At 50.8% G+C, this 288,358-nt stretch overlaps 1 protein-coding gene across 1 annotated transcript; it reads right to left on the bottom strand.

Moving 5' to 3' along the window:
• Positions 1-182,251: 182,251 nt before the first annotated feature.
• LOC119431690 (uncharacterized) lies at positions 182,252-197,404 on the bottom strand. The gene is made up of 4 exons (XM_049657993.1): positions 197,360-197,404; positions 196,286-196,450; positions 194,509-195,555; positions 182,252-182,281 (listed from the first exon to the last, which is right to left on the bottom strand). The coding sequence occupies exons 1-4, from the start codon at positions 197,402-197,404 to the stop codon at positions 182,252-182,254; spliced, it is 1,287 nt and encodes a 428-aa protein (XP_049513950.1).
• Between the last annotated feature and the right edge of the window lie 90,954 nt (positions 197,405-288,358).

Genomic DNA, 288,358 nt, shown 5'->3' with positions numbered 1-288,358 from the left:
CGTGGCGGCCTACAAAAGGCCATCGCCCCCTTTGGACGGCCGCAGAAGCATTCAGAGGCACCAGTGGAGCTGACAGTTGAACGGTGGCTAAATACTTTTTTCACGGACGTTACAGGTTGAAACTGTGGCCTCAACCAGTGCCTGTGACGACTAACGTTGGAGCGGACGGGATAACGATTAATCAACCGGAGGCCACGTGGACCATCACGCGGGATACCTACCGTGGCGGCTACAAAAGGATGTCGCCCACTTTGGACTGTCGCACACGCACTCAGCGGCAGCAGCGGAGCTTATAGTTGAACGCGGCTAAATGCGTTTTTCACGGACGTTACAGGTTGGAACTGTGGCCTCAAACTAGTGCCTGTGACGACTAACGTTGGAGCGGACGGATAACGATTGGATCAAAAGGACATCGCCCCCTTTGGACATTCGCACACGCACTCAGCGGCAGCAGCGAGCTTACAGTCGAATGCATATAAATACGTTTTTCACAGACTTACAGGTGGGAACTGGGCCTCAAACCAGCGCCTGCGATGACTAACGTTCGAGCGGACGGATAACGATTAGATCAGAAGGACAACGCCCCCTATGGACTGTCGCACACGCACTCAGCGGCAGCAGCGGAGCTGACAGTTCAACGGCAGCTAAATACGTTTTTCACAGAAGTTACAGGTTGGAACTGTTGCCTTAAACCAGTGCCTGTGACGACTAACGTTGGAGCGGACGGGATAACGATTAGATCAACCGGAGGCCACGTGGACCATCACGCGCGATACACCTACCGTGGCGGCCTACAAAAGGACATCGAACCCTTTGGACTGTCGCACACGCACTAAGCGGCAGCAGTGGAGCAAACAGTTGAATGTTGGCTAAATGCGTTTTTCACGGACGCTACAGGTTGGAACTGTGGCCTCAAACCAGTGCCTGTGAGGACTAACGTTGGAGCGGACGGGATAACGATTAGATCAAAAGGACATCGCCCCCTATGGACTGTCGCACAGGCACTCAGCGGCAGCAGCGGAGATGACAGTTGAACGGCAGCTAAATACGTTTTTCACAGACGTTACAGGTTGGAATTGTGGCCTTAATCCAGTGCCTGTGACCACTAACGTTGGAGCGGACGGGATAGCGATTAGATCAACCGGAGGTCACGTGGACCACCATGCGGGATACACCAACCGTAGCGGCCTACAAAAGGCCATCGCCCCCTTTGGATTGCCGCACACGCATTCGGAGGCAGCAGTGCAGCTGACAGTTGAACGGCGGCTAAATACGTTTTTCACGGACGTTACAGGTTGGAACTGTGGCCTCAAACTAGTGCCTGTGACGACTAACGTTGGAGCGGACGGGATAACGATTAGATCAACCAGAGGCCACGTGGACCATCACGCGGGATACACCTACCATGGCGGCCTAAAAACGGCCATCCTTTGGACTGCCGCACACACATTCAGAGGCAGCAGGCAGCAGTGGAGCTGACAGTTGAACGGCGCCTAAATACGTTTTTAACGGACGTTACAGGTTGGAACTGTGGCCTCAAACCACTGCCTGTGACGACTAACGATTAGATCAACCGGAGGCCACCTGGACCATCACGCGGGATACACCTACCGTGGCGGCCTAAAAACGGCCATCCTTTGGACTGCCGCACACACATTCAGAGGCAGCAGGCAGCAGTGGAGCTGACAGTTGAACGGCGCCTAAATACGTTTTTCACGGACGTTACAGGTTGGAACTGTTGCCTCAAACCAGTACCTGTGACGACTAACGTTGGAGCAGACGGGATAACGATTAGATCAACCGGTGGCCACCTGGACCATCACGCGGGATACACCTACCATGGCGGCCTACAAAAAGACATCGCCCCCTTTGGACTGTCGCACACGCACTCAGCGGCAGCAGCGGAGCAAACAGTTGAACGGTGGCTAAATGCGTTTTTCACGGACGTTACAGGTTGGAACTGTGGCCTCAAACCAGTGCCTGTGACGACTAACGTTGGAGCGGACGGGATAACGATTAGATCAACCGGAGGCCACGTGGACCATCACGCGGGATACACCTACCGTGGCGGCCTACAAAAGGACATCGCCCCCTTTGGACTGTCGCACACGCACTAAGCGGCAGCAGTGGAGCAAACAGTTGAACGGTGGCTAAATGCGTTTTTCACAGACGCTACAGGTTGGAACTGTGGCCTCAAACCAGTGCCTGTGACGACTAACGTTGGAGCGGACGGGATAACGATTAGATCAAAAGGACATCGCCCCCTATGGACTGTCGCACACGCACTCAGCGGCAGCAGCGGAGATGACAGTTGAACGGCAGCTAAATACGTTTTTCACAGAAGTTACAGGTTGGAACTGTTGCCTCAAACCACTACCTGTGACTACTAACGTTGGAGCGGACGGGATAATGTTTAGATCAGCCGGAGGCAACGTGGACCATCACGCGGGATACACCTACCATGGCGGCCTACAAAAAGACATCGCCCCCTTTGGACTGTCGCACACGCACTCAGCGGCAGCAGCGGAGCAAACAGTTGAACGGTGGCTAAATGCGTTTTTCACGGACGTTACAGGTTGGAACTGTGGCCTCAAACCAGCGCCTGTGACGACTAAGGTATGAGCGGACGGGATAACGATTAGATATAATGGACATCGCCCCCTTTGGACTGTCGCACACGCACTCAGCGGCAGCAGCGGAGCTAACAGCTGAACAGCAGCTAAATACATTTTTTACAGACGTAACAGGTTGGAACTGTGGCCTCAAACCAGTGCCTGTGACGACTAACGTTGGAGCGGACGGGATAACGATTAGATCAAAAGGACATCGCCCCCTTTGGACTGTCGCACAGGCACTCAGCGGTAGCAGCGGAGCTGACAGTTGAACGGCAGCTAAATACGTTTTTCACAGAGGTTACAGGTTGGAATTGTGGCCTCAAACCAGTGCCTGTGACCACTAACGTTGGAGCGGACGGGATAACGATTAGATCAACCGGAGGTCACGTGGACCATCACGCGGGATACACCTACCGTGGCGGCCCAGAAAAGACCATCGCCCCCTTTGGACTGTCGCACACCCACTCAGCGGCAGCAGCGGAGCTGACAGTTGAACGGCAGCTAAATACGTTTTTCACAGACGTTACAGGTTGGAACTGTGGCCTCAAACCAGTGCCTGTGACGACTAACGTTGGAGCGGACGGGATAACGATTAGACCAAAAGGACAAAGCCCACTTTGGACTGTCGCACACGCACTCAGCGGCAGAAGCGGAGCTGACAGTTGAACGGCAGCTAAATACGTTTTTCACAGAGGTTACAGGTTGGAACTGTGGCCTCAAACCAGCGCCTGTGACGACTAACGTTGGAGCGGACGGGATAACGATTAGATCAACCGGAGGTCACGTGGACCATCACGCGGGATACACCTACCATGGCGGCCTAAAAACGGCCATCCTTTGGACTGCCGCACACACATTCAGAGGCAGCAGGCAGCAGTGGAGCTGACAGTTGAACGGCGCCTAAATACGTTTTTAACGGACGTTACAGGTTGGAACTGTGGCCTCAAACCACTGCCTGTGACGACTAACGATTAGATCAACTGGAGGCCACGTGGACCATCACGCGGGATAGACCTACCGTGGCGGCCTACAAAAGGACATCGCCCCCTTTGGACTGTCGCACACGCACTCAGCGGCAGCAGCGGAGCTGACTGTTGAACGGCGGCTAAATACGTTTTTCACGGACGTTACAGGTTGGAACTGTGGCCTCAAACCAGCGCCTGTGACGACTAACCTTGGAGCGGACGGGATAACGATTAGATCAACCGGAGGTCACGTGGACCACCACGCGGGATACACCAACCGTGGCGGCCTACAAAAGGCCATCGCCCCCTTTGGACTGCCGCACACGCATTCAGAGGCACCAGTGGAGCTGACAGTTGAACGGTGGCTAAATACGTTTTTCGTGGACGTTACAGGTTGGAACTGTGGCCTCAAACCAGTGCCTGTGACGACTAACGTTGGAGCGGACGGGATAACGATTAGATCAACCGGAGGCCATGTGGACCATCACGCGGGATACACCTACCGTTGCGGCCTATAAAAGCCCATCGCCCCCTTTGGACTGCCGCAGAAGCATTCAGCGGCAGCAGTGCAGCTGACAGTTGAACGGCGGCTAAATACGTTTTTCACGGACGTTACAGGTTGGAACTGTGGCCTCAAACTAGTGCCTGTGAGCACTAACGTTGCAGCGGACGGAATAACGATTAGATCAAAAGGACATCGCCCCCTTTGGACTTTCGCACGCGCACTCAGCGGCAGCAGCAGAGCTTAGAGTTGAACGGCAGCTAAATACGTTTTTCACAGACGTTACAGGTTGAAACCGTGGCGTCAAACCAGCGCCTGTGACGACTAACCTTGGTGCGGACGGGATAACGATTAAATCAAAAGGACATCGCCCACTATGGACTGTCGCACACGCACTCAGCGTCAGCAGCGGAGCTGACAGTTGAACGGCAGATAAATACGTTTTTCACAGACGTTACAGGATGGAACTGTGGCCTCAAACCAGTGCCTGTGACGACTAACGTTGGAGCGGACGGGATAACGATTAGATCAAAAGGACATCGCCCTCTTTGGACTGTCGCACACGCACTCAGCGTCAGCAGCGGAGCTGACAGTTGAACGGCAGCTAAATACGTTTTTCACAGACGTTACAGGTTGGAATTGTGGCCTCAATCCAGTGCCTGTGACCACTAACGTTGGAGCGGACGGGATAGCGATTAGATCAACCGGAGGTCACGTGGACCATCACGCGGGATACACCTACTGTGGCGGCCCAGAAAAGGCCATCGCCCCCTTTGGACTGCCGCACACGCATTCAGCGTCAGCAGTGGAGCTGACTGTAGAAGGGCGGCTAAATACGTTTTTCCCGGACGTTACAGGTTGGAACTGTGGCCTCAAACCAGTGATTGTGACCACTAACGTTGGAGCGGACGGGATAACGATTAGATCAACCGGAGGCCACGTGGACCATCACGCGGGATACACCTACCGTGGCGGCCTACAAAAGGCCATCGCCCCCTTTGGACGGCCGCAGAAGCATTCAGAGGCACCAGTGGAGCTGACAGTTGAACGGTGGCTAAATACGTTTTTCACGGACGTTACAGGTTGAAACTGTGGCCTCAAACCAGTGCCTGTGACGACTAACGTTGGAGCGGACGGGATAACGATTAGATCAACCGGAGGCCACGTGGACCATCACGCGGGATACACCTACCGTGGCGGCCTACAAAAGGATGTCGCCCACTTTGGACTGTCGCACACGCACTCAGCGGCAGCAGCGGAGCTTACAGTTGAACGGCGGCTAAATGCGTTTTTCACGGACGTTACAGGTTGGAACTGTGGCCTCAAACTAGTGCCTGTGACGACTAACGTTGGAGCGGACGGGATAACGATTGGATCAAAAGGACATCGCCCCCTTTGGACATTCGCACACGCACTCAGCGGCAGCAGCAGAGCTTACAGTCGAATGGCATATAAATACGTTTTTCACAGACGTTACAGGTGGGAACTGTGGCCTCAAACCAGCGCCTGCGATGACTAACGTTCGAGCGGACGGGATAACGATTAGATCAGAAGGACAACGCCCCCTATGGACTGTCGCACACGCACTCAGCGGCAGCAGCGGAGCTGACAGTTCAACGGCAGCTAAATACGTTTTTCACAGAAGTTACAGGTTGGAACTGTTGCCTTAAACCAGTGCCTGTGACGACTAACGTTGGAGCGGACGGGATAACGATTAGATCAACCGGAGGCCACGTGGACCATCACGCGCGATACACCTACCGTGGCGGCCTACAAAAGGACATCGAACCCTTTGGACTGTCGCACACGCACTAAGCGGCAGCAGTGGAGCAAACAGTTGAATGTTGGCTAAATGCGTTTTTCACGGACGCTACAGGTTGGAACTGTGGCCTCAAACCAGTGCCTGTGAGGACTAACGTTGGAGCGGACGGGATAACGATTAGATCAAAAGGACATCGCCCCCTATGGACTGTCGCACAGGCACTCAGCGGCAGCAGCGGAGATGACAGTTCAACGGCAGCTAAATACGTTTTTCACAGAAGTTACAGGTTGGAACTGTTGCCTTAAACCAGTGCCTGTGACGACTAACGTTGGAGCGGACGGGATAACGATTAGATCAACCGGAGGCCACCTGGACCATCACGCGGGATACACCTACCATGGCGGCCTACAAAAAGACATCGCCCCCTTTGGACTGTCGCACACGCACTCAGCGGCAGCAGCGGAGCAAACAGTTGAACGGTGGCTAAATGCGTTTTTCACGGACGTTACAGGTTGGAACTGTGGCCTCAAACCAGTGCCTGTGACGACTAACGTTGGAGCGGACGGGATAACGATTAGATCAACCGGAGGCCACGTGGACCATCACGCGCGATACACCTACCGTGGCGGCCTACAAAAGGACATCGAACCCTTTGGACTGTCGCACACGCACTAAGCGGCAGCAGTGGAGCAAACAGTTGAACGGTGGCTAAATGCGTTTTTCACGGACGCTACAGGTTGGAACTGTGGCCTCAAACCAGTGCCTGTGACGACTAACGTTGGAGCGGACGGGATAACGATTAGATCAAAAGGACATCGCCCCCTATGGACTGTCGCACAGGCACTCAGCGGCAGCAGCGGAGATGACAGTTGGACGGCAGCTAAATACGTTTTTCACAGAAGTTACAGGTTGGAACTGTTGCCTCAAACCACTACCTGTGACTACTAACGTTGGAGCGGACGGGATAATGTTTAGATCAACCGGAGGTCACGTGGACCATCACGCGGGATACACCTACTGTGGCGGCCCAGAAAAGGCCATCGCCCCCTTTGGACTGCCGCACACGCATTCAGCGTCAGCAGTGGAGCTGACTGTTGAAGGGCGGCTAAATACGGTTTTCACGGACGTTACAGGTTGGAACTGTGGCCTCAAACCAGTGATTGTGACCACTAACGTTGGAGCAGACGGGATAACGATTAGATCAACCAGAGGCCACGTGGACCATCACGCGGGATACACCTACCGTGGCGGCCTACAAAAGGCCATCGCCCCCTTTGGACTGCCGCAGAAGCATTCAGAGGCACCAGTGGAGCTGACAGTTGAACGGTGGCTAAATACGTTTTTCGTGGACGGTACAGGTTGGAACTGTGTCCTCAAACCAGTGCCTATGACGACTAACGTTGGAGCAGACGGGATAACGATTAGATCAACCGGAGGCCACGTGGACCATCACGCGGGATACACCTACCGTGGCGGCCTACAAAAGGCCATCGCCCCCTTTGGACGGCCGCAGAAGCATTCAGAGGCACCAGTGGAGCTGACAGTTGAACAGTGGCTAAATACGTTTTTCTTGGACGTTACAGGTTGGAACGGTGTCCTCAAACCAGTGCCTGTGACGACTAACTTTGGAGCGGACGGGATAACGATTAGATCAACCGGAGGCCACGTGGACCATCACGCGGGATACACCTACCGTGGCGGCCTACAAAAGGCCATCGCCCCCTTTGGACTGCCGCAGAAGCAATCAGCGTCAGCAGCGGAGCTGACAGTTGAACGGCAGCTAAATACTTTTTCACAGACGTTACAGGATGGAACTGTGGCCTCAAAACAGTGCCTGTGACGACTAACGTTGGAGCGGACGGGATAACGATTAGATCAACCGCAGGCCACATGGACCATCACGCGGGATACACCTACCGTGGCTGCCCAGAAAAGGCCATCGCCCCCTTTGGACTACCGCCAACGCATTCAGCGTCAGCAGTGGAGCTTACTGTTGATCGGCGGCTAAATACGTTTTTCACGGACGTTACAGGTTGGAACTGTGGCCTCAAACCAGTGCCTGTGACGACTAACGTTGGAGCGGACGGGATAACGATTGGATCAACGGGAGGCCACGTGGACCATCACGCGGGATACACCTACCGTGGCGGCCTATAAAAGGATGTCGCCCCCTTTGGACTGTCGCACACGCACTCAGCGGCAGCAGCGGAGCTTACAGTTGAACGGCGGCTAAATGGGTTTTTCACGGACGTTACAGGTTGGAACTGTGGCCTCAAACTAGTGCCTGTGACGACTAACGTTCGAGCGGACGGGATAACGATTGGATCAAAAGGACATCGCCCCCTATGGACTGTCGCACACGCACTCAGCGGCAGCAGCGGAGCTGACAGTTCAACGGCAGCTAAATACGTTTTTCACAGAAGTTACAGGTTGGAACTGTTGCCTTAAACCAGTACCTGTGACGACTAACGTTGGATCTGATGGGATAACGATTAGATCAACCGGTGGCCACCTGGACCATCACGCGGGATACACCTACCATGGCGGCCTACAAAAAGACATCGCCCCCTTTGGACTGTCGCACACGCACTCAGCGGCAGCAGCAGGAGCAAACAGTTGAATGGTGGCTAAATGCGTTTTTCACGGACGTTACAGGTTGGAACTGTGGCCTCAAACCAGTGCCTGTGACGACTAACGTTGGAGCGGACGGGATAACGATTAGATCAACCGGAGGCCACGTGGACCATCACGCGGGATACACCTACCGTGGCGGCCTACAAAAGGACATCGCCCCCTTTGGACTGTCGCACACGCACTAAGCGGCAGCAGTGGAGCAAACAGTTGAACGGTGGCTAAATGCGTTTTTCACGGACGCTACAGGTTGGAACTGTGGCCTCAAACCAGTGCCTGTGACGACTAACGTTGGAGCGGACGGGATAACGATTAGATCAAAAGGACATCGCCCCCTATGGACTGTCGCACAGGCACTCAGCGGCAGCAGCGGAGATGACAGTTGAACGGCAGCTAAATACGTTTTTCACAGAAGTTACAGGTTGGAACTGTTGCCTCAAACCACTACCTGTGACTACTAACGTTGGAGCGGACGGGATAATGTTTAGATCAGCCGGAGGCAACGTGGACCATCACGCGGGATACACCTACCATGGCGGCCTACAAAAAGACATCGCCCCCTTTGGACTGTCGCACACGCACTAAGCGGCAGCAGCGGAGCAAACAGCTGAACGGTGGCTAAATGCGTTTTTCACGGACGTTACAGGTTGGAACTGTGGCCTCAAACCAGCGCCTGTGACGACTAAGGTATGAGCGGACGGGATAACGATTAGATATAATGGACATCGCCCCCTTTGGACTGTCGCACACGCACTCAGCGGCAGCAGCGGAGCTGACAGCTGAACAGCAGCTAAATACATTTTTTACAGACGTAACAGGTTGGAACTGTGGCCTCAAACCAGTGCCTGTGACGACTAACGTTGGAGCGGACGGGATAACGATTAGATCAACCGGAGGTCACGTGGACCATCACGCGGGATACACCTACCGTGGCGGCCCAGAAAAGACCATCGCCCCCTTTGGACTGCCGCACACGCATTCAGCGTCAGCTGTGGAGCTGACTGTTGAACAGCGGCTAAATACGTTTTTCACGGACGTTACAGGTTGGAACTGTGGCCTCAAACCAGTGCCTGTCACGACTAACGTTGGAGCGGACGGGCTAACGATTAGATCAACCGCAGGCCACGTGGACCATCACGCGGGATACACCTACCGTGGCGGCCTACAAAAGGACGTCGCCCCCTTTGGACTGTCGCACACGCACTCAGCGGCAGCAGCGGAGCTTACGGTTGAACGGCAGCTAAATACGTTTTTCACAGACGTTACAGGTTGGAACTGTGGCCTCAAACCAGCGCCTGTGACGGCTAACGTTGGAGCGGACGGGATAACGATTAGATCAACCGGAGGCCACGTGGACCATCACGCGGGATACACCTACCATGGCGGCCTAAAAACGGCCATCGCCCCCTTTGGACTGCTGCACACGCATTCAGAGGCACCAGTGGAGCTGACAGTTGAACGGTGGCTAAATACGTTTTTCGTGGACGTTACAGGTTGGAACTGTGGCCTCAAACCAGTGCCTGTGACGACTAACGTTGGAGCGGACGGGCTAACGATTAGATCAACCGGAGGCCACGTGGACCATCACGCGGGATACACCTACCGTGGCGGCATACAAAAGCCCATCGCCCCCTTTGGACTGCCGCAGAAGCATTCAGCGGCAGCAGTGCAGCTGACAGTTGAACCGCGGCTAAATACGTTTTTCACGGACGTTACAGGTTGGAACTGTGGCCTCAAACTAGTGCCTGTGACCACTAACGTTGCAGCGGACGGAATAACGATTAGATCAAAAGGACATCGCCCCCTTTGGACTTTCGCACACGCACTCAGCGTCAGCAGCGGAGCTGACAGTTGAACGGCAGCTAAATACGTTTTTCACAGACGTTACAGGATGGAACTGTGGCCTCAAACCAGTGCCTCTGACGACTAACGTTGGAGCGGACGGGATAACGATTAGATCAAAAGGACATCGCCCCCTTTGGACTGTCGCACACGCACTCAGCGTCAGCAGCGGAGCTGACAGTTGAACGGCAGCTAAATACGTTTTTCACAGACGTTACAGGTTGGAATTGTGGCCTCAATCCAGTGCCTGTGACCACTAACGTTGGAGCGGACGGGATAGCGATTAGATCAACCGGAGGTCACGTGGACCATCACGCGGGATACACCTACTGTGGCGGCCCAGAAAAGGCCATCGCCCCCTTTGGACTGCCGCACACGCATTCAGCGTCAGCAGTGGAGCTGACTGTTGAAGGGCGGCTAAATACGTTTTTCACGGACGTTACAGGTTGGAACTGTGGCCTCAAACCAGTGATTGTGACCACTAACGTTGGAGCGGACGGGATAACGATTAGATCAACCGGAGGCCACGTGGACCATCACGCGGGATACACCTACCGTGGCGGCCTACAAAAGGCCATCGCCCCCTTTGGACTGCCGCAGAAGCATTCAGAGGCACCAGTGAAGCTGACAGTTGAACGGTGGCTAAATACGTTTTTCGTGGACGTTACAGGTTGGAACTGTGTCCTCAAACCAGTGCCTATGACGACTAACGTTGGAGCGGACGGGATAACGATTAGATCAACCGGAGGCCACGTGGACCATCACGCGGGATACACCTACCGTGGCGGCCTACAAAAGGCCATAGCCCCCTTTGGACGGCCGCAGAAGCAATCAGCGGCAGCAGTGCAGCTGACAGTTGAACGGCGGCTAAATACGTTTTTCACGGACGTTACAGGTTGGAACTGTGGCCTCAAACCAGTGCCTGTGACGACTAACGTTGGAGCGGACGGGGTAACGATTAGATTAACCGGAGGTCACGTGGACCATCACGCGGGATACACCTACCGTGGCGGCCCAGAAAAGGCCATCGCCCCCTTTGGACTGCCGCACACGCATTCAGCGTCAGCAGTGGAGCTTACTGTTGAACGGCGGCTAAATACGTTTTTCACGGATGTTACAGGTTGGAACTGTGGCCTCAAACCAGTGCCTGTGACGACTAACGTTGGAGCGGACGGGATAACGATTAGATCAAAAGGACATCGCCCCCTTTGGACTTTCGCACACGCACTCAGCGGCAGCAGTAGAGCTTACAGTCGAACGGCAGCTAAATACGTTTTTCACAGACGTTACAGGTTGGAACTGTGGCCTCAAACCAGTGCCTGTGACGACTAACGTTCGAGCGGACGGGATAACGATTAGATCAAAAGGACATCGCCCCCTATGGACTGTCGCACACGCACTCAGCATCAGCAGCGGAGCTGACAGTTGAACGGCAGCTAAATACGTTTTTCACAGACGTTACAGGATGGAACTGTGGCCTCAAACCAGTGCCTCCTGACGACTAACGTTGGAGCGGACGGGATAACCATTAGATTAACCGGAGGCCACATGGACCATCACGCGGGATACACCTACCGTGGCGGCCTACAAAAGGACATCGCCTCCTCATAGTTGTCGCACATGCACTCAGCAGCAGCACTGGAGCTGACAGTTGCACGACGGCTAAATGCGTTTTTCACGGACGTTACAGGTTGGAACTGTGGCCTCAAACCAGTGCCTGTGACCACTAACGTTGGAGCGGACGGGATAACGATTAGATCAACCGGAGGTCACGTGGACCATCACGCGGGATACACCTACCGTGGCGGCCCAGAAAAGGCCATCGCCCCCTTTGGACTGCCGCACACGCATTCAGCGTCAGCAGTGGAGCTTACTGTTGAACGGCGGCTAAATACGTTTTTCACGGATGTTACAGGTTGGAACTGTGGCCTCAAACCAGTGCCTGTGACGACTAACGTTGGAGCGGACGGGATAACGATTAGATCAACCGGAGGCCACGTGGACCATCACGCGGGATACACTTACCGTGGCGGCCTACAAAAGGATGTCGCCCCCTTTGGACTGTCGCACACGCACTCAGTGGCAGCAGCGGAGCTTACAGTTGAACGGCGGCTAAATGCGTTTTTCACGGACGTGACAGGTTGGAACTGTGGCCTCAAACTAGTGCCTATGACGACTAACGTTGGAGCGGACGGGATAACGATTAGATCAAAAGGACATCGCCCCCTTTGGACTTTCGCACACGCACTCAGCGGCAGTAGCAGAGCTTACAGACGAACGGCAGCTAAATACGTTTTTCAGAGACGTTACAGGTTGGAACTGTTGCCTCAAACCAGTGCCTGTGACGACTAACGTTGGAGCGGACGGGAGAACGATTAGATCAAAAAGACATCGCCCGCTTTGGACTGTCGTGCGCACACGCACTCAGCGGCAGCAGCGGAGCTGACAGTTGAACGGCAGCTAAATACGTTTTTCACAGACGTTACAGGTTGGAACTGTAGCCTCAAACCAGTGCCTGTGACGACTAACGTTGGAGGGGACGGGATAACGTTTAGATCAACCGGAGGCTACGTGGACCATCACGCGAGATACACCTACCGAGGCGGCCTACAAAGGGCCATCGCCCCCTTTGGACTGTCGCACACGCACTCAGCGGCAGCAGTGGAGCAAACAGTTGAACGGTGGCTAAATGCGTTTTTCACGGACGTTACAGGTTGGAACTGTGGCCTCAAACCAGCGCCTGTGACGACTAACGTTGGAGCGGACGGGTTAACGATTAGATCAACCGGAGGTCACGTGGACCATCACGCGGGATACACCTACTGTGGCGGCCCAGAAACGGCCATCGCCCCCTTTGGACTGCCGCACACGCATTCAGCGTCAGCAGTGGAGCTGACTGTTGAAGGGCGGCTAAATACGTTTTTCACGGACGTTACAGGTTGGAACTGTGGCCTCAAACCAGTGATTGTGACCACTAACGTTGGAGCGGACGGGATAACGATTAGATCAACCGGAGGCCACGTGGACCATCACGCGGGATACGCCTACCGTGGCGGCCTACAAAAGGCCATCGCCCCCTTTGGACTGCCGCAGAAGCATTCAGAGGCACCAGTGAAGCTGACAGTTGAACGGTGGCTAAATACGTTTTTCGTGGACGTTACAGGTTGGAACTGTGTCCTCAAACCAGTGCCTATGACGACTAACGTTGGAGCGGACGGAATAACGATTAGATCAACCGGAGGCCACGTGGACCATCACGCGGGATACACCTACCGTGGCGGCCTACAAAAGGCCATAGCCCCCTTTGGACGGCCGCAGAAGCAATCAGCGGCAGCAGTGCAGCTGACAGTTGAACGGCGGCTAAATACGTTTTTCACGGACGTTACAGGTTGGAACTGTGGCCTCAAACCAGTGCCTGTGACGACTAACGTTGGAGCGGACGGGGTAACGATTAGATCAACCGGAGGCCACGTGGACCATCACGCGGGATACACCTACCGTGGCGGCCTACAAAAGGACATCGCCCCCTTTGGACTGTCGCACACGCACTCTGCGGCAGCAGCGGAGCAAACAGTTGAACGGCAGCTAAATACGTTTTTCACAGACGTTACAGGTTAGAACTGTGGCCTCAAACCAGTGCCTGTGACGACTAACGTTCGAGCGGACGGGATAACGATAAGATCAAAAGGACATCGCCCCCTATGGACTGTCGCACACGCACTCAGCATCAGCAGCGGAGCTGACAGTTGAACGGCAGCTAAATACGTTTTTCACAGACGTTACAGGATGGAACTGTGGCCTCAAACCAGTGCCTCCTGACGACTAACGTTGGAGCGGACGGGATAACCATTAAATTAACCGGAGGCCACATGGACCATCACGCGGGATACACCTACCGTGGCGGCCTACAAAAGGACATCGCCTCCTCATAGTTGTCGCACATGCACTCAGCAGCAGCACTGGAGCTGACAGTTGCACGACGGCTAAATGCGTTTTTCACGGACGTTACAGGTTGGAACTGTGGCCTCAAACCAGTGCCTGTGACCACTAACATTGGAGCGGACGGGATAACGATCAGATCAACCGGAGGTCACGTGGACCATCACGCGGGATACACCTACCGTGGCGGCCCAGAAAAGGCCATCGCCCCCTTTGGACTGCCGCACACGCATTCAGCGTCAGCAGTGGAGCTTACTGTTGAACGGCGGCTAAATACGTTTTTCACGGATGTTACAGGTTGGAACTGTGGCCTCAAACCAGTGCCTGTGACGACTAACGTTGGAGCGGACGGGATAACGATTAGATCAACCGGAGGCCACGTGGACCATCACGCGGGATACACTTACCGTGGCGGCCTACAAAAGGATGTCGCCCCCTTTGGACTGTCGCACACGCACTCAGCGGCAGCAGCGGAGCTTACAGTTGAACGGCGGCTGAATGCGTTTTTCACGGACGTTACAGGTTGGAACTGTGGCCTCAAACTAGTGCCTGTGACGACTAACGTTGGAGCAGACGGGATAACGATTAGATCAAAAGGACATCGCCCCCTTTGGACTTTCGCACACGCACTCAGCGGCAGTAGCAGAGCTTACAGTCGAACGGCAGCTAAATACGTTTTTCACAGACGTTACAGGTTGGAACTGTGGCCTCAAACCAGTGCCTGTGACGACTAACGTTCGAACGGACGGGATAACGATTAGATCAAAAGGACATCGCCCCCTATGGACTGTCGCACACGCACTCAGCATCAGCAGCGGAGCTGACAGTTGAACGGCAGCTAAATACGTTTTTCACAGACGTTAGAGGATGGAACTGTGGCCTCAAACCAGTGCCTCCTGACGACTAACGTTGGAGCGGACGGGATAACCATTAGATTAACCGGAGGCCACATGGACCATCACGCGGGATACACCTACCGTGGCGGCCTACAAAAGGACATCGCCTCCTCATAGTTGTCGCACATGCACTCAGCAGCAGCACTGGAGCTGACAGTTGCACGACGGCTAAATGCGTTTTTCACGGACGTTACAGGTTGGAACTGTGGCCTCAAACCAGTGCCTGTGACCACTAACATTGGAGCGGACGGGATAAGGATTAGATCAACCGGAGGTCACGTGGACCATCACGCGGGATACACCTACCGTGGCGGCCCAGAAAAGGCCATCGCCCCCTTTGGACTGCCGCACACGCATTCAGCGTCAGCAGTGGAGCTTACTGTTGAACGGCGGCTAAATACGTTTTTCACGGATGTTACAGGTTGGAACTGTGGCCTCAAACCAGTGCCTGTGACGACTAACGTTGGAGCGGACGGGATAACGATTAGATCAACCGGAGGCCACGTGGACCATCACGCGGGATACACCTACCGTGGCGGCCTACAAAAGGATGTCGCCCCCTTTGGACTGTCGCACACGCACTCAGCGGCAGCAGCGGAGCTTACAGTTGAACGGCGGCTAAATGCGTTTTTCACGGACGTTACAGGTTGGAACTGTGGCCTCAAACTAGTGCCTGTGACGACTAACGTTGGAGCGGACGGGATAACGATTAGATCAAAAGGACATCGCCCCCTTTGGACTTTCGCACACGCACTCAGCGGCAGCAGCAGAGCTTACAGACGAACGGCAGCTAAATACGTTTTTCACAGACGTTACAGGTTGGAACTGTTGCCTCAAACCAGTGCCTGTGACGACTAACGTTGGAGCGGACGGGAGAACGATTAGATCAAAAAGACATCGCCCGCTTTGGACTGTCGTGCGCACACGCACTCAGCGGCAGCAGCGGAGCTGACAGTTGAACGGCAGCTAAATACGTTTTTCACAGACGTTACAGGTTGGAACTGTAGCCTCAAACCAGTGCCTGTGACGACTAACGTTGGAGGGGACGGGATAACGTTTAGATCAACCGGAGGCTACGTGGACCATCACGCGAGATACACCTACCGAGGCGGCCTACAAAGGGCCATCGCCCCCTTTGGACTGTCGCACACGAACTCAGCGGCAGCAGCGGAGCAAACAGTTGAACGGTGGCTAAATGCGTTTTTCACGGACGTTACAGGTTGGAACTGTGGCCTCAAACCAGTGCCTGTGACGACTAACGTTGGAGCGGACTGGATAACGATTAAATCAACCGGAGGCCACGTGGACCATCGCGCGGGATACACCTACCGTGGCGGCCTACAAAAGGACATCGCCCCCTTTGGACTGTCGCACACGCACTCAGCGGCAGCAGTGGAGCAAACAGTTGAACGGTGGCTAAATGCGTTTTTCACGAACGTTACAGGTTGGAACTGTGGCCTCAAACCAGCGCCTGTGACGACTAAGGTTGGAGCGGACGGGATAATGATTAGATCAAATGGACATCGCCCGCTTTGGACTGTCGCACACGCACTCAGCGGCAGCAGCGGAGCTGACAGTACAACGGTGGCTAAATACGTTTTTCACGGACGTTACAGGATGGAGCTGTGGCCTCAAACCAGTGCCTGTGACGACTAACGTTGGAGCGGACGGGATAACGATTAGATCAAAAGGACATCGCCCCCTTTGGACTGTCGCACACGCACTCAGCGTCAGCAGCGGAGCTGACAGTTGAACGGCAGCTAAATACGTTTTTCACAGACGTTACAGGTTGGAATTGTGGCCTCAATCCAGTGCCTGTGACCACTAACGTTGGAGCGGACGGGATAGCGATTAGATCAACCGGAGGTCATGTGGACCATCACGCGGGATACACCTACCGTGGCGGCCTACAAAAGGCCATCGCCCCCTTTGGACTGCCGCACACGCATTCAGCGTCAGCAGTGGAGCTGACTGTTGAACGGCGGCTAAATATCTTTTTCACGGACGTTACAGGTTGGAACTGTAGCCTCAAACCAGCGCCTGTGAAGACTAACCTTGGAGCGGACGGGATAACGATTAGATCAACCGGAGGCCACGTGGACCATCACGCGGGATACACCTACCGTGGCGGCCTACAAAAGGACATCGCCCCCTTTGGACTGTCGCACACGCACTCAGCGGCATCAGTGGAGCTGACTGTTGAACGGCGGCTAAATACGTTTTTCACGGACGTTACAGGTTGGAACTATGGCCTCAAACCAGCGCCTGTGACGACTAACCTTGGATCGGACGGGATAACGATTAGATCAACCGGAGGTCACGTGGACCATCACGCGGGATACACCTACCGTGGCGGCCTACAAAAGGCCATCGCCCCCTTTGGACTGCCGCACACGCATTCAGAGGCACCAGTGGAGCTGACAGTTGAACGGTGGCTAAATACGTTTTTCGTGGACGTTACAGGTTGGAACTGTGGCCTCAAACCAGTGCCTGTGACGACTAACGTTGGAGCGGACGGGATAACGATTAGATCAACCGGAGGCCACGTGGACCATCACGCGGGATACACCTACCGTGGCGGCCTACAAAAGGCCATCGCCCCCTTTGGACTGCCGCAGAAGCATTCAGCGGCAGCAGTGCAGCTGACAGTTGAACGGCGGCTAAATACGTTTTTCACGGACGTTACAGGTTGGAACTGTGGCCTCAAACTAGTGCCTGTGACGACTAACAAGGCAGCGGACGGAATAACGATTAGATCAAAAGGACATCGCCCCCTTTGGACTTGCGCACACGCACTCAGCGGCAGCAGCGGAGCTGACAGTTGAACGGCAGCTAAATACGTTTTTCACAGACGTTACAGGGTGGAACTGTGGCCTCAAACCAGTGCCTGTGACGACTAACGTTGGAGCGGACGGGATAACGATTAGATCAAAAGGACATCGCCCCGTTTGGACTGTCGCACACGCACTCAGCGTCAGCAGCGGAGCTGACAGTTGAACGGCGGCTAAATACGTTTTTCACAGACGTTACAGGTTGGAATTGTGGCCTCAATCCAGTGCCTGTGACCACTAACGTTTGAGTGGACGGGATAGCGATTAGATCAACCGGAGGTCACGTGGACCATCACGCGGGATACACCTACTGTGGCGGCCCAGAAAAGGCCATCGCCCAGTTTGGACTGCCGCACACGCATTCAGCGTCAGCAGTGGAGCTGACTGTTGAAGGGCGGCTAAATACGTTTTTCACGGACGTTACAGGTTGGAACTGTGGCCTCAAACCAGTGATTGTGACCACTAACGTTGGAGCGGACGGGATAACGATTAGATCAACCGGAGGCCACGTGGACCATCACGCGGGATACACCTACCGTGGCGGCCTACAAAAGGCCATCGCCCCCTTTGGACTGCCGCAGAAGCATTCAGAGGCACCAGTGGAGCTGACAGTTGAACGGTGGCTAAATACGTTTTTCGTGGACGTTACAGGTTGGAACTGTGTCCTCAAACCAGTGCCTGTGACGACTAACGATGGAGCGGACGGGATAACGATTAGATCAACCGGAGGCCACGTGGACCATCACGCGGGATACACCTACCGTGGCGGCCTACAAAAGGATGTCGCCCCCTTTGGACTGTCGCACACGCACTCAGCGGCAGCAGCGGAGCTTACAGTTGAACGGCGGCTAAATGCGTTTTTCACGGACGTTACAGGTTGGAACTGTGGCCTCAAACTAGTGCCTGTGACGACTAACGTTGGAGCCGACGGGATAACGATAAGATCAAAAGGACATCGCCCCCTTTGGACATTCGCACACGCACTCAGCGGCAGTAGCAGAGCTTACAGTCGAACGGCAGCTAAATACGTTTTTCACAGACGTTACAGGTTGGAACTGTTGCCTCAAACCAGTGCCTGTGACGACTAACGTTGGAGCGGACGGGAGAACGATTAGATCAAAAAGACATCGCCCCCTTTGGACTGTCGCACACGCACTCAGCGGCAGCAGCGGAGCTTGCAGTTGAACGGCAGCTAAATACGTTTTTCACAGACGTTACAGGATGGAACTGTTGCCTCAAACCAGTGCCTCCTGACGACTAACGTTGGAGCGGACGGGATAACCATTAGATTAACCGGAGGCCACATGGACCATCACGCGGGATACACCTACCGTGGCGGCCTACAAAAGGACATCGCCTCCTCATAGTTGTCGCACATGCACTCAGCAGTAGCACTGGAGCTGACAGTTGCACGACGGCTAAATGCGTTTTTCACGGACGTTACAGGTTGGAACTGTGGCCTTAAACCAGTGCCTGTGACCACTAACATTGGAGCGGACGGGATAACGATTAGATCAACCGGAGGTCACGTGGACCATCACGCGGGATACACCTACCGTGGCGGCCCAGAAAAGGCCATCGCCCCCTTTGGACTGCCGCACACGCATTCAGCCTCAGCAGTGGAGCTTACTGTTGAACGGCGGCTAAATACGTTTTTCACGGACGTTACAGGTTGGAACTGTGGCCTCAAACCAGTGCCTGTGACTACTAACGTTGGAGCGGACGGGATAACGATTAGAACAACCGGAGGCCACGTGGACCATCACGCGGGATACACCTACCGTGGCGGCCTACAAAAGGATGTCGCCCCCTTTGGACTGTCGCACACGCACTCAGCGGCAGCAGCGGAGCTTACAGTTGAACGGCGGCTAAATGCGTTTTTCACGGACGTTACAGGTTGGAACTGTGGCCTCAAACTAGTGCCTGTGACGACTAACGTTGGAGCCGACGGGATAACGATAAGATCAAAAGGACATCGCCCCCTTTGGACATTCGCACACGCACTCAGCGGCAGTAGCAGAGCTTACAGTCGAACGGCAGCTAAATACGTTTTTCACAGACGTTACAGGTTGGAACTGTTGCCTCAAACCAGTGCCTGTGACGACTAACGTTGGAGCGGACGGGAGAACGATTAGATCAAAAAGACATCGCCCCCTTTGGACTGTCGCACACGCACTCAGCGGCAGCAGCGGAGCTGACAGTTGAACGGCAGCTAAATACGTTTTTCACAGACGTTACAGGTTGGAACTGTGGCCTCAAACCACTACCTGTGACGACTAATGTTGGAGCGGACGGGATAATGTTTAGATCAGCCGGAGGCAACGTGGACCATCACGCGGGATACACCTACCATGGCGGCCTACAAAAAGACATCGCCCCCTTTGGACTGTCGCACACGCACTCAGCGGCAGCAGCGGAGCAAACAGTTGAACGGTGGCTAAATGCGTATTTCACGGACGTTACAGGTTGGAACTGTGGCCTCAAACCAGCGCCTGTGACGACTAAGGTATGAGCGGACGATATAACGATTAGATCAAATGGACATCGCCCCTTTTGGACTGTCGCACACGCAGTCAGCGGCAGCAGCGGAGCTGACAGTTGAACAGCAGCTAAATACGTTTTTTACAGACGTAACAGGTTGGAACTGTGGCCTCAAACCAGTGCCTGTGACGCCTAACGTTGGAGCGGACGGGATAACGATTAGATCAACCGGAGGCCACGTGGACCATCACGCGAGATACACCTACCGAGGCGGCCTACAAAGGGCCATCGCCCCCTTTGGACTGTCGCACACGAACTCAGCGGCAGCAGCGGAGCAAACAGTTGAACGGTGGCTAAATGCGTTTTTCACGGACGTTACAGGTTGGAACTGTGGCCTCAAACCAGTGCCTGTGACGACTAACGTTGGAGCGGACTGGATAACGATTAAATCAACCGGAGGCCACGTGGACCATCACGCGGGATACACCTACCGTGGCGGCCTACAAAAGGACATCGCCCCCTTTGGACTGTCGCACACGCACTCAGCGGCAGCAGTGGAGCAAACAGTTGAACGGTGGCTAAATGCGTTTTTCACGGACGTTACAGGTTGGAACTGTGGCCTCAAACCAGCGCCTGTGACGACTAAGGTTGGAGCGGACGGGATAATGATTAGATCAAATGGACATCGCCCGCTTTGGACTGTCGCACACGCACTCAGCGGCAGCAGCGGAGCTGACAGTACAACGGTGGCTAAATACGTTTTTCACGGACGTTACAGGATGGAGCTGTGGCCTCAAACCAGTGCCTGTGACGACTAACGTTGGAGCGGACGGGATAACGATTAGATCAAAAGGACATCGCCCCCTTTGGACTGTCGCACACGCACTCAGCGTCAGCAGCGGAGCTGACAGTTGAACGGCAGCTAAATACGTTTTTCACAGACGTTACAGGTTGGAATTGTGGCCTCAATCCAGTGCCTGTGACCACTAACGTTGGAGCGGACGGGATAGCGATTAGATCAACCGGAGGTCACGTGGACCATCACGCGGGATACACCTACCGTGGCGGCCTACAAAAGGCCATCGCCCCCTTTGGACTGCCGCACACGCATTCAGAGGCACCAGTGGAGCTGACAGTTGAACGGTGGCTAAATACGTTTTTCGTGGACGTTACAGGTTGGAACTGTGGCCTCAAACCAGTGCCTGTGACGACTAACGTTGGAGCGGACGGGATAACGATTAGATCAACCGGAGGCCACGTGGACCATCACGCGGGATACACCTACCGTGGCGGCCTACAAAAGGACATCGCCCCCTTTGGACTGTCGCACACGCACTCAGCGGCATCAGTGGAGCTGACTGTTGAACGGCGGCTAAATACGTTTTTCACGGACGTTACAGGTTGGAACTGTGGCCTCAAACCAGCGCCTGTGACGACTAACCTTGGAGCGGACGGGATAACGATTAGATCAACCGGAGGTCACGTGGACCATCACGCGGGATACACCTACCGTGGCGGCCTACAAAAGGCCATCGCCCCCTTTGGACTGCCGCACACGCATTCAGAGGCACCAGTGGAGCTGACAGTTGAACGGTGGCTAAATACGTTTTTCGTGGACGTTACAGGTTGGAACTGTGGCCTCAAACCAGTGCCTGTGACGACTAACGTTGGAGCGGACGGGATAACGATTAGATCAACCGGAGGCCACGTGGACCATCACGCGGGATACACCTACCGTGGCGGCCTACAAAAGGCCATCGCCCCCTTTGGACTGCCGCAGAAGCATTCAGCGGCAGCAGTGCAGCTGACAGTTGAACGGCGGCTAAATACGTTTTTCACGGACGTTACAGGTTGGAACTGTGGCCTCAAACTAGTGCCTGTGACGACTAACAAGGCAGCGGACGGAATAACGATTAGATCAAAAGGACATCGCCCCCTTTGGACTTGCGCACACGCACTCAGCGGCAGCAGCGGAGCTGACAGTTGAACGGCAGCTAAATACGTTTTTCACAGACGTTACAGGGTGGAACTGTGGCCTCAAACCAGTGCCTGTGACGACTAACGTTGGAGCGGACGGGATAACGATTAGATCAAAAGGACATCGCCCCGTTTGGACTGTCGCACACGCACTCAGCGTCAGCAGCGGAGCTGACAGTTGAACGGCGGCTAAATACGTTTTTCACAGACGTTACAGGTTGGAATTGTGGCCTCAATCCAGTGCCTGTGACCACTAACGTTTGAGTGGACGGGATAGCGATTAGATCAACCGGAGGTCACGTGGACCATCACGCGGGATACACCTACTGTGGCGGCCCAGAAAAGGCCATCGCCCAGTTTGGACTGCCGCACACGCATTCAGCGTCAGCAGTGGAGCTGACTGTTGAAGGGCGGCTAAATACGTTTTTCACGGACGTTACAGGTTGGAACTGTGGCCTCAAACCAGTGATTGTGACCACTAACGTTGGAGCGGACGGGATAACGATTAGATCAACCGGAGGCCACGTGGACCATCACGCGGGATACACCTACCGTGGCGGCCTACAAAAGGCCATCGCCCCCTTTGGACTGCCGCAGAAGCATTCAGAGGCACCAGTGGAGCTGACAGTTGAACGGTGGCTAAATACGTTTTTCGTGGACGTTACAGGTTGGAACTGTGTCCTCAAACCAGTGCCTGTGACGACTAACGATGGAGCGGACGGGATAACGATTAGATCAACCGGAGGCCACGTGGACCATCACGCGGGATACACCTACCGTGGCGGCCTACAAAAGGATGTCGCCCCCTTTGGACTGTCGCACACGCACTCAGCGGCAGCAGCGGAGCTTACAGTTTAACGGCGGCTAAATGCGTTTTTCACGGACGTTACAGGTTGGAACTGTGGCCTCAAACTAGTGCCTGTGACGACTAACGTTGGAGCCGACGGGATAACGATAAGATCAAAAGGACATCGCCCCCTTTGGACATTCGCACACGCACTCAGCGGCAGTAGCAGAGCTTACAGTCGAACGGCAGCTAAATACGTTTTTCACAGACGTTACAGGTTGGAACTGTTGCCTCAAACCAGTGCCTGTGACGACTAACGTTGGAGCGGACGGGAGAACGATTAGATCAAAAAGACATCGCCCCCTTTGGACTGTCGCACACGCACTCAGCGGCAGCAGCGGAGCTTGCAGTTGAACGGCAGCTAAATACGTTTTTCACAGACGTTACAGGATGGAACTGTTGCCTCAAACCAGTGCCTCCTGACGACTAACGTTGGAGCGGACGGGATAACCATTAGATTAACCGGAGGCCACATGGACCATCACGCGGGATACACCTACCGTGGCGGCCTACAAAAGGACATCGCCTCCTCATAGTTGTCGCACATGCACTCAGCAGTAGCACTGGAGCTGACAGTTGCACGACGGCTAAATGCGTTTTTCACGGACGTTACAGGTTGGAACTGTGGCCTTAAACCAGTGCCTGTGACCACTAACATTGGAGCGGACGGGATAACGATTAGATCAACCGGAGGTCACGTGGACCATCACGCGGGATACACCTACCGTGGCGGCCCAGAAAAGGCCATCGCCCCCTTTGGACTGCCGCACACGCATTCAGCCTCAGCAGTGGAGCTTACTGTTGAACGGCGGCTAAATACGTTTTTCACGGACGTTACAGGTTGGAACTGTGGCCTCAAACCAGTGCCTGTGACTACTAACGTTGGAGCGGACGGGATAACGATTAGAACAACCGGAGGCCACGTGGACCATCACGCGGGATACACCTACCGTGGCGGCCTACAAAAGGATGTCGCCCCCTTTGGACTGTCGCACACGCACTCAGCGGCAGCAGCGGAGCTTACAGTTGAACGGCGGCTAAATGCGTTTTTCACGGACGTTACAGGTTGGAACTGTGGCCTCAAACTAGTGCCTGTGACGACTAACGTTGGAGCCGACGGGATAACGATAAGATCAAAAGGACATCGCCCCCTTTGGACATTCGCACACGCACTCAGCGGCAGTAGCAGAGCTTACAGTCGAACGGCAGCTAAATACGTTTTTCACAGACGTTACAGGTTGGAACTGTTGCCTCAAACCAGTGCCTGTGACGACTAACGTTGGAGCGGACGGGAGAACGATTAGATCAAAAAGACATCGCCCCCTTTGGACTGTCGCACACGCACTCAGCGGCAGCAGCGGAGCTGACAGTTGAACGGCAGCTAAATACGTTTTTCACAGACGTTACAGGTTGGAACTGTGGCCTCAAACCACTACCTGTGACGACTAATGTTGGAGCGGACGGGATAATGTTTAGATCAGCCGGAGGCAACGTGGACCATCACGCGGGATACACCTACCATGGCGGCCTACAAAAAGACATCGCCCCCTTTGGACTGTCGCACACGCACTCAGCGGCAGCAGCGGAGCAAACAGTTGAACGGTGGCTAAATGCGTATTTCACGGACGTTACAGGTTGGAACTGTGGCCTCAAACCAGCGCCTGTGACGACTAAGGTATGAGCGGACGATATAACGATTAGATCAAATGGACATCGCCCCTTTTGGACTGTCGCACACGCACTCAGCGGCAGCAGCGGAGCTGACAGTTGAACAGCAGCTAAATACGTTTTTTACAGACGTAACAGGTTGGAACTGTGGCCTCAAACCAGTGCCTGTGACGCCTAACGTTGGAGCGGACGGGATAACGATTAGATCAACCGGAGGCCACGTGGACCATCACGCGAGATACACCTACCGAGGCGGCCTACAAAGGGCCATCGCCCCCTTTGGACTGTCGCACACGAACTCAGCGGCAGCAGCGGAGCAAACAGTTGAACGGTGGCTAAATGCGTTTTTCACGGACGTTACAGGTTGGAACTGTGGCCTCAAACCAGTGCCTGTGACGACTAACGTTGGAGCGGACTGGATAACGATTAAATCAACCGGAGGCCACGTGGACCATCACGCGGGATACACCTACCGTGGCGGCCTACAAAAGGACATCGCCCCCTTTGGACTGTCGCACACGCACTCAGCGGCAGCAGTGGAGCAAACAGTTGAACGGTGGCTAAATGCGTTTTTCACGGACGTTACAGGTTGGAACTGTGGCCTCAAACCAGCGCCTGTGACGACTAAGGTTGGAGCGGACGGGATAATGATTAGATCAAATGGACATCGCCCGCTTTGGACTGTCGCACACGCACTCAGCGGCAGCAGCGGAGCTGACAGTACAACGGTGGCTAAATACGTTTTTCACGGACGTTACAGGATGGAGCTGTGGCCTCAAACCAGTGCCTGTGACGACTAACGTTGGAGCGGACGGGATAACGATTAGATCAAAAGGACATCGCCCCCTTTGGACTGTCGCACACGCACTCAGCGTCAGCAGCGGAGCTGACAGTTGAACGGCAGCTAAATACGTTTTTCACAGACGTTACAGGTTGGAATTGTGGCCTCAATCCAGTGCCTGTGACCACTAACGTTGGAGCGGACGGGATAGCGATTAGATCAACCGGAGGTCACGTGGACCATCACGCGGGATACACCTACCGTGGCGGCCTACAAAAGGCCATCGCCCCCTTTGGACTGCCGCACACGCATTCAGAGGCACCAGTGGAGCTGACAGTTGAACGGTGGCTAAATACGTTTTTCGTGGACGTTACAGGTTGGAACTGTGGCCTCAAACCAGTGCCTGTGACGACTAACGTTGGAGCGGACGGGATAACGATTAGATCAACCGGAGGCCACGTGGACCATCACGCGGGATACACCTACCGTGGCGGCCTACAAAAGGACATCGCCCCCTTTGGACTGTCGCACACGCACTCAGCGGCATCAGTGGAGCTGACTGTTGAACGGCGGCTAAATACGTTTTTCACGGACGTTACAGGTTGGAACTGTGGCCTCAAACCAGCGCCTGTGACGACTAACCTTGGAGCGGACGGGATAACGATTAGATCAACCGGAGGTCACGTGGACCATCACGCGGGATACACCTACCGTGGCGGCCTACAAAAGGCCATCGCCCCCTTTGGACTGCCGCACACGCATTCAGAGGCACCAGTGGAGCTGACAGTTGAACGGTGGCTAAATACGTTTTTCGTGGACGTTACAGGTTGGAACTGTGGCCTCAAACCAGTGCCTGTGACGACTAACGTTGGAGCGGACGGGATAACGATTAGATCAACCGGAGGCCACGTGGACCATCACGCGGGATACACCTACCGTGGCGGCCTACAAAAGCCCATCGCCCCCTTTGGACTGCCGCAGAAGCATTCAGCGGCAGCAGTGCAGCTGACAGTTGAACGGCGGCTAAATACGTTTTTCACGGACGTTACAGGTTGGAACTGTGGCCTCAAACTAGTGCCTGTGACGACTAACAAGGCAGCGGACGGAATAACGATTAGATCAAAAGGACATCGCCCCCTTTGGACTTGCGCACACGCACTCAGCGGCAGCAGCGGAGCTGACAGTTGAACGGCAGCTAAATACGTTTTTCACAGACGTTACAGGATGGAACTGTGGCCTCAAACCAGTGCCTGTGACGACTAACGTTGGAGCGGACGGGATAACGATTAGATCAAAAGGACATCGCCCCGTTTGGACTGTCGCACACGCACTCAGCGTCAGCAGCGGAGCTGACAGTTGAACGGCGGCTAAATACGTTTTTCACAGACGTTACAGGTTGGAATTGTGGCCTCAATCCAGTGCCTGTGACCACTAACGTTTGAGTGGACGGGATAGCGATTAGATCAACCGGAGGTCACGTGGACCATCACGCGGGATACACCTACTGTGGCGGCCCAGAAAAGGCCATCGCCTAGTTTGGACTGCCGCACACGCATTCAGCGTCAGCAGTGCAGCTGACAGTTGAACGGCGGCTAAATACGTTTTTCACGGACATTACAGGTTGGAACTGTGCCCTCAAACCAGTGCCTTTGACGACTAACGTTCGAGCGGACGGGATAACGATTAGATCAAAAGGACATCGCCCCCTATGGACTGTCGCACACGCACTCAGCGTCAGCAGCGGAGCTTGATGTTGAACGGCAGCTAAATACGTTTTTCACAGACGTTACAGGATGGAACTGTGGCCTCAAACCAGTGCCTCCTGACGACTAACGTTGGAGCGGACGGGATAACCATTAGATCAACCGGAGGTCATGTGGACCATCACGCGGGATACACCTACCGTGGCGGCCTACAAAAGGACATCGCCCCCTTTGGACTGCCGCACACGCATTCAGCGTCAGCAGTGGAGCTGACTGTTGAACGGCGGCTAAATACCTTTTTCACGGACGTTACAGGTTGGAACTGTGGCCTTAAACCAGTGCCTGTGACCACTAACATTGGAGCGGACGGGATAACGATTAGATCAACCGGAGGTCACGTGGACCATCACGCGGGATACACCTACCGTGGCGGCCCAGAAAAGGCCATCGCCCCCTTTGGACTGCCGCACACGCATTCAGCCTCAGCAGTGGAGCTTACTGTTGAACGGCGGCTAAATACGTTTTTCACGGACGTTACAGGTTGGAACTGTGGCCTCAAACCAGTGCCTGTGACTACTAACGTTGGAGCGGACGGGATAACGATTAGAACAACCGGAGGCCACGTGGACCATCACGCGGGATACACCTACCGTGGCGGCCTACAAAAGGATGTCGCCCCCTTTGGACTGTCGCACACGCACTCAGCGGCAGCAGCGGAGCTTACAGTTGAACGGCGGCTAAATGCGTTTTTCACGGACGTTACAGGTTGGAACTGTGGCCTCAAACTAGTGCCTGTGACGACTAACGTTGGAGCCGACGGGATAACGATAAGATCAAAAGGACATCGCCCCCTTTGGACATTCGCACACGCACTCAGCGGCAGTAGCAGAGCTTACAGTCGAACGGCAGCTAAATACGTTTTTCACAGACGTTACAGGTTGGAACTGTTGCCTCAAACCAGTGCCTGTGACGACTAACGTTGGAGCGGACGGGAGAACGATTAGATCAAAAAGACATCGCCCCCTTTGGACTGTCGCACAGGCACTCAGCGGCAGCAGCGGAGCTGACAGTTGAACGGCAGCTAAATACGTTTTTCACAGACGTTACAGGTTGGAACTGTGGCCTCAAACCACTACCTGTGACGACTAATGTTGGAGCGGACGGGATAATGTTTAGATCAGCCGGAGGCAACGTGGACCATCACGCGGGATACACCTACCATGGCGGCCTACAAAAAGACATCGCCCCCTTTGGACTGTCGCACACGCACTCAGCGGCAGCAGCGGAGCAAACAGTTGAACGGTGGCTAAATGCGTATTTCACGGACGTTACAGGTTGGAACTGTGGCCTCAAACCAGCGCCTGTGACGACTAAGGTATGAGCGGACGATATAACGATTAGATCAAATGGACATCGCCCCTTTTGGACTGTCGCACACGCACTCAGCGGCAGCAGCGGAGCTGACAGTTGAACAGCAGCTAAATACGTTTTTTACAGACGTAACAGGTTGGAACTGTGGCCTCAAACCAGTGCCTGTGACGCCTAACGTTGGAGCGGACGGGATAACGATTAGATCAACCGGAGGCCACGTGGACCATCACGCGAGATACACCTACCGAGGCGGCCTACAAAGGGCCATCGCCCCCTTTGGACTGTCGCACACGAACTCAGCGGCAGCAGCGGAGCAAACAGTTGAACGGTGGCTAAATGCGTTTTTCACGGACGTTACAGGTTGGAACTGTGGCCTCAAACCAGTGCCTGTGACGACTAACGTTGGAGCGGACTGGATAACGATTAAATCAACCGGAGGCCACGTGGACCATCACGCGGGATACACCTACCGTGGCGGCCTACAAAAGGACATCGCCCCCTTTGGAGTGTCGCACACGCACTCAGCGGCAGCAGTGGAGCAAACAGTTGAACGGTGGCTAAATGCGTTTTTCACGGACGTTACAGGTTGGAACTGTGGCCTCAAACCAGCGCCTGTGACGACTAAGGTTGGAGCGGACGGGATAATGATTAGATCAAATGGACATCGCCCGCTTTGGACTGTCGCACACGCACTCAGCGGCAGCAGCGGAGCTGACAGTACAACGGTGGCTAAATACGTTTTTCACGGACGTTACAGGATGGAGCTGTGGCCTCAAACCAGTGCCTGTGACGACTAACGTTGGAGCGGACGGGATAACGATTAGATCAAAAGGACATCGCCCCCTTTGGACTGTCGCACACGCACTCAGCGTCAGCAGCGGAGCTGACAGTTGAACGGTAGCTAAATACGTTTTTCACAGACGTTACAGGTTGGAATTGTGGCCTCAATCCAGTGCCTGTGACCACTAACGTTGGAGCGGACGGGATAGCGATTAGATCAACCGGAGGTCATGTGGACCATCACGCGGGATACACCTACCGTGGCGGCCTACAAAAGGCCATCGCCCCCTTTGGACTGCCGCACACGCATTCAGCGTCAGCAGTGGAGCTGACTGTTGAACGGCGGCTAAATACCTTTTTCACGGACGTTACAGGTTGGAACTGTAGCCTCAAACCAGCGCCTGTGACGACTAACCTTGGAGCGGACGGGATAACGATTAGATCAACCGGAGGCCACGTGGACTATCACGCGGGATACACCTACCGTGGCGGCCTACAAAAGGACATCGCCCCCTTTGGACTGTCGCACACGCACTCAGCGGCATCAGTGGAGCTGACTGTTGAACGGCGGCTAAATACGTTTTTCACGGACGTTACAGGTTGGAACTGTGGCCTCAAACCAGCGCCTGTGACGACTAACCTTGGAGCGGACGGGATAACGATTAGATCAACCGGAGGCCACGTGGACCATCACGCGGGATACACCTACCGTGGCGGCCTACAAAAGCCCATCGCCCCCTTTGGACTGCCGCAGAAGCATTCAGCGGCAGCAGTGCAGCTGACAGTTGAACGGCGGCTAAATACGTTTTTCACGGACGTTACAGGTTGGAACTGTGGCCTCAAACTAGTGCCTGTCACGACTAACAAGGCAGCGGACGGAATAACGATTAGATCAAAAGGACATCGCCCCCTTTGGACTTGCGCACACGCACTCAGCGGCAGCAGCGGAGCTGACAGTTGAACGGCAGCTAAATACGTTTTTCACAGACGTTACAGGATGGAACTGTGGCCTCAAACCAGTGCCTGTGACGACTAACGTTGGAGCGGACGGGATAACGATTAGATCAAAAGGACATCGCCCCGTTTGGACTGTCGCACACGCACTCAGCGTCAGCAGCGGAGCTGACAGTTGAACGGCGGCTAAATACGTTTTTCACAGACGTTACAGGTTGGAATTGTGGCCTCAATCCAGTGCCTGTGACCACTAACGTTTGAGTGGACGGGATAGCGATTAGATCAACCGGAGGTCACGTGGACCATCACGCGGGATACACCTACTGTGGCGGCCCAGAAAAGGCCATCGCCTAGTTTGGACTGCCGCACACGCATTCAGCGTCAGCAGTGCAGCTGACAGTTGAACGGCGGCTAAATACGTTTTTCACGGACGTTACAGGTTGGAACTGTGCCCTCAAACCAGTGCCTGTGACGACTAACGTTCGAGCGGACGGGATAACGATTAGATCAAAAGGACATCGCCCCCTATGGACTGTCGCACACGCACTCAGCGTCAGCAGCGGAGCTTGCAGTTGAACGGCAGCTAAATACGTTTTTCACAGACGTTACAGGATGGAACTGTGGCCTCAAACCAGTGCCTCCTGACGACTAACGTTGGAGCGGACGGGATAACCATTAGATTAACCGGAGGCCACATGGACCATCACGCGGGATACACCTACCGTGGCGGCCTACAAAAGGACATCGCCTCCTCATAGTTGTCGCACATGCACTCAGCAGCAGCACTGGAGCTGACAGTTGCACGACGGCTAAATGCGTTTTTCACGGACGTTACAGGTTGGAACTGTGGCCCTAAACCAGTGCCTGTGACCACTAACATTGGAGCGGACGGGATAACGATTAGATCAACCGGAGGTCACGTGGACCATCACGCGGGATACACCTACTGTGGCGGCCCAGAAAAGGCCATCGCCCCCTTTGGACTGCCGCACACGCATTCAGCCTCAGCAGTGGAGCTTACTGTTGAACGGCGGCTAAATACGTTTTTCACGGACGTTACAGGTTGGAACTGTGGCCTCAAACCAGTGCCTGTGACTACTAACGTTGGAGCGGACGGGATAACGATTAGAACAACCGGCGGCCACGTGGACCATCACGCGGGATACACCTACCGTGGCGGCCTACAAAAGGATGTCGCCCCCTTTGGACTGTCGCACACGCACTCAGCGGCAGCAGCGGAGCTTACAGTTGAACGGCGGCTAAATGCGTTTTTCACGGACGTTACAGGTTGGAACTGTGGCCTCAAACCAGTGCCTGTGACGACTAACGTTGGAGCCGACGGGATAACGATAAGATCAAAAGGACATCGCCCCCTTTGGACATTCGCACACGCACTCAGCGGCAGTAGCAGAGCTTACAGTCGAACGGCAGCTAAATACGTTTTTCACAGACGTTACAGGTTGGAACTGTTGCCTCAAACCAGTGCCTGTGACGACTAACGTTGGAGCGGACGGGAGAACGATTAGATCAAAAAGACATCGCCCCCTTTGGACTGTCGCACACGCACTCAGCGGCAGCAGCGGAGCTGACAGTTGAACAGCAGCTAAATACGTTTTTCACAGACGTTACAGGTTGGAACTGTGGCCTCAAACCACTACCTGTGACGACTAATGTTGGAGCGGACGGGATAATGTTTAGATCAGCCGGAGGCAACGTGGACCATCACGCGGGATACACCTACCATGGCGGCCTACAAAAAGACATCGCCCCCTTTGGACTGTCGCACACGCACTCAGCGGCAGCAGCGGAGCAAACAGTTGAACGGTGGCTAAATGCGTATTTCACGGACGTTACAGGTTGGAACTGTGGCCTCAAACCAGCGCCTGTGACGACTAAGGTATGAGCGGACGATATAACGATTAGATCAAATGGACATCGCCCCTTTTGGACTGTCGCACACGCACTCAGCGGCAGCAGCGGAGCTGACAGTTGAACAGCAGCTAAATACGTTTTTTACAGACGTAACAGGTTGGAACTGTGGCCTCAAACCAGTGCCTGTGACGCCTAACGTTGGAGCGGACGGGATATCGATTAGATCAACCGGAGGCCACGTGGACCATCACGCGGGATACACCTACCGTGGCGGCCTACAAAAGGATGTCGCCCCCTTTGGACTGTCGCACACGCACTCAGCGGCAGCAGCGGAGCTTACAGTTGAACGGCGGCTAAATGCGTTTTTCACGGACGTTACAGGTTGGAACTGTGGCCTCAAACTAGTGCCTGTGACGACTAACGTTGGAGCCGACGGGATAACGATAAGATCAAAAGGACATCGCCCCCTTTGGACATTCGCACACGCACTCAGCGGCAGTAGCAGAGCTTACAGTCGAACGGCAGCTAAATACGTTTTTCACAGACGTTACAGGTTGGAACTGTTGCCTCAAACCAGTGCCTGTGACGACTAACGTTCGAGCGGACGGGATAACGATTAGATCAAAAGGACATCGCCCCCTTTGGACTGTCGCACACGCACTCAGCGGCAGCAGCGGAGCTGACAGTTGAACGGCAGCTAAATACGTTTTTTCACAGACGTTACAGGTTGGAACTGTGGCCTCAAACCAGTGCCTGTGACGACTAACGTTGGAGGGGATGGGATAACGTTTAGATCAACCGGAGGCTACGTGGACCATCACGCGAGATACGCCTACCGAGGCGGCCTACAAAAGGCCATCGCCCCCTTTGGACTGTCGCACACGAACTCAGCGGCAGCAGCGGAGCAAACAGTTGAACGGTGGCTAAATGCGTTTTTCACGGACGTTACAGGTTGGAACTGTGCCCTCAAACCAGTGCCTGTGACGACTAACGTTGGAGCGGACGGGATAACGATTAGATCAACCGGAGGCCACGTGGACCATCACGCGGGATACACCTACCGTGGCGGCCTACAAAAGGACATCGCCTCCTCATAGTTGTCGCACATGCACTCAGCAGCAGCACTGGAGATGACAGTTGCACGACGGTTAAATGCGTTTTTCACAGACGTTACAGGTTGGAACTGTGGCCTCAAACCAGTGCCTGTGACCACTAACATTGGAGCGGACGGGATAACGATTAGATCAACCGGAGGCCACGTGGACCATCACGCGGGATACACCTACCGTGGCGGCCTACAAAAGGATGTCACCCCCTTTGGACTGTCGCACACGCACTCAGCGGCAGCAGCGGAGCTGACAGTACAACGGTGGCTAAATACGTTTTTCACGGACGTTACAGGATGGAGCTGTGGCCTCAAACCAGTGCCTGTGACGACTAACGTTGGAGCGGACGGGATAACGATTAGATCAAAAGGACATCGCCCCCTTTGGACTGTCGCACACGCACTCAGCGTCAGCAGCGGAGCTGACAGTTGAACGGTAGCTAAATACGTTTTTCACAGACGTTACAGGTTGGAATTGTGGCCTCAATCCAGTGCCTGTGACCACTAACGTTGGAGCGGACGGGATAGCGATTAGATCAACCGGAGGTCATGTGGACCATCACGCGGGATACACCTACCGTGGCGGCCTACAAAAGGCCATCGCCCCCTTTGGACTGCCGCACACGCATTCAGCGTCAGCAGTGGAGCTGACTGTTGAACGGCGGCTAAATACCTTTTTCACGGACGTTACAGGTTGGAACTGTAGCCTCAAACCAGCGCCTGTGACGACTAACCTTGGAGCGGACGGGATAACGATTAGATCAACCGGAGGCCACGTGGACCATCACGCGGGATACACCTACCGTGGCGGCCTACAAAAGGACATCGCCCCCTTTGGACTGTCGCACACGCACTCAGCGGCATCAGTGGAGCTGACTGTTGAACGGCGGCTAAATACGTTTTTCACGGACGTTACAGGTTGGAACTGTGGCCTCAAACCAGCGCCTGTGACGACTAACCTTGGAGCGGACGGGATAACGATTAGATCAACCGGAGGCCACGTGGACCATCACGCGGGATACACCTACCGTGGCGGCCTACAAAAGGCCATCGCCCCCTTTGGACTGCCGCAGAAGCATTCAGCGGCAGCAGTGCAGCTGACAGTTGAACGGCGGCTAAATACGTTTTTCACGGACGTTACAGGTTGGAACTGTGGCCTCAAACTAGTGCCTGTCACGACTAACAAGGCAGCGGACGGAATAACGATTAGATCAAAAGGACATCGCCCCCTTTGGACTTGCGCACACGCACTCAGCGGCAGCAGCGGAGCTGACAGTTGAACGGCAGCTAAATACGTTTTTCACAGACGTTACAGGATGGAACTGTGGCCTCAAACCAGTGCCTGTGACGACTAACGTTGGAGCGGACGGGATAACGATTAGATCAAAAGGACATCGCCCCGTTTGGACTGTCGCACACGCACTCAGCGTCAGCAGCGGAGCTGACAGTTGAACGGCGGCTAAATACGTTTTTCACAGACGTTACAGGTTGGAATTGTGGCCTCAATCCAGTGCCTGTGACCACTAACGTTTGAGTGGACGGGATAGCGATTAGATCAACCGGAGGTCACGTGGACCATCACGCGGGATACACCTACTGTGGCGGCCCAGAAAAGGCCATCGCCTAGTTTGGACTGCCGCACACGCATTCAGCGTCAGCAGTGCAGCTGACAGTTGAACGGCGGCTAAATACGTTTTTCACGGACGTTACTGGTTGGAACTGTGCCCTCAAACCAGTGCCTGTGACGACTAACGTTCGAGCGGACGGGATAACGATTAGATCAAAAGGACATCGCCCCCTATGGACTGTCGCACACGCACTCAGCGTCAGCAGCGGAGCTTGCAGTTGAACGGCAGCTAAATACGTTTTTCACAGACGTTACAGGATGGAACTGTGGCCTCAAACCAGTGCCTCCTGACGACTAACGTTGGAGCGGACGGGATAACCATTAGATTAACCGGAGGCCACATGGACCATCACGCGGGATACACCTACCGTGGCGGCCTACAAAAGGACATCGCCTCCTCATAGTTGTCGCACATGCACTCAGCAGCAGCACTGGAGCTGACAGTTGCACGACGGCTAAATGCGTTTTTCACGGACGTTACAGGTTGGAACTGTGGCCCTAAACCAGTGCCTGTGACCACTAACATTGGAGCGGACGGGATAACGATTAGATCAACCGGAGGTCACGTGGACCATCACGCGGGATACACCTACTGTGGCGGCCCAGAAAAGGCCATCGCCCCCTTTGGACTGCCGCACACGCATTCAGCCTCAGCAGTGGAGCTTACTGTTGAACGGCGGCTAAATACGTTTTTCACGGACGTTACAGGTTGGAACTGTGGCCTCAAACCAGTGCCTGTGACTACTAACGTTGGAGCGGACGGGATAACGATTAGAACAACCGGAGGCCACGTGGACCATCACGCGGGATACACCTACCGTGGCGGCCTACAAAAGGATGTCGCCCCCTTTGGACTGTCGCACACGCACTCAGCGGCAGCAGCGGAGCTTACAGTTGAACGGCGGCTAAATGCGTTTTTCACGGACGTTACAGGTTGGAACTGTGGCCTCAAACCAGTGCCTGTGACGACTAACGTTGGAGCCGACGGGATAACGATAAGATCAAAAGGACATCGCCCCCTTTGGACATTCGCACACGCACTCAGCGGCAGTAGCAGAGCTTACAGTCGAACGGCAGCTAAATACGTTTTTCACAGACGTTACAGGTTGGAACTGTTGCCTCAAACCAGTGCCTGTGACGACTAACGTTGGAGCGGACGGGAGAACGATTAGATCAAAAAGACATCGCCCCCTTTGGACTGTCGCACACGCACTCAGCGGCAGCAGCGGAGCTGACAGTTGAACAGCAGCTAAATACGTTTTTCACAGATGTTACAGGTTGGAACTGTGGCCTCAAACCACTACCTGTGACGACTAATGTTGGAGCGGACGGGATAATGTTTAGATCAGCCGGAGGCAACGTGGACCATCACGCGGGATACACCTACCATGGCGGCCTACAAAAAGACATCGCCCCCTTTGGACTGTCGCACACGCACTCAGCGGCAGCAGCGGAGCAAACAGTTGAACGGTGGCTAAATGCGTATTTCACGGACGTTACAGGTTGGAACTGTGGCCTCAAACCAGCGCCTGTGACGACTAAGGTATGAGCGGACGATATAACGATTAGATCAAATGGACATCGCCCCTTTTGGACTGTCGCACACGCACTCAGCGGCAGCAGCGGAGCTGACAGTTGAACAGCAGCTAAATACGTTTTTTACAGACGTAACAGGTTGGAACTGTGGCCTCAAACCAGTGCCTGTGACGCCTAACGTTGGAGCGGACGGGATATCGATTAGATCAACCGGAGGCCACGTGGACCATCACGCGGGATACACCTACCGTGGCGGCCTACAAAAGGATGTCGCCCCCTTTGGACTGTCGCACACGCACTCAGCGGCAGCAGCGGAGCTTACAGTTGAACGGCGGCTAAATGCGTTTTTCACGGACGTTACAGGTTGGAACTGTGGCCTCAAACTAGTGCCTGTGACGACTAACGTTGGAGCCGACGGGATAACGATAAGATCAAAAGGACATCGCCCCCTTTGGACATTCGCACACGCACTCAGCGGCAGTAGCAGAGCTTACAGTCGAACGGCAGCTAAATACGTTTTTCACAGACGTTACAGGTTGGAACTGTTGCCTCAAACCAGTGCCTGTGACGACTAACGTTCGAGCGGACGGGATAACGATTAGATCAAAAGGACATCGCCCCCTTTGGACTGTCGCACACGCACTCAGCGGCAGCAGCGGAGCTGACAGTTGAACGGCAGCTAAATACGTTTTTTCACAGACGTTACAGGTTGGAACTGTGGCCTCAAACCAGTGCCTGTGACGACTAACGTTGGAGGGGATGGGATAACGTTTAGATCAACCGGAGGCTACGTGGACCATCACGCGAGATACGCCTACCGAGGCGGCCTACAAAAGGCCATCGCCCCCTTTGGACTGTCGCACACGAACTCAGCGGCAGCAGCGGAGCAAACAGTTGAACGGTGGCTAAATGCGTTTTTCACGGACGTTACAGGTTGGAACTGTGCCCTCAAACCAGTGCCTGTGACGACTAACGTTGGAGCGGACGGGATAACGATTAGATCAACCGGAGGCCACGTGGACCATCACGCGGGATACACCTACCGTGGCGGCCTACAAAAGGACATCGCCTCCTCATAGTTGTCGCACATGCACTCAGCAGCAGCACTGGAGATGACAGTTGCACGACGGTTAAATGCGTTTTTCACAGACGTTACAGGTTGGAACTGTGGCCTCAAACCAGTGCCTGTGACCACTAACATTGGAGCGGACGGGATAACGATTAGATCAACCGGAGGTCACGTGGACCATCACGCGGGATACACCTACCGTGGCGGCCCAGAAAAGGCCATCGCCCCCTTTGGACTGCCGCACACGCATTCAGCGTCAGCAGTGGAGCTTACTGTTGAACGGCGGCTAAATACGTTTTTCACGGACGTTACAGGCTGGAACTGTGGCCTCAAACCAGTGCCTGTGACGACTAACGTTGGAGTAGACGGGATAACGATTAGATCAACCGGAGGCCACGTGGACCATCACGCGGGATACACCTACCGTGGCGGCCTACAAAAGGATGTCACCCCCTTTGGACTGTCGCACACGCACTCAGCGGCAGCAGCGGAGCTTACAGTTGAACGGCGGCTAAATGCGTTTTTCACGGACGTTACAGGTTGGAACTGTGGCCTCAAACTAGTGCCTGTGACGACTAACGTTGGAGCGGACGGGATAACGATAAGATCAAAAAGACATCGCCCCCTTTGGACTTTCGCACACGCACTCAGCGGCAGTAGCAGAGCTTACAGTCGAACGGCAGCTAAATACGTTTTTCACAGACGTTACAGGTTGGAACTGTTGCCTCAAACCAGTGCCTGTGACGACTAACGTTGGAGCGGACGGGAGAACGATTAGATCAAAAAGACATCGCCCCCTTTGGACTGTCGCACACGCACTCAGCGGCAGCAGCGGAGCTGACAGTTGAACGGCAGCTAAATACGTTTTTCACAGACGTTACAGGTTGGAACTGTGGCCTCAAACCAGTGCCTGTGACTACTAACGTTGGAGCGGACGGGATAACGATTAGAACAACCGGAGGCCACGTGGACCATCACGCAGGATACACCTACCGTGGCGGCCTACAAAAGGATGTCGCCCCCTTTGGACTGTCGCACACGCACTCAGCGGCAGCAGCGGAGCTTACAGTTGAACGGCGGCTAAATGCGTTTTTCACGGACGTTACAGGTTGGAACTGTGGCCTCAAACTAGTGCCTGTGACGACTAACGTTGGAGCCGACGGGATAACGATAAGATCAAAAGGACATCGCCCCCTTTGGACATTCGCACACGCACTCAGCGGCAGTAGCAGAGCTTACAGTCGAACGGCAGCTAAATACGTTTTTCACAGACGTTACAGGTTGGAACTGTTGCCTCAAACCAGTGCCTGTGACGACTAACGTTGGAGCGGACGGGAGAACGATTAGATCAAAAAGACATCGCCCCCTTTGGACTGTCGCACACGCACTCAGCGGCAGCAGCGGAGCTGACAGTTGAACGGCGGCTAAATACGTTTTTCACGGACGTTACAGGTTGGAACTGTGCCCTCAAACCAGTGCCTGTGACGACTAACGTTCGAGCGGACGGGATAACGATTAGATCAAAAGGACATCGCCCCCTATGGACTGTCGCACACGCACTCAGCGTCAGCAGCGGAGCTTGCAGTTGAACGGCAGCTAAATACGTTTTTCACAGACGTTACAGGATGGAACTGTGGCCTCAAACCAGTGCCTCCTGACGACTAACGTTGGAGCGGACGGGATAACCATTAGATTAACCGGAGGCCACATGGACCATCACGCGGGATACACCTACCGTGGCGGCCTACAAAAGGACATCGCCTCCTCATAGTTGTCGCACATGCACTCAGCGGCAGCACTGGAGCTGACAGTTGAACGGCGGCTAAATGCGTTTTTCACGGACGTTACAGGTTGGAACTGTGGCCTCAAACCAGTGCCTGTGACCACTAACATTGGAGCGGACGGGATAACGATTAGATCAACCGGAGGTCACGTGGACCATCACGCGGGATACACCTACTGTGGCGGCCCAGAAAAGGCCATCGCCCCCTTTGGACTGCCGCACAGGCATTCAGCCTCAGCAGTGGAGCTTACTGTTGAACGGCGGCTAAATACGTTTTTCACGGACGTTACAGGTTGGAACTGTGGCCTCAAACCAGTGCCTGTGACTACTAACGTTGGAGCGGACGGGATAACGATTAGAACAACCGGAGGCCACGTGGACCATCACGCGGGATACACCTACCGTGGCGGCCTACAAAAGGACATCGCCCCCTTTGGACTGCCGCACACGCATTCAGCGTCAGCAGTGGAGCTGACTGTTGAACGGCGGCTAAATACCTTTTTCACGGACGTTACAGGTTGGAACTGTGGCCTTAAACCAGTGCCTGTGACCACTAACATTGGAGCGGACGGGATAACGATTAGATCAACCGGAGGTCACGTGGACCATCACGCGGGATACACCTACCGTGGCGGCCCAGAAAAGGCCATCGCCCCCTTTGGACTGCCGCACACGCATTCAGCCTCAGCAGTGGAGCTTACTGTTGAACGGCGGCTAAATACGTTTTTCACGGACGTTACAGGTTGGAACTGTGGCCTCAAACCAGTGCCTGTGACTACTAACGTTGGAGCGGACGGGATAACGATTAGAACAACCGGAGGCCACGTGGACCATCACGCGGGATACACCTACCGTGGCGGCCTTCAAAAGGATGTCGCCCCCTTTGGACTGTCGCACACGCACTCAGCGGCAGCAGCGGAGCTTACAGTTGAACGGCGGCTAAATGCGTTTTTCACGGACGTTACAGGTTGGAACTGTGGCCTCAAACTAGTGCCTGTGACGACTAACGTTGGAGCCGACGGGATAACGATAAGATCAAAAGGACATCGCCCCCTTTGGACATTCGCACACGCACTCAGCGGCAGTAGCAGAGCTTACAGTCGAACGGCAGCTAAATACGTTTTTCACAGACGTTACAGGTTGGAACTGTTGCCTCAAACCAGTGCCTGTGACGACTAACGTTGGAGCGGACGGGAGAACGATTAGATCAAAAAGACATCGCCCCCTTTGGACTGTCGCACACGCACTCAGCGGCAGCAGCGGAGCTGACAGTTGAACGGCAGCTAAATACGTTTTTCACAGACGTTACAGGTTGGAACTGTGGCCTCAAACCACTACCTGTGACGACTATTGTTGGAGCGGACGGGATAATGTTTAGATCAGCCGGAGGCAACGTGGACCATCACGCGGGATACACCTACCATGGCGGCCTACAAAAAGACATCGCCCCCTTTGGACTGTCGCACACGCACTCAGCGGCAGCAGCGGAGCAAACAGTTGAACGGTGGCTAAATGCGTATTTCACGGACGTTACAGGTTGGAACTGTGGCCTCAAACCAGCGCCTGTGACGACTAAGGTATGAGCGGACGATATAACGATTAGATCAAATGGACATCGCCCCTTTTGGACTGTCGCACACGCACTCAGCGGCAGCAGCGGAGCTGACAGTTGAACAGCAGCTAAATACGTTTTTTACAGACGTAACAGGTTGGAACTGTGGCCTCAAACCAGTGCCTGTGACGACTAACGTTGGAGCGGACGGGATAACGATTAGATCAAAAGGACATCGCCCCGTTTGGACTGTCGCACACGCACTCAGCGTCAGCAGCGGAGCTGACAGTTGAACGGCGGCTAAATACGTTTTTCACAGACGTTACAGGTTGGAATTGTGGCCTCAATCCAGTGCCTGTGACCACTAACGTTTGAGTGGACGGGATAGCGATTAGATCAACCGGAGGTCACGTGGACCATCACGCGGGATACACCTACTGTGGCGGCCCAGAAAAGGCCATCGCCTAGTTTGGACTGCCGCACACGCATTCAGCGTCAGCAGTGCAGGTGACAGTTGAACGGCGGCTAAATACGTTTTTCACGGACATTACAGGTTGGAACTGTGCCCTCAAACCAGTGCCTGTGACGACTAACGTTCGAGCGGACGGGATAACGATTAGATCAAAAGGACATCGCCCCCTATGGACTGTCGCACACGCACTCAGCGTCAGCAGCGGAGCTTGATGTTGAACGGCAGCTAAATACGTTTTTCACAGACGTTACAGGATGGAACTGTGGCCTCAAACCAGTGCCTCCTGACGACTAACGTTGGAGCGGACGGGATAACCATTAGATTAAACGGAGGCCACATGGACCATCACACGGGATACACCTACCGTGGCGGCCTACAAAAGGACATCGCCTCCTCATAGTTGTCGCACATGCACTCAGCAGCAGCACTGGAGCTGACAGTTGCACGACGGCTAAATGCGTTTTTCACGGACGTTACAGGTTGGAACTGTGGCCTTAAACCAGTGCCTGTGACCACTAACATTGGAGCGGACGGGATAACGATTAGATCAACCGGAGGTCACGTGGACCATCACGCGGGATACACCTACCGTGGCGGCCCAGAAAAGGCCATCGCCCCCTTTGGACTGCCGCACACGCATTCAGCCTCAGCAGTGGAGCTTACTGTTGAACGGCGGCTAAATACGTTTTTCACGGACGTTACAGGTTGGAACTGTGGCCTCAAACCAGTGCCTGTGACTACTAACGTTGGAGCGGACGGGATAACGATTAGAACAACCGGAGGCCACGTGGACCATCACGCGGGATACACCTACCGTGGCGGCCTACAAAAGGATGTCGCCCCCTTTGGACTGTCGCACACGCACTCAGCGGCAGCAGCGGAGCTTACAGTTGAACGGCGGCTAAATGCGTTTTTCACGGACGTTACAGGTTGGAACTGTGGCCTCAAACTAGTGCCTGTGACGACTAACGTTGCAGCCGACGGGATAACGATAAGATCAAAAGGACATCGCCCCCTTTGGACATTCGCACACGCACTCAGCGGCAGTAGCAGAGCTTACAGTCGAACGGCAGCTAAATACGTTTTTCACAGACGTTACAGGTTGGAACTGTTGCCTCAAACCAGTGCCTGTGACGACTAACGTTGGAGCGGACGGGAGAACGATTAGATCAAAAAGACATCGCCCCCTTTGGACTGTCGCACACGCACTCAGCGGCAGCAGCGGAGCTGACAGTTGAACGGCAGCTAAATACGTTTTTCACAGACGTTACAGGTTGGAACTGTGGCCTCAAACCACTACCTGTGACGACTATTGTTGGAGCGGACGGGATAATGTTTAGATCAGCCGGAGGCAACGTGGACCATCACGCGGGATACACCTACCATGGCGGCCTACAAAAAGACATCGCCCCCTTTGGACTGTCGCACACGCACTCAGCGGCAGCAGCGGAGCAAACAGTTGAACGGTGGCTAAATGCGTATTTCACGGACGTTACAGGTTGGAACTGTGGCCTCAAACCAGCGCCTGTGACGACTAAGGTATGAGCGGACGATATAACGATTAGATCAAATGGACATCGCCCCTTTTGGACTGTCGCACACGCACTCAGCGGCAGCAGCGGAGGTGACAGTTGAACAGCAGCTAAATACGTTTTTTACAGACGTAACAGGTTGGAACTGTGGCCTCAAACCAGTGCCTGTGACGCCTAACGTTGGAGCGGACGGGATAACGATTAGATCAACCGGAGGCCACGTGGACCATCACGCGAGATACACCTACCGAGGCGGCCTACAAAGGGCCATCGCCCCCTTTGGACTGTCGCACACGAACTCAGCGGCAGCAGCGGAGCAAACAGTTGAACGGTGGCTAAATGCGTTTTTCACGGACGTTACAGGTTGGAACTGTGGCCTCAAACCAGCGCCTGTGACGACTAAGGTTGGAGCGGACGGGATAATGATTAGATCAAATGGACATCGCCCGCTTTGGACTGTCGCACACGCACTCAGCGGCAGCAGCGGAGCTGACAGTACAACGGTGGCTAAATACGTTTTTCACGGACGTTACAGGATGGAGCTGTGGCCTCAAACCAGTGCCTGTGACGACTAACGTTGGAGCGGACGGGATAACGATTAGATCAAAAGGACATCGCCCCCTTTGGACTGTCGCACACGCACTCAGCGTCAGCAGCGGAGCTGACAGTTGAACGGCAGCTAAATACGTTTTTCACAGACGTTACAGGTTGGAATTGTGGCCTCAATCCAGTGCCTGTGACCACTAACGTTGGAGCGGACGGGATAGCGATTAGATCAACCGGAGGTCACGTGGACCATCACGCGGGATACACCTACCGTGGCGGCCCAGAAAAGGCCATCGCCCCCTTTGGACTGCCGCACACGCATTCAGCCTCAGCAGTGGAGCTTACTGTTGAACGGCGGCTAAATACGTTTTTCACGGACGTTACAGGTTGGAACTGTGGCCTCAAACCAGTGCCTGTGACTACTAACGTTGGAGCGGACGGGATAACGATTAGAACAACCGGAGGCCACGTGGACCATCACGCGGGATACACCTACCGTGGCGGCCTACAAAAGGATGTCGCCCCCTTTGGACTGTCGCACACGCACTCAGCGGCAGCAGCGGAGCTTACAGTTGAACGGCGGCTAAATGCGTTTTTCACGGACGTTACAGGTTGGAACTGTGGCCTCAAACTAGTGCCTGTGACGACTAACGTTGGAGCCGACGGGATAACGATAAGATCAAAAGGACATCGCCCCCTTTGGACATTCGCACACGCACTCAGCGGCAGTAGCAGAGCTTACAGTCGAACGGCAGCTAAATACGTTTTTCACAGACGTTACAGGTTGGAACTGTTGCCTCAAACCAGTGCCTGTGACGACTAACGTTGGAGCGGACGGGAGAACGATTAGATCAAAAAGACATCGCCCCCTTTGGACTGTCGCACACGCACTCAGCGGCAGCAGCGGAGCTGACAGTTGAACGGCAGCTAAATACGTTTTTCACAGACGTTACAGGTTGGAACTGTGGCCTCAAACCACTACCTGTGACGACTATTGTTGGAGCGGACGGGATAATGTTTAGATCAGCCGGAGGCAACGTGGACCATCACGCGGGATACACCTACCATGGCGGCCTACAAAAAGACATCGCCCCCTTTGGACTGTCGCACACGCACTCAGCGGCAGCAGCGGAGCAAACAGTTGAACGGTGGCTAAATGCGTATTTCACGGACGTTACAGGTTGGAACTGTGGCCTCAAACCAGCGCCTGTGACGACTAAGGTATGAGCGGACGATATAACGATTAGATCAAATGGACATCGCCCCTTTTGGACTGTCGCACACGCACTCAGCGGCAGCAGCGGAGCTGACAGTTGAACAGCAGCTAAATACGTTTTTTACAGACGTAACAGGTTGGAACTGTGGCCTCAAACCAGTGCCTGTGACGCCTAACGTTGGAGCGGACGGGATAACGATTAGATCAACCGGAGGCCACGTGGACCATCACGCGAGATACACCTACCGAGGCGGCCTACAAAGGGCCATCGCCCCCTTTGGACTGTCGCACACGAACTCAGCGGCAGCAGCGGAGCAAACAGTTGAACGGTGGCTAAATGCGTTTTTCACGGACGTTACAGGTTGGAACTGTGGCCTCAAACCAGTGCCTGTGACGACTAACGTTGGAGCGGACTGGATAACGATTAAATCAACCGGAGGCCACGTGGACCATCACGCGGGATACACCTACCGTGGCGGCCTACAAAAGGACATCGCCCCCTTTGGAGTGTCGCACACGCACTCAGCGGCAGCAGTGGAGCAAACAGTTGAACGGTGGCTAAATGCGTTTTTCACGGACGTTACAGGTTGGAACTGTGGCCTCAAACCAGCGCCTGTGACGACTAAGGTTGGAGCGGACGGGATAATGATTAGATCAAATGGACATCGCCCGCTTTGGACTGTCGCACACGCACTCAGCGGCAGCAGCGGAGCTGACAGTACAACGGTGGCTAAATACGTTTTTCACGGACGTTACAGGATGGAGCTGTGGCCTCAAACCAGTGCCTGTGACGACTAACGTTGGAGCGGACGGGATAACGATTAGATCAAAAGGACATCGCCCCCTTTGGACTGTCGCACACGCACTCAGCGTCAGCAGCGGAGCTGACAGTTGAACGGCAGCTAAATACGTTTTTCACAGACGTTACAGGTTGGAATTGTGGCCTCAATCCAGTGCCTGTGACCACTAACGTTGGAGCGGACGGGATAGCGATTAGATCAACCGGAGGTCATGTGGACCATCACGCGGGATACACCTACCGTGGCGGCCTACAAAAGGCCATCGCCCCCTTTGGACTGCCGCACACGCATTCAGCGTCAGCAGTGGAGCTGACTGTTGAACGGCGGCTAAATACCTTTTTCACGGACGTTACAGGTTGGAACTGTAGCCTCAAACCAGCGCCTGTGACGACTAACCTTGGAGCGGACGGGATAACGATTAGATCAACCGGAGGCCACGTGGACCATCACGCGGGATACACCTACCGTGGCGGCCTACAAAAGGACATCGCCCCCTTTGGACTGTCGCACACGCACTCAGCGGCATCAGTGGAGCTGACTGTTGAACGGCGGCTAAATACGTTTTTCACGGACGTTACAGGTTGGAACTGTGGCCTCAAACCAGCGCCTGTGACGACTAACCTTGGAGCGGACGGGATAACGATTAGATCAACCGGAGGTCACGTGGACCATCACGCGGGATACACCTACCGTGGCGGCCTACAAAAGGCCATCGCCCCCTTTGGACTGCCGCACACGCATTCAGAGGCACCAGTGGAGCTGACAGTTGAACGGTGGCTAAATACGTTTTTCGTGGACGTTACAGGTTGGAACTGTGGCCTCAAACCAGTGCCTGTGACGACTAACGTTGGAGCGGACGGGATAACGATTAGATCAACCGGAGGCCACGTGGACCATCACGCGGGATACACCTACCGTGGCGGCCTACAAAAGCCCATCGCCCCCTTTGGACTGCCGCAGAAGCATTCAGCGGCAGCAGTGCAGCTGACAGTTGAACGGCGGCTAAATACGTTTTTCACGGACGTTACAGGTTGGAACTGTGGCCTCAAACTAGTGCCTGTGACGACTAACAAGGCAGCGGACGGAATAACGATTAGATCAAAAGGACATCGCCCCCTTTGGACTTGCGCACACGCACTCAGCGGCAGCAGCGGAGCTGACAGTTGAACGGCAGCTAAATACGTTTTTCACAGACGTTACAGGATGGAACTGTGGCCTCAAACCAGTGCCTGTGACGACTAACGTTGGAGCGGACGGGATAACGATTAGATCAAAAGGACATCGCCCCGTTTGGACTGTCGCACACGCACTCAGCGTCAGCAGCGGAGCTGACAGTTGAACGGCGGCTAAATACGTTTTTCACAGACGTTACAGGTTGGAATTGTGGCCTCAATCCAGTGCCTGTGACCACTAACGTTTGAGTGGACGGGATAGCGATTAGATCAACCGGAGGTCACGTGGACCATCACGCGGGATACACCTACTGTGGCGGCCCAGAAAAGGCCATCGCCTAGTTTGGACTGCCGCACACGCATTCAGCGTCAGCAGTGCAGGTGACAGTTGAACGGCGGCTAAATACGTTTTTCACGGACATTACAGGTTGGAACTGTGCCCTCAAACCAGTGCCTGTGACGACTAACGTTCGAGCGGACGGGATAACGATTAGATCAAAAGGACATCGCCCCCTATGGACTGTCGCACACGCACTCAGCGTCAGCAGCGGAGCTTGATGTTGAACGGCAGCTAAATACGTTTTTCACAGACGTTACAGGATGGAACTGTGGCCTCAAACCAGTGCCTCCTGACGACTAACGTTGGAGCGGACGGGATAACCATTAGATTAAACGGAGGCCACATGGACCATCACACGGGATACACCTACCGTGGCGGCCTACAAAAGGACATCGCCTCCTCATAGTTGTCGCACATGCACTCAGCAGCAGCACTGGAGCTGACAGTTGCACGACGGCTAAATGCGTTTTTCACGGACGTTACAGGTTGGAACTGTGGCCTTAAACCAGTGCCTGTGACCACTAACATTGGAGCGGACGGGATAACGATTAGATCAACCGGAGGTCACGTGGACCATCACGCGGGATACACCTACCGTGGCGGCCCAGAAAAGGCCATCGCCCCCTTTGGACTGCCGCACACGCATTCAGCCTCAGCAGTGGAGCTTACTGTTGAACGGCGGCTAAATACGTTTTTCACGGACGTTACAGGTTGGAACTGTGGCCTCAAACCAGTGCCTGTGACTACTAACGTTGGAGCGGACGGGATAACGATTAGAACAACCGGAGGCCACGTGGACCATCACGCGGGATACACCTACCGTGGCGGCCTACAAAAGGATGTCGCCCCCTTTGGACTGTCGCACACGCACTCAGCGGCAGCAGCGGAGCTTACAGTTGAACGGCGGCTAAATGCGTTTTTCACGGACGTTACAGGTTGGAACTGTGGCCTCAAACTAGTGCCTGTGACGACTAACGTTGCAGCCGACGGGATAACGATAAGATCAAAAGGACATCGCCCCCTTTGGACATTCGCACACGCACTCAGCGGCAGTAGCAGAGCTTACAGTCGAACGGCAGCTAAATACGTTTTTCACAGACGTTACAGGTTGGAACTGTTGCCTCAAACCAGTGCCTGTGACGACTAACGTTGGAGCGGACGGGAGAACGATTAGATCAAAAAGACATCGCCCCCTTTGGACTGTCGCACACGCACTCAGCGGCAGCAGCGGAGCTGACAGTTGAACGGCAGCTAAATACGTTTTTCACAGACGTTACAGGTTGGAACTGTGGCCTCAAACCACTACCTGTGACGACTATTGTTGGAGCGGACGGGATAATGTTTAGATCAGCCGGAGGCAACGTGGACCATCACGCGGGATACACCTACCATGGCGGCCTACAAAAAGACATCGCCCCCTTTGGACTGTCGCACACGCACTCAGCGGCAGCAGCGGAGCAAACAGTTGAACGGTGGCTAAATGCGTATTTCACGGACGTTACAGGTTGGAACTGTGGCCTCAAACCAGCGCCTGTGACGACTAAGGTATGAGCGGACGATATAACGATTAGATCAAATGGACATCGCCCCTTTTGGACTGTCGCACACGCACTCAGCGGCAGCAGCGGAGGTGACAGTTGAACAGCAGCTAAATACGTTTTTTACAGACGTAACAGGTTGGAACTGTGGCCTCAAACCAGTGCCTGTGACGCCTAACGTTGGAGCGGACGGGATAACGATTAGATCAACCGGAGGCCACGTGGACCATCACGCGAGATACACCTACCGAGGCGGCCTACAAAGGGCCATCGCCCCCTTTGGACTGTCGCACACGAACTCAGCGGCAGCAGCGGAGCAAACAGTTGAACGGTGGCTAAATGCGTATTTCACGCACGTTACAGGTTGGAACTGTGGCCTCAAACCAGCGCCTGTGACGACTAACCTTGGTGCGGACGGGATAACGATTAGATCAACCGGAGGTCACGTGGACCATCACGCGGGATACACCTACCGTGGCGGCCTACAAAAGGCCATCGCCCCCTTTGGACTGCCGCACACGCATTCAGAGGCACCAGTGGAGCTGACAGTTGAACGGTGGCTAAATACGTTTTTCGTGGACGTTACAGGTTGGAACTGTGGCCTCAAACCAGTGCCTGTGACGACTAACGTTGGAGCGGACGGGATAACGATTAGATCAACCGGAGGCCACGTGGACCATCACGCGGGATACACCTACCGTGGCGGCCTACAAAAGCCCATCGCCCCCTTTGGACTGCCGCAGAAGCATTCAGCGGCAGCAGTGCAGCTGACAGTTGAACGGCGGCTAAATACGTTTTTCACGGACGTTACAGGTTGGAACTGTGGCCTCAAACTAGTGCCTGTGACGACTAACAAGGCAGCGGACGGAATAACGATTAGATCAAAAGGACATCGCCCCCTTTGGACTTGCGCACCCGCACTCAGCGGCAGCAGCGGAGCTGACAGTTGAACGGCAGCTAAATACGTTTTTCACAGACGTTACAGGATGGAACTGTGGCCTCAAACCAGTGCCTGTGACGACTAACGTTGGAGCGGACGGGATAACGATTAGATCAAAAGGACATCGCCCCGTTTGGACTGTCGCACACGCACTCAGCGTCAGCAGCGGAGCTGACAGTTGAACGGCGGCTAAATACGTTTTTCACAGACGTTACAGGTTGGAATTGTGGCCTCAATCCAGTGCCTGTGACCACTAACGTTTGAGTGGACGGGATAGCGATTAGATCAACCGGAGGTCACGTGGACCATCACGCGGGATACACCTACTGTGGCGGCCCAGAAAAGGCCATCGCCTAGTTTGGACTGCCGCACACGCATTCAGCGTCAGCAGTGGAGCTGACTGTTGAAGGGCGGCTAAATACGTTTTTCACGGACGTTACAGGTTGGAACTGTGGCCTCAAACCAGTGATTGTGACCACTAACGTTGGAGCGGACGGGATAACGATTAGATCAAAAGGACATCGCCCCCTATGGACTGTCGCACACGCACTCAGCGTCAGCAGCGGAGCTTGCAGTTGAACGGCAGCTAAATACGTTTTTCACAGACGTTACAGGATGGAACTGTGGCCTCAAACCAGTGCCTCCTGACGACTAACGTTGGAGCGGACGGGATAACCATTAGATTAACCGGAGGCCACATGGACCATCACGCGGGATACACCTACCGTGGCGGCCTACAAAAGGACATCGCCTCCTCATAGTTGTCGCACAAGCACTCAGCAGCAGCACTGGAGCTGACAGTTGCACGACGGCTAAATGCGTTTTTCACGGACGTTACAGGTTGGAACTGTGGCCTTAAACCAGTGCCTGTGACCACTAACATTGGAGCGGACGGGATAACGATTAGATCAACCGGAGGCCACGTGGACCATCACGCGGGATACACCTACCGTGGCGGCCTACAAAAGGCCATCGCCCCCTTTGGACTGCCGCAGAAGCATTCAGAGGCACCAGTGGAGCTGACAGTTGAACGGTGGCTAAATACGTTTTTCGTGGACGTTACAGGTTGCAACTGTGTCCTCAAACCAGTGCCTGTGACGACTAACGATGGAGCGGACGGGATAACGATTAGATCAACCGGAGGCCACGTGGACCATCACGCGGGATACACCTACCGTGGCGGCCTACAAAAGGCCATCGCCCCCTTTGGACTGCCGCAGAAGCAATCAGCGGCAGCAGTGCAGCTGACAGTTGAACGGCGGCTAAATACGTTTTTCACGGACGTTACAGGTTGGAACTGTGCCCTCAAACCAGTGCCTGTGACGACTAACGTTCGAGCGGACGGGATAACGATTAGATCAAAAGGACATCGCCCCCTATGGACTGTCGCACACGCACTCAGCGTCAGCAGCGGAGCTTGCAGTTGAACGGCAGCTAAATACGTTTTTCACAGACGTTACAGGATGGAACACTGGCCTCAAACCAGTGCCTCCTGACGACTAACGTTGGAGCGGACGGGATAACCATTAGATTAACCGGAGGCCACATGGACCATCACGCGGGATACACCTACCGTGGCGGCCTACAAAAGGACATCGCCTCCTCATAGTTGTCGCACATGCACTCAGCAGCAGCACTGGAGCTGACAGTTGCACGACGGCTAAATGCGTTTTTCACGGACGTTACAGGTTGGAGCTGTGGCCTTAAACCAGTGCCTGTGACCACTAACATTGGAGCGGACGGGATAACGATTAGATCAACCGGAGGTCACGTGGACCATCACGCGGGATACACCTACTGTGGCGGCCCAGAAAAGGCCATCGCCCCCTTTGGACTGCCGCACACGCATTCAGCCTCAGCAGTGGAGCTTACTGTTGAACGGCGGCTAAATACGTTTTTCACGGACGTTACAGGTTGGAACTGTGGCCTCAAACCAGTGCCTGTGACTACTAACGTTGGAGCGGACGGGATAACGATTAGAACAACCGGAGGCCACGTGGACCATCACGCGGGATACACCTACCGTGGCGGCCTACAAAAGGATGTCGCCCCCGTTGGACTGTCGCACACGCACTCAGCGGCAGCAGCGGAGCTTACAGTTGAACGGCGGCTAAATGCGTTTTTCACGGACGTTACAGGTTGGAACTGTGGCCTCAAACTAGTGCCTGTGACGACTAACGTTGGAGCCGACGGGATAACGATAAGATCAAAAGGACATCGCCCCCTTTGGACATTCGCACACGCACTCAGCGGCAGTAGCAGAGCTTACAGTCGAACGGCAGCTAAATACGTTTTTCACAGACGTTACAGGTTGGAACTGTTGCCTCAAACCAGTGCCTGTGACGACTAACGTTGGAGCGGACGGGAGAACGATTAGATCAAAAAGACATCGCCCCCTTTGGACTGTCGCACACGCACTCAGCGGCAGCAGCGGAGCTGACAGTTGAACGGCAGCTAAATACGTTTTTCACAGACGTTACAGGTTGGAACTGTGGCCTCAAACCACTACCTGTGACGACTAATGTTGGAGCGGACGGGATAATGTTTAGATCAGCCGGAGGCAACGTGGACCATCACGCGGGATACACCTACCATGGCGGCCTACAAAAAGACATCGCCCCCTTTGGACTGTCGCACACGCACTCAGCGGCAGCAGCGGAGCAAACAGTTGAACGGTGGCTAAATGCGTATTTCACGGACGTTACAGGTTGGAACTGTGGCCTCAAACCAGCGCCTGTGACGACTAAGGTATGAGCGGACGATATAACGATTAGATCAAAAGGACATCGCCCCCTTTGGACATTCGCACACGCACTCAGCGGCAGTAGCAGAGCTTACAGTCGAACGGCAGCTAAATACGTTTTTCACAGACGTTACAGGTTGGAACTGTTGCCTCAAACCAGTGCCTGTGACGACTAACGTTCGAGCGGACGGGATAACGATTAGATCAAAAGGACATCGCCCCCTTTGGACTGTCGCACACGCACTCAGCGGCAGCAGCGGAGCTGACAGTTGAACGGCAGCTAAATACGTTTTTTCACAGACGTTACAGGTTGGAACTGTGGCCTCAAACCAGTGCCTGTGACGACTAACGTTGGAGGGGATGGGATAACGTTTAGATCAACCGGAGGCTACGTGGACCATCACGCGAGATACGCCTACCGAGGCGGCCTACAAAAGGCCATCGCCCCCTTTGGACTGTCGCACACGAACTCAGCGGCAGCAGCGGAGCAAACAGTTGAACGGTGGCTAAATGCGTTTTTCACGGACGTTACAGGTTGGAACTGTGCCCTCAAACCAGTGCCTGTGACAACTAACGTTGGAGCGGACGGGATAACGATTAGATCAACCGGAGGCCACGTGGACCATCACGCGGGATACACCTACCGTGGCGGCCTACAAAAGGACATCGCCTCCTCATAGTTGTCGCACATGCACTCAGCAGCAGCACTGGAGATGACAGTTGCACGACGGTTAAATGCGTTTTTCACAGACGTTACAGGTTGGAACTGTGGCCTCAAACCAGTGCCTGTGACCACTAACATTGGAGCGGACGGGATAACGATTAGATCAACCGGAGGTCACGTGGACCATCACGCGGGATACACCTACCGTGGCGGCCCAGAAAAGGCCATCGCCCCCTTTGGACTGCCGCACACGCATTCAGCGTCAGCAGTGGAGCTTACTGTTGAACGGCGGCTAAATACGTTTTTCACGGACGTTACAGGTTGGAACTGTGGCCTCAAACCAGTGCCTGTGACGACTAACGTTGGAGTAGACGGGATAACGATTAGATCAACCGGAGGCCACGTGGACCATCACGCGGGATACACCTACCGTGGCGGCCTACAAAAGGATGTCACCCCCTTTGGACTGTCGCACACGCACTCAGCGGCAGCAGCGGAGCTTACAGTTGAACGGCGGCTAAATGCGTTTTTCACGGACGTTACAGGTTGGAACTGTGGCCTCAAACTAGTGCCTGTGACGACTAACGTTGGAGCGGACGGGATAACGATAAGATCAAAAAGACATCGCCCCCTTTGGACTTTCGCACACGCACTCAGCGGCAGTAGCAGAGCTTACAGTCGAACGGCAGCTAAATACGTTTTTCACAGACGTTACAGGTTGGAACTGTTGCCTCAAACCAGTGCCTGTGACGACTAACGTTGGAGCGGACGGGAGAACGATTAGATCAAAAAGACATCGCCCCCTTTGGACTGTCGCACACGCACTCAGCGGCAGCAGCGGAGCTGACAGTTGAACGGCAGCTAAATACGTTTTTCACAGACGTTACAGGTTGGAACTGTGGCCTCAAACCAGTGCCTGTGACTACTAACGTTGGAGCGGACGGGATAACGATTAGAACAACCGGAGGCCACGTGGACCATCACGCAGGATACACCTACCGTGGCGGCCTACAAAAGGATGTCGCCCCCTTTGGACTGTCGCACACGCACTCAGCGGCAGCAGCGGAGCTTACAGTTGAACGGCGGCTAAATGCGTTTTTCACGGACGTTACAGGTTGGAACTGTGGCCTCAAACTAGTGCCTGTGACGACTAACGTTGGAGCCGACGGGATAACGATAAGATCAAAAGGACATCGCCCCCTTTGGACATTCGCACACGCACTCAGCGGCAGTAGCAGAGCTTACAGTCGAACGGCAGCTAAATACGTTTTTCACAGACGTTACAGGTTGGAACTGTTGCCTCAAACCAGTGCCTGTGACGACTAACGTTGGAGCGGACGGGAGAACGATTAGATCAAAAAGACATCGCCCCCTTTGGACTGTCGCACACGCACTCAGCGGCAGCAGCGGAGCTGACAGTTGAACGGCGGCTAAATACGTTTTTCACGGACGTTACAGGTTGGAACTGTGCCCTCAAACCAGTGCCTGTGACGACTAACGTTCGAGCGGACGGGATAACGATTAGATCAAAAGGACATCGCCCCCTATGGACTGTCGCACACGCACTCAGCGTCAGCAGCGGAGCTTGCAGTTGAACGGCAGCTAAATACGTTTTTCACAGACGTTACAGGATGGAACTGTGGCCTCAAACCAGTGCCTCCTGACGACTAACGTTGGAGCGGACGGGATAACCATTAGATTAACCGGAGGCCACATGGACCATCACGCGGGATACACCTACCGTGGCGGCCTACAAAAGGACATCGCCTCCTCATAGTTGTCGCACATGCACTCAGCAGCAGCACTGGAGCTGACAGTTGCACGACGGCTAAATGCGTTTTTCACGGACGTTACAGGTTGGAACTGTGGCCTTAAACCAGTGCCTGTGACCACTAACATTGGAGCGGACGGGATAACGATTAGATCAACCGGAGGTCACGTGGACCATCACGCGGGATACACCTACTGTGGCGGCCCAGAAAAGGCCATCGCCCCCTTTGGACTGCCGCACACGCATTCAGCCTCAGCAGTGGAGCTTACTGTTGAACGGCGGCTAAATACGTTTTTCACGGACGTTACAGGTTGGAACTGTGGCCTCAAACCAGTGCCTGTGACTACTAACGTTGGAGCGGACGGGATAACGATTAGAACAACCGGAGGCCACGTGGACCATCACGCGGGATACACCTACCGTGGCGGCCTACAAAAGGATGTCGCCCCCTTTGGACTGTCGCACACGCACTCAGCGGCAGCAGCGGAGCTCACAGTTGAACGGCGGCTAAATGCGTTTTTCACGGACGTTACAGGTTGGAACTGTGGCCTCAAACTAGTGCCTGTGACGACTAACGTTGGAGCCGACGGGATAACGATAAGATCAAAAGGACATCGCCCCCTTTGGACATTCGCACACGCACTCAGCGGCAGTAGCAGAGCTTACAGTCGAACGGCAGCTAAATACGTTTTTCACAGACGTTACAGGTTGGAACTGTTGCCTCAAACCAGTGCCTGTGACGACTAACGTTGGAGCGGACGGGAGAACGATTAGATCAAAAAGACATCGCCCCCTTTGGACTGTCGCACACGCACTCAGCGGCAGCAGCGGAGCTGACAGTTGAACGGCAGCTAAATACGTTTTTCACAGACGTTACAGGTTGGAACTGTGGCCTCAAACCACTACCTGTGACGACTAATGTTGGAGCGGACGGGATAATGTTTAGATCAGCCGGAGGCAACGTGGACCATCACGCGGGATACACCTACCATGGCGGCCTACAAAAAGACATCGCCCCCTTTGGACTGTCGCACACGCACTCAGCGGCAGCAGCGGAGCAAACAGTTGAACGGTGGCTAAATGCGTATTTCACGGACGTTACAGGTTGGAACTGTGGCCTCAAACCAGCGCCTGTGACGACTAAGGTATGAGCGGACGATATAACGATTAGATCAAATGGACATCGCCCCTTTTGGACTGTCGCACACGCACTCAGCGGCAGCAGCGGAGCTGACAGTTGAACAGCAGCTAAATACGTTTTTTACAGACGTAACAGGTTGGAACTGTGGCCTCAAACCAGTGCCTGTGACGCCTAACGTTGGAGCGGACGGGATATCGATTAGATCAACCGGAGGCCACGTGGACCATCACGCGGGATACACCTACCGTGGCGGCCTACAAAAGGATGTCGCCCCCTTTGGACTGTCGCACACGCACTCAGCGGCAGCAGCGGAGCTTACAGTTGAACGGCGGCTAAATGCGTTTTTCACGGACGTTACAGGTTGGAACTGTGGCCTCAAACTAGTGCCTGTGACGACTAACGTTGGAGCCGACGGGATAACGATAAGATCAAAAGGACATCGCCCCCTTTGGACATTCGCACACGCACTCAGCGGCAGTAGCAGAGCTTACAGTCGAACGGCAGCTAAATACGTTTTTCACAGACGTTACAGGTTGGAACTGTTGCCTCAAACCAGTGCCTGTGACGACTAACGTTCGAGCGGACGGGATAACGATTAGATCAAAAGGACATCGCCCCCTTTGGACTGTCGCACACGCACTCAGCGGCAGCAGCGGAGCTGACAGTTGAACGGCAGCTAAATACGTTTTTTCACAGACGTTACAGGTTGGAACTGTGGCCTCAAACCAGTGCCTGTGACGACTAACGTTGGAGAGGATGGGATAACGTTTAGATCAACCGGAGGCTACGTGGACCATCACGCGAGATACGCCTACCGAGGCGGCCTACAAAAGGCCATCGCCCCCTTTGGACTGTCGCACACGAACTCAGCGGCAGCAGCGGAGCAAACAGTTGAACGGTGGCTAAATGCGTTTTTCACGGACGTTACAGGTTGGAACTGTGCCCTCAAACCAGTGCCTGTGACGACTAACGTTGGAGCGGACGGGATAACGATTAGATCAACCGGAGGCCACGTGGACCATCACGCGGGATACACCTACCGTGGCGGCCTACAAAAGGACATCGCCTCCTCATAGTTGTCGCACATGCACTCAGCAGCAGCACTGGAGATGACAGTTGCACGACGGTTAAATGCGTTTTTCACAGACGTTACAGGTTGGAACTGTGGCCTCAAACCAGTGCCTGTGACCACTAACATTGGAGCGGACGGGATAACGATTAGATCAACCGGAGGTCACGTGGACCATCACGCGGGATACACCTACCGTGGCGGCCCAGAAAAGGCCATCGCCCCCTTTGGACTGCCGCACACGCATTCAGCGTCAGCAGTGGAGCTTACTGTTGAACGGCGGCTAAATGCGTTTTTCACGGACGTTACAGGTTGGAACTGTGGCCTCAAACTAGTGCCTGTGACGACTAACGTTGGAGCGGACGGGATAACGATAAGATCAAAAAGACATCGCCCCCTTTGGACTTTCGCACACGCACTCAGCGGCAGTAGCAGAGCTTACAGTCGAACGGCAGCTAAATACGTTTTTCACAGACGTTACAGGTTGGAACTGTTGCCTCAAACCAGTGCCTGTGACGACTAACGTTGGAGCGGACGGGAGAACGATTAGATCAAAAAGACATCGCCCCCTTTGGACTGTCGCACACGCACTCAGCGGCAGCAGCGGAGCTGACAGTTGAACGGCAGCTAAATACGTTTTTCACAGACGTTACAGGTTGGAACTGTGGCCTCAAACCAGTGCCTGTGACTACTAACGTTGGAGCGGACGGGATAACGATTAGAACAACCGGAGGCCACGTGGACCATCACGCGGGATACACCTACCGTGGCGGCCTACAAAAGGATGTCGCCCCCTTTGGACTGTCGCACACGCACTCAGCGGCAGCAGCGGAGCTTACAGTTGAACGGCGGCTAAATGCGTTTTTCACGGACGTTACAGGTTGGAACTGTGGCCTCAAACTAGTGCCTGTGACGACTAACGTTGGAGCCGACGGGATAACGATAAGATCAAAAGGACATCGCCCCCTTTGGACATTCGCACACGCACTCAGCGGCAGTAGCAGAGCTTACAGTCGAACGGCAGCTAAATACGTTTTTCACAGACGTTACAGGTTGGAACTGTTGCCTCAAACCAGTGCCTGTGACGACTAACGTTGGAGCGGACGGGAGAACGATTAGATCAAAAAGACATCGCCCCCTTTGGACTGTCGCACACGCACTCAGCGGCAGCAGCGGAGCTGACAGTTGAACGGCAGCTAAATACGTTTTTCACAGACGTTACGGGTTGGAACTGTGGCCTCAAACCACTACCTGTGACGACTAATGTTGGAGCGGACGGGATAATGTTTAGATCAGCCGGAGGCAACGTGGACCATCACGCGGGATACACCTACCATGGCGGCCTACAAAAAGACATCGCCCCCTTTGGACTGTCGCACACGCACTCAGCGGCAGCAGCGGAGCAAACAGTTGAACGGTGGCTAAATGCGTATTTCACGGACGTTACAGGTTGGAACTGTGGCCTCAAACCAGCGCCTGTGACGACTAAGGTATGAGCGGACGATATAACGATTAGATCAAATGGACATCGCCCCTTTTGGACTGTCGCACACGCACTCAGCGGCAGCAGCGGAGCTGACAGTTGAACAGCAGCTAAATACGTTTTTTACAGACGTAACAGGTTGGAACTGTGGCCTCAAACCAGTGCCTGTGACGCCTAACGTTGGAGCGGACGGGATAACGATTAGATCAACCGGAGGCCACGTGGACCATCACGCGAGATACACCTACCGAGGCGGCCTACAAAGGGCCATCGCCCCCTTTGGACTGTCGCACACGAACTCAGCGGCAGCAGCGGAGCAAACAGTTGAACGGTGGCTAAATGCGTTTTTCACGGACGTTACAGGTTGGAACTGTGGCCTCAAACCAGTGCCTGTGACGACTAACGTTGGAGCGGACTGGATAACGATTAAATCAACCGGAGGCCACGTGGACCATCACGCGGGATACACCTACCGTGGCGGCCTACAAAAGGACATCGCCCCCTTTGGACTGTCGCACACGCACTCAGCGGCAGCAGTGGAGCAAACAGTTGAACGGTGGCTAAATGCGTTTTTCACGGACGTTACAGGTTGGAACTGTGGCCTCAAACCAGCGCCTGTGACGACTAAGGTTGGAGCGGACGGGATAATGATTAGATCAAATGGACATCGCCCGCTTTGGACTGTCGCACACGCACTCAGCGGCAGCAGCGGAGCTGACAGTACAACGGTGGCTAAATACGTTTTTCACGGACGTTACAGGATGGAGCTGTGGCCTCAAACCAGTGCCTGTGACGACTAACGTTGGAGCGGACGGGATAACGATTAGATCAAAAGGACATCGCCCCCTTTGGACTGTCGCACACGCACTCAGCGTCAGCAGCGGAGCTGACAGTTGAACGGCAGCTAAATACGTTTTTCACAGACGTTACAGGTTGGAATTGTGGCCTCAATCCAGTGCCTGTGACCACTAACGTTGGAGCGGACGGGATAGCGATTAGATCAACCGGAGGTCATGTGGACCATCACGCGGGATACACCTACCGTGGCGGCCTACAAAAGGCCATCGCCCCCTTTGGACTGCCGCACACGCATTCAGCGTCAGCAGTGGAGCTGACTGTTGAACGGCGGCTAAATACCTTTTTCACGGACGTTACAGGTTGGAACTGTAGCCTCAAACCAGCGCCTGTGACGACTAACCTTGGAGCGGACGGGATAACGATTAGATCAACCGGAGGCCACGTGGACCATCACGCGGGATACACCTACCGTGGCGGCCTACAAAAGGACATCGCCCCCTTTGGACTGTCGCACACGCACTCAGCGGCATCAGTGGAGCTGACTGTTGAACGGCGGCTAAATACGTTTTTCACGGACGTTACAGGTTGGAACTGTGGCCTCAAACCAGCGCCTGTGACGACTAACCTTGGAGCGGACGGGATAACGATTAGATCAACCGGAGGTCACGTGGACCATCACGCGGGATACACCTACCGTGGCGGCCTACAAAAGGCCATCGCCCCCTTTGGACTGCCGCACACGCATTCAGAGGCACCAGTGGAGCTGACAGTTGAACGGTGGCTAAATACGTTTTTCGTGGACGTTACAGGTTGGAACTGTGGCCTCAAACCAGTGCCTGTGACGACTAACGTTGGAGCGGACGGGATAACGATTAGATCAACCGGAGGCCAGGTGGACCATCACGCGGGATACACCTACCGTGGCGGCCTACAAAAGCCCATCGCCCCCTTTGGACTGCCGCAGAAGCATTCAGCGGCAGCAGTGCAGCTGACAGTTGAACGGCGGCTAAATACGTTTTTCACGGACGTTACAGGTTGGAACTGTGGCCTCAAACTAGTGCCTGTGACGACTAACAAGGCAGCGGACGGAATAACGATTAGATCAAAAGGACATCGCCCCCTTTGGACTTGCGCACACGCACTCAGCGGCAGCAGCGGAGCTGACAGTTGAACGGCAGCTAAATACGTTTTTCACAGACGTTACAGGATGGAACTGTGGCCTCAAACCAGTGCCTGTGACGACTAACGTTGGAGCGGACGGGATAACGATTAGATCAAAAGGACATCGCCCCGTTTGGACTGTCGCACACGCACTCAGCGTCAGCAGCGGAGCTGACAGTTGAACGGCGGCTAAATACGTTTTTCACAGACGTTACAGGTTGGAATTGTGGCCTCAATCCAGTGCCTGTGACCACTAACGTTTGAGTGGACGGGATAGCGATTAGATCAACCGGAGGTCACGTGGACCATCACGCGGGATACACCTACTGTGGCGGCCCAGAAAAGGCCATCGCCTAGTTTGGACTGCCGCACACGCATTCAGCGTCAGCAGTGCAGCTGACAGTTGAACGGCGGCTAAATACGTTTTTCACGGACATTACAGGTTGGAACTGTGCCCTCAAACCAGTGCCTGTGACGACTAACGTTCGAGCGGACGGGATAACGATTAGATCAAAAGGACATCGCCCCCTATGGACTGTCGCACACGCACTCAGCGTCAGCAGCGGAGCTTGATGTTGAACGGCAGCTAAATACGTTTTTCACAGACGTTACAGGATGGAACTGTGGCCTCAAACCAGTGCCTCCTGACGACTAACGTTGGAGCGGACGGGATAACCATTAGATTAACCGGAGGCCACATGGACCATCACGCGGGATACACCTACCGTGGCGGCCTACAAAAGGACATCGCCTCCTCATAGTTGTCGCACATGCACTCAGCAGCAGCACTGGAGCTGACAGTTGCACGACGGCTAAATGCGTTTTTCACGGACGTTACAGGTTGGAACTGTGGCCTTAAACCAGTGCCTGTGACCACTAACATTGGAGCGGACGGGATAACGATTAGATCAACCGGAGGTCACGTGGACCATCACGCGGGATACACCTACCGTGGCGGCCCAGAAAAGGCCATCGCCCCCTTTGGACTGCCGCACACGCATTCAGCCTCAGCAGTGGAGCTTACTGTTGAACGGCGGCTAAATACGTTTTTCACGGACGTTACAGGTTGGAACTGTGGCCTCAAACCAGTGCCTGTGACTACTAACGTTGGAGCGGACGGGATAACGATTAGAACAACCGGAGGCCACGTGGACCATCACGCGGGATACACCTACCGTGGCGGCCTACAAAAGGATGTCGCCCCCTTTGGACTGTCGCACACGCACTCAGCGGCAGCAGCGGAGCTTACAGTTGAACGGCGGCTAAATGCGTTTTTCACGGACGTTACAGGTTGGAACTGTGGCCTCAAACTAGTGCCTGTGACGACTAACGTTGCAGCCGACGGGATAACGATAAGATCAAAAGGACATCGCCCCCTTTGGACATTCGCACACGCACTCAGCGGCAGTAGCAGAGCTTACAGTCGAACGGCAGCTAAATACGTTTTTCACAGACGTTACAGGTTGGAACTGTTGCCTCAAACCAGTGCCTGTGACGACTAACGTTGGAGCGGACGGGAGAACGATTAGATCAAAAAGACATCGCCCCCTTTGGACTGTCGCACACGCACTCAGCGGCAGCAGCGGAGCTGACAGTTGAACGGCAGCTAAATACGTTTTTCACAGACGTTACAGGTTGGAACTGTGGCCTCAAACCACTACCTGTGACGACTAATGTTGGAGCGGACGGGATAATGTTTAGATCAGCCGGAGGCAACGTGGACCATCACGCGGGATACACCTACCATGGCGGCCTACAAAAAGACATCGCCCCCTTTGGACTGTCGCACACGCACTCAGCGGCAGCAGCGGAGCAAACAGTTGAACGGTGGCTAAATGCGTATTTCACGGACGTTACAGGTTGGAACTGTGGCCTCAAACCAGCGCCTGTGACGACTAAGGTATGAGCGGACGATATAACGATTAGATCAAATGGACATCGCCCCTTTTGGACTGTCGCACACGCACTCAGCGGCAGCAGCGGAGCTGACAGTTGAACAGCAGCTAAATACGTTTTTTACAGACGTAACAGGTTGGAACTGTGGCCTCAAACCAGTGCCTGTGACGCCTAACGTTGGAGCGGACGGGATAACGATTAGATCAACCGGAGGCCACGTGGACCATCACGCGAGATACACCTACCGAGGCGGCCTACAAAGGGCCATCGCCCCCTTTGGACTGTCGCACACGAAGTCAGCGGCAGCAGCGGAGCAAACAGTTGAACGGTGGCTAAATGCGTTTTTCACGGACGTTACAGGTTGGAACTGTGGCCTCAAACCAGTGCCTGTGACGACTAACGTTGGAGCGGACTGGATAACGATTAAATCAACCGGAGGCCACGTGGACCATCACGCGGGATACACCTACCGTGGCGGCCTACAAAAGGACATCGCCCCCTTTGGAGTGTCGCACACGCACTCAGCGGCAGCAGTGGAGCAAACAGTTGAACGGTGGCTAAATGCGTTTTTCACGGACGTTACAGGTTGGAACTGTGGCCTCAAACCAGCGCCTGTGACGACTAAGGTTGGAGCGGACGGGATAATGATTAGATCAAATGGACATCGCCCGCTTTGGACTGTCGCACACGCACTCAGCGGCAGCAGCGGAGCTGACAGTACAACGGTGGCTAAATACGTTTTTCACGGACGTTACAGGATGGAGCTGTGGCCTCAAACCAGTGCCTGTGACGACTAACGTTGGAGCGGACGGGATAACGATTAGATCAAAAGGACATCGCCCCCTTTGGACTGTCGCACACGCACTCAGCGTCAGCAGCGGAGCTGACAGTTGAACGGCAGCTAAATACGTTTTTCACAGACGTTACAGGTTGGAATTGTGGCCTCAATCCAGTGCCTGTGACCACTAACGTTGGAGCGGACGGGATAGCGATTAGATCAACCGGAGGTCATGTGGACCATCACGCGGGATACACCTACCGTGGCGGCCTACAAAAGGCCATCGCCCCCTTTGGACTGCCGCACACGCATTCAGCGTCAGCAGTGGAGCTGACTGTTGAACGGCGGCTAAATACCTTTTTCACGGACGTTACAGGTTGGAACTGTAGCCTCAAACCAGCGCCTGTGACGACTAACCTTGGAGCGGACGGGATAACGATTAGATCAACCGGAGGCCACGTGGACCATCACGCGGGATACACCTACCGTGGCGGCCTACAAAAGGACATCGCCCCCTTTGGACTGTCGCACACGCACTCAGCGGCATCAGTGGAGCTGACTGTTGAACGGCGGCTAAATACGTTTTTCACGGACGTTACAGGTTGGAACTGTGGCCTCAAACCAGCGCCTGTGACGACTAACCTTGGAGCGGACGGGATAACGATTAGATCAACCGGAGGTCACGTGGACCATCACGCGGGATACACCTACCGTGGCGGCCTACAAAAGGCCATCGCCCCCTTTGGACTGCCGCACACGCATTCAGAGGCACCAGTGGAGCTGACAGTTGAACGGTGGCTAAATACGTTTTTCGTGGACGTTACAGGTTGGAACTGTGGCCTCAAACCAGTGCCTGTGACGACTAACGTTGGAGCGGACGGGATAACGATTAGATCAACCGGAGGCCACGTGGACCATCACGCGGGATACACCTACCGTGGCGGCCTACAAAAGGCCATCGCCCCCTTTGGACTGCCGCAGAAGCATTCAGCGGCAGCAGTGCAGCTGACAGTTGAACGGCGGCTAAATACGTTTTTCACGGACGTTACAGGTTGGAACTGTGGCCTCAAACTAGTGCCTGTGACGACTAACAAGGCAGCGGACGGAATAACGATTAGATCAAAAGGACATCGCCCCCTTTGGACATTCGCACACGCACTCAGCGGCAGTAGCAGAGCTTACAGTCGAACGGCAGCTAAATACGTTTTTCACAGAAGTTACAGGTTGGAACTGTTGCCTCAAACCAGTGCCTGTGACGACTAACGTTGGAGCGGACGGGAGAACGATTAGATCAAAAAGACATCGCCCCCTTTGGACTGTCGCACACGCACTCAGCGGCAGCAGCGGAGCTGACAGTTGAACGGCAGCTAAATACGTTTTTCACAGACGTTACAGGTTGGAACTGTGGCCTCAAACCACTACCTGTGACGACTAATGTTGGAGCGGACGGGATAATGTTTAGATCAGCCGGAGGCAACGTGGACCATCACGCGGGATACACCTACCATGGCGGCCTACAAAAAGACATCGCCCCCTTTGGACTGTCGCACACGCACTCAGCGGCAGCAGCGGAGCAAACAGTTGAACGGTGGCTAAATGCGTATTTCACGGACGTTACAGGTTGGAACTGTGGCCTCAAACCAGCGCCTGTGACGACTAAGGTATGAGCGGACGATATAACGATTAGATCAAATGGACATCGCCCCTTTTGGACTGTCGCACACGCACTCAGCGGCAGCAGCGGAGGTGACAGTTGAACAGCAGCTAAATACGTTTTTTACAGACGTAACAGGTTGGAACTGTGGCCTCAAACCAGTGCCTGTGACGCCTAACGTTGGAGCGGACGGGATAACGATTAGATCAACCGGAGGCCACGTGGACCATCACGCGAGATACACCTACCGAGGCGGCCTACAAAGGGCCATCGCCCCCTTTGGACTGTCGCACACGAACTCAGCGGCAGCAGCGGAGCAAACAGTTGAACGGTGGCTAAATGCGTTTTTCACGGACGTTACAGGTTGGAACTGTGGCCTCAAACCAGCGCCTGTGACGACTAAGGTTGGAGCGGACGGGATAATGATTAGATCAAATGGACATCGCCCGCTTTGGACTGTCGCACACGCACTCAGCGGCAGCAGCGGAGCTGACAGTACAACGGTGGCTAAATACGTTTTTCACGGACGTTACAGGATGGAGCTGTGGCCTCAAACCAGTGCCTGTGACGACTAACGTTGGAGCGGACGGGATAACGATTAGATCAAAAGGACATCGCCCCCTTTGGACTGTCGCACACGCACTCAGCGGCAGCAGCGGAGCTGACAGTTGAACGGCAGCTAAATACGTTTTTCACAGACGTTACAGGTTGGAATTGTGGCCTCAATCCAGTGCCTGTGACCACTAACGTTGGAGCGGACGGGATAGCGATTAGATCAACCGGAGGTCATGTGGACCATCACGCGGGATACACCTACCGTGGCGGCCTACAAAAGGACATCGCCCCCTTTGGACTGTCGCACACGCACTCAGCGGCATCAGTGGAGCTGACTGTTGAACGGCGGCTAAATACGTTTTTCACGGACGTTACAGGTTGGAACTGTGGCCTCAAACCAGCGCCTGTGACGACTAACCTTGGAGCGGACGGGATAACGATTAGATCAACCGGAGGTCACGTGGACCATCACGCGGGATACACCTACCATGGCGGCCTACAAAAGGCCATCGCCCCCTTTGGACTGCCGCACACGCATTCAGAGGCACCAGTGGAGCTGACAGTTGAACGGTGGCTAAATACGTTTTTCGTGGACGTTACAGGTTGGAACTGTGGCCTCAAACCAGTGCCTGTGACGACTAACGTTGGAGCGGACGGGATAACGATTAGATCAACCGGAGGCCACGTGGACCATCACGCGGGATACACCTACCGTGGCGGCCTACAAAAGCCCATCGCCCCCTTTGGACTGCCGCAGAAGCATTCAGCGGCAGCAGTGCAGCTGACAGTTGAACGGCGGCTAAATACGTTTTTCACGGACGTTACAGGTTGGAACTGTGGCCTCAAACTAGTGCCTGTGACGACTAACAAGGCAGCGGACGGAATAACGATTAGATCAAAAGGACATCGCCCCCTTTGGACTTGCGCACACGCACTCAGCGGCAGCAGCGGAGCTGACAGTTGAACGGCAGCTAAATACGTTTTTCACAGACGTTACAGGATGGAACTGTGGCCTCAAACCAGTGCCTGTGACGACTAACGTTGGAGCGGACGGGATAACGATTAGATCAAAGGGACATCGCCCCGTTTGGACTGTCGCACACGCACTCAGCGTCAGCAGCGGAGCTGACAGTTGAACGGCGGCTAAATACGTTTTTCACAGACGTTACAGGTTGGAATTGTGGCCTCAATCCAGTGCCTGTGACCACTAACGTTTGAGTGGACGGGATAGCGATTAGATCAACCGGAGGTCACGTGGACCATCACGCGGGATACACCTACTGTGGCGGCCCAGAAAAGGCCATCGCCTAGTTTGGACTGCCGCACACGCATTCAGCGTCAGCAGTGGAGCTGACTGTTGAAGGGCGGCTAAATACGTTTTTCACAGACGTTACAGGTTGGAACTGTGGCCTCAAACCAGTGATTGTGACCACTAACGTTGGAGCGGACGGGATAACGATTAGATCAAAAGGACATCGCCCCCTATGGACTGTCGCACACGCACTCAGCGTCAGCAGCGGAGCTTGCAGTTGAACGGCAGCTAAATACGTTTTTCACAGACGTTACAGGATGGAACTGTGGCCTCAAACCAGTGCCTCCTGACGACTAACGTTGGAGCGGACGGGATAACCATTAGATTAACCGGAGGCCACATGGACCATCACGCGGGATACACCTACCGTGGCGGCCTACAAAAGGACATCGCCTCCTCATAGTTGTCGCACAAGCACTCAGCAGCAGCACTGGAGCTGACAGTTGCACGACGGCTAAATGCGTTTTTCACGGACGTTACAGGTTGGAACTGTGGCCTTAAACCAGTGCCTGTGACCACTAACATTGGAGCGGACGGGATAACGATTAGATCAACCGGAGGCCACGTGGACCATCACGCGGGATACACCTACCGTGGCGGCCTACAAAAGGCCATCGCCCCCTTTGGACTGCCGCAGAAGCATTCAGAGGCACCAGTGGAGCTGACAGTTGAACGGTGGCTAAATACGTTTTTCGTGGACGTTACAGGTTGCAACTGTGTCCTCAAACCAGTGCCTGTGACGACTAACGATGGAGCGGACGGGATAACGATTAGATCAACCGGAGGCCACGTGGACCATCACGCGGGATACACCTACCGTGGCGGCCTACAAAAGGCCATCGCCCCCTTTGGACTGCCGCAGAAGCAATCAGCGGCAGCAGTGCAGCTGACAGTTGAACGGCGGCTAAATACGTTTTTCACGGACGTTACAGGTTGGAACTGTGCCCTCAAACCAGTGCCTGTGACGACTAACGTTCGAGCGGACGGGATAACGATTAGATCAAAAGGACATCGCCCCCTATGGACTGTCGCACACGCACTCAGCGTCAGCAGCGGAGCTTGCAGTTGAACGGCAGCTAAATACGTTTTTCACAGACGTTACAGGATGGAACTGTGGCCTCAAACCAGTGCCTCCTGACGACTAACGTTGGAGCGGACGGGATAACCATTAGATTAACCGGAGGCCACATGGACCATCACGCGGGATACACCTACCGTGGCGGCCTACAAAAGGACATCGCCTCCTCATAGTTGTCGCACATGCACTCAGCAGCAGCACTGGAGCTGACAGTTGCACGACGGCTAAATGCGTTTTTCACGGACGTTACAGGTTGGAACTGTGGCCTTAAACCAGTGCCTGTGACCACTAACATTGGAGCGGACGGGATAACGATTAGATCAACCGGAGGTCACGTGGACCATCACGCGAGATACACCTACTGTGGCGGCCCAGAAAAGGCCATCGCCCCCTTTGGACTGCCGCACACGCATTCAGCCTCAGCAGTGGAGCTTACTGTTGAACGGCGGCTAAATACGTTTTTCACGGACGTTACAGGTTGGAACTGTGGCCTCAAACCAGTGCCTGTGACTACTAACGTTGGAGCGGACGGGATAACGATTAGAACAACCGGAGGCCACGTGGACCATCACGCGGGATACACCTACCGTGGCGGCCTACAAAAGGATGTCGCCCCCTTTGGACTGTCGCACACGCACTCAGCGGCAGCAGCGGAGCTTACAGTTGAACGGCGGCTAAATGCGTTTTTCACGGACGTTACAGGTTGGAACTGTGGCCTCAAACTAGTGCCTGTGACGACTAACGTTGGAGCCGACGGGATAACGATAAGATCAAAAGGACATCGCCCCCTTTGGACATTCGCACACGCACTCAGCGGCAGTAGCAGAGCTTACAGTCGAACGGCAGCTAAATACGTTTTTCACAGACGTTACAGGTTGGAACTGTTGCCTCAAACCAGTGCCTGTGACGACTAACGTTAGAGCGGACGGGAGAACGATTAGATCAAAAAGACATCGCCCCCTTTGGACTGTCGCACACGCACTCAGCGGCAGCAGCGGAGCTGACAGTTGAACGGCAGCTAAATACGTTTTTCACAGACGTTACAGGTTGGAACTGTGGCCTCAAACCACTACCTGTGACGACTAATGTTGGAGCGGACGGGATAATGTTTAGATCAGCCGGAGGCAACGTGGACCATCACGCGGGATACACCTACCATGGCGGCCTACAAAAAGACATCGCCCCCTTTGGACTGTCGCACACGCACTCAGCGGCAGCAGCGGAGCAAACAGTTGAACGGTGGCTAAATGCGTATTTCACGGACGTTACAGGTTGGAACTGTGGCCTCAAACCAGCGCCTGTGACGACTAAGGTATGAGCGGACGATATAACGATTAGATCAAAAGGACATCGCCCCCTTTGGACATTCGCACACGCACTCAGCGGCAGTAGCAGAGCTTACAGTCGAACGGCAGCTAAATACGTTTTTCACAGACGTTACAGGTTGGAACTGTTGCCTCAAACCAGTGCCTGTGACGACTAACGTTCGAGCGGACGGGATAACGATTAGATCAAAAGGACATCGCCCCCTTTGGACTGTCGCACACGCACTCAGCGGCAGCAGCGGAGCTGACAGTTGAACGGCAGCTAAATACGTTTTTTCACAGACGTTACAGGTTGGAACTGTGGCCTCAAACCAGTGCCTGTGACGACTAACGTTGGAGGGGATGGGATAACGTTTAGATCAACCGGAGGCTACGTGGACCATCACGCGAGATACGCCTACCGAGGCGGCCTACAAAAGGCCATCGCCCCCTTTGGACTGTCGCACATGCACTCAGCAGCAGCACTGGAGATGACAGTTGCACGACGGTTAAATGCGTTTTTCACAGACGTTACAGGTTGTAACTGTGGCCTCAAACCAGTGCCTGTGACCACTAACATTGGAGCGGACGGGATAACGATTAGATCAACCGGAGGTCACGTGGACCATCACGCGGGATACACCTACCGTGGCGGCCCAGAAAAGGCCATCGCCCCCTTTGGACTGCCGCACACGCATTCAGCGTCAGCAGTGGAGCTTACTGTTGAACGGCGGCTAAATACGTTTTTCACGGACGTTACAGGTTGGAACTGTGGCCTCAAACCAGTGCCTGTGACGACTAACGTTGGAGTAGACGCGATAACGATTAGATCAACCGGAGGCCACGTGGACCATCACGCGGGATACACCTACCGTGGCGGCCTACAAAAGGATGTCACCCCCTTTGGACTGTCGCACACGCACTCAGCGGCAGCAGCGGAGCTTACAGTTGAACGGCGGCTAAATGCGTTTTTCACGGACGTTACAGGTTGGAACTGTGGCCTCAAACTAGTGCCTGTGACGACTAACGTTGGAGCGGACGGGATAACGATAAGATCAAAAAGACATCGCCCCCTTTGGACTTTCGCACACGCACTCAGCGGCAGTAGCAGAGCTTACAGTCGAACGGCAGCTAAATACGTTTTTCACAGACGTTACAGGTTGGAACTGTTGCCTCAAACCAGTGCCTGTGACGACTAACGTTGGAGCGGACGGGAGAACGATTAGATCAAAAAGACATCGCCCCCTTTGGACTGTCGCACACGCACTCAGCGGCAGCAGCGGAGCTGACAGTTGAACGGCAGCTAAATACGTTTTTCACAGACGTTACAGGTTGGAACTGTGGCCTCAAACCAGTGCCTGTGACTACTAACGTTGGAGCGGACGGGATAACGATTAGAACAACCGGAGGCCACGTGGATCATCACGCAGGATACACCTACCGTGGCGGCCTACAAAAGGATGTCGCCCCCTTTGGACTGTCGCACACGCACTCAGCGGCAGCAGCGGAGCTTACAGTTGAACGGCGGCTAAATGCGTTTTTCACGGACGTTACAGGTTGGAACTGTGGCCTCAAACTAGTGCCTGTGACGACTAACGTTGGAGCCGACGGGATAACGATAAGATCAAAAGGACATCGCCCCCTTTGGACATTCGCACACGCACTCAGCGGCAGTAGCAGAGCTTACAGTCGAACGGCAGCTAAATACGTTTTTCACAGACGTTACAGGTTGGAACTGTTGCCTCAAACCAGTGCCTGTGACGACTAACGTTGGAGCGGACGGGAGAACGATTAGATCAAAAAGACATCGCCCCCTTTGGACTGTCGCACACGCACTCAGCGGCAGCAGCGGAGCTGACAGTTGAACGGCGGCTAAATACGTTTTTCACGGACGTTACAGGTTGGAACTGTGCCCTCAAACCAGTGCCTGTGACGACTAACGTTCGAGCGGACGGGATAACGATTAGATCAAAAGGACATCGCCCCCTATGGACTGTCGCACACGCACTCAGCGTCAGCAGCGGAGCTTGCAGTTGAACGGCAGCTAAATACGTTTTTCACAGACGTTACAGGATGGAACTGTGGCCTCAAACCAGTGCCTCCTGACGACTAACGTTGGAGCGGACGGGATAACCATTAGATTAACCGGAGGCCACATGGACCATCACGCGGGATACACCTACCGTGGCGGCCTACAAAAGGACATCGCCTCCTCATAGTTGTCGCACATGCACTCAGCAGCAGCACTGGAGCTGACAGTTGCACGACGGCTAAATGCGTTTTTCACGGACGTTACAGGTTGGAACTGTGGCCTTAAACCAGTGCCTGTGACCACTAACATTGGAGCGGACGGGATAACGATTAGATCAACCGGAGGTCACGTGGACCATCACGCGGGATACACCTACTGTGGCGGCCCAGAAAAGGCCATCGCCCCCTTTGGACTGCCGCACACGCATTCAGCCTCAGCAGTGGAGCTTACTGTTGAACGGCGGCTAAATACGTTTTTCACGGACGTTACAGGTTGGAACTGTGGCCTCAAACCAGTGCCTGTGACTACTAACGTTGGAGCGGACGGGATAACGATTAGAACAACCGGAGGCCACGTGGACCATCACGCGGGATACACCTACCGTGGCGGCCTACAAAAGGATGTCGCCCCCTTTGGACTGTCGCACACGCACTCAGCGGCAGCAGCGGAGCTTACAGTTGAACGGCGGCTAAATGCGTTTTTCACGGACGTTACAGGTTGGAACTGTGGCCTCAAACTAGTGCCTGTGACGACTAACGTTGGAGCCGACGGGATAACGATAAGATCAAAAGGACATCGCCCCCTTTGGACATTCGCACACGCACTCAGCGGCAGTAGCAGAGCTTACAGTCGAACGGCAGCTAAATACGTTTTTCACAGACGTTACAGGTTGGAACTGTTGCCTCAAACCAGTGCCTGTGACGACTAACGTTGGAGCGGACGGGAGAACGATTAGATCAAAAAGACATCGCCCCCTTTGGACTGTCGCACACGCACTCAGCGGCAGCAGCGGAGCTGACAGTTGAACGGCAGCTAAATACGTTTTTCACAGACGTTACAGGTTGGAACTGTGGCCTCAAACCACTACCTGTGACGACTAATGTTGGAGCGGACGGGATAATGTTTAGATCAGCCGGAGGCAACGTGGACCATCACGCGGGATACACCTACCATGGCGGCCTACAAAAAGACATCGCCCCCTTTGGACTGTCGCACACGCACTCAGCGGCAGCAGCGGAGCAAACAGTTGAACGGTGGCTAAATGCGTATTTCACGGACGTTACAGGTTGGAACTGTGGCCTCAAACCAGCGCCTGTGACGACTAAGGTATGAGCGGACGATATAACGATTAGATCAAATGGACATCGCCCCTTTTGGACTGTCGCACACGCACTCAGCGGCAGCAGCGGAGCTGACAGTTGAACAGCAGCTAAATACGTTTTTTACAGACGTAACAGGTTGGAACTGTGGCCTCAAACCAGTGCCTGTGACGCCTAACGTTGGAGCGGACGGGATATCGATTAGATCAACCGGAGGCCACGTGGACCATCACGCGGGATACACCTACCGTGGCGGCCTACAAAAGGATGTCGCCCCCTTTGGACTGTCGCACACGCACTCAGCGGCAGCAGCGGAGCTTACAGTTGAACGGCGGCTAAATGCGTTTTTCACGGACGTTACAGGTTGGAACTGTGGCCTCAAACTAGTGCCTGTGACGACTAACGTTGGAGCCGACGGGATAACGATAAGATCAAAAGGACATCGCCCCCTTTGGACATTCGCACACGCACTCAGCGGCAGTAGCAGAGCTTACAGTCGAACGGCAGCTAAATACGTTTTTCACAGACGTTACAGGTTGGAACTGTTGCCTCAAACCAGTGCCTGTGACGACTAACGTTCGAGCGGACGGGATAACGATTAGATCAAAAGGACATCGCCCCCTTTGGACTGTCGCACACGCACTCAGCGGCAGCAGCGGAGCTGACAGTTGAACGGCAGCTAAATACGTTTTTTCACAGACGTTACAGGTTGGAACTGTGGCCTCAAACCAGTGCCTGTGACGACTAACGTTGGAGGGGATGGGATAACGTTTAGATCAACCGGAGGCTACGTGGACCATCACGCGAGATACGCCTACCGAGGCGGCCTACAAAAGGCCATCGCCCCCTTTGGACTGTCGCACACGAACTCAGCGGCAGCAGCGGAGCAAACAGTTGAACGGTGGCTAAATGCGTTTTTCACGGACGTTACAGGTTGGAACTGTGCCCTCAAACCAGTGCCTGTGACGACTAACGTTGGAGCGGACGGGATAACGATTAGATCAACCGGAGGCCACGTGGACCATCACGCGGGATACACCTACCGTGGCGGCCTACAAAAGGACATCGCCTCCTCATAGTTGTCGCACATGCACTCAGCAGCAGCACTGGAGATGACAGTTGCACGACGGTTAAATGCGTTTTTCACAGACGTTACAGGTTGGAACTGTGGCCTCAAACCAGTGCCTGTGACCACTAACATTGGAGCGGACGGGATAACGATTAGATCAACCGGAGGTCACGTGGACCATCACGCGGGATACACCTACCGTGGCGGCCCAGAAAAGGCCATCGCCCCCTTTGGACTGCCGCACACGCATTCAGCGTCAGCAGTGGAGCTTACTGTTGAACGGCGGCTAAATACGTTTTTCACGGACGTTACAGGTTGGAACTGTGGCCTCAAACCAGTGCCTGTGACGACTAACGTTGGAGTAGACGGGATAACGATTAGATCAACCGGAGGCCACGTGGACCATCACGCGGGATACACCTACCGTGGCGGCCTACAAAAGGATGTCACCCCCTTTGGACTGTCGCACACGCACTCAGCGGCAGCAGCGGAGCTTACAGTTGAACGGCGGCTAAATGCGTTTTTCACGGACGTTACAGGTTGGAACTGTGGCCTCAAACTAGTGCCTGTGACGACTAACGTTGGAGCGGACGGGATAACGATAAGATCAAAAAGACATCGCCCCCTTTGGACTTTCGCACACGCACTCAGCGGCAGTAGCAGAGCTTACAGTCGAACGGCAGCTAAATACGTTTTTCACAGACGTTACAGGTTGGAACTGTTGCCTCAAACCAGTGCCTGTGACGACTAACGTTGGAGCGGACGGGAGAACGATTAGATCAAAAAGACATCGCCCCCTTTGGACTGTCGCACACGCACTCAGCGGCAGCAGCGGAGCTGACAGTTGAACGGCAGCTAAATACGTTTTTCACAGACGTTACAGGTTGGAACTGTGGCCTCAAACCAGTGCCTGTGACTACTAACGTTGGAGCGGACGGGATAACGATTAGAACAACCGGAGGCCACGTGGACCATCACGCGGGATACACCTACCGTGGCGGCCTACAAAAGGATGTCGCCCCCTTTGGACTGTCGCACACGCACTCAGCGGCAGCAGCGGAGCTTACAGTTGAACGGCGGCTAAATGCGTTTTTCACGGACGTTACAGGTTGGAACTGTGGCCTCAAACTAGTGCCTGTGACGACTAACGTTGGAGCCGACGGGATAACGATAAGATCAAAAGGACATCGCCCCCTTTGGACATTCGCACACGCACTCAGCGGCAGTAGCAGAGCTTACAGTCGAACGGCAGCTAAATACGTTTTTCACAGACGTTACAGGTTGGAACTGTTGCCTCAAACCAGTGCCTGTGACGACTAACGTTGGAGCGGACGGGAGAACGATTAGATCAAAAAGACATCGCCCCCTTTGGACTGTCGCACACGCACTCAGCGGCAGCAGCGGAGCTGACAGTTGAACGGCAGCTAAATACGTTTTTCACAGACGTTACAGGTTGGAACTGTGGCCTCAAACTAGTGCCTGTGACGACTAACGTTGGAGCGGACGGGATAACGATAAGATCAAAAAGACATCGCCCCCTTTGGACTTTCGCACACGCACTCAGCGGCAGTAGCAGAGCTTACAGTCGAACGGCAGCTAAATACGTTTTTCACAGACGTTACAGGTTGGAACTGTTGCCTCAAACCAGTGCCTGTGACGACTAACGTTGGAGCGGACGGGAGAACGATTAGATCAAAAAGACATCGCCCCCTTTGGACTGTCGCACACGCACTCAGCGGCAGCAGCGGAGCTGACAGTTGAACGGCAGCTAAATACGTTTTTCACAGACGTTACAGGTTGGAACTGTGGCCTCAAACCAGTGCCTGTGACTACTAACGTTGGAGCGGACGGGATAACGATTAGAACAACCGGAGGCCACGTGGATCATCACGCAGGATACACCTACCGTGGCGGCCTACAAAAGGATGTCGCCCCCTTTGGACTGTCGCACACGCACTCAGCGGCAGCAGCGGAGCTTACAGTTGAACGGCGGCTAAATGCGTTTTTCACGGACGTTACAGGTTGGAACTGTGGCCTCAAACTAGTGCCTGTGACGACTAACGTTGGAGCCGACGGGATAACGATAAGATCAAAAGGACATCGCCCCCTTTGGACATTCGCACACGCACTCAGCGGCAGTAGCAGAGCTTACAGTCGAACGGCAGCTAAATACGTTTTTCACAGACGTTACAGGTTGGAACTGTTGCCTCAAACCAGTGCCTGTGACGACTAACGTTGGAGCGGACGGGAGAACGATTAGATCAAAAAGACATCGCCCCCTTTGGACTGTCGCACACGCACTCAGCGGCAGCAGCGGAGCTGACAGTTGAACGGCGGCTAAATACGTTTTTCACGGACGTTACAGGTTGGAACTGTGCCCTCAAACCAGTGCCTGTGACGACTAACGTTCGAGCGGACGGGATAACGATTAGATCAAAAGGACATCGCCCCCTATGGACTGTCGCACACGCACTCAGCGTCAGCAGCGGAGCTTGCAGTTGAACGGCAGCTAAATACGTTTTTCACAGACGTTACAGGATGGAACTGTGGCCTCAAACCAGTGCCTCCTGACGACTAACGTTGGAGCGGACGGGATAACCATTAGATTAACCGGAGGCCACATGGACCATCACGCGGGATACACCTACCGTGGCGGCCTACAAAAGGACATCGCCTCCTCATAGTTGTCGCACATGCACTCAGCAGCAGCACTGGAGCTGACAGTTGCACGACGGCTAAATGCGTTTTTCACGGACGTTACAGGTTGGAACTGTGGCCTTAAACCAGTGCCTGTGACCACTAACATTGGAGCGGACGGGATAACGATTAGATCAACCGGAGGTCACGTGGACCATCACGCGGGATACACCTACTGTGGCGGCCCAGAAAAGGCCATCGCCCCCTTTGGACTGCCGCACACGCATTCAGCCTCAGCAGTGGAGCTTACTGTTGAACGGCGGCTAAATACGTTTTTCACGGACGTTACAGGTTGGAACTGTGGCCTCAAACCAGTGCCTGTGACTACTAACGTTGGAGCGGACGGGATAACGATTAGAACAACCGGAGGCCACGTGGACCATCACGCGGGATACACCTACCGTGGCGGCCTACAAAAGGATGTCGCCCCCTTTGGACTGTCGCACACGCACTCAGCGGCAGCAGCGGAGCTTACAGTTGAACGGCGGCTAAATGCGTTTTTCACGGACGTTACAGGTTGGAACTGTGGCCTCAAACTAGTGCCTGTGACGACTAACGTTGGAGCCGACGGGATAACGATAAGATCAAAAGGACATCGCCCCCTTTGGACATTCGCACACGCACTCAGCGGCAGTAGCAGAGCTTACAGTCGAACGGCAGCTAAATACGTTTTTCACAGACGTTACAGGTTGGAACTGTTGCCTCAAACCAGTGCCTGTGACGACTAACGTTGGAGCGGACGGGAGAACGATTAGATCAAAAAGACATCGCCCCCTTTGGACTGTCGCACACGCCCTCAGCGGCAGCAGCGGAGCTGACAGTTGAACGGCAGCTAAATACGTTTTTCACAGACGTTACAGGTTGGAACTGTGGCCTCAAACCACTACCTGTGACGACTAATGTTGGAGCGGACGGGATAATGTTTAGATCAGCCGGAGGCAACGTGGACCATCACGCGGGATACACCTACCATGGCGGCCTACAAAAAGACATCGCCCCCTTTGGACTGTCGCACACGCACTCAGCGGCAGCAGCGGAGCAAACAGTTGAACGGTGGCTAAATGCGTATTTCACGGACGTTACAGGTTGGAACTGTGGCCTCAAACCAGCGCCTGTGACGACTAAGGTATGAGCGGACGATATAACGATTAGATCAAATGGACATCGCCCCTTTTGGACTGTCGCACACGCACTCAGCGGCAGCAGCGGAGCTGACAGTTGAACAGCAGCTAAATACGTTTTTTACAGACGTAACAGGTTGGAACTGTGGCCTCAAACCAGTGCCTGTGACGCCTAACGTTGGAGCGGACGGGATATCGATTAGATCAACCGGAGGCCACGTGGACCATCACGCGGGATACACCTACCGTGGCGGCCTACAAAAGGATGTCGCCCCCTTTGGACTGTCGCACACGCACTCAGCGGCAGCAGCGGAGCTTACAGTTGAACGGCGGCTAAATGCGTTTTTCACGGACGTTACAGGTTGGAACTGTGGCCTCAAACTAGTGCCTGTGACGACTAACGTTGGAGCCGACGGGATAACGATAAGATCAAAAGGACATCGCCCCCTTTGGACATTCGCACACGCACTCAGCGGCAGTAGCAGAGCTTACAGTCGAACGGCAGCTAAATACGTTTTTCACAGACGTTACAGGTTGGAACTGTTGCCTCAAACCAGTGCCTGTGACGACTAACGTTCGAGCGGACGGGATAACGATTAGATCAAAAGGACATCGCCCCCTTTGGACTGTCGCACACGCACTCAGCGGCAGCAGCGGAGCTGACAGTTGAACGGCAGCTAAATACGTTTTTTCACAGACGTTACAGGTTGGAACTGTGGCCTCAAACCAGTGCCTGTGACGACTAACGTTGGAGGGGATGGGATAACGTTTAGATCAACCGGAGGCTACGTGGACCATCACGCGAGATACGCCTACCGAGGCGGCCTACAAAAGGCCATCGCCCCCTTTGGACTGTCGCACACGAACTCAGCGGCAGCAGCGGAGCAAACAGTTGAACGGTGGCTAAATGCGTTTTTCACGGACGTTACAGGTTGGAACTGTGCCCTCAAACCAGTGCCTGTGACGACTAACGTTGGAGCGGACGGGATAACGATTAGATCAACCGGAGGCCACGTGGACCATCACGCGGGATACACCTACCGTGGCGGCCTACAAAAGGACATCGCCTCCTCATAGTTGTCGCACATGCACTCAGCAGCAGCACTGGAGATGACAGTTGCACGACGGTTAAATGCGTTTTTCACAGACGTTACAGGTTGGAACTGTGGCCTCAAACCAGTGCCTGTGACCACTAACATTGGAGCGGACGGGATAACGATTAGATCAACCGGAGGTCACGTGGACCATCACGCGGGATACACCTACCGTGGCGGCCCAGAAAAGGCCATCGCCCCCTTTGGACTGCCGCACACGCATTCAGCGTCAGCAGTGGAGCTTACTGTTGAACGGCGGCTAAATACGTTTTTCACGGACGTTACAGGTTGGAACTGTGGCCTCAAACCAGTGCCTGTGACGACTAACGTTGGAGTAGACGGGATAACGATTAGATCAACCGGAGGCCACGTGGACCATCACGCGGGATACACCTACCGTGGCGGCCTACAAAAGGATGTCACCCCCTTTGGACTGTCGCACACGCACTCAGCGGCAGCAGCGGAGCTTACAGTTGAACGGCGGCTAAATGCGTTTTTCACGGACGTTACAGGTTGGAACTGTGGCCTCAAACTAGTGCCTGTGACGACTAACGTTGGAGCGGACGGGATAACGATAAGATCAAAAAGACATCGCCCCCTTTGGACTTTCGCACACGCACTCAGCGGCAGTAGCAGAGCTTACAGTCGAACGGCAGCTAAATACGTTTTTCACAGACGTTACAGGTTGGAACTGTTGCCTCAAACCAGTGCCTGTGACGACTAACGTTGGAGCGGACGGGAGAACGATTAGATCAAAAAGACATCGCCCCCTTTGGACTGTCGCACACGCACTCAGCGGCAGCAGCGGAGCTGACAGTTGAACGGCAGCTAAATACGTTTTTCACAGACGTTACAGGTTGGAACTGTGGCCTCAAACCAGTGCCTGTGACTACTAACGTTGGAGCGGACGGGATAACGATTAGAACAACCGGAGGCCACGTGGACCATCACGCGGGATACACCTACCGTGGCGGCCTACAAAAGGATGTCGCCCCCTTTGGACTGTCGCACACGCACTCAGCGGCAGCAGCGGAGCTTACAGTTGAACGGCGGCTAAATGCGTTTTTCACGGACGTTACAGGTTGGAACTGTGGCCTCAAACTAGTGCCTGTGACGACTAACGTTGGAGCCGACGGGATAACGATAAGATCAAAAGGACATCGCCCCCTTTGGACATTCGCACACGCACTCAGCGGCAGTAGCAGAGCTTACAGTCGAACGGCAGCTAAATACGTTTTTCACAGACGTTACAGGTTGGAACTGTTGCCTCAAACCAGTGCCTGTGACGACTAACGTTGGAGCGGACGGGAGAACGATTAGATCAAAAAGACATCGCCCCCTTTGGACTGTCGCACACGCACTCAGCGGCAGCAGCGGAGCTGACAGTTGAACGGCAGCTAAATACGTTTTTCACAGACGTTACAGGTTGGAACTGTGGCCTCAAACCACTACCTGTGACGACTAATGTTGGAGCGGACGGGATAATGTTTAGATCAGCCGGAGGCAACGTGGACCATCACGCGGGATACACCTACCATGGCGGCCTACAAAAAGACATCGCCCCCTTTGGACTGTCGCACACGCACTCAGCGGCAGCAGCGGAGCAAACAGTTGAACGGTGGCTAAATGCGTATTTCACGGACGTTACAGGTTGGAACTGTGGCCTCAAACCAGCGCCTGTGACGACTAAGGTATGAGCGGACGATATAACGATTAGATCAAATGGACATCGCCCCTTTTGGACTGTCGCACACGCACTCAGCGGCAGCAGCGGAGCTGACAGTTGAACAGCAGCTAAATACGTTTTTTACAGACGTAACAGGTTGGAACTGTGGCCTCAAACCAGTGCCTGTGACGCCTAACGTTGGAGCGGACGGGATAACGATTAGATCAACCGGAGGCCACGTGGACCATCACGCGAGATACACCTACCGAGGCGGCCTACAAAGGGCCATCGCCCCCTTTGGACTGTCGCACACGAACTCAGCGGCAGCAGCGGAGCAAACAGTTGAACGGTGGCTAAATGCGTTTTTCACGGACGTTACAGGTTGGAACTGTGGCCTCAAACCAGTGCCTGTGACGACTAACGTTGGAGCGGACTGGATAACGATTAAATCAACCGGAGGCCACGTGGACCATCACGCGGGATACACCTACCGTGGCGGCCTACAAAAGGACATCGCCCCCTTTGGACTGTCGCACACGCACTCAGCGGCAGCAGTGGAGCAAACAGTTGAACGGTGGCTAAATGCGTTTTTCACGGACGTTACAGGTTGGAACTGTGGCCTCAAACCAGCGCCTGTGACGACTAAGGTTGGAGCGGACGGGATAATGATTAGATCAAATGGACATCGCCCGCTTTGGACTGTCGCACACGCACTCAGCGGCAGCAGCGGAGCTGACAGTACAACGGTGGCTAAATACGTTTTTCACGGACGTTACAGGATGGAGCTGTGGCCTCAAACCAGTGCCTGTGACGACTAACGTTAGAGCGGACGGGATAACGATTAGATCAAAAGGACATCGCCCCCTTTGGACTGTCGCACACGCACTCAGCGTCAGCAGCGGAGCTGACAGTTGAACGGCAGCTAAATACGTTTTTCACAGACGTTACAGGTTGGAATTGTGGCCTCAATCCAGTGCCTGTGACCACTAACGTTGGAGCGGACGGGATAGCGATTAGATCAACCGGAGGTCACGTGGACCATCACGCGGGATACACCTACCGTGGCGGCCTACAAAAGGCCATCGCCCCCTTTGGACTGCCGCACACGCATTCAGCGTCAGCAGTGGAGCTGACTGTTGAACGGCGGCTAAATACGTTTTTCACGGACGTTACAGGTTGGAACTGTGGCCTCAAACCAGCGCCTGTGACGACTAACCTTGGAGCGGACGGGATAACGATTAGATCAACCGGAGGTCACGTGGACCATCACGCGGGATACACCTACCGTGGCGGCCTACAAAAGGCCATCGCCCCCTTTGGACTGCCGCACACGCATTCAGAGGCACCAGTGGAGCTGACAGTTGAACGGTGGCTAAATACGTTTTTCGTGGACGTTACAGGTTGGAACTGTGGCCTCAAACCAGTGCCTGTGACGACTAACGTTGGAGCGGACGGGATAACGATTAGATCAACCGGAGGCCACGTGGACCATCACGCGGGATACACCTACCGTGGCGGCCTACAAAAGGCCATCGCCCCCTTTGGACTGCCGCAGAAGCATTCAGCGGCAGCAGTGCAGCTGACAGTTGAACGGCGGCTAAATACGTTTTTCACGGACGTTACAGGTTGGAACTGTGGCCTCAAACTAGTGCCTGTGACGACTAACAAGGCAGCGGACGGAATAACGATTAGATCAAAAGGACATCGCCCCCTTTGGACTTGCGCACACGCACTCAGCGGCAGCAGCGGAGCTGACAGTTGAACGGCAGCTAAATACGTTTTTCACAGACGTTACAGGATGGAACTGTGGCCTCAAACCAGTGCCTGTGACGACTAACGTTGGAGCGGACGGGATAACGATTAGATCAAAAGGACATCGCCCCGTTTGGACTGTCGCACACGCACTCAGCGTCAGCAGCGGAGCTGACAGTTGAACGGCGGCTAAATACGTTTTTCACAGACGTTACAGGTTGGAATTGTGGCCTCAATCCAGTGCCTGTGACCACTAACGTTTGAGTGGACGGGATAGCGATTAGATCAACCGGAGGTCACGTGGACCATCACGCGGGATACACCTACTGTGGCGGCCCAGAAAAGGCCATCGCCTAGTTTGGACTGCCGCACACGCATTCAGCGTCAGCAGTGCAGCTGACAGTTGAACGGCGGCTAAATACGTTTTTCACGGACATTACAGGTTGGAACTGTGCCCTCAAACCAGTGCCTGTGACGACTAACGTTCGAGCGGACGGGATAACGATTAGATCAAAAGGACATCGCCCCCTATGGACTGTCGCACACGCACTCAGCGTCAGCAGCGGAGCTTGATGTTGAACGGCAGCTAAATACGTTTTTCACAGACGTTACAGGATGGAACTGTGGCCTCAAACCAGTGCCTCCTGACGACTAACGTTGGAGCGGACGGGATAACCATTAGATTAACCGGAGGCCACATGGACCATCACGCGGGATACACCTACCGTGGCGGCCTACAAAAGGACATCGCCTCCTCATAGTTGTCGCACATGCACTCAGCAGCAGCACTGGAGCTGACAGTTGCACGACGGCTAAATGCGTTTTTCACGGACGTTACAGGTTGGAACTGTGGCCTTAAACCAGTGCCTGTGACCACTAACATTGGAGCGGACGGGATAACGATTAGATCAACCGGAGGTCACGTGGACCATCACGCGGGATACACCTACCGTGGCGGCCCAGAAAAGGCCATCGCCCCCTTTGGACTGCCGCACACGCATTCAGCCTCAGCAGTGGAGCTTACTGTTGAACGGCGGCTAAATACGTTTTTCACGGACGTTACAGGTTGGAACTGTGGCCTCAAACCAGTGCCTGTGACTACTAACGTTGGAGCGGACGGGATAACGATTAGAACAACCGGAGGCCACGTGGACCATCACGCGGGATACACCTACCGTGGCGGCCTACAAAAGGATGTCGCCCCCTTTGGACTGTCGCACACGCACTCAGCGGCAGCAGCGGAGCTTACAGTTGAACGGCGGCTAAATGCGTTTTTCACGGACGTTACAGGTTGGAACTGTGGCCTCAAACTAGTGCCTGTGACGACTAACGTTGCAGCCGACGGGATAACGATAAGATCAAAAGGACATCGCCCCCTTTGGACATTCGCACACGCACTCAGCGGCAGTAGCAGAGCTTACAGTCGAACGGCAGTTAAATACGTTTTTCACAGACGTTACAGGTTGGAACTGTTGCCTCAAACCAGTGCCTGTGACGACTAACGTTGGAGCGGACGGGAGAACGATTAGATCAAAAAGACATCGCCCCCTTTGGACTGTCGCACACGCACTCAGCGGCAGCAGCGGAGCTGACAGTTGAACGGCAGCTAAATACGTCTTTCACAGACGTTACAGGTTGGAACTGTGGCCTCAAACCACTACCTGTGACGACTAATGTTGGAGCGGACGGGATAATGTTTAGATCAGCCGGAGGCAACGTGGACCATCACGCGGGATACACCTACCATGGCGGCCTACAAAAAGACATCGCCCCCTTTGGACTGTCGCACACGCACTCAGCGGCAGCAGCGGAGCAAACAGTTGAACGGTGGCTAAATGCGTATTTCACGGACGTTACAGGTTGGAACTGTGGCCTCAAACCAGCGCCTGTGACGACTAAGGTATGAGCGGACGATATAACGATTAGATCAAATGGACATCGCCCCTTTTGGACTGTCGCACACGCACTCAGCGGCAGCAGCGGAGCTGACAGTTGAACAGCAGCTAAATACGTTTTTTACAGACGTAACAGGTTGGAACTGTGGCCTCAAACCAGTGCCTGTGACGCCTAACGTTGAAGCGGACGGGATAACGATTAGATCAACCGGAGGCCACGTGGACCATCACGCGAGATACACCTACCGAGGCGGCCTACAAAGGGCCATCGCCCCCTTTGGACTGTCGCACACGAAGTCAGCGGCAGCAGCGGAGCAAACAGTTGAACGGTGGCTAAATGCGTTTTTCACGGACGTTACAGGTTGGAACTGTGGCCTCAAACCAGTGCCTGTGACGACTAACGTTGGAGCGGACTGGATAACGATTAAATCAACCGGAGGCCACGTGGACCATCACGCGGGATACACCTACCGTGGCGGCCTACAAAAGGACATCGCCCCCTTTGGAGTGTCGCACACGCACTCAGCGGCAGCAGTGGAGCAAACAGTTGAACGGTGGCTAAATGCGTTTTTCACGGACGTTACAGGTTGGAACTGTGGCCTCAAACCAGCGCCTGTGACGACTAAGGTTGGAGCGGACGGGATAATGATTAGATCAAATGGACATCGCCCGCTTTGGACTGTCGCACACGCACTCAGCGGCAGCAGCGGAGCTGACAGTACAACGGTGGCTAAATACGTTTTTCACGGACGTTACAGGATGGAGCTGTGGCCTCAAACCAGTGCCTGTGACGACTAACGTTGGAGCGGACGGGATAACGATTAGATCAAAAGGACATCGCCCCCTTTGGACTGTCGCACACGCACTCAGCGTCAGCAGCGGAGCTGACAGTTGAACGGCAGCTAAATACGTTTTTCACAGACGTTACAGGTTGGAACTGTGGCCTCAAACCAGTGCCTGTGACGACTAACGTTGGAGCGGACGGGATAACGATTAGAACAACCGGAGGCCACGTGGACCATCACGCGGGATACACCTACCGTGGCGGCCTACAAAGGATGTCGCCCCCTTTGGACTGTCGCACACGCACTCAGCGGCAGCAGCGGAGCTTACAGTTGAACGGCGGCTAAATGCGTTTTTCACGGACGTTACAGGTTGGAACTGTGGCCTCAAACTAGTGCCTGTGACGACTAACGTTGCAGCCGACGGGATAACGATAAGATCAAAAGGACATCGCCCCCTTTGGACATTCGCACACGCACTCAGCGGCAGTAGCAGAGCTTACAGTCGAACGGCAGCTAAATACGTTTTTCACAGACGTTACAGGTTGGAACTGTTGCCTCAAACCAGTGCCTGTGACGACTAACGTTGGAGCGGACGGGAGAACGATTAGATCAAAAAGACATCGCCCCCTTTGGACTGTCGCACACGCACTCAGCGGCAGCAGCGGAGCTGACAGTTGAACGGCAGCTAAATACGTTTTTCACAGACGTTACAGGTTGGAACTGTGGCCTCAAACCACTACCTGTGACGACTAATGTTGGAGCGGACGGGATAATGTTTAGATCAGCCGGAGGCAACGTGGACCATCACGCGGGATACACCTACCATGGCGGCCTACAAAAAGACATCGCCCCCTTTGGACTGTCGCACACGCACTCAGCGGCAGCAGCGGAGCAAACAGTTGAACGGTGGCTAAATGCGTATTTCACGGACCTTACAGGTTGGAACTGTGGCCTCAAACCAGCGCCTGTGACGACTAAGGTATGAGCGGACGATATAACGATTAGATCAAATGGACATCGCCCCTTTTGGACTGTCGCACACGCACTCAGCGGCAGCAGCGGAGCTGACAGTTGAACAGCAGCTAAATACGTTTTTTACAGACGTAACAGGTTGGAACTGTGGCCTCAAACCAGTGCCTGTGACGCCTAACGTTGGAGCGGACGGGATAACGATTAGATCAACCGGAGGCCACGTGGACCATCACGCGAGATACACCTACCGAGGCGGCCTACAAAGGGCCATCGCCCCCTTTGGACTGTCGCACACGAAGTCAGCGGCAGCAGCGGAGCAAACAGTTGAACGGTGGCTAAATGCGTTTTTCACGGACGTTACAGGTTGGAACTGTGGCCTCAAACCAGTGCCTGTGACGACTAACGTTGGAGCGGACTGGATAACGATTAAATCAACCGGAGGCCACGTGGACCATCACGCGGGATACACCTACCGTGGCGGCCTACAAAAGGACATCGCCCCCTTTGGAGTGTCGCACACGCACTCAGCGGCAGCAGTGGAGCAAACAGTTGAACGGTGGCTAAATGCGTTTTTCACGGACGTTACAGGTTGGAACTGTGGCCTCAAACCAGCGCCTGTGACGACTAAGGTTGGAGCGGACGGGATAATGATTAGATCAAATGGACATCGCCCGCTTTGGACTGTCGCACACGCACTCAGCGGCAGCAGCGGAGCTGACAGTACAACGGTGGCTAAATACGTTTTTCACGGACGTTACAGGATGGAGCTGTGGCCTCAAACCAGTGCCTGTGACGACTAACGTTGGAGCGGACGGGATAACGATTAGATCAAAAGGACATCGCCCCCTTTGGACTGTCGCACACGCACTCAGCGTCAGCAGCGGAGCTGACAGTTGAACGGCAGCTAAATACGTTTTTCACAGACGTTACAGGTTGGAATTGTGGCCTCAATCCAGTGCCTGTGACCACTAACGTTGGAGCGGACGGGATAGCGATTAGATCAACCGGAGGTCATGTGGACCATCACGCGGGATACAACTACCGTGGCGGCCTACAAAAGGCCATCGCCCCCTTTGGACTGCCGCACACGCATTCAGCGTCAGCAGTGGAGCTGACTGTTGAACGGCGGCTAAATACCTTTTTCACGGACGTTACAGGTTGGAACTGTAGCCTCAAACCAGCGCCTGTGACGACTAATGTTGGAGCGGACGGGATAATGTTTAGATCAGCCGGAGGCAACGTGGACCATCACGCGGGATACACCTACCATGGCGGCCTACAAAAAGACATCGCCCCCTTTGGACTGTCGCACACGCACTCAGCGGCAGCAGCGGAGCAAACAGTTGAACGGTGGCTAAATGCGTATTTCACGGACGTTACAGGTTGGAACTGTGGCCTCAAACCAGCGCCTGTGACGACTAAGGTATGAGCGGACGATATAACGATTAGATCAAATGGACATCGCCCCTTTTGGACTGTCGCACACGCACTCAGCGGCAGCAGCGGAGCTGACAGTTGAACGGCAGCTAAATACGTTTTTCACAGACGTTACAGGTTGGAACTGTGGCCTCAAACCACTACCTGTGACGACTAATGTTGGAGCGGACGGGATAATGTTTAGATCAGCCGGAGGCAACGTGGACCATCACGCGGGATACACCTACCATGGCGGCCTACAAAAAGACATCGCCCCCTTTGGACTGTCGCACACGCACTCAGCGGCAGCAGCGGAGCAAACAGTTGAACGGTGGCTAAATGCGTATTTCACGGACGTTACAGGTTGGAACTGTGGCCTCAAACCAGCGCCTGTGACGACTAAGGTATGAGCGGACGATATAACGATTAGATCAAATGGACATCGCCCCTTTTGGACTGTCGCACACGCACTCAGCGGCAGCAGCGGAGCTGACAGTTGAACAGCAGCTAAATACGTTTTTTACAGACGTAACAGGTTGGAACTGTGGCCTCAAACCAGTGCCTGTGACGCCTAACGTTGGAGCGGACGGGATAACGATTAGATCAACCGGAGGCCACGTGGACCATCACGCGAGATACACCTACCGAGGCGGCCTACAAAGGGCCATCGCCCCCTTTGGACTGTCGCACACGAACTCAGCGGCAGCAGCGGAGCAAACAGTTGAACGGTGGCTAAATGCGTTTTTCACGGACGTTACAGGTTGGAACTGTGGCCTCAAACCAGTGCCTGTGACGACTAACGTTGGAGCGGACTGGATAACGATTAAATCAACCGGAGGCCACGTGGACCATCACGCGGGATACACCTACCGTGGCGGCCTACAAAAGGACATCGCCCCCTTTGGACTGTCGCACACGCACTCAGCGGCAGCAGTGGAGCAAACAGTTGAACGGTGGCTAAATGCGTTTTTCACGGACGTTACAGGTTGGAACTGTGGCCTCAAACCAGCGCCTGTGACGACTAAGGTTGGAGCGGACGGGATAATGATTAGATCAAATGGACATCGCCCGCTTTGGACTGTCGCACACGCACTCAGCGGCAGCAGCGGAGCTGACAGTACAACGGTGGCTAAATACGTTTTTCACGGACGTTACAGGATGGAGCTGTGGCCTCAAACCAGTGCCTGTGACGACTAACGTTGGAGCGGACGGGATAACGATTAGATCAAAAGGACATCGCCCCCTTTGGACTGTCGCACACGCACTCAGCGTCAGCAGCGGAGCTGACAGTTGAACGGCAGCTAAATACGTTTTTCACAGACGTTACAGGTTGGAATTGTGGCCTCAATCCAGTGCCTGTGACCACTAACGTTGGAGCGGACGGGATAGCGATTAGATCAACCGGAGGTCATGTGGACCATCACGCGGGATACACCTACCGTGGCGGCCTACAAAAGGCCATCGCCCCCTTTGGACTGCCGCACACGCATTCAGCGTCAGCAGTGGAGCTGACTGTTGAACGGCGGCTAAATACCTTTTTCACGGACGTTACAGGTTGGAACTGTAGCCTCAAACCAGCGCCTGTGACGACTAACCTTGGAGCGGACGGGATAACGATTAGATCAACCGGAGGCCACGTGGACCATCACGCGGGATACACCTACCGTGGCGGCCTATAAAAGGACATCGCCCCCTTTGGACTGTCGCACACGCACTCAGCGGCATCAGTGGAGCTGACTGTTGAACGGCGGCTAAATACGTTTTTCACGGACGTTACAGGTTGGAACTGTGGCCTCAAACCAGCGCCTGTGACGACTAACCTTGGAGCGGACGGGATAACGATTAGATCAACCGGAGGTCACGTGGACCATCACGCGGGATACACCTACCGTGGCGGCCTACAAAAGGCCATCGCCCCCTTTGGACTGCCGCACACGCATTCAGAGGCACCAGTGGAGCTGACAGTTGAACGGTGGCTAAATACGTTTTTCGTGGACGTTACAGGTTGGAACTGTGGCCTCAAACCAGTGCCTGTGACGACTAACGTTGGAGCGGACGGGATAACGATTAGATCAACCGGAGGCCACGTGGACCATCACGCGGGATACACCTACCGTGGCGGCCTACAAAAGGCCATCGCCCCCTTTGGACTGCCGCAGAAGCATTCAGCGGCAGCAGTGCAGCTGACAGTTGAACGGCGGCTAAATACGTTTTTCACGGACGTTACAGGTTGGAACTGTGGCCTCAAACTAGTGCCTGTGACGACTAACGTTGGAGCGGACGGGATAACGATTAGATCAAAAGGACATCGCCCCCTTTGGACTGTCGCACACGCACTCAGCGTCAGCAGCGGAGCTGACAGTTGAACGGCAGCTAAATACGTTTTTCACAGACGTTACAGGATGGAACTGTGGCCTCAAACCAGTGCCTGTGACGACTAACGTTGGAGCGGACGGGATAACGATTAGATCAAAAGGACATCGCCCCGTTTGGACTGTCGCACACGCACTCAGCGTCAGCAGCGGAGCTGACAGTTGAACGGCGGCTAAATACGTTTTTCACAGACGTTACAGGTTGGAATTGTGGCCTCAATCCAGTGCCTGTGACCACTAACGTTTGAGTGGACGGGATAGCGATTAGATCAACCGGAGGTCACGTGGACCATCACGCGGGATACACCTACTGTGGCGGCCCAGAAAAGGCCATCGCCTAGTTTGGACTGCCGCACACGCATTCAGCGTCAGCAGTGCAGCTGACAGTTGAACGGCGGCTAAATACGTTTTTCACGGACATTACAGGTTGGAACTGTGCCCTCAAACCAGTGCCTGTGACGACTAACGTTCGAGCGGACGGGATAACGATTAGATCAAAAGGACATCGCCCCCTATGGACTGTCGCACACGCACTCAGCGTCAGCAGCGGAGCTTGATGTTGAACGGCAGCTAAATACGTTTTTCACAGACGTTACAGGATGGAACTGTGGCCTCAAACCAGTGCCTCCTGACGACTAACGTTGGAGCGGACGGGATAACCATTAGATTAACCGGAGGCCACATGGACCATCACGCGGGATACACCTACCGTGGCGGCCTACAAAAGGACATCGCCTCCTCATAGTTGTCGCACATGCACTCAGCAGCAGCACTGGAGCTGACAGTTGCACGACGGCTAAATGCGTTTTTCACGGACGTTACAGGTTGGAACTGTGGCCTTAAACCAGTGCCTGTGACCACTAACATTGGAGCGGACGGGATAACGATTAGATCAACCGGAGGTCACGTGGACCATCACGCGGGATACACCTACCGTGGCGGCCCAGAAAAGGCCATCGCCCCCTTTGGACTGCCGCACACGCATTCAGCCTCAGCAGTGGAGCTTACTGTTGAACGGCGGCTAAATACGTTTTTCACGGACGTTACAGGTTGGAACTGTGGCCTCAAACCAGTGCCTGTGACTACTAACGTTGGAGCGGACGGGATAACGATTAGAACAACCGGAGGCCACGTGGACCATCACGCGGGATACACCTACCGTGGCGGCCTACAAAAGGATGTCGCCCCCTTTGGACTTTCGCACACGCACTCAGCGGCAGCAGCGGAGCTTACAGTTGAACGGCGGCTAAATGCGTTTTTCACGGACGTTACAGGTTGGAACTGTGGCCTCAAACTAGTGCCTGTGACGACTAACGTTGCAGCCGACGGGATAACGATAAGATCAAAAGGACATCGCCCCCTTTGGACATTCGCACACGCACTCAGCGGCAGTAGCAGAGCTTACAGTCGAACGGCAGCTAAATACGTTTTTCACAGACGTTACAGGTTGGAACTGTTGCCTCAAACCAGTGCCTGTGACGACTAACGTTGGAGCGGACGGGAGAACGATTAGATCAAAAAGACATCGCCCCCTTTGGACTGTCGCACACGCACTCAGCGGCAGCAGCGGAGCTGACAGTTGAACGGCAGCTAAATACGTTTTTCACAGACGTTACAGGTTGGAACTGTGGCCTCAAACCACTACCTGTGACGACTAATGTTGGAGCGGACGGGATAATGTTTAGATCAGCCGGAGGCAACGTGGACCATCACGCGGGATACACCTACCATGGCGGCCTACAAAAAGACATCGCCCCCTTTGGACTGTCGCACACGCACTCAGCGGCAGCAGCGGAGCAAACAGTTGAACGGTGGCTAAATGCGTATTTCACGGACGTTACAGGTTGGAACTGTGGCCTCAAACCAGCGCCTGTGACGACTAAGGTATGAGCGGACGATATAACGATTAGATCAAATGGACATCGCCCCTTTTGGACTGTCGCACACGCACTCAGCGGCAGCAGCGGAGCTGACAGTTGAACAGCAGCTAAATACGTTTTTTACAGACGTAACAGGTTGGAACTGTGGCCTCAAACCAGTGCCTGTGACGCCTAACGTTGGAGCGGACGGGATAACGATTAGATCAACCGGAGGCCACGTGGACCATCACGCGAGATACACCTACCGAGGCGGCCTACAAAGGGCCATCGCCCCCTTTGGACTGTCGCACACGAAGTCAGCGGCAGCAGCGGAGCAAACAGTTGAACGGTGGCTAAATGCGTTTTTCACGGACGTTACAGGTTGGAACTGTGGCCTCAAACCAGTGCCTGTGACGACTAACGTTGGAGCGGACTGGATAACGATTAAATCAACCGGAGGCCACGTGGACCATCACGCGGGATACACCTACCGTGGCGGCCTACAAAAGGACATCGCCCCCTTTGGAGTGTCGCACACGCACTCAGCGGCAGCAGTGGAGCAAACAGTTGAACGGTGGCTAAATGCGTTTTTCACGGACGTTACAGGTTGGAACTGTGGCCTCAAACCAGCGCCTGTGACGACTAAGGTTGGAGCGGACGGGATAATGATTAGATCAAATGGACATCGCCCGCTTTGGACTGTCGCACACGCACTCAGCGGCAGCAGCGGAGCTGACAGTACAACGGTGGCTAAATACGTTTTTCACGGACGTTACAGGATGGAGCTGTGGCCTCAAACCAGTGCCTGTGACGACTAACGTTGGAGCGGACGGGATAACGATTAGATCAAAAGGACATCGCCCCCTTTGGACTGTCGCACACGCACTCAGCGTCAGCAGCGGAGCTGACAGTTGAACGGCAGCTAAATACGTTTTTCACAGACGTTACAGGTTGGAATTGTGGCCTCAATCCAGTGCCTGTGACCACTAACGTTGGAGCGGACGGGATAGCGATTAGATCAACCGGAGGTCATGTGGACCATCACGCGGGATACACCTACCGTGGCGGCCTACAAAAGGCCATCGCCCCCTTTGGACTGCCGCACACGCATTCAGCGTCAGCAGTGGAGCTGACTGTTGAACGGCGGCTAAATACCTTTTTCACGGACGTTACAGGTTGGAACTGTAGCCTCAAACCAGCGCCTGTGACGACTAACCTTGGAGCGGACGGGATAACGATTAGATCAACCGGAGGCCACGTGGACCATCACGCGGGATACACCTACCGTGGCGGCCTACAAAAGGACATCGCCCCCTTTGGACTGTCGCACACGCACTCAGCGGCATCAGTGGAGCTGACTGTTGAACGGCGGCTAAATACGTTTTTCACGGACGTTACAGGTTGGAACTGTGGCCTCAAACCAGCGCCTGTGACGACTAACCTTGGAGCGGACGGGATAACGATTAGATCAACCGGAGGTCACGTGGACCATCACGCGGGATACACCTACCGTGGCGGCCTACAAAAGGCCATCGCCCCCTTTGGACTGCCGCACACGCATTCAGAGGCACCAGTGGAGCTGACAGTTGAACGGTGGCTAAATACGTTTTTCGTGGACGTTACAGGTTGGAACTGTGGCCTCAAACCAGTGCCTGTGACGACTAACGTTGGAGCGGACGGGATAACGATTAGATCAACCGGAGGCCACGTGGACCATCACGCGGGATACACCTACCGTGGCGGCCTACAAAAGGCCATCGCCCCCTTTGGACTGCCGCAGAAGCATTCAGCGGCAGCAGTGCAGCTGACAGTTGAACGGCGGCTAAATACGTTTTTCACGGACGTTACAGGTTGGAACTGTGGCCTCAAACTAGTGCCTGTGACGACTAACAAGGCAGCGGACGGAATAACGATTAGATCAAAAGGACATCGCCCCCTTTGGACTTGCGCACACGCACTCAGCGGCAGCAGCGGAGCTGACAGTTGAACGGCAGCTAAATACGTTTTTCACAGACGTTACAGGATGGAACTGTGGCCTCAAACCAGTGCCTGTGACGACTAACGTTGGAGCGGACGGGATAACGATTAGATCAAAAGGACATCGCCCCGTTTGGACTGTCGCACACGCACTCAGCGTCAGCAGCGGAGCTGACAGTTGAACGGCGGCTAAATACGTTTTTCACAGACGTTACAGGTTGGAATTGTGGCCTCAATCCAGTGCCTGTGACCACTAACGTTTGAGTGGACGGGATAGCGATTAGATCAACCGGAGGTCACGTGGACCATCACGCGGGATACACCTACTGTGGCGGCCCAGAAAAGGCCATCGCCTAGTTTGGACTGCCGCACACGCATTCAGCGTCAGCAGTGGAGCTGACTGTTGAAGGGCGGCTAAATACGTTTTTCACGGACGTTACAGGTTGGAACTGTGGCCTCAAACCAGTGATTGTGACCACTAACGTTGGAGCGGACGGGATAACGATTAGATCAAAAGGACATCGCCCCCTATGGACTGTCGCACACGCACTCAGCGTCAGCAGCGGAGCTTGCAGTTGAACGGCAGCTAAATACGTTTTTCACAGACGTTACAGGATGGAACTGTGGCCTCAAACCAGTGCCTCCTGACGACTAACGTTGGAGCGGACGGGATAACCATTAGATTAACCGGAGGCCACATGGACCATCACGCGGGATACACCTACCGTGGCGGCCTACAAAAGGACATCGCCTCCTCATAGTTGTCGCACAAGCACTCAGCAGCAGCACTGGAGCTGACAGTTGCACGACGGCTAAATGCGTTTTTCACGGACGTTACAGGTTGGAACTGTGGCCTTAAACCAGTGCCTGTGACCACTAACATTGGAGCGGACGGGATAACGATTAGATCAACCGGAGGCCACGTGGACCATCACGCGGGATACACCTACCGTGGCGGCCTACAAAAGGCCATCGCCCCCTTTGGACTGCCGCAGAAGCATTCAGAGGCACCAGTGGAGCTGACAGTTGAACGGTGGCTAAATACGTTTTTCGTGGACGTTACAGGTTGCAACTGTGTCCTCAAACCAGTGCCTGTGACGACTAACGATGGAGCGGACGGGATAACGATTAGATCAACCGGAGGCCACGTGGACCATCACGCGGGATACACCTACCGTGGCGGCCTACAAAAGGCCATCGCCCCCTTTGGACTGCCGCAGAAGCAATCAGCGGCAGCAGTGCAGCTGACAGTTGAACGGCGGCTAAATACGTTTTTCACGGACGTTACAGGTTGGAACTGTGCCCTCAAACCAGTGCCTGTGACGACTAACGTTCGAGCGGACGGGATAACGATTAGATCAAAAGGACATCGCCCCCTATGGACTGTCGCACACGCACTCAGCGTCAGCAGCGGAGCTTGCAGTTGAACGGCAGCTAAATACGTTTTTCACAGACGTTACAGGATGGAACTGTGGCCTCAAACCAGTGCCTCCTGACGACTAACGTTGGAGCGGACGGGATAACCATTAGATTAACCGGAGGCCACATGGACCATCACGCGGGATACACCTACCGTGGCGGCCTACAAAAGGACATCGCCTCCTCATAGTTGTCGCACATGCACTCAGCAGCAGCACTGGAGCTGACAGTTGCACGACGGCTAAATGCGTTTTTCACGGACGTTACAGGTTGGAACTGTGGCCTTAAACCAGTGCCTGTGACCACTAACATTGGAGCGGACGGGATAACGATTAGATCAACCGGAGGTCACGTGGACCATCACGCGGGATACACCTACTGTGGCGGCCCAGAAAAGGCCATCGCCCCCTTTGGACTGCCGCACACGCATTCAGCCTCAACAGTGGAGCTTACTGTTGAACGGCGGCTAAATACGTTTTTCACGGACGTTACAGGTTGGAACTGTGGCCTCAAACCAGTGCCTGTGACTACTAACGTTGGAGCGGACGGGATAACGATTAGAACAACCGGAGGCCACGTGGACCATCACGCGGGATACACCTACCGTGGCGGCCTACAAAAGGATGTCGCCCCCTTTGGACTGTCGCACACGCACTCAGCGGCAGCAGCGGAGCTTACAGTTGAACGGCGGCTAAATGCGTTTTTCACGGACGTTACAGGTTGGAACTGTGGCCTCAAACTAGTGCCTGTGACGACTAACGTTGGAGCCGACGGGATAACGATAAGATCAAAAGGACATCGCCCCCTTTGGACATTCGCACACGCACTCAGCGGCAGTAGCAGAGCTTACAGTCGAACGGCAGCTAAATACGTTTTTCACAGACGTTACAGGTTGGAACTGTTGCCTCAAACCAGTGCCTGTGACGACTAACGTTGGAGCGGACGGGAGAACGATTAGATCAAAAAGACATCGCCCCCTTTGGACTGTCGCACACGCACTCAGCGGCAGCAGCGGAGCTGACAGTTGAACGGCAGCTAAATACGTTTTTCACAGACGTTACAGGTTGGAACTGTGGCCTCAAACCACTACCTGTGACGACTAATGTTGGAGCGGACGGGATAATGTTTAGATCAGCCGGAGGCAACGTGGACCATCACGCGGGATACACCTACCATGGCGGCCTACAAAAAGACATCGCCCCCTTTGGACTGTCGCACACGCACTCAGCGGCAGCAGCGGAGCAAACAGTTGAACGGTGGCTAAATGCGTATTTCACGGACGTTACAGGTTGGAACTGTGGCCTCAAACCAGCGCCTGTGACGACTAAGGTATGAGCGGACGATATAACGATTAGATCAAATGGACATCGCCCCTTTTGGACTGTCGCACACGCACTCAGCGGCAGCAGCGGAGCTGACAGTTGAACAGCAGCTAAATACGTTTTTTACAGACGTAACAGGTTGGAACTGTGGCCTCAAACCAGTGCCTGTGACGCCTAACGTTGGAGCGGACGGGATAACGATTAGATCAACCGGAGGCCACGTGGACCATCACGCGGGATACACCTACCGTGGCGGCCTACAAAAGGATGTCGCCCCCTTTGGACTGTCGCACACGCACTCAGCGGCAGCAGCGGAGCTTACAGTTGAACGGCGGCTAAATGCGTTTTTCACGGACGTTACAGGTTGGAACTGTGGCCTCAAACTAGTGCCTGTGACGACTAACGTTGGAGCCGACGAGATAACGATAACATCAAAAGGACATCGCCCCCTTTGGACATTCGCACACGCACTCAGCGGCAGTAGCAGAGCTTACAGTCGAACGGCAGCTAAATACGTTTTTCACAGACGTTACAGGTTGGAACTGTTGCCTCAAACCAGTGCCTGTGACGACTAACGTTCGAGCGGACGGGATAACGATTAGATCAAAAGGACATCGCCCCCTTTGGACTGTCGCACACGCACTCAGCGGCAGCAGCGGAGCTGACAGTTGAACGGCAGCTAAATACGTTTTTTCACAGACGTTACAGGTTGGAACTGTGGCCTCAAACCAGTGCCTGTGACGACTAACGTTGGAGGGGATGGGATAACGTTTAGATCAACCGGAGGCTACGTGGACCATCACGCGAGATACGCCTACCGAGGCGGCCTACAAAAGGCCATCGCCCCCTTTGGACTGTCGCACACGAACTCAGCGGCAGCAGCGGAGCAAACAGTTGAACGGTGGCTAAATGCGTTTTTCACGGACGTTACAGGTTGGAACTGTGCCCTCAAACCAGTGCCTGTGACGACTAACGTTGGAGCGGACGGGATAACGATTAGATCAACCGGAGGCCACGTGGACCATCACGCGGGATACACCTACCGTGGCGGCCTACAAAAGGACATCGCCTCCTCATAGTTGTCGCACATGCACTCAGCAGCAGCACTGGAGATGACAGTTGCACGACGGTTAAATGCGTTTTTCACAGACGTTACAGGTTGGAACTGTGGCCTCAAACCAGTGCCTGTGACCACTAACATTGGAGCGGACGGGATAACGATTAGATCAACCGGAGGTCACGTGGACCATCACGCGGGATACACCTACCGTGGCGGCCCAGAAAAGGCCATCGCCCCCTTTGGACTGCCGCACACGCATTCAGCGTCAGCAGTGGAGCTTACTGTTGAACGGCGGCTAAATACGTTTTTCACGGACGTTACAGGTTGGAACTGTGGCCTCAAACCAGTGCCTGTGACGACTAACGTTGGAGTAGACGGGATAACGATTAGATCAACCGGAGGCCACGTGGACCATCACGCGGGATACACCTACCGTGGCGGCCTACAAAAGGATGTCACCCCCTTTGGACTGTCGCACACGCACTCAGCGGCAGCAGCGGAGCTTACAGTTGAACGGCGGCTAAATGCGTTTTTCACGGACGTTACAGGTTGGAACTGTGGCCTCAAACTACTGCCTGTGACGACTAACGTTGGAGCGGACGGGAGAACGATTAGATCAAAAAGACATCGCCCCCTTTGGACTGTCGCACACGCACTCAGCGGCAGCAGCGGAGCTGACAGTTGAACGGCAGCTAAATACGTTTTTCACAGACGTTACAGGTTGGAACTGTGGCCTCAAACCACTACCTGTGACGACTAACGTTGGAGCGGACGGGATAATGTTTAGATCAGCCGGAGGCAACGTGGACCATCACGCGGGATACACCTACCATGGCGGCCTACAAAAAGACATCGCCCCCTTTGGACTGTCGCACACGCACTCAGCGGCAGCAGCGGAGCAAACAGTTGAACGGTGGCTAAATGCGTATTTCACGGACGTTACAGGTTGGAACTGTGGCCTCAAACCAGCGCCTGTGACGACTAAGGTATGAGCGGACGATATAACGATTAGATCAAATGGACATCGCCCCTTTTGGACTGTCGCACACGCACTCAGCGGCAGCAGCGGAGCTGACAGTTGAACAGCAGCTAAATACGTTTTTACAGACGTAACAGGTTGGAACTGTGGCCTCAAACCAGTGCCTGTGACGCCTAACGTTGGAGCGGACGGGATAACGATTAGATCAAAAGGACATCGCCCCCTTTGGACTGTCGCACAGGCACTCAGCGGCAGCAGCGGAGCTGACAGTTGAACGGCAGCTAAATACGTTTTTCACAGAAGTTACAGGTTGGAACTGTGGCCTCAAACCAGTGCCTGTGACGACTAAAGTTGGAGCGGACGGGATAACGATTAGATCAAAAGGACAAAGCCCCCTTTGGACTGTCGCACACGAATTCAGCGGCAGAAGCGGAGCTGACAGTTGAACGGCAGCTAAATACGTTTTTCACAGAGGTTACAGGTTGGAATTGTGGCCTCAAACCAGTGCCTGTGACGACTAACGTTGGAGCGGACGAGATAACGATTAGATCAACCGGAGGCCACGTGGACCATCACGCGGGATACACCTACGGTGGCGGCCTACAAAAGGCCATCGCCCCCTTTGGACTGCCGCACAAGCATTCAGCGGCAGCAGCGGAGCTTACAGTTGAACGGCGGCTAAATACGTTTTTCACGGACGTTACAGGTTGGAACTGTGGCCTCAAACCAGTGCCTGTGACGACTCACGTTGGAGCGGACGGGCTAACGATTAGATCAACCGGAGGCCACGTGGACCATCACGCGGGATACACCTAGCGTGGCGGCCTACAAAAGGACGTCGCCCCCTTTGGACTGTCGCACACGCACTCAGCGGCAGCAGCGGAGCTTACAGTTGAACGGCAGCTAAATACGTTTTTCACAGACGTTACAGGTTGGAACTGTGGCCTCAAACCAGCGCCTGTGACGACTAACGTTGGAGCGGACGGGATAACGATTAGATCAACCGGAGGCCATGTGGACCATCACGCGGGATACACCTACAATGGCGGCCTAAAAACGGCCATCGCCCCGTGTGGACTGCCGCAAACGCAATCAGCGGCAGCAGCGGAGCTGACAGTTGAACCGCGGCAAAATACGTTTTTCACGGACGTTACAGGTTGGAACTGTGCCCTCAAACCAGTGCCTGTGACGACTAACGTTGGAGCGGACGGGATAACGATTAGTTCAACCGGAGGCCACGTGGACCATCACGCGGGATACACCTACCGTGGCGGCCTACAAAAGGACATCGCCCCCTTTGGACTGTCGCACACGCACTCAGCGGCAGCAGTGGAGCAAACAGTTGAACGGTGGCTAAATGGGGTTTTCACGGAGGTTACAGGTTGGAACTGTTGCCTCAAACCAGTGCCTGTGACGACTAACGTTGGAGCGGACGAGAGAACGATTAGATCAAAAAGACATCGCCCCCTTTGGACTGTCGGACACGCACTCAGCGGCAGCAGCGGAGCTTACAGTTGAACGGCAGCTAAATACGTTTTTCACGGACGTTACAGGTTGGAACTGTGGCCTCAAACTAGTGCCTGTGACGACTAACGTTGGAGCGGACGGGATAACGATAAGATCAAAAAGACATCGCCCCCTTTGGACTTTCGCACACGCACTCAGCGGCAGTAGCAGAGCTTACAGTCGAACGGCAGCTAAATACGTTTTTCACAGACGTTACAGGTTGGAACTGTTGCCTCAAACCAGTGCCTGTGACGACTAACGTTGGAGCGGACGGGAGAACGATTAGATCAAAAAGACATCGCCCCCTTTGGCCTGTCGCACACGCACTCAGCGGCAGCAGCGGAGCTGACAGTTGATCGGCAGCTAAATACGTTTTTCACAGACGTTACAGGTTGGAACTGTGGCCTCAAACCACTACCTGTGACGACTAACGTTGGAGCGGACGGGATAATGTTTGGATCAGCCGGAGGCAACGTGGACCATCACGCGGGATACACCTACCATGGCGGCCTACAAAAAGACATCGCCCTCTTTGGACTGTCGCACACGCACTCAGCGGCAGCAGCGGAGCAAACAGTTGAACGGTGGCTAAATGCGTATTTCACGGACGTTACAGGTTGGAACTGTGGCCTCAAACCAGCGCCTGTGACGACTAAGGTATGAGCGGACGATATAACGATTAGATCAAATGGACATCGCCCCTTTTGGACTGTCGCACACGCACTCAGCGGCAGCAGCGGAGCTGACAGTTGAACAGCAGCTAAATACGTTTTTTACAGACGTAACAGGTTGGAACTGTGGCCTCAAACCAGTGCCTGTGACGCCTAACGTTGGAGCGGACGGGATAACGATTAGATTAAAAGGACATCGCCCCCTTTGGACTGTCGCACAGGCACTCAGCGGCAGCAGCGGAGCTGACAGTTGAACGGCAGCTAAATACGTTTTTCACAGAAGTTACAGGTTGGAACTGTGGCCTCAAACCAGTGCCTGTGACGACTAAAGTTGGAGCGGACGGGATAACGATTAGATCAAAAGGACAAAGCCCCCTTTGGACTGTCGCACACGAACTCAGCGGCAGAAGCGGAGCTGACAGTTGAACGGCAGCTAAATACGTTTTTCACAGAGGTTACAGGTTGGAATTGTGGCCTCAAACCAGTGCCTGTGACGACTAACGTTGGAGCGGACGAGATAACGATTAGATCAACCGGAGGCCACGTGGACCATCACGCGGGATACGCCTACGGTGGCGGCCTACAAAAGGCCATCGCCCCCTTTGGACTGCCGCACAAGCATTCAGCGGCAGCAGCGGAGCTTACAGTTGAACGGCGGCTAAATACGTTTTTCACGGACGTTACAGGTTGGAACTGTGGCCTCAAACCAGTGCCTGTGACGACTCACGTTGGAGCGGACGGGCTAACGATTAGATCAACCGGAGGCCACGTGGACCATCACGCGGGATACACCTACCGTGGCGGCCTACAAAAGGACGTCGCCCCCTTTGGACTGTCGCACACGCACTCAGCGGCAGCAGCGGAGCTTACAGTTGAACGGCAGCTAAATACGTTTTTCACAGACGTTACAGGTTGGAACTGTGGCCTCAAACCAGCGCCTGTGACGACTAACGTTGGAGCGGACGGGATAACGATTAGATCAACCGGAGGCCACGTGGACCATCACGCGGGATACACCTACCATGGCGGCCTAAAAACGGCCATCGCCCCGTGTGGACTGCCGCAAACGCAATCAGCGGCAGCAGCGGAGCTGACAGTTGAACGGCGGCTAAATACGTTTTTCACGGATGTTACATTTTGGAACTGTGCCCTCAAACCAGTGCCTGTGACGACTAACGTTGGAGCGGACGGGATAACGATTAGATCAACCGGAGGCCACGTGGACCATCACGCGGGATACACCTACCGTGGCGGCCTACAAAAGGACATCGCCCCCTTTGGACTGTCGCACACGCACTCAGCGGCAGCAGTGGAGCAAACAGTTGAACGGTGGCTAAATGGGTTTTTCACGGACGTTACAGGTTGGAACTGTTGCCTCAAACCAGTGCCTGTGACGACTAACGTTGGAGCGGACGAGAGAACGATTAGATCAAAAAGACATCGCCCCCTTTGGACTGTCGCACACGCACTCAGCGGCAGCAGCGGAGCTGACAGTTGAACGGCAGCTAAATACGTTTTTCACAGACGTTACAGGTTGGAACTGTGGCCTCAAACCAGTGCCTGTGACGACTAACGTTGGAGGGGACGGGATAACGTTTAGATCAACTGGAGGCTACGCGGACCATCACGCGAGATACACCTACCGAGGCGGCCTACAAAAGGCCATCGCCCCCTTTGGACTGTCGCACACGAACTCTGCGGCAGCAGCGGAGCAAACAGTTGAACGGTGGCTAAATGCGTTTTTCACGGACGTTACAGGTTGGAACTGTGGCCTCAAACCAGCGCCTGTGACGACTAAGGTTGGAGTGGACGGGATAATGATTAGATCAAATGGACATCGCCCGCTTTGGACTGGCGCACACGCACTCAGCGGCAGCAGCGGAGCTTACAGTTGAAGGGCGGCTAAATACGTTTTTCACGGACGTTACAGGTTGGAACTGTGGCCTCAAACCAGTGCCTGTGACGACTCACGTTGGAGCGGACGGGCTAACGATTAGATCAACCGGAGGCCACGTGGACCATCACGCGGGATACACCTACCGTGGCGGCCTACAAAAGGACGTCGCCCCCTTTGGACTGTCGCACACGCACTCAGCGGCAGCAGCGGAGCTTACAGTTGAACGGCAGCTAAATACGTTTTTCACAGACGTTAGAGGTTGGAACTGTGGCCTCAAACCAGCGCCTGTGACGACTAACGTTGGAGCGGACGGGATAACGATTAGATCAACCGGAGGCCACGTGGACCATCACGCGGGATACACCTACCATGGCGGCCTACAAACGGCCATCGCCCCGTGTGGACTGCCGCAAACGCATTCAGCGGCAGCAGCGGAGCTGACAGTTGAACGGCGGCTAAATACGTTTTTCACGGATGTTACATTTTGGAACTGTGGCCTCAAACCAGTGCCTGTGACGACTAACGTTGGAGCGGACGGGATAACGATTACATCAAAAGGACATCGCCCCCCTTGGACTGTCGCACACGCACTCAGCGGCAGCAGCGCAGCTGACAGTTAAACGGCAGCTAAATACGTTTTTCACAGACGTTACAGGTTGGAACTGTGGCCTCAAACCAGTGCCTGCGACGACTAACGTTGGAGGAGACGGGATAACGATTAGATCAACCGGAGGTCACGTGGACCATCACGCGGGATACACCTACCGTGGCGGCCTTCAAAGGGCCATCGCCCCCTTTGGACTGCCGCACACACATTCAGAGGCAGCAGGCAGCAGTGGAGCTGACAGTTGAACGGCGCCTAAATACGTTTTTAACGGACGTAACAGGTTGGAACTGTGGCCTCAAACCAGTGCCTGTGACGACTAACAATTAGATCAACTGGAGGCCACGTGGACCATCACGCGGGATACACCTACCGTGGCGGCCTACAAAAGGACATCGCCCCCTTTGGACTGTCGCACACGCACTCAGCGGCATCAGTGGAGCTAACTGTTGAACGGCGGCTAAATACGTTTTTCACGGACGTTACAGGTTGGAACTGTGGCCTCAAACCAGCGCCTGTGACGACTAACCTTGGAGCGGACGGGATAACGATTAGATCAACCGGAGGTCACGTGGACCATCACGCGGGATACACCTACCGTGGCGGCCTACAAAAGGCCATCGCCCCCTTTGGACTGCCGCACACGCATTCAGAGGCACCAGTGGAGCTGACAGTTGAACGGTGGCTAAATACGTTTTTCGTGGACGTTACAGGTTGGAACTGTGGCCTCAAACCAGTGCCTGTGACGACTAACGTTGGAGCGGACGGGATAACGATTACTACAACCGGAGGCCACGTAGACCATCACGCGGGATACACCTATCGTGGCTGCCTACAAAAGCCCATCGCCCCCTTTGGACTGTCGCACACGCACTCAGCGGCATCAATGGAGCTAACTGTTGAACGGCGGCTAAATACGTTTTTCACGGACGTTACAGGTTGGAACTGTGGCCTCAAACCAGCGCCTGTGACGACTAACCTTGGAGCGGACGGGATAACGATTAGATCAACCGGAGGTCACGTGGACCATCACGCGGGATACACCTACCGTGGCGGCCTACAAAAGGCCATCGCCCCCTTTGGACTGCCGCAGAAGCATTCAGCGGCAGCAGTGCTGCTGACAGTTGAACGGCGGCTAAATACGTTTTTTACGGACGTTACAGGTTGGAACTGTGGCCTCAAACTAGTGCCTGTGACGACTAACATTGCAGCGGACGGAATAACGATTAGATCAAAAGGACATCGCCCCCTTTGGACTTGCGCACACGCACTCAGCGGCAGCAGCGGAGCTGACAGTTGAACGGCAGCTAAATACGTTTTTCACATACGTTACAGGATGGAACTGTGGCGTCAAACCAGTGCCTCTGACGACTAACGTTGGAGCGGACGGGATAACGATTAGATCAAAAGGACATCGCCCCCTTTGGACTGTCGCACACACACTCAGCGTCAGCAGCGGAGCTGACAGTTGAACGGCGGCTAAATACGTTTTTCACAGACGTTATAGGTTGGAATTGTGGCCTCAATCCAGTGCCTGTGACCACTAACGTTTGAGTGGACGGAATAGCGATTAGATCAACCGGAGGTCACGTGGACCATCACGCGGGATACACCTACTGTGGCGGCCCAGAAAAGGCCATCGCCCACTTTGGACTGCCGCACACGCATTCAGCGTCAGCAGTGGAGCTGACTGTTGAAGGGCGGCTGAATACGTTTTTCACGGACGTTACAGGTTGGAACTGTGGCCTCAAACCAGTGATTGTGACCACTAACGTTGGAGCGGACGGGATAACGATTAGATCAACCGGAGGCCACGTGGACCATCACGCGGGATACACCTACCGTGGCGGCCTACAAAAGGCCATCGCCCCCTTTGGACTGCCGCAGAAGCATTCAGAGGCACCAGTGGAGCTGACAGTGGAACGGTGGCTAAATACGTTTTTCGTGGACGTTACAGGTTGGAACTGTGTCCTCAAACCAGTGCCTGTGACGACTAACGATGGAGCGGACGGGATAACGATTAGATCAACCGGAGGCCACGTGGACCATCACGCGGGATACACCTACCGTGGCGGCCTACAAAAGGCCATCGCCCCCTTTGGACTGCCGCAGAAGCAATCAGCGGCAGCAATGCAGCTGACAGTTGAACGGCGGCTAAATACGTTTTTCACGGACGTTACAGGTTGGAACTGTGCCCTCAAACCAGTGCCTGTGACGACTAACGTTCGAGCGGACGGGATAACGATTAGATCAAAAGGACATCGCCCCCTATGGACTGTCGCACACGCACTCAGCGTCAGCAGCGGAGCTTGCAGTTGAACGGCAGCTAAATACGTTTTTCACAGACGTTACAGGATGGAACTGTGGCCTCAAACCAGTGCCTCCTGACGACTAACGTTGGAGCGGACGGGATAACCATTAGATTAACCGGAGGCCACATGGACCATCACGCGGGATACACCTACCGTGGCGGCCTACAAAAGGACATCGCCTCCTCATAGTTGTCGCACATGCACTCAGCAGCAGCACTGGAGCTGACAGTTGCACGACGGCTAAATGCGTTTTTCACGGACGTTACAGGTTGGATCTGTGGCCTCAAACCAGTGCCTGTGACCACTAACATTGGAGCGGACGGGATAACGATTAGATCAACCGGAGGTCACGTGGACCATCACGCGGGATACACCTACCGTGGCGGCCCAGAAAAGGCCATCGCCCCCTTTGGACTGCCGCACACGCATTCAGCGTCAGCAGTGGAGCTTACTGTTGAACGGCGGCTAAATACGTTTTTCACGGACGTTACAGGTTGGAACTGTGGCCTCAAACCAGTGCCTGTGACGACTAACGTTGGAGCGGACGGGATAACGATTAGATCAACCGGAGGCCACGTGGACCATCACTCGGGATACACCTACCATGGCGGCCTACAAAAGGATGTCGCCCCCTTTGGACTGTCGCACACGCACTCAGCGGCAGCAGCGGAGCTTACAGTTGAACGGCGGCTAAATGCGTTTTTCACGGACGTTACAGGTTGGAACTGTGGCCTCAAACTAGTGCCTGTGACGACTAACGTTGGAGCGGACGGGATAACGATAAGATCAAAAGGACATCGCCCTCTTTGGACATTCGCACACGCACTCAGCGGCAGTAGCAGAGCTTACAGTCGAACGGCAGCTAAATACGTTTTTCACAGACGTTACAGGTTGGAACTGTTGCCTCAAACCAGTGACTGTGACGACTAACGTTGGAGCGGACGGGAGAACGATTAGATCAAAAAGACATCGCCCCCTTTGGACTGTCGCACACGCACTCAGCGGCAGCAGCGGAGCTGACAGTTGAACGGCAGCTAAATACGTTTTTTCACAGACGTTACAGGTTGGAACTGTGGCCTCAAACCAGTGCCTGTGACGACTAACGTTGGAGGGGACGGGATAACGTTTAGATCAACCGGAGGCTACGTGGACCATCACGCGAGATACACCTACCGAGGCGGCCTACAAAAGGCCATCGCCCCCTTTGGACTGTCGCACACGAACTCAGCGGCAGCAGCGGAGCAAACAGTTGAACGGTGGCTAAATGCGTTTTTCACGGACGTTACAGGTTGGAACTGTGCCCTCAAACCAGTGCCTGTGACGACTAACGTTGGAGCGGACGGGATAACGATTAGATCAACCGGAGGCCACGTGGACCATCACGCGGGATACACCTACCGTGGCGGCCTACAAAAGGACATCGCCCCCTTTGGACTGTCGCACACGCACTCAGCGGCAGCAGTGGAGCAAACAGTTGAACGGTGGCTAAATGGGTTTTTCACGGACGTTACAGGTTGGAACTGTTGCCTCAAACCAGTGCCTGTGACGACTAACGTTGGAGCGGACGAGAGAACGATTAGATCAAAAAGACATCGCCCCCTTTGGACTGTCGCACACGCACTCAGCGGCAGCAGCGGAGCTGACAGTTGAACAGCAGCTAAATACGTTTTTCACAGACGTTACAGGTTGGAACTGTGGCCTCAAACCAGTGCCTGTGACGACTAACGTTGGAGGGGACGGGATAACGTTTAGATCAACTGGAGGCTACGCGGACCATCACGCGAGATACACCTACCGAGGCGGTCTACAAAAGGCCATCGCCCCCTTTGGACTGTCGCACACGAACTCTGCGGCAGCAGCGGAGCAAACAGTTGAACGGTGGCTAAATGCGTTTTTCACGGACGTTACAGGTTGGAACTGTGGCCTCAAACCAGCGCCTGTGACGACTAAGGTTGGAGCGGACGGGATAATGATTAGATCAAATGGACATCGCCCGCTTTGGGCTGGCGCACACGCACTCAGCGGCAGCAGCGGAGCTGACAGTTCAACGGTGGCTAAATACGTTTTTCACAGACGTTACAGGTTGGAACTGTGGCCTCAAACCAGTGCCTGTGACGACTAAAGTTGGAGCGGACGGGATAACGATTAGATCAAAAGGACAAAGCCCCCTTTGGACTGTCGCACACGAACTCAGCGGCAGAAGCGGAGCTGACAGTTGAACGGCAGCTAAATACGTTTTTCACAGAGGTTACAGGTTGGAATTGTGGCCTCAAACCAGTGCCTGTGACGACTAACGTTGGAGCGGACGAGATAACGATTAGATCAACCGTAGGCCACGTGGACCATCACGCGGGATACGCCTACGGTGGCGGCCTACAAAAGGCCATCGCCCCCTTTGGACTGCCGCACAAGCATTCAGCGGCAGCAGCGGAGCTTACAGTTGAACGGCGGCTAAATACGTTTTTCACGGACGTTACAGGTTGGAACTGTGGCCTCAAACCAGTGCCTGTGACGACTCACGTTGGAGCGGACGGGCTAACGATTAGATCAACCGGAGGCCACGTGGACCATCACGCGGGATACACCTACCGTGGCGGCCTACAAAAGGACGTCGCCCCCTTTGGACTGTCGCACACGCACTCAGCGGCAGCAGCGGAGCTTACAGTTGAACGGCAGCTAAATACGTTTTTCACAGACGTTACAGGTTGGAACTGTGGCCTCAAACCAGCGCCTGTGACGACTAACGTTGGAGCGGACGGGATAACGATTAGATCAACCGGAGGCCACGTGGACCATCACGCGGGATACACCTACCATGGCGGCCTAAAAACGGCCATCGCCCCGTGTGGACTGCCGCAAACGCAATCAGCGGCAGCAGCGGAGCTGACAGTTGAACGGCGGCTAAATACGTTTTTCACGGATGTTACATTTTGGAACTGTGCCCTCAAACCAGTGCCTGTGACGACTAACGTTGGAGCGGACGGGATAACGATTAGATCAACCGGAGGCCACGTGGACCATCACGCGGGATACACCTACCGTGGCGGCCTACAAAAGGACATCGCCCCCTTTGGACTGTCGCACACGCACTCAGCGGCAGCAGTGGAGCAAACAGTTGAACGGTGGCTAAATGGGTTTTTCACGGACGTTACAGGTTGGAACTGTTGCCTCAAACCAGTGCCTGTGACGACTAACGTTGGAGCGGACGGGATAACGATTAGATCAACCGGAGGCCACGTGGACCATCACGCGGGATACACCTACCGTGGCGGCCTACAAAAGGATGTCGCCCCCTTTGGACTGTCGCACACGCACTCAGCGGCAGCAGTGGAGCAAACAGTTGAACGGTGGCTAAATGGGTTTTTCACGGACGTTACAGGTTGGAACTGTTGCCTCAAACCAGTGCCTGTGACGACTAACGTTGGAGCGGACGGGATAACGATTAGATCAACCGGAGGTCACGTGGACCATCACGCGGGATACACCTACCGTGGCGGCCTACAAAAGGCCATCGCCCCCTTTGGACTGCCGCAGAAGCATTCAGCGGCAGCAGTGCTGCTGACAGTTGAACGGCGGCTAAATACGTTTTTTACGGACGTTACAGGTTGGAACTGTGGCCTCAAACTAGTGCCTGTGACGACTAACATTGCAGCGGACGGAATAACGATTAGATCAAAAGGACATCGCCCCCTTTGGACTTGCGCACACGCACTCAGCGGCAGCAGCGGAGCTGACAGTTGAACGGCAGCTAAATACGTTTTTCACATACGTTATAGGTTGGAATTGTGGCCTCAATCCAGTGCCTGTGACCACTAACGTTTGAGTGGACGGAATAGCGATTAGATCAACCGGAGGTCACGTGGACCATCACGCGGGATACACCTACTGTGGCGGCCCAGAAAAGGCCATCGCCCACTTTGGACTGCCGCACACGCATTCAGCGTCAGCAGTGGAGCTGACTGTTGAAGGGCGGCTGAATACGTTTTTCACGGACGTTACAGGTTGGAACTGTGGCCTCAAACCAGTGATTGTGACCACTAACGTTGGAGCGGACGGGATAACGATTAGATCAACCGGAGGCCACGTGGACCATCACGCGGGATACACCTACCGTGGCGGCCTACAAAAGGCCATCGCCCCCTTTGGACTGCCGCAGAAGCATTCAGAGGCACCAGTGGAGCTGACAGTTGAACGGTGGCTAAATACGTTTTTAGTGGACGTTACAGGTTGGAACTGTGTCCTCAAACCAGTGCCTGTGACGACTAACGATGGAGCGGACGGGATAACGATTAGATCAACCGGAGGCCACGTGGACCATCACGCGGGATACACCTACCGTGGCGGCCTACAAAAGGCCATCGCCCCCTTTGGACTGCCGCAGAAGCAATCAGCGGCAGCAATGCAGCTGACAGTTGAACGGCGGCTAAATACGTTTTTCACGGACGTTACAGGTTGGAACTGTGCCCTCAAACCAGTGCCTGTGACGACTAACGTTCGAGCGGACGGGATAACGATTAGATCAAAAGGACATCGCCCCCTATGGACTGTCGCACACGCACTCAGCGTCAGCAGCGGAGCTTGCAGTTGAACGGCAGCTAAATACGTTTTTCACAGACGTTACAGGATGGAACTGTGGCCTCAAACCAGTGCCTCCTGACGACTAACGTTGGAGCGGACGGGATAACCATTAGATTAACCGGAGGCCACATGGACCATCACGCGGGATACACCTACCGTGGCGGCCTACAAAAGGACATCGCCTCCTCATAGTTGTCGCACATGCACTCAGCAGCAGCACTGGAGCTGACAGTTGCACGACGGCTAAATGCGTTTTTCACGGACGTTACAGGTTGGAACTGTGGCCTCAAACCAGTGCCTGTGACCACTAACATTGGAGCGGACGGGATAACGATTAGATCAACCGGAGGTCACGTGGACCATCACGCGGGATACACCTACCGTGGCGGCTCAGAAAAGGCCATCGCCCCCTTTGGACTGCCGCACACGCATTCAGCGTCAGCAGTGGAGCTTACTGTTGAACGGCGGCTAAATACGTTTTTCACGGACGTTACAGGTTGGAACTGTGGCCTCAAACCAGTGCCTGTGACGACTAACGTTGGAGCGGACGGGATAACGATTAGATCAACCGGAGGCCACGTGGACCATCACGCGGGATACACCTACCGTGGCGGCCTACAAAAGGATGTCGCCCCCTTTGGACTGTCGCACACGCACTCAGCGGCAGCAGCGGAGCTTACAGTTGAACGGCGGCTAAATGCGTTTTTCACGGACGTTACAGGTTGGAACTGTGGCCTCAAACTAGTGCCTGTGACGACTAACGTTGGAGCGGACGGGATAACGATAAGATCAAAAGGACATCGCCCTCTTTGGACATTCGCACACGCACTCAGCGGCAGTAGCAGAGCTTACAGTCGAACGGCAGCTAAATACGTTTTTCACAGACGTTACAGGTTGGAACTGATGCCTCAAACCAGTGCCTGTGACGACTAACGTTGGAGCGGACGGGAGAACGATTAGATCAAAAAGACATCGCCCCCTTTGGACTGTCGCACACGCACTCAGCGGCAGCAGCGGAGCTGACAGTTGAACGGCAGCTAAATACGTTTTTTCACAGACGTTACAGGTTGGAACTGTGGCCTCAAACCAGTGCCTGTGACGACTAACGTTGGAGGGGACGGGATAACGTTTAGATCAACCGGAGGCTACGTGGACCATCACGCGAGATACACCTACCGAGGCTGGCCTACAAAAGGCCATCGCCCCCTTTGGACTGTCGCACATGAACTCAGCGGCAGCAGCGGAGCTGACAGTTGAACGGTGGCTAAATGCGTTTTTCACGGACGTTACAGGTTGGAACTGTGCCCTCAAACCAGTGCCTGTGACCACTAACGTTGGAGCGGACGGGATAACGATTAGATCAACCGGAGGCCACGTGGACCATCACGCGGGATACACCTACCGTGGCGGCCTACAAAAGGACATCGCCCCCTTTGGACTGTCGCACACGCACTCAGCGGCAGCAGTGGAGCAAACAGTTGAACGGTGGCTAAATGGGTTTTTCACGGACGTTACAGGTTGGAACTGTTGCCTCAAACCAGTGCCTGTGACGACTAACGTTGGAGCGGACGAGAGAACGATTAGATCAAAAAGACATCGCCCCCTTTGGACTGTCGCACACGCACTCAGCGGCAGCAGCGGAGCTGACAGTTGAACGGCAGCTAAATACGTTTTTCACAGACGTTACAGGTTGGAACTGTGGCCTCAAACCAGTGCCTGTGACGACTAACGTTGGAGGGGACGGGATAACGTTTAGATCAACTGGAGGCTACGCGGACCATCACGCGAGATACACCTACCGAGGCGGCCTACAAAAGGCCATCGCCCCCTTTGGACTGTCGCACACGAACTCTGCGGCAGCAGCGGAGCAAACAGTTGAACGGTGGCTAAATGCGTTTTTCACGGACGTTACAGGTTGGAACTGTGGCCTCAAACCTGCGCCTGTGACGACTAAGGTTGGAGCGGACGGGATAATGATTAGATCAAATGGACATCGCCCGCTTTGGACTGGCGCACACGCACTCAGCGGCAGCAGCGGAGCTGACAGTTCAACGGTGGCTAAATGCGTTTTTCACAGACGTTACAGGTTGGAACTGTGGCCTCAAACCAGTGCCTGTGAAGACTAACGTTGGAGGGGACGGGATAACGTTTAGATCCACTGGAGGCTACGCGGACGATCACGCGAGATACACCTACCGAGGCGGCCTACAAACGGCCATCGCCCCCTTTGGACTGTCGCACACGAACTCAGCGGCAGCAGCGGAGCAAACAGTTGAACGGTGGCTAAATGCGTTTTTCACGGACGTTACCAGTTGGAACTGTGGCCTCAGACCAGTGCCTGTGACGACTAACGTTGGAGCGGACGGGATAACGATTAGATCAACCGGAGGCCATGTGGACCATCACGCGGGATACACCTACCGTGGCGGCCTACAAAAGGATGTCGCCCCCTTTGGACTGTCGCACACGCACTCAGCGGCAGCAGCGGAGCTTACAGTTGAACGGCGGCTAAATGCGTTTTTCACGGACGTTACAGGTTGGAACTGTGGCCCCACACTAGTGCCTGTGGCGACTAGCGTTGGAGCGGACGGGATAACGATTAGATCAAAAGGACATCGCCCCCTATGGACTGTCGCACACGCACTCAGCGTCAGCAGCGGAGCTGACAGTTGAACGGCAGCTAAATACGTTTTTCACAGACGTTACAGGTTGGAATTGTGGCCTCAATCCAGTGCCTGTGACCACTAACGTTGGAGCGGACGGGATAGCGATTAGATCAACCGGAGGTCACGTGGACCATCACGCGGGATACACCTACTGTGGCGGCCCAGAAAAGGCCATCGCCCCCTTTGGACTGCCGCACACGCATTCAGCGTCAGCAGTGGAGCTGACTGTTGAAGGGCGGCTAAATACGTTTTTCATGGACGTTACAGGTTGGAACTGTGGCCTCAAACCAGTGCCTGTGACCACTAACGTTGGAGCGGACGGGATAACGATTAGATCAACCGGAGGCCACGTGGACCATCACGCGGGATACACCTACCATGGCGGCCTACAAAAGGACATCGCCCCCTTTGGACTGTCGCACACGCACGCAGTGGCAGCAGCGGAGCAAACAGTTGAACGGCAGCTAAATACGTTTTTCACAGACGTTACAGGTTGGAACTGTGGCCTCAAACCAGTGCCTGTGACGACTAACGTTGGAGCGGACGGGATAACGATTATATCAAAAGGACATCGCCCCCTATGGACTGTCGCACACGCACTCAGCGTCAGCAGCGGAGCTGACAGTTGAACGGCCGCTAAATACGTTTTTCACAGACGTTACAGGATGGAACTGTGGCCTCAAACCAGTGCCTGTGACGACTAACGTTGGAGCGGACGGGATAACGATTAGATCAACCGGAGGCCACATGGACCATCACGCGGGATACACCTACCGTGGCGGCCTACAAAAGGACATCGCCTCCTCATAGTTGTCGCACATGCACTCAGCAGCAGCAGTGGAGCTTACTGTTGAACGGCTGCTAAATACGTTTTTCACGGACGTTACAGGTTGGAACTGTGGCCTCAAACCAGTGCCTGTGACGACTAACGTTGGAGCGGACGGGATAACGATTAGATCAAAAGGACATCGCCCCCTTTGGACTTTCGCACACGCACTCAGCGGCAGCAGCAGAGCTTACAGTCGAACGGTAGCTAAATACGTTTTTCACAGACGTTACAGGTGGGAACTGTGGCCTCAAACCAGTGCCTCTGAAGAATAACGTTGGAGCGGACGGGATAACGATTAGATCAACCGGAGGCCACGTGGACCATCACACGGGATACACCTACCGTGGCGGCCTACAAAAGGACATCGCCCCCTTTGGACTGTCGCACACGCACTCAGCGGCAGCAGTGGAGCAAACAGTTGAACGGTGGCTAAATGCGTTTTTCACGGACGTTACAGGTTGGAACTGTGGCCTCAAACCAGCGCCTGTGACGACTAAGGTTGCAGCGGACGGGATAATGATTAGATCAAATGGACATCGCCCGCTTTGGACTGTCGCACACGCACTCAGCGGCAGCAGCGGAGCTGACAGTTCAACGGTGGCTAAATACGTTTTTCACGGACGTTACAGGTTGGAACTGTGGCCTCAAACCAGTGCCTCTGACGACTAACGTTGGAGCGGACAGGATAACGATTAGATCAACCGGAGGCCACGTGGACTATCACGCGGGATACACCTACCGTGGCGGCCTACAAAAACACATGTCCCCTTTGGACTGTCGCACACGTACTCAGCGGCAGCAGCGGCGCAAACAGTTGAACGGCGGCGCAATACGTTTTTCACGGACGTTACAGGTTGGAACTGTGGCCTCAAACTAGTGCCTGTGACAACTAACCTTGGAGCGGACGGGATAACGATTAGATCAACCGGAGGCCATGTGGACCATCACGCGAGATACACCTACTGAGGCGGCCTACAAAAGGCCATCGCCCCCTTTGGACTGCTGCACACGTATTCAGCGGCAGCAGTGGAGCTGACAGTTGAACGGCGGCTAAATACGTTTTTCACGGACGTTACAGGTTGGAACTGTGGCCTCAAACCAGTGCCTGTGACGACTAACGTTGGAGCGGACGGGATAACGATTAGATCAACCGGAGGCCACGTGGACCATCACGCGGGATACACCTACCATGGCGGCCTACAAAAAGACATCGCCCCTTTGGACTATCGCACACGCATTCAGCGGCAACAGCGGAGCAAACAGTTGAACGGCGGCTAAATACGTTTTTCACGGACGTTACAGGTTGGAACTGTGGCCTCAAACCAGTGCCTGTGACGACTAACGTTGGAGCGGACGGGATAACGATTAGATCAACCGGAGGTCACGTGGACCATCACGCGGGATACACCTACCGTGGCGGCCTACAAAAGGCCATCGCCCCCTTTTGACTGCCGCACACGCATTCAGCGGCAGCATTGGAGCTGACTGTTGAACGGCGGCTAAATACGTTTTTCACAGACGTTACAGGTTGGAACTGTGGCCTCAAACCAGCGCCTGTGACGACTAACGTTGGAGCGGACGGGATAACGATTAGATCAAAAGCACATCGCCCCCTTTGGACTGTCGCACACGCACTAGGCGGCAGCAGCGGAGCTGACAGTTGAACGGCAGCTAAATACGTTTTTCACAGACGTTACAGGTTGGAACTGTGGCCTCAAACCAGTGCCTGTGACGACTAACGTTGGAGCGGACGGGATAACGATTAGATCAAAAGGACATCGCCCCCTTTGGACTGTCGCACACGCACTCAGCGCCAGCAGCGGAGCTGACAGTTGAACGGCAGCTAAATATGTTTTTCATAGACGTTACAGGTTGGAATTGTGGCCTCAAACCAGTGCCTGTGACGACTAACTTTGGAGCGGACGGGATAACGATTAGATCCACCGGAGGCCACGTGGACCATCACGCGGGATACACCTACCGTGGCGGCCTACAAAAGGACATCGCCTCCTCTGAACTGTCGCACATGCACTCAGCGGCAGCAGTGGAGCTGACAGTGTAACGGCGGCTAAATACGTTTTTCACGGACCTTACAGGTTGGAACTGTGGCCTCAAACCAGTGCCATTGACGACTAACGTTGGAGCGGACGGGAGAACGATTAGATCAACCGGAGGCCACGTGGACTATCACGCGGGATACACCTACCGTGGCGGCCTACAAAAACACATGTCCTCTTTGGACTGTCGCACACGTACTCAGCGGCAGCAGAGGCGCAAACAGTTGAACGGCGGCTCAATACGTTTTTCACGGACGTTACAGGTTGGAACTGTGGCCTCAAATTAGTGCATGTGACGACTAACGTTGGAGCGGACGGGATAACGGTTAGATCAACCGGAGGCCACGTGGACCATCACGCGGGATACACCTACCGTGGCGGCCTACAAAAACACATGTCCCCTTTGGACTGTCGCACACGTACTCAGCGGCAGCAGAGGCGCAAACAGTTGAACGGCGGCTCAATACGTTTTTCACGGACGTTACAGGTTGGAACTGTGGCCTCAAACTAGTGCATGTGACGACTAACGTTGGAGCGGACGGGATAACGGTTAGATCAACCGGAGGCCACGTGGACCATCACGCGGGATACACCTACCGTGGCGGCCTACAAAAGGACATCGCCCCCTTTGGACTGTCGCACACGCACTCAGCGGCAGCAGCGGAGCAAACAGTTGAACGGCAGCTAAATACGTTTTTCACAGACGTTACAGGTTGGAACCGTGGCCTCAAACCAGTGCCTGTGACGACTAACGTTGGGGGGGACGGGAGAACGATTTGATCAAAAGGCCATCGCCCACTTTGGACTGCTGCACACGCATTCCGCGGCAGCAGTGGACCTGACAGTTGAACGGCTGCTAAATACGTTTTTCACGGCCGTTACAGGTTGGAACCGTGGCCTCAAACCAGTGCCTGTGACGACTAACGTTGGGGGGGACGGGAGAACGATTTGATCAAAAGGACATCGCCCCCTTTCGACTGTCGCACACGCACTCAGCGGCAGCAGCGGAGCTGACAGTTGAACGGCAGCTAAATACGTTTTTCACAGACGTTACAGGTTGGAACTGTGGCCTCAAACCAGTGCCTGTGACGACTAACGTTGGAGCGGACGGGATAACGATTAGATCAACCGGAGGCCACGTTGACCATCACGCGGGATATACCTACCGTGGCGGCCTACAAAAGGACATCGCCCCCTTTGGACTGTCGCACACGCACTCAGCGGCAGCAGCGGAGCAAACAGTTGAACGGCGGCTAAATACGTTTTTCACGGACGTTACAGGTTGGAACTGTGGCCTCAAACTAGTGCCTGTGACGACTAACGTTGCAGCGGACGGGATAACGATTAGATCAAAAGGACATCGCCCCCTTTGGACTTTCGCACACGCACTCAGCGGCATCAGCAGAGCTTAGAGTTGAACGGCAGCTAAATACGTTTTTCACAGACGTTACAGGTTGGAACTGTGGCCTCAAACCAGTGCCTGTGACGACTAACGTTGGAGCGGACGGGATAACGATTAGATCAAAAGGCCATCGCCCCCTTTTGACTGCCGCACACGCATTCAGCGGCAGCATTGGAGCTGACTGGTGAACGGCGGCTAAATACGTTTTTCACGGACGTTACAGGTTGGAACTGTGGCCTCAAACCAGTGCCTGTGACGACTAACGTTGGAGCGGACGGGATAACGATTAGATCAACCGGAGGTCACGTGGACCATCACGCGGGATACACCTACCGTGGCGGCCTACAAAAGGCCATCGCCCCCTTTTGACTGCCGCACACGCATTCAGCGGCAGCATTGGAGCTGACTGTTGAACGGCGGCTAAATACGTTTTTCACAGACGTTACAGGTTGGAACTGTAGCCTCAAACCAGTGCCTGTGACGACTAACGTTGGAGCGGACGGGATAACGATTAGATCAACTGGAGGCCACGTGGACCATCACGCGGGATACACCTACCATGGCGGCCTACAAAAAGACATCGCCCCTTTGGACTATCGCACACACATTCAGGGGCAACAGCGGAGCAAACAGTTGAACGGCGGCTAAATACGTTTTTCACGGACGTTACAGGTTGGAACTGTGGCCTCAAACGAGTGCCTGTGACGACTAACGTTGGAGCGGACGGGATAACGATTAGATCAACCGGAGGTCACGTGGACCATCACGCGGGATACACCTACCGTCGCGGCCTACAAAAGGACATCGCCCTCTTTGGACTGTCGCACACGCACTCAGCGGCAGCACTGGAGCTGACAGTTGATCGGCGGCTAAATACGTTTTTCACGGACGTTACAGGTTGGAACTGTGGCCTCAAACCAGTGCCTGTGACGACTAACGTTGGAGCGGACGGGATAACGTTTAGATCAACCGGACGCCACGTGGACCATCACGCGGGATACACCTACCGTGGCGGCCTACAAAATGACATCGCCCCCTTTGGACTGCTGCACACGCATTCAGCAGTAGCAGTGGAGCTGACAGTTGAACGGCGGCTAATTACGTTTTTCACGGACGTTACAGGTTGGAACTATGGCCTCAAACCAGTGCCTGTGACGACTAACTTTGGAGCGTACGGGATAACGATTAGATCAACTGGAGGCCACGTGGACTATCACGCGGGATACACCTACCGTGGCGGCCTACAAACCCAGGCAGCACACCAGCAATGGTCCAAGCATGGTCCAATTCTCGCAGAAATTGGTACCAGTCTTTAACCAATGCTGGCATATTGGCAAAGTGAAACCCAATCCAAGGCTGGCCCTGAGTTGAAACCAAGATAGGCCGAATATTATGCCAATACAGCAGCGATTGTTTTGCTAGCGTAGTACCTTCGATGAGCCATTTCGTTGCCATTATTAATGCCAGGTTTCGGCCACTCCCCCTTGATGCGGTTGCAGTCAATGCCAGTTTCAAAGCCTAGACATTGCTCGAACAACAGCTCGGGACCCCTTGCTTTGTAAATTGGTAGATTTCGTAAATTGGGGTGGCCGGCGTCTGTGAATGAAAAATATTTTAAGCCTTTTTTGACAGACGCAACGGGCTCACTGTTCACCAAGGCTGCATCATGTTCGGGATGCGAGTGATCGTGCCGGCAAAGTTGCGCAACTTGCTGCTGGACGAACTCCACGAAGGGCACTCAGGTATCGTGTGCAGTAAGCAACTGGCGCGCAGCTACGTGTGGTGGCCGTCCATCGATGCGGACCTCGAGCATCGTGTCAAGGCCTGCGTAAGTTGTCACGAACAACGTTGCGAGCCATGGAAAGCACCCCTGCATCCTTGGTCTTGCCCGACAGCACCGTGGCAGCGCGTACATATAGATTTGGCTGGCCCCTTTTTGCACGCAATGTTTCTTGTAGTCGTGGACGCGCACTCTAAGTGGCCGGAAGTGTCATGCGCTCGACTACGTCAGATGCCACAGTTGACAGATTTAGAGAGCTGTTTGCACGGTTTTGTTTCCCAGAAACCAGTGTCACTGATAACGGCCCGCAGTTCACTTCCGAAGACTTCAAGCTTTTTGTAAAGGAATTGGGCAGTTGTCACGTGCTTACGGCACCGTATCATTCCAGCTCAAACGGGCTTGCAGAGCGTTTTATTCAGGCACTGAAAAACGCTCTTCGTAAATCTAGCGAAGTGGACACATTACATCTGAGGCTTCACAAGTTTTTGCTTACCTATCGCAACTCGCCCCATGCGACAACAAATGAGTCACCAGCAAACTTGTTACTAGGACGACGGCTGCGAAATCGAGTCGATGCTGTCAAGCCAGCGGTGGGAGGAAGGGTTGCATATAATCAGTTCAAGCAATCCGTGGCTCGCCCATGTCGTGATCGTGGCATAGCAGTCGGTGACCAAGTGATGGCTCGCAATTATCGAGGCAGACTGGGTCCCTGGTGTTGTTGTGGGGCAGTGCGGCACTTTGTCTTTTACCGTTCGTGCTACCACACCCAGAGGCAGTTTCACCTGGCGTCGTCACAAGGACCAGCTGCTCGCCCGGACCACGGATCCTGACCGCGAGACATCTGACCAGGAGGGACACGAGTTCCTGGCGTTTACACCAAGCGTCGACCCAGTGACATCCTCCGCTCCTACCACCTGTGGTCCTGCCGCTTTGAAAGAGATCCAGACGGCGGGTGCAAGACGCTATCTGACTAGAGACCGTCGACCACCGGACAGATATCAAGCTGGAGTTTAGCTTGTTAAATTAGCCAATACAAAAAGGGAGGGATGTGGTGTCCGGCCTATCGCCGCAGACCTTAATGCGCAGGCGCGCAAAACGAATAAAAGGCGTGCGCCTCTACCTGCGCGTGGGCTTATCTCGACCAGCCACGCACTGATGAACACGTTGCAATAAACGTAGCTTCGCCCCTGGAAACTTGTCTGCTCCTTCGCATGAACCACGCAACACAACATCAGTGCCCCCTCTATCCAGCTGGCACGTGGTGAAGATAGTCTTAGTAATGTGTTTTTTTTTCACGTGACCATATACCAAGTACCAATGACTTGCTGTTAGAGAACACTTTTTTGTGACCGCCTTTCATTTTTCTGCGCATGCCCCCTCCTGTATATATACACATGATGCGGCAACGGCAATACAATATTGTTGGAAGTCAGCGCAGTGTTTGTCGTCTCTATCAGTCCTTGTCCTTTCGCGTTGTACGTCGTTTTTTAACATGAATTACCAAATAGCCCAACAACCACCCTTGTTTGTACGAACGGCGACACCAAGACATGCACTTCCCACCTGGTTCTTTGGCGCCTTTATGGTTTCCGTCGCGTCAGGTCGGCCTGTCAGAAAAACTGCTCTCTAGCTACACAGGCCCACACCGAGTGCTTCGTGCCGTGACTCCCGTCCCCTACGAGATTGCCCCTGCCACCCCATCTGCTTCCCAGTTAAGTGATATCGCGCACGTTACACGACTGAAGCAGTATCACCCTCCCAGTGATGGCATTCAGACGCTCCGGGACGTCGCTTCTGCCGCCGGGGGATTATGCTACACGCGTGTGGTATTTCATTGTTTGAACGAGGCGCGCGGGCGCCATCACTCGAGAAAAGAGGAGGAAGAATGAACTGGGCTCGCGCTGTGAATCTAACCGATCATCGCTGCAACCATTGTTGTAAATATAATCTGTAAATAGTTGCTCGTCTAATTGACTCGTCCTTCGCGTAACAATATTGTTAACAACACTGCAAGAGTGTATATTTGTAAATGAGGCTATTTGCTTGAAGTCACAGGCAATGAAAACTTGATGGCAACCAAAGGCTAGTGGGCACCTCGCATTGAGTGCTCACGAGAAGACTACAAGTGAACTCGTACATGGTATATGGGCTGGACAAATATTGAAATGACAGAGCGAAAAGTAATATTGATTTCTAAGAAAGGCTGAGGAACATTAAGAAAAAGTAAATGGGATGCGTGAGTGCTCATGTAATAGTACAGAAAAAAATATTATTGAATGTCACTGGAAGAAAAGAGCAAGGGAGCCTGCCAGCAACCATATGACCGGGGTAATAAGCAACATGGCGACAAAGAATGTTAAACGCAAAGTCATAGACGCTGAGACCATGTCCTGGGTGGCGACAATGGATAATAAACTCGCCATGGGTCATTACTTAAGATGTTTATTTCCTGATTTCGTTTTTACAATTTATAATAACTCGAAGCGAAGCACTGTACTTTTCGAAACAAGCTCAGGATGCCTCAAGATGGCTTAGAACGCGCAGTTAGAAACCGAAGTACACCAAGGAAGAAGCATGTGCTTGCTGCAGTAAAGTTGCGGAAACGATGGAACTTGTTTTACTAGAATGACTATATATCTACCCGGTTATGGGTTAAGGCTCCACTGGCCCTCGGTGTCAGGGATAGCAATGAAAAAGTAAACGTGTCCGCCACAGGAATTAGTAAACTGCGTTTCAATGCTTGGTCGCAGAGAAATGGCGGACCCCAAACAATTGCGGCGTACAAAAGCAAAGTTTCCGATAGTGATTCGGAAAGTTTGTTGCTGGAAAGAGCGAGAGTAAACTCTTATTCTGAGCAAGCGTAGTTTGCGTCCTAGGTGGGAAGCTTTTTTTGTTTTTGTTGTTTGTTTAAAAAATATTGGACATTAAACAAAATATAAACCCGGGTAGTAGCACAATCCACCGCCCCATTTAAAGGAAACGCTCAAAGCATTCACCCATCGATACCATGTGCTCGCAGGGGTTCGTTACAGCTCCTTACATGAAAGATGTCAGCTTATGTGTAAAGGGTCTTACGCCGGCATTGTTTGAAAAAGAGCATGTAAGTTGTAGGCCGTGAAAGGTAATGAAATGACTGCTTGAAAGACCCGGCTTCGAAGTACCTTGTGTTGTGGTTCTGTAATGGTTGTGCAAGTGTACCGTGTCTTCTTTATTTTTGTTCTGACCAGATATTTTGTAAATCTACACTGGGCCCTAAATAAAACACCGCATGATTAGATAGCACAAACTTTTCGGTAATAGCTGTCCCATTATAATCATCCTTAAAATTCACACGATGACGAAGCAGTAACAATACAAATCAATTCAATTTGTCATTTTGGATCGAACAGTCCTTGTGTACCACATCTAACAATATACTTTAAGGGTTTCGTAAAATAATGCTTGAAATCTCGCACATGCCTTCAAGTTGTCCACAATCACGTCATTTGGTTGGGTGTCCGGGTGGATGGAGACTAGAAGATCGACGTATCCTCCGTCGGTGTCGTCGATTTTAAGTCCATTCATGTCGCAGACGAGACAAAAGAAGGCCGACGCGAGAAACAGACGCCCGAACATGACAATGGCTGCCTCTGCAACGGAATCAACAAAAGACCAGTCAGGAACACAATTTAACCTTGTGTTTACCAACAACTTTCACCTTAATCCTTACGCCCAATATCCTGCATGCAAACCTCGCAGCTGCAGTTTTATCCGTAATGACTGTTGCGATAAAGTAATTCCGAACTTTCGGTGCATCTAGCGAAAAAATGCCCACAAAGGAATACTTTCTATGCCACAAACAGAATCCCACAATGTATAAGCTCTACCAAAGTGCACTGGTTGTAATTGTAGAAATTTTGCGAAAACGTAATGTTATCAAAATGCCATAAATACTGTTAGATGTACAAATGAGGATGCTCAAATTCCGGCACCAACTATGTATTTGGCGCATTTTTGTGCCCTCGACGAGCACCGTGAACGTCGGTGCATTGAATGAATCTGCTGTGTGCCAGCCCGTATTTTATACGCTCCTGTCCCCCAACTAGAACAGCTAGTACTTATATAAATACGCATTTGGTGCCGCAGCTTAACGTCGCCTCCCCTACTTCCTCCCGTCCCCCCACATCCTTTCGCGTGACGGAAAAAGTCGCGTTTGCTCTCTATATACGGAAAGGAGGAAAGAGACGCTTAATTCTGCAGCCCTTCAGGGAGCACGGCACAGAACGCGCGTTTGCTTTCCGACGTGCGTTCGCTCCCCGTGAAAGCGCGCGTCCCTCGCGCTACTTTGAGCGAGTAGTAAACGTCAGACTACAACAGTACCTGGAAGAGAGTGGGCAGGTGCCGGATACCATGTACGATTTCCGAGCTAAGCTCTCAACCCGACATCCTCCTCCAACTAAAGGAAGAGGTACTCACTAACATTCCGAATGCAGGCGAACACGTTATCCTAGCCATAGATATCAAAGGGGCTTTTGACAACGTGAGCCACCAAGGAATCTTGGAAGGACTAGCAAACACCAACTGCGGTGAGCGAACGTACAATTACGTACGAAGCTTCCTAAGCCAAAGGACAGCAGAGCTAAAGCTGGGAGAGATCGAAACTGCAACCTTCCACCCCCCGATCAAGGGGACTCCTCAGGGAGCGGTAATCTCACCCACTCTTTTCAATATCGCAATGATTGGCCTGGCCAGAAAACTCCAAGACATCCAGGGTATCAGACATGCTTTTTACGCGGATGACATCACGATATGGACAACCAAGGGCTCCTTGGCCGATAAGAATGAACAGCTCCAAACGGCAGCCACAACAATAGAGCAATATGCCCGCCAAATAGGACTCCAGTGCTCACCCGACAAATCAGAAATCATAAGAATATGGAAAGGGAAAGGAAACCGAGCGGTACCCACGGACCCAAACCTACGCATAGAAGTCAAAATAGATGGACGCAACATACCCGAGAAAACGACTGTACGGATTCTAGGGATGTGGCTCCAATCCAATCACAGATGTCAACATGCCCTCGCCCTCCTCAAAACAACGGCCCAACAAATCGCCCGAATGATAGCGCGAGTCACAAGCAGAAGAAGGGGCATGAAGGAGGGAGACACACTCCGCCTAGTAAGGAGCCTAGTAGTCAGCAGGGTAACATACAGTCTACCCTACTACAACCTAACTAAAGCGGAGAAGGAAAAAGCAGATGTAATCATAAAAATGGCGTACAAAACTGCCCTACGCCTACCAAAGAACACTCCAAATGAGAAACTTCTGGCCCTAGGACTTCATAACACCTTTGAAGAACTAGCCGAAGCTCAACTCATCTCGCAGAAAAACCGGCTCCTCCAAACACCCACAGGCAGGAGCGTGCTTGAGAGACTTGGTTACAATGCCCAACTCCAAGCCCACAAACAAACACAAGAAATACCGCGCACCATCAGAAGCTGGTACCAGGTAACCCCGCTTCCCAAAAACATGGACCCGAACCTCCACCCCGGCAGGAGGCAGGCAAGGGCCCAATACATCGAAAGAAAATTCGGCTTCATGAATGCAGCACGATTTACCGACGCCGCACTCTACACAGGCAACGCTAAGAAAGCAGTAGCAGTGGTGACTGACTGCAGAGGAACAATAACCTCCAGCGGGTCGATATCCCCCAGCTCCATCACGGAAGCGGAGGAAGTCGCCATCGCACTCGCTATCCAAGAGGGAAGGAAATCAATGAAATCGCTGACAATCCTAACAGATTCGCAAACAGCATGCAGGAATTTCCAAAGAGGAAGGGTTGGTACGAACGCACACCGAATTCTCACCAAACTCAAAGAAGAATGCCAAAAAGAATTTATCCAAACAATTACATGGGTACCGGGACACGAAGGGATCACAGGGAATCTACATGCGGATAGAGCAGCCCGAGGATACGCTAACTACCGGGCCCTCAACACATCCGCTGTAGAGGACCTAACGCCCATCGATCCCGATTACTCGACTATATTAAACTACTATAGAGGGAATCGTATGCTCTACCCACCGCCCCACAGAAAACTAAAGACTGAAGAGGCCACCGATCTGCGTAGGCTACAGACAGGCACCTTCGTCAGCTTACATAAACTACACAAGATACACCCCTCAGCCTTTAGAGACATGTGCCCATGGTGCGGGTCAACACCAACCCTGTACCACATAACATGGGAGTGTACATCACACAACATCGAACCTCACATACCAAATCCAAATAGAGATCAGTGGGAGGCACTGCTGGCCAGCTCAGACCTAGAGGACCAGATCCTCCTGGTCAGAAGAGCTAACAGGCTTGCGGAAGCCAGCGGAGCCCTGAAATAGGGGCCCCGACCATAGATAAGCCTCGCATGAGGCCAGCTGAATAATTTATTTTACAATAAAGTTTATTCACTCACTCACTCACTCCCTCGCGCTATTTCACTCGCACATACAGCGTCCAGAGCGCGGCGACGATTTCATCGCCGTTGACGTCATACGGAACCTCACGGCGACGACGACGCCGACGGCAGAAATCCGCTTTGGCGTGTCCATATAATTGCTATTGCAATAAAAAAATGTCACAGTTTCGCCCTAAGGGCGAAGCAATGAATGCGATAGCAACACAGCAATGTCATACGAAGTAAGGTGAGCGGCTTTGGTAGCAATATGAATTGTAGTAAACATGAGCTAATTAAGTAAGCAGGTGTGCTGCGGCGTAAGTAGACCGACATGAAGAGAGACTCGATGACCACGAGGAGGCGCGTGTGAAACGGTGGTGTTGATGAGAAGCGCTTCCCGTGGGCAGCGCGTGCGAAGGGACACATCTGTAGCGCTGCACTGCCGACCCGGGCAGCATTGCATGTGTAGCGTGCGTTGGAAAATGTGGCCCGACTATTACTAACTGATTGAACAAGCGTGGTGTGAGCGCGCACAAACAAACATGAATAGATCACACTGAATGACTGCAGACAACGACTGTCAAAACGCTGGCAGAAAGCGCATTAATACGAGGCAGCAGCGGGCGAAGGTACGTGCGGTCTATCGCTTTAACGGAAACTGAGCGGCGAATGCACGGCGCATAAAGCTCAGAGCCGTGTGGAGTAAAGAGACGGTGCGGACGAGCGACGAGCGCGGTTGTTGGCAGCGTAGAAGTGCCCTCCTCCCCCCCCCCCCCCGCGCTCCCTCCGGCGCTGGTTTCCCGCTTCCTTGCTTGCGCGTGGGTGATTGAGTGCGTTCGCTCTTCGCTCTCCGTGATAGCGCGCGTCCCCGCACGCTTCCGCTCGGGCATACGGCGCGCGGCGAAGATTTTATCTATAGGGAACCTCACGGCGACGGCGAAGACGACGGCGACGGCAGAAATCCGGTAGAAATGTCCATATAATTGTTATCGCAATAAAATATATTAGAAAATATGTGAAAGAAGTAAGCAAGCTCCACGCTTGTGAAATCTGATGAAACAGCGGTGCTCTGCAAGCGTGGGTGTATAGCGTAGTGGTTATGACGTTCGCCTTCGGACCGGAAGTACCCGGCTTCAAATCTCGCCTCACCAGTAAAGTTTTCTTTCTTTCTCTCTCTCTCTCTCTCTCGCTCTCATTTTCTTTCTCCCGCCCACACAAAGTTTTGTTACAATCGTCGGTACAATGCAACCTTATGGTTTCCATAAATGCATGTTCTTCAAGTGTGGGTGTATAGCACAAACGTTATGACGCTCGCCTTCGAACCGTGGGTATCCAGGATCGAATCCCGCCGATCGATAAGTGGTTCTTGAGGGAAAGGGAAAGGTTGGCGCTATCTTCTGCAGCCCTTGAGGGAGCACGGCTCAGCGCCGATCCCGCCTCCCGCCTCGCCAAGAAATTTCATTTTGTTCTATTTCTCTCGCACTCTCTCTCTCTCTTTCTCTATCTGCACGTCCTCTCTTCCTATGATTTGCTTTCACTTTCTTCTAGCTCGGCGATGCTGCGCACGACAGCGAAACCAACCTAGCGAGGCTTTAACAGCTCCGCTGTAAACTGTTTATATTAATAAAACACATGGCAACTGGACAACAGAAAGCCGAAAATGACGGCCAATGGTTATGGAAGGGGGATGTTACTAAGATACAGAAATACGAAGCTACGAACAAAATAATTTAAGCAACCTAAAATATAACGAAAATGCGTGTGATGAAGAGTGTGCTATATGCGCAATTAAGTGTTGGTTGTTCCAGAAATGAACATGGAAAGGTCTACACTCACTGTTCTTACACGGAACTGGAGGCAGAGTACAGCAGGGGGAGCTCAAGGCAGGTAAGGATATTGTTACGAGCCATTGCGCATGAGCCTGCCGTTTAAAGGCCCGCTGTGCTACGCGAAGAGAAAGAAGACGGGACATGCAACGTGAGAGGCTGTCAGCCATTCTCTGGTAGCAGCAGCCTGTATATATTGTCATATACAATTTTGTCTCTCCCGTGTACTTGTGAATCCCTGTGACAATTTGGTGGAGCTGCGGGGTACCAGAAGAAGCACTGTACAACGGAGCTCCGCAGTGATCGTCGAGTCAGGGCCATCATGATGACAGACGCGACCACGACCGCGCCACATGCGCCGCCCAGTGCGATGCCTGCACCAGCGCCGATCACAACGTCAGCGATCGACCTTACGCATCCTAAAGACCCGGGAACGTTCTGCGGTACGGATGAAGCTGACGTCGATGATTGATTTGCCAATTATGAATGCATCAGTGAGATCAATCGTTGGGACCTGACGATGATGCTGGCGAACGTGCTGTTTTACCTCAAAGGAACAAAAGGTGTGGTTCGATAACCATGAGGCAGAGATTGGAAGATGGGAGAATTTTAAGGCAAAACTTAGTGCCTTGTTTGGAAATCCCATGGGTCGAAAGGCAGCCGCAACGAAAGAGCTATCTATCCGCGCTCAGACGTCAACTGAACCATACATATCCTACACTCAGGACGTGTTGGCTCTTTGCCGTAAAGTGGACATGGACATGACGGGGTCGGGCAAGGTTCGTCATGTACTGAAGGCAGTAGCAGACGATGCGTTCAACCTATTACTGTGCCGATATTGTGCGACCGTCGACGCAATTATTGAAGAATTCCGGCGTTTTGAGCAGGCCAAAAGTCGGCGTATTGCGAGGTCATTCGTTTGGCTACCGAACACCGCTCCGACGTCAACATACTAAGACGGACAGGCTTCTCGTCTGCAGTCATCGCCGCCATCGGAACTTGCAAGAATCGTCCGTCGGGAAATCGAAGCAATTGCTCCTGCTCTCCCCAAGAACGGCCATGGCGATTTTCACGTGCTAGCCGTTTCCCTGGGCTAGTCCATCGTACTGGAGGAGCTCGGCATCTTGAATTTCGCCGTCTGCACCGTTGCTCACTCTCGGACAACTTACTTTCACGCTAGGTCACCGCCTCGCACGAGATCACCGCCCCAGGAACAACGGTTTTATCCGCGCTTTCGTAATCCGGCTGAACTTGCTGATGTTCCAACTTTACTGTCACACCGCTTTCGCTCTGTTATGTTTGGTTGTAAACGCAAGCCGCCACGTGTGTTGCCTTGACGACGGCATCACCAGTTCCAGACGGCGACTATATAGTGTCTCCACTAGTTAAAGTGTTGTTGACCAGAAATATTGCTATGCCGCACACCCTCGTGACTGTTGTCGACAACCACGTCCAGCTCCCACTTCTCAACTTCAGAACCTCGACCCAAGCTCTGCTGCAGCAAGGCATCTCAGTGGCCAACATGTCAGCGCTTGATGAATGCGACGTCGCGGCACTAGACAACGACAGTTGTTCGTCCTTTCTCGCAACCAGCCCGGTAAGTCCACTCCCCGACCAAATTACCACGATGATTTCCCCTGATATTCCGCCTTTTCAAGCCGCGGAACTCCGCCACCTCGTAACGGCCCATAGGGATATCTTTGACTTCGATGACCGCCCTCTAGGTGAAACATCTCTCGTAAGTCATCGAATAGGTACCGGTGATGCTATTCCTATCATACGTCAACCATATCATGTGTCCCATTCCAAAAGCAAGGTCATAAAAAGAGAAGTCGACAAGATGCCCTCCAAAGGCGTCAAGAGGCTTCCTCAAGCCCGTGGGCGTCACTTGTTCTCTTGGTAAAAAAGAAGGACGGCAGCTGGAGATATTGCATTGACCATCGTGCCTTAAACAAAATAACGCGCAATATCCGCTGCCTCGGACCGATAACACCCTGGACTGTCTTTACCGTGCGAGATACTTCTCATCCGTAGACCTGCGCTCGGGTTACTGGCAGATTTCTGTTGATGACTTGGACCGAGAAAAAAACCGCCTTTATCACACCGGACGGCCTCTATCAGTTCAAAGTTATGCTTTTTGCACTGTGCAACACCTCCGAAACATTCGAACGCGTGAACTCTCTTTCGCGGCTACTAATGGTCCATCTACCTCCGCTAACTAGACGACATGATTGCGTTTTCCTCAAAGTTTGAAAGTCACCTTACTCTTTTGGCGACCATTCCAGCTGTCTTTCGTCGAGCTGGACTCCAGCTAAACTCCAAGAAAGTGTAATTTCGGCAGACAACAAATCGCTGTGCTTGGTCATCTGATAAGCACTACATGTGTCCAACCTGACCCTGTCAAGGTTAGCGCTGTCAAGAATTTCCCTGCGTCCCCGTCTACTAAATCTGTTCGGAGTTTTGTTGAATTATGCTCGTACTTCCGCCGTTTTATACGCCATTTCGCCATCATAGCCCGACCCCTAACCGACCTTTACAATAAGGACGTGCACTTATCGTGGGGCCCCGACCAAGCGGCTGCGATCTCGGCGCTGACTAACTTGCTCACTTCACCGCCTATATTGGCTCACTTCGACCCATCCGCGCCTACTGAATTTCGCACAGGTGCTAGTGGGCATGGAATTGGCGCCGTCCTCTCTCAGCACCAGCATGGCCACACACGTGTTTTTGCATACAATATAGTTGGCTACCTTCACAGTTTCACACAAAATGCTATAGGTTTGTTTTTTTAGCAAAATAAAAGAATCTGGCAACGTGATTATAGCTCAATGTGAACACATCAAACAAGGACGAGTTGGCAAAGCAGTTTATTCCTTCCAGTTTGATCAGTAACAGAAGACGGACGCACTTTGTCATATCCTAATAAAATTGCTTGCGTCACAGATGTCAGTCAAAGATAGTAATGCACGAATTCAAGCTGCACATTTTCCAAACAGCTAAGGACGCCATAAGACGAGTAATTAACCAAGAAAGTTAGGTTAGTTGGTGTTGATGGAGTGCTGTAACGTGAACGGAGAAAAAGTTGGGACAGGACAGATCACTCTGTTCTGTCCCACCTTTTTTTCCGTTAGTCATGTTCGCCCTAGTAATTATGCCACAGCCCCACAAGATTATCAAATTCAAGTTTACTAGTCACTTTCTATAAGCCATATTTAAGAGGATGTTAGTGCCTGTTTATGCCTAACCATAGCAGGCAGGCATGAACTGGCCTTGCATGCCCACATCTAAAAAATAAAAAAGAACCACAAACACAGCGTAAATAAATTGGCGAATAAATAACCAAAACAAACGCCAAAATCTATCGCACTTTGGCAGAAAAAAACTTAAGATAATGAAATTAAAGAACCATCAATCACTCAAACTGGCATAAGGTCAATCCACAATTTCTGCTGGAAAAAGTAGTTGCACTAAGTCTTTCATACGTAGTAAAAAAGAACATCATATGTGCTCAACAGTGGCAAAAACGAGATTAGCATGGCAACTTGGAAACCATTATCTGTTTATATACTACAGAAAACTGGATTTTAAATTAACGGAGAAATAACAAAGTAGTTCGTGTGCCAGAGACGGTTCACAGCAAGGCAATGCTTTGTGATGCGTCGAAAGCTGATCTCCAAACGACCAAATTGCCACTGTCCCTACATTGAAGTTGGCTCGTTAAATGACAAACATGTGACAACACACACACACACACGCACGCAACACACACACACAGGCACACAGACGCACACACACACAGAAGACAAGCAGAGCCCGAAGCACTCGCCACAGACAGTACGGACGTTCTCACGCGTTCGCTTCAACGCAAATCGAGCCGGCGTGGCAGCAGCGCCTGTTGCCGACACAGAACTCCTCATGAACTATGCACGTCCGCAAAACTGCACACAAGAACCCAGAACAAGATGTATCGATGACGCCGCTCGACACCAAATGCGTCGTCGATTACGCGGCATTCAAACACGAACATCCTGTAGCATTCACAAGCATTCACAAACCAAACGACGATATGCTGCGATTTGCATCCCGAGCAACCTGACAGGGCATCTCATCTGCTTGCTTTGACAAGGTGTGTACATAACGGTCACTGCCACTTACGAGTTCCAAGTTCTGTTGATATAGTTCGTACCTACCATATGTCCTGAATCTATCGTGAGATTTACAGTTTGGGCTCATTCCATAATTTTACTATTGTTGCACTGAGTTGGTTATGTGAATGAAATTATATTGGTGAGGATGTTTTAAAGCTCTTGAAAAATTGGGTGGAATGAAATTTCGAAATTGCATGTAAAACAAATAATAAATTGTGAAGGCACTTATGCTGCTTTATTAGCAATGCATAATGCCTTAACGAGTATACCCGAGGGGCACTTTCTCAAAACAGGTGTCGCACGTATACTTTTGATCGCGATCTAGCCCGCGCCGGGTCAAAATTCGCGACCTCAATTATCTCCCTCGCGCAGCGTGCGCAAAGGAGTTAATCACAAGCGAGAAGTTCAATCCGGATCGGGCTTGATCGCGATCAAGAGTGCGCCGTGTGACACCCGCATCAGACAAGTTTATTCATTCCGAAGCCAGCTAAATCGGCAACAGCAAAGCACTGAAAAAAAATTGCCCTCACCTTCCCGAAGGGAATCGTGAGGAAATGCGAATGCATTTCTTGCGCCGAGAGTACACGGTGTAGTAACTTTAATGGCGTAAATTAATGACGAGACGAGCATTTGTACCGTAACCATTTATTTACACATTCATCAGCACCTGTTGACGTTTCTCCGCCGCGTCTGGAACACGAACTTCAGCGTTCTCGGCTCGCCGTTGACGTCTCACAGCGGCGTATCGAGCACACATTTCCGGATCTTCGGCTCGGCGTTGGCGTTTCGCAGCGGCTTCCCGAGCACGGAGTTCGGTATCGACAGCTCGCTTCGCTCGCTTGCGTTCGGCATCACGCGCTCTTCGCTTCGCAGCCTTGTCTTCCGCTTCTTCTCCTCCGGTTGATGATGACGTTGAAGCTACTGCAGTGACCTCACCTCCAGCAAGAGGTGTAATGCTCGGGTTGGATTGTATTACACTTCTTGCTAGGAGTACCGTTTCCGTCAGACATTCGCCTTCACCGACTTCTGCCATCGCCTTGAGAGGCGCCCAGCCAGCGAACGGTCGAAAGTGAGGCGCGCGCTTCACTCCATTTATATATAGACGATTTGCAGCAGCCGGTTTGTGCAACTCAAATCAAATGGCGGCACCGGAGCGCCGCGCGTGTTGGACATCTCTGGCCTTGGGCGCGCAAACGAAACTACATTTGCTCAGTCGCGAAAGCGTAGCCAGCGACGTTTAGCAAGCGCAGTTTGTCAAACGTCGAACAATATTCTGCTTCATGTGGAGATTAAGAGGGAAAACGTGTGCTGTGGTCGGATGCAAAAACTGTGATGGCGACATTAAGCTGTGGAACACGTGGGTGTGTGAAATACACGCGCCACAGCTGCATCAAGACTGCCCGTGCCCGATGCCGTTTTCCATGCACCGATTTCCTCAAGGAGAGAAAGACAATCTCACCCGACAATGCTGGATAGCGAACCTACAAGAAAGAACTTCAATTAAGGCACATCGGCAAGAGTAAGTGGCAGATCATAGTACCGAATAAGCGAACGCGCTCGGCTTGCGGAATGGTGTATAAACTTTTCCCATCTTGCGCTTTCTGTACATTAAGGTCACCGTGCGGTGTGTCAGTGGCAGAACACAAGCATTAGCGATATCGTATTGGAACAGTCACCTGCTATCAGTGATGTTTATCCTTAAGCGAAATTACACGCCACGTGAGTAATGTGCCGGGATTGGTGCCAATTAAGGCGTACTAGTTGTCGCGGTGAGAACTCCTGCAGAAAAGATTGAAAAAATGCTATCTGAATCGCATTTATATCGTTAAGATTGACGAATTCCTGCCTGCGCGTCTGATTTTACATATGTTGGTTTCGCTGCTGTATCGGATGCACGGTGTGATCAGAACGTAGATCTGGCGTTGTTTGTGGCCAGCAACAGGTGCCCGAAAGCTAGCTGTGTTGACGCTGTAGCACAAAATTATTGTTTCAAACAACGCTAGAAGCGTTGGTTGCGTGTTTATCGTAAAGTGATATACAATAATGTCGCAATTTCGTGATGTCAAGAGAAACCATGAAAGTAAAAGTAAATATTTTCAAACTCACCAGTTTGACATTATTTGGTTAGCTGCGTTTCCTTCTGCCTTGTGTGTTTCAATGTTTCCCCAAAGCGCATGCTGAATATATATATTATTTATTTTAATTTTCATCGCCTCTTTTGACATCGCGAAATTGTGGCATTATTTGATACTATGAAATTATGACATTATTTGTGATTATGGAAAAGACATTGGCAGCACATTGCTATTGCCTTTTTTGTCACATTTGTGGCCGTTTGCAATAAGAACTGCATGCGTTACCCATGTGCGTGCTTTTTATTTATGTGGACTTCTTTATTCTTACGTCCAAATAAAAGCAAACCATTGTAAATATTACATGAATCACGCTTTTCTTTCAGGTATGTTCTATTCACTTTGTTGATAGGCGTCCAACCAAGGACTATCCCTACCCAACACTGCAGCTTGGAACACAGCTTTATGCTACAGATGCCATCCTTGGATTGACACAATGCTTTCCCAACATTGCCACTGTGAAAAAGGTTGATGCCGTCTGCAAACTCCCTGTAGTCCTGTGAAGGCTTCCCATCTTGGTCGATTGCCTTGACCATGTAGTCGTAGACAACTGAAACAGGGGAGAAACATTTGTAGGGAGAAACATTTGTATGTACTGCGGGAATGAAAAAAAATGGCAATGAAAGAAAGCTGATTTTTTATTTACTCCTCAAGACATCTGCAGATGTTTGAAAGAACTAAATTAACACGATAGATACAGTCTGATATTAAACTGATCGTTTAGATTTATAAATTATAGTTCTGGAGTTTCAATAATTAATACATATTTGATTACTAAGCTGGTGCTGCTCTCCTATGAAGAGTTTGAAAAGTTGAAACGGGAGCTCTCATTTATAAAACGCTTGAGTTACAGCTAGCCAAAGTTATGCCCCTGTCACATGGTCACTTTCGATCGCGATCGAGCGTCGTTCCGGCTCGGACTTTCGATCGCAATCGAAAATGATCGCTACTAAACAGTCCAAGGATCAGGATCGTGTTGTTTGGGCTCTAACGCTTTAAGTGTAACTAAGTCCGAAGCAAATAATAAACGTGCCTAATAGGTATAAAGGTACGTACAAATCAATTTTCAGAAAAATTACTTTTTCATTCGGTATTTTAGGTAAACGACGTGCCACGTCCGCCGATTCTGATCGTCTGCAAATCTCAGAACTACGTGCATGGCGTCGACGCAGCACACAGATTTTCAAAATTATACGCGCATAAAAAATAAAACGGCCTTTTTAGAGGGTTATTTCTTCAGATCTCTTTTTTCGTTGTACCTCGTTTTCTGTCACACTGAGCTAGAAGCTGCTTACGTCGGTCTCCGATCAAAATCGGACACTTCGATTACGATTTGTGGATCACGACCGACTGGATTCGGATCGAGGCTCAATTGCGATCGAACGTGCCCGTGTGACAGGGGTTTTACTATGAAACAACACCCGTTCGGGGGCATTCAGTGAGTACATCCAACAAACACAATCTGCCGCTCCGAAGTCAACTACGCGAAACTATTGCGTGCCCGCCGCACTGGTGAATTCTGCAGAGATCAGTGCACCAGTATCGAGGCAAACGCTTACCTCAACGTATGTGGGAAGCTAAAATACCAGCGAGCGAGACGTCAACACACAAGCGGACACGGATTTTTCACTCGGCGCTCAAGCATACACATTCGAGGCCGTCAAGCAAAGCGCGAGAGGCTGGGCAACCACTTCAAACAGCTCAGATCGTAGCTTAAGTACACCGCACTAACCACAAAAAGAAAAAGAACTAGCGAACTGACGTGAACGCCGCACAAGAAGCCTCCATGAGCTCGAATCGCTCGGCGCGAACGAGCGACGCGCATGCACGATGATCGAGCGCCAGAGCGCTCCGGCGCGAGCACATACAACGTTAAAATGACAAACAATGGCTCACTTACATGATCGTTGAACCATGGGCCAGAGCTTTGTGTCGGCGATCCAGCCGCTGTCCATCGGTGAACCCGAAACAACGCCGCTTGCCGCACCGTCGCCCACGACTACAGCAGCACGGCTCCTTCGCTGGCCTTCAACCCAAGGCCAGTCATGCCGGCGCAATCACGTGATCAAACATGGCCGCGCCCGTGCGCCGCTGCTGAAAACCGTCTATACGTGCGAGCGAGCGAACGGGAGAGTGGGGCGCGGGGAGGAGAGAGAGCGAACGGCGAAGCACTGCACCTACCCTCTCCTACACTCTCTCTACACACGCGGGAGCTCCGCCGAGTTCCCGCGATGCGAGCGCCCTCACACGCAAGAGCGCGCTCCATCTCTCTACTCACTATCCGCTACTCCGCCCGCACCAATTGCTCCGGTTGCTAGGGGCGAGGATAAGCGCGCGCGCCTGCAGATGTTGCTATGGGAGAGGGCGTGAGAGCGGAGAGATAACACCTGGCGGCGCGCGGACACCGACAGACGCCTGACATGCCCCGACTAAGAAATGCATTCGGATTTAAAACACACTGGTATAAAAAAAATGTTGTCATTTTCTGCTGTTCCAAGTTAACGGTTAATAATGTGTGTATCGAAGAGTGTATGTGCTGAGAGCAAGCTTTGAGAAAATGCATGCTGTGTTCCCAACACAGGATTGTGTGTAAGGTTTTTGCTAAATATGAAGTTCACAAGGTGGCAGGTTTGGAATAATGTACAACACCTTTGCTTTTGATTCCATATTCATAATTTCGAGTTTCAATATAAGATTCAAATACTACTTGAACTATATATTTTAAAATATGGCCTACCTTCATTCAATTTATCTAAGTAGCCTCCTCTGAGTTACATATAATCGGGGGCTTGAGTAGATTTGCATGATATGCTTCCTACTGACTTTATATGGACATATTTTTTGAGGAACTGTGTATTGGGGCGCACATATTCTTTTATGTCTTGTTATGAGTTGCCCGACAAAAGTAGAAGGGCAGTGCAAGTTATTGCAAGTATTAAAGCACTTAATCCTTAACATACGTGCCTGCCCAAATTCTATGTTCCTAGTTTTATTTCTCTAAGTAGTCAAAAATCATAAATTACACTTTTTCTCTCCTTTCTGTGCGCTGTTTAATGATTCCCATTCCCAAAGGAACGTCGGAAGAAAAAGCCACAAAAGGTGGCCCAAAAGTGTTTGTAGTCTCAAGTGAGCATTCAATCTTCTAAAGCACGACCAGCATGGAAACGTTTCTACTCGCTTTGTTTGTACAAGCTAGCTGCTGACAGTATATTATTTGTTTTTTGTGTGTTTTATTTGACTTGTTTTAGTGTATTTGTATGTTTTTTGTTCATAATGTTCTTCCTACCGCCTCACGCAATACTACAACTGGGGGACTATGAGTTATGTTTATAAATGAATAAGTAAATTCCTGAAGCTAGTAACAAACCATGAAGCATAACATTTAAATTTAGCCAGTTCATAATACGCCCCAAGTGCAGCGTAGTATCAAGCTTGAAGCTGGTCTGTGATGTCACATAAATTGCAGGTTTGATTGCACGGTATCATAAACTGCTGGTTACGCATGTCAGTCAGCCTGGTGCAGTGCTCGCAAGTGAGAGTGTAACCCAAAGCTCGCTATGTTTTGCCCTTCTGCATATGACATGGGATAGAGCATGAACTCTGGTATTGCTTCTCTTATAATCAGGACCATCTCTCTGAAATTCTCCTTAATATTCTGTAAACTTGCTAATATGCACAAGTTCTACAGGCTTGGTTATGATGTTGACTGCGCAACTTGGCTGATGTGTGTTCCACTAGTTAGTGGTGCCCTCGAAGCCATGCTGTACCTTGCCTGCATTCTACAATGGACAATTTGAAATATGAAACTGTCTGAAATTCTCAGGGAAACAAGGTTTTTCTTGTGACTAATGCATAAGCTGCTCCCCGAAAGACTACCACAAACAATAATTTCTCACCTAACAAAAGTGTTTTAGGCAGATACATGCTCAAGCTATGCTGTGCTACAATAATTAGATCATAGAGTGTTATAGCAATAGCTACACACTATTAAAAGCGGCAGACAAAAGTCATAATGAAGTTCAATTTGAATGTTAAAATATGTGTGGCTACCTAACGTTTAGCCTATGCCCCTTTGGCATAAGACCGCATTATTGCAAAGGGGCGTGCGTCACTGGCAAGCTTTTGGGATAAGCACAGACAGAATCAGCCCTTGTTAAGATTTTTAGGTTCTATCGTATTGTGATACCCGCCCAAATTGTGATTTTATTTAATTTTTTTTTTCATTTAGGCCATCAGGCCACTTTTCTATTAAGTCTGTTCAGATACGTCAGGCTAGGTCAATTCCATTCATTTCTCCCTTTACAGTGACTCCTGTTATTCAGTTTCATGTTGCGTGATTTCACGCGAGGCCAAAGATAAGTGTTTTGAATGTGTACAAGGTGACTCCGGACACATATCTCAATAAATCAACTCACAGGTTCGGCTTTAAACGAACACTAAAGAGACACTGAATCAGTTGACACGCATCAAGTATTCTTTCTACACACTGCATTTAATTCCTAACATAGGTGCCTCCTTATATTCTGTGTTCGTAGTTTTATTTCTCTTAGTAGTCAAAGTTATGGATTGCACTTTTGTTCAATTTTTGTGGCGCTGTTTATTGATTCGCGTCCCTAAAGAGACGTCGGAAGAAAATCCACGAAAGGTGGCCTTAAAGTGTTTGAAATCTCAAGCCAACATTCAATCTTCTAAAGCACTACCAGCGTGGAGATGAGAGCTAATTTATTGGAAGTAAAGTGACGGTGAAAGATGCATTTTCTGCCAAATTTTGCGCCGAAACATCACCACTGGTATGACGCGGACATCATGCCTTCAAGAGTATTTTCTTCTAATTTGGCTGTTGCGGCTCAGTACACTGGCTAAAAAATTGCTAAGTTCAGTTCTAGACTCTTTAGGAATGCAATATAGTCAATTTTTGCCAAAAACAAATTAACTAGGTCTTAGTAGAAAGCGAGGAGGTGCGGGAATTTTATTGTGGTTTCACCACCTGGATTTCGTTTGTGCGTAATTTCTGGCATATCAAGCCTCCTCTTTCGGTAACTGTAGTTTTTATAGTGTTGCAGAAAAGTAATTTAATAATGCAGCTCAAAAAAAAAACATTTTTCTCTTTAGTGTCCCTTTAAAGGTTTGTCTGAATGATGTGGCATGACACAACGCAGCCCGAAAGTTATCTTGCATGTCAGCAGTTTGTGTTGCCATGTAATCACGAGTATTGTCCTTGAGGTGCTCAGAGATGTCACTGCACTCGCTCATTTCCCAAGTCCCTAGGAAGCCATAAATAGGATCTGCTTGAAATGTCCTCCAAAAATTACATGATGATGTAATCACTGGAGCTCTGTTAAACGATTGCAGTAGAAAAGCACTGTCTTCTCCAAAAAATATAGTGTGTCGGGAATTTGTCAGCAATGTTTTTTGTTCATTTTTATTTATTTAGAAAGATCTCGCAGGCCTACGAAGATGCATAGGATGAGGGAGGCGTATGTTACAATACAATACAGTATGTTAAAAGATATCAATCAAACATTGGCGCAAAACGAAGCAATTTGCATATAACAAAGAACAGACAGATCTTTAAAAAATAAAGAAGAAAAAGATATGAACCAATAAGCATTGCCTAAAAACAGCGAGTGAAAAAAAAGCTTACACTACACGTTAAATAGTTGCAAAGACTTTATACCTTGCGTAATATTAAAAGAGCGAAACGGACGAAAACACAACACAGGCACAACGCGTGACAATGCATTGAAAACGCATTCGGATTGTAAGTAACCATGAACTAAGTGACTGCGATCAGTGTGAAAAATATGTTTCGTAAAATTACACCAAAAGGCGTCATGATTTATGAAGCGACGCAATTCTTTCCGGAAGGCTGTTCCAGAGACGGATGACGCCAGGCAGTGGTGCAAACGTAAATGCTTGCGTCGCGCCATATACGCAGGCATAGCTGAAATTATTGTGCAATCTGCGCGACGTGAAGACGTGGTGTTGCAAGCACAGTAGCGATATTCAGAGTGAATACATTTATGGAATAAGGACATCATTGCTATATCAAGGCGAGTACTTAACGACTGCAACGTTATTTCGCCTTTGACCTGTGTTATACTAGACTGGTAACTGTAATTTTGAGTGATGAAACGACTTGCCCTATCCTGAAATACTTCCAATGCGTCAATTAGGTATTTATGATGTGTTGACCAAATGGGAGATCATTATTCAAGTTGGGGTCGCGCGAATGTTTAATAAGCCAGTTTACGAAAGGCACCTGGTACACTGCACTAGTTCCGGCGCAAGAACCCCATGATTTGAATGCATTGGTGGAGACACAAGTAATGTGCTCGTTAGGTGTAAGGTGCACGCCAAGATACTTAAATTGTGCAGTCAGGCATATTTGTTAATGTGGTAGATGAACTTCGAATTAACAGGTTTACGGGTGAAGGACATTGTTTTATTACACTTTGACACGTTCAGTTTCATGAGCTATGTATGTTCACATGGCTCATCATGCATGTTCACAATATCTAGGTCTCGTTGGAGCGTTAAATAATCAAAACTTTTGTTTATTTGGGTGGTAGATCATGCAATCATCGGCGAGTATTCGTATGCAAGACGACATGTGCTTAGGCAGGTCATTTATATAGATTAAAAACAACATGGGCCCAAGGACGCTTCCTTGTGGAGCACCAGAAGTAACGTTAGATTTGGGTGAATCGAAGTCATTAACATATGTAGTTGCTCTCCATTAGACATTTTTGTAGCCATGACAATGTACATGAGTCCAATTTTAACACAAGATGTTTCGATATGAGGCGGCAATCTGCAGCACGATCAAACGCTTTGGAAAAGTCCAGCAATAAGCAGTCGCTCTGTAAGCAGTGATTCATGGTAAGGTGGATATCGGATGTAAATTCGAGTAGCAGTGTCTTGAACGAAAAGCCTTCTCTGAAACCGTGTTGACTGCGCAAGAAAAAGCTGTTAGATTCGAGATGATTATAAATATGCGAAGCAATTACGTGTTCGAGCAGTTCGCAGCAAATGCAGGTAAGCGAGTTGGGCCTGTAATTTTCACATGCCGTTTTACTTCCATTTTACAGCGTAAGCTGTTATGGGCTCCTTCCAATGGGTGTTTCGGTTCGCGATGGTGTCTGCCGCCGTAACTGCTATCACCGGAAATGCGAAAAAAGTACCCGGTTCCCAACGGGATAGAACCCGCGCCAGCTACATTGGAGCCCGATACTCTACCACTGAGCCAGGCAAGCGCTTGCTATCGGGCAGCGGAAAAGGATAAACGCTCCTAGGCACGCGTGCAGGCGCAGACGACCGGTGCCTCCGCCAGTATGGTGGTGCTATCTAATTAAGGTGCCTGCAAACGCGTGCCCGACATGCAATTTGCAGTTGTAAGGCTTGATCGGGCTCAGCAGACTGCTGTGCAGAGATCATCACAAGCCACAGCTCGCCGTCGACGCCGAGCGGACAGCTCAGATTGTTCTCATCAGAACGAGGCGAAGAGACTGCCGCGAAGACCCTGTTGTGCGTGGCGCCCAAATTGGAGATACTCTTGACCCGCCCCACGAGCTTACGCTGTGACTGTGCTGCATGTGCCGCGCAGGCCTTTGACTTTTTTCTAAATCGGTACAACTTTTGCGATCTTCCACTCGAAGGGTAGCATACCAGACATAAGGGACTGCCTGAATATATGAATCGGGATGATGCTTGAAACAGAATTTATTCCATCAATGCCACAAGAAGAAGACACTTTAAGGTCGTTTATTAGCGAAGCAATGCCCTCTACATAAATGTTGATCGGTGCCATGTAATCGTAGTCGGAATCATGTACAAAGCATTTGAGCTATCCTCACTTGTGAATACGGACGTGAAAAAACAATTAAATAGCGTTGAACACTCACTATGAAAAAATGTTGCAGCATCACCCGAAAGGCGAAGCATAAATTGCGATAGCAAATTAGTACAAAACTGTACGGAGTAAGGACCATAGTTTTATCAGCTGCATAAACTTGGGCAATTTCGCTTACTAACTGAATTACCAACCATGGTGTCAGCGCCCACAAGCAAACATGAATACATCACACTCGATGACCGCACACAACCGCTGTCAAAACAGTGGCGTAAGCGAGCACGCCAGCAGCAGCGAGCGAAGGTTCCCGAGGTCTATGGCTTCAACGGAACCTCATCGTCGAAAGCTCGAAATGTTCTATGTTTCAGGATTGTCTGTAAGTATAAGGTCTGGCATGTTAGAGCCCCGGGTTGGCTGCGATAGTCTGGGAGAGGTTATAGTAAGAGTCAAGTTAATGAATTCAGTCGACATGTTGCATACCCTGTCACAGTCAAATAATGGAAAGATGAAGTCACCAAATAGGTAGGTAATGTCATCAGGAAAGTGCTCAGATGCCTTGTCTATGCTTAGCTGATCACTAAAACAGCTGTTGGAATCTGGTTAACGGTAACAATGGCGGATCAGTATCTTGATAGAAAATACCATGAAGACAACCCAGAAAACTTCAATATTGGAATTAGTGCTCACAAGGAATGACGGGAGACATTTTCCTTATGCGTAACAAGACACCGCCTCCTCTTTTGTAAGTGTGACCACACCTATATATACTGTACTTGTTAAGGCGGTAATATCATTGTCAGATACTGCGGGATACAGCCAAGTCTCAGTGAAAGCGACAACATCCGAGTCAGCATCATTGAGATTACTTGAAATGAGATCACGCTTTGACATCAGGCTACGTGTTTTAGCAAATGACACTAATAAAAAAGGAACATTACGAACTGGCTTTGGTGTTAGATTAGATATAACACACGTACTTTGACGCAGTTATTTGTTTAACTCGACCACAGCTTTAGCGATGCCTTCATAACACGATCACCTCTGTAACATGATCTATGTTACAGAGCCGATGTGTAGGGTGTCCACGAAAGCTTAAATGGGTAATTTTGCGCTTTAACGAATTCAATTTGCTTCTGTCTGTCCTGCCGAGTTTCCAGCGAAAATCTGTTCGCACTGAGAACCCAGTCCCCTTAAGACTCGGTCCTCAAGGCAAAATGCGCTCTTTATCTGTGAAAAAAAGTTAGCTTGACGATGACAGGCCTTCGTTTTGCGGCAACAAATCTACCAAGTCGGTGCACGGGCTCAAATTGTTGAGCTGTATAGTGTAACGCCCAGCTTGTCTGAGCAAAATGTGATTACGTGCTGTTCGGACGCTACCCATTCCTCCTTGGGATCACCATATAAGCCGAAAAAAACTTGCTTAAAACGCCGAAGTTTATTTTCCGTGTTATTACATTTGGATGTAATAGCCGTCATCTGGGTCGACACGATTCGGGTAGCATCAGCATTTGTCCTGGTTTCCGCAATGCTCGGTAATGCTATAGAATTTTCTAATGTCGCCACTCTAGCATTTAGTTGCTTGATTTCGTCATGAGCAGCAGCCTGCTTTTCAGCACTACTTTTTAATTCTGTTAATAGCGCGGCAAGGCCATTTTCAAACTTCTTAGTACTGTTCAGGGCCTGGGCAAACGCATCGGCTTCGACCTTGCTCATGGGAACAGGATTAGATTCAATCTGATCGCAAGAACAATTTAGGATTTAATCTAACCTCAACAATCAAGGAAATATTTTTTGTGTTGACTGGCAGATTTATGTCAAGCCTGATCTTTGTTCTGTCTGCTTATCCAGTACACAAAAATTAAGCTCGTTTTCAGCGATACCAGCTTTTCACAATACTGCATTGCCACCAGGTTGCCGAAATAGAATAAATGCAACGGTATTTTCTGTAAAAGCCGACTGTTACATGCACATCCATTTGGGTGAGCTTTTTAAGCCCAATGCCAGGCTTAGGATGTTGGTTGAAAGTTAAGTTCCTTAAAGTTGCGCCGCATCGGAGGGCATGTTTCCTGTTCTTTATCTGATGTAGCACTATCTGGTCTCTCTGTTCCTGGCCATGGTATTCGCAGTGCACACTTACTAAAGAGATAATGTGCAGGCAGATGGTGGCATTCACAGCACACACATTCCAAGGAACTAAGGGACTCACAGAGTGCGAAAGAAGACAGTTATTTTTCACTGTCTGTCGGTCGCTTATTGTTTTGACATGTGTGTGCTATGAACACCATCAAAATGAACTGGTTCGAACGTGCCCAAGTTTCAGCTCTTGTGCTTGGTGTTTTTGTCTAAAAATTTCTATATGTCAGTAGTATTGTTGGTGATATTTCCGTGCAGGAAAAGGGGATGCTTATTTGATTCCAGAGCCATTTGATTTGTTCTACACATGGTACTGAACTTGCCAGTGTTATTTTCAAGGCGGAATCGCGTAGGAAGCTATTGTGGTACTTTTTGAAGTGCCCTTGTACATTCAGCTTGTGCAGATGCATAAAGCTTGTATTATGTTGACAAAAATTGGGCTCAAGCCGTAGGATGATAATTGTCGAAGTGTAATGAAAGGCTGCTGATAGACATGCCGAGTTGTGCTGCTGGGGACACTTATTAGTTAGCCTGATTGGGTAATGCTGCTGGGCTTATGAATGCAGTGCCTGCAGGATGGCCAGCATTACAAAACATACTAAAACGACTGTAAATATGCATCTCGTCCTTCGGTATCATAATTAGCCCACAATGTGTGTGACCACCTTTGCTTACACTACGTGGCTGTCTGGCCTAGTTTACTTAACCTGACTGCCATCAATGCACGAGGAGGGGGAGGGAGGCAAAAAAGGAACTTTCGAATAATTTACTTTCGTAGAAGAATCATGCATCATATTTTTATTTTCTTACAGGATTTGTTACTCAAAGTGAAGCTTGCTATAGGGAGAACATCTTCGTTTATTTATATTTATACCAAACAACGATTGCTTTGTGCACACTGTGACTTCTTATATTATACTCTCGTGACACAAGCCCACTTGTTTTAATGCATGTGTGGCTGGGCCTGCAGAGAAATGTGTAAGCAGACTGAGCTGTGTTGCTGATCAGTTCTAATTTCCACACCTGAGTAGAGGATATAGCACATTAACACAACTTGTCGAGTTCACGCATGACATAGCTTCTAACCTGGATAAGGGGTTTCAAATTGACGCTATATTCATAGATTTTTCGAAAGCTCTCGACACCGTACTTCACTTAAAACTACTGTACAACTGTACAAGCTACCATTTAGCTTGGATAAGAGAGTTTTTTTGTCTCACCGCTCTCAATTCGTAAACTTTACCTCGATCAATTCTTCGGTGATGAATGTGTCACGAGGCGTCCCTCAAGGATCGGTCCTTGAGGGACGCCTCGCTATGTCCTGCTGTGTTTCTTAGGCAGCGCCACCAATCTTTCGTCATGGTCTTCTGAGTGTGACTAAGCCTTGTCCACCCTTCGCCGTCTTCTTACGCCTCCACCTATACTGCGCCACTACGATCCTACGGCCGCCACTGAGCTTCACACATACGCCAGTGGTGTCGACCTCGGTGCTGCTCTCGCACAACGAAAGCATGGGTTCGCAGAGTATGTCATCGCATACGCCAGCAGAACGCTCACCAAGGCTGAGTCAAACTGTAGCGTCACCGAGAAAAAATGCTTGGCAATATTCTGGGCTCTTGTGAAGTTCCGTCCACACTTATATGGCCGCACGTTTGATGTAGTTACGGACCATCGTGCATTATGTTGGTTGTCTTCGCTGAAGGGTCCGTTAGGTTGCCTTGCCCGCTTGTCTCTACAACTTCGAATTTGACATTCGCGTTATATATCGTTCCGGGCGCAAGCATGCCGATGCTGATGCACTGTCGCAATCACCACTATTCACCGAAACCGCATCCATATCCACTATAGACCACCCATTGTCAGCTCTTGACGTCGCCACCGTATCCTCTGCACAACGCCACGATCCATGGATCGCTTTGCTTCTTGACGTTTTATCCGAGGCACCCATCCTTTCGACCACTCGAACACTGCGACGCCAAGCTTCCCAATTCAGCATTCGTGAGGGTCTCTTGTAACGGTGCAACTAGTCGCCAGATGGAAGAATATGACTCCTAGTTATCCCCCGGAACGCTGCGCTCTACAATCTGCGCGTCCTTTCACTCCGACCCGCAGTGTGCACACGGTGGTGTATTCAAGACCTATGAACGCTTACGGAAAAAGTACTACTGGCGCGGAATGTTTCGCTTTGTCCACAAGTTCATTTGCAGCTGCCATGAGTGTAAGCGACGAAAAAAACCACCGCATCCTGCCGCAGGTTCATTACAGCCCCTTCCGCGCCCAGACCGGCCATTCGACCGCGTTGGAATTGACCTTTATGGACCTTTGCCTTTGAACACGGCGGGAAATCGATGGGCTATCGTTGCTGTCGACCACCTTGCAGGGTACGCCGAAACCGCTGCTCTTCCGAGGGCGACAGCACAGGACGTCGCCTCTTTCATCCTCAATCGCTTTGTGCTTCGACATGGTCTTCCTCGCTAACTTATCAGTGACCGTGGCCACGTATTTCTCTCCGATGTAATTCGAGCGCATCGCCACCAGTGCAATATTGTACATAGGACTGCCAACCACCCTCAGACGAACGTTCTGGCTGAGCGGTTTAACAGGACACTGGGCGACATGCTTGCGACACATAGTGCATCTGATCACACAAACTGGGACCTGGTTCTTCCATTTGCGACATACGTGTATAACACCGCTACGCAAGTCACAACCGGGTTTCCCCCCTTCTTCCTTCTCAACCCCAGCAATTCTGGACATCGCCTTTAGTTCACAGCTTTTACACCACGTGGCGTACGGACCTTTAAGATTCGCAATTCGCGCGATGACGCACGTAGTGCACTGGACCATAACAGAATACACGTTTTAACAATAAAAGAAAAAATCAGGACCACGCCAACAGCTTTCACCATCGAGCATGGACGAGCGCGAATCAGGAATGGCTGACCTGATAACCGCCGCGCGTATAAGACGAGTGGCCAGCTGGTCAGCAGTATTAGTGGCCAGCTGGTCAGCAGTACTGTGAATCAGCAGTATTGCTGCTATTAATAGGCGTTTAGAGGCTCAGCCCCACTTCGAGAAAGCGGGTGCAGAATGTCGAAAGAGCGCCCTTCGGCCCCCACCCCCCTGCTTCCGTCTATCTTTTCCTCGTCCAACTTTTCGTCCGATCGAATTGTCGTGCGGCTTCACCGGGCGTCTTAAAAAAGCAAAAATGCCCTTTTGTCGCTTCAGTTCTCGAAATCTGATTCTCAAAGAATAATGCAAGCTTGCTAAACGATGGCGATGGGCGCATGTTTCCAGATATGCAGTCACATGATTGACGCCCTTAATCTCATTATATCATTATATGCTGGGTGCCGGGTCATAGAGGCATTGAGGGTAATGTGCGAGCAGACCAAATGGCCACATCAGCTATATCGCACGATACTAATAATACAGTTGATGTTCCTTCAACAGATCTGAAGCCCTACTTGAGTAAGAAACTTCGAAACCACTGGCAGCGCTCGTGGGACGCCGAAACGAACAATAAGCTCCACTTAGTTAAGCCACAGATAGGTCCCTGGCATCCCGTTACGAAAAAACGAAGAACTAATGTCCTATTCTCTCGTCTGAGAATAGAACATACATATGGCACCCACAATTTTCTCTTAAAGGGAAATGACCCGCCAACCTGTGGTAGATGTGGAGAGAGGCTTACCGTGCTCCACGTTCTCATGGAGTGCAGGGAAGCCGAAAGAGAGATAAAAAGGCACTTTTCTCTAGCGTACCAATACCGCCTCCCTCTCCATCCTGCTGTGTTTCTTGGCGACGAACCTCTGTTTCACACCAAAGCTGTCCTGGATTTTCTGAGCAATGTAGTATTGCATCTTATTTGCCCAATAGTTTCGTAGCGCATCCTCTCTCCATAGGATGTCGCCGCGATAGTAGTTTTTGCATAGCACGCGCCTCCAGGCCCTTGCGTTTCAAAGGGTCTGTCAATGCAGTAGTGCTTTTTTTAAAGTTTTATGTGTAATATATTTTCGTTTATATACATTATCTTGCAATTTGTTCTTTCGTGTTCATAGTGCACCGCATTGCCCTTGCCATAATTTTATTGCATATATATTTTACGCATTTTACAGCGATTGTTTTTTAGGCCCTTTTACAGCCTAGACGCATCTACCTTTCGCAATTCATTGCTGCATCGTCAACTCATGAACACTGTCCTGGCGCTCTTTGGCCATACCTGGCCCTTGCGCCATTAAACACCATACATCATCATCAAACAAGCTTGTGCAATAATTCCGACAGCCTTCATTTGCGCCGAAGATCACGTACGCAAAAATTATGCTTTGATATAATGCAAATATATTCAGTCAAATAGCTTCAACTGTATTCCTTTGTAAAAATGCTACGTCTGGGGCTGCAGCCAACTTTTCTGCTTCTGTCTCTTCTAATTGCACACACTGGACGCTATTTATTTTTGTGGTACGTTTCAAGCCGCACAAGAGTCGCACAAACACGCCTTTCCCATGACATAGCTGAAAAGGCAAAAATATTCCTTAGTAATGTCTTGATAAATATTCGTCTTAAAAAAGAAATGAACTTTCAAACACGTTACCTGGGTTTATTCTCTAAAATACATTATACCGAAAGCGAAAAAGAAGTGTGGAAGCGCATTAGCATGTTCTCAAAACCAGCCAGCTATTTTCTTAGGAAGACGTTGGTACAGTAGAAAGAAACGAACAAGAACCGTAACTAAATGACCTGCATTTCGGAATATGCCATCTGGCTGAAAACAGCCAAACTAAGCAGCGACAAAGTTATAGAAAGAATCGCGGTGCAGCTGGCTTCGAACCTGCGAACTCGCGATCGTGGTATCAGTGATTTTGATCTGTGGTCGCTCGAAATTCTCGGCTACCCCTTCGAAGCGCTGCTGTAGGCAAAAACTAGGTTTATATATGTACCACAATAAATTCCGTTTATATGTACCACAATAGATTCTGTGACCTTATTATGAAAACTGCTATTTTGGAACGACTTCTTTGCCATTTCAAGAGCTGCTGCTGCTGCAACTAGCTGAAAGCTGAGTCATTGAAGTTGATAAATCCCCAGGAATACGTCAATCAACGCAATAGGTTTATTGCAAATTATTTTTTACTGGCTAAAAAAGCCGCCCAAATGTTGCCTTTTTTATAGACTCCCATGCTTAAAACTTCGCCCACAATTTGGAACGCGTTTTCTGCCGTAAGTAATGGTACCGCTTGCATGAGATGTCGGGCTAAGCACCTAGAGCCTATTTCCACGGGAATATTTTGAAAGATGGCTTCGATGATTATTTATTTGGGAAAAACGATGCTCTCCCATAGAAAACGCCTATGTTTTCAGAGGTGGTCACTAGAGGTGCTGTTCAGCGACATTCTGCTACTAGCGGACAATAAAAAAGATTTACAGATACTTGCGAATATCTGTGGCAATGCAGCGACAAATCTAGGCCTTAAGTTTAGCACAAAGAAATAAGGAATTACGATCGTCAATTCAGCAGCAAGTAATACTCATGGTGAAGCAATATAAGCACCTCGGCGTACACATAAACGAAGGAAAGAATTACTCAAGCAACCACCAAGATAATCTGAAAATAAAGGGGAAGCGGAATGCAGCAATAATGAAATACTGAGCACTGTGGGGCCACAATAAGTATGAGCTGGTGCGTGTAATCTAGAAAGGAGTAATGGTGCCAGCGCTAACATTCGCAAATGCCATTCTATGCTTAAAATCGCGGATGCATTGTCGGGTTTGGAAGCTAACCAAAGATCAGTGGGCCGGTTGGCTTGGGAGCCCACGGTAATACCACAAATGAGCCAGTGCAGGGTGACATGGGTTGGGCCTCTTTTGAAGTCAGAGAAGCACAGAGCAAAATTAATTTTTAAGAAAGGCTCGGGAACATGGATGAAAATAAATGGGCGGCTAAAGTGCACAAGTATCTGTACATGAAAAGCGTCGACACAGAATGGAGGAAGAAGTCAAGGAAATGGGCAATCAAGTACAGGATAATTGAAACTGTAAATAGACAACCACGAGTCATCAGAAAGAAAGTGAGAGAAATAGAGACCGTGAATTGGATGAAAAGAATGGAAACAAAAAAGGATAATGGAGAGTTACAAGAATGAGAAGAAAGAAATTAGAAGAGAAAATCTGTACGGATAACACAAAGGGCAGTGCATTGCTATTTGAGGCTCGAGTCGGTTGGCTAATGACCAAAGCATAACGGCGTAAATATTCGGAACTAGATGAGGCATGTGTATGCTGCAGTAAAGATCCAGCGACCACTCAGCGCATCCTAGTGGAATGCGACGAGATCCACCCAGCGATAATCGTAGGCAACGTGCAACTCCCAGAAACACTTGGGTTTAAAGTGGAAGGAAACATAACAGATCAGCTGTAGAGATAAGCAAGAGACGATTAGAGTACTGGTGGAAAAAAAGCAGGGAAAAGATGGATACCACCTGATTTCGTAAATTGATAGGTATCGGTACAAGGTAAATGTTTGAAAAAATAAGAAAATGATTAGTGAGAGGTATACAAAAATGCTAGATAAAAAACATGTATAGTATACCTGATTAAGTCAAGCAGGCTACGTGACCATTTGTCGCCGCCCCGTTTCAAAGGGGATGCCAAAAATCATCATCATCATCACCAAATTCCTGGCAATGTATAACAATTTTACACGCCTTTAATTTCAATATATGTTTCTTTTAGGCTCAATGTAACTACTGTATGCTGGGCCGGATTCACAAAAACATTCTTACGCTAAAACTGTTCGCAGAAATAGGTGTAAGCCAATCGTGGTGCAGCACTTACGATCGAAAAGCTTTCTGAATTCGGCCTCTGTTTTGTGAGCGCCCTGTGCTTTGTTTATCTATTATAGATCTTGTTTCGTTTGGTTATCACTTCTTATAGTGTTAACTTGCGTGTATACATCCTCCCTGCTATAATCCTCCACGAGCGAATATGGGGCTGTGCGATAAATAAATGAAAGGCTGTTCCAGTGAATGAATCGTCCTGGTTCCCTTTTCAAGAAGGCTAAAATGTGCGTGTAATTAGGCGAAGTTTAGTCATGGTGTTACGTAGGCTAATAACAAAAGTGGGCGAAGCAGCAATAAGACATATACGTGCCGCCGCAAATATACACAGTCTTCAAGCGTTCAGTTCTGCGAACAATGCTAAAAATGTGTTCCTACATTAAAGTTTTACTACATGGCCTGCATATTGGTTCTTGGTTCACTAAAGTCATGTTATTCTATTCATGTCCTAGTTACATGCACGCCGTCATATGCAACAGTTGTCGCCTTGCGTCACCCTTGAATAACCTGTTAACAATAAGATTGTCGAACTTAGTGTGTCCTAGAAGCAAATCTATGCAGCACTTACACCATTAAACATGGATTTGGAGAGCCCAAATCTGAATGGTGTCATGCCACTCAAAAAGCTTTTAGCATTTAACGAGGGTGCATCAATCAGCTGCTGAATATCGTATTTGACCGTTTTTTGCCCGAAGCTCTACACAACGCCGCCACACACGTCGCATTGAGGGAAAAGGCAAATACTGGCGAAAATTTTAAAAACTGCATATTGAGAACGCTTATTGTAACCACAAAATATTATTCTGCCGACTTTTTTCTAGCGCAGCTTGGGCTAGAAAAAAAGCAAGTGCTGAGATCCAAAGACAGAGAGTTGTTAAACGGTCCCTATCCGCTTTTCAAAAGCACAAAGCCAATTTGTATTGTTTGTGGTAAGGTTGTGACTGTTAGTTGACCGACAAGGGGGTTTTTTCGGCGAGAAAACAAAGTAGTAGCCCTGGCATTGTCCGATAAATGACCATACTCTGGCAGTCAATGTCTCGGCCGCAAGAGAGTGTAGTAGAGCACTGCATGGGCCGATTTTTGCGGCCCGGGCCCGGCCCGGGCCCGTTTTTACATTGGGCGGCCCGCCCGAGCCCGATCAAAACTTTTATGGCGAGACCCGGGCCCGGCCCGGGCCCGGAAATAATCTACGTTACCCGCCCGGCCCGGCCCGCCACCCCTTTACCTTAAGCCCGAGCCCGGCCCGAGCCCGTCTCGAAACCAGCCCGAACCCGGCCCGAGACCGAAAAGTACATGTTTTTCAGAGTTGAGAAGCCCGAGAATAACTCGCAGAAAGCCCGAGCCCGGCCCGGGCCCGCGTCAAAAAACCCGAGCCCGACCCGGGCCCGGGTCAAAAAGCACACGCCGTGCCCGAGCCCGGCCCGTGAAAAAACTGCTCTACCCGGCCCGGCCCGGCCCACGGGCCGGGCCGGGCCCGGGCTTTCGGGTAAGCCCGAGCCCGTGCAGTGCTCTAGAGTGTAGCCCCCTGTAACTTTCAACAGAAAACGACTACAGCGCAGAAGCTGGTAATACTCGTCTTCGCGCACTACCGTTAAGTGTCGCACGTTTATTAAAAGGAAAAGAAAGATGAAGTAGCACTGAGCTTGTTGATCACCTCGGCAGAGGACAACTTCCAAGAACGCCGAACGCAGATGGCTCTACCTGCTGCAAAAATGTTTAGGTGTTTCCGTCGAACGAGGTAGTGACGGTATGTTAATATATTGAGACGCTGCCCAAAACAAACAGGAAGAAAACAAGAGACGGGAAAGAGTGCACACTACCTAATACCACCATTTTTGGGCACTTGCTCTTTGGATTCACTTCTAAAGTTACTGCTTGCGCGAGAGAATATATCCATTTCCCCAACAAGCAATCGACCCACCACCCGAAATTCTCTTTCTGCGTGGTGATCTGCGCCATCCAATAGAAAACCAGATTTACAACATGTCTATGCCACCGTATCCGCAGTGGCAGACACACGGAGTAAGATAAGACAGGAGCGCCGACTCCGCTCGTCTGGAAGGGACACATTCTGCAACGCCGGCTCCTGCTTCACAGCGTGTTCGCCAGACGGCGCTACGAATTAAGAAAAACTCGGCAGCGGAGAGGAGCAAAGGCGCGGGGACTCTCTCGCGGCGCCTGCTTGCCTATCCGTTTTGTCGTCTGCTCCGCGCACGCCCTGACGACTGTAGTGCTTGCGCTTTATTATTTATGCGCATATATTTTTTGTGTTTGATTGCTGTCAAATTGAGACGGCCGACGGTCCACGTTTGTAGCAGACGACACGCTCAGCGGGTGCCGCGCTGCCCGTTCTGCGCCGCCGGTCTCCGCCACTCAACGCATGCGCACATGGAAGCAAGCTGTTGAGTGTTTTCCACGCGCCTCGACAGATGGCGCTACGAGATGTATAATTTGCGTTGCACGTTTTGTCCCGAGCGAATGCGTTGCGCGGCGGCGGAGTCGGCGCTCCTGTTTTATTTTACTCCGTGGGCAGACACCAAGCTGCTTTTTGTAAACGACACGCTGTGCCTCATTTGCTCGAAAAAAAATTATCGGCACTCAGTCACAATAAGACATAAATGCGCCTGAATTCAAAACTTGAATGTGTATTGCTCCTGGCTTGAGCGGAAAAAGTAATATTATATTAGCTACAATAATAATAATACTAATAAAGTCAATTTCGCCCGACAGGCGAATCACTGATTGCGACAGAAATTTATTAGACAGCTGTGCAATATAAGGTAAGTCGTTTTATGAGCTGCATAAACTGCTGTAAACATCCGCTTACTAACTAAACCTGCACGATGTCACGCGCACACATTCACACACGAGCACATCTCCCTCGATAAGCGCGCACACTCGCTGACAAAACAATGGCGTGGGGGAGAGCGGCAGCAACACCGAGCGAATCGTGCTACTTCTAGCTTCAACGCGAACTAATTGCGCCGAGAAGACACCGCACACGAAGGCATCAGGGGCGCTTTAAAGAAAAGCTATTTCAAACTGCTGCTATTCGATTTCTGCAATCAGGCCTCCATGATTGCCCAACTTCACCTGTCTGTCACGCAACGTAAAGAAAAAATATTACCGTAGCTTGCGCGGGAAGCGCAATACAAGAGAAAGCGGAGCTAATGGGCACCTAGCTTTGCCTGGCTTTTGGGCTAGGTTAAGCACTACCAAGTCATACCCAGCATTTTCCGGAATTTATTGGTCATTGATCGATTATCCATTAGCTACTCGTTGACTATCGATTGTCTATCGGTGACTGACTAAGCTTAAGTAGTCCCAACCATGCTTAGCTAGGCTTACCCAGGCTCAGCTTCGCTAGTGCACAGAGGTATGTGCCATTGCGCTTGGAGCCTTTCTTCACTACCGCCAGGATCGGCCGACAATTTCTGTTCGCAAGTTACGGACTAACGCTCGGCTTAAACAGCTCCGCCGTTAAAAAACAGCGAAAACTACTTACTCTGCTATGACGTGTGCACACTAATTATGCATGTGAGACCCAACAACAGAAAAATATTATTTCTCGATTGTATGCCTTTTTACCATCCGCCCTCTGCAATTGGTCAAAAGTTTTCGAGCTGCGCCGACTTCGCCTGTCTGTCACCTGACGTCCAAAAACCGTAAAAAATCACGGAGTCAAAGTGGCGTGTACGCATTAAAGATGTATTATCACGCCGATCAAAACTTAATTTTCTTCTTAAAAGCCGGACACTGCCCCTTTCCGACATGAATAGAAGGTGTGTACCCGGCGATCCCTCGGGCACTGGCTAGTCGGAGCTACCGTGGAGAATGGATTTATTTGCCTATATTAAAAATTTTGCGTGGCATTATATGGTTGTCAAGCCCTTTCGGCACGTAAACGACACCGCTATGTCAAATTTTCTTCACTGAAGATTCGTTTTAGCTGCATTGTTACCTTTCCATTTCACGCCGGCGTGATTTTCTAGCAGACACCGAAAGCTAAGTAAGAAGAAGCAGGGCAAACGCAGACGCCGGCAACACCCTCCTCATCAGGTTATCTACTTTCACGGCGCTAGCCCAGCCCCACCTTACCACCTCCACTTCTGCGTGCTCCTCGCCCTTGGTCAGCCAATCAGGTAAGAAATATGTGTCAAGTTAGGCAATGCTATTCCTTTTGAAAGCAAACAACACTGACCTCCTATAAAATAGGAGTGCGTTAGCCTTCTCAAACAACGCTGCGAGTCACCGCCCGATGCTTGCGTTGGCGGTTACAACCGTAAATTTGACATCAGGAGATTGGAACGAAATCAGATTGGAATAGTCTTACGTTATAGGGTCCCAGCCGTCAGCCCGCCTAGAATTTGTACCCAGCGCAGATCGCTTTCAAGATCGAGGCCACGCGGCCGCGCTCAGCCGCGTCATACGAAGCCGCCACTGGAGTAAAACGTCCCCCACCTTCCCTGCGGCCTTTTGCGCGATGGAAGACGGAGCGCTTTCTCCCCGCCTTCCTCCCTTACGCGCGCGAGACCCAGCAACCATTCTCAGCTACCCTCTCACGCTTTCAGTTTCACCCACACCATACGGCTCGCGGCCACGATGTTATCGCACTTGGACTTTATACGGAACATCACGTCGACGACGACGGCGGAAATGTGCCTGGAGTGTCCATAAATTTGCGATCGCAATAAACTTATGTGGATCCGACGCAGTGTGGGAATAAATGTAAGCGAAGCTTTCTGCGCTACTTGCTTTGACTGACGATAGTACGCGGTGATGTTAACAGTGAATGTTTATTTCGTCAGCATTTAGTGCAATGCGAGAGCGGTGAGCTGATGTTAAACATTACCTTGCGTGCACAATACACACAATACACAGCGAGACGTGCTTGCTTGAGGCATTGTTGTGCACGACTTTTCATTACCTTCGAGATTGAGCCACCAGGCTTCTCGGCTATCTCGCACGCTTTCACTCGCACCGGCAACATATGGCAACCGGCCGCGATGTTATTACACTTGGATTTTACAGGGAACCTCGCGGCGGCAGCGAAGGCGGCGCGGATGACGTCGGTGTAAATGCGCCTGGGGTGTACATATAATTGCCTTCAAAATAATTTTAAAAACTTGTGCACGGGAAACAACGGTGCCATAAACTAGAAGCGTGTTTCACCACAGTACTACTGATTTTGTGGAGAAACAAACTCATTGTATATTTTCTTCGTATTTCCAAGTGTTTTGGCCCGACAGAATTTAAAATCCCACAATCAGGTTAGTCATGTCCGAACGACTGTCCGAACAGTGTTTTGTTGCGCTACGAGGACATTGTAACAATCACCTTACGAGAGGAAATAGTCCCGACAAGGCGGGAGTCCGAGAAGTATTGTCAATCGATTACCTATTTGTGCAGCTAAGCAATCGCGTGGCTCACAGCAATCGTGTGGAAAACATTCTCAAACCTTCACAACCTTACCTTCGCGTTTATATAACATGCGAGATTTGCGTACACTTAAGAGGCATGCATGATTTCAATTATACTTCCGAACTGAAAACAGAAATCACGCAGAAACTCCTCTGGGAGTTCTGTAAGTATGCGCAAGCATTGTGCTGCTTGCTAATCTCCACGCAGCCCGGTGTCATTATCAATGTTATGAAATTTCATTCGACCAGCATAAACCCTTATAAACCCTCATCGGTCGTTATCAACCTTATCGGACACGATCCGACCCTTATCAACTATTATCAGTCCTTATCAACCTGGATGTCCAGCTAAGCTGTTGCAAAGCCACCACTACAATTGCTGAGGGGGGCCATGCAATGTTTTATTCATGGTTTGGATGCTTGTTTTGAACTTGTTCTTCATTGAAACATGTGCAGCTCTGTCTATTGTATGGGTAACCTCAATGAAAGCATGCGCTGTTCGCTTCACTTCGCTGAGCGCTTGTAGCCTCTGCCTTGTGTGGTTATGAGCCATACGTGACGGACGGAAAATTTTCTCATTTTGTAGGCATAGAAATGCTTATGGATTTAAAATTAAAACGGCATCGTTTATTAAACGAGACGAAGCTGCTGTTTTTCGCTGCAACACGGAGACTCTCTTTTCCTATTTATTTCGTTCCGTCACACGTTCTATAGATCATGAGTTTTCCCTTTCAATTTTTTTACAGTGATAATATTCAAACCTTGGCATTGTGGGCACATTGCACTATCAAGTAAACAAACGTAACAAGTGCCCTATTTGGCGATGTCCTTGTGTATCAAAAATTTGCCTAATTGTAAATCTCTCTAAATACTTTATCTTCTAAATACCAAATGAAACACTTTATCATGCGCCGAAACTTGAGAAAAAGGGGCACGCGCAGCCGGGCCTAGTGCTTCGATGCCACTCAATATAGTCATTTCGCCCGCTCCTTTCTGCGGAATCTGACACCATCATTGTTTTTTTTATACGCCAGGGCGCAAATATGCATCACAGCTGCACATTCGTGTCCGTTTTTAACATGGCCCACAACCTCTTTCCCATCAATTCAACGGCAGACCAATCTATTGCCCCTGTAGAGATGCTTTGCCGCATAGTAGCCAAAGAAAAGTGCCCCAGGAAAACAATTCAGCCAGCGAAATAAAACCAAACCGGACCTACATATATAGAGAAACCTACAGTATGTGCTACTAGAGTGTAATTAGCGGATGAGTTTTCATGTGCGGCAAATGACATTTAAAAAATCACCCCATGCATTTTAAATGGGTCTACAAAAGTGCCCCAGGAAAAAATCCAGCCCGCGGAATTAAACTACACTCGACATATACCATGAGAAAATTGTCAGGATTGAGTGCCTAAAGTGCAAATCGCGAAAAACAAGCCATTGCTCAGCAATCGATTTTTAAAAAATGCTGCCCATAGAGTTACGCAGACCCCATCGCCCCAGGGTCGGCTTCACCGCAGTAGTCGATGTCCCAGATTGCTGGACGTGGTACGGTCGCGAGCCATCGCTCACTATAGACATCTTGCTGCCGTACACACCAGATGCCTGAGAGTGCATGCCCGTGTCGGAAGTCGCCCGTTACGCTGAAGATTGCCGACAACCACGCCAGAAAAACGCCAGCAATGACGACCACTCTCCTGTCGCAACATTCGCTGTTGAAATACTTGTGTGGCTTTATGTAACATCCTGGCTTGTCATCCAAACTACTATCAAATTAGCATGGTCCCTACAGCGTCGTCGAGCGTACGTCCCCCGTAAACTACGTCATTGAAGCTCTTACGCCGCCTGGCGACCGTCGTCGACGTGGACGTGATAATGTTCACGTAGACCGCCTCATGCCGTACTTCGACCCTCTTGTCCCTACCTGTTAGATTGCCAGGATGGCTCCACCTTTCTCGATGGAGGCAATTATAATGAAGAAATGAAGAGAATGACATACCGGGCTCAGCAATCATCATCATGAGTAGAAGGCACCGGATCGGCGTTCGAACACCACCATCTTGTTCTCCCTGCGTACTGTTCCGAGCTACCGCCTGTTTGCTGGACTCGCCCAGTAAACCTCTACGCTATATGTTAATGATTTACCGCGTGAGATATTGTGACGTGGTAGTGACGCTGAAGTAAACAGTTGTAAAACTGTGTATGACGAAACTGAGTCTTTATTGGGCGAACCTGTGCCCACAAAAGCAAGCTACACTCGAAGCACAACGAAAGCGGCGAACACAGTTGGCGATCGTCGAAAATCTGATCGGCGGTGAAACGCGCCGGCTTTTATACATGAGTCATCGAATGTTCCAGATTAATCCCTGGTACCCGCAGTGTCTTCCAGAAAGTTCTAGACAATTCGCGTCGGTCATACAATCAGATAACATAAGCGTCGGTGAAAACAGGCAACGGAAAGAAGCATCGATAACGTTCTAGAAACTTCCGATACAGGCGCGTCCAGCGCCGAGCGATAACGTTTAACATTTGTTAGCCGGTGGAAAGCGGCCACCGGTGAAAGATAAACATGTATACGTGTTATTACCCTCCCCTTAAAAATCATCGTCCCGATGCTACAAACAAATGTGAAAGCGAAAACAAAACCACGCGTAATAAACAAAGTACCTAAGTTCGTCAGCATGCGTAGAAAGGCTTAAGACGCACCACGTGGATGACTTCAGGTCGTGCGCGGCGTCGCTGTGATTACGAAATGCCGTCTGGCACGACCTCATAGTCCAGTGTGCCAATACGTCAGGTGGTCTTATAGGGTCCGAAATAGCGACGTAACAGTTTCTCGCTAAGTCCTCGTCGGCGTATCGGAGTCCAGACCCAAACACGGTCGCCGGGATGGTACTCGACGTAGCGTCGTCTAAGATTATGTAGTGTCGGCTGTCGGTCCTCTGCTGGTTCTTGATGGGCAGGTGCGCGAGCTGTCGACCTTCTTCGGCACGCTGCAAATAGGTGGCAACGTCGACATTTTCTTCGTCGGTGACGTCCGGTAGCATGGCGTCAAGCGTGGTTGCCGGATTCCTACCGTAGACCAGGGGGAACGGCGCCATGTGCGTCGTTTCTTGCACATCCGTATTGTATGCGAAGGTCACGTACGGAAGGATGTCATCCCACGTCTTGTGTTCGACGTGGACGTACATTGCCAGCATGTCAGCGATGGTCTTATTTAGGCGCTCGGTGAGGCCATTTGTCTGCGGGTGGTAGGCGGGGGTCCGGCGATGGCTTGTCTGGCTGTATCGCAGGATGGCTTGAGTTAGTTCTGCCGTAAAGGCTGTACCTCTGTCGGGGATGAGGACTTCTGGGGCACCGAAGTCCTCATCCCAGGCAGGAGGATGTTCTCAACGAAGAATCGGGCTACCTCGGCGGCACTGCCTTTGGGCAAGACTTTTAGGGGCGAAGCTCCTTATGGCGTGGCCCGAGCGTCCCGTCGTAGGTAACCGCCTCCGGAGTAGCGGAGAGTGAGTGGAGAGGAAGAGCGCGCTCTGGCGTGTGAGGGGGCTCGCATCGCGGGAGCTCGGCGGAGCTCCCGCGTGTGTGGAGAGAGTGTAGGAGAGGGTACGTGCAGTGCACGGTGTAAGAATAAGGAGAGGTGCTGACACTCTCCCACCAACGCGCGCGAAAGCGCAGCTCGCTCGCGTCCAGATTATGTTCGGCTTGGTTGCAGCTGGTTCGGCACCGTCGTAGAGGGCGCTGCGGTATGCGGTCCCAGCCTCGGCGGCAAGGCGCGTGCTGCCGCTGCTTCGTCTTCCTGCTTGCATGTGCGGTTGCGCTGTTTTGAAGGCACGATTTTTGTTCGCGTTCGTTTCATGAGCTTATGCTTGGGAATTGTCGCCACGGGCCCTCGACGAAGGTGGCAGCGGCCTTCTGAGGGGCGTTTGAAATGGCTAGAAAGTGCTTTGTTCCGAACTGCAATTCTGGATACCTGACTTCTGCGGAGCGTGTGCCTTTATTCAAAGCGCCGTCCGACAGCGGTCGTCTAGAGCAGTGGCGCCGTGCAAATCTGAGGGCAGACCGAACTCTAACGCCTACCGACCATGTCTGCACCAGCAATTTTTCAGAGGATACGATATCGATGGCATATTGTCACGACGTCGAAAGCTCGAGTGACAAACGAAACGCACTTGTCGGCAGAGGCAGTAACAAGAACGGATGGTTTTAAAATAGCGCGCGCTAGTCACTGCTTCTTCTTCTTTTTGCTATGTTTTTCATAAGTGCCGATGTGTCTTATGCCGTCGTCATCGCCGCGCTAGACACGTGGCAATATTACGCGGAGCGCTCGATAGAAGGATTCCCACCTTATTTCCAAACTGTCCAAAGAACCTCACACGGTCAAATAAACCTCGAAAGCCGCTGCGGAAGAGAGAACCTCCTGTGTGCCGCAGTATGTGTAAATTTTGCTGCATGTAAAAGATATATACTGGGTGGTTTACTATCATGCACCAAGATTGGAAAATATGTAAATGTCACGTAGCTGGACAGAACCAAGGTAATGTTGTCTGCCGTCGCTTGGAGATACTCAGATTATTTTTTATTCCGCCTAATTACATAATTATTTTCATAATTGATTTATCAAGTCTTTTAATGCTATAATTGGATAAAAAGTATGAACAAGAGAATTGTACAGCAGCGTGAAAAACTCCCAATATAACTTTCTGTTGCTCAATACGTGATACATAAAAGTGTTTTCCGAGCGTGAACGAAACCCGCGAATACAGCAATATTGACGCGCGACTGGCCGCTCGAGGCACTTTGCGTGTATTCGTGAGCTTCTTACATGCTCGGAAAAACACTTCTACGTAGCGCGTATTGAGCAATACAAAGCTGTATCTGGAGTCTTTGATGTTGCTCTACAATTTTCTCATTGACACTTTTAATCTAATTATAATAATTGAGAAGGTGATCTATAAATACGACTAATTATCTAATTAGGCGAAATGTAAAAAATAACCGAGTATCTCCCAGGGACGGCAACAACATTACTATGGTTCTGTCCAGCTACGTGACATTTGCATATTTTGAAATATTTGTACACCCTGTAAAATACTGCTGTTTTCTGTGCAGATGTGTGCCTGATTTACAAATTTGTTCCATCCTGGCTACTGAATTTTTTTTTACAATGCGCATGCGGTGTATATTACACGCTTGCATATTTTTATACATTTTTCTATTGTGGAAGTGTATGAGACCGCAAGCTTCTGGGATGGTTATCACTTATTAAAATTATCGAGCTGCTTCGATCATGCACAAGTTTTTTCGTATTGTGTCTATGCAAAAAAAAGTCTATGGGATTATTGTGTGGTGGGTGTAAGTGTATTTGTGGACAGGCTGTAGCATGCATTGTCAAACACGCTTACATTGGCACATTCTCATATGCAATTTAGGAAAAAAAGAGTTACCTCTTCTTTTTTAGATCCTGCAAGAGTCACTCAGTCCTCAATGGACGAAAGCCCAATGAATAATATACACGGTCTATGTTAAGTGGAATTGGAATAAAAAAGGCATTTGCTGAGGTTTTCATCAGTAAACTGTGGTAGTGATGCTCTAATTCAAGATAGACGCCTGCCTTCGGCCCGCCTAATAAATTCCCATTTGAAAGAGTTTTTTACATAGCTGATGTGCATTCTCATCTTAAGTTCTAGCCATGAACAGCCACTTTGTTCTAGTGCATTGCATATCGGAAGCTTGCGTCGTTTCATTTCTTAATTTATATCGCGGTCACATTGAATTCGCGCAACGATGATTGAACGGTTTTCTGAGTGTGAATGGAAGCAGCGATAAGCATGAAATACATTTTCTGGTGCAGTCACTATTTTCTTCTGATCGAGGGGTAGCACGTGGGCTAACACTTTTATTTTTTTATGCTTGGATGAACGGCTAGACCGGACGAAACAAACTGCGCGCGCGAGGGTAACTTGAGTGGGCTTTGAGTGCTGCCCGATTGATCAGTGTTCACGTCATCCACGCCCTGCAAAAGGAACCTTCATGTTAGCGAAGCGTGGTACACTTATCAGCTTAACGAGAAATAACGATTTTTTTTCGCGCTTTGAGATTTACTCACTCCACTACGAACGACAATTAAGCGGAGGCAGAGGAATGCCAAGCCGCCGGCGCCGCTAAGCTGGGACCGCTGGCCGCGGCGCCCTCTACCTGCTCGCAGCAGAGCTACTCGGTGCGCCCGCGCGCGGCCGAACATAATCTGGACGCTCGCTCGCGCGCAGTGTCAACACCTAAATACTCTTCCACCGTGGTGCAGTGCTTCGCCGCTCCTTCTCTCGCCGTTCGCTCTCTCTCCTCCCTGCGCCCCACTCTCCCGTTCGCTCGCTCGCACGTATATATAAATGGAGTGAACCGCCAGCGTCCGCGTAGCGAACGCGTGCTTGAACTGGCCGTAGAGGGCGGTACTTGTACTATATAACGAATGCATATACGCTGAAAAATCCAAGATGGTACGATACTAGAGGGCGTTACTTGTAGTATGAAAAAATAAAAGGTTAGTTTTATGAAAACAGGAATGACGTCACACGTACGGAAGGAGAGAGACGATCGCGCGACGACGATCGCGTGTTCTTCGGCAGCGCCGTACGGCAGGGGGTGCTCTATAAAAGTGGTCGCAGTTTCACCTGAAAGGCGAAGCATCAATTGCGATAGCAAACTTGTAGAGAGCTATACGGAGTAATGATAGTAGCTTTATCAGCTGTATAAACTTGGACATGCAGCAGCACCGGCAACACGCAGAACTGTTGTCGACGCCATCGGCGTTTTGCCGGCGTTCGCTCAAAATGCGTGCGGCGTTGATGACTGTTGCCGGAGCCTGTGATATAAATAGGCACTTGGTGCCGCAGCTAAACGTCGCCTCCCTTCCTTCCCCCTCCCCCACGGCTTCTCGCGCGTCGGAAGAAGGTGCGTTTGCTCTACATATATGGTGATTGTAAATGAGAAAAGAGACGCCTACTTCTGCAGCCCTTAAGCGAGCACGGCGCAGAACGCGCGTTTGTTATCCGCCGTGCGTTCACTCCCCGTGAAAGACGCGCCCCTCGCGCCCTTTCACTCGCACATACAGCGTTCGGCGCGCGGCGACGGTTGGCGCTGAGCCGTGCTCCCTCAAGGGCTGCAGAAGATAGCGCCAACATTTCCCTTTCCCTCAAGAACCACTTATCATCGGCGACGGATTTTCTTTATCTCTCTCCCGAGCATATCGCCAAAAACCTCTTCTTCACCGGTCAGTCGCGCCTAGCTCTTCTCCCGTGCGGTCGTGCCTGCACTTCGCCCCGGCGTGTGCTGCACGAGCCGCGTGGCTCACCATCGTCGGCGACGTCACCTGCAGCCGCGCACGATTTGCGCGTCCCAACGCGCAACCTCGTGTGTTCCCTGCGGGCTTGCATCGTGCGACGAGTGGATTTGCTTCAGTGTTGTGCTCCGCGAGTGGCGTGCCCAACCCGACATCTGTGCCGCGTCCCCGGCTGTGCCGCCTCGTGCGCGCATCGCGTGGTCGGTGCTGTGCGCGCAACGTGCGTGTAGTGTGTTTGCCCCCTGTGACGCGCGGTTCGCGTGTTGACTGCGGAGCCGAGCGGCATGGAGGGCTTCCGCAGGCCAGGAGAGCGCGTCTCTCGCGACCCTTGTGCCCGTGACGCTACAAGCGCTGCAAGCGTCGCGTGAGCGAGGCGAACTAGAGGTGCGCGCCGCCGAGATCGTGGACGCGTGGATAAAGAAACAGGCCACCACCACCCAAGCAGCTGCCGCCGCGGCCGCGCCCGCCGTCACCGAGACACACGTGGCGCCGGCTATACCTTCCCCGCAGGCGAGCCTTCCCCCCTCGGAGCAGGACGCCGCCATTGCTGCCATGGCGAGCACCCCGCTGCCCCCATCCGACGACGAGGAGGCCATGGACTCCTCCTCCTCGCGCAAACGCACGCGCGAAGCAGAGAGCGAGGAGGAGGAGCAAACCGGTCGCCGCAAGCTGCCGCCGCCGACCGCCCCACCTTGCCCGGAGAGCAGGGACGACGGCGGCGCCATCTCCCGGCGCCCGGGGGACTCAGCCGCCTCCTCGTCACCGCCCGCGGCACAGGATGGCGCCCCCGCCGATCCGCTGGCTGTGCCGGCTCTCCTGCTCCCCTTAGGGTTCCTCGATGCGTGCGCCCCCCTCCGCCGCCGTGGAGGGTGGAGACAACCGCGTCGTCTGCTACGGCGTCCGCCATTATGATGCCCTCTCCGCAGGCAGCCTATAGCCAGGATAGGCAGCAAGCGGTACTTTGCGCAGCTGCACGTACATTTCGTTATGTAAAACGTGTGGTACTTTAACGATATGACGAGAACACAAAGTTTTCGCATCGGCAGCGTGAAGGGCTCCGATTTACGTTCTGTAATCTTTATTTTTGGAGCGGAATTTGCAGCCGGTCTCGCTGGCAGCGGAAGGCTACCATACACGCCAGCTGCGTAAACACCTTAAGATAGCGTCTTGTTGGGCTATATATTGGTTAAACGCGCGAAACACACACACACACGCGCGCGCGATTCCCATCGCATTTCGTTGTGTTTGTTTTGTGCCTTCAACAAAATTGTAAAGAACATTCGTGTTTTCCAATCAGTCATCAGCTACCCCATTTATGGACTGCATGCTGCAACGCAGGGTATTCTGAATTTTTTAAATTTCGTTTACCGTCCTGTAAATGTACAGATGGGTAAAAATTGTTGAATACATGTCAGATGATTTGGTGCTCTACATATGGCTTTTGTGGCATTAAATCATGGCTCTCATGCAGGCATTGACTATGAAACCTTGTTGAGCATGTTTTCCGCAGCAATATAGCTTAAACCGGTAACTGTTATAAAGCAGCCGGTCATCGATATCTTTAAAATAAAGCGGCCACACGGCTTCTCAACGTAGAGGAAACAAAATGCATTCAATACATAGCGATTTCTCATGTCGTAGATTGTTTATTTGGTTGCGAATTTTTTCAAGAACAAGCGCTACAACTCACTGCAAATTAACTGCAGCGCATGTCTTGCTTCCACTCCCACTGATTCTCGTGGCTTCGAGCTGGCGCGACATGCATGTCACGATTTTCATGTTATTAGAACGTGTCACCCATGGTCGTCAGACATTGTTGTCTCGTCATACCATTTTGGTATATATCAAGTTAGCGAAACGTCCGCAAGAGTACCAAGACCGTGACACGCAAATCATGCCGCTCAAGACATTCATGCTTTGATTTTAATGTTATAACCTGTCATTTATGTTCGTCATGCAGTCATCTTGTGGCATACCAATTTTCGTATTCATCCCATTAACGAAAGGGCTAGGAGAGCACCAAGACCGTCGCACGTAAATCATGCCGCTCATGACATTCATGCTTTGATTTTCATGTTATGACCTGTCATTTACGTTCGCCATGCAGTCATGTTGTGGCATACCAATTTTCGTATACATCCCGTTAACGAAACGGCCAGGAGAGCCCAAAGTCGTAGGCAGCTAGATAGATAGATAGATAGATAGATAGATAGATAGATGGATAAATAGATATGCTCAATGTCGCCGAAGTGCGCTAAGAAATGCTTCGCATTTAAAAGCGCACAACGTAGGCGCAGATCATTACGCACTTGCAGCTCATGCACAACAAGCGTTTAAGAACAGCGCATTTTGTGCTATCCAGAAACGAACGAGTTAAACAGGCACGTTTACATGCCAGATATCAAGACTACAAGACGGACAAACACTACGGGAAATAGCGTGCAAATGAACTATTACACACGGTGCACTGGTGATTACGATTAAGCCCGATCGGGATCTGATTTCTCAACAATGATCGGGTTCCTTCTGCAGCTTGGGCAAGGGAGCTGATGACGATCGAGAAATTCGATCCGGATAAGGCTCGATCGCGATCAAAAGTGCCAGTGTCACACAGCTTCAACTCCCCAAACACAGAAAGGCAATAACGTATACGCTGCACAAACAGGAACGGTCCGTGGGTTGCCACTTGTCGCGCCTGATCTTTACCAGCCACAGGAGTCGCCTCTTGGGATCTTTCGGAACATCTTCCAGCCATTTCGCGAATGGTTTGTGCACTGTGGTAAGCAACACCTGGGCATTTTGCCCTAGAAGACGCCGCACACGTGTCTCACTCAACCAGCCGCGACGATGCTTGGGGAGCGCAATGGCGGCCGCCGGTCGAAAGGCGGCATTCACCCCTTCACAGAATGACTCCACCCTCCACAGCGGCGGAGGGGGGCGCACGCATCGAGGAACCCTAGCTCCCCTCGAGCACCGGCGCCGCCCCTCGGACGCCCGGCGAGTCGTCCGCTGCCTCCTTCGCGCTCTCCCCGAGGGAGGGCGCGCGCATCAACACGGTCGCTCCTCCGGCTGCCGGTGAGGCTGGCGCGAGCCCTGCTGCGTCGTCTGCTACGGCGGATGCTCGTGACGCGCCCGAGTCTGTGCCGTTGGGGCTCGCGCACGATCCCCGAGCAGACACAGCCCCAGCCGGTCCGACGCAGCACGGCCTCGCCCACTCAGCGGCGAGGTTCCTGAAGGATCCCCCCCACCCCACTCTACCGAGGCAGGAGGGGAAAAACAAGAAGAAGCAGAAGAAGGCGGGGAAAAGCTCTGCACCCAAACAGGCTTCCACCCCTGCTGCCCCTCCGGCCCCGAGGCCCACTCTGGCGGGCTCCGGCACACCCACAGCAAAGGCTGCTGCACAGGAGGCCCCATCCACCCATGCGCCACCAGCTGAGGGCTTCCAGCTGGTGCTGTCCAAGGCCGATCGCCGCCGCGCAAGGGCACCAGTGAGTGCTGCCATCCCGGTGGACCCCGCGGTCATTGGCACGGCCCTCTTCCGCCCATCTGTGGTGGGTGGCACTTTCAGAGGAGCACCACGCCTCTCTCTTGCGGCGGTGCTCTCAGCGCGGCCAGGTGTTGCCGCTGTGAGAGTCAATCACAGGCGCAACATCGTGGCCGCCGACGCCACCACCCAGAGGTGCTTGGAGGAGCTGCTGGCCACCACGGAGCTCCGGGGAATACCGGTGACTGCCCGGCAGCCTGCCGAGCGAGGCAGCAGCACTGGTTTTGTCCACGGCGCCGACGGCATCCCCGCAGACGCGGACCTGCTGGGGGCCATCGAGTCGTCCCAGTGCTGGCTGCTACCAGGGAGGCCGACACCATCACCATCCGGTTCGCGGGGCCGGTCCCCCCTGAGCATGTGAGCCTCTACAAGCTCCGGTTCAGGGTGCGGCCATCTAGACCGCGTCCACTGCAGTGCCAGCAGTGTGGCCGCTTTGGGCACGTGGCTGCCTCCTGCGACTCGCCATCCAGCTGCCGTCATTGTGGGAGGTCTCACGAGCAGGGTGACAGCTGCCCCAACGCGGCCCACTGCCGCAACTGCGGTGGCCACCACCCCGCAAATACTCCTGCCTGCCCCAGGTGGCTGGAGGAACGCAGGGTGGCCACCATCTTGGCAACTGCCCCTGCTCCCCTCTCCCACCGGGCAGTCCGCGCTGGTGTCCGGGAGGAGAACCTGCAGGCCAAGGCCACCTCAACGCCTGTGCAGGGCCTGTCTTATGCACAGGCACTGACCGGCCTCCCACAGGCGCCCCAGCAGAAGGCAGCCCCCCCCCGGACGGCCCCCACACCGGCCCCACGGAAGCAGCGACGCCAGCCGCCTGCCACCCCTGGGAGCGAGCCCACCACAGCCCCAGCATCACTGGCAATGCCTGGCCCGGACCCTCGGGATCAGATCATTGCCAGCCTGCAGCTCGCCCTGAAGGCCATCGGGGAGATGCTGCCTGCCGAGAGCCCCCTCCGAGCCATCTGCCTGCAGGCAGTGGCAGTCCCGACCACAGTCAACCAGCATGGCTGATCCCTCACCAGCCACAGCTGGGAAATGCCGTCGCCGCCCGAGTGTTCTCCAATGGAACACCAACTCACTGCGGCGGCGGCATGCAGAGCTGTGCGCGCACCTCCTGCGGTGTGATTTCGACGTCCTCGCACTGCAGGAGGTGTACACTGTGGCTGAGGACCTGCGGCTGCCGGGATACACGGGATACTCTGGCGCCACCACCTGCTCGACGCAGAGCTGCACGGACGCTCCCTGCCTGGAGGGTGCCCACAAGAAGGGGAAGCCGAGGACTGCCATCTACGTCCGCAGCAGCCTGGCCCACTCGGTGACCCCAGTCTCGGACGTCGTAGGCGGCGCCATGGAGTGCTGTGCTGTCACGGTACGCCTTGACAGACAGGACACGACCGTGGCGAGCGTCTACGTTCGTCCTGGACAACAGTGGGACCCCTCCAGCCTGGTGCGGCTTGCAGCACGCCTCGGCGGACATGTAGTCCTGTGCGGTGACTTCAACGCCCACCACACCGACTGGGGCAGCCGCAGGTGCACCCGCCGAGGCAGGGACCTCTGCAACGCCATCAGCCAAGCAGGGCTGGTGGTACTCAACAAAGGAGGACCCACGTACGTCCGCCGTGGGGTGAGCACAGCCATCGACCTCTCCCTTACCACCGAGCAGCGCTCCTATGCTCCTAGGCTACAACTCCCGACACTTGGGGATCTGATCACTTCCCCATCTTGATCACCCCCGGGTGTGGGAGAAGGCCGAGGTCACGAACATACCACGTCACAGACTGGTCCCTGTTCAGGAAGTGCTGCAGTGAGTTGGAAGATGGCTGTGACCTCCTGAGTGCCATCATGGAGTGCGCCCAGGCAGCCACAGTCCAGTGCTCTGCTCTGCCCGATACTCCTGCCCCTGATCTGCTCCTGCTCAACCTCCGTGCGTCCAGGCGACGCGTGGAGCGCCGAGCAATCCGGACGGGCAATGCAGAGCACTGGACCGAATACAGGAGAGCGGATGCCCGCTGCAGACAGGCCAGGCGCAGAAGGAGCCAGAGCTGGGGGAGCCTCTGCGCCACCATCGAGAACCGCTCCAAGGGCCCCCTGGCCTGGCGCCTCCTAAAGTCCCTGACCGGCAGGAAGGTCAACCGCCACCCCGTCCTCGCGGTGGCTATCTCGCTGGGCATCAGCGAGGCGGCCCTGGCGGAGTTGCTAGCGGACCACTTCGCCCCCCCCCCGGCTGCCCTCGCTGCGGCCATCCTGCCGGTCGGACTTCCCCCTGCCAACCCGCCTACCTGCCTGCTGGAGCTGCATCCGGAGTGGGCGACCAGCCAGATCGCGGCCATCTGCCAGGACCCACTGACTCTCCACGAGCTGCAGACGGCCCTGAGGAGGGGCAAGCGTCGCAGTGCACCGGGAGCAGACGGAGTGACACTCCAGATGCTCCGCAACCTGGCCACCAGTGAGCAACGACGCCTGCTCGACTGCTACAACAACATCTGGTGGTCAGGACAGGTGCCGGAGGCGTGGCGCACAGCCATCGTGGCCCCCATTCTGAAGAGCAATAAGCCGGCCAACGAGCTGTCTTCATACCGACCGGTCTCTCTCACCTCCGCTGCCTGCAAGGTGATGGAGGCCATTGCTCTGGCACGGCTCGAATGGGTGGCCCGCGCCTGCGGGTTCCTCGCGGACCAGCAGACAGGCTTCCGGCGCCGAAGGTGCACTGCGGACTCCATCGCAGACGTCGTCTCCACCCTGGAGGACGCCAGGGCCAGCGGAGACCTCGCCATGCTCCTCCTCATCGACGTCAAGGGGGCGTTCGATGGCCTCCCACATGCGGTCGTCCAGCAGGCTCTGGACCTCCTGGGCATTGGCGGCAACCTGCGGCGGTTCCTGTCATCGTTCCTGAACGACCGCACCCTCAGGGTCCGCGTGGGCCATGCAAGGAGCACTCCCCGTCCGGTCGCAGCAGGCGTACCACAAGGGTCAGTGGTGAGCCCGTTTCTCTTCAACCTCGCCCTGGCCCGGTTGCCTGCTGCACTGCCAACCGACCCTCACTACAAGGTGGAGTGCTCCATCTACGCGGATGACATCGCCCTGTGGGTGCGGGGACCGCCGCAGTCAAGCCGCCACGTGTGCCTGGCCCTCCAGAGAGCCCTGGACACCACGGCCGCCTACCTGGGAAGCATCGGACTCTCGGTTTCGACGGGGAAGACGGTGGCCCTCCTCGTCCACCCGAGAGCAGCGGCACGGTGCTCAGCTCCCCGGCTGCAGCTGGAAGGCATGCGCATCCCATGGAGTACGACTGTGTCGTACCTTGGGCTGCGCATCGACCACCGGCTAACCTGGCTACCGGCAGTCGGGGCCATGCAGACCCAGACCATCAGGGTCCGCAAGGCCGTGTCGCAGCTCCTTGCCCGTGGAGAGGGCTGCTCGGTGAAGTGGGCCCTGCGGCTCTACGAGGCGGCGGCCACATCACGCCTGCGGTACGCCCTCCCGCTGGTGGCGCTGCCGCCACGCCGCCTCGAAAAGTTGGAGCTGCAGCACCGGGCGGCCATCCGACTCTGCCTGGGCGTCCCCCGGAGCTCCCAGATTGCCGCTACCCTTGCGGAGGCTGGAGCATGGCCCCTGTCGCTCCTCTTCCTGCAGCAGGGGCTGAGGCACGTCGACCGCCTCCACCATGCTCCTGATGGCAGAGGCCTGCTGCGTCGCCTCCAGTCCCGGCCTTCCTCACGGATGGGTCAGCTGTGCCGCCTCTACGAGGAGGTGGTTGGCAACCCACCGCCGAATGCGGTACAGCTGCCCCCACCGCAGAGGCCTCCTGTCCCCATCGCCACGGAGCTGCCGGGGATTTCGAAGAGGCGCTCGCCCGCTTGCTCCCTGCAGCAGACGGCCGCCTGCCTACTGGACGAGACCCTCGGAGACCACCTCTTGGTGTACGTCGACGGTTCGGTGGTACCGGACACCGGCTCCGCCACGGCGGCCTGCACGGCACCAGCCCTGCAGAAGAGCAGGCAGTGTCGACTGCCCAGACACGCCAGCTCGACTGCAGCGGAGGTGGCAGGCCTCCACCTGGCCGTCGACCTACTCTCCGAGGAGCTTCCAGGGGTACCAGCGGCCATCCTCTGCGACTCCAAGGCAGCCCTCCTCGGCCTGCAGAGGCCAGAAAGCGCCAGCCTTGGAGTCGCACTGCTGTCTACCCGGCTGACAGCGCTGCAGGACGCAGGCCACCCGGTGTCCCTGCACTGGATCCCCGCCCACGTAGGGATCCCGGGCAACGAGGCAGCCGACACCCTGGCGAAGGACGCCCACCACACCACTGTGCCCCTCAGTCGGGCCGTGACGGAGGGCGACTTCACAGGACTGAGGCTGCGGCGACACCTGGCGACCCACCACCCAGACAAACGGGTGGCACTGGGATGCCCCCCACGACCACTCCCCCAGCGAGGCCTGGCTCGCAGGGAGACCTCGCTCCTTCTCCGGCTCCGCATCGGCTGCAGCTGGACGGCAGCACGCAGCTACCGACTGGGACGAGCGACGTCCCCGGCCTGCAGCTCCTGCGGGGAGCCGGAGACGATCGAACATCTCCTGCTGGCCTGCCCGGCGTACCTCCAGCAGCGGGGCCCACTCCTGCAGGAGTTCCGCCGCCTGGGCCTCCCCTCTGGCAAGGAGGAAGATCTCCTCTTCCCCGGCCGACACCACCTTTCTGCACTTCGAGGCGTCGTGGAGTTCCTTGACTCGTCAGGGCTCTCCGCACGCCTCTAAGGACATTTCTACAAGCGGGAAGGCCTCACGGCCTCCCACCCCACCCCGGGCCTGACCGGCCTGGCACAACACCCCTGCAGACTCTATCCCTTCTTTCGCTCCCACTTACCCCTCCCCGTTGGCGCTGAGCCGTGCTCCCTCAAGGGCTGCAGAAGATAGCGCCAACCTTTCCCTTTCCCTCAAGAACCACTTATCATCATCATCATCGGCGACGATTTCTTCTCCAAATGACGTCATACGGAACCTCACGGCGACGGCGACGCCGACGGCAGAAATCTGCTTTTGAGTGTCCATATAATTGCTATCGCAATAATACAATAAACGCGCCGTTTTGGCGCGCGCGCGTTCAGAGGGTCTGCGGAAGATGGACAAGGCTGCTGAGCGGCGTGCGCGCAGGGCGGCGGCGGCTCGCGCTCGAAGAAGGGACCGCACGTCGGGGTCCCTTCGAGGAGCGTTTATAGTCGAGGAGCGTTTATGAATACGGGGGGTATACTCTCTCAGCAGTCATGTGATGGCGTCGGCAAACGTGGTGTACGTTCCGGCATGTGTAAATGGCTGCGTAAGACGCTGTGGCCGCTCCCCCTTACTAGAGAGTACTGCACGTTTCTAACGCGTTTGTGCTAGCGTCCCCTTAAGCGGGAGATCCGATGATTCCCTCCGGAGCTTCGCCCACTCATCATCATTCACCCCGTGGATATGCTGCCATTTTTTGTTTCCGCGTAGCGGGTGAGGTAGTCCGTAGCTACGACGATCCATTTATTCCAGGACGTCGACGTCGGAAAAGGCCCCAGTAAGTCCATTCCAATCTGCTGGAACGGTCGGCGAGGTGGTTCGATTGGCTGTAGAAGTCCGGCTGGTCGTGTCGGTGGTGTTTTGCGTCGCTGACAGTCTCGGCATGTCCTTACGTAATTGGCGGCGTCGGCAGAGAGGCGAGACCAGTAGTATTTTTCTTGTTTCCTCGCGAGTGTGCGGGAAAAACCGAGGTGTCCTGCCGTTGGGTCCTCATGGAGAGCTTCCAGAACCTCTGGACGCAATGCTGAGGGTACCACGAGTAGGTAGTTGGCTCGGAGCGGCGAGAAGTTCTTCTTTAGGAGAATATCGTTTTGCAAGAAAAATGACGCCAATCCTCGCCTGAACAGCTTGGGCACAATGACGGTCTTGCCTTCCAGGTAGTCGACAAGGCTCCTTAGTTCCGGGTGGGCTCGCTGTTGTTCGGCGAATTCATCGGAACTTATGGGTCCCAAGAAAGTGTCGTCATCCTGGTCGTCATGTGGTGGCGGTTCGGTGGGGGCGCGAGACAAGCAGTCGGCGTCAGAGTGCTTTCGCCCAGACTTGTAAACGACGGTAATATCGAATGCTTGAAGTCTCAGACTCCATCGTGCGAGACGACCTGAAGGATCCTTCAAGTTAGCTAGCCAACACAAGGCGTGGTGGTCGCTCACGACTTTAGAGGGCCTGCCATAGAGGTAGGGGCGAAACTTTGATGTAGCCCAGATGATGGCGAGGCACTCCTTTTCTGTTGTGGGATAATTTGCTTCCGCCTTCGATAGTGACCGGCTAGCGTAACTTACAACCCTTTCTAGTCCGTCAGTCCTCTGCACAAGAACGGCGCAGAGTCCTACGCTGCTTGCGTCGGTGTGGACTTCGGTATCGGCGTTTTCGTCGAAATGCGCAAGTATTGGCGGTGATTGCAGGCGTCGCTTCAGTTCTTCAAATGCTTCGACTTGCGGCGTCTCCCACTTGAACTCGACGTCGGCCTTCGTGAGATACGTCAGTGGCTCAGCGATCCGTGAAAAATTCTTAACGAAGCGCCTGTAATAGGCGCACAGTCCAAGAAATCTACGCACTGCCTTCTTCTCAGCGGGCGGATGAAAGTTGGAGATGGCCGCAGTTTTCTGAGGGTCAGGGCGTACTCCAGACTTGTTGATTACGTGTCTCAAAAACAAAAGCTCCTCATATGCGAAACGGCACTTTTCTGGCTTCAACGTTAGTCCGGAGGCCTTGATTGCTTGAAGGACTGTTGCAAGGCGCCGGAGTTGTTCTTCGAAACTTGAGGCAAGCACAACGACGTCGTCCAAGTAGACGAGGCAAGTCTGCCACTTCAAGCCTGCCAGTACCGTATCCATGACACGTTGGAAAGTCGCATGTGCCGAGCAAAGACCAAACGGCATGACCTTGAAGTCGAACAGTCCGTCTAGTGTTATAAAGGCAGTCTTCTCCCGGTCCCTCTCGTCGACTTCAATTTGCCAGTAGCCGGTTTTGAGGTCCATCGACGAATAATACTTTGCGTTGTACAGTCGATCCAAGGCGTCGTCAATCTGTGGGAGGGGGTATACGTCCTTCTTCGTGATCTTGTTGAGGTGACGATAATCGACGCAGGAACGTAGGGTTCCATGCTTCTTCTCCACTAACACCACGAGGGACGCCCATGGACTCTTGGACGGCTCGATGATGTCGTCGCGTAGCATTTCATCGACTTCTTGCCTTATGGCCTCGCGTTCGCGTGCCCAAACTCGGTACGGGCTCTGACGGCTTAGGCGGACATATTCGTCGGTTATGATGCGGTGCTTGGTGACAGGGGTTTGTCGAACTTATGACGACGACGAGAAGCAGTCCTTGTATTGCAGGAGCAGAGCTTTTAGCTGTTCTTTCTTGTGCCTGGGAAGGTTCCGGTTGACGTCGAAAGTCGGTTCAGGTACTACGGTCGTCGTTGCAGGTGCACTAGAATCCGTGAAGGCGAAAGCATTGCTGGCTTGTACTATTTCGTTGATGTAGGCGACCGTGGTGCCTTTGTTAATGTGCTTGCATTCATGGCTGAAGTTCGTGAGCATCACTATTGCTTTCCCTTCACGTAGCTCAGCTATGCCTCTTGCGACGCAAATTTCACGGTCGAGCAGTAAGTGATGATCGCCCTCGATGACGCCCTCCATGTCTGCAGGCACTTCGGTACCGACGGAAATTAATATGCTGGAGCGAGGCGGAACGGTGACTCGTTCTTCTAGCACATTCAAGGCATGGTAACTGATGTTTGTATCCGGTGGTATCGCGTTATGCTTTTAAAGCGTTATCGACTTGGACCTTAAGTCGATGACTGCACTGTGTTGGTTTAGAAAGTCCATGCCTAGGATGACATCCCTGGAGCACTACTGCAGGATTACGAAGCTCCCCGGGTAAGTGTGGTTGTTTACCGTGACTTGCGCTGTGCATATTCCAGCCGGCGTTATTAGGTGGCCTCCCGCTGTCCAGATATCGGGTCCTTGCCAGGCAGTCTTCACCTTCTTCTTCAACTGGGCGGCGAACGCGCCACCGAAGACGGAATAGTCAGCTCCAGTATCGACGAGAGCGGTGACGTTATGGCCATCAATTAGTACGTCTAGGTGAGTAGACCGTCGTGTGGCGTTACGCTTAGGTCGTGGCGCCGGATCACGGCTGCGTCGGCTTACTCTGCTGCTACTACGTCGCGTCGGAAGGTCGTCTTTATGCGGAGAAGTGTTGTCGTGAAGGCTTTCCAGGCGGCGTGATGATATCTCGTCGTGATGATTCGCGAATATTCTTCGATGGCGGCGGAGGATCTTCGGCATTGCGTCGAACAGCAACCGCACCTTGTTGCGGTTGCTGTACGACGCAAAAACAACTTGTTTTTTCATGCATTTAGATTTCCATTAATTTATCATTTCTTTAATTTAATTAGTAAAGTACAAGTAATTTCCCCTATGTTGTCCTTGGTGTTAATGGTTGTTGGCTTCTTATGATATGATGTATATATATATATATATATATATATATATATATATTGTGAGACGACGCCCGGGACGAAGGCAGAGCTCTTCTATTGACACACAGCGCGAGACAGCCCACGAACACCAACCCGACAAAATCATGATTATGAGGATGGGAATATACACATGAACACGGTGATGAACTGCACAGTTAGCGCTCACACTAACTCCCCCCCCTCACGAAAGCGGCCGGTAAGGCAGCGAGTCAGAAACGGTCGGAACGCCGAAGTTACGGCTTCAGGCGAGAGACGTGAACAATTTCAGTGCTGCGGCAACGGCGGTCAGTAACCGAGGTAACAGGAGCTACGCGATAGTTCACGGCCGATGTTCTTTCAAGCACGGTATATGGGCCGCGATACCTGCGAAGAAATTTTTCACAGAGCCCTGGCACTCGAACAGGTGTCCACAGGAGCACTTCGTCGCCTGAGCGGAACGAAATGACACGACGGGTCGCATCACAACGGACTTTCCTCTTGTCCTGAATGGTCGCGGTATGGGCGCGCGCAATTTCGCGGCAGTGGGCGACGCGGGCGGCGAACTCCTCTGGTAGAGATGTGGATGGAACAGAAGGCGTAGAAAGAAAGGTGGTGTCCAAAACAAAAGACGGTGCACGGCCGTACACGAGGAAAAAGGGGCTGTAGTTTGTTCTGCGTTGAACGGCGGTATTATATGCAAACGTGACGAAAGAAAGTATTGTGTTCCAGTTTGTGTGGTCGGGTTTCACATACATGGAGATCATGTCGGACAGAGTTCGATGGAAACGCTCGGTAAGACCATTGGTCTGGGGATGGTACGCAGAGGTGGTCTTATGAATGGTGTTTGAGGCTTGCAGAACTTCAGCAAGAACATGGGAAAGAAATGTCTTGCCACGGTCACTTAGAAGAACACGAGGCGCACCGTGGCGCAAGATAATGGCTTGCAGGACAAACTCGGCGACCTCAGACGCCGCACCAGAAGCAAGAGCTGCCGTCTCAGCGTAGCGAGTGAGCTGGTCCATGGCGGTGACAATCCAGCGGTGACCCGCGGGTGTAAGCGGAAGGGGTCCGTATAAGTCGATGCCCACGAATTCAAAGGGAACAGACGGGCACGGCAATGGTTGTAAAGGGCAGGCGGGAAGAGAGGTCTAACGTTTTCGATGTTGGCATGACGCACACGAACTGACGTACTTGGCAACACTAGTAGACAGGCCAGGCCAGAAACAGCGAGTCTTACTGCGGTCGTAGGTTTTATGAAATCCTAAATGGCCAGCCGTTGCGTCGTCGTGAAAAGCTTGCAAAATTTGCAGTCGAAGTGAGCGAGGGACGACTGGGACCCATCGGTGACCGGTAGGGTGGTAAACTTGCCGCAATAATGAGCCATCATGAAGTTTAAACCGTGCCAGTTGTCGTCCTAAGCGGCTGTTGGGAGGACGGGATAAGCCAGTGAGCCGGTCGATAATTGTGCGGCAGTACGCATCTGCACGTTGGAGGGAGGCGAGGTCTTCGGAGGGCAGAATGTTGACCGAGGACACGAACCGTACCGGGGCCATGGTTGTGGTCGGTTGGCTGGGCGGTGCCGAACAGAGGGAAGGTGAGACAGGGGCATTTAGCGACAGCGGGCAACGAGACAAAGCGTCAGCATCTTGATGTTGCCTGCCAGACCTATATGTGACAGTGTAGTCGCACTCCTGCAAACGCAGAACCCAACGGCCGAGGCGTCCGGACAAATTCTTCATGGAGGACAACCAACACAGAGCGTGGTGGTCAGTCACAATTGTGAATTGGCGGCCATATAAATAGGGGCGAAACTTTTGTATGGACCATACGATGGCGAGGCATTCTTGTTCGTTGATAGCATAGTTTAGCTCAGCAGGAGAAAGAGTACGACTCGCGTAGGCCACGACTTGCTCTTCAGACGAGTGGTTCCGCTGCAGCAGGACAGCGCCTATTCCATGCCCACTTGCGTCAGTGTGGAGGATAGTAGAGGCTGTGGGATCAAAGTGACGAAGCACTGGTCCTGATGTGAGGCATCGCTTGAGGGTCTGAAAGGCTGCTTCACATTCATCCGTCCAAGTAAAGGGTGTGGTCGTGTTCAGGAGTTTATGAAGAGGAGCTGCGATAGTCGCGAAGCCACGGACAAAGCGGCGGAAGTACGAGGCTAATCCGAGAAAGCTGCGAAGGTCTTTAGGTGTAGATGGTGTTGGGAAATGCTGTACAGCAGCGACCTTGTCGGGATATGGCTCAATGCCGTGCTTGCTGGCCACGTGACCTAATACTTTAATGCTGCGGCTCGCAAATCGACACTTCTTAGTATTGAGCTGGAGACCGGCCTTGGCTAGACACGTGAGAACGTCGTCTAAACGTTCTAGGTGCTGGGAGAAGCTGGACGAAAAGATGACAATGTCGTCCAGGTAACATAGGCAGGTTTTCCATTTGAGGCCGCGTAGTACGGTGTCGATCATTCGTTCAAATGTGGCAGGCGCATTACACAGACCAAAAGGCATTACGTTGAATTCGAAAAGGCCATCAGGTGTTGCAAGCGCCGTCTTCTCTTTGTCGGGCTCATGCATCGGGATCTGCCAGTATCCAGAACGCAATTCGAGGCTCGAAAAGTATTCGGCACCTTGTGAGGTATCCAAAGCATCGTGAATACGGGGCATAGGATATACGTCCTTACGGGTAATTTTGTTTAGTGCCCTATAATCGACGCAAAAGCGTACCGAACCGTCCTTTTTTTTAACTAGGACAACTGGAGACGACCAAGGGCTTGCTGAAGGCCTTATAACGTTCCGTTCGAGCATGTCGTTGACTTGGTCTTCTATAACTTTCCCTTCAGCAGACGATACACGGTAAGGGCGTCAACGAATGACGCGGCATCCATCGGTTTCGATGTGATGAGCGGCCACGGTTGTTTTACCCAAGCCATCCGAACACACGTCAAAGCAAGGTTGGTGTTTCCTTAAGATGCTCAGCAAGGCATCAGTCTGAGTTGGGCTCAGATCTGAACTCACAGTGGCCCTGAGAGCACTGGGTGAACCGTCCGTGGGCGTACACTCGTCGAAGGAGGAAGCAGGCGAAGCAGTGACGACACATACTGGTGCTGCGTCGATAAGCATGGCAACAGTGGACCCCTCCGGCAGCAGAAGTGGCTCTGACGTCGTGTTGTAGGCGGTCAGGCTGGCGCAGCCACCTGAGAAACGCACTAGACAAGAAGCGATGATGATTCCCCGAAAAATGCAGCGCTGAGAAGGGGAAACCACTGCGTCGCCGTCGATATTGTCGCTAGATCTAATGGTGAGAATGCGGGCTTGGCCGGGTGGAAGAACAAAATCTGCCGCTGGGACAAGGTGGGGCGGCGAGGAATCGGCAGCGTCACGGAGCTCGGTGTCCGTAATATGTATTTGGGGTTGTCCGCACGAAATGACAGCAGATGCAGCTGACAAGAAATCCCAGCCCAAGATGATCGGATGAGCGCACGACGGAAGCACAGTAAACTGTATATGATGGCGAGTTCCGTCGATGAGGACACGAGGAGTACACTGTTCGGTAGGGTAAATCGGACTGTCATTGGCGCCACATAAGACCGGACCAACATACGGAGTTTGCACTTTTCGTAGGCGGTAGGATAATGCGTGATGAATAACAGAAATGGCGGCGCCAGTGTCAATAAGAGCGTCGACGCAAACACCTTCCACACAAACAGCGAGTAAATTAGTCGGGCGAGCAGGAGGAATTGGGACATTTCGCAAACAAGCAGTTTCTCCTCCAAAAACTGCAGCGTCTAGTTTTCCGCATGGTTGTCGAAAGAAGTGGAGGCAGGGCGCAGGGGCGATGAAGTACGGCGGAACGGAGACGGGGAACGACGACTGGGTGAGCGAGAAGACCGGGACATGTCTTGGGACAACGGAGGTGAGGGCGAGCTACGTGACGAGGATATATAGGGTCCTGGAACGTAGGCGTCCGATCTGGGCACATAGTCTCTCTCATAGGCGGAATAGCCACGTCGTTCATCATGCTGGCGCCGGCGGCAGAAACGAGAGATATGACCACGTATGCCACAGTAGAAACATACTGGGTGGGAAGGGCGCCAGGTAGAGTCGTATGGTTGCAGAGCGGCCTTCGCTGCCATCGAGGCCAGGTGGTCGCAGACAACGGTGGCAGGTGCAGATGGAACAGGGACCGCAGGCCGCGAAGCAATCTCGGCGTAAGTAGGTGCACAAACAGGCGCAGGGGACCGGGCAAGTGTTACACTTGGCATGGATGCCAGTTCTTCTTTGATGATCTCGCGCAAATTGGGCGGAGGAGCGCGCAGAGACGCAATGGTGGTGTTGGCTGTGCCATGGCCGTGAAGCTCCTCTCGCACACTGATGCGGATGAGCACTCGCAACTCGTCGTTGTCGGTAAGGTGAGCGTCGCAGGAGGCGCGTGGAAGACGAAAGGCGCAGATCGTGGCAAGGCGTTGGCATGTCATGATGATGTCGTTAACCGAAGTGGGGCTCTGGACTACAAGAGCGTTAAAGGCAACGGAGTTGATGCCCTTCAGGATATGGCGGATACGTTCCCCTTCGGGCATGTCACTCTGAGCGCGACGGCAGAGGGTCAGAACGTCTTCAATGTAAGAGGTATAGGACTCTTCGGCCCCCTCGATGCGGGTAGCGAGCTTCTGTTTCGCTACTTCGGAGCACCCAGCAGATGTGTCAAATATCTGTCGCAGCTGCGCAGTAAATGCTGGCCAATCAGGGAAGTCACGCTCATGGTTGAAAAATCAAGTTTGGGCGACCTGCCTCAGGTAGAAGGCAATGTTGCGGAGCTTGTTTGACTCGTCCCAATGGTTGCAAGCGCTCACCCTGTCGTACTGGTCAAGCCAGTCTTCCACGTCCTCGCCGGGAAGGCCAGAAAAGACCTTAGGGTCGCGTTGCGGTGCGGTGACGGACCAAAAAGGCCCAGCTGGCGGAGCTGAGGTGGTAGAAGCGGTGGATGCGGTGGTTTGTGCATTACTGGTGTTGGCGTGCACAATCGCCGACCAGAGCGGAGCTCCAGAGGTGACCGGTAGAGCAAGAGGACGGGTATATCAACGCACGCTCCACCACTTGTGAGACGACGCCCGGGACAAAGGCAGAGCTCTTCTATTGACACACAGCGCGAGACAGCCCACGAACACCAACCCGACAAAATGATGATGATTATGAGGATGGGTATATACACATGAAGACGATGATGAACTTCACAGTTAGCGCTCACAATATATATATATATATATATATATATATATATATATATAACATCGTGTGAAGTGACAATAATAGTCTACTCACGACTCTTCAGGAAACGTGCTCCGTACCCTCGGTCTGCCTTGCCTTTGATCGCTAATGCTGTATCCTCTTATTGTAATATTTAGACGGATGATAAGTTGAAATGCAGCCAGTCTCCATCCAAAGTATTCCGCGGCAATTATAGGTGCGTACCTATACATTTCGCTCGCGCTTTAGCAAAAATAAAATCATGCACTTCTGCTGTATTCCCTCAGTTTGTAAGAACTCTCCTAGCGAACTTAGTAGGTGAGGAAGTGTACGTCAACTGCGGGAGTCACAGCAAAACCAGTGAACCCACTACTAAGATCCTACATTCTCAAAACTCGCGTACTCTTGAGATGAAATAGAAATTGTGAAATATGTCTGAGTGTTATAATTCTCTCGGACAAAAATAAATAATAATTTCGTTTTACAAATTGATAAAATTGGTCATTCTTTGTCCCACTAAACAAGTAGCATATCACTGGAACTGTTTCTCTTCTTATTATTATTGTTAGTACTGTTCACTTTAAATGCGTCTCTGTACAGCTCAGTTCGGTCAATACAGCAAAATGCGCTTTCCCACGAACCAAGAATGACGGTGCAAAGTGGCTCACCGCTTTCTCAGCTGATAAGGAACTCGAGGATGCTTGAGTAGAGGTCTCGGCTGGCGCAGAGCGCGCAATTCCACCTGTGCTGAATCGGTGACCCTCGGTGACGTTGGGCCAGAGGTGGTAGTAGCAACCTTGGCAAGCACTCAGCTCTGGCGTCTTCGGATTCTGCATCGAAATAACCCTTCAATTGGGCATTAAGTGGGCACTAAGTGGGCATTAAGGTTAAGGGTATACAGTTGAAATCAGCACGCAAAAAATGTTATACATATCAATACAAATATCGCGAAGCTCGAACGGCAATTCGCAAGTAAATGAACGCAAGCTAGCCAGAGCGATGGCGCCCGCGTGAAAGAATGAAGAAAAGCAACAGAAGCCAACCTGGCTAGCTCACAACGGCCCTGCGGAAAAAAGGACTCGTGGAGGGAAGGACGAACAACAATCAAGAAGTAGAAAATTGAATAGTACTCAGCCCAAACGAGGAACGTTGCAGTGAAAGGAACACTGGCAGATTGGAGAGCCTTTTTTCTTGTGCGGGCACGGAAAACCCGATGCGACCGGGCGCGTGGTCCTCGTGCAAAGATAGCGGCTCAGAATTTCCTCTTAAGATGGGACACACCCACTGGCGTGGCTAAGCTAAGCACCAAATGGTATTAAGAACAAGAAAAAGAAACATAAAAGTTAAACAAAACATCATAAATGTAATTATAAAACAGGATTACCCAGTCAGCTTTGAAAAAGTAAAAGAACAAGCAAAAGATAAATATAAAAAACACCGCATATCCACGGGGTGAACGATGATGAGTGGGCGAAGCTCCGGAGGGAATCATCGGTAAACCGTGAATCTTCCGTGTAATTCGCCCAGTCTCGCCGCACTAAATCGAACGATTGACTTCCACCAATGACACGCGCCATATGTGACGTCATTCCTATTTTATAACAGCGCCCTTCATTATAATTGCACCATCTCCCGCTTAAGGGGACGCTAGCACAAACGCGTTAGAAACGTGCAGTACTCTCTAGTAAGGGGGAGAGGCCACAGCGTCGTACGCAGCCGTTTACACATGCCCACAAGTCGGAATGTGCACCGCGTTTGCCGACGCCATCACATGACTGCTGAGAGAGTATAACCCCCGTATTCATAGGCGCTCCTCGACTTGAACTTGACTTGCCACCGCCTTCAACGCGCTTCGAACGCGCTGCCCAAGGCGGTGGCAAGTCAAGTTCAAGTCGAGGAGCGTTTATGAATACGGGGGTAAGGTGGAGAGGCTACAGCGTCTTACATCAGCTTCTTACACGGGCCGTGACGCGCTAGCACAAACGCGTTAGAAACGCGCAGTCTTTCGTTAATGTTGGGTATTTATTGTCATCGTGGTGCGTGTGTCCATATGCGCTTCGTGGCGTAGTGGCTAGCGCCGCGCGTTCGGACGCGAGGGGTCTCTGGTTCGATTCCGCGCTACGGACACAACTTTCCGAATTTTTTTTAGGGGCGAAGCTCCTTAGAGTGTGGGTCTGTCCCTCCTCTGTAGTATGTAGTAGTAGTAGGTAGCCACGTCTACTTTTATGGAAAAAAAGGGCAGGGAGGCGACGTTTAGCTGCGGCACCAAGTGCCTATTTATATCAGAGGCTCCGGCAACAGTCATCAACGCCGCACGCATTTTGAGCGAACGCGGGAAAAACGCCGGCGGCGTCGACAACAGTTCCGCGTGTTGCCGGTGCTGCTGCATGTCCAAGTTTGTACAGCTGATAAAGCTAATATCATTACTCCGTATAGCTCTCTACAATTTTGCTATCGCAATAGATGCTTCGCCTTTCAGGTGAAACTGCGACAACGTTTTTTTTTCATAAAAGTAGACGTGGCCACCTACTACGACTACTACTACTACTACTACTACTACTACTACTACTACTACTACTACTACTACTACTACTACTACTACTACTACTACAGAGGAGGGACAGACCCACACCCTAAGGAGATTCGCCCCTAAAGGTCGGAAGGCGATTCAACGTCTACTCGAAGACGTTGAAGATAACGTCTTCCTGGGTGAAATGAGAGTGAGAAAGGTGTGTATGCAGCGTATAGTATGCTGCGAGGCACTCGCGGAATGACAACGTGCCATCGACATCCGCTAGTGTTTGAAATGACTTCCAACTTTTTGTAATCAGTTATCACGCCGCCCACTACAACGTCGGATTTTCGCGTAATGGGGCATACAATGTTTTCAAATTAAAAAAGAAACAAAAATCGGTCCCAACACGGAGCAACTCCGCTTCAAAACAGCTATTCGACGTAGTGACTTAACAACATGGAGTTCGAGGCTGTATATTCATAGAAGTATTTACGTGTTCATTATACCGTTAATCTTACCTAGTCAACCTATTGCCGCTAAACTCACCTGATGTATCGACATTAGTAGCAATGCGGATCGAACGTAGGGTTATTTGCTCTGCTAGATTTATAATATGCCACCATCCTCTCTCAAGTTACTACTATTGAAAACGCTAATAGGAGGAAAATTTTTGTATGTATCCAACGTGTGAAATTCTATTATATTTATTACCTCACTAGAACGCAAAATTACTCCACTCGTTTTATATGTTCAACTTATGATAGAATAGCTACTCTAACCTCAAATAAAACTAAACTTGAATTTGTAACCCCTGAACTAATACAGTAGAACGCGAATGTATCAAATCTGAAGGGTATCACAAAAATTCGATATATAGGTAATTCGATATATAAAATATTAGGCCCTTGCAAACGGTGGCTTACCGATTGGTGCGTCCAAGAGCCGCTAACTTACTGCACGCAACTCGGGTGAAAAAAAGCAAGCACAGTTTATTTACCCGCAAAAAATATTGCTGGATCACTTTCAACTTCATTGCAAAGTCCATGCTGGCTGTTTTCTTTACACTTGCAGCTGTCATCGCTTGCGGAAAATGAACTCACGAATAGGCACTCAACCCACACGACGATGCCTCTAAAATCGGATAGAAGAAATGTTGACGTTCGAGGTAGCATGCGGGCTAGACGAACAGCTACACGGGGCTCAACTGACTGCACATTCTCTTCTCCCAGGTGCCAGAACACCTCAAAGTGCACAAATAATTGCACTATGAGGTCTTCTTCGTGGCGCCGCGTCCGATATATCGAATGTGCTGGTGAACGGGCGTTCGATATACGCGTGCACCAGCGATAGGATTTTCAAAGGAATTTTACAGCTGTTCGATATACAGAATAATTCGTTATAAGTTGGTTTGATACATCCGGGTTCGACTGTATCCCCGTCACAACATATATAGCATCGTAATGATAAGCTGTACAAAATACGTATCAGATTTAGCCACATTAACTTGTTTAAGCTCTTTCTGGCCTCGCACCGCCCTTGAATGGAATCGCCGCCCCAAAGAAATCCTATAGAATACTAATAAACGAAAGTTAATTATTTGTTAATTACTTATGTTTATAATTATTTGAAATGTTAAGTAATGTGGTATAATTGTAAAGCTGCCTTCCTGGTGGGCACTGAAGTTTTTTTTCCACTTACCACCAGCTAAAACTATATGAATAGAAAGTTACATTTTATTATTGCGTTATCTGTTTAGCCTGCTAAACCCACTCCCTTCCGTAGTGCCTTCGAGTGCTCACGGCGCAAATAAATAAATTATTAAACTGCGACAAATATTTCTTGCATGAGGGTCGATCACCTCCTGCAATGTTTCATCATCATCATCACCATTATCAGCCTATTTTTATGCCCTTGGCAGGACGAAGGCCTCTCCCAGCTATCTCCAAAGATCCCTGTCCGGCGACCTATAAAATATGCGCGTTATTTAAAGCTACATAGTTTAACACTGCATAGCTAAACTCAGTTTTTCCTTCTGAAATAACAACAGTTGTCGCTCTTAGCCTCTTATTTTTTCTGTGCACGAACGTCTCTCGTCTTCTTTGCTCAAATGACAAGCTAATCAACGAGCTCTTGAAACTTATGTCACTATGTTAAATAAGTTGATAGGAATTTTGGACTCATTCACTAAAAAAAGTGCATTGTTTTATAAGTGCAGTGGATGAATTTGCTGCGAAAATTCAAAGCCGTGCAATACATTCGAGCTTTTCATTACATGTCCATAGTCAGGAAGTTTATGCAAACAAATGATTGTGTATAATTAAATTCTCAAATGCCTACGGCATTTCCCGTACATGTGGAGAAGCCAGTTTAAGTTTTAAATGATTCACGATTCGACTTAGTGATGTTTAGGCCATATATTTGATAGAGAGAATTGTGCATGACGAATAGGAGCACATGTTAAAGGACAAAATTCTTATCAAATTTTGCTAAATAAACTGTGTATATCATCTCAAGAGTATATTTCTGCTCTGGAACAGATAGGAAATTGAAATGATTCACATGCATCAAAGTTTGCATTGCGAGTATTATGAAGTACAGTTTCATTACAGTTTCTTGCAATTTATGATATATGAGAGTTGATGTGATGACTTCAATTTTCTGTTTTACGTTTAGGTACTGACACTGCAGAAACTATATTTTTGTCATAATACGGAGAACAGACAGCAGAGTGCGGCTCATAAATACATCGGGATAATGAGGTGTAACTTGTGGATACATTTCTCGCTAAGGGTAGTATAGGAGCCCCTTTCTCACAAATATGTGTCTTGGATCAGAGCGCGTGTGCTGAAAGTGGACTGATTGTCCGCGCTTTCCGTGCAGCTACAGAAGTGACCGTAAAAGCCTTTCGCTGGTTAAAAGTTTAAGCCTTTCTATGCCAAGCGCCTCAGATTTACCCAAAGAACGCGCTTGTCCGGAACCAGAAAGGTGATGTATGTCATCACTCTTGGAGTTTCATTATTCCACTTTGGTAGAACATTTCCTCCTGCACTTCCAAAAAAGTATTTTACGATGTCCATGACGGCTTCATCAGAAGGAAAACGACTTCCACCAAGGTGCTTTTTCATCTGTGGGAACAGGTGGTAGTCCGAGGGAGCGAAATCAGGTGAATAGGGCGGGTGCTAAAGCAGTTGGAAACCACAGGAGTGAATTGCAGCCATCGCAACAGCCGATGTGTGAACTGGCACATTGTCCTGGTGAAACAGCACCCCTTTCCGGAGAATCCCTCGACCTTTTTTCTTATTTGCCGACCTCAGACGAAGAATTTGAGCTGCATAGTATTCCCCGTTGATGGTTTGACCTGTCTAGGGGAATTCCAGGAGAATGATAACCTTGCGAGCCCGGAATGATCATGCCATAACCTTGCCACCTTTGCCTCTGTGGGGCGGGTGGAGGTTGGGTGTTTCCATTGTTTCGAGGCTTCTTCTTTTGACTCAGGACAAAAGTGATGCACCCAAGTTTCATCCATTGTAAAGAATTTTTGCAGAAAAAGACTATTATCAGCTTCAAACAGTTGCAGGTTTTATGCAGAGTGAAGAAGTTCTCTCAGACGTTTGTTCTCTAATGTCAAAAGTTTGGGCAAATATCGTGCAGAAACTTTGTGCATGTTAAGGAGATGTGTTAGGTTACGGCCAAACCTCTCCACTGATATGCCCACACATTCCGCAATGTGCCGCTGTGTGATACGTCAATCAGTCATTACAATGTCTTACATTATTTGGACATTTTCATCTGTGCATACTGTTGAGGGACGACCACTGCGCGCAGAGTCTTCAATTGATGTCTGGCCTCCTTGGAATCGGCAATCCACTTTTCATCATAGCATAAGAAGGAGCATTGTCCCTTAATGTCCACAGCATGTCCTTGTGCCTTTCTTGTGGTGTCAGCCCTTTTTTTAGAACGTATTTATAGACTGCTCGCTTTGCGAATTTCTGCCTTTTCATATTTCAGCTTCACACTTTGCTGTACTGCCGCTGTACTGCCGCTGTACTCGAAACCAATCAAATCAAAATAAATCCAGATTGCTCAGGAGACCACTCAAATAACTCAATAACATACTGCATTGCAAAATATTTCACGGGTGGGCTGCGAACTTTTCAGGCACCCCTCGTGTGCAAACAAATAAAGGATAATAACAATGCTTATGAAATTTTACTCAAATCTCAGGACTACTTCAAAACTTCACCTGTTCGTCTTGTGTATACGTCCGTATGCTTTCTAGGAAATTGAAAGGGTTAAATTCAGGGGTGAAATTGACATGCCCTGTGGCACCATGGCAGAAAAGGGAAGGTGTGGCTTAGTGGGACCATGTGAAAGGTTCAACTGCCATTGTGCTACACACGCACAAGGAACAACGCTTTTGTATTTTTAGTTACAAGCAGTAGTCAAAGTAATAAATGGTGTCAGTGGACGCTGGCGTGATCATGACAAACCCACCGCGTACCGATATGGGTCATAAACGATTCTAATAAGGAAACATTTCTGCAAACCCTCACCGTCCTTTCTCATGTTTCTGCAATTGCTCAAACACGTTAAATTTAGGGTAGGAGAATATTCTCTTCTTGTTGCACTACTGAGCACGAGATCGCCGCATCCAATCCCGGCCACGCCGGCCGCATTTAGATGGAGGCGAAATGCAAAAACGCCGATGTTCTTGCGATGTAGTGCATGTTAAAGAACCCCAGGTGGTCAAAATTTTACCGGAGCCCTCCACTACGACGTGCCTTATAGTCAGAACAGGTTTTGTACGAAAATCCCCCGAAAGAAGAAGAAGACGGAGAATATTCTTACAAAATTACTGAAGAATTGCAGCAGTAACTATATCATGGTGCTGCGACCTGATTCAGCAATAGAGTTAGTCAAGAACAGACCAGCAGAATGCTATAGCAACTTTGGTGATTGTAGCCGAAAACAATGTCTTGCACAACTTTGTGGGAATAACTCAAAAAGGGTGTGGTCTGTGATAGGAATCGTTCTCTATTTTTGCTCGACAGGCTACATTAACACGTCCCGGTGTCTTTTCGTATAATTTCCAAAACTTCTCTGCGTACGTCGTGGTAAAAGGATATGAAGACCTTTAGTATTTCTGAAATTTCGTGAAGGTATATGGGAATTGTTCAAGTGATAAGACACGTGCGCTGCATATTGAGTGTAGATTGTTTCTGTTTCAAGGTACCGGCTTGTACTAAGCAAACAAGTTTGTGCAATACTTCGGACAGCCTTCATTTGCACCGAAGACCCGGTACGCAAAAGTCCTGCTTTCATATAATGCAAATATACTACGTAAAATAGCTTCAACGGTATTCCTTTGTAAGAATACTACGTTTGGGGCTGCAGCCAACTGTTCTATTTCTGTGTCTTTTAATTGCACACGCTGGACACAGACAGACAGACAGACAGACAGACAGACAGACAGAGAGACAGACAGACAGACAGACAGACAGACAGACAGACAGACAGACAGACAGACAGACAGACAGACAGACAGACAGACAGACAGACAGACAGACAGACAGACAGACAGACAGACAGACAGACAGACAGACAGACAGACAGACAGACAGACAGACAGACAAAGAACTTTAATGAAGGTCCTGAGAAGCTCCGTTGCCCCGTCTCAGGGAGGCGACGAAGCCGCGGGCCGCACCCACGTTGGGACGGGGAGACCGAGTCCAGCACCGCATCGTGGGCTCTCTGGACAGCTCAAAATTGGCGTGACTGGTCGGAGCTCCGAAAAGCAGAGCTCCACTCCTCTGCAGCGCATCGATGCGGGCCCCTCTGTAACGAGGGGCATCCCCAGAGCATGTGGTCTTAAGTACTACGTATTCCGCAGCTAGGGTAGTTTGGACTAAAGTAGTCTGGATTGATGTAGTGAAATAAATTCAGGTTGGGATATGATCCCGTATGAAGCATGCATAGTGTGACAGCTAGAAGTCTGGTTAGTGTGCCGTGTGGGGGAGGGTATAGTCTCCTACCAAGGTAGTAGTGCTTGGTAACCTCGTTAAATGTGGAGAGAGTGCCAAGGAACTCGACGAGCCTAGAATCGATGGAACCTCGACGCGCAGTGGCATCAGCACGGAGGGTTAGTTCGCGAGCTTAGACGTATGCGATGTCATTGAGGTTGGGGAGGGAGTCGAGTTGGGGTTCGAGATGTGCCGGGAACCATGTGATTGTATGTGGCTGGATGACTTTGCCTTTGAGAATTCGATGAGCTTCCTCGGCGATGGTACCAGAGGCAAATGCCCAAACCGCCGCCCTTGTGTCAGTAAATATTTCAGCTCTGTCATCGTCGAGAAGTGCCAAAGCGATCGCAGCCTGCTGTGCCCTAGCCGGCATGCTGTCTCTGATGGAGGCCGCACAAGTGACGTGTCCGTCGTGATTAACTACCGTTGCGACGAAATCCGATGTGTGCACTGGGCCGCGTCAAAGAAAGTGACCGTGTGAGGCCAGGCTTTTATTCTCCGGAGCAATGCCACAGCCCTAACTTTTCGCCTGATTTCATTGTGTTGTGGATGCACGTTTTTGGGAAAAGGAGAAACCATAATGTTGTCCCGTAGGTAATCTGACATTTCACATGTACGTTCCATCGCTACCATGGAGCCGAATCCTAAGACCACGAGAATCTGCCTCCCCGCAGGGGTGCTAGAGAGTCGTGATACTTGAACCGTTTCCTGAGCTTCGATGATTTCGTTGAGAGTATTATGTACACCTAGTTGAAGAAGGCGGCCTGTGTTGGCGTTTATTGGTACTCCTATCACTCTTTTGATGCTTTTACGGGTGAGCGTGTCAAGCTTGTGCCTTTCAAAAGCATACCACTTGCGCATTGCAGCCACGTAAATTATGTGACTCATTAAGAATGTGTGGAATAGCCGTAGGAGATTGTCCTCCTTTAGACCGCTTCTCTTGTTGGAGATTCTATTCATTAATTCAATCATACACTCGGTTCATAGTGAAATCTTTTTGCGCACACAATTGACACGGACACAGTGAAGGGGAGACACACTCGGTCTTGGTCGTAATTTTTCTGAGCGTCGTGATGTTACCTCCGGTAGACTCGATGAACATTCCCAGCACCTTTAGGGTGTCGACCCTAGGAATGCTTGCCCCGCTTTTGGTGTGTAGTTCTATGGCGACTTCGGCCAGGGGCTTCCAACCCCTGGGTTTATCACCTTTGCTGACCGGTCTGTGGAGAAGTAGCTCAGACTTGTTTGTCGAGCATCGTAGGCCTGTGCCATCGAGGAAGGTTTCAGTACGTTCGACTGCTTCTTGTAGGCTCGATTCCACTTCCCTTTCGCTGCCGCCGGTGCAACGGATGGTGATGTCATCGGCGTATATTGTGTGGAGAACTCTTTGGATCCCCGACAGTGATACCGACGGTTGCCTGAAGGCTAGGTTGAACAACAAGGGCGATAGCACTGTCCCCTGAGGCGTGCCTTTGGGTCCGAGTGAATACCCTTCTGATTTGTGGTCTCTAAGCTTTACGTGGCTTTGCGGTTCTCCAGGAATGATCTTACGTAACCGTGAAAGGCTTGTCCTAAGTTAAGATCCGAGATGGATTCCAGAATACGTCGGTGTGATATGTTGTCGAAGGCCTTCTCTAGGTCAAGCCTGAGAATGACCCGCAGGTCTCTCGTATCTTGGTCTATGATTTCAGTCTCGAATAGTTTCATTGCATCTTGTGTCGAGAGGCCTGGTCTGAAGCCCACCATGTTATAGGGCAGGAGACCGCTCTGTTCGACGTGCTTAGTAACGCGATTGTGAATTACGTGTTCCGCTACCTTTCCTACACAGGATGTAAGGGAAATCGGTCTGAGGTTGGGCAGGTTTGGAGCTTTGCCGGGCTTCGGAAACGCTGGACACAATTTATTTTTGTGGTACGTTTCAAGCTGCACAAGAGTCGCACAAACACGCCTTACCCACGACATAAATGAAGAGGCAAAATATTTCTTAGTAATGTCTTCATAAATATTCGCCTTAAGAAAGAAATGAACTTTAAAAACACGTCATCTGGAGTTATTGTGTAAAATACATTACACCTAAAGTTCAAGAGAAGTTCGGAAGCATGTTCGCATGTTCACGAAACCAGCCAGCTATCTTTTAGGAAGACCTTGGTACAGTAGAAAGAAACGAAAGAAGTTATTGAAGCTGATAAGTACCCGGGAATACGTAAATTGATGCAATAGGTCCATCGCAAATTGCTTTTTACTGGCCAAAACAGCCTCCAAAATTTGGCCTTTTCCATAGACTCCCATACTTCAAACTTCGCTCGCAATTTGGAACGGGTTTTTTGCCGTAACAAATGATACCGCTGAGATGAGACGTCGGGCTAAGCGCCAAGAGCCTATTTCTACGGGAATATTTTGAAAGATGGCTTCTATGATTAGTTATTTGGGAAAAACTACGGTCTACCATAGAAAGCGAGAATTTTTTCAGAGGCGGCCGCTAGAGGCGCTGTTCGGCGATGTCCCACCTGATCTCTTAAAATCATAGGCAGCGGTACAAGGTAAATTTTTGAAAAAGAAAAATAATGATAGGTATACAAACATGCTAGATAAAGAACATGTATAGTATACCTGATTAAATCAAGCAGGCTAGGTGACTATTTGTCGCCGCCCCGTTTCAAAGGGGATGCCAATAAATCATCATCATCATCATCATCACCAAATTGCTGGTAATCATCTGCTCACGGTCCTACCATCTCTGTCATCTCTGTCTCGTGCGAGATTTACCATCAGCACAGAGCTCATCGCTAACCTCATCGAACTTTCACTCTTGAACTCTGATTGAACTGTCGTGTGCTGTCCTGGACACATTACACACCACAGAACCGGGATATTACAGATGAAAGGTCTTGCACGCAGCACAGTGTGGTGACCGGGCATCGACAGTCACATCGAACGCATGGTAGCTGCCTGCCAAGTATGCCAACAAACTCGGCAAGCCCCCAGTAAAGCACCGGTGCGCCCATAGGAGTTCACCAAGAAGCCTTCGTCGCGTTTACACATCAACTTTGTGGGTCCTGCTGGTTATCGATTCGCATTCTAATTGGCTGGAACTTTCCTGGGTGGAATCAATGACCACTGAAAGAGCTCAAGTCCGGGAATCTGGGACATCAACAACTGCGACGAAGCCGAGCCGGGGCGATGCAATCGGCGTAACTCTATAGCCGCGTTTACATGAATGCGACAACTGGCGCATCGCATCGCATCACATCAACTTGCTAGCGCATCGCATCCATGTAAACAGGGCTAATGAGCTAGGAAAGCGCGTCACTATAATGCGCCAGGCAGGGGTGGATTGAAATGCGTAAGTCGACTTTCGCAGTGCATGTAAACGCGATCGCATCGCATTAGGAACTATAGGGAACGCAATTTGCTGTGGATCTGCTGGGCGCTCGCTGAGCTGCATCGTGGTGTGACGCAGGAAGCGTCTGCAACCGCTGCTTTGCGTTCGATGTGCGTGTGCCACCACCAGCGCACCAGGGGTGATGCGCTACATGTACATGCTGGCGCATCGCATTACTCGTGATGCGCTAGGAAATGTGATGAGGTACCGCGCGCGTTCGGACCGAACGCGCGCGGCGTTGGTAACTGCTGCCGGTGCCTCTGGGGGCGGCTTGGAGGTTTTCTACGAGATCGGAATGGGACACTCGTCGAGCGGCGTCGGAAATCTTACCCACCTTCTCGCTTCGCAACGTTTTAGGGACGAAGCTCCTTAGGGTGTGGGTCGTTCCCTCCTCTGTCGTCGTCGTCGTCGTAGTAGTAGTAGTAGTAGTAGTATGTAGCCACCTCAACTTTATGAATTTCTCAATAGATGGCGTTGTGTGTCCGTACGTGAAAGAGACGCCGCATGTAGTTTTATGAAATGTTCACTAGAAGTCCGTAGCTCTGGTTGGCATGGAGACCGCTATGCATGTATGTATACGCATGTATACATATATATGTATATGTATAGTATAACCGGAAGCCGACTTCCGCTTCAGTTTCCACTTCCGGTTCCGCTTCCGGCTTCCGGAGAACGCTTCCGGCGTTTTTCTCTCTCGTCCGTAGCTAGGTGCGCTGCATTGCACAAGGGCGTTCGTTCCCGACGCGCGCTCTCTTTCTTGTCCGTAGCTAGGGGCGCTGCATTGCACAAGGGCGTTCGTTCCCGACGCGCGCTCTCTTTATCTCTCGTCCGTAGCTGTGGTTTATCCGAATGATCCCCCGGTGCTTCGCCCACTCATCATCATTCACTTCGTGGATATACTGTGATTTTTTTTATATAAATACGTATTTGGTGCCGCAGGTAAACGTCGCCTCCCCTCCCTCCCTACCGTCCCCCCACGGCCTTTCGCGCGACGAAGGAGGAAAGAGACGCTTAATTCTGCAGCTCTTCTGGGAGCACGGCGCAGAACGCGCGTTTGCTCCCCGTGAAAGCGCGCGTCCCTCGCACCGTTTCACTCTCACATACAGCGTCCGGAGCCAACACCCTCTAGCAAAATATGAAGGCCTTAGCCAACACCCTCTAGAAAAATATGAAGGCCTTAGCTCTCTTCGCGTGACGTCACACGATGGGGCGGATTGAAAAAAAAAAGATATGGAACGCTGTTCAAGAGAGGTTGTCTCGCAGGTGCATTGCGCGGAAACATTTTTTTTCTGCAAGAACAAGCATGCATGTATTTAAAAAAGAATAGAACGCCAGAAAACTGTAGCAGCAAAACATTTATTTACGAAGCCCAGTTTCTTTTTGTGCTGGCTTTATATAAGAAGCAATGCATGCAGTTATTTGACCTCGAGAGTTGTGGCTTTGCTTTTTTTGATTTATCGGCAGCGCCGAGAAGTTTGTCGTTCAGCTTCCTACAAAAGTTCTTTAGCAGAATGTTGGTGCTGCACCGCGCAAGATGTGTTTAAGCAATAATTCAACTGTGTGGCCATTCTCACACGTATCGAAGTCGGACTGCTCTTCACTAGCCAGCAATTGTAGCGTCATTTTCGTTACCACCTGGCGTTGTTCAGGCATCATAAGCAGTGCTGGCTCTGTAGCGAGCTGCTCTACTACAACGTAGCTATGAGCAACTAAGTTAAGTGCAAACATTGATGGATAAACTAAACCTCCTCGGTCCAGCTGCTTCACAAGACCATAATGTTCGTTTGTGGCAGAGACTGTGATCTTCTTGTCCACGGTCAACGAGTCCCTGCATTGCTGGCACTTCAACTTTTTAAGGGTCCCGTATACTGCATAACCTGCAACGTAGACGAGGACTGGGACGACGTCCTGCATCTTCGTAAGAGCCTGGCTGGTAACAACAACGGTGCTGCTGGGAAGCAATGCCTCGACTTGCTTTCGGACACATTCCCAGTGCTGGTCAGTGGAAACTGTAGGCAAGGTGCTCTGCAGGCGCAGCTTGTTTTCGACTTCATATATCTGCCTGATGGAGATATTGCGCACCTGCCAGCTGCCTATACTTTCCAAACCGATCTTCAAGGCAGTCTGTCTGAATCTTCTAAAAAGGACATATGACATTCCAAGCTCTTCGAAGCTGTACCTAGCGAGCTCAACAAGCGCATAGGTGGTGTGTTCGAGAGCAGCGTGAGTCTCCTTTGTCAGAGTACCGTTGTCAAAGCCTTTGTTCTTTCACTCATCCAGCCACTTCAGAAACATGTGCAAGAAGTCAATTTTTGGATCGTTATCAATGGAAAGCACTGGTTGTTGGAAGTGATGTCTAAGCCTTTCTCCCTTCCATGGGGTTTTGACGTTTGCAATTTTCCACCACTTGAGTATGATCTCGACGAATGTAGCCGTGGCCTCGAAAGAGAATAGGTTGTACTTTGCTCCAAGAGCACGTAACGCCTCTGGTAAATAGTCATTGAAGATTTGTAAAGCAAGCTTTACGTCCTGCCTTTCAAGACTCGAAAGGTAGAGGGCTTTTCTTGACAGCCCATAGCCATATTTCAACAGCTGGTCACACTCTTTGCTGTGAAGGTCCCTGATTGTTGCAAATGACGCTGTTTGCATTCGCTCTGATTCTGGTGTGTCTCCTTGGGTCTCCGGGAAGTAGAAACAAATTTGGTCATTCTTCTGATTGATCCAGTTATTTCGTATGCATTTTAGAATGTGCACTGGGTCTATAACGAAGAACAGCGGCCTTGAAGGGTCTGATGGATGTTGGTACACAATTCTGTTACACGGAGGTGATTCGAAAAGTGACATCGCTTTTCTGTTCACAGAGTTGTTGTCGCTGACGACGCACATAACCCGGTACCCAATCTTTTCCAGCCCACAAATCACGTCTTTAAGCGTCTTTTGCAGGAACTCCGCCTCTACTCGGTGCACCGGCACGATGTGCGCAACTTCTTTGAATTTACACGTCACGCTGCGCACCATGAAAACGAGCGCACAGTTGGCAGCTTCATTTCTATTAATTGCAGCGCCGGTAATATTGCCTCCTTTGTAGTCAAAGTAAGGTTTTATATGTATTTGATCAACCATAACTGTGACAAAGCGCTGGTCATCTTTCAGGTCAGAAATTCTTGTTGTCATGTAGCTGAGGAATGTTTCACTCTGATGCTCTTGTTGAGGACTCATACCATAAGACGAGCACACTGATCTTATCGTCATAGGATGCGGCAAGGTGATGCTTCCATGGCTACGTATGAACGCGTATACATGGGGCGATATAGTGAAAACAATACAGCAAAACATCATGAAATCAGCAGAGTAGCGCCTGCGCTGTTTTTTCGATAGGTGCAAGGTGACTTGCTCTTTCAGAAATTGAATACAGTTGGCGTCATCTTCTGCTTGGGACGTGCAAAGCTGATCAAGCAGTAAACAAACGGCCTCGCAAATTTCGGCGACTGAGTTGGGCATCAGGTCACAGTCCCACTTCTCGATGCCTTCCAGGAGTTCCACCATACCCCTTTTACTGTTAGCGATTTCGGGAACGCAGAGATTTGCACCGAGCTTTTTTACGGCCGTTTTCATAACGTGTAGTGTCACGCTCAAATCTCCTTTCACACAAACAGAGTATTTCAACCACGGTGCTTCATCGTCGACAATGTGAATGAGAAGAAGCCTTTCATTTCTTTCGATAACATCCCAGAACTTCATCCCTTGGCTCCTTAAGTGGTTGGCAAGTTCGCTCACACTGTTGACTTTATCCTCCTCGCGTGCTCTGATAAATGCCTCGTTGGATTCAGCGATGGCTTTCTGAAGGGCTGCATTCTCTATTCGCGCGCGCTTGGAGTCAGGATCTTCCCTCCTCGCGGTCTTTCTGGACAAGTAGCTCGAATGATTCGGGAACTTCGACGGTACAGCGTCTGGGCGAAGGCGCACATGAGATAGCGGCACTGTCATTACGCGGCCAGTTGCTTGATCTGTATGCGTCGCGTCTCGAATAATGTCCTCGTCCATGAAATGAAGTTCACATACCTAGAAAAAAAAAGTTGTCGCAGTTTCACCCGAAAGGCCAAGCATCAATTGCGATAGCAACTTATTACAGAGCTATACGGAGTAAGGATAGTAGTTTTATCCGCTGTACAAACTTGGACATGCAGCAGCACCGGCAACACACAGCACTGTTGTCGACGCCGTCGGCGTTTTGCCCGCGTTCGCACAAAATGCGTGCGGCGTTGGTGACTGTTGCCGGAGCCTCAGATATCAATAGGCACTTGGTGCCGCAGCTAAACGTCGCCTCCCTTCGCTGCCCCCCCCCCCCCCACGGCCTTTCGTCCGTCAGAAGAAGGCGCGTTTGCTCTACATATATGGTGATTGTAAAGGAGGAAAGAGACGCCTACTTCTGCAGCCCTTAAGGGAGCACGGCACAGAACGCGCGTTTGTTCTCCGCCGTGCGTTCACTCCCCGTGAAAGCGCGCGTCCCTCGCGCCCTTTCACTCGCACATACAGCGTTCGGCGGCGCGCAGCGATCATTTCATCTCCATTGACGTCATACGGAACCTCACGGCGACGGCGACGGCAACGGCGACGCCGACGGCAGAAATCTGCTTTGGAGTGTCCATATAATTGCTATCGCAATAAAAAATACGCTCCAATCAGCAAACCGACGGCTACAGGTCACACAAACATGCGGCTCATGAGCCACTTACACATGTACGTTTATATTCTTTCAATTAACTAACACCTAAATAAAAAAAAAACTTACCCTGGAATGTTCGGTGACCGTGAGGTTTTCCCGTGGCACAGCGCGAATCCAAGCGTCCCTTAGAGCTTGATCTCTCGGGAACTTGAAGACGTGCACCTTCGTGTCCCCCGTGTAGTTTCCGCGGCATCGAGGTACAGAGCATTTGCACGGCCTCGCGGCGGGATTCTTTTCACAGCGAGGAAAACACGTCCGACTGAACAGCGAAGAGATGTACGACTGTACATACGCGCCGGGGAATGAGTTTCTGGAGACGCGCGATCAACGCGCACCAGCGCGATCCGGACGCGCGGATGCGTCGTGTCGCGGCGACGGGCAAAACCGCAAAACGCGCTCGCCGCCTCATGCGTCCGCCCCATCTGCTGACGTAGCGCGAGTGGAAAGGGAAAAGAACTAAGGCCTTCATATTTTTCTAGAGGGTGTTGCCGGAGCGCGGCGACGGTTTCCTCGCCGTTGACGTCATACGGAACCTCACCGCGATGGCGGCGGTAACGACGACGGCAGAAATCCGCTTTGGAGTGTCCATATCATTGCTATCACAATAACAGTACTATCCTTACACCGTATAGCTTCCTACTAATTTGCTATCGAAATTGATGCTTCGCCTTTCGGGTGAAACTGCGAAAATATTTTATGGGGACCCACACGCTCAAAAATACATGAAAATCCTGGTTTATAATTTCATTTCTTTGTATTTTTCATTATAATTATTAGGGGCGGAGTGCTTGAAGCCTGCTTCACCTCCACCGAAAGCCGGCCTGGTATTGCGCTATCTCCGGCATCGGCCCACGCTTATCTTTTTTATTGTGGACGCACACAGAAGAAAAATACAAGGAAATTCTGATTTATTTATTTTGTTTATTTGTATTGTTTATCGTAATGATTAGGGGCGGAGTGCTTGAAGCCTTCTTCACCTCCGCCGCAGGCCGGCCCTGTACTGAACTACCTCCGGGATCGGACCACATGTTTGCCCACGGACACGACAAATGGACTTGAGGGTAGACGTATACAGCTTCGCTGCAAAACTACATGAAGCCATTAAAGCAGCTGTCGAGCTTATATTTTGGCGGTACATACGTAGACAAGTTTGATGAAGATGAACGGTCCGTAAATCTCCACCATGGCGTTGACACAGCAAACGAATACTTCCCAAGACACAACAATACTTCTCAAAAAACCTAAATACTTCCCAAGAAATTAAATAGTGGGACGAGCATGCAGGACTACTCCCCGTTGCGCAAGTTTAAATTGTAAAAAAAGAACGCAAGCAAGAAAAATTGCAAACGACAGCGTATATATTAATGGAGTACACAAAACGCATATTCACGAACACGTTCCGCTCTTGCACGCTGGTACACTGTCAAAACAGTGCACAGATTCCCCACGAGAAACAATACCGAATGCAGATACAAAAACGTTTAAAAGATGCCGGGGAACCAATGGCCGAGGATTATTTTTTTGTGTCAATTCGACAGAAGCTCGGCGTTTTCTTGAGCAATTTCGAAAGTCGTCGTTAGTTAGAAGAGCAAGAAAGCACAAAGAAAATCCACTCACAATCGCTAACTGCTTGCCTTATTTGGCACCTTTTGGTGTCGTACGAAGCTTGGCCATAATTGAGCAACCAACTGTCCCCGTTCTTGACAGTAAAGTTCTTTCTTCGAAGATGGCTTCTGTCGGAGTTCATTCCATCAGGTTTTCTGTGGTTCAATTTCAGTGGCGAGCAGAGTGGTAGCGGAGCGCAGCCTTCGTCCTGGTCCTGCCTCCGACTTTTTACAGCGAAGCTGTGCAGGGTTCACCTTTCGATCGTCGCGTCCGACAGTAGAAAAAAAACTTTCATTGGCCATATACTGTATGTGAGAGTGAAAGCGCGCGAGGGCGACGGACGCGCGCTTTCACCGGGAGCAAAAGCACGGCGGAGAATAGTAGTAGTAGTGGTTTATTAAGGAAAATGACGCCTATTTCTGCTGCCCAATAGGGAACATGGCGCAGCTTCAGGGGAAGGGGAAGTGGGAGATAAAGATGTGAGGAAGGGAAGAGAACGAGAAGCAGCAGTACTCTCATCCGATCATGGAGATGGCCGGTGATGAAGGCGATGGCCTGCGGGGGCGAGCGCTTAGCCATGGGTGGTGATCCCGTTCGACTCCACTAACTCCAAGTGGCTATGCCACTTGGAGTGAGTGGCTCTCCGAAGTGGCTCGGAGGTGGGGAGGCGACGTGAACAGGAGGTCGCTGGTTGTCGTAGCAGTTAGACCCTGTTGCCTGTAGGCAGGTAAAACCCTTGAGCGGTCCTGTGCCAGTGCTGGGCAAGCACAGAGAAGGTGGTCGAGGGTCTAGGGGTCGGTGCAACGTTCGCAGGCCCGTGAGCCGGAGCATCCCTTGGCGTGCAGCCGCGCCGCCGTCCAGATACAGCCCATGCGCAGTCGAAGCAACTTAGCAACGTTGCATGTTCCCTCCTGGTAAGGCCACCCTCTGGAAGTAGCCTCGAACCCTTGCCCTTTCCCACTCTGGCATCCGGGTGAACGGTTGCGAGCAGTTTCTTCAGGCGCTGCCTCGAAAAATCAGAGGAAGCGACTGCTCGTGTGTGCGGCACTTCAGGATGGTGGGCGGTTTTGGCGAGGGTGTCCGCTTCTTCATTACCGGCTATTCCCGCATGGGAAGGTAGCCAGTGAAACGAGATGGTGAGCCCGGCGGCAGCCAATACAGGGAACTTCGAGCTGAGCAAGGCCCCCGTAAGCCGTGATCGGCGGTGGTTGATTAGGCTCTGGAGCGCGAGTTTTGAGTCGCAGAGCACTGCCACCGGTTGCCCAGGAGGGTCCTCAGCCAGGACATCGGCGGCTAGGTGGAGCCCCGCTAATTCTGCCACGGTTGAGCTCGCGGCGAAGGGGATCCGGCTTTGCCTGTTCACCGCGCTAGCCGGGATGGTGCAGGCTGCAGTGGCCGATCCGTTCGCCAGGACTGATCCATCTGTGTAGACCAGCGGACTTCCTTCCAGCTCCTTGTGTAGTTTGCATGCTGCAGCCTGTTGCAGTGCTCAATACCAGGAATTAGGGACATTTCGTACAGTTTCCTTTTTTCGCCACCACGTGGCGTATCGACCTTAAAGAATTCGAAATTCCCGCTATGACGTATGCTATGACGCACAACTAAAGAAAGCGCAATAAAAAGAAACACACCCTGAAGCTGTGGCTTCACCTCGGTGCTTGGAAACGAGCGCGCTCGTGTATCAGCGTTATCTCGAAGACGGCCAGCTACTTGCTCTACTGACAATGAATCGACGGTTTTGCTTCGCCAGAAAGCTCGTCCGCATTCTGGAGAGATGTCTGATCGAGATAACGGCTCCCGCGAAGCTTCCGATGAATATATTGTGAGCATTATATTACCCCTTCATCTTCTTCATCTGTATATACTCATCATCATGGCCAGCGCCATTCGCTTCAGCGCGCGGCCTGCATAATAAACCGTCGAGGTTGAACAGCTATCTCGCAAGTGGTGGAGAGTGCTCTCGATCCCTTGGTCCTCTACGACTTCGAGTTTCCCTGGAGCTTCGTTCCGGTCGCCGCTTGCCCCGCCTTTCCGCCACCATGCCCCAAGAAGATCCACCAGGAGCCCCCAGCGTCACCGTCTCTGCCCCACCAGCCGTTCCTTCATGGACCGTCAGCGCGCGGCAGCGCGATCCCACCATGTTCGCTGGCCTTCCTAGTGAGGACGTTGACGACTGGCTGGACAATTATGACCGAGTGAGTGAGTCTAACCGGTGGGATGATTCTCACAAGCTTCGGAGCGTCGCATTCTACCTCACTGACGTTGCCAGGACTTGGTTTCTTAACCATGAGCGCTCCTTCCCTGACTGGGCGGCTTTCAGACACCAGCTTCGGCAAATTTTCGGCGCCCCCAACGTCCGCTCTGAGGTAGCCAAGAAAAAGCTTGATGCACGCATGCAACTTCCCGGGGAAACATACACCTCTTATATCGAGGACGTCCTCGCCCTTTGTCGCCGGGTTGACGCAGCCATGACTGAATCAGATCGTGTTCGTCATATCCTCAAGGGCATTGCCCACGTCGCGTTCAACGCACTGGCCATCAAGAATCCAAATACCGTTAACGATGTTATCGCCACTTGCCAGCATCTGGACGCCCTGCAGGCCATCCGTTTACAACCTGTCGCCTGTGACACGCCTCCTTCCTCCGATACGGACCTGCGTGTCCTGATTCGGACTCTCATACGCGAGGAGCTCCAAGTGTACGGCCTGCGCAGTCCTCCCGCTCTTCAGCCGCAACCTTCGGTTCCTGGCCTGCGCGACATCATCAAAGAGGAGCTGTCCTCCATGACCTGCACTGTGGGCTGTGTCCCTCCTTCGCCGGCGCCCTCGTATGCTCAGGTTGCGGCTATGCCACCAGCGTTCGTTCAGACAACGCCTCCTGCTCCTGCTACTCCCAACCATCTGGCGACTCTGGCACCTCGTGCACCTGCCACAGCATATTACCCTACCCGCCCTTCGCCCCGCCCCATTTGTTATTACTGCGGTATTCGCGGGCACATATCGCGCTTTTGTCGCAGACGACAACAGGACGAACGCCGTGGTTACGATGTTTACGAGCGAGACCCATTGCTTCTCCCAAGTGCCTACCAGCGCCGGCTTTCCCAACGCTCACTTACTCCGCCTCCAAATCCCGAAGAGCCTCGCAACTACCGTCAAGGGCGCCGCCGCTCGCCTTCCCCTCTCCGACGCTCGACATCACCTCTGCTACCGGCCTCCCGCACTCCTGACTACCGATCGGAAAACTAGATGGTGCAGTTTTTGGAGGGAAAGCTGCATGGCCCGCACAGACTACAATTCCTCCAGTGTGCCCGGCCAATACTTTATTAGTGTGTGTAGAAGGTATACCCGTTCCTGCATTGATTGATACGGGCGCAGCTATTTCTGTTATTCACGCTGACTTGTGCTCTCGTCTACGCAAGGTTACTACACCTTACAATGGAGCTATTCTACATGGCGCAAATAATGTTGTGATTCGGCCATCGGCGCAATGCACAGTTCGAGTTTCGATTGACGGGATTCGCCACCATATTCAGTTCGCAGTGTTGACTTCCTGTGCTCACATGCTTATACTAGGGTGGGACTTTCTCTCTTCCGCGTCCGCTTTTATTTCGTGCCGTCAACGCCTCGTTAACTTGACCGAGACCGACAATTCCGACGACGTGCCCGACCCGCGCCTTCGCTTACGAACTGCTGACGATTGTATGGTGCCTCCTGGCCGCGAACAACTTCTTGTAGTTAACTCTGACATCGCCGATGGTGACGTTTTAGTTGTACCATCAGCTCGTTGCCTATCCAAAGGGATTGCTCTGGCACCTAGCCTTGTTCGCTTCACCAACGGTACGGCCACTTTGGCTGTACTGAACACAACCCCTGAGCCAGTACTTCTTCCTAAAGGCGCTGTTGTCATTTGCGTCTTGGACACTCAGCCTGTCTGTGTACTTACCTCGACTACTGCTGTTTCACGGGCACCTACCGCTATAGAGCCAGCCCCTGCTTCTGTTCTCGCTAGTGCAATCAGCACTGATCTAACGCCACAGCAGACGGAAGAGTTACTGGCGTTGTTATCCAAGCATAAAGACTCCTTCGACGTGCACTCTCCTCTTCTGGGACAGACTTCTGCAACGGCTCATCGCATACACACGGATGGAACTTCCATCGTGCGCCGGCGGCCATATCGTGTTTCTTCCGCCGAACGCCAGATCATCGATAACCAGGTTGCCGACATGCTGAAACGAAGCATCATCCGCCCTTCCTCAAGCCCTTGGTCGTCACCTGTCGTTTTGGTGCGTAAGAAAGACGGCTCAGTGCGATTTTGCGTAGACTACCGTGCCTTGAACAAGATCACCCGCAAAGATGTATATCCACTTCCCCGAATCGATGATGCGTTAGATTCATTACAAGGCGCGGAGTACTTCACCAGCCTTGATCTACGCTCCGGATACTGGCAGATCCCCATGCACGAAGAAGACAAGGAAAAAACTGCCTTTGCCACTCCCGATGGACTTTACGAATTTAACGTAATGCCTTTCGGCCTGTGTAATGCTCCCGCCACATTTGAGCGGATGATTGACACCGTACTACGGGGCCTAAAGTGGAAGACTTGCTTATGCTACCTTGACGACATCGTCATATTTTCGTCGACCTTCCATCAGCACTTGCAGCGCCTCGACGAAGTCTTGACATGCCTCTCTGCTGCTGGCCTTCAGCTGAATACAAAAAAGTGCCACTTCGCCAGCAAAACCATTAAAGTACTCGGACACCTTGTCAGCAAGGAGGGCATTCGACCTGACCCCGATAAGATTACCGCTGTCCTGCGCTTCCCCAGGCCTCAACGCGCCAAAGACTTGCGTAGCTTCCTTGGCCTAGCCTCGTATTTCCGGCGCTTCATACGTAACTTTGCCACCATTGCGGCGCCGCTCCATCAACTACTTCCTTCTGGAGCTCCCTATGTATGGTCGGACGAGTGCCAAACTGCTTTTGACGCCCTCAAGCGTGCCCTCACGTCCGAACCTGTGCTTTGTCATTTTGACAACACCGCACCCACTCTTCTACATACTGACGCCAGCGGCCATGGTATCGGCGCTGTTCTTCTGCAACGTCAGCAAACTTCCGAAGAACGTGTGGTCGCATACGCAAGTCGCACGCTAACACCTGCAGAGAAAAATTATACGATTACCGAGCAAGAGTGTCTTGCCGTTGTTTGGTCCGTCCAAAAATTCCGGCCTTATCTGCACGGCCGCCACTTTACGGTCGTTACTGATCACCACGCCTTGTGCTGGTTGGCGACGGTAAAAAATTTAACGGGCCGTCTCGGCCGTTGGATACTTCGTTTACAAGAATACGACTTCGACGTCACCTACAAGTCTGGAAAGAAACACCAGGATGCCGATGCTCTCTCTCGTTGTCCCCTACCACCGTCTTCAAACACTGCCTGCTTACCACCTTCCGTGAGCAACCCGCCGGACGTCTCTCCTGCATTTCCTTCACTCGCAGCTCTCGACCGGCTCCCACCTAGCCATTCTCATACGTTTGCAACTTGCCAACGTAGTGACCCCTACTGCCACTCCGTTATGGAACGTATTCGGGGATCCTCTCGCACACCTAACGCTCGACTCCGTCGGCAGTTGAAGAACCACAAGATTCAAAATTCGGTGCTATACCGGTACGTGTTTCATCCCGAAGGACACCGTTGGGTCCCTGTAGTTCCCCGATCACTTCGGACCCAGATACTGGAGACCTTTCATGACGATCCCACTGCCGGTCACTTCGGTTTTCATAAAACCTATGAGCGAATTCGCAGCCGCTTCTCTTGGCCTGGACTTGCAACAAGCGTAGCAAAATACGTGGCTTCCTGTTCGATCTGCCAACGCCGCAAACGACTGACCTCACCTCCGGCTGGACTGCTACAACCTGTCCCGTGTCCTGAAGCTCCTTTCGCAGTAGTTGGTATCGACTTGTATGGTCCACTACCCTTATCGGCTGGCGGTAAACGATGGATTGTCACAGCTGTAGACCACTTGACACGGTACGCTGAAACAGCCGCACTACCTTCCGGTTCCGCAGCGGAGGTTGCCTCCTTTTTCTTGGAAACCATCTTTTTACTACACGGAGCCCCACGTATTCTTTTGAGTGACCGCGGCAGGACCTTTCTGTCTAAACTTCTCGACGATGTTCTCCGTGCGTCCAATACCATCCATAAAACGACTTCCAGCTACCACCCTCAAACTAATGGCCTCACAGAGCGCTTTCATCGTACGCTGTCCGACATGATTTCAATGTACATCAACCCTGATCACACCAATTGGGATGTTATTCTCCCATTCGTCACCTTCGCTTACAACACGGCCGTCCAACGCACAACGGGGTACTCGCCCTTTTTCCTTGTGTATGGTCGTCAACCAATCACTGTCCTCGACGTCTCTTTCTTTGACGTCCCCGTGCCATCGTACACATCAACGTGTGAGCAATTTGTTTCGCGAATTACCCAGTGTCGCCAACACGCCCGCCTCAACACCGACGCCAGTCAACAAGACCGCAAAACTCGCTATGATGCATCCCACCGTGTCGTTTCCTTCCAGCCTGGAGACGAAGTGTTGCTGTGGACTCCAGTTCGCGTTCCTGGTTTATGCGAGAAATTTCAGTCCCGTTTTGTCGGGCCTTACACAGTTCAGGAACAGACTTCGCCAGTTAACTATCGTGTCGCGCCCGTTGTTACGCCTTCGGACGGCCGCTGCCGTACCACAGAGATTGTGCATGTTTCACGTTTAAAGCCTTTCATGCGGCGTTCGCCGCCATAGCCAGCGGCCAGGTTGGCCGCTTCCATGCGCGGGGGTAATTGTGTGAGCATTATATTACCCCTTCATCTTCTTCATCTGTATATACTCATCATCATGGCCAGCGCCATTCGCTTCAGCGCGCGGCCTGCATAATAAACCGTCGAGGTTGAACAGCTATCTCGCAATATATATTTTTTCCTTGAGCAGACTTTTTATTTGTACACCACTGTGGCCACGGTCTTGCATATACGTCAGGGTTCTGTTTCATGGGTTTCCTATAGAACTGGCGTGGTCCATTGTTTAAGAGGAAGCTTTAGCTCGGGCCTATCTTCGATGCCGGATTATCAAATACATGTAAAATGCAGGAATGCTTTAATGAGAAAACCGCTGAACCGCTGACGCCCTTGCCAAATTGACCCGTAACACGTCGCCAGGAAATGACAAGGTGACCAACAGGATCCTACGAAACCTCCCGGACAAGGCCCTAAATGGGCTCCTCGACTACATGAATAACTGCTGGGAAGAAGGTAAGCTCCCGGCAGAATGGAAGCACGCAGAAGTCATTATGATTCCAAAACCCAACAAGCCACTACAAATCAGCAACCTACGGCCCATCTCCCTGACTTCCTGCGCTGGAAAGCTTCTCGAACACATGGTTCACGATCGCCTCACCACATACCTCGAAGACTCAGGACTCATGCCTGACACAATGTTTGGCTTCCGACAGCTCCTCTCAGCCCAAGATATACTTTTACAGCTCAAGGAAGACCTCTTGGACTACCTAGAACGCCACAAAAAGTTCTCTATTTTAGCAATAGATGTAAATGGAGCCTTCGATAATGTGAAGCATGATGCAATCCTCCAGAATCTCCAAGACACAAACTGCGGAATCCGGACCTACCATTACGTACAGGACTTTCTCAAGGATCGCACGGCTACGGTGGGCATCGGCAACATCCGAAGCGACAAATTCGAAATGCCCAACAAAGGCACTCCACAAGGGTCAGTCATTTCACCTTTGCTTTTCAACCTCGCTATGATTAAGCTCTCGCAACAACTCGATGACATCGAAGGTTTAAGGCATGCAATTTACGCCGACGATATAACGTTATGGACAAAAGCGTCGACAACCGGCCGACAGCAAACTACCCTCCAAGAGGCAATCGATCTGATAGAACAGTACCTATCAAGATGCGGTCTCCAGTGCGCCCCCGAAAAATCAGAGCTACTTATACTTAAGGCAAGGACCCGGGGAAGACCACCAGCCTACGTCGACCCAGATCCCAACGTCACACTCAATGGAATCGATATACCTCAAGTTGACTCCCTCCGCGTCCTTGGCCTCATCCTACATAAAGATGGTTCTGGCGCAGCTACACTTCCGAAGCTTCAGAAGACCCTAACACAAGTAACTCATCTCATTAGGCGTATAACCACTCAAAGAAGAGGACTTAAAGAGCAAGAAACCGTCCAAATTATCCAAGCACTCCTTATAAGCCGGATAACATATGGCACCCCGTACCTACTCCTCAAGAAAGCTGAAATTGAAAAACTCAACATCATCATCAGAAAGGCAATCAAGAGCGCACTAGGACTTCCCAGTACGACCTCAACCACGACACTACTCAAACTTGGCCTCCATAACACCTGGGAAGAAATGAGTGAAGCGCACAGGGCCAGCCAGCTGGAACGCCTTAAGCTGACTCAAACAGGAAGAGCAGTACTTCGCAAACTCGCATACAGCGAATACTTTATAGCAGACTCAGACGTGAAAGCCCGATTGCCACCACTTCTCCGTGACTCTATTTCAGTCGCTCCAATACCTCGAAACATGCATGCAACACACCACAAAGACAGAAGACAAGCAAGAGTTCGAGCGCTAAGCAAGAAATACTCAAGGAACCCCAACACGAGATATACAGATGCGGCAAAATACCCAGGTAGAGGAGCCTACGCAATTACCGTGACCAACAACAAAGGGAATGAGCTAGTCGCTGCCACCATACCGGCCAGAAATCCAGAAACGGCGGAGGAAGTGGCCATCATCCTCGGCATCGCCACATGCAAGGACACCGCAATCATCTTGAGCGACTCGCAAACGGCATGTAGAAACTTACAAAAAGGCCGAATCTCTGCCGCAGCCGTGAAAATTCTAAAAGAGCTATCAAGACGCCAAGAACTACCCGAAACCTACGTCGTATGGACCCCAGGCCACGAGCACCTGGCAGGAAACGAAGCAGCACATGCTGTCTCCCGAGAACATACCAGCCGGGATTTCCTGCCGCACGGGATCCGGAAATCGACGAGGGTGTAGGACATTCCCATCAACTACGCCGTAATACTGCAACATTACTGACTCGAAAGAAGAGAATATCCTTTACCACATCCAAAATTAAGCAAGGAAGAAGCCACCGCCCTCCACAGACTACAAACAAATACATATGTCCATGGAATTATCATGCACCGGATGCATCCCACTAAATTCTCATACCTATGCCGATATTGTGATGTACCAGACACCCTACAACACATGGTGTTGGTGTGCCCACACCGCGAGAAAAACAGTCAAGACGATGCCTCAGAAACGATACAAGCCACCGAAGAAACGTGGGAGGCAATGTTAACGGCACAGAGCCTGGAGGATCAGCGAAGTCTGGTGGACCGGACCCGGGCTGCGGCATTAGCCTACGGCTTTCTGGACTGAGAGAGCCGCCCACCTAGGGCGAAGAAAGAACACTTTCTCGCTGTTTCTAGCAATAAACGTTCATTCCTCCTCCCCCTCCTCCGCTGAACCGATTTGAATCAAATGTGTTGCAATTAAGAGGGAAAGTTAAATTGCGGAGACTGCAGCAAATAGAATTTTCGTTTAGATAGTGTTATGTTTTCAAAGAATTGCAGGATGCTCGTAAATTTCAAAAAAAAAAATAGAAACATGAAGTTTACAAATCCGAAACTCAGCCATTAAAAACAAATATGGCATTTCTATAAACTGCACCCGTTGGAGCATCAAAAGCGAACAATTTTTTACTTTAGCTTAAAACTTACGTGAATTTGTTATAATGTTTGGAAGGGTTTTGCAAATGCAACATTCACAACATAGTGTTATATTTCAGGATGGTGTATGATATATGATTGCTATCCGCTTTCGATGTATTATTAGGTGCAGTTTACAGAATTCCGATATCATTTTAGCTGCTGAGCTACATAGCTCTATACGCCAAGTTTTCTTTTTCGAAATTTGGCAATTCTTTAAAATTTCACGTAAGAAAGATAGACCAGCCTATAATAAAATATTCCTTTCTGCATTCACTAAATTTTCATTTTTTTTCCAAATTTAACACAACTCATCAGATTTAGTGCATCGGTTGCTATGAAAAACTATTGCCGATTTCCCATGTATTTCGATAGGAGCCCCCAAGCTCAATGTTCCCCCTAAGTTCGAGCTTGAATAATATACTTGTTGACAAGATACGTTTGCAAACGTGTGATCGTGGCCTAATGAGCTAGAGCACTGGCGTACTGAGCTCAACGGCAGAGGATATGTTTGCAAAGCGTCTTGGGAAGGAAAAAAGAAAGGGAGCAGGCTGGTATGTTATTCAGAAGCGTGTCTGGTTGGCTAAAAATTACTAAATGCGTTGGTCGTCATACCACCTTCCGTTCCATCAGCATAATTTCTATTTGATTCCGCTAGTATTGTGCTATTATTGTCAATCAATCAAGATTAGAACACCGGTGTCATGGCATTGTATTCCGTCGCAATTCTTTATCGCCGTCACTTCAGAATCCTCTCATCGTCGTCATGCCGTCGTCCTTATATGCCTTCGTCGTTCTATCGACATCATTCCTACCTCGTAATTCCATCGTCGTCACTGAATGCGCTGTCGGCCTGCGGTCCTTGTTCTACCATCGTGAGGTAACATTGGCGAGCGATGGTCATAACAAATCGGGTCAATCAGGGAGACAGTGTATGGCCGCATATAGCCGAATCACTTCAAACGAGGAGAAACACTACGGATTCTAAACAAAGATGTCTTAGCTAACACGGTGTGTCGCTTCTTGTTCGCTAGATTGTGTAAATGGTAATCGCATTAACTTCGATAATCATCTTAACTTGGGTTCTGCAGGAATTCTTTCGTCTTCGCGACACTAAAGAACTCTTGTCCACATTGTTCCCAGCCTATTAACACCTCGAATTCCTAGAGGTGATCGTGCTCAGGCATGTGATGGACGACCCGAAGTTTGATGGAAGTAGCGGTATGATTTCGACAGCGGCGCCGCCTATCGACCAGGGAAAACACATTTGGGTGGGTGGGAATAGAGGCGAAAGGCACACTTCATGAGTTGCTAGACATCACAGATTTCAATCAACCTGACAAAGAGTTAGAAATATTGTGGGCGTTTATTACGCTCGTCTTCTTCATCTGTATATTATCATCATCATCCTAGGTTGCGCGATCCTCATCTTCAGTTATGTGTGATCATCATCATCGGGTGTGTGCTTTTGCTGGTTCGCTGCCGAGTACTCGGGCCGAATAAACGTCGTGCCAACAGAGACGCCATAAGTGGTGGAGGTGCTTCGCCACAATATATATGCATTGTAGTCGCGCTAAAGAAATTGAAAATTATTGGATTGGTGCGAGACTCGCTGCAAAAACATTCAGTAGACTGTCTCAGGTATCCGAGCTATCCTTAACGGGAATCAATGAGATGAGTTTCGATAGAGCTCATTACATTTTTCAAGAGCGGAAGACGTGCCTAGAGGCAGAGTCGACTGCAATATTTTGTTGCTGCACAAAAATATCTAGATTTTCGGCATGATCATTTTAACGGAAAAACAAAAATTAAATAAGTTTTCGAGGAGTACTTACAGTACATTGATAAAATTGTAGCAAACAAATTATGAAAAGTTAATTTGCAACTTTTTTGTGTCCTAAGGCACAGGGCAACTTACTACTGGTTTCCATTAATTTTCTTCGTTATATTTTCAAGCGAGTTGAATATTCTGTCGTAGGTTAATTCACAATTAGCCCAACTAATTAAACTGAGACTTTCAAGTGTATATTGCTCTTGGGCAAATGCTTTAAGATTACGCGGATGCTGCAAATTTTCTCAACATTGGGGAGGGGAATATGAAAAACAAAATAGAAATGCAAAGCACTTTATTGCCTCGTAAATTTTTATTTTGAATGCTATTTGCACTCGTTAAGTGGCGCGACCCTCGTGTTCGTAGCCTTGTATATGTTTTTGTAGCACTAGGTGCGTTGTCTGCGAATTTACGTGAATAAGCAAGCAGATCATACTTTAATCTGGCGGAGAAAAAAAACAAGGAAAGCCTACGTTGTAGATGCACTGTACTAAAACACAATTAGACAGAGTCTAAATTTGCATATATTTCTAAAGAAGGGTGCCTAAATTGTCGATTGAAAAATTGACATCATTATAATGAAACCGAATAAAGCAATAAAGATGGCATGTTCCGCGTGAAAATATGATGAACGTTAGCCTTGTGGGTCAACAATTTCTGTTTAATGAAAAAAAAAGCTTCTAGTGGCCGTGTATTATCGTATTTCTGAAAACCAGTAACCATCGTATCTAAATTTACATTCGCGCCAAAATTAGTGGATGATGATGATGATGATGATATATGTTGTTTTGTGGCGCAAGGGCCAGCTATGGCCAAAGAGCACCAAGACGTATTGTACTGAGTGAGCAATGGTATGATCAATGACAGTGGGTAGGTGTAGGGTGGCTGTAAAGGGGCCTAAAATCCTGCGCACTAAAGGTGCGTAAAACAGACAAAATTAATAAAATCATGAGAATGACGTGATAGGGGCACAATGAATATAGTATAAAAAGGTGTAAGCGATACAAGGCACTACTGCCTCACAGAGACCTTTAGGAGCAAGGCCCTGGAGGAGAGTGCATTTCAAATATGCGGTCGCAGCAGCGTTCTCTGAAAGAGGACTACGCTACGAATCTCTCGGGCGAAGAACTTGCAAAATGTCGATTTCGTTTAAAAAGGCTAAAACTGAATCGTTCTGAAATATCGGGTCGTTATGTAAAAACATCGCTGGATGAAGGGGTATATTCTCTTTATATGCTTGAACAAAGTGCTTTTTTCTTTGAGGTTCTATTATTGGACACTGTACTAGGATGTGAAGTACAGTGAGTGCTTCCCCACATCTAGTACAGGTCGGGGGTTCGCCTCCAGACAACAGGTAATTATGTGTGCCGTAAGTGTGTCCTATTCTGAGCCTACAGAATAGGACATCATTTCTTCTAGATTTCGTGGTCGATGGCCCGTTCGCTAAACGGGGCTTAATTAAATGAAGCTTGTTATGAGTCTGGCCGTCCCACAAACGTTGCCAGTGGACTCGAAGTCTCTTGCGTAGATATGGCTTCATATCGAGAACAGGGACGAGCATAGCTGTGTTGCCAGCTTTTTCCTTGATGGATGTGGCAAGCTGGTCTGCCAGTACATTTCCCTCGGTGTCTCGGTGTCCTGGCACCCAGCACACCACAACATGCTGCCCAGACGCATAAATACTACATATGAATGAATAAAGCGATACTATTACAGGATTTTTGTGCCTCTTAAGAGATTTTAAGGCTTTTACTATGCTCAGCGAGTCTGTGTAGATGATTGCTTTTGGTATTTTCGATTCTTTGATGTATTTAAGAGCCGACAGTATTGCATAAGCCTCTGCTGTGAAAATGCTCGTTAGGGGGTGCAGGGCGTCGGCATCTGAAAATGATGGACCAACCGCTGCATAAGAGACTCCAGCATGAGACTTTGATGCATCGGTGTAGAATTCCGGACAGGAGTATTTATGCTGCAGTTCAAGGAGGTGCATTCGAATGTGTGTAACCGGGGCGTGCTTCGTAACATGTAAAAAAGACAAATCACAGTCTACAATCTGCCACTGCCACGGTGAGATTTCTATAGTGGGTGTCATTAGACGATGTTCAAAAAGTGGGACATCCATTTCCTCAGCCAGACTTCTCACACGCAACGAGAAGGGCTCTCTTACTGCAGGTCGGTTATGAAAGAGGTGGGAGCTGGACAAATCATTTACGGTGGAATATGAGGGATGTTCACTGTTTGCATTCACTCTAAGGAAATACATAAAAGCTGTGTAGGTCCTCTGCAAGTGGAGTGACCACTCATTGGATTCCACGTAAAGGCTTTCTACAGGGCTTGTCCTAAAGGCACCTGTAGACAAGCGAATACCTAGATGGTGGATGGGGTCCAGCATCTTCAACGCGGTTGGGGTGGCTGACTGATAAATTATGGCCCCGTAGTCTAGGCGTGTTCGTATGAGGCTTTTATACAAGTTTAACAGACACTTTTTGTCACTACCCCATGTAGTGCGTGACAACACTTTTAAAATATTCCTTGTTTTCATGCATTTGTTTTTTAGATGTTTTAGGTGTGGTATGAATGTTAGCTTTGTGTCAAGAATTATGCCTAAGAATTTGTGTTCCGTTTTTACAGGTAGACTCTGTCCTTGCAGGTCAATGTCGGGGTCAGGGTACAGTCCTCTCTTTCTAGAAAAAAGGACGCAGGTGCTCTTTTGTGGATTTAGGCAGAACCCATTCTCGTCTGCCCATTTAGCCACCCTGTTCAGACCAAGCTGAACCTGCCGCTCACAGATTGCAAGGTTGCATGATTTAAATCCAATCTGTACATCATCGACATACGTTGAATAAAACATGTTGCGTGGGATGTATAGACGCAATGAATTCATTTTTATAATGAAGAGAGTGCAACTGAGCACCCCACCCTGTGGCACTCTGGTTTCCTGCACAAAAGGTCGTGATAATGCATTGCCAACTCGAACACGGAATGTGCGATTCAGCAGATAACTTTCAATGACATTGAACATATTACCACGTAAACCAAAGTGGGAGAGGTCTCTCAGTATTCCAAACCGCCATGTGGTGTCGTAGGCCTTTTCCATGTCTAGGAATACAGATAAAAATAATTGTTTGTGAACAAAAGCTTCACGTATCTGTGCCTCAATACGTATCAAATGGTCAATGGTGGATCGACCCTCGCAAAAACCACACTGGTATGGGTCAAGCAGCTTGTTTGATTCTAGGAAATGTATCAGACGACGGTTTATCATTTCCTCGAAAGCTTTGCAGAGGCAGCTTGTTAGAGCTATGGGCCGGTGACTCGATACGGACGATGGATCCTTGCCCTGCTTCAGGATTGAGATCACTATGGCCTCTTTCCAGGCAGAGGGGATCTCGCCGGAGGTCCATATAGAGTTATAGAGACAGAGAAGGGTTTTCTTCGTTTCAGAGGGTAGGTTTTTCAACATGTCATATAGTATACGGTCAGGGCCTGGGGCAGATTGGTTGCAACAGGTGAGTGATGCATGCAGCTCTGCTAGGGAGAAAGGTAGGTTATATGGCTCGTTTCCGGTGCTCTTTCGGTCCAGTTTTATTTTTCTATTACTGATTTGTGTCTTTTAAACGCTGGAGAATAGTGTGATGAACTGGACACACGTTTAAAATGTGCACCCAGATGGTTCGCCTGGTCCTCCAGGCTGTCTCCCTGCGTGTGTACCAGGGGAGGCGGATGTGTTTGTCGTCCTCTTACTCTATTCACCCTGTTCCAAACCTTGGCCTCATCCGTGTACGAGTTGATACTTGATAAAAATGTTTGCCAGCTGTCTCTCCTGGCTTGTCTGCGTGTTCTCCTACCTTGGGACTTGATTTTCTTGAAACTGACAAGGTTTTCAGCAGTAGGATAATCGCGAAGCTGTCTCCATGCTTTGTTCTGCTGCCTACGTGCGTTCCGGCATTGTTCATTCCACCACGGAACACGGCGTTTGCTAGAAAGTCCACTTGTTTGGGGAATACACTTAGAAGCTGCGTCAATTATGAAATTAGTCAAATACTCGATGGCACCGTCAATTCCGAGCGATGAGATGTCAGCCCACGAGAGCTTACTGGTAAGTGCTTGGAATTTATCCCAGTCCGCTGCATTGACCTTCCACCGAGGAGCATGTGATGGAGATTCGTATTGTCTTGGTGCTCTCAGCAGTATTGGGAAATGGTCGCTCCCGTAAGGGTTTTTTATAACTTCCCATTCAAGTTCAGGCAATATGGATGGAGAAGCTATGCTGAGGTCTATAGAGGAAAATGTTTTGTTTGCAAGACAATAATATGTTGGTTCTTTTTTGTTAAGCAGACAAGCACCGGATGAGAAAAGAAAATCTTGAATTAGACGGCGTCGCGCGTCGATGCGAGCGTCGCCCCACAGATTGTTGTGTGCATTGAGATCGCCCAGAACAAGATAGGGCTCTGGCAATTCGTCTATCAAGCACTGAAATTCGTGTTTGTGTAAGCGGTAATGTGGGGGTATGTATACCGAGCAAATGGTGATGAGTTTGTTAAGGAGAACCAGTCGAACTGCCACTGCTTCAAGGGGCGTTTGCAGCTGCAAACGTTGACATGCTATGCTTTCGTGAATCACAATGGCAACACCGCCTGATGATGCGAGACCATCATCGCGATCTTTACGAAACGTAACATACTGTCGAAGAAAGTTTGTATGTGTCGATTTTAAATGAGTTTCCTGTACACACAGCACTTTTGGATTGTGTTTGTGGAGAAGTTCTTGCACATCATCGAGGTTCCTAAGAAGGCCTCTGATGTTCCATTGTATAATTTGTGTGGCCATACTGAAAGTAAATGGGTGCTGTGTGTACTAAAAACAAAAAGGAAGTGTTGCATTAGATTACAGAGCCCTTTCCAGGCCCTGTAACGCGGGATTTGTCTTTTCTGAAGCGGTCGAGGGAACCTCGCCGCTCCTTAGGCGCTTGGTGCGCCGTCGGGGTGGGTGTGGTGTCCATTGCCTCTTGTGAAGCGCCGGACACGCGCTCTTGCGAGCGAGAAGTTTCACGAGAAAGTCTCGCCTCGAAGGACGAGACATTTGCGCCCACCAGCCCGGATGTCGATGGGGCTGCCTTTGGGCCTGAGCTGCGCCGGCTGTTGCCAGCAACAGCAGGGGCCGGTGAGGGTGAGGCAGCCTTGACTGCACCCACCGTGGGAGCTGCTGGCGGGCCTGCGGGTTCGCTACGCGAAGCGCAGGTTGCCACCGAGGACTGTTGTGGTGCCGGCAACCCTAGGGTAACCGGGCCTGTTCGCTGGTTGGGTGGAGTAGACTTCGCTACTTCCACCCTGGGGGCAGGAGCCACAAGCGACGGCTCACTGCGCGCGGGCTGGGCAGGTGGCAGTAGCCGCTGCGACGCTACCCCTTGACGCGCCGCATCAGCATAAGTGGTAGTGTGGAATGGTGAGCACCTTTTGCGTGCTTCCCTGAACGATATGTTTTCGCGTACTTTCAGTGTTAGAATTTCTTTTTCTTTTTTCCAGCTTGGACAGGACCGGGAGTATGCTGGATGGTCACCATTGCAATTAACGCTGTGAGGTGTGGCCTCACAATTGTCTGAGGCATGACCTTGTATTCCACACTTAGCACAGGTGAGTCGACCACGGCAGCTCTGCGAGCCATGGCCGAATCTTTGACATTGGTAGCATCGCCTAGGATTGGGTATATGTGGTCTTACTGCTATCTTTGTGTAGCCTGTTTCAATGCTTTGTGGTAAAGTGCTCAATTCGCAGGTGAGTATGAGGTGTTTCGTGGGAATGTCTTTGTTGTCCCGACTCATAACAATGCGCTGCACATTCGTGACGTTCTGCTCCTTCCATCCTTCTAACAATTCGGTTTCAGATAGTTCGATGAGGTCTGCTTCGGATACTACCCCCCGTACTGTGTTCGTGGAACGATGCGGTGAAACAGTAACTGGGACATCACCAAAAGTAACAAGCTTGCCGAGTCTGTTGTATTCGTCTTTATCACGTAGCTCAAGCAGAAGGTCTCCGCTTGGCATTTTGGTGACCTTGTAGCCAGGACCTAGTGTGTTGGTTAAGCTTTTCGCAACTACAAATGGGGATATTGTTCTTGCCAGTTTTTCTGTTCTTTCGCTATGCACTACTTGAAAGCGTGGGAAAATGTCTTTTGGTCGGGTGAACAAGTTCAAAAACTCATCGGTGCGTCCCCTCTTCTGAGGGAGACGATCAAGAAGTCGTGGAAAAGCGGGTGTTCCCATAGGAGTATTTTGTACTTCGGCAGCAATGGCAGCCACCCACCACGGAGTCCAACAAGGGGACGCTGCAGCACTTAACGTGTAAGGCTACTGGCGCCAGCCGTACATTGCCGCTATAACCTTATATATAAACCCAAGAGAGGGCACCTACACAAGGTTAACCCGAGCCGCCTATGAAAACGTAGAAGTAACAGAAGAGAAGAGGAGACAGGACAGTAAAGAAAAGAGATAGGAAAGAAAAAAGGGCAGAGAGGGGGATAGGAAAAGGCGACCAGCCGATTTCCCCCGGGTGGGTCAGTCCGGGGGTGCCGTCTACGTGAAGCGGAGGCCAAAGAGGTGTGTTGCCTCCGCCGAGGGGCCATGAAGGTCCAAACACCCGGCTTCGGCTCAACCCCCAGGATCCCCTTTTCCCCGGACACGGCTAAGCCACGCACGGTTAAGCGTGGGAGGGTCCGACCCTCATGTGCTCGGGTACGTGGTGTCGCAACGCACCAAACGCCTGCTTACGCAGACGCCCCTGCGGGAGCCAAATTAGTGGCTCGAGTTCTATCACTGTAGGTACATCCGAATGACTGTATGAGATTAAAAAGTGAGATTAAATGGCGGGCGGCGGCGTGTATGGTAGTGTTCACCTATGCCTTCGCTATAGTATGTTGCCGCACACTTTAAAGCACGAGCATGGTGATCAACCGATGTGCTTTTTTACAACTTCATCCCTAAATGTAAGCCGGTGTTCTCCTACTCCCGGTGGTTGTTGCCAGCCTGATCCCTCCCTATTTTCCTAACTGTCCATTGCATGGTTTGTTTTCATACCAAATATTCACATAATAATGTGTGGGTGTTCGGCTAGTAATGAAATGTTTATTTCTCTCACAGTTAAATTATCAAGTAACCATAAAGAAGAGATGCAGGGCAAACACTTGCTATGATGCAGCTTGAAGACCGCCCGGCGGCCGTTGATCACATGAAAGTATCTTCACAATAATCGAGAACGCGATCTAGCTTCGTAAAGGCAAAATGGCTAATGGGCGGAACAGAACCGGGCCGGCCAAAGAATGTTACTTTCGGGCTCGGGCCAGGCCCGGACCTGAAAAACCGGCCCGTGCAGTGCTCTACTTCAGATAGTCGATCAGCAGATTCCCATACTGTCACGTAGTAGTGACGCTAAAGCAAATAGTTGTAAAACTGTGTATGGCGAAACTGATTCTTTATTGGGCGAACATGTGCCCACAAAAGCAAGCTACACTCAAAGCACAACGAAAGCGGTGAACACAGTCGGCGATCGTCGAAATCTGATAAGCGGCGAAACGCGTCGGCTTTTATACATGAGTCATCGAAGGCCCCAGAATAATCCCTGGTACCCGCATCTCTTCCAGAGAGATCTAGATAATTCGCGTCTCTCATGAAATCAGATTACATGAGCGTCGGTGACAAAATACAACGGATAGAAGCATCGATAACGTTCGAGAAACTTCCTATACATGCAGGCACGTCCTGTGCCTAGCGATAACGCTTAACATTTTTAGCCGGTGAAAAGCGGTCACCGGTGAAAGATAAACATGTATACGTGTCAATATGATTATGAAAGATTGAGTAAAACAATTTAAGACGTAACCTGCTTCTCTGTTCAAGCAAAAGGATCCAGTCAAGTTATTTTTTCCTCTTATACACTTAGAAAGTGGTTGTATATCCCCAGGTCGAACAGTGTCGCGACGAATTGGACTTTTTCTAGAGCTATAATATGCAAAAAATTTATTGTTGGGCTTTACGTGCCAAAACCACAATCTGATTATGAGGCACGCCGTGGTGGGGGACTCCGGGTTACTTTAGTTCACCTGGGGTTCTTTAACGTTCACCCAATGCTGCATTAATATGCACATCAGAAATTGCATTCAACACAGGGCATGCCTACACCAACATTGGTAAAATTCGTTTTCAGCACTGCTCTTTTACGTTAATACTTAGGTGTTTTAAACTTTGTTGCAAGTGAAGGGCATGCCCGGCATTTCTAACTACGGTATTGAGATTTTATGACCAAGAACCATCCTCTGACAGCATAAGACCTAAATATTTCACAGGTGAATTATTTTTTATTTCAACTGGCCACTTAACAAATACTTATATCTGATTTTGTAACATTTTTGTAGTGAAGCTAATGTCTACATAATTATTTATGTTTAGGGCCATGCTATTAGTGACACACCATTTTTATACGCGCTTCAAGTCGGCCGCCAATAAAAACAATGACTCATTAGATGCCATTGCACACAGTACATAATCATCCACAAAAATTGTATCCCGGTTCAATAATATCACACATATTGCTAATAAAAAACCTTGCACTCGGCCGCGCAACGCTTGAAACAGCGAAGCTGTGTGATCGTTGCCCAGCATTTTCCGGAAGTCCGCGCGAACTTTTCATCTTATTACTCATGTAGACGATAATTTCCTTTCGCGCGTCTCGGACTTACGGCCGACACTGCGCGTTGCACAGCGCAGCTTGCAACACCGACACCGCGTTCCAGGAGACCCGCTCCGTGAATGCGTCGCTCTCTCTCTCTCTCTCACTCTCATAGCACGCAAAACCTCTTCACCTCGCAGAGCACGAGCGTACAAACGCGCCAGCTGTGGAGGAATACGACGACGCTCGAACGCAATCATATGGTTAGCATAAATGCATGTTCTGGCAGCGTGGCTGTATAGCCTAGTGGTTCCGACGCTCGCTTTGGGACCGGAGGTACGCAGCCTCGAAACCCACCTCTCCAAGAAAGTTTATTAATTTCTTTTTTTGGTAGTTTCTTGATACGCACCACAAATTACGGCTGGCTCAAACAGCTTCGCTGTTAAAAACAAAAGAAATTCGGCAGAGACATTTCAAACTGCTTACGTGTGGCTATGCGAAAGCGATATATTCCCTTTGGTGCAGTTTTGTACGGAACGGCGTTCCAGGAACTAGTTCCTTGTGGGAGGAACGGAGGAATGCCACCATTCCTTTAAGGTGGTGGTCCCAGTCCGGCGGCGCCCCCCCCCCCCCCCCGTTTCCAGTACTTTTGGAGTAACCGTGGCGGTCCTTTTACTTAGGATATAAAGTTGTGGTACATACCATAAAAAGCTTAATTCTTGTCGATTCCAACTATATATAATATAAGGAAATTGATTAATGTGATTTAGAAATAAATGTTCGAGAACAAGCATGAGATACATGGTTTTTGCGAACTGTGTCTCAGTTGTGACCATATTTAGAAGAAACTACCGCACTTACTACATTGCGGCTTGCTCTGTAGCTTTAAGACATATTTATCTAGTTCCTAGACGTAGCGAAATAATTTTGAATTTTTACCTTTTGGATAATTTGCTTTTGAAAATTGCCAAATATCACAATCTTATGTTGTAAACAGCCCGGCAACTACATGCTCAAGGAGGCTAAATTTTTGATAAAGTAGAGTTCAAGGAATTTCCATTTAGGACGCAAAATTTCATTGATGTACCTTTATTAGTTTTAAACCGCAGCTTCATAGCTTTATTACCTTCCCGCAAAAATGGGCAAAAATAAAACCAGAATTTTAAATATTGCTTAATTTCGGCCGCATTATTAGGAAAACTAATACAGTAACATGAACGAAATTTTGCGTCCTAAATGTAAATTCTCTGAAGTCTACTTTATCCAAAATGTAGCTTCCTTGAGCACGTAGTTGCCGGGCTGTTTACAACAAAAGATTGCAATATTTCTCAATATTCAAAAGCAAATTATCCAAAAAGTAAAGATTCAAAATTATTTTGCTACGTCTAGGAACTAGATAAATATGTCCTAAAGCTACAAAGCAAGCCGCAATGCAGTAAGTGCGGTAGTTTCTTCTAAATATGGCCACAACTGAGACACATTTCGCAAGAACCATGTATCTCATGCTTGTTCTTGAACATTTATTTCTAAATCACATCAATCAATTTCTTTATAATATATATAGTTCAAATCTAAAAGAATTAAGCTTTTTATGGTTTATACAACAACTTCATATCCTAAGTAGAACAGCCGCCACGGTTGCTCCAAAAGTACTGAAAACGGGGGGCTCGTGCCGCCCGAGTGGGACCGCCACCTTAAGGCTCGGTGGAACTGTAACGGTAACTCATTTTTACAAAGGGAAGGCAGAGGGAACGGCGTTCCTTCTGTAAACGTTCCACGGCACTAAACAGGCGCACCGACGCACGCACGTATGCAGCACATCATGCAAGGCGCAAAGAACTACCGCTTGTCTGTCACGTGACTATAGTGCATTTTTTTCGCGAGTTCTGCATTATATTTTTATAATGACTAGGCTTCAAGATTGCCGCGTGACGCTCCCTTCTGTAGTTTCTTCCCGCCATGGCGGCCTGTCGGACACTAACATCGAGATGTAACTCTTGCCGAGTTCAAACAAGGGTCTTTACTAAATTAAGAACATCTATTCTGGACATTTCTTTTTCCGCTCATACTGAAATATTGGATCAGCATTCATTAAACACCTAAGTATTGTTGCTTTAGATGCGGTTTCTTGTGCAGACATTCAATTATATCCTCCTGAGACCCCTTGTACAATACATTGCACATTGCCTTCCACTTTTTTTTTCGAAATTCACTGGGAAGTGATGACGCAAAATATTCACTCTAGGTGTGAAGAACGGTGCATGTGTAACTACTGTAAAGAAGTGGTTTACTCATATTCTTGTCATGCGCTTTCGAGAAATTTGACAATAAATTGGTCTAGACCTCTGTGTCGTCCCACACGGCCGAAAGACTTCGAGGCGTATGTCGAAGTCACCGAGATTTCGTGAAAATACCGGACGCGGCAGCAATATGGCAATGTACTACACGTAGTTCCATCTTCATCTCAGCGTTCAAACAATGAAATGCAGTTTTTACCACAGCTTACATGAGGAGATGATGGAGATAGTCATTTTTTTCACGTACATGGAGGCGGCGCTTTTGGCATCTTTCCGTGGTATTATAGCGCCCACCGACGCCGCAACGCGGGGCCCTTTGGTCGGCGCTCTCAGCCGGTGCCTTAGCGCCGGCTGTCAAAGAAGTGAAAAAATTAAGCACAGCGCGTGCTCGTGGTGCAAGCTCGGCACGCCCAGTGTCGTTCTAGAAGCTAGCAACGCTGGTCGTCGCAGCCGCCGCTCGGCTCACCACCTTCGCCATTTTGAGTGGGGACGACGGCACGGCTCGTACGGCCGCTGTCACGTCATCCTACAGTGGTGCTACACTATTGAAAATTTTAAAATTGTTTTTCAAGTTCAGGACATAACAGTAGGCAATAAAAACTACCGTGAAGAGCGATTATGTCTCGTTGTTGTGTCCGGGTCTCAGGAGGCTATTGGTGCATGCGAGTAACTTTCTATTTGCAGATCTGAAGCGCAGTATCCTGACTGCGCATTTGAAGACCGAAGTGGAAAGCGCCGTATGTGTTGCACTTGTAATAGACGAGCACCAAAGTGGCAGTTAAACATGTCTGGAGTATGTCCGGTGCTGCTTGAAAAAAATTCTTCTAGGAGCGTTGCTTTGGATTCTTTTTATCTCCAGATAATGTGCCTTCGGCAATGTTCAAATTCTTATAATATTGTTACGTAAAACGGCACAAGGCGGGACTATTTACACTGTATTTACAGTATAAGAGAGACACAGTAGCCAAGACGGTGGACAGCCACCAGCACCAGAGAGAACCGTCTTCTTCGTCGTCTGCCCCAGGATGAATGTCTCTCGCGTAGCATTACCCCCGGCGGTGCAAGCGCCGTCTCGGCGCACTTCACACATTGTCGTTAGGAGGAAGGCGGTAGGCTTTCAGTCTGCTAACGTGAACTATGTCACTGGGAGCGATCGCCGGCGGTAAAGTCGGAGAGACGGGAACAATCACGTAGGTGACGTCCGTGACTTGGCGGACGATTCGGTAAGGACCCGTGTATCGAGATAGCAACTTTTCGGATAAGCCAACACGGCGGAATGGACACCACAGGAGAACTAAGGCACCGGGTGAGAAGCGAACGTCGCGATGCCGGCTGTCATAGAGGCGCTTCTGGGTCGCTTGCGAGCCCAACAGCCTAGAGCGGGCGATCTGACGAGCGTGATCGGCACGAGCGATGGCATCACGTGCATATTCGCTAGGCGGCGCGGCAGCAGCCGGTAGTATGGTGTCCATCGGTAACGTTGGTTCACGGCCAAAGAGCATATAAAAGCGTGAATAACCGGCGGTATCGTAACGCGAGGAATTGTACGCGAAAGTCACGTAAGGTAACGCCAGGTCCCAGTCACGGTGGTCAGATGAAACATACATTGAGAGCATGTCCGTGAGGGTGCGATTTAGTCTCTCGGTGAGGCCATTTGTTTGGGGATGGTAGGCAGTGGTCAACTTGTGCTGCGTTGAGGAGGAGCGCAAGAGATCGTCGATTACTCGTGATAAGAATGCGCGGCCTCGATCTGTGAGCAATTGGCTAGGGGCGCCATGGTGCAGAATAACATCGTGGAGCAAGAAATCGGCAACGTCAATAGCAGTGCTGGTGGGGAGCGCTCGAGTGATTGCATACCTGGTCGCATAATCGATAGCAACGGCAACCCACTTGTTGCCGGATCGTGACTCAGGAAAAGGACCGAGAAGGTCCAAACCAACCCGGAAGAATGGTTCGCTCGGGATGGAGAGCGGCTGAAGCAGTCCAGCCGAGGGTGCGGCAGGACGTTTCCGACGTTGGCATTTGTCGCAGGAGGTCACGTAACGTCGAACAGACCGGGCGAGACCGCGCCAAAAGAAGCGGCGCCGGACACGATTGTACGTGCGGGACACACCAAGGTGACCAGCAGTTGGTTCGTCGTGAAGCTCACGCAGTACCGTTGAACGCAGCTGTTTAGGCACAACGAGAAGCAGCTCAGGGCCATCTGATTGGAAGTTACGACGGTAAAGTGTGCCATTCACGAGGGCGAACATGCGCAGTGAGGCGTCGTTAGGTGCGGATTCCAGCCGATCAATGAGCGATCACAAAGCATCATCACGGCGTTGTTCATCACCAATCTGGAGAAACTGAGACATAGACATAACGCAGGGGTTAGGTTCGATGTCCGGTCCCTCTGGTTGGTCAACAGGGTAGCGGGACAAGCAGTCCGCGTCCAAATGGAGGCGGCCAGACTTGTAGGTAACTGAGTAAGAGTACTCCTGAAGGCGCAGCGCCCAACGACCAAGTCGTCCAGTAGGGTCCTTCAGTGAAGAAAGCCAACAGAGAGCGTGATGATCGGTGACAACACGGAAAGGGCGGCCATACAAGTAAGGACGGAATTTCAAAACCGCCCAGACAAGGGCAAGACATTCCCGTTCCGTAATAGAGTAATTGCGTTCTGATTTCGATAGGAGACGACTTGCGTACGCAATAACACGGTCAACGCCTTGTTAGTTTTGGGCTAAAACTGCACCGATGCCGTGACCACTAGCATCTGCGCGCACTTCCATGGGAGCAGCTGGGTCAAAATGGGCAAGAATAGGTGGAGTCGTGAGGGCGGCGATGAGCTCAGAGAAGGCGTCAGCTTGTAGAGGACCCCAACAAAACGGGACGTCTTGTTTGAGTAGGTCAGTGAGTGGACGTGCGACGCCGCAAAGTTTTTCACAAAACGGCGAAAGTAGGAACAAAGCCCCACGAAGCTACGAACGTCATGGACAGACCGTGGAACGGGGAAGTTGGTGACAGCGCGTATCTTTGCTGGGTCCGGTCGGACACCGGAAGCGTCAACGAGGTGGCCCAGGACAGTAATTTGACGAAGGGCGAAGTGGCACTTCGAGGAATTTAGCTGGAGGCCAGCTCGTCGGAAGATTGCTAGAATGGTCGAAAGCCGCTCTAGGTGTGTTGCGAAAGTGGGGGAGAAAATTATCACGTCGTCCAGGTAACATAAACACGTCGACCATTTAAATCCTTGAAGCAGTGTGTCCATCATTCTCTCAAACGTGGCTGGTGCGTTGCAGAGACCGAAAGGCATGACCTTGAATTGGTAAAGGCCGTCAGGGGTCACGAAGGCGGTCTTCTCGCGATCCAGGTCGTCTACAGCAATTTGCCAGTAGCCAGATCGAAGGTCCAGGGATGAAAAGAAGGTGGCACCATGGAGGCAGTCGAGGGCGTCGTCAATACGTGGAAGAGGGTACACGTCCTTCTTGGTGATTTTGTTGAGGTGCCGATAATCAATGCAGAAACGCCAGGAACCGTCTTTCTTCTTTACTAATACGACGGGAGAGGCCCAAGGACTAGATGATGGTTCGATGATGTCCTTCGCAAGCATTTTAGGCACTTCTTTTTGAATCACTTGGCGCTCTGATGCGGACACACGGTAAGGTCGACGGCAAATGGGCAAAGAGTCGCCAGTGTTGATACGGTGGGCGACAATCTTAGTCTGGCTCAGGGGTCGATCACGAATGTCGAAAATGTCGTTGTATGAGGCCAAAACCCGGCAAAGAGCGTTGGCCTGGTCAGGCGAAAGGTCTGATCCAATCATGTTGCGAAAAATGCTGTCGTCGGAACTTGGTGACGGGGAAACTGCAGCTTCCGCAGGTGCAGTTATGGCGACAACCTCGACGTCATAGTCTGTTATCGCGGTGAGGTGGGCAAGCGACATCTTCTGGGGCAACACTTGGGGGGTCAGACCAAAGTTTAGTAGCGGGAGGAACACACAGTTATCAACTAATGTGGCGATGGTATGTGGCACAGTAATATTGCGCGTCAGGCGGACGTCTGTAATCGGAGAGACGATATAGTCGCCGTCAGGAACGGGAGGGGTCGATGACAAACACACGTACGTGACGGTTCGCGGTGGTAGGCGAACAAAATCGGTGGGGCTTAAGCGGCTGACGGGCGTATCGCAGGCATCTGATACAAGAGGAAGATCGAGGCAGAGCGTTTCAGAAGAACAATCAATTAAGGCCGAGTGTGCCGAAAGGAAGTCAAGGCCAAGGATAAGGTCATGGGGGCAGTGAACAAGGACGGCAAAAAGGACAACAGTGTGACGACCAGCAATGCTTACACGGGCGGTGCACATTCCGATCACTTGAACAGCACCACCATCGGCAACACGTATTGTCTGTGTCGTAGACGGCGTCATAATCTTCTGCAGGCGGCGGCGTAAAGGGGCGCTCATAATAGACAAGTGTGCGCCAGTGTCGATGAGGGCGGTCACAGGAACATTGTCGACTTTGACTTCAAGAAGGCTATGGTGAGTGGGGAGCGTCAGTAGAGGATTTGCAATGGACGATGGCATTGCAGCTTCACCTCCATAAGCTGCACTATCTAGTTTTCCTGCGGCGATCGTCCAGAGAAGGACGGCGAGGAAAAGCGGCGAGGCTGCGGAGAGCGGGATTGGCGGCGTTGCGGCGACGGGGAGCGGGAGAAGCGGCGAACAGGAGCAGTGGCGTCAGATGGAAGAAGCTCGTGGGAGGACGACGAGTAGTAAGTAGGGGAACCAGCGGCTGGACGTCTGAAAGGAGTAGGGTACATGGAGGTCTGGCGAGATACGTAGGTCCAACGGCGACGGCAATAACGAGCAATGTGCCCGGCCTGATGGCAGGAGAAGCAGATGGGCTGATCGTAGGGAGTTATCCATTCCGCAGGATTGCGGAAGGAGCCGGGAGACGTGTAGGAGCGTCGAGTGGGTCCAGAGGAATAAGGCCGAGCGTCAGGACGAGTCAGTGGGCACGCTGATGGAAGGCCAAGATTAGCAAACTCCTGCCTGACGACAGCTTGGATGAGGGACACCGATGGCTGCGATGGGTCACTGGCGTGGGTTGTAAACACAGGGGGTTGAATAGGTGCAGGACAGGCGGCTTCAATCTCGCGACGAACAATGCGAGTAACGTGGTCACAGGTGGGCGGCAGGCGAACGGCATCACACGATGAAGTTGCAGCCGTATTGGGCAGCTGGGTGAATTTCTGGGCAATACGGCGGCTCTTCGCGTGTTCAAACCGCCGGCACTCTTTGATGATTGTGTCGACGGTATCAACGTTGGTATAGACGAGCAGGTTAAAAGCATCGTCGGCGATACCTTTGAGCACATGAGAAACCCTCTCGGACTCAGACATGTGCTCGTCAACCTGGCCGGAAAATACGCCAGGATCACGAGCAGGAGGCAGAACGATGTAGGTCGGAGCGACGGGAGGGGCAGGGGGTGAAGACGATGTGCCCGCACCGACTGACATGGTCGCAAGCGTGATGAGGCGGCCGTTGCGAAGCTCCGTGATCGAAACAGGGAACTACCCAGCACTTCCACCAAAAAGATGTTACGTAAAACGGCACAAGGCGGGACTATTTACACTGTATTTACAGTATAAGAGAGACGCAGTAGCCAAGATGGTGGACAGCCACCAGCACCAGAGAGAACCGTCTTCTTCGTCGTCTGCCCCAGGATGAATGTCTCTCGCGTAGCAATATACGTAGTTTGATGTGAGATTTAAATTGCACACTTTATTTCGTCGCAAGATTATCCGACACCGCATTTTAATTTAAAAAAATCAAAGGTAACGTTAATGTAACGACACGTTACAATGTTAGAAATGTAACTGGAACGCGTTCCATTCGCCTTAAAGTATCTTGTAACGGGAACTCGTTCCAAGATTGGGAAGGAACGAGGAACGAGCTTTCGTTCCTGTTTTAGAGGAACGTGTACAACGCTGCTTTGGTGAAATGTTTTTTCCGCACGTTCCGCCTCCGTGCAAGTTCACCGCTGCGTACTAACGGCGCTTCGGCGAGGCCAAATGAAAACGCGCTAAACGTCTGAACGCACTCGCTTGCCCACGAGTTCGTAACTCGAAGGAGCGTTCCGCGGCGTTCAATTGGGCATAAATACAAGGGGTCAGGCAAGGAGACACCCGAAAGCGAAGCACCAATGGCGATAGCAACTTAGTAGAGAGCTATACGGAGTAAGGATAGTAGTTTTATGAGCTGTATAAACTTGGAGATGCAGGAGATGGCTACGGTTTCAGGCTGTTTCAGATGTAGCACCTATATAGTACAGAGGAGTAGTAGAGGTGCTTGGGCACCCAGTATTGTTCGAAAAGTCTTGTTCGAGGTAGTGGTGTCGGCGTTGTGGGTCGGGAGTGTTGATGAGGACGACGTGTTGGAGGGTGTTGATGATTACGGCGTCTGGCTTGGCCTCTTGGTGTCCGAGGCGGGCTGCTTGCAGAATCCCATCGCGAAGCGCAACGCCGTTCACGGTCCGAAGGTTGAGGTCGCCACGGGGACGGAGGATGATTTTATGATCGTTGATGGGTAGCTTGGGGTGGCGTAGGGAAGAGAGTTGGGGCGGCCGGGGCCGGCTCCTCGCCAGAGCTTGAGGCGTAGATGGCCGCATACTTTTGTCGGCAGCGACGGAATTCGGAGTAGCGGTGGAGCGGGAGTTGCGAATCGAGCTAGGATGAGTTGGCTAGGATGAGTTTATCCGGTCGTAGGGGACAAAGTCGGGTCACCTCCGCGCCCCGCAGGCCCGGTTTCGATTCCCGCCCAGATCAAAATTTACCTATTTTTCTTTTTAAAGGGATTAGTTTACTTTGTTTACATGAACCTGCCTGCTAAATTTGTCATCAATTCGAGCATTTTTTGCGCGTTTTTACTCTTTGGCGTCGGCCATTTTTGGTAGCGTCATTCGGTCACGCCGCCGACTGCAACTACGGATTTTCGCATAATGGGGCATATAATGCTTTGGCATTAAAAAAGTGGAAAGGAATCGGCCCCAACATGGAGCCTTGCGGCACACCAGACGTAGCAGCAACATCATCTGAGCAACTCCCATTCAAAACAACTCTTCGACAACACGGAGTTACAGCCTGTATATTCATAAAAGTATTCACGTGTTCATAGTACCGCTAATCTTACCTGGTCAACCTATTACCGCTAATATTACCTGGCATATCGACATTAGTAACACTGCGGATCGAACGTTTGGTTATTGGCTCCTGTACACTTATAATGCCACCATCCTCTCTCATGCTACTACAGAAAACACTAATAGGAACAATATTTGAGTATACATCCAATGTGTGAAATTCCATTGTATTTATTACCTCATTAGAACTCAAATTTACTCCACTCGTTTTATATGTTCAACTTATGATCGAATAGCTACTCTGACCCCAAATAAAGCTAAAGTTGAATTTTTAACCCCTAAATTGATACAGTCGAACCCGGATATATCGAATCTGAAGGGGATCACAAGAAGTTCGTTATATAGGTAATTCGGTATATAAAATAATAGGCCCCAAGGTAAGCGGTGGCTTACCGGTTAGTGCATCTGAGAGCCGCTAACTTACTGCACGCAACATGGGGGAAAAAGCAAGCACACTTTATTTACCCGCAAAAAATGCTGGTTCACTTTCAACTTCATTGAAAAGTCCAAGCTGATTCTTTCTTTACACTTATAGCGGCCATCGCTTGCGGAAAATAAACTCGTGAATAGGCTCAACCCACACTACGACGCCTCCAAAATCGGATAGAAGGAATGTTGACGTCCGAGGTAGCATGAGGGCTAGCTGAACCGCCTGACGGGGCTCAAATGACTGCACTATCTCTTCTCCACCTCCAGGTGCCAGAATACCTCAAAGTGTACAAAGGAGTGCACTATGAGGTCTTCTGCGTGGCGCCGCGTTCGACATATCGAATGTGCTGGTGAACGAGCGTTCTTTATACGCGTGCACCAGCCCGATACATTTGCATGGAATTTTCAACGGGATTTTACAGCTGTTCGATATACAGAATAATTCGTTATAACTTGGCTTGATATATCCGCGTACGACTGTATCTATGTCACCATATATATGGCATCGTATTTATCAGCTGTACAAAATACGTATCAGATTTAGTCACATTAACTTCCTTCAGCTCTTTCTGGCCTCACACAGCCCTTGAATGGTATCGCCTCCCCAAAGAAATCATAAAGAGTACAAACAACCGCAAGTTTCTTGCAACATCAACTACCGTACGTAGTGTAATCTGAATTTGTTAATTACTTACTATGTTCCTTTTAAATTCTTTGTAAGGTCAGGTAATATGGTGTAATTGTAAAGCTGCCTTCGTCGTGCGCACTGAACTTTTTTCCACGTACCACCAGCTAAAATTATATGATTAGAAACTTACTTTTTAATCATTGCATTATTTGTTTAGCCTACTCAACCCACTTCCTTCCGTAATGCCTTCGAGTGCTGACGGCGCAAATAAATAAATAATTAAACTGTAAAAAATATTTCTTGGATGAGAGGTGGTCACCTCCAGCAATGTTTCATCATCATCATCAGACTATATTTATGTCCATGGCAGGACGAAGGCCTCGCCCAGCGATCTCCAATGACCCCAACCGGCGATGTATAAAATATGCGCATTATTTAAAGCTACATAGTTTAACACTACGTAGCTAAACTCAGTTATTCTTCTGAAATACCTAGTCAGTTGTTCCTCTTAACCGCTTATTTTGTCTGTGCATGAAAGTCTCTCGTTTTATTTGCTCAAATAACAACCTAATTAGCAAGCTTTTGAAACTTATATCGCTTTGGTAAATAAGTTGCTATGTGTTTTTGGACTCACGCGCTAAAATAAAAAAAACGTACATTGCTTTATAAATGCAGTGAATGAAATTGCTGCGAAAAGACAAAGCTGTGTAATACATTTGAGCTTTTCATTACATGCCTATAGCCAGGAAGTTTATGCAACCAAATGATTGTGTATTATTACATTCTCAAATTCCTACGGCATTTCCCCTATGTGGAGAAGCCAGTTTAACTTTTAAATGATTCACAATTCGACTTTGTGATGTTTCGACCATATATTTGATAGATAGAAATGTGCATGACCAATAGGAACATATGTTGGAGGCAAAAATTCTTAGCAAATTTTGCAAAAATAATCTGTGTTTACCAACTGAACAGCATATTTCTACCCTGGAACAGATAGGAAATTGAAATGAATCACATGCATAAAAGTTTGCAGTGCGAGTATTATGCACTACAGTTTCAGTTTTATTTCTTTCAATTTATGATATATGATAGTTGATGTGATGACTTCAATTTCCTGTTTTATGTTTAGGCTACTGACACTGCACAAACTATATTTTTTGTCATAACACGAAATACAGGCCCAGAGTGCGGCTCATAAACACATCGGGATAATGAGGTGTAATTTGTGGATACATTTCTCGCTATGGGTAATATAGGAGCCCCTTTCTCGCAAATATGTCTTGGTTGAGAGCGCGTGTGCTGAAAGTAGACTGATTGTCCGCGCTTTCCGCGCAGCTACCGAAGCGACTGTGACAGCCTTTCGCTGTTTAAAGGTTTAAGCCTTTCGATGCCAAGCGCCTGAAATATACACAAACAACGCGCTTGTCCAGAACCAGAAAGGTCGCAAGCATCATGCGAAGGGAGGGATTACCCTTGTACGGGTTAGTTGCATCCTTGAGCAAAAAAGAAAAACCGGGGAGTGATAAGCCATTTTTAACGACGGGCTGTCGCTCTTATCGTTATCACAAATGACGACTTGCGGCAACGTACTGCGCTTTGTCGGGAAGCTGTTATGGTTCATTCTTTAGAAAGGGTATTTATTTTTTTCCGCAACGTAACTTACGTCATCGGGGCAGATTTTAAAACATAAAGGTCTTCGGTCAGGTGGTGGTACCTAGGTGACATGAACGCCCGAGAAAAATAAACTTGTACAGTCATTTTCTTTTGGAAGCGCTGATAACGTTGTAATTTTAACCACAATAGCACTTCGTACATGGTATTTTTCCTAACAGCTTAACAGAAGGCTAATTAGTCCTCATATTAATAAACTTATAACTTTTTACCAGAGACACTCTCAGATGACTTCAATATATTTACAATAAAGGGCTCCGTAATTTCCACCATGGCTTTACGTAGGTACGTTGGCGCACTTCATGTAATAATCCCAGTCAGCCTACTCACATATAGCGCATTACCAATCACATCTACCATGGCCTCGGCTACATCCCAAGAAGCAATTTCCTACCTATTTTGATTACTTAAGACTCGGTAGGCTTAAGACAGGCCAAAATTCGAATAGGAATGCGTAGTATAGAATTAGTATGGAACCTACAGTGATCTAGAACGTATGCATTACACTCGAGTCTGTCCAGAATTAGACAGTAACATTCATTTACTCTGACTATTCATCTATCATCAGTGTTAATAAACTAAACGCATGCTGTGCCGATCTTTCCCCCCACCTCACCCCAAATTCAGCTGGGCGCAGGCTACAACCCTGCGTCTGCTACAAACAAATACGTACCCTTCACTCGCCCGCCTCCACCTTATATTCCCTGAAGTCTACAGTACACCTAACTGCCGGTGGTGTGGCACTCACCCGGCTATGCTTCCGCAGGTGCTGTGGGAGTGCCCACCACTGTACACACACATTAACACCACCACCCCCTCGTCAAGGTTTCGTGAGGCTCTGCGGAGCTCCGCCCTCGACGACCATACCTGGGCGACCCAGCACGCCCGTGAGGCGGCGGCGAGGCAAGCCCTCGACGTCCCCTCATGGGAGGTTTAGGCCCGGCCATCATGAAGTGCTGGCTCTACAATAAATGTTTATTCCTCCTTCTGAGCTTCTATCGCTAGGTTTGCGTCGTGAAGTCGCCTGAGCTTGCACAAGTTCTACAATTCTACGCTCCAATATACCATCACCAAGAGCTCGGCGCTTGTCATCACGAATAAGCTAAAAAGCAACCTCGCCTTCAGAACGTATAGTCAGTGTCACAAGCTTTCGTACCCCGGAAGGTGAAAAAATATTTATATTTCTACGCCTTAGTCACGCATCGTAGTATTCGGATTTACAGCGTATACTGGTCTAGAGTAAACAAAACAAAAGTTTTGCATCGTTTTACTGGCTGCGGGGTAGCTGCGTTTAAAATGAACTTATTCGCAGAACATCGGCCGCGTAAACTTTTGGCGGCGACTGTGCGATTGAACACCTGCATTTTCTTTATTCTGCACACAATTTTTTTAATGAATGGCCTTCCAGCCAACGTCGTGCAGTGCTTACACCTGGTTAATTTTCAGGACAGCAGACTCACACATGACTTATTAAGTAAAAGAACTGAACTATTATGCAGTACGTCATTATTATCACCAATCAGGTGTAATAAATATGTAAAAAATAAAGGATAATAACATTGCCTATGAAATTTTACTAAAATCTCAGGACTACTTGAAAACTTCGCCTGTTCTTCTTGTGTACGTCCCTATACTTCCTCGCAAACTGAAAGGCAGAAATTCAAGGGTGAAATTGACATCTCTTGTGGTACTATGGCAGAAAAGGGAAGGTGTAGCTTAGTGGGCCCATATGAAAGGATCAGATGCGATTGTGCTACTCACGCACAAGGAACGACACTTTTGTATTTTTTACTGGCAGTAAAGTGATAAATGGTATCCGTGGACGCTGGAGTGATCATGACAATACCACCGTACCGATATGGGTGATAAACGATTCTAATAAGGGAACATTTCTGCAAACCTCACGGTCCGTTCCCATGTTTCTTCAATTGTCCAAACACGTTAAATTTAGCATAGGAGAAAATTCTTACAGAACTACTGAAGAATTCTACCAGTAATTATATAATGGTGCTGCGATCTGATTCAGCAATAGAGTTAGTTAAGAACAGAACAGCAGAATGCCATAGTAACTTTGGTGATTCTAGCCGAAAAAAATGTCTTCTTGCAACGCTTTGTGGGCATAACTTAAAAACGGGTGTGGTCTGTGATTGGAATAGTTCTCTATTTTTACACGACAAACCACATTAACACGCCCCGGTGTCTTTTCGCATTATTTCCAATACTCCTCTGCGTACGTCGTGGTAAAATGATATGAAGACCTTTAGTATTTCGGGAATTTCGTGAAGGTATATGGGAATGGTTCAAATGATAAGACACGTGCGCTGCATATTGAGGATAGAATGTTTATGTTTCGAGGTATTGGTTTGTACTAATCAAAAAAGCTTGTGAAATAATTCGGACAGCCTTCATTTGCACCGAAGATCCGGTTACGCAAAAATTCTGCTTTGATATAATGCAAATATACTCAGTCAAATAGCTTCTGTATTCATTTGTAAGAATACTACATCTGGGGCTGCAGCCAAAATTTCTACTTCTGCGTCTTTTAATTGCACACACGGGAAGCTATTTATTTTTGTGGTACGTTTCAGGCTGAACAAAAGTCGCACAAACACGCCTTTCCATGACATAGCTGAATAGGCAAAACTATTTCTTAGTAATGTCTTCATAAATGTTTGCCTTAAGAAAGAAATCAACTTTGAAAACACAAAGTTGGGTTTATTGTCTAATATACATTACACCTAAAGTGCAAAAGAAGTTTGGAAGCACGTTCGCATGTTCACGAAACCAGCCAGCTATTTTTTTTTAGGAAGACGTTGGTACAGTAGAAAGAAACGAAACAAGAACCGCAACTAAATGACCTGCGTTTCGGAATATGCCATCTGGCGGGAAACCGCCAAACTAAGCAGCGACAAAGTGATAAAAAAATTGCGGCGCCGCTGGCTTCGAACCTGCGCACTGCCAATCCTAATCGGTGGTCGCGCAGAACGCTCGGCTATCAGTTTGAGTGCTGCCGGAGGCAAAAACTAGGTTTATTTACGTACCGCAATAAATTCAGCGACCTTGTTATGAAAACTGCGATTTTGGAACGACTTTTTTGCCATTTCAAGAGTTGCTGCTGCAACTAGCTGAAAGCCGAGTCATTGAAGTTGTTAAATCCCCAATAATACATCGATCTATGCAATTGGCTCATCGCAAATTGCTTTTTACTGGCCAAAAACGCCTCCAAAATATGGCCTTTTCCATAGACTCCCATACTTCGAACTTCGCCCGCAATTTGGAACGGGTTTTCTGTCGTGTGTAATGGTACCGCTTGCATGAGATGTCGGGCTAAGCTCCTAGAGCCTATTTCCACGGTAGTATTTTGAAAGATGGCTTCTATGATTAGTTATTTGGGAAAAACGACGCTCTCTCATAGAAAATGCGCATGTTTTCAGAGGTGGCCGCTAGGGGCGCTGTTCGGCGATGTCCCAGATTCCTGGTATTGGCAACTGGTGTCTGTCGTTTAGTCGCTTCATTTAGCGAGAGGGGGACATCCGCTGGTCGATGGAGTGGTGTAGGCAGCGCGATTGTCAGAGGGGAGTCCGTGATCACCTGCACGTACAGCAACCACAGACCTCCCATCCGTGAGGACGGCTGGCTGCGAAGTCTAGCCAGCAGGCCTCTGCCATCCGGAGCACGATGAAGACGGTCAATTTGCCCCAAGGTGCGTTCGAGCATCCTCAGCGAGAGCGGCCATTCACCAGCCTCTGCCAGTGTTGCAGCGACCGGTGAATGCTTTGGGAGCACCAGGATGCTCCTAATAGCACCTCTGTGCAGACTCTCCAGCACTCTCCAGCAGCTCTCTCCTGGCCGGTGTGAGGTTGACCAGTGGAAGGGCATACAAGAGCACAGACGTTGCTGCGGCCTAGTTCAGCCGCAGCGCCTCCTTTGTGGAGCAGCCACGGCCATGCTGCTGCAGCTTGCTGACAGCTCCCCGCACCCGGCGCACCTTGCTAGTGGCAGCCTTGGCTACAGGAATCCACGTGAGCCGGTGGTCAATGGCGAGCCCCAGGTAACATCACCATTTGCTTCCAAGGCAGGGCACGGCCAGCAATCTTCAGCTGCTTTGTGTAGCATCGAGCTGAGGCCAGTGAATGAACCAGCATGGCCTCGGTCTTGGCTGTGGACACGGTGAGGCGTATGCTACCAAGGCATGGTAGCATAGGCCAGTGAGTCTGAGTGCAGGTGAGTGCGAGTGAGTGCCAGTGAGTGTGAGTGGAGGTGAGTGCGAGTGCGAGTGAGTGCCAGTGAGTGTGAGTGCAGGTGAGTACGAGTGCGAGTGAGTGCCAGTGAATGTGAGTGCAGGTGAGTGCAAGTGCGAGTGAGTGCCTGTGAGTGCGAGTGGAGGTGAGTGCGAGTGCGAGTGAGTGCCAGTGAGTGAGTGCAGGTGAGTGCGAGTGAGTGTCAGTGAGTGTGAGTGGAGGTGAGTGCGAGTGAGTGCGAGTGAGTGTGAGTGCGAGTGAGTGTGAGTGTGTGAGCGAGTTTGAGAGCGAGTGTGAGTGTGAGTGCGAGTGCGAGTGAGTGCCAGTGACTGTGAGTGGAAATGAGTGCATGTCGCGTGAGTGCCAGTGACTGTGAGTGGAGGTGAGAGCCAATGAGTGTGAGCGGAAGTGAGTGTGCACGTGGTGAGTGCCTGTGAGTGTGAGTGGAGATGAGTGTGAACGTGACTGAGTGCTGTGTGAGTGGAGCTGAGTGTGAACGTGACTGAGTGCGAACGTGGTGAGTGCTTCTGGGTGTATAGAGGTGAGGGTGATGACGCGAGTGAGTGTGAAGGTGAGTGAGTGCTTGTGAGTGTGAACGTGGTGAGTGCTTGAACGATAAGCAGAGTTGATATCGGTTCATCTTGCTTGCGGAAAAATGCAGGCACGTTGTGTGTACAAGCTCACTCGCGGTGATGACTTATCGCGCTAGCAGATTGTGCAAGCTAAGATAGAAACTACTCACTAAGGTCGTAATAATCCAAGGTTCAGGTATGAGTGAGACAATGTATAATGAAATGAGCGGATAAATTACATTGCGATAGCAATTATATGGACACTCCAAGCGAACTTCTGCCGTGGTCGTGGACGTCGTTGTTAGATTCCGTATAAAGTTCAAACACGGTAAAATCGTCGATGCGTGCTGGCGGTACGCTGCGTGTGCGAGTGACAGCTTGCGAGGGTCCGGCGACACTTGCTGCTCAATCTTACGCGCGTGAGGGAAAAGGCGGGGCGGAAGCGCGCTGCTTCTGTCGCGCGTCAGGCACGGGGGGGGGGCAGAGGGGGGGAGGGTCGTCTTGCTCTGGCGGCGGCCGCGTGGGTGTCGTATCTCGAAAGCGATCTGCGACGTAGAACAAGTGCGCGCCCGCGCCGGCCTCCTCTTCAAAGCGATTTGCAGCCGTGCACAATGTTCAACTAGAGCCGGTAACTTCGTATGCGCTGTGTTTTCGACGTTTAGTTCGCTTTGAAGCGAGAGTAGGCACGAAGGTCAATTCGCTCGCGGCCATAGCTGCGCCTCCTTACTCCAGCGTTCTGACAGCGAGTTTCCGCGGTTATCGAGCGAGACGCGTTCATGTTTAGCTGTTCGCGCGTGACACCGTGCTTGTCTATTTATTTAGTATGCGAATGTTTACAAGTTTACACAGCCCATTAAACTACTATCCTTGCTTCGTATTAGCTCTATACTAATTTGCTATCGGAATCGAAGCTTCGCCTTTCGGGCGAAACTGCGATATTTTCTTTAATACGCCAGGGAATATGTATGGGCTGGAGCGCTGATGGCAGGCATATCCAAATCATGACCGGCAAATTTTGCCATCACTTCCACGGAGTGAAGACGGTTAATACCGTGTGATTTGCTACACCTTCATTGGTCACCCGCCTTCAGAGGGTGGAATGACTCCTCATTTTCTCTTAAACGTACACGTACAGGCTCCTTATATAAACAGGCAGACCGGAAAAGGGACTAGTCAAGTTAGCACAGAGTAACAGACACGCACGATCGCATACATGAAGAAAAAGCGAAGATGCAATGATAGATACCGCTTTGTTCTTACTTTTGTGTTTGTTGCAGCGTTAAGTGGTTGACTAAGTATACGGACAGTCAATCTCTCCCTCTATTTCCCGCTCTCTTGGCTCATTCCGACCGAAGGGGAGCTTAGCGAGCATGGGCGGCAAGCATGCCCACGTCTTATGTCAATGACAGAGTGATCGACAGGGAGAGGTGCTGTTGGGGCTGACGTCAATGTTTATGCCACCATGAATAAATTGAAACAAAAACTTCAGTCATGATAGTATTGCTCTACTTTGCACTGTTAATAAACCAGTTCTGTTTAATAATTCAGTCAATGAATTCGTTAAGTTGTATATATTAAAACAGAACCTTATTGCCTTCCTCTTCACCCCTTCCATTCTTCCCCGCAGGGGCGTCTGCGTGAGCAGGCGTTTGGTGAGTTGCGACACCACGTACCCGAGCACATGGGGGTTGGATCCTCCCGCGTGTAGCCGTGCGCGGCTTAGCCGTGTCTGGGGAAAGGGGGATCCTGGGGGCTGAGCCGATGCCGGGTGTTCGGACCTTTAAGGCCCCCCGGCGGAGGCAACACACCTCTTCGGCCTCTGCTTCACATAGACGGCACCCCTGGGCTGACCCACCCAGGGGAAATCGGCAGTCGCCTTTTCCTGTCCTCCTCTCCACCTTTCACTTTCCTATCCTCTTTTCCTCAACTCTCCTGTCTCCTCCTCTCTTCTTAGTTCTTCTTTTCCTGGCGGCTAGGGTTAACCTTGTGTGGCTAACTACCCTGAGTTACGCCATATTGGGTTATAGTTGCGGTATACAGCTAGCGTGGGCAGGACTTGCTTGCAAGTTCCCGACGCGTCCCCTCGTTGGGCTCCGTGGTGGGTGGCTGGTACCGTGGCCGAAAAAGGCATAATTTTTATGGCTAGTTCTTTTTCTTCAACTGATCGCCCTCCGCACAAAAGGGGGCGCACCGATGTCACTGCTCAGTTCTTCACGAAGAACAAAAGCAACTTCCCCAGATTCCACGTAATCCATAGTGAGCACTCAGAAATTGCTGCACGACATGTCTCTCCTTTCAATGTCACAAGAACCCTAATTCACGCCATAGGACAAGGATATAAAATAAAGAAGTTAGCCAATGGGGACCTTCTTTTGGAGGTGTTGTACCAGCATCAATACGAGAAGCTTTCAGGAGTAACAGCCTTTGGGGACATTCCTATAGCTATCAGCGCCCACCGATCACTGAATACTGTTCGTGGCGTCATTTCTGACGATGACCTAAAGTATGTGACCGAAGAAGAACTCCTAAACGGACTCAAAGAACAACATGTCACAAATGTGTACAGAATAAAAATCAGACGGGAAGGCAAGGAAATCGAAACAAAGCACTTCGTCCTAACATTCGCATTGAGCATACTGCCTGACCCTGTGGAGGTAGGCTACTCCAAACTGAAACTTCGACCATACATCCCCAACCCGCGACGCTGCTTCAAATGCCAAAGGTATGGCCACGGCTCACAGAGCTGCCGGGGCCAAACCACATGTGCTAAGTGTGCTTCCCATGACCACCCCTCATACAATTGTGAAGTTCAACCACACCTCTGTGTAAACTGCGAGGGCAGTCATCCTGCTTACTCGCGTGCTTGCCCAACATGGAAACAAGAGAAAGAGATCATCACACTCAAAGTAAAAGAAAATATCACTTTCAGAGAAACGCGGAAGCGACTTTCGTTGGTGCAGAAAAAAAGCTATTCCGTTGTGCTGCAAAATGGCGCGGCAGCACAGCGGCTCCCAGGGCCTGCCCAAGTCACACGCAGTGAGGCTGGGGCAGAGCCTCCAGCGCCTTCGGCGGAAGCAGCTAGCGCTGCGCCACCCCATCAAAAGCAGGCTGTGCAGACCCCCAGGTCAGCAAGCCTCAAGGCCTCTCTCCACACGGCGAGGCCCAGCTCGAACACACCCGCACGGACGTCCAGCGTATCTGAGGATACAATGGACACAAGTCAAGGCAGCCCTGTGCCGTCGACGTCGAATGAACGGCGGGGCTCCCTAGAACGCCACAAAAGAGAGAAGCCCCGAATCACGGGGCCTAAAAACACTACCTAAGTCTTCTTTTACTCGACACATATAATTACAAGATGGCTTTCATACACTGGAATTGCAGGGGACTTTTACATAACCTAAATGTCATAAAAGACCTACTAGCCACACACTCACCCGTAGCCTTGTGTCTACAAGAAACAAACTTAGGTCCTAAACACGAAAACATACTCAAAAACTATAAAGTCTTAAGCCGCGACCGAGAGCAGGCAAGCAGGCTCTCGGGTGGCGTTGCTATCATAGTTAAAAATGGGGTCGCAGCTCGAGAACATCATCTTAAAACCAGATTAGAAGCTGTGGCAGCCATCCTGCACACATTCAAAACAATTACAGTATGCTGTGTATACCTGGAGCCACATCTTGGAATAACTATGCATGAATTGGAAGACCTTTTTGAACAGTTACCGAAGCCATATTTGATAGTCGGAGATTTTAACGCACACTCCAGCTTTTGGGGCAGTGACGAAACCGATACAAGAGGCCAAGTTATTGAGGATCTTATACTGAGTAATAACCTCTGTCTACTAAACACGGGAAAACCAACCTATTGTTCACCTAGCTCAGGAAAAATGAGCTGTATTGATTTATCGTTTAGTTCACCCTCAATTTTTACCGATCTTAAGTGGGATGTCCTAGACAACCCATATGGAAGCGATCACCTACCTGTACTAATCAGCCTAACATCTTCACCGGAAGTAATCCCGACGAAACCACGACGGTGGATGCTCCGTTTAGCCGACTGGGCACTGTTTCGAGAAAAGGCCAGCCTAGAAAAAATAAATTCGAATAATCTGAGTATAGACGAACTTAATGAAGCTTTCACTAACTGTATTATCGCCGCAGCGCGCCTAGCTATCCCTCAATCCTCTGGAGTAGTAAAACAAAACCACAAAATTTGGTATACGCAAGAATGTAGAGAAGCGAAAAAGAAACAAAACAAATCCTGGGGGACTTTTCGCAGATACCCAACGGCGGAAAACTTTATCAGTTTTAAAAAAGCAAGAGCAAAAGCCCGATACATCCGCCGCAATGCCGAAAAATCTTCGTGGCAAAGCTACGTGTCTTCCATAAACAGCTCAACTACATCAAAACAAATGTGGGAGAAGGTTCGAAACCTAAATGGCAGCTACTCCCCATTCACTATTCCCCTCCTCACAGCCCCAGGTATACAGACAAGTATTGAAGAACAGGCAGACATTTTGGGGGAATACTTCTCGGCAGTTTCCAGTTCATCACACTATACAGAATCATTTTTAAAATTCAGAAATACCGCTGAGAAACAAAGGCTGCCGGTAAATGGCAGCACAAATGAGCCCTACAATACTTTAATTACAGTTCATGAAATCCATAGAGTCCGCTGGTAAACAGACTGCACCGGGTCCGGATGAGATACATTATCAAATGTTAGCTCATCTCTCCGAACCTGCCGTAGAGGCCCTTTTAGGACTTTTTAACAAAGTTTGGGTGACGGGGAATATACCTGAAGCCTGGAAGAAAGCCATTATCATTCCATTTTTGAAACCCGGAAAACCACCAACTTCCCCCAGTAGTTATAGGCCCATAGCCCTCACCAGCTGTCTTGCAAAGACATTTGAAAGTGTCTTGAATATTAGACTAACCTTTGTGCTAGAAGTTCGCGAACTTCTCGACATTCATCAATGTTGTTTTAAAAAGGCATGCTCCACAACTGACCATCTTGTTCGATTTGAAAATACAGTTCGAGAAGCTTTTATACACAAACAACACTGTCTTGCTGTCTTTTTCGATTTAGAGAAGGCATATGACACAACCTGGAGGTTTGGGATTCTCAAAGACCTGGCTGAGCTTGGCATCCGCGGCAGGATGCTGAACTGCTTAAAAGACTTCCTATCTAATCGCTCGTTCCATGTACGCCTAGGCTCAACCCTTTCAAAGAATTTCATTCAGGAAAACGGAGTACCCCAGGGATGTATTTTAAGCACAACACTCTTTGTTGTGAAAATGAACTCTATTAGCAAAATTATCTCAAGATCCATTATGTATTCAGTCTACAGGAGGACGTGCAGTCTAGATAGCCTGCACGTCCTCCAACATATCAACATGCGAAAGACAAGTACAGTTAACAATAAATAAACTGGCAACATGGGCAGACAGAAATGGGTTCCGCTTTTCTCCACAGAAAACAGTGGCCATTCTTTTCTCACTCAAACGAGGCTTACAGACAGACCCCACCCTACACCTGAACGAAACTGAATTACCTGTCCAAAATGAGCACAAATTTCTCGGTATTCTCGGTTTCTCGACAAAAAACTCACTTTCCTTCCGCACATAAACGCGCTTAAAAAGAAAGCATCTCGATCCCTGAACATACTAAAGTCCTTTCACACAAACACTGGGGTTCTGATAGGCTATGCCTTCTACAAATTTATCGCTCCGTTATACGCTCCCGCTTAGACTATGGTTCCATAGTGTATGGTTCAGCAAGGAAGTCATACTTGAACCGCCTAGACCCAGTACATAACTTAGGTTTACGTCTTTCAACTGGTGCATACAAGACCTCGCCCATAAACAGTCTGTATGTAGAAACCAATGAACCACCACTTTCAGACAGAAGAACTATGCTCACATGCTCATACATTCTAAAAATCCGTTCACTGCCAAAACATATCTGTTACCAAATAGTTACAAGGTGCCCATCGCGAACACTGTTTACCAACAAACCCCATGCAATAAGACCACTCCTTCTCCGCTTTGAAGAGAGATGCCAAGAATTAGATATAATGGACACATGGCCTCATATAGCCCAGAATCCCGATCCACTCCCGCCTTGGTATAGCCTGCCCTCTGTGTGCGACTTTACATTAACGCAATTTCAGAAAAAACAAACACCGCATGAACATATATTACAAGAATATTTAGCACTAAACGAAAAATACGCGGAACACTCAGCATTTTATACCGATGGTTCAAAAACAGCAGGCTACGTTGGAATTGCCGTGATACAAGGCAATTGGGAAAAAACTGTACGCCTACCTCAGTGTGCATCCATTTTCACTGCCGAGTGTTACGCAGTCTCTGTGGCTGTAGAAAAAATAATAAATGAAAACATTGAGAACAGCATCATTTACACAGAATCACTAAGTGTACTCACAGCACTTCAGCCTAGAAATGCAATTACACCCTTAATCGGCAACATCCTACATAACATAAGAAGAGCCACAAGCCAAGGACACAACATAAAATTTTGTTGGGTGCCGAGCCACGTCGGAATCAATGGCAATGAGAAAGCAGATGAATGTGCTGCGAAAGCGCGGCATAAAGAAATCATAAATGTGAGAATTCCTTACAAAGATTCCATGAAATTAGTGTTCCATAAACTGCGAAATAAATGGCAGTCTACATGGAAAAAAGAAGTAAACAATAAACTACATCTAGTAAAACCTAACATAGAAGACTGGAAGTCATGCTCACACCAAAAACGCTTCATCGAAGTCATATTGTGTCGCCTCCGCATTGGACACACGCATCTTACTCACAATTTCCTACTGACAAAACAAGACAAGCCTGTTTGTGAAAAATGCGGAGATGAACTTACCGTAATTCACATACATGCACGAAACTCGAAACACTGAGAAAAAATATTTTACTTTGTTTTACAATGAACACATTCCTTTTCATCCATCATTAATTTTAGGCGAAGACGCACTAGTAAATATGGCATACGTTTTTAGCTTCTTAAGGGAAGCAGGTGTCCTCGAAAAACTATGAATCTGACCCTGCGCTTCATTTCACATTATGATACACCTCATTCACCTTCTCTTCTCCGAGAAGAAGACTGAGGTTTTTTAATTTGTTGGGATCCTGGGGGTCCTTGCCTAGACAAGGACTGTTGATCAGGTGACCCAACTGTCGAAAAGAAACTTCACCTTGTGGTTGGCGCATGATAGCCTTAGTTGCTTATGCGCCATTAAACACAACACAACACAACACAACCTTCCATTCTTGAAATGAGTTCCTTTGTGTACGGAAACCAAAAAATATTGGCATGCTCCAGCACTGTTCAAACAAGCATTTTGTAGGCCAGCAAATTTTATCTGGGGGCGCAAGACGAAGGTGTCTTCTCATAAAAAAGAGTCGATTTAGTGCTCAGCATGTACATTTATTTCCACTTGCGGTTATTTTGTCAACATGGCTTTCCCATCAGAGAGCGTATGTTAAAGTGACACCTAAATATTTACGCTGAAATGCACAAGTGAGAGGTGTGTAAGTAAACTCAGATATATGTTTCTTTCTTACTGTTAGCGGTACAGATTTTTGGGCATTCATAGAGTCATCTGCCACTCCTGACACCAAGAAAAGGCAGAATTTTGTATATGGTGATTATTACTGTGATTAATTTCGCGGTACAAAATACAATAGTCAGCGAATAGACAGATGTTACCATGTAATCTGGAAGACAAATTTTTTATGTATATTAAAAATAAAGCTGGGTCCAAAACACTGCCTTGGCACACTCCCGATGCAACAAGTGCTAAATTGGTAGCTTCGGTATTAATATACACGAATTGTGAGCGGCAGAGATCGGTACAGTGACTAACGATTGCACTCACTAATACTCGCACTCATTTCAAAGGGGTGAGTGTGAGTGGGTGCCAGTGAGTGTGAGTGTAGGTGAGTGCGAGTGAGTGCCAGTGAATGTGAGTGGAAGTGAGTGCGAGTGCGAGTGAGTGCAGTGAGTGTGAGTGCAGGTGAGTGCGAGTGAGTGCCAGTGAGTGTGAGTGCCAGTGAGTGTGAGTGCAGGTGAGTGTGAGTACAGGTGAGTGCGAGTGTGAGTGAGTGCCAGAGATTGTGAGTGCAGGTGAGAGCGAGTGCGAGTGAGCGCCAGTGAGTGGGAATGGAGGTGAGTGCGAGTGCGCGTGAGTGCCAGTGAGTGTGAGTGGAGGTGAGTGCGAGTGCGATTGATTATCAGTGAGTGTGAGTGCAGGTGAGTGCGAGTGAGTGCCAGTGAGTGTGAGTGCACGTGAGTGCGAGCGTGAGTGAGTGCCTGTGAGTGTGAGTGAAGGTGAGTGTGAGTGCGAGTGAGTGTCAGTGAGTGCTGAGTGGAAGGTGAGTGCCAGTGAGTGTGAGTGGAGGTGAGTGCGAGTGCGAGTGAGTATCAGTGACTGTGAGTGCAAGTGAGTGCGAGTGAGTGCCAGTGAGTGTGAGTGCAGGTGAGTGCGAGTGCGAGTGAGTGCCTGTGAGTGGAGATGAGTGCGAGTGCGAGTGAGTGTCTGTGAGTGTGAGTGGAGGTGAGTGCGAGTGCGAGTGAGCGCCACTGAGTGTGAGTGGAAGTGAGCGCGAGTGCGAGTGAGTGCTGTGAGTGTGAGTGGAGGTGAGTGTGAACGTGAGTGAGTGCGGGGCGTGGAAAAAATTATGGTGAGTGAGTGTGAGTGAGTATTCTCCCACACTGCCGACCTATGCCTGTGGGACGCCAGTCGTAATATCCCTGGGCTCGCAAAGTTCCTGTCCAACGCGCACCCGGAAGGTTCTGCCGGTCAGGATGGCGGAAATGAAGCCTCTGAGGCAGCCGCTCAGGCCGAGATGGTCTAGGCAGGCTTCGATGAACGCAGGCTTCGATGACCGCGGCTTCGATGACCGCGATGAGCGTGTCCAGGCCATCTGGACGTCCAGAAGCATCACCATTGCCACGTTCCCCATGGCCTTGGCATCCTCCCGGGTAGCCACCACATCGGAAATGGAGTCTGCCGTACAGCGTTGGCGCCTGAAGCCCGTCTGCTGCTCTGGGAAGTACTGGAGTTAGGCCGCAATCCACTCTAGGCGTGCTATTGCCACCAAACGCGACTTCCCAGTGGAAGGGGAGTGGTGGGCGAGGAGGGCATCGAGGCACCGTAGACTGCGTTTGCGTGCCCGCTCTTCCACTGCGTCGCATGCCCCTCGCCCTGCAGGCCTCTGTCCGCCGACTCTCTCGCTGGGCGCTCGCCCTCCTCTCCCCTAACAGTGTCGACAACAGCGTTTAGCCGTTCGTCACGTAGCCAGCGTTTTGACAGCGGTTGTGTGCGGCCACACAAACAACGCGGACAGCTGTTGTCGACAGCGGCGGCATTTTGCCCACGTTCGCACCGAACGCGCGCGGCGTTGGTGACATGTTTAGGAAGAACGTGCCAGCCTTTGTCGTATACCCTATGGCGGTTTACCGTAACGACCATAAGGCCATGGTCCCTGTAGTCACTAAATCAATGAAAACCACCGGATCACACACACACACATACGTACACACACACACACACACACACACACATATATATATATATATATATATATACATATCATTCTTTATTAGTGCAAATAACCAATTACACCAGCTTATCTTAATAGCCATAATTGGAAATTCATAATTCCTACTAAAGTACAGCTTCGCTGGTCTTCCATCTCCACCCCAGAGGAAGGGCTGACAGTTTTCCCTGAGCGTTGCTCAACGAATAGTCAAGGGAACTATTTTTTTTTTGCTTCGACATGTGAGGCTAAGAAATAATATGCGAAAGTTTACTTAACGACAGAAATGAGCTGCAAACATTTCTCACTTAGCCCTTAGGTAATACCTCAGAAAGTAGCGTGTCCTTCGTTGTTTCCATTCCTTTTTCCCCAAAATATCTGATTGAGAGAGGCGTAGAGATAGGAAAATTTTGCGAATTTCAATGTCACTGCGAATCACGCCACCCTGCTATGCATTCCGCCATCGGGTGTAAATGTAAATCGCAGACCAAGACGCGATTGCGGCACTGAACTGTAGCGAGTAACAACAGTGCCAACACCCCAGCCATGTCTGTACAGATGCCAGCGCTCCCTTTGTTGGTATATTTTTGCAGTGGGTCTATACGTTTTCTTCTTTTCTTACCATTCGATTTTGGACGCTTGACGCATCTACAAATTCGACAGCTTGGAGTGAGTGAGTACGAACTTTATTTAGGTCCTGAGGAGAAAGAATTAAAGCGGGGCCGGAGGCCCCGCCAATCTATCCGGTGGCTCCACCCAGGTCGGGGCCGGTAGACATAGTCCTTCGGCGACGGCCCGGGCCCTCTGGACAGCCTTGAGCTGAGCGATGAGCTCTGTACTTCTGAGCGCTGAGTCCCAGGAGGACTGGTCAGGAAAGTCCGTGCCCGCGTTGGCAGGGCACAGCCAGAGCATGTGTTCGAAGTTGTTGTATTCGTGGCCGCAGTGTGGGCATGCAGTAGGAAAGTCTGGATTGATCCTGCTTAGTGTTGTTGGTGTGATGTATGTCCTAGTCTGCAACTGTCTGTAAGTGACGGCCTGTGCTTTCTTGAGGTTTTGGTGAGGAGGAGGAAAAATTTTTCGTGCTAACCTATGATTTGAAGTGATTTCGTGGTATGATACAAGCGGGTCTTTGTTGACTAAATCCGTCCAGGCTGGGTTGAAGCGAGGGGGCGGACCACAGACGCGGAATGTGAGTTCTCGCGCCAGTTGGTGTGCCCGCTCATTCGGATTACAGTCAGGAGGTCCGGAAATGTTGCCCATGTGGGCCGGGAACCATGTGATGTGTGGGGACGTGAGGTTATTTCCTCCCGTTTCTTGGAAGATTTTGTTGACCACCGTAGCTGCTTTCCTAGAGACGAGGGCCGCCGAGAAGGTTCTGATGGCTGTTCTTGAGTCCGAGTAAATGACGGAGGCTTCTTTGCAGCTTCGAAGGGCCACCGCGATGGCCATTTCTTCTGCTTCGTGAGTGAAGTTGGTAACCACCGTGACTGCGTTGACGAGTGATCCATGGGCGTCCACCACAGAGACCGCGTATGCGCCTCGATTCCAATATCTGGCCGCGTCAACGAAGAGGACTTGCGTTTCGTTACGATTAATGTTGCCAAAGATTGCCTTCGCTCTCGCTTTTCTCCGCCCTTCGTTGTGGGTCGGGTGTATGTTTCTTGGGATTGCATCAACGGTAATTGACCTCTTGGCATTTATGCATAGTTGCGACTTCTCTGGTGGCATGAAGAAGGGCTGTATGTCTGCTTCTAGTAATATCTCGATGCCCGCCTTTGTGAGTAAGAGCCGACTAATTTGGGCGTTTCGCTGTGCTTCAGAGAGTTCTGTTGCCGTGTTGTGTAGCCCCAATTGAAGAAGTCGTTCCGTACTAGTGTTTCTAGGGAGGCTTAGGACCTTTTTCAATCCTGTTCTGATTAGTGTGTCGATTTTGTTCAGCTCCGTCTTCTTCCAGTTGAGGAAGGGAGCGGCGTAAGTTACGTGGCTGATGAGCAAAGCGTGAAATGCTTTCATGAGGTTGTCCTCTTTCAGTCCGTCCCTTTTGCTAGTGACCCGTGATATGACCCTGGTGAAATTGTGGGTGCTCTTTGTGATGCGTTTTAGTGCCTCCGCGTTGTCATTGCTGTAAGCCCCAATGACCATGCCCAGGACCTTAGTTGTGTTACACCTGGGGATGTTTCCTCCGTTACTGGTGTGTATGTGAACAGGGAGGAAGCTAAGGGGCTGTCTCTGCCTGGGGCCTTGTTTGCACAGGAGGAGCTCTGATTTGCTGGGGGAGAGCTTCAGTCCCGTGTTTGTAAGGAAAGCTTCCGTGGTGTCCAGCGTTTGCTGTAGGTTCTGCTCCAGAGTGCCTAGCGGGCCGCTCGTGGACCAAATGGTGATGTCGTGCGCGTAAATCGCGTGCCCTACCCCCGGGACTTTCGAGAGTTTGTTTGCGAGATCGTGCATTGCGATGTTGAAAAGAAGCGGCGAAAGCACTGACCCTTGCGGGGTGCCGATGTTACCTAGCATGTGCTTTCTGCTTTTGATTTGTCCGACGTTTATGGTGGCCGTTCGGTTATCCAAAAACGATCTTACAAAATTGTGGAAACTTACTCCTAGATCTAAAGTGGAGATTTCGTTGAGGATGTGTTCGTGCCTGACCGTATCGAAGGCCTTTGTTAGGTCGAGCGCCAGGATGCCTTTTACACAGTGGCGCACCGACGGGGGGGGATTCGGGGGTTGTAACCCCCCCCTGAGGCCGACTTAACCCCCCCTTTTGTTTAACCCCTTTTCGTTCCTTGCGCATTTGAGTACTGCAACTAAGATGTAAGACGCGCAATCGTCTGCACACTCGCAAAAAGCGCATTTTTTTTTACAATTTCCCGTGAAGAAACCGAAATTAGTGCTGTTTAGATGGTATTGGCAAACTGTCAACCCCCCCCCCCCCCCCTGGCAGAAATCCTGGGTGCGCTACTGCTTTTACATCCCTGGATTTGTTGTCTATGACGGCGCTCCTGATGAGTAGCATGGCGTCTTGCGTGGATAGGGATTTTCTGAAGCCTATAAGATTGTGGCGGAATAGACCGTTTTCTTCAATGTGCTCTCCAAATCTATTGTGGATGGCATGTTCCGCGACCTTCCCGAGGCACGACGTAAGGGAGATGGGCCTCAGATTCTCTACATGGAGTGGTTTTCCGGGTTTGGGGATGAGGACTACATTGGCAGTTCGCCATTCGTCCGGAACCCGGCCTTCAGCCCATACCTCGTGAATTTTGCTCGTAATAATATGTATGGATTTGTCATCTAGATTTCTGAGTAGTTTGTTTGTTATTCCGTCTGGGCCGGGGGCCGAGCGACCGTTTAGGTCGTGAAGGGCGTGCACAATCTCCGAAATTTCGAAAGGACGATCCAGCGAGAGTTGAGGTTTCCCCTTATACTCGCGTGTCGGGTCGTCCCACGGTACAGATTTGTGCTCTACCGGCAGGTAGATGTCTGCCAGGGTGTCAGCAAAGTCCCGCGGATTCGTGCCTTCTTTCGTATGAAGATGAATGAGCCTTTCGATCGTAAGTCGGGCATTACTCTTGGTCGGTTTGTTGCTGTCGGTGAAGAGGTTCTTGAGAAGGCTCCACTTGCTGCCCCTTCTCATTTTACCGTCCGCCTCATTACAAGCCTCGTCCCATTGCTGCGCATTCAACTTTCTAGAGTGTTGTTCGATCTCTTTGTTCATTTTCGTTAATTTAGACCTCAGCCTCCTGTTTAGCTGCTGCTGTTTCCATCTTTGTCTTAGCGCGTTCTTGGCCTCCAGGAGGTGTGCGAGTCTGGAGTCCATGGCTGGTACCTCTAGGTCCACGCTTATTTCTTTAGTGGCGTTGGCCACTGTAATTTTCAAATTTTCTAGTAGGTCCTCGAAGGTTTCTATTTGTCTGTCCTCATTAGCCCTCATTCTTCTGAATAGATCCCAGTCGACGTAGGTGTACGTCTTGGGAGGAGTGGGTGTGATGCGGACGTTGATTTCCAGGATGTAATGGTCACTTCCAAGGTCCTCTTGCAGGTTGTCCCACGACCCCTCAGCGTTTCCGAGGAACGTCAGGTCCGGGGTGGTGTCCCTCTGAACCGAGTTGCCTCTGCGCGACGGGAACCTTGAGTCCGTGATGAGTTGCATGCTTAGGGTGTCCGCGCACTCGGCAAGGTTAATCCCCTTCCTGTCATTGGTGGCGTAGCCCCAGACGGTGTTGTGCGCGTTGAAGTCTCCGGCAACGATCAGCGGCCTGCCCTTTGCTTGCGATGCGGCTGATGTGAGAAGTTTGTTAAAGTTCCTGAGTCTGTCAGTCGGGGAACTGTAGACGTTTAGTATGTAAAGGTTGGTCTTTAGGGCCCGACTGGGAATTATTTCTGTGAGCATGGATTCCAAGCCTTTCTTGTATGTCGGGGTGCCCCTTTCCACAAAGCTGACGTCTTTGCGGATGAGAGTGGCAATGCCCCTGGCTTGGAACGCTTGGAACGCGAGCTACGCATTAGTTCCCCCCCCCCCCCACTTAAGCTTAGTTCATGTAGCATGAGTACCAGGTCACTATCCTAATGAAATAGCTTATTCTTTAGCACGAGCTTCTTTAAATGGTCCGGTGGTAACTGCGTTGCCGTCAACTGCGCACATCGCATTAGCTACACAGTTCTGCTTGACCGAAACAAAAAAAAGGCTCTCATAAGACAAATCTACGGACTTTATGCATTTAAAATATTCTTGTAACTGACCAGTGTGCCCTAAATGACAGAGAGTGAGAGACAGAGAGAAATACACTTTTATTTTCTGAAACGGTAATCCGAGTCAGGACCCGGTTCACCCTAGGTGGGAGGATTCCTTATTCCAGGAACCCTCTGGCTTGCACTGCCTCCTTGGCCCGGGCGACAAGACAGCGTTGGTCATCAGGTCGTGAGAGGAAAGCTTGTACAGTTCGAAAAATAATTTACAAGACTTCGTTGCCATATTCTACCACTTAATTTTCGCTTACACAGGTGCGGTCTGGCGGTATCACCTTTATGCTACCTCTGCAATGAGCCGGAATCCGTCTATTACGTTTTACTACCTTGTGGGCAGTTTTCTACTCAAGCAAAAGTTGTTTGTAAATTTTTCTTCGTAATCTAGTACTGCCTTTGTGGAGTACTGTTGTACTCCCTTGCAGTAACTATATTAGGATATAGCCACAGGAACATTTCCGAGCCATTTCTGGCCCTTTTCGCGGAGCAGTTTGTTCTAGAGAAACTTTCGGCGCTTTCGGCGGCGCGCCCAGGAATACGAAATCATTATCACTTCTGCCCTGTTTCTTGCGATCAGCTGTCGGAAATGCAACTGAGTTTTCGCTCACGCACTGTGCTCCATTAATGGTGAAATGTGCATTGGTATATTGAAGACATGTGCAGAATAGTTGGCTGCAAAAATGACTGGTCTTTTAAGGAATAGAATGAACATGTGTGACCAAGCTCACGGACCGTTGCTACATACGGATAGACTGTGCTGCCGGCACCTTCTCTACTTCAACCCCGTAATGTCAGCAAGATTGAGTACCGCTCGTTAACAATGACAAAGGGATAGCGACGCTTCCTTGCATAGTAAGTTTCGCGCACGTTATCTACACGCAATCTACCTCAACTCGCACACAAGCTCACACACACTCTGTCGCCAATGTATTAGGAAAATGCGAATAGGCGCAAACTTGAATCAATGCGCCAAAGTATGGGGGACAGCAACTACACCGACAGCATACGAATAAATGGTCGAAGCTGAATGTTTCGCGACTGTCCACAGGAGTAAGCCAGTTGCCAGCGATAATACATCTCTGCTACAGCATATTAAAAGCACAGAGCAGCTACGTTCAAAGACATGTGTGCAGACAGAACAAATCTATTGCAACTGAGCACACCCGCCAGCAATTAGGTAGAACATAATCAGATAACGACCCCACCGACGACCGAGAAACGTGAGAAGCCGCTGCTTTAAAGTATTTGCCAAATAAAGAACGAAGAGGAAAGCGCATTGATCCTGATTCAGTCAACAAGCGGAATGTTCAAAAAGCTTGGAATACATTTATATTCTCGCTTTTAGAGCAAGCACCATGTACCCTGCTCGCATCATTTGGGCAAAGCCTAATAACCTCCTAAAGCGCTTTTGCGCGCCCTCTGAAGCTGTGGCCAAAGCTTCGTGTCGTCCACCCAGTCACCATCTGCGATATCTCCCGAAACCTAGGTTTCTTGAGTCGCACCGGGCGTCACGTACATCCACTGTAAACACGAAGGCTACTGAGGCAGCTGAAGCAAGCAATAAACGCGTCACCCTGCGATCAAACATGGCAGCGCCCCGAGGTCGCCGCGAAAAGGGTCAATAAACCTCTATTACACAAGAAGGTTGCCTTATTAATATTTCTCATTTCCTGTAGCTCATTTATTTCTCCTTCATTCAATTATCAATTTCAAAAATTCAAACAGCAAAAAAAAAAAAAAAACTCACAGTATTTAATATTATTAAAGCTATTATTAAAATTTTACCTTACTCAATGTTTGCGTCTACCCTTTACTTTAGGTATCTTTAATGTTAGGATCATGGTACTAATCCCGTATCTGCAAGAATGAGTACCTTATTATACACTACTATATATTATCAGTTTCTTTCTTATCTTCGTTATTCATTTGTTTTCCCAAGCTTGTTTTCAAGCGAAGTTTTAAAGGCTCACTTGTGTCGGGGTCGTTGTACTCGGTGTACGCGGTATCATCATCGGCACTGGCTCGAGCTTCGTCGTCTACTTCCGCAGCTGGCTCGTTGGCGCCCCTCGGGTTGCGCTCATGCGCGTGTTCGGCACGCCCTCCCGCCACTGCTCCCACATCCGTAGTCGTCGTCTCATGCCACAACTGGCGCCGTTGCCGCTCATCGTTCCAGCGTTCACTTCTCTGTTGTTGTCATAATGGTGACGCCACGTTTACGGGGGTATGAGCAATTGCTTAAGGGGGTATGGGCCATGCATTGTCTTACGTGATGGACAGATTTAATTTTGAAGCAATTTCATTTCGAAGAATCGCAAGCGGCAATGGTGGTCGAACGCTGCTGACCACGCCGCTGACCAAACTCGAGACATCGAACGCAAGCGACAAAAGTGACGAGCAGAGAATCGTACAACGCAACGGAATGGAAAGTTGCCCGAAAGTGAAGGAAACGAAGGAAGAAAGGGAAGGACAAGTAGTACGAAAGTGAACAAAAAGTAGAAGGAAAGGGGAGGAAAAGTAGTAGGTCAGGTACACACACGACAAGCTTCTCTTACCCCGATTTTCTCGACGGAAGGGCTCGCGAATTTTTAAAAATATTTTTACCCTGTTACCATCCTGTTGGTGTCCTATTCCCACCATGAGTTGCTGCCTTTGAACAAGGCATCATCATCATCGCCATTTGCCGCCGCAGTGGGTGTGTACCCTTTTTCGAGGAAATTAACAGTCGTCATCCTTGCACGCGCACCACGCGCCCGGTCGCATTCGGGGTTCCCGAGCGCGTACAAGGAGAAAGGCTCTTCGATCGGCCAAGGTTCCTCGTTTGAGCTGAGTACTGCTAAATTTCTTCTCGTTTGTTTTTTTTAGTCCTTGCCTCCTTGAGTCCTTTTTGCGCAGTGCCTGAGGTAGCCAGGCTAGCTTGTGTCGCCTTTTCAGTCTTACACGCGGACGTAATCGCTCTGCACGGCTTGCGTTCCCCTTACTTGGGAATAGGCCTTCCAGCTTTGTACTATTTTATCTAAATATTTATATTATTGGCATACTGATCTCAACTGTGTACCCGTGACTCTGGTGCGCGCTAATTGAAGAATTATACAGATACAGAACCCGAAGACGCAAGAGCTGAACTTCCAAGGGCGGCCACTACCTCCTCTGGCTGAACGTCGCTGAGCCTCATCCATTCTAAGGACGGAGACCTGCGCTCTCTGCTCCAGTCTAGGCCTGTACTAAAGGATCCTGAAGGTCCTTGTTTGAAAGCGGTGAGCCACTTTGCACCATCAGTCTTGGTTCATGAGAAAGCCCAGTTCGATGGTTTACGAAACTATGCGATACATATAAACATGTAATAACAGCATTACTACTGTTACTATTAGTAATAATAATTGAGACAGTTCCATTCAACTAGTACTTGTTTTATGGGGTCATTAACGACTAATTTGGACAAATTCTACCGAGCCGGAATTATTGTTTTGACCGAGTGAAATAATAAAATGGGACGTATTAGGTTATATCTATTTTATCCGAACTTTACGAGAGTTTTGAGATTGTAGGATCTTAGTAGTGAGTATATTGATTCTATGGTTATTGGTTTTGTTTTGACTCTCGCAGTTTGCGGATACTTCCTAAATCGATTATGTTCGATGGAAGAATGCTTACAAACTGAGCAAATGCAGCACCAGTGCATGTGCTCACTGCAGCGTGCGCGAAATGTATAGGGAGGCACGTAAACTCGCTATCGAAGGGTTTGGTTAGAGAATTTTCGGCACTTACCATCCCTGTGATGATTGAAAAATGAGCCATTTGTACAATTTGCGACCAACGTGACGGCAGACCGAGGGCATGGAGCACGTTTCCTGAAGAGGCATGAGCATACTATAGGCGACAATTCACTCAATGCCTTTTTCTTATTTTTTGTAAGCTAGCATAAACCCCTCATGGCAAACGTGTGAGTGAATAAAAAAAGACCACATTCAATATACTGTAGCCGAACGCCAGAAAAAGTATTTCGCACAGAGTAAAAGCAAGATAAACTTAGAATTGGTGCAGAATAACTGTACATATGTGCAGTAGTTAAAGAGTGTAGCAAGGTGTAACATGTTATATTTATGACATATAAATAAACTCGACGGCTGCTCATTCAGGTTTCGTGTTACATACAAGGTGTTTGAGCTAACTTGGGCCAGCTACTAAAAAACAAAGGCACTACGCGTGTCGTATTGGCGCAGTATTGTTCCGAGCCATACGGGGCACGTCATGATATTTTTTCTAATCCGCCGAGCTGAGCAATGAACAAAAATTTTTTAATTAACTTTTTAATGACTAACTCTAGCGAAAGACCCTTAATACAAAACGTGTAGCGCTTGTTCACAAACAGGATTATTTCATCTGTACTAAGATTACAGCCCTGGTTAATGTTTTTCCAGCCTCTCTTTAGAGTGTGCGAAATTTGAAAACTACCACGTGACTGCCAGATAACGCGTCGCACTTTTGGTGCCCTCAAATGTATCTTGAACGACTTAGCAAAGGATGCTCCGCGCGCAGAGGTCAATCGAACAGGCTGTCGGGGACTGCGGTATACGTTAAGGGACAAAATAGGGCTTACCATTTCAATTAAAAAAAAAGTTTTTGGGTTGGACAAGCAGCCGCCACGTGCTAATGCGATACAGGACCGGATGCAGCATTTCACGCATCGCAGGCATTTTTTTTATTTTCTTTTCGGCCCAATGAAGAAACACGATAGAGGGAGAGAGGGTGACAGTTTGATGAAGGACGGAGATGAAGAAAACATGACCGCAGTTACCGCACCCTGTTCAATCGACCTCTCTGCGCGGAGCAGCCTTTGCTAATTCGCTCAAAACACATTTGAGAGCACTAAAAGCGCGGCGCGTTAGCCTGCAGTCACGTGGCACTTTTATATTCCGCGCACTGGAAAACATTAACCCATGCATTTATATTAGCACAGGTGAAATAATCCGATGTTTCTGAACAAGCGCTACAACTTTTGTTTTGTAGATTTCACCCTAGAGTTAATAACTAAAAAGTTAATCAAGTAATGATTGTTAATTACCCTGATTAACAGATTGGAAAAATATTATGACGCGAAAAATATCCGAACAATACTGCGCGAATACGTCACACGTAGTGCCTTGGACCAAGTTAGCTGAAACACCCCGTACAGCAAAGCATATGTGGTTTACTGTATGTGTTTTTATACGCAACTTGTATTTGTATTATCGTAATTTTTGACCATAGGGAGTCCTGGTGAGGTTGTGTGATATCCATTGCTGAGCTCCGCGTCTGTAAGCCCCACCCATATCAATATGTTGCGATGTACAATGTTTTTCATGAACGCAGGCGGCACGAACATCGCCGAAGCTTTACTCTGACACCTTAGGAATGAGCACCGACAACCACTAGATGCGATCGCACAACTTCAGCATCATCCTCTCGAGTTCACTAGTTTTGGTTTTGCTCATGGCGACAAATGTCTGACATGAAACAGCCATTCATAATGCAAGTTCACAGTCGTTTACCTTACCTCAAACGCTCATAGAATCAGCACAAATGCATGCTAGGCGCGAGAGCTGCGCGCTATTTTGTCCTCGCATATGTGCGTCAAAATTGTATTTCGCTCAAGAAATAATCAATCCAAGTAGTAGTGAAAAACTCACGTTCTTAAATGTTCACCTTCAAGTGTAGTCAGAGCGATGCTTCAAAAGCGCTATCGCGACATCGCCCCCTTTCGTGCTACCATTCATGTGTCCTGACCCTCGCAGTCCATTTGCACATCGAAAACTATGGCCGATTCACCCCTTTGCCTATATTGTGTCTCTTGAAGAGCTCTTTATCCTACTCATAGCGAAATCCAGCTTCAGTGAGACTGCCGATGACAGGGAACTCTGTTTAACGAGGGCGAAGTACATGTACGCGGTGTGCTACGAAAGGCTGCAAAACGGGCGACACGTGTGCGTCCGATGGTGGCGCGGTCATCGCGCATCGTTCCAAAATTTTTGAAAAAGAAAGATAATGAGAGGTATACAAAAATGCTAGATAAAGAACATGTGTAGTATACCTCATTAAATCAAGCAGGCTGGGTGACTATTTGTCGCCACCCCGTTTCAAAGGGGATGCCAATAAATCATCATCATCATCATCATCATCATCGCACCTACTTGAGGTATTGCACAATTCCTATCGAACAGAGTCGCCGCTTGGCGGGAACTCACCGTTCCACGGTTAGTATGGCATACGCCGCACGTTGTCTGCTAGAACAACGTTTTACATGCGAGTGTACGGTGCACATAGTATTAAAGCTTGCTTTTCGTGTTTGGTGCCCAGTTGAACATGTTGGTCAGAATACTTTGACGTTGTACAGGAGCGTTTAGCCTTGCATTTCATCCTTGTGCTGTAGTACGATCGGTGGCTGCACGTGCCGAAGGTGTGATGCACGCTTCAATAGACATAATCAAACCTATTTTTGTTGTCACTTCGTGTTTCAAGTGCATCACAAAGAGCATTTTATCTCGTTTTAAGCAAATTAAGTGGTCGCAGTGAGACGTGAATGCCGTGGTTTAACGATTTCTAACGATGTGTTGATCATTGGGCAATCCTCGTACCACGAAACATGATCGAGGGCCGTGAACATCGCTGAGTAGCAGAAAGAATTTATAAACATACACTCTATATTATGATAACTGCATTATGATAATTGCGACATTTGCATAACTCTCAGTGGCTACCCGAGGAGCTTTAATTAGCTTTGCCTGAGATTTTCTTAAATGTGTGGTTCTGAAGCCACTACCGCAAATACATTTTGTCTCGCAAGTCAGAGGTAGGCTTTCATGCTTCGAATCACTGGTACTATAAAATAACTAATATAGAATAATATATGAGAATCACGTGTGACAGCGCAGTATCTCGACGCAGGATGTTATAACACGGAGTTCAACGGTGGCCAAAATAGTTTCCTCTTGCTATTCTGTGTGGCGTTCTTAGCTTCATGGAAGACAGATGCCATTGTTATCTGAGATTCTCAGAATAGGGCACACTTATGGTACACATAGTTTTTTGCTGACTGGCGGTGAACCTCCAAAGTGTAGTAGATGTGGAGACCCTCAGTGTTCAGCATGTGTTCCTGGAATGTTGCGAAGCACAAGCCGAAAGAAAAAGACACTTCCCTTTAGCATATAGGCAGTGTATACCACTTCACTTGGCACTGTTTCTAGGCAGAGAACTGCTATTCGACATGAAATCCGTTTTAGCATTCTTAAATGACGTCCGTACGCTCAATGTATTCTGCCCTAAAAACTCGTAGCACGGCCTCCTGCGAGAGGCCGCTGTTGCGATGTCAACCTTCGTTTATAACACATGCCTCGGGCCCCTTGTACTCAAGGTACCTGGTGAGGCTGTTGTGACACTCGTTGTCAACCATCACTTTTATTGCGATAGCAATTATATGGACACTCAAAAGCAGATTTCTGCCGTCGGCGTGGCCGTCGCCGTGAGGTTCCGTATGACGTCAATGGAGATGAAATCGTCGCTGCGCGGTAAGTGGTTCTTGAGGGAAAGGGAAAGGTTGGCGCTATCTTCTGCAGCCCTTGAGGGAGCACGGCTCAGCGCCAATTCGCTGCGCGCCGCCGAACGCTGTATCTGCGAGTGAAAGGGCGCGAGGAACGTGCGCTTTCACGGGGAGTGAACGCACGGCGGAGAACAAACGCGCGTTCTGCGCCGCGCTCGCTTAAGGGCTGCAGAAGTAGGCGTCTCTTTCCTCCTTTACAATCACCATATATGTAGAGCAAACGCTCTTTCTTCCGACGCGCGAGAGGCCGTGGGGGAGGGGGGGGGAGGGGGAGGGAAGGGAGGCGACGTGTAGCTGCGGTACCAAGTGCCTATTTATATCAGTGCAAATTTTGTGGCCAAAAGGCAGACTTATACCATATGGTATGGGCTTGTCAGAAAAATAGCAGTATTGCCATAATAAATCAGCCAACGTGGGAGGACTGGGAGGCGGCCCTGTCTAGCTCGGACCTCGAGGAGCAACGAGCCCTCATCGAAAGAGCACGGGCAGCGGCTTTTGCCAACGGTGTCCCGGACTAGGGACCTGACCATATCTTCCCGTAACCCAAGGTTTACTTTCTTATTTTCAATAAAAGTTTTTATCATCATCATTATCAGAGGCTCCGGCAACAGTCACCAACGCCGCACGCATTTTGTGCGAACGCGAGCAAAACGCCGACGGCGTCGAAAACAGTTCTGCGTGTTGCCGGTGCTGCTGCATGTCCAAGTTTATACAGCTGATAAAGCTACCATCATTACTCCGTATAGCTCTCTACAAATTTGCTATCGCAATTGATGCTTCACCTTTTAGGTGGAACTGCGACAATTTTTTTTTTCATTCTTAAATACATGTTAAGTTATCACAACCTTCTTCCACCTTTGAACTCATAGCATACACTAGAGCACTTCACGGGCTAGGGCTTACCCGAAAGCCCGGGCCCGGCCCGGCCCGTGGGCCGGGCCGGGCCGGGTAGAGGAGTTTTTTCACGGGCTCGGGCCGGGCTCGGGCACGACGTGTGCTTTGTGACCCGGGCCCGGGCCGGGCTCGGGTTTATTGACGCGGGCCCGGGCCGGGCTCGGGCTTTCTGCGAGTTATTCTCGGGCTTCTCAACTCTGAAAAACATGTATTTTTCGGTCTCGGGCCGGGTTCGGGCCGGTTTCGAGTCGGGCTCGAGCCGGGCTCGGGCTTAAGATAAAGGGGTGGCGGGCCGGGCCGGGCGGGTAACGTAGAATATTTCCGGGCCTGGGCCGGGCCCCGGTCTCGCCATAAATGTTTTGATCGAGCTCGGGCGGGCCGCCCAATGTAAAAATCGGACCGTGCAGTGCTCTAGCATACACCACTTCAGTCACTATCATTATTTTATTACCTATATGTCTTACGCCATTTACAGCGACAGTTTTTAGGCCCCTTTACAGCCATGTTACATCTACCATGAGAAACTCATTGCCCGCGTCATAACAGCTCATCGATTACATTAGCACTTGTCATGGCGCTCTTTGGCCATACCTGGCCCTTGCGCCATAAAACACCACACATCATCATCATTATTATCTGAGATAAAACATTTTATCGCGATAGCAATTATATGGACATTCCAAAGCGGATTTCTGCCGTCAGGGTGGTCGTCGCCGTCGCCGTGAGGTTCCGTATGACGTCAATGGCGATGAAATCGTCGCCGCGCGCCGGACGCTGTATGTGCCAGTGAAATGGCGCGAGGGACGCGCGCTTTCACGGGGAGCAAACGCACGGCGGAGAACAAACGGGCGTTCTTCGCCGTGCTCCTTGAAGTACTGAAGAATTAAGCGTCTCTTTCCTCCTTTACAATCGTTATATATATGTAGAGCAAACGCGACTTCATCCGACGCGCGAAAGGCCATGAGGGGGGGGGGGGGGGGAGAGAAGGGAGGCGACGTTTAGCTGCGGCACCAGATGCCTGTTTATATTAAAACGTTGAGAGGCGAGAAGGTTGTAGATACTTCCGACGCTGCTCGACGAGTGTCCCGTTCTGATCTCGTGGAAAACCTCCGAGCCGCCCCCGGAGCCACCGGCAACAGTCACCAACGCCGCGCGCGTTTGTTGCAAACGCGGGCAAAACGGTGACGGCGTCGACAACAGATCTGTGTGTTGCCGGTGCTGCTGCATGTCCACGTTTATTTAGCTGATAAAACTACTATCCTTACTCCGTATAGCTCTCTACTAATTTGCTATTGCAATTGATGCTTCGCCTTTCGGGTGAAACTGTGACAACTTTTTATTAGCTTAGCAATTATATGGACACTTCAACCGGATTTCTGCCGTCGGCGTCGCCGTCGCCGTGAGGTTCTGTACAAAGTCCAAGGGCGATAAAATCGTCGCCGTGCGCCGCATGTCCGAGCGAAAGAGCGCAGGGGACGCGTGCTATCACGGAGAGCGAAAGCAGGGCGGAAAGCAAACGCGACCGTCGCGCGAAAGGCCGTGGGGGTATGGGAGGGAGGGAAGCGGGGCGACGCTATGCTCCGGCACCAAAGGCGTATCTTGCAACCGGGCGTAAGGGGAACTTGCCACTCAATCTACCACGCGAAAGCAAGGAAGCGGGAAGGCAGCGCGGGAGCGAGGGGGGGCCCGGGGGCGCAGTTTCTACTCTGCCAACACACGCGCTCGTACTTTGCCCGCGGCTGTGGCGGTCGCCCGCACCGTCTGTTATCTCCACATGGCCCTGACCTTTGTATGCGCTGTGCATTCGCCGCTCAGTTTCCGTTGAAGCGATAGACCGCACGAACCTTCGCCCGCTGCGGCGGCTGCGCTTGCTGCCAGCGTTTTGACAGTCATTGTCTGCGGTCATTCACTGTGATCTATTCATGTTTAGTTGTGCGCGCTGACATCACGCTTGTTAATTCAGTTAGTAAGCGAATTGGTCCAAGTTTATGCAGCCGATTAAACTACTATCCCTACTCTGAATAGCTCTCTAATTTGCTATCGCAATTGATGCTTCGCCTTTCGGTCGAAACTGCGCCATTTTCCTTAAATTTTAGCTCCCGAAATAATTACAGCTTCATCGCATCACCGTCACGTGCGCGAACATATAAGGAAAGCTTTATGCTTAAATTGTGCGTTTGTAATGCAACTGTGATAAAAATAATCTCCTATGATGGAACATACTGATCCTATGACGTACTGCCAGTCACAGTGGCCTAGCTTGTTAGAGCGAACTCATTTTATATTTGCATTTTATAGCAATATAAAGAAAGTCGCAGTTTCGCCACAACAGCAAAGCATGAATTGTGATAGCAAACTAGTGGACAGCTATACGAAGTAAGGATAGTAGTTTTATCGGCCGTTTAAGCTTGTAAACATAGGCAAACTAACTCAATGAACAAGCATGCTTTGATGCGCGCACAAGCAAACATGAACACATCTCATTCAATGACCGCGGAAACTCGCTGTCAAAACGCTGCAGTGAGGAAGCGTGACAGCGAGCGAATTGACGCTGGTGTGGCGTCTCGTATCAACGCGAACTAAGCCGCGTTGTGAGACGCCTTAAAGGGGCACTAAAGAGAAACAGGTTCGAAGTTCAGGTGGAATAAAAGAAGCACCTTCAGGAATGCATGCAGTTTTTGTTGGGCGTAAAAATATGAGTTATTAGCGGAGAAATTCGTAAACAAACACCCAAATATATTTTTCCTCAATTCCCCTGACCCCAGATTTGGCGCTGAAGATTTCATTGCTCTCAGCGAATCAGAGGGCGCCATGATACGTCACCGCTTGCGTAAACGGCCGAGGCGCTGGCTGCATCATGGCTGCATGGCCACTGCGTTTGCGTTCGCCGCGATGGATACCGTTGCTGCCGCTGAACCTTGCAACGAATAGCTCGCCAGGGAAGCAGGACTGGATTTCGGCGATATTCAGTGAAACGGAGCGCGAAATTATCCTCTTTGTTCGAGCGGTAGGTGTTTCCGCGTGCGATGGCTGTCAGCCAGCGGCCGCGCCGGCGAAAAGCAGAGCCTCGTTTTCGTCGACGGGACGAGGCGTACGGTCCGCCAGGTGATAATGTTCCCGACAGAACAAGTGTACAAAGTTGCGCGCCTACTCGGTATGGTTTTATCGTGGCTTTATTTGATGACATTCAGGACTCACCGAGCCGCCAGTTTGCTGCTGCAGGGGCACTGGTAGGGGGTTTGATGCAGGCCGCAGTGAGGGAGCAGCTGCTCGAGAAAGGACTGGCCTCTGGGGCAAGCCAAGATACTTTCCGAGGGCAGGATTATACACATAATCCGAGGGCGAGAAATGCAGAGAGCACACCATCGTATTCTCTGGCTCTATTGCCGTTTTATCATCGGCAGAGCACTGAGCCATTGCGAACGCCGGGGCTCATCGCGCGGCACCACATGAAAGGACATAATCGGGTCAACACTGCCGCTGTCCCTGAGCAAGCGCCCTTGGGCCGTTTATACAGCCCTCAACACTACACACACGAGACATTTTCTGGCTGTTTCCCGCGAAGTCAACGTTTTCTGAGCTACACAACACGCAACCAAACACTGCAACACTGTAGAGGGGAACAGGCGCCCACGACGATGCATGGAGCAAAAACGAAACTACGAAACTATCTCGACCGGATGTACCGCCATGCCATTTTTTTTCTTATTTAATTTTGCGCTAAACTTGTACTTCCTCGCTTGAAAGGTTTAAAAAGTTGGCAAATGCGGTTTATGCAGGTTTAAAGTGTATTTCATTTTGTGTTTTATTACCAGCGATAAATCGCTCTCGACCAATCGCAACCGGGCTGCGTTTGTGATCTGTGACGTCACGAACATGTAGTGCGGGAAATGCGAAGGGGCGTCAGCACCTATCCTTCAGTTTTTCGCTTTTTTTCTCGCTCTATAAACCTCTGTTTGCAGTAAGGATGGTATGACTGTTATCGTGAAAGGATGATCTACCATTTAAGCTCAACTTCCGGTTTCTCTTTATTGTCCCTTTAAGACGCCTTGAAACGCCTTTCAAGCTACAGTGGCCCTGGCGGGCGCGCGCAGCCGCCAGGGCCGCTGTAGCTTGGAAGTAGGGTGCACTAGAATACGGCTGAGTAGAGTGTACTAGAATACGGCTGAGAGGGACGAGTGGCTGGGGCGGCGCTTATTTGCAGTGAGGCGCCCGACGTGGAAAAATACTGTGGCGCCGTCAAGAGTCATGGGCGCACCAAAGCAACTAAAACATTAATAAAATGTACGACACAGACACTCTGCAAGAAAAACTGGGCGTCCACCAGCGTCCGCGTAGAGAATGCGTGCTCGCAAGCAGACGACGCGCTTGACAACGACAGCAAAATTGAAGACGTCGCGTTGTATAATCCACGCCTGAAATACTGGCAAAATGGTGTAAACATAAATTTGCAGCTGGATAAAGCACTATTTTAAGAGCGTACTGTGCGCAATCGGCCTCGGTGCCCGCAGCGAACGAAGGAAGGAAGAAACTTTATTTCAAAAAGAACAATTAGGCGAGCGTGGTTGGGCCCTTTGTCCAGGGCTCCACTGGCGCGAGCGGATCGCTGGGCTTGGTCCAGGAGAGCCACTTGGCTCTCCTCTCCCTCGTCCGCAAGCCATGCCTCCCACTGCCTATTTAACATGAGTGGTTGTGATGTTATGTGTGGGCTAGTAATATGAGAAGGCCTTTCCAGACACTCCCATGTGATATGTTGTAGTGTGGGTTTGTTGGAACACTATGGAAAGACGTCCTGAAATCTTGTTGGGCTTATTTTACTGAGTTGATACAGGTTGGGGGAAGCTGTTAGAATGCGCCGCCAGTCCCTACTCTGCTGTCTGTTAAGGGCCTTGTGTGGTTGACCGTAGACTCTGCGTTCCTCCCGTTGTTGTAGAAGAATATCACGAGTGCTTGGAAGAAGTTCCGTGCAAGGCCCGGCGGCAGCTTGGTTGTTGAATCCTCGAGCTATACGGTCTGCGGCAACGTTACCTTCCAAGCTCCCGTGAGCCGGACACCAGATAATGTCGTGGTGTTCTTTCAAGGCAGTCCCAGAATTCTGCGTACCATTTTGGGTACCGTCCTCTTGAGAAACAGCCGACAAGCCGTCTGCTAGTCGGACAGTATGACTGCCGACTCGTTTCTGTGTTCCTCCTCTGCAATGGCCATGGCTATTGCAGCCGCTTCGGCCGCGCACGTGGATCCAGGTACGACTGTGGCCATTATGATGCGTTGTTGTTGGGTAACCGCTAGCATGTGAGTCTCTCTACTGGCTCTGCTAGCGTCTGTCTAGTACGCGGCCGAACCTTTCCAAAAACGATTCCGCAGGGTTAGAGCTCGTGTTTGCCTTCTACCGGCATGGTATGTTGGGTGCATATTCTTTGGTATTGGTGCGACCGTGATATGAGATCTCGTGTCCCTGTCCAGTAGCACTGTATACTCGTCGCAGTAGAGTGGTCGCGGTGTGAAACCCAGCTTTTCTAGAACTGCACGTCGCTGAGCTGAGCTGCTTTCTGAGCTATGAGGACCGCGCTCGCGTATTCCTCAAATGGCCTAGTTTCTCGGCTTTCTCCTTATTACCACTTTCGGGGATGCCAAGCGCAGCCTTGAAGGCTTTCCTTCTGATTGTACTCACTTGTTTCATCTCCTGGTTTGTTAGCGCTTGGTACGGGAGTGCGTACGTCACCCTGCTAATTATAAAAGCGTGGAGCAGTCTTTTCGTTTCTACTTCAGTTAGCCCATCTTTACTGTTAGCTATCCTTCTTATACGGGCTACGTTCCGTGTTGTTCGTCTCAACGTTTCGATGTTTTTGGATGGTGTGTGTTGAGCCTGCGTTCTGTTGTACCCACATTCCTGGAATGCGCAGTGTTTCACCTCCCTGATGAGAGGTCCATCAAGGTGGATGGTTATTGGTACAATATCGTTCTTTCTCGCGTATTTAGCCCGGGCTTTGATCCGCTCGGTCTTCTCAGGCGAACATTTCATCCCTGCTCCGTCCGTGAAAGCCAGTATCTTGTCTACTGCTCATTGTAGTGTCTTGTTTCTCCGCATACGACCCTCTTCGCGTCCACATGGTTATGTTGTACGCGTGAATTGTGATGCCTAAATCAGGGTCCTTCTGTAGTTCAATGGCGAGCTTACGCATAGCCACATTGAAGAGGATAGGAGAAAAGATAGCTCCTTGCGGGGTGCCTCTGTTCGGGAGGTCAAAAGTGTGGGACCTAGTCGACCCCGAACGTATTGTCGCCGTTCGGTGCGTCAGTAATGACCTAACGTATGCTATGCAGCGGACACAGTTTATAGACTCCAGGCCCTCCATGATCGAGTCATGTGAGACTGTGTTAAAAGCTTTCTTGATATCGAGCGCCTGTATCAAATGGTCACTCGAGCATCTGATTGGGTGCAGGACGTCGTACTTCAGAAGGAGGAACACGTGTGGCCTGAAGCCGAACATGTTGCTGGGTGGAAGGTTTTGTGTCTCTATACAGTTGGATAGTCTAGTTACGATCACTTTTTCAAACAACTTGCCCACACACGACGTAAGCGAAATCGGTCTTAGGTTATGGATACCCCTGGGTTTACCCCGCTTGGGTAATAGGTTGATATTGGACTCCGTTCTATTGGGAGTTCTCCGCCCTCACTCTAGACTTTCGCATTAAAGAAGTCCACGATTTGTGTTAGGGCTGCGTCACTGAGGTTCCTGATGGTGACATTGCTAACCTGGTATTTTCCTGGAGCGATGTGTTTCCGAAATGATTAGGCGGCCGCGTATACTTCTTCCAAGGTTATCTCGGGTTGCTGTATTCGTTCGTGTTTGGTATGTGTAAGGTGGCTGTGTAAGGCAGCTCAGTGGTAAGGTTGTGCCCGACATAAATCTCCTTGACCATGTTTGTTAGCGTGATATCGTTACCTTTAAACTCGCTCTCAAGGGTCTTGAGAGTCCGGTTGGTCACTGTTTTTGTACCTCCGGGGTCAATCATACTTCGCAAAATGTTCCATGTCCTCTTAGTCCTCAGTGTTCCTCTGAGCGAGTCAGTAAACTGTCTTCAGTTGTCACTCAAACGTTGCGCATACTCATTAGCTTGCTCTGCTAGTTGGGCTATACGTATTTTCTGTTTTCGTTCAAGTTTTGGCTCCTCCAACGTTTGGTGGGGCTCCTTCTGGCATCCTAGAAATGAAGTAGGTGTCTATCGACCGCCGGAGTGTCAGCGTTTGTTTCGATTTCCTTAGTTACCCTCGCGTGTGCCCTTTTGATTTGTGCTGTCCATGTGCTGACGTCGCTCAGTTCTCCGTGAATGTCTAACTTTTCGCGGAATTTCACCCAGTCCGAGATTTTAGCTTTCCCGATCACCCTCCTTATCCTGCACGCACTGAGCGATATACTCAAAATATAATGGTCGCTGCCAAGATTCTCGCCTAGATTCGTCCGTGTGATATTCCTTGCGATGTTTGTGAATGTCAGATCTGGCCACGTGTCTTTTGATATACTATTACCGATGCGTGTGGGAAGATCTGGCTGTGTAAGCTGGTGTAGGCCGTATCTTTCGACTAGGTCCGCTGCCATTACTCGTTTCGGGTTCTTTTTGCTATAGCCCCAGTTAACGTGCTGTGCGTTGTTAAAGTCTCCCAGAAATATAAGTTGGTCCTTTCCTTTTAAAAGGCCCAATGCGTGCACTAGTCTCGAAGTCGTCGTGTCTCTCTCTCTCTGGGAGGGCTATGCACACTCTGGCAGGGCTATGCACGGTCGGCTGCGTTTTCGAGGCCAGACCATGATTACGTGATGTTGAATGGTTTCGTCCCCTGCATAGCTAATGCTCAGCGCCACATCCTTCCAAGTGTAGAAATCTGGCACATCTACTACTGCGGCGAAGCCGACACCGGGGTGATGCGGTCGGCGTAACTCTATGGGCAGATTTTTTTTTAATCCATTGCTGAGCAATGGCTCGTTTTTCGCGATTTTCACTTTATGCACTCAATCCCGACAACGTTCTCACGCTATGGGTCAAGTGTAGTTTAATTCTGCTCGCTGGATTTTTTTTCCTGGGGCACTTTTGCAGACCCATTTACAATGCATGGGGTTATTTTTAAATTTCATTTGCAGCACAGCAAATCTCATCCGGTAATTGCACTCTAGTGGCACATGCTCTAGGTCTCTCTATATATGTAGGTCCAGTTTGGTTTTATTCCGCTCGCAGAAGTTTTTTACTGGGGCGCTTTTGTTTCGCTACTATGCGGCTAAGCATCTCTACAGGGGCAAAAGATTCGTCCGCCGTTGAATTGATGGGAAAGAGCTTGTGGCCCATTTTAAAAATGGACACGAGTGTGCAGCTGTGATGCATATTTGTGCCCTGACGTATAAGGAAAGATGATGATGTTAAATTCTGCGCGAAGGAGCGGGCCAAATGGCTTTATGGAGTGGCATTGAAGCGCGAAGCCCGGCTGCGCGCGCCCCTTTTTCACAAGTTTCCGTCCGTGGTAAAGTGTTTCATTTGGTATTTAGAAAGATAATTTAAGGTATTTAGAAAGATTTACTATTAGGCAAATGTTTCACACAAAAGGACATCGCCAAATAGAGCACTTGCTAGGTGTGTTTACTTTACAGTGCAATGTGCCGACAATGCGAAGCATTGAATATTATCCATGTAAAAAATTGAAGGGGAGGACTCATGATCTATATATAGAATGCGTGACAGAACCAAATAAAGAGGAAAAGAGAATCCCCATGTTACAGCGAAAATCAGCAGCTTCGTCTTGTTTAATAAAGGATGCCGTTTTAGTTTTAAATGCACAAGCATTTATATGCCTACCAAATGCGAAATTCGTCCGTCCGTCACGTAAGGCGAATGCAATGGCTCATAACCACACAAGGCAGATGCTACAAGCGCTCAGCGAAGTGAAGCGAACAGCGCATACATTCATTGAGAACACCCGTACAATACACAGAACAGCACACGTTTCAATAAAGAACAAGTTCAAAATAAGCATGCGAATCATGAATAAAACATTGCATGCCCCCTTCAGCAAGTGAAGTGGTGGTTTTGCAACAGCTGGACAACCAGGTTGATAAGAATCGATAACAGTTGACAAGTGTCAGATCGTGTTCGATAAGGTTGATAAGGACCGATGAGGGTTGATAAGGGTTTATGCCGGTCGAATCAAGTTTCATGACATTGATAATGACACCGGGCTGCGTGGCGATTAGCAAGCGGCACAATGCTTGCGCATACTTAGGCAACTTCCAGAGGAGTTTCTGCGTGTTTTTTTTTTCAGTTTGGAAGCATAACCAAAATCATGCGCGCCTGTTCAATGTACGCAAATCTCGTCCGTTATACGCCAAGGTAAGGCTGTGAAGGTTTGAGAAAGTGAAGCCGCAACCAGTAAACTACACCAGGTCAATTGTTACAGGGCCCGCTGTGAGCCACACGATTGCTTAGCTGCGCAAATAGGTCACCGCTTGACAATACTTCTCGGACCACCGCCTTGTCGGGAATATTTCCTCTCGTAAGGTGACCATTGCAATGACCTCGTAGTGCAACAAATCACTGGTCTGACAGTCGTTCGGGCACGACTAACCTGATTCCGGGCTTTTAAATTCTGTCGCACCAAAACACTTGGAAATACGAAGAAAATATACAATGGGTTTGTTTCTCAACAAAATCAGTAGTACTGTTGTGAAAGACGCTTCTAGTTTATGGCAGCGTTCTTTCCCGTGCACAACTTTTTTTATTATTGTGAAAGCAAGTATATGTACACTCCAGTTGCATTTACACCGACATCATACGCGCCGCCTTTGCTGTCGCCGCGGTGTTCCGTGTAAAATCCAAGTGTGATAACATCGCGGCCGGATGCCATATGTTGCCGGTGCGAGTGAAAGCGTGCGAGATTTAGCCGAGAAGCCCGGCGGCTCAATCTCGAAGGTAATGAAAAATGGTGCACAACAATGCCTCAAGCAAGCACGTCTCGCTGTGTATTGTTTGTATTACAGGGACAAACAGTAGTGGTGCATGCAGGGTAACGTTTAACATCAACTCACCGCTCTCGCATTGCACTAAATGCTGACTAAATAAACATTCACGGTTAACATTACCGCGCACTATCGTCAGTCAAAGCAAGCAGCGCAGAAAGCTTCGCTTACATTTATTCCCACACTGAGTCGGATCCACATAAGTTTATTTCGATCGCAAATATATGGACACTCCAGGCACATTTCCGCCGTCGTCGTTGACGTGATGTTCCGTACAAAGTGCAAGTGCGATAACATCGTGGCCGCGCGTCGTATGGTGTGGGTGAAAGTGAAAGCGTGAGAGGGTGAGCAGAGAATGGTGGCTCGGTCTTGCGCGCGCTAGGGAGGAAGGCGGGGAGAAAGCGCTACGTCTTCCATCGCGCACAAGGCCGCAGGGAAGGTGGGGGACGTTTTACTCCGGTGGCGGCTTCGTATGACACGGCTGAGCGCGGCCGCGCCGCCCCGATCTTGAAAGCGATCTGTGCTGGGTATAAAGTCTGGCGGGCCAACGGCTGGGGCCCAATAACGTAAAACTATTCAAATTTGTTTTCGTTCCAATCTCCTCATGTCAAATTTGCGTATCTGCCAAGGCAAGCATGGGGCGGTGACTCGCAGCTTTGCTTGAGAAGGCTAATCGAAAGCTCTCCTATCCTATAGGAGGACACTGAGGTCACTGCTTTCAAAAGTAATAGCATTGCCTGACTTGACATATATGTCTTATCTGATTGGCTGACCAAGGGCGAGGAGTACGCAGAAGTGGAGGCGGTAAGGTGGGGCCGGGCTGGCGCAGTGAAAGTAGATAACCTGTAGAGGAGGGTGTTGCCGGCGTCTGTGTTTGCCCTGCGTCTTCTTACTTATAGCTTTCGGTGTCTGCTATAAAATCGCGCCGGCGTACTACAGAAAGGTAACAATGCAGCTAAAACGAATCTTCAGTGAAGAAAATTTGACATAGCGATGTCGTATACTTGTTCAAAGGGCTCGACAAGCATAGAATACCACGCAAATTTTTTTAATATGTGCAAATAAATACATTCTCCGAGGCAGCTCCGACTAGCCAATTCCAGAGCGATCGACGGTACCCACGTTCTATTTATGTCGGAACGGGGCAGCGTCCGGCTATTAAGAAGACAATTCAGCTTTGATCGGCGTAATAATGCATCTTTAATGCGTACACACCACTTTGACGCAGTGATTTTTCACGGTTTTTGGACGTCAGGTGACAGACAGGCGAAGTTGGCACAGCCCGAAAACTTTTGACCAATTGCAGAGGGCTTATGGTGAAAAGGCGTAGAATCGAAAAATAATATTTTTGTGTTCGGTCTCACATGCATATTTAGTGTGCACACGTCATATCAGATGAGTGGCTTTCGCGTTTTTTTAACAGCGGAGCTGTTTAAGCCAAGCGTTAGTCCGTAACGTGCGAACAGAAATTGTGAGGGCTGATCCTGGTGGTAGTGCAGAAAGGTCCAAGCGCAATGGCACATACCCCTGTGAACTAGCGAAGCTGAGCCTGGCTAAGTCTAGTTAAGTACGGTTGGGACTACTTAAGCTTAGTCAGTCATCGATAGACAATCGATGGCCCATCGTTTGGTAATCGATAAATGATCAATAAATTCCTGAAAATGCTGGGAATGACTTGGCAGTGCTTAGCCTAGCCCATAAGCCAGGCCAAGCTAGGTTCCCATCAGCTCCGCTTTCTTTAGCATTGCGCCTCCCGTGCAAGCTACGCTAATTTTTTCTTTATGTTGCGTGACAGACAAGTGAAGTTGGGCAATCATGGAGGCCTGATTGCAGAAATCGAATAGCAGCAGTTTGAAATAGCTTTTCGTTAAAGCGCCCCTGATGCGTTCGTGTGGGTGTGTTCTCGGCGCAATTAGTTCGCGTTGAAGCTAGAAGTAGCGCGATGGACAATTCGCTCGGTGTTGCTGCAGCTCTCCCCGAGACCATCGTTTTGACAGCGAGTGTGCGCGCTTATCGAGGGAGATGTGTTCGTGTGTGATTGTGTGCGAGTGACAACGTGCAGGTTAATTTAGTTAGTAAGCGGATGTGTACAGCAGGTTATGCAGCTCATAAAAAGACTTATCTTATTTTGCACAGCTGTCTAATAAATTTCTGTCGCAATCACTGATTCGCCTGTCGGGCGAAATTGACTTTATTATTATTATTATTATTATTATTATTATTATTATTATTATTATTATTATTATTATTATTATTATTATTATAGCTAATATTACTATTACTTATTCCGCTCAAGCCAGGCGCAATACACATTCAAGTTTTCAATACAGGCGCATTTCTGTCTTATTGTGACTGAGTGCCGATTATTTTTTTTCGAGCAAATGGGGCACAGCGTGTCGTTTACAAAAAGCAGCTTGGTGTCTGCCACTCCGGATACGGTGGCATAGACATGTTGTAAATCCGGTTTTCTATTGGATGGCGCTGATCAGCACGCTGAAAGAGAATTTCGAGTGGTGGGTCGATTCCTTGTTGGAAAACTGGATATATTCTCGCGCAAGCAGTAACTTTAGAGGTGAATTCAAAGAGCAAGTGCCCAAAAATGGTGGCATTAGGTAGTGTGCACTCTTTCCCGTCTCTTGTTGTTTTCTTCCTGTTTGTTTTGGGCAGCGTCTCAATATATTGTCACGGGTATAAACTATTTACAGAATGTATTTACAGGAGATAGACAGCAGCTGAGAACACAGAGAGGCTGTTGCCACTTCGTCCTCTTCTCCTTCGTCGACCTTGTCTGTTTTCCTCCCCGTAACACAACCCCCGGCGAAAAAAGCACCGTCCCGGTGCTTCAGATGGGGCCATCGGGAAGGGCATAATAGGGCTTAAGCCGAGAGACGTGTACGATGTCGGGTGATGTGGAACCGGTTGGCACGACGGATGTCACTGGGATGATCTCATAGGCGACATTGGTCACTTGACGTAGAACGCGGTAAGGACCTTTGTAGCACGGAAGGAGTTTCTCAGAGAGCCCCACACGTCGGCAAGGGGACCAAAGGAGTACGAGAGAGCCTGGTGCAAAATATGTCTCACGATGGCGGCAATTGTAAGTGTGCTTTTGAGTTTCCTGCGATGCCAACAAACGAGTACGGGCAAGCTGGCGCGCATGGTCAGCGTGGGCGATGGCATCGCGGGCATACTCGGTGTGTGAGTTCCGTACCAAGGGGAGCGAAGCATCCAATGGTAATACAGGGTCACGACTGAAGAGCAAGTAAAAGGGGGAATACCCAGCAGTATCGTGGCGTGACGAATTATAGGCTAACGTGACATAGGGTAGCGCAATATCCCAGTCCTTGTGGTCGGGTGAGACGTATTTGGATAGCATGTCAGTGATGGTCCGATTAAGTCGCTCAGTAAGGCCGTTGGTCTGGGGATGATAGGAGGTAGCGAGTTTGTGCTTGGTAGAACAGGAGAGCAGGATATCGGCGATGACTTGGGAGAGGAAAGTGCGGCCACGGTCGGTAAGGAGCTGTCGCGGGGCGCCATGGACTAAAATTATATCCCGGAGTAGGAAATCGGCCACGTCACTTGCGCAGCTCGTGGGAAGCGCTCGAGTGATGGCGTAGCGCGTCGCGTAATCAGTAGCCACAGCGATCCACCTGTTGCTGGAGCTGGGCTCAGGAAAAGGGCCAAGGAGATCCAAACCCACGCGGAAGAATGGCTCAGTTGGAATCTCGATTGGCTGTAAGTACCCGGCAGGAAGCACTGCTGGCTTTTTCCGTTGTTGGCAGGACTTGCAAGCAGCTACGTATCGCCGTACGGAGCGCGGGAGGCCGGGCCAGTAGAAGCGGCGGTGCACGCGGTCATAAGTGCGAGCAACCCCAAAGTGTCTGGCAGTAGGTGCATCATGCAGCTCCTGAAGCACGGTTAAGCGGAGGTGTTGGGGGACGACAAATAGAAGGGGAGGACCGTCAGGGTGAAAATTGCGGCGGTACAATATCCCGCCTTTGAGGACAAACCACCGTAACGATGGATCAGTGGGAGCAGATTGCACTCGGTCAATGAGGGTCCTCAAGGTAGCGTCATGGCGTTGCTCGTGGGCCAAGTCCAAAAGCTGGGAAATGGAAAGAACACTTGCGGAAGCATCCGTGTCGGCGTTGGCGGGCGTGGGTACAGGGTAACGGGACAAGCAGTCAGCGTCATTGTGTAGGCAACCAGACTTCTACACCACAGAATAGGAATACTCCTGTAGCCGCAAAGCCCATCGTCCAAGCCTCCCTGTGGGATCTTTTAAGGAGGAAAGCCAACCGAGGGCGTGGTGGGCCGTTACAACAGAAAAGGGCCTGCCGTATAAATAGGGGCGGAATTTTGCTACTGCCCACACAAGTGCCAAACATTCGCGCTCGGTAATAGTGATTCCGCTTCGCGGGTGACAAAAGACGGCTAGCGTACGCGATAACACGTTCACGGCCGTGCTGAACTTGTGCCAAGACGGCACCGACGCCGTGGCCACTGACATCGGTGTGCACCTCTGTAGGGGCTGACGTATCGAAGTGTCCTAGAATCGGCGGGATGGTGAGTATGGTGGTAAGGCGAGAAAAGGCGGCGGCCTGAGAGTCTCCCCATGAAAACGGCACATTTTTCTTCAGAAGATCCGTCAGAGGGCGTGCTATGGTGGTGAAATCTTTAACAAAGCGACGGAAGTAGGAGCAAAGGCCCACGAAACTGCGGACATCTTTTTCGGACTGTGGGACAGGAAAATCTTTCACGGCTCGAATTTTCTCCGGGTCCGGTCGGATTCCAGACGCATTGACGACATGGCCAAGGGCTGTAATTTCACGGTGGCCGAAGTTAGATTTCTTCGAGTTGAGCTGCAGACCGGCCTTGCGAAAAACAGTAAGTACAGCTGAAAGTGGGCGAGAACACAATAGCATCATCTAGGTAGCAGAGGCAAGTCGACCACTTGAATCCTTGGAGTAATGAGTCAATCATACGCTCAAAGGTAGCCGGAGCGTTGCAGAGCCCAAAAGGCATAACTTTGAAGTGGTAAAGACCATCAGGCGTTATAAAGGCGGTCTTTTCACGATCGAGATCATCCACAGCGATTTGCCAATATCCGGACCGTAGGTCGATGGATGAAAAATACTGTGCCCCGTATAGGCAATCAAGGGCGTCATCTGTACGAGGTAGTGGGTAGACGTCTTTCGTCGTGATGTGGTTGAGGTGCCGGTAGTCGACGCAGAATCTCCGTGTGCCGTCCTTCTTCTTTACTAGCACAACAGGTGACGCCCAGGGACTTGACGATGGCTCAATGATGTCTTTCGCGAGCATCTTGTCCACTTCCGTTTTGATGACTTGGCGCTCCGAAGCTGAAACTCGGTAGGGTGGCCGATGGATGGGAGGATTATCGCCTGTATGTATACGGTGTTTGACAAGAGACGTTTGGCCTAAGGGACGGTTGTTTAGGTCGAATATATCCTTGAACGAAAGCAATAAACTGCAGAGCTGTTCAGCCTCCACAGGCGTAAGACCGGGGCGATCATTTTCGTAATGTCGTGGTCAGTACAATTGGTAGACCGGAAAGGTTCACAGGACGTGTCGACGGCAAAAGTTTCAGCGCAGGTAACTTCTAAAGCAATGATCGTAGCCAGGGTAATATCTTTAGGCAGAATTTGCTTCGTAAGCCCGAAATTCACCACAGGGAGATAGGTGCGACTGTCTTTGACTCTCAGCATTGTATGCGGGACAGTAACGTTATGGCTGAGAACGATGGCAGTTATTGCAGCGGAGATGTAATCACCATCGGGAACTGGCATAGATGGCGCCATTTCGAGGTATTGCAAGGCCTGTGGTGGAACGGGAACAAAATCAGTCGGTCTCAGGCGAATTTCGTGAGGTGTTGTACGGTCGTCCAGCAGAGGCAGGTCAAGACGCACAGTACTTGAAGAACAATCGATGAGCGCTGAATGGGCAGAGAGGAAGTCGAGGCCTAGTATGAGGTCATGGGGCCATTGGTCAAGCACAGTGAAAAGTACGACAGTATGGCGGCCGGAAATGCTCACGCGTGCAGTACACAATCCAACCAGGGCCACCATGCTGCCGTCGGCGATTCGTACGACCCGAGTAACGGCAGGCGTAACAATTTTCCTTAAATGGCGGCGAAGGCGGCTGGTCATAATCGATATCTGTGCTCCGGTATCTATGAGTGCTGTGACGGGTGTGCCATCAACGTGGACGTCGAGAAGGTTACGTTTCGTAAACAGCGTCAAAGGAGGATTTTGCGGCGTATTCGACATTGCAGCACTACCCCGATGTGCCGCATTGCCTAGTTTTCCCGCTGGAATGGTCCTGGGTAGGTCGGCGAGGGCGAGCGGTGAAACTGGGGCGGACGTGGCTGGCGACGTTGAGGCAAGGGCGAGCGAGTATAACGGCGAGGAGAGGTAGCGGCGTCGGAAGCGTCGTAGAAGCGACGGGGTGAAGAACTGCGGGGCGAACTTGTATTCCAGAACGTGTTTCGAGGCGGGGACGACCAACAGCTACGGCAGTGACGGGAAACGTGACCGATTCGGCCGCAGCAGAAACAGATCGGCATGTCATCAGGTGCACGCCAGTCCGATGGATTCCGGGCACTGTAGGGATAACGGGCACTGAAGGGTGGAGCGCGATAGGACCGAGGCTTAGGGGCAGGGCCGGGGTCAGGACGACTCAAGGAGCAGGCGCTGGGGAGACCCATATTAGCAATTTCCTGGCGAACCACGGATTGAGTCAGCGATATCGTCTCAGCAGTGTTGGTCCAAGACGTCGGTTGAGGCGAGACAGGAAACGCAGCTTCGAGTTCGCGGCGCACAATGCGGGTCACGTTTTCACTTGGTGGTAGCACGCTAGATTGGTCGGTTAGGTCGGTGCAAGAGGAGGTCGCTGCAGTATTTGGAAGCCGTGTAAACTGATTATATATACGGCGGCTCTTCGCCTGCTCGAAACGGCGGCATTCCTTCATGATGGCGTCGACGGTCGATAAGTTTCTGAAGACCACAAGGTTGAATGCGTCGTCCGCGATACCCTTGATAATGTGGCCAACCTTGTCCTCCTCTGGCATTGACGTGTCGATTTTATGACAGAGGGCGAGGACGTCCTGAATGTAGGAGACGTACGACTCGGTAGTAGTTTGGGCACGCGTGGCGAGTTGTTGCTTGGCGGCTAGCTGTCGACCGGTCGGATTGCCAAAAACGTCGGACAGCTTCTCTTTAAACAACTTCCAGCTGGTGAGCTCTTCCTCGTGTGTATAATACCACGTTCGCAGTGTTCCATCGAGGTAGAACACGACATTGGCCAGCATTATGGTAGGATCCCACCTGCTCACCTTGCTGACGTGCTCGTACATCTTCAACCATTCTTCTACGTCAACAACATTGAGGCCATTGAACTTGCCGGGTTGTTGCTTTTGAGGTAGAGCAACGTACTGGGTCTGCGTAGTCGGCGATGTAGCTGCAGACGCGGTGCCAGCCGCTGAATGCATGTTCCCAGGCTGGGCGAGACGTCCGCTGCGGAGCTCCGTGGCGAAGACGCGTACCCCGCACCTCTCACCAAAATGTCACGGGTATAAACTATTTACAGAATGTATTTACAGGAGATAGACAGCAGCTGAGAACACAGAGAGGATGTTGCAACTTTGTCCTCTTCGCCTTCGTCGACCTTCTCTGTTTTCCTCATCGTAACAATATTAACATGCCGTCACTATCTCGTTCGACGGAAACACCTAAACATTTTTGCAGCAGGTAGAGCCATCTGCGTTCGGCTTTCTTGGAAGTAGTCCCCTTCTGAGGTTATCAACAAGCTCAATGCTACTGCATCTTTCTTTTCTTTTTATTAAACATGCGACATTTAACGGTAGTGCGCGAAGGCGTGTACTACAAGCTTTGGCGCTGTAGTCGTTTTTTGTTGAAAGTTACACACGTGGTTGCACTCTCGTGCGGCTGAGACATGGACTGTCAGGGTATGGTCATTTATCCGACAATTCCAGGGCTACTACTTGTTTTCTTGCCGAAGAACCGTCCCACTTGTCGGACAAATAACAGCCACAACCTTACCACAAACAAGAAAAATTTGTTTTCTGCTTTTGAAAGCGGATAGTGATAGTCTAACAACCCTCTTTCTCTTTGGATCTTAGCACTTGCTCTTGTTCCAGCCCATGCTGCGCTAAAAAAAGTCGGCATAGTACTTTTTCTGGTTACAATAAGCATTCTCAATATGCAGTTTTTAAAATTTTCGTCAGTATTTGCCTTTTCTCGCAATGCGAAGTGTGTGGCGGCGTTCTGTAGTGCTTTGCGGAAAAAACGGTCAAATACGATATTCAGCAGGTGATTGATGCACTCTCGTTAAATGCTAAAAGCTTTTTGAGTGGTATGACACCATTTACACACCCTTACGTTATCATTTTCTTGGCACATAAAAAATCTGTCCTCTCCAAATCAATGTTCAATGGAGCAAGTGCTGCATTAATTTTCAGTTTTTTTTTTACTCTACTAAGCTTGAAAAAGCGCTAGTCAGACTTAAGAGAGCATAGAGAAAAGGCACCACTGCACGGGACATGGTCTTATCCTTACAAGAAATTAGCTAACGAGACAGATCATGAATCCAACAAGAAAATGATATCTCACACCGAAGGAATGAGGGAAAACCACTAGGACACACTAACTTCGAAAATCTCATTGTGAACAGGTGATTCAAGGGTGACGCAAGGCGACAATTGTGTTCTTTGCTCCTTAGCTCGCCCTATCACTTTCGTTCTATCAAAGATCAGTCAATCAATCTTTTATTCATGTATCAGTGTAGATGGAGGGGAGAAAAGAAAAAGCTGCCGATAAGGCAGCTTGATCGGTTCTCACCCCCGAACGTTTGCGCAGCAACCGTTTACAGCAAGCTAAGAAAAGAGCAACACGCAAACAATGCATGTAAAAGCATTTTGCTCAACTAGTACAGGTGTAATATAATGAATAAAGTAGAAACGAAAATTTATTTGCATGCTGGCTTATACAATGTTGAAGCAAAGTTAAAGTTTGTGAGTCATGTTCAACTGAATAAAAATGATTATGAATAGGGGAAAACGACACACAGGAACAAACTATGAAAAAACACGGTTAAGTTCGGGTGCGGTTAGATTTTCTAACACAATATCATGATCATTAAAATAATTTAACAGTTTTCGGATTTTGCTTTTGAGCTTCTGCTCTCCATAATTAGTATGGTTCAGTGGCACATTGCAGCACTCCCAATTTATTTATTTTATTTATTTAAAAAATACTGCGGACAACAAGTCCAAGCAGGGTGAGCAGGATACACAAGAATAATCACAAAGGAACAGAATGAAACAAGTTTCTAACAAGCTTTTCACAATATGTGTGTCGTCATAAGGTAGACGATTAAGAAAATTTAATTAACTGGGTTATAATAAAACTCTAACACAAAATAACAGCACTAATTACACAAATGGCATACAGATCACGGGCGCGGGGGGAATGCTTCAGTTAGTTTATTACAGTCAGCTATTGTTTGTGGAAAAAAAGAGTACCGAAAAGTGTCAGTTCTTGCGAAAACTGGTGTTAGCGAATGAGAGTAGTGGTGTCGAGTGGGTCTGCTTATCAAGGGGGATACGTATGTTGCGGTGTCTAAGGGTAGCCTATGATTAATTAAGTTTGATAGAAACTCTAGTCTACTTTTCTTTCTTCGAATTTGTAATAGTTCAATGCCGTTTGCGGTTAGTAATGCAGTGGGGGAGTCAGTAGTCCTAAATTTATTGTAAATAAATCGGACCGCTTTTCTTTGAATTCTTTCAAGGTTCTTAATGTTAATTTTTGTGTGAGGGTCCCAAACTATAGAAGCGTACTCAAGTTTTGGCCTAATTAAGGAAAAGTAAGAGAGTAGTTTAACACTAGGTGGGGCAGTTTTTAGTTTGTGGCGTAGAAGGCATAGTTTCCGGAAAGCAGCAGAGCAGATGTTATTTATGTGTAAGTTCCACGATAAGTTACTGGTTATTGTTAGACCTAAGTATTTATAGCAGGCTACTTTCTGTAAAGGTGCTGCAGCCAAATTGTAAGTGTAGTCTAGGGGGGCTTTTCTGCGCGTTATGGGGAGATAGACACATTTAGTTGCATTAAGAAGCATCCCCCATTGCTCACACCATTTTAACACATTGCCTAAGTTAGAGTTAAGGTCACATTGGTCACTAAGGCAGGTAACTTCTATAAACAGAACGCAATCGTCAGCAAACAGACGAATTTGTACTGGGGTGTTAACCACATTGACAATGTCATTGATGTAGAGCAAAAAAAGTAGGGGGCCGAGTACGCTCCCTTGCGGAACGCCAGAGGTTACCGGAAGGCAGCCCGATTGCTGTTCTCCCACCTGAACGTATTGATTACGGTTATTCAGGTATGCTAAAATCCAGGAAATAAACAATTCTGGTATACCAATTAACCGAAGCTTTATAATTAGTTTGTCGTGAGGAACAGTGTCGAATGCTTTACTATAATCTAGAAATATTACATCAATTTGACTGTTAGTGTCAAGACAAGCTGCAAAGGTGTGCACTATACTAACCAATTGTGTTGTAGTAGAAAATCCTTTTCGAAATCCATGTTGATGATTTGTTAAGACAGAGTGTTCTTCTAGGAATTCGTTTAAATTGTTAGCTATTATGTGTTCGATAAGTTTACAACACGATGATGTTAAGGAGATCGGGCGATAATTTTGCAATAATAGACGGTCGTCTTTCTTGAATATCGGCACAACACGGGCTGACTTCCAGTCATCTGGTAATTCCGCTGATAACAAAGAGACACGAAAAATAATAACTAAGTATTTTGCCACAGACTCGGCAAAACGACGAAGAAATATGTTAGGGATATTGTCGGGCCCGCAAGAAGTTTTAGTCTTCGAGTTAAGCAACATAGCAACGACACCAGGATAAGAAATGAAGTTAACATTTACAGCATGGTCCACTGTTTTGGTGGGTAGAGAAGCACTAGGGGCAGAAAATACACTATGGAAATAGTCATTGAAGTGTTGAGCAATGGCGGTCTGATCAGATACCATTGAACCATCGACCAAAACTTGTGATATGGGTTTCTTTTTTTCGCTGATATAGTCCCAAAATTTCTTTGGATCATTTTTTATGAAGTTTGCGAGTGACGTGTTGAAGTAGTATTCTTTCGAGCTATGCACCGCATCTGCAAGGTTATTTAGAGTGTCAGATATAAGTTTGGGGTCAGCATGCTTTTTCTTTAATCTTTTCGCTTCACGCTTAAGATGAATGATACCTCTCGTCATCCAGGGCGTATGTTTATGCACCTTTTTACGTTTAGACGGTATAAAGTTTTCGATGCAATAGAGGCATATGCGTTTAAACTGGTCCCACAAACGGCAAACATCCGTATCAACAAAATCTACAAGACTATTTTCTAGGTGGTCAATAATGCGTACATCATGGGCACGTGTATAGTCTTTCACATGATGAAAGGACGGGTTCATAGTCTGTGAAAGTGGCACCAGGGAAATAGAAACTGAGACAAGGTAGTGATCAGACAGCCCTTGATCAATTACAACGGTGGATGTGCGAAAATCACGCGGAATGAACACCAAATCTAAAACAGATTTAGAGGCACCTTGGTAATGCGTTGGTTCATGAACTAATTGTGTCAAATTGTGTGTAAGCATTATGTCAAACACTGCATTTGCATGACATGTATTGGTTGAAAAAGTCTCAAAACGTTCCCAGTCTACTCCAGGCATATTAAAATCGCCAACCAAAAGAACTTTGTTGTCCTGATATTTAGACATATGTGCCTTTAATTTTAGTAAGTAGTCAAGAGTTGAGTCAGGCGGTCTATATAATGCGTATAAGATGAACGAGTGGCCCCACAGTGTTAGTTTAATGCAGATACATTCAAGTTCCGGTACATCCTCTAGCAAGACAGCGTCAAATTTGTTTTTGATCAGAACGGCCACACCACCTCCCCTTGATTGCCTGTCCTTACGAAAAGCCGTATAGGAAGGCGGAAAAATGTCGTCATCATTCACACGTTCATGTAACCAAGTTTCAGTTATTACGGTAATGTGAGGATCGTACTGCAGCAGTAGAATTTCGAGGGGTTCGGTTTTATTCATAACACTGCGGGCATTCAATTTCTGCGGGCATTCAATTTCTTGTATTGTATATGTGTATTGTAAATGTAAGTTTCGCAAGGTAAGTTGGGTTAGAAAAGTGACGCCGTTTTCTCTTAAAAATGTTTTCCTGAGGCAATAATCATAAAAGTTTTCCAGATAGCTTAAACCACACTTTTTTATTAGAGGAGCCGCTGCAGTGTACCATGGAACGTTAGATATAACTCTATCTTATTTTGGGCACGAGCGAGTTTTCCAATATTCGAAAACGTTGTATTGTGCCATACAAGAAAGCACTATCGTATGTTAGAACGAAAAAGCGAGTGATATAATAACATCCTAATGTTCATGGGCAGTACATCTCTATTCCTATAAAGTAAACGTGCTATTCGTGACAGCTTTGTTATTGTATAACCGGCCTGCATGTCCCAGAGCATATGCTCAGTGAAACGCACACCTAAAGATTTGAAATTACTGATTATGTCTATTGGTTTGTCATTCAAAATAAGTGAAAAATATGCTGGAAGTTGCTTGCCCTTTGACCTAAATACAATTGCCTTAGTTTTCTTCACATTTATGGTTAGTCCGTTACTTGAGGCCCAGAGCACTAATTTGGAGAGAATTACATTTCCTCGGCGGAATAGTGCCACGGGATCGCTATCCGGAATAAATAAACTTGTATTGTGCGCATATATTACAAATTTTTATACCTGATCAATCTGTGAGATATCAATAATGAACAGATTAAAATGGTAAGGTCCTAAAATACTGCCTTGGGGTACGGACGAAAGGTGATGACGAATTGCTACACACTGCCTACGATTGCTCAAGGAGTGAATCATGTTGTGCGCTAAGCAACGTATGCCATATAATTGTAGGGTGGCGCAGAAGTAGACTGTAGTTCAAGGAATCAAACGCTTTTTGTGAAATCAATAAAAATGGCTAATATAAAATGTTACCGTTCAATGTTCTCCAATATAAACTCTTCCTGTGTGAGGAGGGCGAGCTCTGTGAACCGGTACTTCCTAAACCCAAATTGTGCGTTTGTTATTAAGTTATGTTTATCTGTAAAAGACGACAAGGGAGAAAGTAAAGTTTTTATAAAACATTTGAAAGCACAGGCAAGATTTATATAGGCCTGTAATTGTTTAAATTAGTCGGGACACCTTTTTTCTGAAGGACGCCCTAATTTGTGATTGGTAACTGCGTTGGAAAAGTACCACTGGAAAGCAAAGATTAAAAATGTATGTGATTGGCCCCACACTAAGATCTGCAACAAATTTTATTGGGCGGACCTGCATGATCTTCGTGAATGTAAAAAGACGCGTAATAAACTGAACAAGGACATCAAAAGAGCTAAAGCTGAATACTATATAAATAAATTTCTTAGTTCTGCCAGCAATTCCAGTGTCTTGTGGGATTCTATCAAGGAAATAGTAAACAAAAAAACCAATGATCAGAAAGATTCCTTTTGAGAAACCTGGTGTCACTGAGAGGGAGATCTCAAACTTGTTCAACAAACACTTTCTCACAGTGGCCTCCTAGTCAGATGTCCCGCCTCACATACCATGTGAAAATTACATCGCTGTAAACTGTCCCTCAACAGTCTTCTTTTCCCCAACAGTCCAACATGAAGTGCAGAGCTTAATTATGTCTATGAAAGATAATTCCACCTATGGCCCCGACGAAGTTAAACCAAAACCGCTAAAAGAGGTGAGTGGTGTAGTTGCAGTCCCACTGGCACACATTTGCAACCTTATTATGACAACAGGCGAGTTTCCAGACAAAATGAAGCAAGCAAGAGTTTCTGCCCTTCACAAAGGAGGATCCTTTGGCGACTTAAACTATAGGCCGATTTCTATCCTCTCTATATTTTCAAAAATCGCAGAACACACCATTAGCAAAATAATAACAGGTTTTTTAAATACTCACAAAATAATCACGAAGGAACAATACTGGCTTTTCTAAAAATAAATCGGTGGAAACAGCCCTTCTTGGAATTACAGAAGAAATTCTCGAAAACATAGAAAATAAACTATACACACAAGGTATCTTTTTAGACGTTAGGAAGGCGTTTAACAGCGTGCAACACGAACTCCTCTTGCGTAAATTACCCCTTTACGGTATCCGAGGATACAGCACTTCATCTAATTCAAAGCTACTTAACTTCTAGATCACAGTTCACAGTAATAAACAAAGTCGAATCGTAGATGGAAACTAATAAATATGGAGTACCCCACATTCTTAGTCAAGTACCGTATAATGTCCGGCACATATGCGGTATATTTTCGTTCCAGCGTAAAGTACTGCATACAAACGGACTTTCAAGCAATATTATGCGTGACAATTGCTGCGGCGGCAGGCTAGTCCCGCTATATGCGGCCCCGAGCGGACGCAACGCTTATAACAATTTGCCTTGCAAATTTGGTGCGCAAAAAGCGCGCCGAAGCGCTGAGAGAGCCTTACAAAGCAAAAGCTGTAAGGAGCAGTGAGGGTAATACTTTGAGGGAGAAAGTAAAGCGAAAGGCAAAAGGAGAGAACGAAGAGTCGACGCCTGCACGTTGTTTCATGGCGGAGGAGGAGGAAAGGCTGCGCCGACCGGACCGGGAAGGAGCGAGAACATGGCGTATTGCGGCGTATACGAGGCGATTGTTTTCGGCGGTAATTATCGTCATATCTTACTACCGGCGACGTTATGCGAATGTGTTCGTGTTGTGAAGTGATCTGGCCACGTCGATGAACGCTCTCGGTGAATTCAGTGATGTTCAAATCCACCGTTACCGGAAATTGCAAAAAAGCAGTGCAACTTCGACAACTCGTGCGAGTACAACGGCCACACGGGCGATCAGCGGCGGCGGGCCGCCATGTGCGCTCGATCGGCGGGCCCAGGAGTGCCTGCTGTAGAGCTGCGAACCTGTGCATATTTGGTAGGTCGATTTTTACTTCCTATACGATACGCTTACTAAAAGCTTACTTACTAGCATTGTATTATTAAGAGCCAGCAGAAAACGAACGTCGGTTATTTAAATATCTGAACGTGTAGTACTAATGCGAACACGCGCATTGGAAGTTTTGGTGTGTGAAGTAGTTATAACTGCAGGCGTAGCTCCGTTTAGGTTTCCCCCAATTGTATGATTGCAGGCGATTTTTTCCTGCGTAGTCAGGTGTTCATTTGTTGAAACTTCATGCGCGAATTTTCGTTATGGCTTGCGTTTTATAGCGGCGCTGATAATCGCTTGTAGCGTTCTAACCATGAAATGTGCTTTTTTTTTAATTCCTTTCGTGGGCTTTGCGGGATTAATTCATTGCATTTCGCAGCAGCAGTTTGTCAGACGACGGTTATATTTTGAAAAAAAAATTTCTGGTGTGTTACGCACTTTCCTCTGTGTAGTGTGTCGATTTGCGTAGATTTCTGGTTTTCCTGTTTAATGCGTCGAGTTCAATAAAATTCAAAGGCCGATTTAGCTCGAAGCTTGCGTGACGCGATCATAATCAAATAACTCCAACGACGCAGCAGCTCCGAAGTAACGGTTTGCACTAGCCGCAGGATTTGCCACATTATCTCTTGGAGATAAGCAGTACACTCGTCACTTGTAGAAGGGGCGAAGTTCTATGGAACTGGCAAAATTTCAACAACGCGACATGTCACGTCGATTGTAGCAATTTCAAGTTTTATAGGCAGACGGAAAAATCCCGTTTTCAGTACTTGCGTCGCTCCATAATGTTGTGAGATAAAATCGCTCCATGCATAGCTAAAAAAACTATGAAAGAAGCAAAAGAACATGACAAGTTCGACATTTTGCTTTTGTGTGATGATTGCTATGTTGTATCGATTTGCGACTATGAAGCTAGCCCCAAAATAGGCCTTAATAAGACCTTTCTTATGAGCTTACGGTTCTCGAGTTATCAAATTTCTGCATTTTCTTTTTATTCTCGCTTAACTGAATTTTTTCTATACAGGATTAAAGTGGGAAGTCAACACTAATATGGACGCCACCAAACAAAGCACAACTCCGGGCTCTCCGTTGGAACGTTAGAGTGGACCACCGCACCGGTAAGCGAAAATCAGGCCAAAAATGGCTGTTCATTGCAGTGCGGAAATATATGCTTATGATGAAGCACACGAAGAAAAAGTTCATATTTTGCCAGCTCAAAAGTGGTGTGGGGCTCACAAAGATACAAGTGTTTACAATATTGCTCGCATGCGGCAGAACATTGAAGCACTTACACGAGCTGTAATATCACTAGAGATAGACACACATTCGAGAGCCTCTCACTAATTTCTGCTGATTTCAGAACAGTGGGAAGTCACTGAGTTTAAGCCAGTGTAAATGCAAGTACAACTGAATGCCAGTAAGTGTAAGGGACATAAATGAGTGCCCCTGAGAGCCAGCTGACAATGTAGGCCACTTAATATTTACCTGCAAGTGTGAGGAAATATGACTGTGAAATAAATAATAAGCCCAAGCACATTGAGTAGGTTTCAAAGAGGCCAAGTATATGTGAAATGTGTTTGTACATGACGTGAAAAATGCAACTGAATGTATCTTTCTCTCTTTAGTTTCTTGCCAGAGCATTATGTGTTTGTGCCTATTGCCATGGCTTAATTACTTTGTTTATACTGTGTATGCACTTATTATATTCAGATTAATTAGGGATGGACATTAGTGCTAATAATGCAAGTGAAATTTCAAATACCATGCTGTAAAGTCAACGTCGTACACATTCGCATGTCGTTCACAATCTGTAATGAGTTATTCACATCTGATGTGGAATGTTTAGCTTTCTGTAGTAAAACATGGACAACTAGTTTTATAATGCATACACAAGCTCTTGGAGGAAAGAGGTAGAAAGATAGGAAGACAGGCAGGTTGACCAGCGTAAATACAGGTGACTGCTGAGGAAGGGGTATAAAGGGAATGAAAGGCAACAGGAGAGCCGAGATTCAAAATAGAAAGGAAGAGAATGTGTGCACAACAATGCAATGCCGTGCACAACCGCAACAACCCACATGACAAGTAGCAGGGCAATGCAAGGGTGTTGAACGCAGTTTGAACAATTGTTCGCTCCCCCAACAAGGTGCAATTAAGCGCAGTCAAGTGTGGTTTTTTAGCCAGATCAAAATGAGGGAAGTCAAATAAAAGACCTGGAATCGTTATCTCGCAGTCGCAGAAATTTATGATTAACAGTGAGATCTGTTTCTTGCAAGATCACTATTATATTTGCCTCAAACAACTATTGAACAAACATAGCCCTAAGAGGGCCAAGGTGAAGCAGTTTTTGGAATTGTCTAACATTAAGTAGCATTTCTTTTTTCTTCCAGGTACGACGGTCACCTGGAGGCCCAGGAGTCATCAGGACAAATAACTCTGAATATATATGAATGATATCTAATGTGTTTGTGATGACGGAGCAATTATGTTAAAATGAAACACATAATTGAAAATGCTTTTTTTTTCTCTTGTTCGCAATGTAAACATAAAAAACTTCACTTTGGATTTCTCTGCATTCACCCAACCACTGCGGCATGTATACAGAGTGTACTCCGCAAGACAAAAGTGTTTTTATGTTGATTGGCTCCCAAAAGAGTTCTTCAATTCAAATACATACAAGGTGTGTTCAAGAAGAAGCCAAACTTTTGCTTTAACATCTTTATTGCTTATTGTACAACATTTTATGCATGTCCCCTTCAAAGTAGTCCCCTCTTCTGGCAACACATTGTTCCTATCATCTCATCATTTTTGGAAAGCCTCCTGGAAGCTTTTCTCTGGGATGGCGCGTAGGTCTCATGTCGCATTGCCTTGAAATTGCTTTTATGGCTCGGAACTGACGTCCTTTCAACGTGATTTTAAGTTCAGGAAGCAGGAAAAAGGGTTCTTGGGCTAGGTCTGGAAAGTACGGTTTATGGGGCACGAGAGTGTGATGTTTTGCTAGATAGCCGCAGACAAGGAGCGACGCGTGAACTAGCTCATTGTCATGTTGCAACAATTAAGTCTGTGTTTCCCACAAATCAGGCTTCCTACTACACACAGCATCCTGCAAACGCGCTAGAATTCCTTAGTAGAGGAGGAGGAGGAGGAAACAACTTTATAATCCTTGGTAGACTACCTTGTTTACCATCTGACCTCGTGGTACAAATTCCTGATGGACTCTGTCGTTCCAGTCAGAAAACACCGCCATTACTTAGATTTTTTGCTGACTAATGCGTGCTTTCTTGGGCGAGAAGACTGCTCGCCCACCCACTGCGACGACTGCACTTTTCTTTCAATATCAGAGCCATAAACCCACGTCTCATTGTCTGTGGTGATGTTACAGAAGTTTTCATTATCATTGCCAGTGGCATGCAGTTTCTGGCTTATTTCAACACTAGCGTTTCTGATCGACACTGAGCAAACGCGGTACGAATTTTGCACTGACACGACGCATCTCAAGTTTGTCATTCTCTATAGGATGCCATGATCCTATGCTGATGCCCACTTCGTCAGCTAGTTCTCGAACAGTTAAACGACGATTTCCACGAATCACAGTACGCACTCTCTTGACTTGGTCACCATCTGTTGATGTGGAAGGTCGTCCAGGCTTGGGATCGTCACCAACCAACATTATGCCTTGTTCAAAATGCTTAAACTACTCATAGCACTGAGTGCGACTCATACAGTTTTCTCCATATGCTTGGTTGAGCAATTGCCAAGGTTTGCCAAGTTTGTAGCAAAAGTTCACACACACACGTTGTTCTTCAACCTCATTCGTTGTTACTTTGGCACTAATCCATCAAACAGCTTGTACACGTGCGCACTTCGCCGGCTGTAGCTCACCAACCAATGGTCAAGGTGGAACGCGGCAAACAGTTTGTTGTCTAAACCCGCTGCTACATGCGTTCAGTAGCCGCAGCATGCTCGCTACCGATTTGCGTGCTATTTCAAAAGTTTCGGTTTCTTTTTGAACACACCTCGTACATTTTCATGCAGCGTTTTCATTCTTTCTTTTTTTCATGCTAGTCATAGACAGGTTTTTTTTCATTAAAGCTGCGAGCACTTAGCTGTCTAAATTCCTCATTAGCTACCTTATCTATAGAAAATGTGACTTTACAGTAAGTTTAGTGCATATGTGTGTTCTGTTCCTCATGTTGTAGTTATCTGCTATTTTACGTAGTTTTGGGTGAACTGAGAGGCCCAACTTTTGTTGGTCGCAACTGCATGAAGTACATGCAAGTTAATGCGTTATGCTTGTTTCACATTTTAAAAGCTGCAGGAACTAACACTGCCTATCTGCTTTAGTATTTCCTGTAGCAGTGTGGCTTTTATTTGTTACTGTCAGAGCTTGGTATATAAGTCCCCATTCTGTGTTGAAAACCTACAGTGAAACTATGCTGGGCACTTTTCACTTGGTTGTATTGTAAATAAATCATTCTCCTTTGAAAAATATGTTCTTCGTCTGTGTCTGCATGTACGTACATGTCTGCAATAATGTACAGCATGCTTACAGATGGTTTAGACAGATGAAGTGGGGATTCCGCAAAAAGCATACTTAACGTGTAGGAGAAAAACGTGTGCTTTTAATTACTGTGAATATTGGGCGCAGTTGATATAACGAAGGCAGAGGCACTCAACTAATGTACACGACACCTAAATCCGAATTCGATCTCTCCTTCGAGATAATTAGATATGCTAGCGGGCAGTCCATCTCACCTGCTTGCAACCACTTCATGGCGCACCTTCCTTTGCGGGACACAGCACAATAGTGCGTGCTCACATAATACAGCGCGTGCACTTTATTGCAGTGTGCACGGTGCTTTCTTTTTCTTTTTGAGATAACTAAAAGCAGTTTGTGCATGAGTGCGGCTCGTCTTGAGCATGGAGATTCACTTGCATTCCAGATAGCAGAGAGTGCTCATTGCGGTGGTGCTGATCACACAAATGCAACGCAAGATACAATGGGCAAATTGCGGTTATTCCACGTTAATTTTGCGTCGAAGTCATCGACTTGCAAGGGTATATGAATGGAACCGTCGTAAGCTTCGACACGCCGGCAAAATCCCACATTGTCGTGCGAAATTTCAAACGGTTGATTCGTTCACTTTCAACGACAGTCGCCGCAGTAACAAGGTGACCTTAGCGTTTCGGCCGCACCTGTCGCTTTCCGACGGAAATGCAAAAACGCTTGTGTCGTTCTTTCGGTGCTCGTTAAATAACTCCAGGTGGCTACGTTGAATCCGTAGCCCTATATTATTGCGTCAATCGTAATCCACAGCAGTTTGCGGAAGCTAAGCCCGATAATATTAATTCTTTAATGACG

This window comes from Dermacentor silvarum, chromosome 10 (genome assembly GCF_013339745.2).
Source record: "Dermacentor silvarum isolate Dsil-2018 chromosome 10, BIME_Dsil_1.4, whole genome shotgun sequence".
In the NCBI taxonomy this organism is placed as follows: Eukaryota; Metazoa; Arthropoda; class Arachnida; order Ixodida; family Ixodidae; genus Dermacentor; species Dermacentor silvarum.
This window is presented reverse-complemented; position numbering and strand designations above follow the sequence as displayed.

Excerpts from the sequence above, each read along its gene's own strand:
- LOC119431690 (XM_049657993.1), bottom strand. The coding sequence starts at position 197,404 with ATGGTGGAGATTTACGGACCGTTCATCTTCATCAAACTTGTCTAC. Across the intron at positions 195,556-196,285 it reads CGGTCACCGAACATTCCAGG|GTATGTGAACTTCATTTCAT; the intron begins GTAAGTTTTTTT and ends TTTTTTTTCTAG. Across the intron at positions 182,282-194,508 it reads ACTGTGCGCTCGTTTTCATG|GAAGACGTTATCTTCAACGT; the intron begins GTGCGCAGCGTG and ends CATTTCACCCAG.